Consider the following 288,358-nt stretch of genomic DNA (forward strand, 5'->3'; position numbering starts at 1 on the left):
TCATAACGTAAGATACATAACATAAAATTCAAGTTCAAAAGTATTGGCAACGCATAAAATCGCCACAAAGGCATCGAGATTCAGCTGTGCTAAACATCTGTTAATGAAGCGGGATATTTGGAGCATCAGGTTCATCAGATTCTTAGGCTCAGTTTGAAGTTCAATATGAAGAGAAGTGCCGGCCATCTGTGAGGATGTAGCAGAGCAAGGTGTCCTCTAAAGTGTTTGCAGCTTCAGCTGTAAGACAAAGGGAGGGCGTCACAGGGTAATGTGAGGGAGCACAACCTTGGTGCCCTGCCCAACTGGCCAACACAGCTTGAGTGCTGGCTTGTGCGTCTCCACGTGACCTTTAACCGGGCGGCTTCCACCCTACGCACCATTATCACAACAAGTCATGTAGCAAACCCAGGAAAATTATACAGAGGAATGGACATAATGCAGCATGTGGCTGGGAGAGAATAATGCACACTGAACTAAAAAAGTCAAGCAATTTGCCTCTAATAGCGATGACGACCCATCTTCACATTCCAGATTGTGTATTTAAAAAATGGCATGAAGAGAAAGCATAGGGGTGCAGTGGTAATAGGCAGCATTAGCCACACCTTCTGGGAATAGGCCTGCAAAGATGCTATTTGCTCAGTGAAGTGTAATGTTGTGAGGCCTGGCCCCTGTGACAGCCGATAGTGAGTGGTTTGGGTGGGGCCAGTGGGGCCTTACACAAAGCAATGAGTTTCACTATGGCAGGTAGGGGATACAAATAACACATATACAGCATAAACACAGAGGGAGGGCATTGGGCCGCGCAAGAGCCCAGCGTGAAAGGTAGATCAGCGGTGATGTAGAGAGAAACTAGATGGTGGATTGGGGACTGTGGGGAAATTGGCTGGAGGGCGTGAAGGGATGAGTGAGAGAAGATAGAAACTAGGCAGCGACGGTAAATAGAAGCAAGTTGTATATGTGGAAATGCAATGGAAGGAAAGGGGTGAATTGAATGATAAAGATGATAACTATGGTGTAAAGAGGGAGAGCTGAAAGTATAAAACAAAGGATACAAGTCAAAGAAGGGGTTGTAAAAGGAAAAGATACCAATAGAGAGATGCTGGAAAATGATGGCATGCTCTCGAGGGGAATGCATAGTGCGAACTGGTAGTGAAGAACAAAAACACCATAGAAGCACAGATCTACATGGTAGAGGAGAAATCATAAGTGGTATCTCCATGGGACATTCATTCACTTCTAGTAGCTGAAATGTGTTCAATTATTCTCGGTGACAAGACATAAGAAAAACAGTCCCACTAATGCAATCCAGGTACAATAAATCCGAGGTTATGGTATATAAGCTCCCTGTCCCTTGACCTTTTTATTTCTGATTCTAACTATTTAGTTATATTCTAACTACTATTATTAAAAAAAACACAACTTAACATTTCAAATATTGTTGACACTGTATCAAATTCATTTTGATTCAGCCATTGATGATATTTGAACACATTTCTGGTATTATTGTCCCACTTTACAATCATCTGAAGTGTTCATCACATTTACATTTTACCACATTTATTATTATTTATACATTATATAAAATTGCAACTCAGTGCACTCAGTATGCAATCAAATCATATCAAACGTATGCATGACAGCCAAGCCAACCATCCATGCATGCCCCTCATGCGTCATGCATCTATTTGACTAAATCATGGCCATAGCTGAATCCACTCCACCAGTTGACTTGACCATTGCATCCTTCAGGTTGTGGTCGGGCTGTTTACGAGTTGGAGGCACGACTTCATCACCCTTTTCAACCTCCCTCCATCTTTACGGCCCTGCAGGTACCTGACCTTTAAGAAAGTGTCTGGTGAAATGAAACAGGGAGAGGAATAGAGGAAGGCTCAGGAGATGTGTATACCCCCTAGGGAGATGGACAGACTCGTACAGACATGGGAAGTAGTGGCACTTGAAAGCAAATGGGAATCGGGATGGAAATAGAGGCACATCAGCAACTGTTGCCTGCAGCGTGGGGAGACGTTGTTTGGTGTGCACCACTGGGGTGGAAATGTGTGGATAACCTGGCATGGTGGGTGGGCAAGAGCTTTTTTAAAGGAAAAAATGAGAAGCATTTTATGGGTATGGAGACTAGATGTTATTCACTGACAACAGGATTTTTCCCTTTTTGGTAGACGTTATAGTGATCAGGAAATTACATAACATGCAGCAATTACCTTTGAAAAAAAATACATTTAGAAAGGCATTTATTTAGTTATGTCACTGGAGGTCTGTGTGATATTCATGTTTTTAAAACCTGTCATCATGTATGCTGCTGTTAAATGTCCTCTGCATGTAAAAAAAAAAATTATCATAGTGACAAATAGCCCATGGTACGATGGCATATTAGGGCCACTGTGGGTGGGGAAAAAACGGAGCCGAGATAGGTGGGCAATATTTTCCAAATTTGCGAGTTCATAAAGTTGCAAATTTGCAACTTTTTTTTGTGCCCACCTCTCTTGGCTATATTTTTTTTCCTACAGTGGCCCTAATACGCCGTCGTACCATCAAGATGTTTAAGAAGAAAATAATAGGTAATGTGTTCTAGCTCGTACAGCAATCCTCGGCCTTAACTGTCAAAGACATTTACCATGCAGTGCTTGTTAACACCTGATTAACACTGCTTGCACCCCGCACAATGTACACATACAAAACACACCACGCAGAGAAGAAATAATCCTTTTCAATGAAGACTGAGCACAAACAAACAGCCGCTTTAGATAATTGAGTGTGAGAGGTGACGTCAGAAGAAAAAGCACACTTAATGCACACGTGGCACACTGCATTCTGTGTTTTTCAGGTTGTCACGTTCACTGTCACTGAAGCACACACTTTTACAGGTACATAATGACAAAAATGATGACTGTGCAGTTTGAGTCAAGGGGATGTTTTACCTTGTTGAGGAAATCCAAAGTTGTCATTATTAAATTCTAATTTCGGAGCCTGTCTGTTTCAATCAGTGACATTACCCATCATCTCTAGCGGGGTTATTGATTTGGGTCTTAATCTACAAATAAATATATTGTCTGAGTTTATTTTTTTCCATGCTGTCAGCAATGTTAAAAGGACACAGCTCATCTGGCTGATGGATGGGAGCAAATGTAGCCCAGGGCCTAAGGGTGGACTGCAAGAGAAATATACCTCATAACAAACACATACACACATAAACATCCCCTCCAGATGGGTCCCCCCTTGTGAGCAGTGTGTAGGATCCAATTATGTGTGTGTGTCTGTGTGTGTGTGTGTGTGTGTGTGTGTGTGTGTGTGTGTGTGTGTGTGTGTGTGTGTGTGTGTGTGTGTGTGTGTGTGTGTGTGTGTGTGTTGGGGTTAGAACAATGTGAATCTTAACAATTGGGAGTGTTGCCTTTTACAGCTTTTTTTTTTATCGCTTTGACCTCATTTTCAGTGTCGATATAAAAATGAATGCAAAAGTCAGTTGCAAAGTTGTTGTTTATTTAGCTTTAACTGCAAAACACGTTTGCAATCATGCACCTATGTTAAGGCATCTGCCATCCACATGATATCACTACACATAGCCTACAGATCACATCACGTAGCATCACAGGGCTGTGTGGCTGTTTGCAGCTGTGTGTGTGACAAGCGTGTTAGTGTGCGCCAAGACTGTAAGTTATTGTTGCCATAAAATAACCCAATGTACAGTACGGGATTATGATACCAGATTATGGGCAGTGTAAATTGTAGACGTATCTTGTAGTTTGATATCTGCGATTCGTGCATGTAAACAGGAGCTTTATAGCGAGGCGGATGAGGAGGAGAGAATGAGATAGTCGATGCCATAAATTAATGCCATAAAAGCCCAATCACTGAATATGTCCCCTCCTTTTATTTGCAGGGCTTTCAGTGTCGTTCTTGCATCACAGAGGACACAGCTGCATTCATGTTGCCTGCTTGTTCTAGCTGATTCTTTGCAGGGTTTTAATGTAAAGCATTTGACCATCTGTAGTGAAAGCTGTAGTGCATAGGACGGCCGGTGGCAGGCCTTTTAGACCCTTTGTGTTTTAGAATGCAGAGAAGATTAGTAACGCAATCATGAACAAAATAGTCATAACTGTCTCAGAACTCATAACTGTCTGAAGGGATATCTTCATTAAATGTTAAAGAGCATTCGCTGCGACCCTTTCACAGCCCCCTCTTCCAGCCACCAGACAGCCGGGAAGCACAGAGGTCAAAACTGAGCAGAAGTCCCTGTGGGAGCTCTCTTTGCCCTTCAACCTTTAGGTGCTCATCCCTGATGCTCATTCCCTAGAGGTGTCACATGAAGACAAACACTGTATGCAAAGGCAAGAGAGGGAAGTGTGGGAAGGGAGGGACAAGAAACTTGAGAAGGTGAAAGAGGACAGAAAGTGCTTTGGGTGACTGTGGTAAAGAGAGAGAGAGAGAGTCAAGGAGGAGGGGAGGGAGCGTGGGGGGGTCTAAATCCAAAGATTATGGGGTTAACGGACAGGAGAGAAGTGCTGCTTGAAGAAAGAATACAAGAAGATGAGGCTGCATTAGCAGCACGTCTTGGGCCAATTACTCTGCTGCTCCCCCTCTCTTCTATCGCTCCTCTGCTCTCCTTCTCTCTGTGTCCCCACCTCTCGCTTTCCTCTTCTCTCCCGCTCTCTCACTTTCTCTATCTCTGCTCTAACTATCCATGTGCTGTCAGCAGCAACAGATCCCTAAACGATACCGGTCTGCACTGGCAGGTTTTATCTTCCTGTGCTACAATAGGAAAGAAGGATCTGAGAACAGATAAGATGGGGCCGACCAACAGTGACAACAGCAAACACATAATGGCAGGCACGTGTTTGACATGGTGCTTCACTGCCATCTAGTGGCGGGTGGTTCAACAGGAGCCCCGTTAAAGGATGCTCATCATTAGTCACAGGCAGTTGGGTTTCCACCAATGTGATCAAAAAGCACATGAGAAGGTGTTTCACAAATGAGTGCAATGAAAAGATTTAAGGTCTTAAAATATGTTGTTGCATTACATTTGTGAGTGTTTGTGGAGCTGTGTGTTTTTACCCTACTTATTATGTTAGAAATATGAACAAATTCATTATATTCCAGCAAACTGACAGTTTAGTGACACAAATTATAGTTTCAGTTTGTTACAGTTACAGTTTGATGAAGAAGATAACATGACACACATTTACCAGAGTTTCTCAAACCTTTTTTTAATAAACCAATTCAAAAGAATATATATATAAAAAAAATAAAAAAATCTCCTTCTCACCCCTGGTGGGGTGGTATCTGTGTCATCCTCAAGCTCGGGTCCTCTACCAGAGGCCTGGGAGTTTGAGGGTTCTGCGCAGTATCTTGGCTGTTCCTAGGACTGCACTCTTCTGGACTGAGGCTTCAGATGTTGTTCCTGGGATCTGGAGCCACTCTCCCAGTTTGGGGGTTACTGCCCCGAGTGCCCCCACTACCACGGGGACCACGCTAGCCTTGACCTTCCACATCTGTTCCAGCTGCTCTTTCAACCCTTAGTACTTCTCAATTTTCTCGTGTTCCTTCTTCCTGATGTTGGCGTCAGCTGGGATCGCCACATCTATCACCACCACTGTCTTCTGCTCTTTGTCCACCACCACTATGTCCGGTTGGTTAGCCAGGAGCTGTTTGTCAGTCTGGAAGCTGAAGTCCCACAGAACCTTGGCCCTGTTGTTCTCAGTCACCTTCTGTGGTATGGCCCATTGGGATTTGGGTACTTCTATTCCATACTGGTTGCAGATGTTCCTGTGTACTATCCCAGCCACTTGGTTGTGCCTCTCCATGTACGCTGATCCAGCTAGCATCTTACACCCTGCTACTATGTGCTGGACTGTCTCAGGGGCTTCTTTGCACAGTCTGCATCTTGTGTATATATATATATATATATATATATATATATATATATATATATATATATATATATATATATATATATATATATATATATAAAACTATGCTCTTGAAAATATTTGTTGAAAACAGATACAGATTTATACAATAGCAATACATGAATTATATACAGTAGCAATACAGGAATTATACAGGAATTATATTGCACTGCTGTATTGTAAAAATAGTTATTGTTACATTTGTTGTCGTAAAGGTAATTTTATTGTACACATTTTTTGTGACATGAGTTTTACTTCCATCACTCATAAGCATTCTGGGACATGAAAATACTTTTACAGGTATTGTTGACAGAAGGCTGTGTGTATTGCTCACCAGTCGTGGTACTGAATCATGAACTTTGGCTCAGGCATTGAGACCTGTGGTAACTGCACAACAAGACTTTCACTAACAAAAAGACTTGGACCGTCTAGTGCAAAGCACTTCCACTGTATTTCAAATATTTTCTTTGTTGAAAAGACCAAACAGTTAAACCTAATTGCTGACAATGCTATTAAAAATGAAATAGAAGATAGCAAGTACATGTGAATGGACTTAGAATTGCACTTCCACTTTCCGTCAAGTCTGTCTTTTGTCCACTGTTCATTCCGTGGATCAGACATTCTAGCGCAGACATGAAAGATGACATAATCTGAGTAATAACAGAGCTACCTGTGAAAAGAATCAATACTATACTTCTCATTCATGCACCCAATTAAATCATGAATACAAATTGTAATTCTAACTATTGATTAACCTTGACACCGAGTTTTACTCTCTGCACCAGCCTTTGTGGCCGTCCAGGTTGATTTATTGTGTGCCGTCTAGCAACAACAAAAGCATGCCATGAACACCGTGTCAGGTTGTCATCAATCTAATATGGTGTTCAGGGTGTAAGTGGGAGACTCATTTACATTCTCGAAGTCTAACTGTGAAGTTTGCGAAAGAACATAATTATATGTTAGTAAATGCCATGTACAGAGGTCTACTTGTTCACTTTTAATTAGGATATGTATGCTAAACATGGGGCTAATCTCAAAGAATGTGTTGGTCAGTGACTCTATTTGCATACATATGCACGTGTCCAGCACTTCATTGGTGTGTGTGTGTGTGTGTGTGTGTGTGTGTGTGTGTGTGTGCGTGTGCGTGTGTGTGCGTGTGCGTGTGCGTGCGTGTGCGTGCGTGTGTGTGTGTGTGTGTGTGTGTGTGTGTGTGTGTGTGTGTGTGTGTGTAAGGGAGCACAGGTTAGTTAAGGTGCAAAGAGCTGGAAACAGATAAAAAATAAAATCACAGGACCACTACAGAAATAATGGGACATCTGGTCCAGACATCTGGAGCCAGAGGACTATAGAAGCTTCCCAGCATCCTCTCACCTTGCGGATAAATTAGCAAAGTGAGAAAATATGGCAGGGGTAAACGATGCTGACAATCACACAGAGGGAGGACAGTTGAGGCAGGTTACTTGGGTATTCATCATTTTGGGGGGGGGGGTTCTTTTTTTGTTGTTTCACATGACAAAAGGGTGATAAAAGGGGAAACAATGAGGGAGATGTGACCCTAACACGGGTGGTAACCATCTCATTTCTCTTTGGCAAGAATTAATACATTTTCTACGTTGACCTAATACATAACAATTGCAATGCAGGAGAGATGTTTTTGATGACTGTATTGAAATTGCATTGATTGTTCTATTCTGTTTAGAATGTATTTCTAAATTTGTTCAGTGAGATTGATCCTGACAATCCAGGGCATAAAGCACACAGACAGAACGGGCATTTTCCTTAGACACACATTATTTCAGGTAGGCTGTACAAAAGATGATTGACAGTTCTCTTCTTCACTCAGACATAAATATATATGCACCATTCACTGGGCTGTCACCGGCCCTCAACATTGAGCATGGCAGCTATTTCTGGAATGTCAAATTTGTCATAGACCAGAATATGAAATTAGATTCAGGTTCCTAGTATTCAATTTGCAAAATAGGCCAATGCATTTGCTGAGTCATGGCTCATTTCATAGCTTTGGCAAATTATGTCATTGCCACTCACAAATATTTCGGCCCGAGGCTTTCCTCAGCGTTTCTGAGATATTAAACAGGAACCTGCCGGTAATTACCACCCAGCTGATACTGATCATCGAAATATTATCATCAATAAACCAATACTTGTGAGAAAAAAATTAACCAGAGAAGGGACTCAAATAATTGCACACTAGCAATAAGAATAATGCATGTTCTTAAATAGCATCCACAATACCAACAATCTGTATTCATAAAAAAACAAGACAGCAACATTTGCTCATTGAAGGCCCAGAGGATAATCAGTCAAAGTGGTGCATCCAATAGGCCTGTCCTTGCAGAACTTTCCTCCCCCTGTCTCCTCCCCCTCCAATGATGGCAACAGTCTCAATACCTCTAAACCGTAGGCTACAAGGAGAATCAAAGTGAGACTTCTCATCCCTATTTCTGGTGCTACTTTTTGGAATCCTAATCCTCATTTCCCTTTTTGGCTTGCATTTAGCAAAACCAACAAGGACATTTTAAATGGTAGAGTACATGTGTGGTCCTGCATGGGATTCTACACCTTTAATTCTTTTTTAACCTGTATGGAGATGTATAAAAATGGTCCCCTTTGATAATTTCTTGAGGAAAGAGAGTTAAAAAAAATGTCTCGGCCTAACATAAAGATCTGTCTTCATGAGTAAGTACTTTATCAAGTAGGCCTACTAGCATATTATGGGAGATATAACAAAATGCTTTTTTGTCATTAGCCTGTCTTTCACATTCTTCCTCAGGGCTACAAATTATTTTTATTCCTAAATGTGGGAAGTTCTAAAATCATATATCTATTTCCTCCACCAACCTCGACATGGCGACAGCTGAGCCGGCAGCTGGCAGCTAACACAGTGCAGACAGAGCTTACCTGAGCCCAGGGTGGATGCTACGCTTCTGGATGACGTTATCAGCTGTAACTGCCGTATGAGCACAGTGCAGAGCAGCGGCTGGGAGCGAGCCAGTGGGGCACGCTCACATGCACTAAAAGGCAAGGAATGCCAGCCACATAGGCTCAGCTTACAACACACAGAGAGAGAGCAACTGTATTCTCTGCTCAGGTATACATTACTCCACTATATTTTTACATAGCAAATAGTTGTGTGGTGCTATATTGATACTGAATGTAATGCTCCATATAGATAACCTTGGACAGTTGCACATAGGACAAGCTTATTTTTAGGCAGTGAGGATTATGTCACAGCTTTAACACGGGGGGGGGGGGGGGGGGGGGGGGGGTTAGCTCAGGAGGGCAGAGCGGGTTGGCTGGTTCGATCCCCGGCTCCTCCTAGCTGAGTGCCTGGTGTCCCTGAGCAAGACACCTCACCCCAATTGCTCCTGACGAGCTGGCTGTCGCCCTGAGTGGTTGACTCCGTCGTCAGTGTGTGAATGTGTGAGTGAATGGGTGACAGTCATTCCTGTAAAGCGCTTTGGATAAAAGCGATATATAAATGAGGAGAAGTCGTTTTTTCAGGTCTAAATCTTGCATTGAAAGCTGAACTTGAAATATACCATGTGGCTTTGCAAGTGGACAGTGTGGACTCATGGGTTGGCATGTGTCTTCTTGAGAGGGGGAGAGAGCGAGAGTTGGTGTCGCATGTGATATTGATGACAAGTGTGCTTGTCGTTTGTTTCCCCTTGGCTTAATGTAAGGTCACAGTGGAAAGGTGGGACAACAAATGCCACCAAGTTGCGCTGACAGCCTGACCCCTGGGAGAGAAAATACCCTTTTAATCAGATGCCCCTCCTCCCAAGTGTCCCATTCCTTCTCCAGCTCTCTTCCACTTCCTCTGTGCCTTCTTTCGTCTCGTCATGTCCAATTCGTCTTCACTTAACCTTTGCTTTTCTCTATACCCTCTCCAGTCCTATCAACTGTTTTGCCCTCTTTGTTCTCCTTTCCGCACCACACACACACGCACACACACACACACATACACACACACAGATAGGAAATCAGACACACAGCCTACTCTGGTTTCCTGGCAGTTTCCTTGAGCTCTCGATCTAAAGCCACAAATAGGTAATAAAGATGCCATCAAAAGGACACCAGAGGATGTGCATTCTGCCTCCGTTCCATCCCACTCGTAACTCTCCAGAGGGCAGAAGGATATACATCACCTGCCGAGCCTGCTGGCATAGAATTATGTTGTTTTGTGCAGTCTGTTCCCATGCTGATTCAAATGCCTAACACCGTTGTGCACAGAGTAAGAACAGGAAGCATACTGTGCAAATACAGCTGCCTGCATGCCGTGGCGAAAATGCTTGCCAGTAAGTGCAAACCATTAAGTAATCGGAAATATGAACCAAAATGTATTTTAGAGAGCCCTTCTCAGCATGCTAACCACAGAGGAGAGAAAAGACGCAGGGAGAGGACAGGAAGTACATACTGTATTTATTCCCCTCTGTGCCTCCTCCTCCGACCCCTTCTCAGACAGTCAGATAAGCTCTGCCCATAATGTCTAGTCAGATATGACCTTGAGTGAGTCCATTGTCTCCCGGGATCTTCACTCAGGCTGTCACATCAGACCACTACAGCGTTCTCAATAATAATAAAAAAAAGCACAACAACAGCATCCCAATGATGTATCGCTGCACATCAGCTGCATTAGCAAACAGCTGCGGCAGGTTTGTCATTTCCAGTTATTGGAATTGTACAGTCAAAAGCTTCAAGTGTCTTCCAAGGGCTGTATTGTTATTTTTATTGGGTTTACATTATATATCAACTCAAATATTTAACAAATCCTGGAGACAATCCACAGCTACACACAGATACCAATGTCCACACATTTATTATTGAAAGGTAGCTTACAGGCTTTTTGTATCCATTTTTTAAGCAAAAAAGGAAGGGTCCCTGATTTGCTAAAAAAAACAAACAAACAAATGTGATCCATTTAACAAAATGCAGGACTTGCCTGTATTCTGATTCTGTATTCAGCACATGCACTTATCTGTAAAATGTGAGGAATTGAAATGATGGTGTCGGGTTCGCTATGTTGCTTTTAACCATCAGATTTAGTGCTGTGCCTCCAGGAATTATCTCACCTCCACGAGGACATGGTAGTGGCTGTGCTCCAGCTAAGTGGCACGCAGTTAGTTCTCATCCTTGCCCCTCTGGCACTGTGGTGACTCACTCGTGGCAAATAACTTGACTGCACCTTTGTGTGAGGAGATGCCCATTTGGGGTGTGAAACTGTGAATCAATTCAAATTGTAATCATCCAAACCGTTGTGCGAGTGTGCAGTGCTCAGGAAAAGTTATTCATAGCGGTGCAGCTGTTGTCCTCCTCATCATGAGGCCATCACAAAAGCCTCAATCACAATTTGGGCCTCGTCATCACCACAGAGTACAGCACTGTTATTGGGATCTCAGATTTTATTGCAACAATATCACAATCATTGATCCCGATGAATATCCATTATTGCAATCATCGTAAATATCGTCACGAGTGACTTGAACAGGCTGTCAAGTCAACAAACATTTTGATGACTATTAGTATAATATAGTGAATCGCAATTATTGTGGCCAGATCAACTGTGATGTGAAATTTCCGTACGGACCCATGCCTATTCTGGATCCCTAGTTGATCTGTTACAGTCGCAAGAAGAGACCTTGAGGTCTCATGGAAGTCCTGCGTGATTTTTTACAGTAACAGAAGTGCTCACATGTGTGAGTGTGTAAGTGTTGGATATCCAATGTGTTCAAGAAATGCCCGGGCAGAGATTTTATGACTATAATTTTATGTTGCGCGTTGTGGTTCCAGCCAAGTGATGGTGAGACACAGTAAACTCAGATCCAAGCTTTATAACATTGGGGTGAGGCGGAGGCTAAATGCACATAAATGCTGTTTACCCACCTTTCGACATCTCAAATTGCATTAATGCAGATCCTCCAGGGGTTTATGCATACAGTTTACATGGGTTAGTGCACTCCTTTACACTTTATCTGCTGGGATCTCAATTTTTATCCTTCCTTGGACTTTTATACAACATTTATACAATTTATACAACCACTAAATGGCCATTAACCCATCGTCCTCTCGTGCTAGGTGGAGATCAAAAGCAATAAAGCCATCCCTGCACTGAAGCCAGTAAAAGTAGACTGGTGGAAGCTCTGTGTGGCAGATGTTGTTGATGAGTTGGATGTAAAAGACCTTCATTTTTAACATAAGCTTTTTGTTTGAGTAAGAAAAATGCAAAAACCTCCACACACAAGCACCTGCACACTCTACAAGGAATATAAGACACTTGTAGTATGTTTATATATTCATGTATTCATTTATGTACTGTAGGTTTAAAAAGGTAAATTAATCTGCAACGTCTATGGTGCAAATTTGCCAAGAATGACTTTTGTGGATCCTGTCATTGTGCATGTTTTGAATATTTTGTTTGAACTTTTGGTTTAATTTCATATTTGGCTTTTTTGACCAGACATCCTTTCAGATGTCGCCTGCATCAAAACACTTGTTATTTTATAGCAACCTGTTTTACATTTGAATTGTTTTTATTTGCCTCCCCTGTGTGAATCAATTCATCCTTGTGAGTCAGTCTTTCTCTCCTACTGTGGGGACTGAATCCATCATTGAAATATTCCTGCTCAGTGTACCACCAGGCCTTGTTCAGCACTGATGAATTCAAATGACCAGAGCGGAAATAACATCAGACTGAAGGGGGGATCGGCAGTGTATTCAATTACAATTACCTGTCGTGACAAAAACTTTCCAAAAAGTATACAGTAACGTTTTACAGTCAGACACTTGTCTACACTGGCAAAACATTACGTGGGGAGCTAGCATGCTGACTCAATATAGAGTCACATTTCATGTTAGTTCTAATGATTCTGGCTCAAGCTGATGTTCTCAACAAAACAACATTTCTAATCATTTTCTGTGAGAGAAGACGCACCAGAGAAGTTGATCTGATTTTTATTATTCATCAATTTCCCCACCTAAAATCAGATTCCTTCACACTTTGTACCACTCCTGACAAAGGTATAGACCGCTAGATAGTCGGTCGACAATTGTTAACATGGATAAACCAAATCTCAAATTATAGGCAAAGAAACTTAAATACTGCCATCAATGATGTCAGTACTCTTTATAGATTGTCATAATAGTACAAATACTATGTGCCTACACCTGTTGCCACTGTACAACTCATAATAAACATAATCCAATGTTTTTAGATGAGAAACACTTTTCCTCTTCAATCCCAACTCTTTCACAAGGTCACCTGGCTGTTTATAAGAACATAATTTCTTTCAGGATTAAATTTATTTAAAATTTACACTCATCTCACACATCTCCAAACTTTGCCAGGAGTGCCTCTATTTCATCTTGTTGTTCTGGAACTGCGCTGACACCCAGGGGATCTGTTAATGACATTGCCATCATTCTGCATTAATGATGAGCTGTTACATTAATTAGATGAACTAAAACAGACACATTTCCTGTTATCTTGAACCTGTAAAAGATAACAGGAGTTACAACGCATTTTGTTTTCCATCTAATGGTTAGCCCCAGTTGTGACTGACAGAGTTGTGTTATCAGTTACACTATTGGACGTCTCTCCAAAAAGGGCAGCATGGTCGTGGAAGCGTAGCGCCCACCATCTGGTTCACACAGTCAGTCCTCTCAGCACTGCTGCTATTGTTTACACTGTTAGCTTCATAGAATAACTTTTTCAGTAGCATATATTTTTCTGCGAGCACAACACCCATTGGAGATTTTTCTTTAGGGGTCTCTTGATGTAAATGAGCCTGTTTGAACACAAGCAGGTGAATGTAGAATAGGTGGGATTCAACATTGCATGCAGGTTTGACGAGGGCCGTCTGCTGCTGTAGCCCATCTGTGCGTTCAGAGATGCTCTTCTGCATAGCACTGTTGTAAAGTGTGCTTATTTCAGTTACTGTTGCCTACCTGTCAGCTTGAGTCAAGTCTGACCATTCTCCTCTGACCTCTCTTATTAACAAGGTGTTTCTGCCCACAGAACCGCCGCTCACAGGATGTTGTTTTTCACACCATTCACTGCAAACTAGCGATGGCTCTGCATGAGAAGCAGCTCAGCAGTTTCTAAGATGCTGGAATTGCCCTGTTTGGCCACGAGAATCATTTCACACTCAAAGTCACATATCTTACCCATCCCATTATGGGCTGATTAGATATTTGAATTGACCTAGTCGCGATGTACAAGTGTCCCCAATTAAGTGGCCTCTGTGCATGGTTTGTATTGAAGTGCACCAAAGTATAAGAATGCTCCATATTCTTGTGTGGCTCTGCGGTCCATGTCTTTAACTGCAACATGGTCAGCAATAAGTGGCACATTTATTGAAACATAAATTGATACACTCAATCAATCATTAATGACAAAATAGCTTTCTTTCACTGCTTGTGACATTTACAGCCAAATTATGCCCCTTTCTCAATACGCATGACATGTTCAGTGCCACAGGGCTACACATTATGTGTGCACATATGAACAGCATTCCAGTAAGAACACTCTTGATGGCAAAGACCACAATTGAGCAGTTCCCAGTGGATGTCTCCTATTGAAAATCTAAATTTCACCCGTGTCTGAGAAAATAGTTCCCCTGACATAGATGGCCAACTGACCTCACAGCTTTCTCTGCTTCTTTTGATTTGTAGGCTCTCCAAATACATAAAGCATGGATTTGTCTGCTTTTCCCTAACCTGACACTGCTGACATGAATCTTAGATACAGCAGATAGGTAAGAGACAAATCTGTCTGTATAATAGCTTGTTGCCAATAAAATGATCCCTTTCCTCTTGTGCAAATCATAACATCTTGAGACTTCAGCCTCTGGAGCAGAATGAATAGAATTTAAATGATTATAAGGCAACAGATTTGAGTCTTCTTCCTATTTCCTTTTGCTGTTTCTCATTCCCCTCTTATTTTCTACACACCTCCTCAGTAATCCTCTGGCATGATCATAGAGGAAATGAATATAATTAATGACATGCAAATTAATATTCAATAGAAACTACTCACTGGTGCTTATTCACTCAAATATGTCAGAAGGGTGCATGTGTGTATGTATAATAATTATGCATATGTTTTTTTAAAATCTGGGGGTCATTGTGAGGCCATTTTTTCTTCCCCATGGTTTTGAATATGTACTTGAATATTGCAACTTTTTATGATATGGTTAAACTTGCTGCTATCCCTGAAACTACTGCAAGTAATTTAAATAATTATGTCAGGTAGTCGAATGTGTTGGGTTTTACATCCCTCCACACACTTCTCGCACCTCTGTATTCTGACGGTAACAGCGGATAATGTGAAGTGATTATAAGCATTGCAAAAATAGATTTTCTCTAGCACTGATGAAGCACAAATTGACTAGGTTTTGAGTTATGGATGTATAAGAAGTTGCAAAGCCATTCGTTTCCATCAGCAAATTGTAGTCTCCTGGAAACTCCATTTTATACCTTAATTGATGTACTCAAAAAACCCCAAGTGAGGCTCAGAACTAGTCACACTGTTAGCAGGCAGAAACAAGAACCTGTGGTGGGCCAATCGATAGAAACTTCATTACCGGGAGGCCTGGCTAGCAATCTCCTTGGCTGCAGCTGTGAGGGGCATACGTACCACAGCACCTGTTCTCAATGATATATCCAGCCTGCACCTGCAAAGACACAAAGGCACACTCACACCACTCTGAGGTTTCACACCCGCGTGCTATCTTACCATCTCTTCCTCTGTCTGTCTGCCTAACAAATACAAGCTCACAGGGTTTTGTGTTATTTTTTTTACATTCTCCCTGTTTGCGTCTCGCCCCTCCTGATGAGCTTTCTCACATTTGTGCTAGGATGCAGCTGACGAGCAGAAAAGGAGAAAACCGATGTGAGAAAAACAGTGGAGGAGAGGATCAGCGTGGGAGGTGTGATGATGAGGGGGAAAAGAGAGCAGAGTTTTTTTCAGTTAAAAGAAATAGACCTTTGAGGTTCAGAAGTTGTATAATATAACGTGAGGACAGCTCCATTTTACACCAAAATTGGTTTAGCACAGAGACATTTGTAAGCATTTTTCTTCTCTACCTTTCCCTCTGAGAAAATTCGTTCTCCACAGGAAAAATGACAAAATCATCCATGTGTCAGGTATAAGTACTCTTACAAGTTACTGGACTCAACTGGAACATAATCTAATCCTAGAGCGAAGGCCAATGGAATCAAAACACAGGAAGAAAAAAAAACTATGGTTCTGGAACAGCAATGTTTAATTTTTTTCACATTAAATCAACCAGTAGATGGCAGTGACAGAGCAACAACACCATGGCTGACTGATTCAAGTAAACCAGTAGCCTACACATCTTACATGAAGAAAAGTTTATTGAATCTCTATGAAGATGTAGAAAATAGTTGTCTTGTTACTAACACATGCAAAAAGACACAACTAATCAGGAATCTACTCTTCTCTGCCCCAGCTTGGTGATCATACAGTGAATGCTAAAGTCTGTCCCCTTGAGATGGGGGATGCAGCTGCAGTGTGCTGATTCACACATGAATGCACTGGGCTGGAACATGTTGTTCTGAGACAGTAATAAAGATAGAGAATCAATTATTTACTCTTATTTACTCTCATATGTCAAGAGATAATATCTATATGCTAATTGAGACCATTATGCATCCAGATACTGCAGAACCACAAGGAATATCCCCCATGGCACAATCTTAACCCTAACTGACATCATAAAGGATCAATAAATTAGATTTCTGCCATGTTGAATACACTTGCTGACCATTCTGTGGTAAGGTACTAATCCATTAAACAAAACTCTGTGTTCAAATTGCAGTAAATATTGTTCTGTGATAAACATAGAAAACGCAGGTTTGATTCGTTGGATGTTATAAGGGAAGCATGTCTGACTGCTGTTTATTGATTTGCCAAGATAATCACTCACAACACAGCTGTGGTGCATAGATTGAAAAAGCATGTTGCTTCATTTTGAAAATGGCAAATTGACATTAGTAAATAAAATGAAAAGCTAAAAATCCTCAGAGTGAAAGACATTGTGGTTTGACTGTTTGTTTTTTTTAGTTTGTTTTCAAGCTACTGTATATTGTGACACGATACTTTTGTGGTTATATCCATCATGCTTAACATAACAACCATGGAGCTGTCTCGTGGCTATCAAGATAGCTTAGCAGCACTTTGATTAAAAGACAAGACCAACTTTAACGGGACATCTGTTGGGAAATCTGGGCAGAGATTACACAACCTCATCTCACACAGACTCAGAGCAGCAAATGATGTAATTAAGGCTAAAGTAATACTGCCTCTTGGTCTGACTCGACCTTTGACGTACTTCTTTTTTTTTTTTGCCAGGCCCCCACAATTAACACACTGTCACATTTTAAATTTATGTCAAAGCAGAAAAATACAAAAAGTTGAATTTGTATAATGCACTTCACTCTTTATGGGAACATTACAGAACATTACAAATATTACAGAGTATATAAAACTATAAACAACACATTATAAATTTGGAGTGATGGAGACATACAGATAAAACAACTAGTATAACATGCAGCAAAGATCATAGGCCACATTTGAAACCAGAATATGAATATGAATTTGCTGAAGATGATTGACATTTGTGATATCATTACAGGATACATAAATCATATGGTGTGTTGTATAAGACATGCTCTTTTGGGATCCAGGGGCCAATTTCACCAAATGTGCAACATAGGAGGTGTGAAATGCAACATGAGACATTCTTCTTCTTTACTCTTCTGTTCATTTGGACACGTTTAGAGTAAAAATAAACACCATCATTGTGATCTATGGACTGAGCACACATTTCTGCAATTTGTGAGCCACAGTTATTTTGAAATGTGATGCTGTCTCCATTAGCGATGTAAGCACTGTTATTATTGTATTACTGAGTTGAAGCTGAGGTCATGATAGCCCATTGGTCTGGGCATAGGGCCTGAACAAATAAGGTAACCAGTTGGGGATTTTTTGCAACCTATGGTGACATGCTGTAGGTGATCAAAATGTGACACTTAACTTTCAACAACTGAAAACACACTGTGAAAGAGTTGAAGTTGTACAAAAGAAGCACAAACAACACCCAGACAACAAACTGTAGCTATCGTACTGTATTGAGGAAGACTGGAAGCTAGTGATTGGGACCATTTACAATGTTTAATGGGGATTTTCGCCCATGCTGGCCATTAGAATGAATGAATGTTTAAGGCACTTCTGCGTTCGCTCACTTTTCAGACCTGGAGATTGCCGCCTGAGTTGAACAAAAAGAAACCGTCTAACTTTTAATTACACAGTCACACCTCAAAACAATCAAACATACTGTCACTGATGTTATTGTTGTGGGCCAAGGTAAAGAATGGGGAAATTTCCCCTAAAGGTATAATAGATTTATAGTCTGCAAAATAAATGAATAAAATGGTGTGAATAAATAAATAAAATGGATGCGCTTGATGCCAAACAACATTTCAAAATATATATTTTAAATGCATAATTATGTTTTATTTAACATACATTAAATTAATTGATCTTATGGCGCAAAGTAGCCTATACTTATCATAATATTATTTTAGTGTCATTGAAGCTAATTGCACTGGACTGACTCCAAACTGATGACCAACAGCTGAACACCTCAGCTCCTCCGCACCTCAAGGCAGCTATCAAATGACTTTCATTTCCCTGATATGCTGCTTTGCCACTCTCTGAAGCCACCCAGTGCACTGTGCCTGCAGTTTGTGTTGAGTGAAATATTTCTGAGCTCAGAGGATAAACCAGAAAAAACTCTGGATGCCGGATGCAAGATGGATTTGTAGATGATCCATATTAATTTACTGTTTTGCCACTTCACAAAATAGACTGTATCTTCTGAGTATGAGTGACTCGCACATAAATAGGCATTTGATCTAATTCTATAATCTCCCCAAAATAACAAATACAAGTTTTCAGCCCAGTGTTGTCCATCCACTAGACCCTTATGATGAGGAATGACAGAAAAGACCTAACACAGTATGATACAAAATGAGTGTGTGTGACTGTCTCAATCCGCCCCTTTCCAAAGAACTTCAATCACTCAATTTCTCTGAGCAGTATGCTTCCAATCCCAGCAAACAGCTGGCCCAGCATTTAGAACACATGAGGATTAGGGGGTTGATTTAGTTAAGGGCTCAATCCAGAATGAGACCATAGCACCACTTATGATGCCAAGATCACCTCTCTGCTGGCTTTGTTTATGATATTTTCATGCTTTTTGTGTTGATTTCAGGCATTCAGTATGTATGTATGCATGTATGGATAACACAGATTTGATTTCACAGTTAATTATGGTTAGTCTGATCTATCTATCTATCTATCTATCTATCTATCTATCTATCTATCTATCTATCTATCTATCTATCTATCTATCTATCTATCTATCTATCTAAGTAAAAATCAGGTTATGTCAGAGACATTATGCATGATCATTATATCATTATGCAGTTGCTTTAATTTATTCTGTACTGGGTTTTTTTTTTCCATCTGTGGTGTTTTTTAACTAATGCTGGATTAAAGTAATCTCTAGGCTGTAGATATTTTACAGCTTGCTCAGTCACCCAGGTCATTATATGCTCAGTTGGTGCTTTCACTCTGCCACAGGAATACAAGGTATGCAGCTGCTTGCGACAACATGGGTGTGTGTGGAAAGTGCAGGTGCGTGTCGATGTGCTTTGATGGCATGCAAGAAAAAGGAATCTATGAACTCAAGCAGATTTCCCAGTGGCCAATCTCATTGGTTAGCACGAGGGACCGATTTGCATATGGTGGGAGTGTCCAGAGCCAGCACTGGGATGAATGACTTGTTCAAGTCAGATAGCAATAAGGCATAGAACTCAGCAGAGGTCTGCGCTGCTCAGCGCTCAAAATGCATAGGTCACTTAAGCTGTTACTCTTCCTGCCATGAGTGGAAAGTGCTGGACGAGGACATAAACATGTTCAACAGCAGACACCCCAGCCTTAGCAAAAGAGGAGGAATATGGGTAAGTGTTGATGATAATTCACTTTACAGACAGAATTCACTTTAACACAACCACAATAACTTTTTATGATCTAGTGAATACTATTTTATATGATTAAGGCAGATACATGACAAGCCCCTCTCCGTCTGCACTCTGCTGCTTTTATTCTCATGTCTTATTTAATGGCTTAAACCTGTGCAAATAAACCTAAAACTCTCAACAAATCAGATTTCATGGATAGACTGGCTTAATCATAATGTAAGTGAGGTATAATGGTGACTCTTCAAATCGTTGTGTCCACAAAGGTCTGCAACTGTAAACATAACTAAATACTGAACACATACACCTTACACCAATGAATCAGGAATGACTAATTTTGCAAATACCATTCTATTCTGCAACTCTTCTTCAAAACATAATTTTAATAATCTTGTGTTACAGGGATTGTGCATCCTCTTGCTTTACACCAGCCCTCTTCCCTGTTTTGCAAATTTCAGCCAAGCAAAAGAGCTGATCTATAAGATAAAGGAGGGATTACCCAGGGGGACCTTCATAGGGGCCGTTGGACTGGACTTACATTTGGATTTCACTGTGGAGCCCCCCTTTTTATTCAATCTCCCACAAAAGAAGGTCAGTGGACAGTATGTGAACCTAAATAATACCACTGGGGAGCTTTACACATCTGCTACAGAGATTGACAGGGAGACCTTCTGTCCCGATAACTCAGATGGACAGGGATGTGTCCTCTCACTGGATGTATTTGTGTTGCCTCAGCAATACTTTCAGCTCATCAAAGTTAAGATCTTCATTGAAGATGTGAATGACAACAGGCCAAAGTTCCCTGTGGATGAGATCCATATGTCTGTTCCAGAAAACACACCCATCAATGCTCGTTATGCAGTGGAGCAGTCTGCAGTTGACCCAGACCTCGGTCTTTATGGAGTGCAGACCTACTGGCTTGTTAATGACTTTGGCATGTTCACACTGGATGTTGAGGAGAATGAGGGAGGTGAGCTCACACCCTTCCTCATTGTGACAGAGGCTCTGGACCGAGAGACCCAGGCTGAATACATTACGGATATCATTGCAGAGGATGGTGGGACCCCTCCTCTGCTCGGAGCGGCAACTTTAAAAATTGTCATCACAGATGTAAATGATAACTGCCCCCAATTCACAGAATCTCAAATGAATGTCACGCTGCATGGGAATGCCACCAAAGGGGCGCATTTGGCAAGGCTGCATGCTTTTGACCCTGACCTTGGTGCTAATGCTCAGATCAGCTATGCTTACAGTGAACGTGTGCCAAAGGACACCAGGAGCTTGTTCCATTTGGACAGAATCACAGGGGTGATCAAGCTAGCAGGGAAAATAGACACTGGCACAGTCACATTTTACAAACTCACCATTCTGGCCAATGGACCTGGTTGTATCCCTGCAGTTGCCACTGTTTCTGTCCATATCATCAAAGTTGTTACCGGACCCCCTGCTGTCATACCCAGATATATTGCACCAGAAAAGGATGGAGTGGTGAACATAAAGGAATCTGAGCCAGCATTTTCTCCAATTGCTTTTTTTACTGTCAAAAACATTGGTATGAACCAAAAGGTGGACTGTCATTTGGAAGGGACAGGCCCCTTCAGGCTAGGCCCTTATCAGCTGTTTAAGAATGAATACCTGCTGGAGACTACAGAGCCCTTGGACTATGAAAAGACAAGGGAATATGACCTAATCGTGGTCGCCAAGAATGCTCGAGAGCTTGTCATCAAGACCTTTCTCAAGGTGCAGGTATTGGATGAGAATGATAACGCACCAGTGTTCCAGCAGTCTCTGGTGGAAACATCTGTGGAGGAGAACAATCCACCAAATACCTTTCTGACCCAGCTCCAAGCCACAGACCAGGACAGCGAGAGCAGAGGGGAAGTCATCTACCTCCTTGGAGGTGACGCCCCAGGGATCTTTGTCGTAGATCGCCTGACAGGTGTCCTGACTGTGACCACATCGCTGGACCGTGAGGAGAAAGAGAAGTACCGGTTCATAGTGAGAGCGGTGGATCAGGGGACACCCAGGAGGGAGTCGATTGCAACTGTGGTGGTGAGCGTGCAAGACCGCAATGACAACAGTCCACGCTTCATAAATAAGGACTTCACATTCTTTGTGCCGGAGAACTTCCCGGGATACGGTGAAATTGGGGTCCTCTCTGTGACGGATGCTGATGCTGGGGAAAATGGTTGGGTTGCCCTTTCTATCCTCAACGGCAGTGACATCTTCATGATAGACACAGGCCGAGGGGCGCTGAGGGCCAAGACATCACTTGACCGTGAGCAACAAGGGACATACCAACTGTGGATTGAGGCAGTCGATGGTGGGGAGCCTGCACTTTCCTGTGTGACCATGGTGAACGTGTTGTTGTTGGACGTAAATGACAACCCGCCTATTGTCCTCTTCCCCCAGTCCAATCAGTCTTACATGCTGGTACTACCCAATACACTACCAGGAACATCAATAACAGAGGTCTATGCTGTGGATAAGGATACAGGCATGAATGCTGTGATTGCCTATAGTATTGTTAAGAGGAAAGGTGGCGAGCCCGGTTCATTCGCCATTGACCCGGAAACAGGAAATATCACATTAAAGAGGGAGCTCAGCAACCGGGGCCTTTATAGCCTTCTGGTAAAGGTCAGTGACCATGGTCAGCCTGAACCGCTTTACTCAACTGTCATGGTTAACTTCTTTGTCAATGAAACGGTGAGCAACGAGAGCTACATCCAGAGCCTGCTGACCAGAGAGGCTGAAGTTGAGGTAGAGGAGAGGCCCTGGTACAAAGGTCAGATGACTGAGGGGCCTGAGAGGTATGAGTTGTTCCTCTGTAAGCCTGTTCTTATTGCTCTATCAGTGACATGTCTGGGGCTGTTCCTCTCAGTTGTTACACTGACATCTTACATATGCTGTAATAGATTTAAAAAGCAGCGAAAGAAACGATCAGAAGTGGAGATACCTTTAAAAATGAAGAATGACTCAATGAAGGTTGGGAACAGAACGCTCAGGCAGATCTCAAACATCTGATATTCAGTTGTCCTTGCATCCAAAACCACCACTGTTTACATGAATGTTTACAAATCTCACTGTGAGAAGTGTAGTTCTCACATGAAGTTGCTCTTTTTGCTCTTGTCATTTGATTGTTATTACTGCAATATAGTGTGATTTGACTTAAAAATCTTTATTAAAATGGCACACAGTACCATTCTCTATTACACTTTTTATATAAACACTTATCTAGACATATTCCAACATGCATTGTTGGAAAACCAAAGTGAGGAATGCATTTGTATTGGCATCAAAGTAATAACAGCTTTATTACAAAGTTATAAGAGCAACTCCATGAAGATTACTCTTAGGTCCTATGTAAATTTTGTACATATTTTTACAACTTTATATAAAGCGTTTGCATTGCATGAAAAGGACAAAGACAGTTCAAGGAACAGCATGTTCTTCATTATTGTTTTGGAAACATTGCATCTTGCATCTCATTATGCTACCAGTCACTATTATAACTGACATTGAAAACTAATTACACTGGGAAGTTGAGTACATCTGGCGAAGATATGTATTTCTTAAATAACATTTTAGCTATATTGATAAAGTAACCACACATTTCAAAATTAACTGATAGAGAAAAGATGGATTTAATTGCATTTCTTTATTTCAGGCCTTGTAATCCAGTTATTGATGTGTCAATATACATCAAACAGTATAGCTGTGTTGAATACAGTAAATGCTACAACTCTATGCACAGATGCGCCCTAGTCATTTTTGAAACTGAAAACAGTAGATCACAAAAAAAATCTTAACTCAATGTCCACTTACTAATTTCAGAGCTTTCAATTGGGTCTCGCAGTCTTCTTCAGCTCAATTGTAATGGAGTGGTGTGCATTCCAATATGTATTTAGTGATGTCTGAGTGATGTACCATTAGATGAGCTTGAATGTTCTGTGAAAAGCTTGTAAGTGGAGCTTGAGTTGAGATTTTTCTTGTCAAAATAGTGTGTGACGTCTGAGAGCCATGGTTAGTAACCAGATGCCCTACTTTCTGTGAAAGCTCACAGTAGTCACTGATCACACATGTAAACACTAAATACCAGTAGAGCATCACACTTTTTTTCATCACACTGAACAATTTGAATTGTGTCCAAACTTCTTTTTTCATAAACCTGCATCCAGTTGTTAGCTTCGTTTATACAACCATACAATGGACAACATGCTGAGTGTTTGTGAAAGAAAAGCAAAGTAACTATTAAAGATTCTTTATTTTTTTGTAATACACTGGATTTTTTTCTGTATTTATATCACCTACATATACCTCCATCTATTTTCAAATGTGTGTGTATAAGCTCTTTGTGATATTTGCTAAGATTTAAAGGCACAAAAATCCGATTAATTCAGTCTGACTCTGGACAACATATTAAAATAATTAACAGCATCATCTTATTCTGATGCTTTTAAAGTTTTATGTCGATTGAATCTGTTTGAAAGCACAGCAAGAAAACAAGCTTAATCTGGATATAATCAACTGACAATCAAACAAAATCCGGATTATCCTGCTGTCCATCAAACTCTGCCATGATGCATGTGAATATGCCTCAAATGTGCAGTAGAGTATATGGTCTAAGCAATACAGATTGAGTAACATGACGTGAAAAAAATCAATGTGAACTTCTTTCAAGAGTGTATGAATAATTAAGTATTTCATTAGTCAAAACGAGTCGAGTTTAGACTGCATCCGCTTCAGACAAGATTAAATCGGATGTACAAATTAAATACTGTATTGTACCTCAGTGCAAGATTCAAATATTTAAAGACCTAAAGCCTGAGAGCCTGGTTTGTTGTTGTCATCAGCAGCTGACATAGGTCACAGCCGGTGAGGTAACACCCAGTGTCTCAGTCAGATGGAAAAATGACATTACAGCTGTGTTATAGCTGAATTACAGCTGTTTCTGTGTGGAACATTTGAGGATCAAATCAATTAAGTTAAGCAATATTTATCACCTTTCTTTAGTGGTATTAGCGCTCACTGTGCTCATAGTGCAACCGCAACTTTTGATTATGATGAAACACAGATGATCTATAGTGCCGTTTGCTTTACAAAAGTGAGTCCTTTGCCCTATGCCTGGTTGTGTGTTTACGAGGAAAGCTGTGTAGATAGAAAGGCTTTAAGGCTCTCTGCATCCTTGTTAATCATGCACACTCCCAAGTGAGGAACTCTATTGTATTACAGTATGTGCCCTCTTGAACCTGTTTAGGTTTGACTCTTACTTAACTGGAAATATGCAAACAAACCTGTGCCGAGAATGTATTCACACATGCAGCTGCTGAAGTTATATGCATCGTTTCAGTATGGAAGCCCATCATGCACATCAGGAGCTAGAAACAGCTACTTTTCAGTAATTGCCTCTGGCCAAACTGCATTTCAAGGCTGGTAGAAACAAAATACTGCAGTATTCACGACAGCAAGTGCATGACATCTGTATTATTTCATGTAACTGGTTTAACTGGCTTGTGTTGTTGGTGATGGATCACACAAATCTCTTGGAAAAGCAGCTATGGAGTATGGTTAACATCGAACAGGTTCAAAGGGCTCTTACTTTTCTGTCAAGTTGTTCAAAAACCATGAAAGTTTGTTCATACCCACAATATGTGTTTATTTGTTCATAAGAAGAGGGAGAAAGAGAAGGATGCCTATACTAACAAAGGCAGTGAGCATAAACAAGTCCAATATATTAGTGCAGCTGTATCGTTTTACAAAATTAATCCTTGTGTGTAAAAAAAAAACAGAGCGAATTAAACATTAATTTCATCTTTTATCAAAAAGTTGAAGAGTGTCCCGGCGTAATTTTAAACAAAATTGCTTTGAAGGTCTACTCCCCATGTAGCAGCTTAATTAGTCATAGGCTATAGATGATTGAGGTAGAGATTTTGGATGAAGTTTATCCCAAGTCATATTTGTGTTATGCGTTCACTGTGCAGGGAAGTATCCAGAAATATGGCACTCAAGTATTCAGGGGGTTTTATTTGCTTCTGTGGGAACAGGGTGAAATGCTGCACCCTTGGCACCCCTGGTCCTATGTCATGATCAAGCCTCGCCATTCATCAAGTGGAATCAATGCTGAATATACACCTTGGTGGTGCATTCCCATAATAAATAAGTCAGCTGCCCAGGAAATGGTTTTTTGCAGCCAAGTGACACAAAGTTTAAGATGGTTCCTGCACAATTTTACATTTGTTGTTTTCTTTACACTGCAAAAACAATTACGGCATATGATTAATTGCAGTAATAACAACGGAGGTTTAATTTCACTGTATCACCTTTCTCTCTCACCCATTCCAACTCTTTCAATTAATCATTTCCCTCTCAGTGTTTTAAAAGGGAAACACACAACAGTCACACAAGCCCTTTAGGCCTATTATGGCTTAAACACAGCTGCTGTGATGATATAATATATATATATATATAAGAGTATGCTTCTGTGTGCAATAACAAACGGGATTTCTGGTTAATAAATAAGGGAGGGTTTGAACATGACATCGCATTTCTTCTGCATAGGCTGCACAACATGTTGCATTCACTGTGCATTAATGAGTCTAAACACTCATCCCAACTCATAAACTGATGCTTGGTCAGACCGTGTGTGTCCCTTTCTAATGCACCGGGGAATGCCGGTCAAACTATGACGCTCCACTAAGGTCGCATTAACACGTGGTAGGCATTGTGAATTTAAACCAACACTTTCTTATGTTTAGTGAAAACGTCATGCTTGGGCTTAAAAAAAATCTAAACCGAAAGTGCTAACTAAAATGTTATGATGCTAATATACTGATCTAAGATGGTCATGTTAACATTGCTATTGCCAAAATGTTAGCATGCTGATGCTGTTTAGCTCAAATACCGTGTCACAGCACTGCTAGCAGGCTGTAAACCTATGATTCTTGAGTATTCCATGTAATCAGTACAAACATAGGACTTTCAACCAGGGGCCTGTACTACGAAGCAGGATTTGTGCTTAGCGAGGTAACTTAAGCGTTAACCCTCGGTTTTCCGTCCTACGACGCTGGTTCACTTCTTACCGGGGTAGATCGCCATGGTAACTTACGCTGTGGAGCTAACCTGCTCCGGAGCAGGTTATGTTCCTGATAAGAGATCAACGTGGAGAAACACACCGCCGACTGACCAATCAGCTGTCTTGGTGCGCGGATAAGAAAAAAAAAGAAGCTCGGTGGATCGTGAGAGGGTCTCGTAGGAGAACTATAGAGTGTACAGAGACCGGCAAAACCCTTTTTCTGTCCCTGACGATGTTTTTTATGAGAGATACAGATTCTCATCGGAGGGAAAGATTTTTCTTTGTCAGCGTACAGCCTACTTACCACTTTGAATTATGTTTTTATATGTATTTGATTTGCTCCCAAGTCCGTTTTACACCGCCGGGATTGCAGCTGAAAGAATGAGGCTGATATTGTCATAAACCACGTTATAAGAATACATCCAAGCAACAAATTCATTATTTTAAAGTTATGTGTTCGGCCTTTTATTGTTGAAGGACATCATAAGAGTTAAAGGGACTAAAGAAAGAGTGACGACATGATTTAAAAGACGGCGGCAGGGCGGATTCGAGCCGGGGCCGCTGCAAGGAGCCTCGTAACATGGGGGGGTAACTCTACCACTAAGCTATCAGCAAAGTTACTGTTGTACTCAAATCAGTCAGATCTACTAGTGCCCTTATGATGGGGCAGTCATATTATAGTACTACTAATACTATTAATACGACTTCCGCATTCACACAGTCGGCGAGTTTTTGCCAGCTGTCCTTCCTGCATTTGGCAGATGAAACTGTTGCCTTTTGCCTGCATTATATGTTCTGAATCTCTGAAAGATACCCTGGGTATGTTGAACTCGCTTCGTAGTACAGGCCCCAGGAGACCTGTGTTTGTGTCCCAAGGTGTTGCTGAGTTACTTTGTTACTGTTGTGACGTGTTTTCCATACTTCTGTTTTTACGTAGCTTAAGTACTAACTGATCTCAAGTCCATGAGACCATGATGTTTTTTCCTAAAGTTGTTTTGTTGCCTTAACATAAGCAAGTGTTGTTGGTTTCATTCACAACGTAAACCACATGTTTGATCATGCCTGTAGTGAAGTGTCATAATTGGACGCACCTGACTACCCAGTGTTTTTTTTCTCACAAACATGAAATGCTATGAATATTCCGCTGTCGTCACTTCTGTTGTGTAAGTGATTGGTCATTGGCCTAATTAGCCAAACAAAGTTAACAATAGCATCCATTATTCCCCCCTAAAGAGTACATCAGTTTCTATGAGCATGTAATAATTACGTGGACGTGATTACATCAAAATTACTTGCAAGCCAGGTGTGTCACGAGGAGCACTGACCATAGGCATTGGCCGTGAGAACAGGTTGAAATGAACACACTTACTTTTTTATTTTCGTCAGTCCGACTATATCCACATGGATACCACCACTGCATGGGTGGTATATGCTTAGCTGTAAAATGCATATCTGACCTAGTGCTGAAATACAAATCTGCTGCTTGTGTCAGCAGCCCTAGCAATTAGTTCTGCTGTCAGTAAATCGAGATCCTACTTTATGGTTTCACTGGGCAATTTGATCCATACATTCCTCTTTTAAACATGATCCTCAAAATGACCTTTAAGCGCAATGGTAATTGTTTTTAACCTTCAAGTGTGTCATTTGGATATCTGTCTCATTTCACATAGAAACAGCTGGATAGATGGTCACCCGGGCCGAGACACTCCACAGCTTTTCTGCATGGCTGATGAATTCCTGTTGCCGTAATCCTGCTGACAGCCAGTCGGCCATCTTCAAACACGAGCAGAGCGGACAGTGGAGCGGTGACTTGGTTTAAATGAGGTTCTTGAACTCTTTATGACCTCAGGCATTATTGTTCTGTACTTCTCACTATTTGCGGGTTATTAAAAAGACATAATCCTCAGGAAGTCGAGATGTTAAGACTATAACACATCATACAGAGGCTGAACAGATGTTTGGAAACATGTCTTTATTTTGTGTTGCAGATGTTTTGTATCTGTATGTGCAGAAGCCTATACGGACTCAGCTCAACCATTGTCCCTGCAAGCCTCTTTCTCTCTCTCTCTGTCTCTCTCTCTCTCTCTCTCCAGGAAAGTATCTGAAATTACATTAAATTCTTAATGGAGTAGACAGCAAGTAATTACCATCAGTCACAGCCCGATCCCATTTCCAGATTGGCTTTATTGTAATGTCCCTGCCTTGAAATCAAACAAATAAAGACACAATGAGCGGCCCAGGTTGGGTTACACAGGTCTGCTGAATGGGAGAGGCTACGTTTCCCAAGTTATGACATCAAATACGACCCCCCCGACCCCACCCCCCTGCACACACTTTGTTTGCCATCTTCAATAATGCATCTCCATATTCTCCCACTGAAAATCTCTGCCTTTGATCTAAAACATCTTTCATTTGCTGTGATGCAACAAAATATAATCCAATCACACTCTTTTGATCCTGCTGTGGATTATGTTACTAATTTATTTTTTTCTCAGTTCTCGCAGTTTCATCTCAGCAAAACACAGAAGGGATTCCAGGGAATTGGTTGCAGCAATGTATTTCTGAACAATTCATTTTTTTCCCCACAACTGCCAACAGTTTTTAGTGTTTAGTCTGACATTAATAATGTATCATTTGAATTAACTATTTCAACTGTGGACAGGAAGTCTTTTCTGACTGTTCTGAAGGCCTCTCTTCTTTATAAGTACATACTGCTGACCTTTTCCATCTATAGTGGAGCCTGTGACACACTGTTGTGATAATGTGCATTTGTCTTCTTTTCTATATTTTATGAAACAATATAACCATCGTGTATTCAGATCAGTATGTCCAAAACTGTATATAAGAAGTGGACGTAGTGATTGTGACGTTACCCATTGGTTTTGAGGCCTTGAGTCACGCATTTTGCAGACAGAAGTGACGTTCACTGATGGTCTAAAGAGCCCATGGTGGCTTCAAATGTGGAGCACTGCTCTTCCCTTGCCCTCACTTTTGGTGTGTAATTGATGAGTCATTGTCCTTATTAGCCGGACAAAGTTATTAATAGACTGGTGATATTCCAGGACAAAACTCCGACTCACTCGGAGTTCACTCAGCCAACTCTATTTCTCTGCAGGCTCTCTCCAGGCTGCTACAGAACAGAGCTACATGGATCCCCAAAGACATCATAATAACATCAGCAGAACTGACAAACGGGAACCTAATGATCATTTTCAGTCGCAGACTGGTATAAAGGCTTACATGCCATGTTTTATTTCAAACTGATTGATATATATTTAAGGGACTGTACTATTTTTCTGTTTATTTTCTTTCTCTATTCAGAGATCCTCCCTTTATCAGGAGTGGCTGAGACACAAATAACCTAAATGTAATTTCCTAATACTTCACTGATGATTCTGATGACAAAGTAATTTGGACTATCCATTGTGTACAGGAAATAATTGGATTTTGGGCGTCACTGTTAACGTGACTTTAATCCTAGTGTACCTTTCATACATATACTATTTACTCAGTTATGCAGAATGTAATCTATCAACTTTGTGTTGATGGAATTAGTTAGTGATGAATTGTGAGAAAACAGGTAATAGAGGAGATGATGCCCTTCTCCATTCACAGTAAGAGGGAATGTGATGTGTGTGTTGTAGAAGAATAACAGGCTTTAAAGGGAGGTGCCCTATATGGTCTGACTGTGGTTGTCTGACCGAGCTGGAGCATCAAACTGAGGTAATGAAGTGCCAGATGAGCGCTTCTTGTTAATATCAGCCACTCATGCATTTCAGGAAGCTGTTTCTTCCATCAAGGGGAACTAAGTCTGCTAACCTAATTTGGTGAAGAAAATGTGCAACGTTTTTTCAGAGGTGGGGGAAAAAAACCGTATCATCATTTCTCTCGTTTGCTTCCTGTGATTGATGCTGATCACTGATCTGCTACAACGTAATTGAAAAGCCATACAATGTTTGGAGGTGGGTAGAGCAGAAGCAGAATTATACATCACACGTCGCACAAACTCGTTCTCTGTACGCTGCACACGCTGCCACTGAGCTAATTTGACAGATTTCAATTCTCATGATAATTTTCTTGCATTTCAGTACAGAGGTAATAAGAGTTGTTGGTAAGACGGTCCAGACTGAATGGCAAGAAAGAATTTAAAAAGACAACACATTCATTTTATTTATTTAATTATTAATTGAACATGTTAAAAAAATAATAATAATAATACAAATTAAATAAGCGTATAAGCAGTAAAAAGGAAAGCAAAAAAAAGAAAAACAAGCAAATGGGATCCTCAGAATCCTCTGAGTAAAGTAATCCTCAAAGTAATATAGTTCATGTTCAAAAGGGATAGGAAGAAGTTACAAAAAACTAAAACTACACATGAATAAGTCCTCTGCTTATGGTTTCTAACCTAAAAGAAACTGAGGGAAACTAAATCACAAAGAAATACAGATAGTGACAGAAAGACCAGGATAGAGGCAAGGAAGTATAGTGGGAAGGTTGATGAAAGAACATAGAGGCAGGTGGACAGGGAGACACACGACGTAGCTTGTTTGGTCTCAGATTTTCCTATTAGTGAGGGCAAACGCTAGCTGCCACATGGCACAGGTTCAGACAACTCTTCATTCACTCATGCAACGGTCAAAAACGGGCTCAGGCAATGTGACAAGCAGAAGTTCATATAAGGTTATGCTAAGAACCAAATAATTTCCTGCTCTGCTATAACTTCATTATTTTCCAGGTGTTCGAGAGAGCCTGGAAAGTTCTCTAAACAGCAGTGCAGTTTATCATCATTGCCAAAAAGGCCAAAACATTACTTAGTCCTTGTGAAATCAGACTTCTCCATGCTTCCTGACTGACTCGTTCTCCCTCACGTCCTGTCTCACACCATACGTTGTTTTGAATACTGCCTCAAACTTATGCACTTATAAGCTCTGTTCATGCTTATTCCCATTTATACTTTTTACTTAGTCTTACTCTTTGGATAATCATTCTCCCATACTGCATGATTTTCCTTTGCTAAGTATACTTAAGTCTAAGGAGACTTTGCAAATGAGCCCGAGTGCACACTCGGGCTCATTTGCAAAGTCTCCTTCACATTCATTCTCCCCACATTTAGCAGATGGTGTAAACTCGCTCCTGCACACAAAGAGACTATACCCAAAAACGGAGTTAAAGCATGGAGCAGCGTTCACAGGCCAGAAGACCCAGGTGAGGCTGACAATCTAACAAATGCCAGCTGAAGTTGACCGGAACGACCTCCATAGAAAGCGTCGGGGTGAAGTGGATTTATACATACAATGGTTTGTTTCATCTTTGTTTCTCATCTTTTTCTTGGAGTTGTTCTTCGTCACATGCCTGAGTTTAGAGTCAGTTCTTCTCTGCACAGTTAGAAGCTCTTTGATTGAGTGGTTCCTGGGCATGCATGCACAGAAATAGGGCAATTACTTACTGTTTCGAATCCCAGGCAACTAGAATCTGGGTGTAGAAAACTAAATGCATATTTACCTCAACAACGACAAACTGATTAGTTAGAAGCAGTGCTATTTAAAGTGCCTGTGCCTCAGTGTCACATGCTTTGCATGTCAAACTATCCACCCTGATCTCCCCTCTCTTTTTGTGGCAGCAGAGAACACGTTACTTGAGCCGCGGCTACTGAGGGAGAGCTATCATTATACACACTGCCCAAGATGTGCCTGCCAGGACAATGTAACATTATCTTCTAAATACTCATACAGCCATCATTTACATTATTCATTCTTTTTCAGGTTTAACCAAGTGAGAAAATGGATTCTTCTTTTGCTGAGAGGCTTAAGGCAAAAGAAGAGATGGAGGCAAAAAAAGTATTTATATTTGTATGCTTGTACAGCATGCTGCTATGAACCACAGCTCAAGTGCTCAAATGCTCATGTGAGAAAGGGTTTTATTTTATAATATAAGCATGTGACGGGACGAGCAGCCCCGTCACGGCAGCAACGCGCTGCCTTCATTAAAAGACTGTGTTTATGTTTATGTTGCGTTGTATGTTAAGTTCTCCTCTGTTTATAGTCCATTATCATCCTTCGTGTTAACCGGTTCATACATCATAATTCACCTCCGTTACTCCTGCAGCTGTTTAGAGCGTGTGCACCAGATAAACATCAACACTGCAGGGGCCTTCAACAAATGCTAGTGATTATCAATAATGCATCTCTTTTCCGTTTACTTTCATTTTGAGTGTTTTGTTTATTTGTATTAAGTTTTGAATGTTTAAAGTTTGTCTTACCAGGGGCACAACGGCCCGCTTGCGCAACTTTTATTAATGTTACTACTTCCGGTATAACAGGAGGTAACCTGTGAAGATGTAAATGTTGTTTAGGCTGCTATGTTTAATTTGTCATTATTTAGCATTAATTAAAATATTATTTGCCAGTGGGTTTCTAGGCTGAGTACAAGTCTATACGGGTATAAATATATATATATACAGTATATACGTAATCTCACTGACTCACATACCCCCTGTCAAATTGGCATTTTGGTTTCTACCAATTAGGGTAATGGCGCGGGGCCTATTTAAGGCCAGGTTTCCTCCATGTCTTCTGAGTGCTGTTTCCATCTCTCTCACACCATAAGGTTACATCTACCTTTAAGAAAGCAGTTAAGCTATTTCTTCTGATAGAACACAAAGCAGCATTATTATTGTTGGCTATGTTCCTATTTCTGTCCCCTTGACCTTAAATACAATTGTATTCATGGGCTCATGAGTTTGCTTGAGTTTACATAGCCTACCTTCTCAATTGCATGTTTTTGTTTAAATTTTTCTGGGAAATGACTGGGTTTGTGAGTGGCATTGAATTGTTTTTCACCTTGAGTCTGTTTTGGCAATTTTACACATCTTTGATGATGCTTACAACGGGAGAACATGCAAACTCCACACAGAAGGAACCGGGGAATCGAACCTGTGACCCTCTCGCTGTGAGGCGACAGTGCTACCGACTACACCCCTGTGAGTGTAGTCGGCATCCATCATCCGTAAATGGAAGATATTTGGAATCACCAGGACTCTTCCTAGAGCTGGCCGCCTGGCCAAACTGAGCGATCGGGGGAGAAGGGCTTTGCTTCGACATGGGGAGGTAGTTTGTATTATACAATTGGAAAAACATGTGGTATCGGTAATAATACTCTTCATGGAGGTATTTATTTCCACATAGCATATTAGTCACTTAGCTTCCACCATTATAAAGTAAACATGGATCTAATGAGGAGGTATTTTTCTGGTAGAAAAGTTATAAGTTAGTTTGGCAAAAACTAACACAACTTAGTAGAAATGGCCTTTGTAGACTATCCGCTCAGGCTCGTTGACTCCAGGGAAGATAAGAAGATAAGTGAGTTATAACTTTATCTAGCATTCGTTTATCACATCCTGAAGCAAAAAGGAACTGTAGTCAATAAGCCGCTGTCTGCCCACTGCTGATGACATGATGGACTGAACTAACCTTTTGTTATCTCATTATCTCAAGATAACAAATTCTCGAGGTAACCAAATAATTAATTCAAGATAGACGTAACAAAAATAGCTAGCATGGCTGTTCTCGGCTTCTGTACAAATCTCTTATATTAGGGTTTTTTCTACTATTTTGTCTGACAGGAAAAAAAGATTTGCCCTCTGCTAAATGCTTCTCAATTGTACTCCATATATCCAGACAACAAATAACTTACCATAATATATAAGCCTCTTATGAGAGGTGAAGCCATATGGCACTTATCACCTCTGTTGATCATGGGTTTGTGGCGGCAATGCAAATCTCTATTGTCCGCAGGTTAATCCTGGGATTTAAGGGATTTTATCTTCATCGGAAAAATGGAGCTGCAGTGAACACAGATGATGTTGCAACCCTAATTTGATGATTGTGCATGGCAGAGCTGTTATGCTGGTGAGGTGGTACAGTATTTTATGTGTTCATTTATTACCTGAAACCATTAGGTGTTGGGATGACTCACTTACTCCACCGTAGGAAGAGGAGTCAGGGGCCGAAGGGTCTTTTTTAAATGTGTGTTGAGACTTTTTTCCCGCTAACAGTATCTTTGCTGTCACTTAAAGAATCACACCCCCACTGTCCTCACTACTTACAGGATCAAATTCAATATCCTGTTGACCAACTATAATAAGTTATTTATAATCAAGCCCCAGCTTAGTTTTATGATCTCCAAACTCCATACTGTGGAAGTAGGACAGGGCCGCCTGAACAAAGCTTGCTGGCTCAATCTCAGAATTTAAGACTAACAGCTGTAAAGCTCTCACAGTTCGGCCTTCTGGATCATGAGTAGCCTTGCTCGGGTTGCTTGGACAGCAATGAGGACTGTTAAAATTCCACATCACTGTCTTATTTGTAAAGACAGACTATTTATTGATGTCTTGGTTGATCTCTTTATTGATTGTGCCTGTGGCATTAATTTTTGCTTTACTGACATTTGAAGAACTCAATAAATGTTACTACATTAATAAACTTTAATATAACACGAATAAAGCTTGATTGATTTATTTTTCTACTAATTTATTAAAGGATTGTAAGGCCAAGACATGCTCATAGAATTCAGCTTCATTGCTTGTTTGTTTTTCTAAACTCTTTTGTGTGATTCTGTAAAACCTCCTTTCTATCTCTGAGAAAGGAGCCCGACAACTCAAACAGTTCCCTTGCCCTTTGGGTCAAAAGGAGACCGGTGCTTCACAATTCAGTGCCCTCACAACACAGAGTAATCCCCTAATTAGCAAAGGCATGGAACCAGAAGCTGAATACATAACCCAGAGCCAAGTGGGCGACCAGTCTGAAGGGGAAAAAGAATAGATTTTATTAATACATATCATTGTGGTTTGAGTTTGTCCAGGTGTTTTGTGTGTGTGTGTGTGTGTGTGTGTGTGTGTGTGTGTGTGTGTGTGTGTGTGTGTGTGTGGCAACCCCTTCCTTAATTTGTTATTAACTTGATGGCTGCTGACTAAATTATACAGCATTTTTTGTGTTAATTAAATAAGAGTAGGGGTGCGAAGGAATAGGCTACACAAATTTGCTATTTGAAGAAATCCACATCCACAAAGTGATTAAAATACAATTTGTATATGTCTATTTGCATTGAGTTTTGTCACTTTATGGCATGTTAATATCTAAATGCAACAACAAATATTATTATAAATGGGCCATTAGGATTTACAAATCTTTTTACATTTTTTAAATACCTGATTTTGAGTGAAAAGCTTCTCTCTTAGCAATGAACAGAATTTTGCATAGATTCTCAGTTGCCTTTGATCAGAAAATTCAATAGCCAACCAATCAGTCACAGCTCCACTCTTTAAAGAATCCCAGGTAGCATCAACACAGCTGTTTGTGCAAAAAACAATTTCATCCTGTTATATCTGACTTCCCAGCCCACTTTACCCAAAGTGAAAACACCTACAAAATCTTGATACAGACCATGAGTAGTTTTGTTTAGAAAACACTCAGGTGCAGTGAGATACATGTGACATAATGAAAATCTGTCACAGCAGGATTTATTTGTAAGAGGCAATTGAAAGCAAAAAGAAAATCAAAGGCAGCCACACAAGCTGGACTCGATAGTTCGTCTTCACGTGCTGTGTAGCTATTAGGTGCAAACTGGACGGGGTTCATAAAAGTGACTGAGAGGTGCTTTACTCCACGTTTGTTCCGCTGTGAAGACCCATATGTGTTAATGGCAACGATCAATACCCAGCTGCTGATTCATCTTCACCCAGAGTCCACACCGTCTTTGGTCCGGCTAACTGGACACATTTGACCATTATATTGTCATGTGTTAAGAGTAACACAAGGGGTGCTTGGCAACAAACATTGGCAGGATGTTTGAAGAATTACCTGTGTAGGCCACGGTCCGCTGCACAGTGAAAACAGCCATTATCACTGACGAGCAGCACCTATCTTGCTCATTAAGGGTAGAGCCTCTCAACTGCAGCCCAAGTAGTAAGAGAGATGTTTTGAACTTGCCCATGTTTTCTCTTTTTTTTTCTCTGTTGCGCATCATGGTAGCACTGGTTCAAGAAAAACAACTAGAATTCCAGATGGCTTCTCTCTCTCATCACTCATCACCTACAACCGTGACTAAATGGAGTGATACCGTAACTGTTACCCGCAAACAACAACCATGTGTCCTGGCAAAATCAAATCCTAAAGTGGAAATCCTGCATGCCATAGTTTATAAAGCACAATGCTTCCGTGCATAAAACCAAATGTACATCGAATATATTTCTCCACTAGAGGTAGATGGTATGCAAATGCTGGACGTGTCTTCTCCCACACTACTGCTGTTAAAATTACACCCATGTGAATACGTTCTAGACTTTGCAATACAAATTACATTTGCCTAGAGATCCCAACAAAGCATACGCGTGAAGGCACTCCTTTTGCATGTTAGTGGTGTAGCAGTCTACCAGATGGTGGTTTGACTTTAAATTATTTGATTCACATGCAAAGACCCGAAGCCTTCTGCAAATAAGAAAAAGAGAATAACCCATCACCCTGCAAGCAGACCATTCTAGAGATTCGAACAACTCCAATATCCTGTGTTGACTATTTCCTGGGAGTTTAATCTTTCCAAGAGTTGTTAAAGCTGCCATTTCGTCCATTTGTGTCATCTTCGTATGAGGCAACCGAGCACTGGAAACAACTTTGCTTTCAAAACTGACTTCTTGAGGAGAAACTGTTTGATGTTACCATAGTGTTAAAATGTACATATGCAGACACCTGTTTCAAGTTTGATATTGTCTTTAGTCAATGCATATCACCATATGCCACGGCAGTGAGGCTGGTATTGTTTTCACCTTGCGTGTCTGTGTGTGAGTCATCAAGGCAAAATGTGGTTCTGGAAGGAAACACAGTGTAGCAGGAACTGCCACAGAGGCCGATCTGAGTACATTGCCAGGTGTCTGTCTGTCTGCTCGTTTCTCTGTCTGTCTGTCTGTCTGTCTGTTTTGCCACAGAGATAGTGTTGCAACCACACAAGATGCAGTCTCTAAACTTTAAAGGTGTGTTGTTGAGATTAAAATCAAGGTCAAGTTCAAACATGGGTGTTGTCCATGCAAGGTGTCATCTGTAATTTAACCTCCTTAAATGATTGTTTGATGGGTGGAGTCGATCCACCCAATACAAAAGCTTCCTTGTAAAGGTAGCACAGTAAATGTCATTCCGGCAGCCCTTCATCGCTCCGTTTCACCAGGAACTAAGTATGCTAGCAAAGAAATTTGCTCTTTTGGCACGTTTCATGTAACAGCCTTTCAGGTCTCATTTCCCCCCTCTACGAGAAGGAGAGAAAGGATTGGGTTGTTGAGGGCCAATGTAGAAATTATGTAAGAAAGGACGCATTTAACAGGATCACAGGGTTCAGATGTCACTGTCACAAAGGTACCGTGGTGGCGAGGTGGAGGGTGAGGGGTCAGGTAAGCAGAAAGATAATGGCCAACAGCTGTGAATGGGGATATGAGGAGAGGTGAGCAGGTGGGAAACGAAGGGGCAGAGCAGAGTGGATGTTAATGTGGGAAAGAAAGTTGTTCCCTCTTGAGGAGAGAAAAGCATTCCTCCTGTTGCGGAGGGTTATCATATTGCAGGTTGAGAGGCCTGGAAAAGGCAAAGCTTCAACAACAATAGTTTTAAGCATGCTATAGCAGCATGGTGCACCCCTTTGGTCCAACTGTGGGACGGACTGCCATTACAATTTGGATCATTCATGTTCCCCAGAGGATGAATCCTAATGATTTTGGTGATCCCTTCACTTTTCATCTAACGCCACCATAAGGTTCACATACATAGAAGCATGGTAGAATTTGTCATTGTGAGCATGTTAGCATGCTGATACAAATGAATTATATTTGCATTTACAATACAAAGTTACATTGTACCAAATATGCCTGTTTTTGTAGGTTTTCCTGTTGACTTTTTCCGATTTATCTAAACTTTTGATTGGCATTGCATATCAACATAAACCATCTACTTTCCTTATTCAAGCATGCAGCACAACTGCATTGTCCTGTATTTTAATAACCGTGGATGTAAATCATGGATGCACGTGTATGAGCTTGTTTGAGTTTTGTAGGTAATACCGTCATAATCACTGGGCTAAAAACGGCACACAGTCACATTCACACCCACAGGCAATTTTACAGTTGCCAGATCCTTTTTGGACTGTAGGAAGAACATCCTTTTCACCTTTGAATCCATGACATTTTGCTGTGAGGTGACAATACTAATCACTGACCAAGCCTGACAGCCTCTCATAATCCAGTAGAAATGGAAATCAAACTGCAGCAGAACATATAAAAACCTTTCAAGCCCAAACATTAAAAAAGTAAGTTGCTATCCCAATACATTTCATTTCCACCTCAAGTCCTTTCATGTAAAAATCCAATCACAATCTAAGATTGTCTGTAGAATACTTGATAATTGAGATCATATAAGAGGGTCAGGAACAGGAAAACAAGTATTTGAAGCTTTAGATTTACTCTGATCACAGCATCAACAAGATTGCATCAACTGTGCAGTTACATAAACATGACTAACAAGATGTAATCTAATCAGCTTTCGTGGTCTTTGACTTTTTTTTATCCTAAACTTTATAAGCAAAAAAACAGCAGGTCAAATTAACATTAGACTTACATTGGATCATGTATGTGGCTTGTAAGGAAGCTCAACACCCTCCCTTCTCTCCCTCCACTCCCCCCCCCCCCCCCCCCCCCCCCCCATCAGGAACAGCACCGGTCACTTTCCACTTCATCAGTGCCTTTAATTGTTGTTACATTTTTATTTATATTCATATAGTTTATACTGTATATTGTACAGTGTGTCCATTGCATTCCATTTCTATTTCTTTGCACTATTCAGTTTTTGGTGTTTTTCTATTTCTCTTGCACTATTTAGAATTTATTTTATTTATTGTATATTTGTGTACTATTCCACCATGGGTCGGAGAGAAGCGTATTTTTCGATTCCTCTGTATGTCTGGCACATATTGCAGAATTGACAATAAAGCTTTGACTTTAATTGTCATGACCCACAGTATCCACTCACATCTTGAAACGTTTTGGATTGGTTTTCCTCAGAAACCCATTGAAATCACGTTTTAACAGAGCTAATATACAAATAACTAGATTGTATATAACTTGTTTCCAGCCCTGTTCAAGTCGTACTGTTGTAACCTGAGTTTACGTCTCTCCGACAGCAGCCACATGATGGTTTTCTATTTGACAAGAACCAGTCAAGTAATAACTTTAGGTGGGAAAAAATGTAACCGGCAATCCACAGTATCACGATTTGCACACATGATAATCTTACATTTATTGAGTCTATTGACTTTAGGGACTGCAGTGCTGCTGCCTAATATTTTGTCTTGCCTCAGGGAGAATATTCAATATGAAATGGGCTTAACTCCTCTCCCAAAAATATTGCTGTTCATCCGATTGAAAATCAATCCTTTATGATTATCTAGTGCGTCATGGTCAGTCCCCAAGAACACTTTCAGTTCCTCTCCAATAGGATTTCATATTACCAGCTGTTAATTATTCATCCATGCTCGTTTGGCACCTCAGTCGGAAAATAAAGCAAATCCTTTGGACCAATGATACAGAATAGCGTGATGACCTTTCTGCTGAACCCACGTGCATTGTCCATTTGTCTCCTATTGCTGCTGTGGAATTGGAGTGGAATTGGAGCCGAGGTGGAGATTACTTCTTGATGTGTAAAACTTGTCTTTCACACAGCACAAGTCCTTAAACAGCCAGCTCAGCAGTGTGTGTGTGTGTTTGTGTGTGCAATGCTGGAAGAGCAAGGTACAGTCCCTTTTGTATTGTGCAAAATGATATCTCTGCAGTGTAACCGTCTCTATTACAGGGGGAAGAGATTGTCTTACTCTCTGGATTTGCTTCGCAGAACACAGCAAATAAACTTGAGCTGCTTGCTATGGACTCATAGTATCTATGCCTGCCGACAAGAGGACAAATGACAGGACTATGAGAAGACTCTAATTTAGTGATATAGTAAATCTAACAATCATAACTACTGTCATGAGATCAAAAATAAAATCAAGGACCCCTGAGATGTTTACATTTTTGCTCCAGATAATTTTCAGCATTTTAATTTGATGAAAATAAAAACACATTAAAACAACATGTCCGCTACATACTATAATAATTGTTTATTTCAATGCATCCATTTAACAAATCTTCACAACATGTACAGTAGATATGTCCTTAACAAAAATCAACAGGTGCTCATGTCAGTTTTTTCTCATATTTTTGCATTTTCTCCAAGCCCTTTGTAAAAGTTCTGTATGCCCTGGCGATGCGGACAATTACAAATTCAGGAAGCATTCAGGATTGTTGCAGAAAGTGACAAAAAAATCTCTCTCATGGAAGGAAATGGGACAAGCACACAGACGGGCGGAGAAAAGGAAAATGATTACATACATTTCCAAAATTCTCAAGCTTTGCATTTTGGGCATCTTTTCAAGTCCCGACTGCTGCAGACCTTGTGAAATCGATTTTTGACACAATGCCTTCTACCAGCAGAGGCAGTGAATGTTGAAATTCATTATTAATCAATTTGTACATGAATACAAGACCATGAACTTTCATGTTTATTATACAATTAAAGACTCAATGAAGAGTAATGTTATGAATAAAAAGCTGCCATACAAAAATAGGAAGAATGTTGAACAATGTTTGCTGATGAATTATTACTAAAAAAAACAATTCAGTATTTATTTATTTACCTGCCATTGTAAATGCAGACATATCAATCTCGTGCCCTAGGGGGTTGGTAATACTCCTGTGTGGGTCTGGTGCGTCTAGGCTGTCCATCTCCCCCACGACGAAACTCTAGTGAATTGTCGTAGTAACAATCATCTTCCTCCTGCCATTGGACATTTGATATGGTTGTGATGTTACTGTGGGTAATCAGATTAAGATGTCACTTCCTCCTTTCCCAACCCACAAAAGCTGTTTAATGAATTGCATCCACTTCGTAATGACAACACATTTTGATCTTAATAATGATGAATGATGAATTCCATTATAAATCGATTTTCTTACTCCTTACCAATAGATCAGCAGAAAGGGGTTTGATGTTATGCAGCAGGACTTCTTCACAGTTTCCATAATCACTAAATATGACCACAGCCGTGGAGCCTGATGGATGCACAGCATCTATTCTGGCATGGTAGAACTTCACACACCATCACAGACAGAAACAAACAGAAATATGTTAATACAAATATTTCCACATACAAACATGTTTCAACAATCATCAGCATGCAATATAAGCAATTGCAGGAATACATACCTTGCCGTCTTCCCAGTACAATGCCAGGCACTGGTCTCCAGGTTTCCAAGCTTGTTCCACAAAGTGATTCTTCTCTGGTCCTCGAGTTCCTTGACCTTTGCCTTGTCCTGATCTTCTTTTAGGCCCTGGGTTATTTGAAGTGTATTTCTTCGAGGGCGGCTCCCTGTTGGGAACACACGATGAGATTGTTGGCTTGATAGGCCCAGTTCTTTTGTGTTCAATATCTCCGTTTTGGAAATGAGAAGGATCCCCCGTGGTGATTCGACAATCCTGCAATAACCCCACTTCTTGGGATGCCCCAGAGCTTCCTCCCCTCAGGTTAAAGTTTGGAGGCCCACTATCCCTTTGGCGGTCAAGGTGGTCTGAGTTTGGCCGGTCAGCCTTGCCCTTCCTCCTGCTGATATTGGGTTCTTCAATTCTGTCTGTACGTTTACTATTCCCTCTTCCATCAGGCTCACTGCCTGCGGTGTCAGTCAGTTTAGATGTGGGTATGTTGTCTCTTCCCCCTCTCCTGTTAGACAGTCCAGCCATGTTCACACCATCTCCATTTCTGGATCGTTGTTGGAAAGATCCACTAAACTCCATCTGCTGCTGAGGTTCTTTTGAATGTGTGAAAGTAGTCGAGAAGGATGAAGGATACATCTGCTCATCTCTCACCTCTCTCCTGTCATTTTGTGATTTGTCTGGTGTGTCTCGTGACCATCTCTCCGGGCCCTTCCGCTGCTGGGCTTGCGCTGATGTTTGGAAGGTTGTACAGTTAGATAGAGGCTCCTGGCCAGGTTTGGGAAAATCAAAGTCCTTGTGGAAGCGAGGTGGTCTGTCATTCCTTTGTTGCCTATGGTCATTATGAGAGGAGAACTTGGTCTGAGATGAGTCTTTGTAGTAATAGTCCGAGTTGGAGAAATTTCCTTTATTCTCATGGTATCTCTGAGGTGCCTGGCTCTTTCGCTCTGAGAAAACAAACCACAAAAAGAGTAGTGCATTCAAAAACTATCACAAAAATAATATTGGAATGAATAATACAAAGAACATCAACACACAATAGCATGTGCCACATATTATTCGATGTAGATTAATTATCACTAAAGCACTAAACAAAAACATGAAGCTAACAGTTGTGAATAAATGGAATCACCAAACCGTTTCTTGCTTGGCCAAGCACAATGGAAACTTCCAAATACAAATAGCATAAATAAAGCCCCCAAATAATCCCCACTTCCAATTACAGCCCAGCCCTGTATTGGACTTTCATCCCAGCACTGATTGTAGACATTAAGAGGACATGACTTCATTCTCTCAGCCCACGATAGCCAGATCTGTCTGAACCCAATCATGACTCTTTGCCATGTCCATGTTGTCGTCATTTAATTAATTAGCACATTGTTACCAAATAACTGGTTTGAAAATGGATACAAACATTACCCATATTTTAAAATCATGAAATGCATTCTTTTCTCAAATGAATCAAGTAAAAGTATAATGTATATGGACCAAGAGAGGTAGCAAGGCAGTTGAAAATGAAATTCAGAGCTTTTCACCCACCATCAATAGAGAAAACTCCCATCTTGGATTCAAGAAAGTCAAAGAGAGTGCTTGGTCCAGATGGCCTTCCCCCTGCTCCCTCCTCCTCATCTTCATTTCTGGATCTGCCTCTTCCCCTTCCTCTGGCTGAGGAGAACCCCCCCAAAAAATATGATTACATACCCAATTGCTGACAGTTGGATCAATGAAACTGGATGTTCTGGCCCTATATATCTTAATTTAAAGTATATGTAACAAGGATCTGTGTGTTACATACATGTGTGTCTGGGTTTAACCCTGAAGACACAGAACAGAGTTACAGTCCTTAAAGACACAAACATTTGGAAAAGTTAATATTCTATAGTTGACTCGAAAGTTCAATGTATGCAGCAACAATAAAAACACTCCCTGCTCACAAAAAAAAGCAGGTATTTCAGTGTTACGCAATATGTTTCAAGTGCTGCAAGTTGATTTTTAGTACTGAAACATATAAAATAATGACTGCAGGTAAAGTAGAATATCCATCTGAAACCGTATGGTGTGCCTGGGAAAATCGTTGGCAGTAAAGTGTGTATGCAATTTGTGTTAAATGGACTAAAACAAGCACAACTGCCAATGTGGACCTTTAACTGGGCTGTGGGTGATTTTCAAGTGTGTGTGTGTGTATTTATGAACCTTTGGGTGGGGGCTTGATAGATTCAGCTACCACAGGACCAGGTCTGCTATCAGAAGATCCAGTCAGTAGACTGTTTAGTGCCACTTCAAGGTTGTTGTTATTATCCATTAGAGCCTGCCGAGCAGCCTCCCTGTTAAAGCCCATCTCCATGATGTCTCTCAGAGCACGTTCATCCACCTAAACAAACGTGGATAACATCATAAGAGATAGAAAAACAAATTAAAATGATTGTATGGAGATTGTATAAAATGTACAGGGAGATGGGGGTAAAATGTGCATGGATAATGTTTGTTTGGTAATATTAGACACAGATGTAAGGTTCACTGTGACAGAGAAAAAGATTGGAAGGACAGTGGAGAAATAAAAATCCACGAAGAACCTTAATTTTAATTGAGTCAGACATTTGTACAATGGCATATTAGGGCCACTGTAGAGGGGAGGGAAAAAAAAATAAAATAAAAAAAACGTAGCCGAGAGACCAATATTCTGAGAAAAAAAGAGTTGGAAACTTGCGAGTTTATAAAGTCATCACAATGTCATCACAACACGTGACGATGCCTCGTTAAGGTCCTTAGGGTGATGGTTATTGTTGGATTTATTTAAATGGTTAGCTAGTTGCCGGTTGTTAACATCGTAAATATATGACTTCATAAACTCGCAAACTTGCCACTTTATAAACTATGAATATTGCCACCCTCTGTCTGCTCTGTCCCCCCTACAGTGGCCTTAATGCGCCATCATAGCATTATAATGCTATACTAACACATTATCATTTACCAAACCAAACACTATAATATCCTGATCCATCCTATTTATTTGTTCTGTCCAAAGTTTGCCAAGTTCTACCCAGAAACTGCAGGTCACAACACAAAGCGAGACAAATGGACTGCCAATTGATTGGAAAACCTGACCCTGCCTCCAGTTCATTTAGATTTCTATAACATCATAATCAATACCTCAACTAATTTATGAACCATGAAATAAGACTTCAAACCAGACGAAAGAAACCAAGGAGGAATGCAGGACAAGTTCCTACTTTTTAAGTGCTTCGTCACAATGAATAGAGGCTTCAGTAATGTGAAAGTGAAAGTCATCATTTAAGCTGGTAGCTTTCATAACTAATTTATATTAAACTTGTTTTACAGGTTTGGAGAAAAGCTTGTCCCCTCACCAGCTCTCGGTAGTTTCCATCTTGTCTGCTTTCAGGTCTTTCAACCCTGTCTTCTCGTCTCCTCTGCTGGTACGAGTCTCGGCTCCGGAAGGAGGAAGCAGCACTGGATAAATTACTGCCTGCATTGCCTCCACCACCAAATGTGCGTGGAGCCTAACAAGTAAAAGAACAGACGATCAATACAGCTGCAGGGCTGGACATAACAATAAAACTAACAAGAAACAACGCTTTGCCGTTGACAATGTAATTAGGATTTTTAATTTGAAGAGTTGCTTGAATGTCAAACGCAATCGAGGTTTAGATGAATGTCAATGAGGGGCATACATTTTTTAATGGTGGCCAAATGATGCATTAGGCGCAAAAAATTGCAATCAATAAGTGAAAGGGCAAAATCAGTAATGTGGCAAAGACAAGTTACCTAAGACAATAACAGTAGAGTATAACAGATTGATAGACTTTTAATACACAACATATTGTGAGACAAACATTAGCCCTGTATAATAATTAAGTTTGAAGACATATGATAAAGGTGTACATACCTCTTTGGTCTTGGCCACCTCAGCAATTGCTGCCGTCCGCTGCTTTTCAAACTCATCATTCTCATCAGGACTTTTGACTGCATTCTGAGTCTGGAGAGTCTTCCTCTGGTCTAGGTCTCTGGTGTCTACTTCATCCTGCCTTGCACACTTCTACAAGGAGCACATAGAGAGTAAGAACATCAATCATGTATGGTTCCTGAAGAAAATAACAAATGCACTTGACAATTTCCAGATTTTGTGGGATGACACGAGAGCTATGTTGCATTGTTACCAAAAAAGTTACACTTTAAGGTTTTGTTGTAGCTACAAATAGCAACCCAAATCCCGAAGCTGCGTCCCAGCTCACGGTTAATGTTTTGAAACTCAACTGTGATCTGTATTATATTACCAAGTGACATGGAAGAAATGAGATGGAAACTCAACACCTCCTGCAGCTGCTGTAGGAAGTGAGGAGTCAGTCAGAGAAGTCAGTAACTGACAGTGGAGCAATGACCTTTGCTTGGTAGGTTCACCGTCTTTTTTGTTGCATCAGCAATGCCAGCATGGTAAGTGATATGCGGCACAGTTATAAAGCTAGAGGTGACTTATGTGAAGAGCAGGGAAGTAGCCCACTAAACTGACCTCTTAGACTGCAAGAGTAATGAAGAAGAAATGGCACTGGAGTATCGTGCAAAAGTGGAAAACTTATTAACTTATTAGCATTTTTGTGGTTGTGCAATGACCAGCACAAGCGGACAGGTTCATTCCAATGAGGCAGCGCAAAGCGAATTGTTTGGTATTTTGGTGGACATTGGGTGTTACACATTTCAAACTTTGAGCATGGACGTTTTAGAAACACAGCTGTTTCTGTAGACCAACTGATTCACAGCGGAAATCTAAAGGCAGATTAGATATGCTTTGAGAAGTGGCATTACACATGACGATCCACAGTGTTTACCCTCATTAAATCATGTGCAAATGACACCAAGCTGTTACACACACACACACACACACACACACACACACACACACACACACACACACACACACACACACACACACACACACACACACACACACACACACACAGTGTATGAGTCATCAGGTTACCAAAGTTCATCAATCCTTTTTGTCACAATCTGCTTTCAAACTTTAAAAATAATTCAGAGCTTCATGTTTCAGCCTTGGAATGCATTTACGATGAAAATGTTGCGTGTTCACATTTTAAGATATGATGTGCCAATTTATAACATGAATAATACAGTAGAATAAAAAAAGTGAAAGAGTGTGAGGCTGATGTGGTCATATAGACAGCTTAATCAAACACATTTTTAAATCATTGTTTTTATTATCATGTACTAATTAACTATTTAAAAACCCACACCATCTGATTTGGCTTCAGATTTGTGGTGGTGTGTGTTGGCATTTTGCAGCTCTGCACCAGTTGGCAAATTTCACCGTGCGTCAGTGTGACAGCGTGTGCAGATCTGTTCTACTTTGCACTGCTGAACCAAAGTATAGGTGCACTCACAGTCCTACCACCTTGCACATGTTGTTGGGCTGGCACAATTAATATAGGGCCAATTATCCTAATTACTCCCGGTGGTACCTAGCTATGCAGGTTTTTATTTGCCTCGGTTTTGTGATCTCCACTACTGAAATTTCTTCCCCCAGTTCAATCCATAAGTAGGCAAAATAACATTTTATTTGTGGCCCTAAAAGCTTTGAAAATCGCAACAGAAATATCTCTTTCCAGAGACAATGTCCGTTACCCATGATAACTCGCAGACCTTCCTGTCAACAGTTTACTTTTTTATATTTGGTAAAAAACAGTTCGTTGATAAGCCAGAGTAACCAAAAAATTGGCACTGATTCTGGAGGAACAAGGCAGATCTGCATGCCTAGATATCGAGGTGGTAATTGATGTAAATATGAGGACTAAAACGTGCATGCTACTTTCTTTCTATGAAATTATGTGGATAGGATATTATGTATAATGTTAGGCAGACATCCAATCAACACTAAATCCTGGAGTGACCCAGCATTAGAGATACAGAAAACTAGAGTTAATGTTGAATGTCAATACTCAGATGTTCATCATCCAACTTTACAAAGTTAGAGCAAATCTGGAATGAAGAGTGGGTGAAAACCCCCAAATCCAAGCAGATACAGATGTATCCTGCCCTGTAGTGGTGATTCTTGTCGAGGGAGCACTGATGAAGGCTGAGTAGTTTTTAAAATGAGACATGACGTGGTGGTGTGCAAGACCACAGAGCGTGGAAGAATTTAAGTTGATTCAATAGTTTATGAGAGCTCTGGGAGCCGAGCATTGTAATTATTTTCAAATCTAAAACTGTGTATAAATACCAGTTGTTTGGCAATGTGATTGAAGTGTATATTTCGAGTAGTTTTATTTCTGATTGTGCACTTTAGAGGGCCTCTTTATCTCTTCTCACCTTTTCTACCAATTACCACAGCGTTTTATTTGAATGCTGTACAAAGACAACAATTACACCACATATATTTTCTGAAGGGGAAAACAGTAATTACACGGTTTGAAATAAGTATTGTAGGACAACAAAGCAGAATTAAAATTCAGTGATGCATTTTAAACATTCACGAAGACTCTCACAATTAGTTCAAAAAGATCAGAGAGAACGCTGCCAAGAAAAGGGACATCAAGGCCAACTCCTGGAGCCTGTGTCTGGCCCCTCAAATACAATTTTTTTATTATTAGTATTCAACAGTACCTCTGGCAGCTATTAAGTCACTGCTGGAATCTCGTTTACATAAACTTGCATTTTCCTGACAGTATGATTTTTGTCAGTTTGCTATTTTATAATCATGTTTCAAGTGTATTGTTTTCTTCTGTTGTTTATGTCAGAGAAGCACCTTTATTTGCACTACAGTGCTCTGTCGTAATAAATATACTTACGTGACCAAATGGCACAAAGGGAGGAGGTCCACCTTCTGCTCCAATGTTACTCCTGCTGTGTTTGGCCAGACTCTGCGGATTGAATGGTAAAGGGAGATCATTCCTAGAAAGAGATATGACTGACTGGAGGTGGCATTTCATGCAGAATTATTACCAAGATATGAATTCCATGTTCTTTTAGCACAAATAGCTGAGCCACCAATGAAAAATTGACTCTCACCCTTTGTAGTTCCCATTTCTCCACCATGTGATCAACCTCTCCTCCAAGGACAGAGATTTTTGAGTCATCGAGCAGCAAAAGACCATTTTTAACCTGGACTGTACCAAGGAGCTTTACCTTTGTTCCAGGGGGGGTATTAAGACTGAGAAACAAAGAAAATGGACAGTAATTATGAAAGAATGCTTCAAATATATATTGTTCAATTGTCCGTTAAATGTTATACACATTCAAGGTTTAAGATATTAGAACTGAATATACCAGGATCCACCTTTACCCATTCTACTTTATAAATGACATGGAGCGGTGTCGCCAGGGAATGGGTGGCGAGACTAGGAGAGACTATTAATAATCACAGCTGCTCACCCATCCACATGGTAAATTAAAAGCCCCTCTATCTCATCAGGCCTGATAAGGCCTCTGCCTCTCTCATTAGGAAAGCACAAGGACTTAGAGGGATTTCCAGCTACTGATGCCGGATGCCAAACGCAACAATTAGGGATTTCACTCCAAACCTCTGGGATAGATGCTGTTCTCATGATAGCAGCCAATGTAGAAGTGAGGCTCTCGCCATCCTTGATTCAATCAAATGCACGCACATATGCACACTTTTCAACCGCTAATCAATGTTGCTACTTCATGCCTAATTGTCATCCCTATATCACGGTCTCACACTCTGAACAGTCCTGCAATCCAGCTCGTCCTTCTTTATCACTCACTTATGGCCTCACGCACACTAAAGCGGATACTTTCATAAGAAACACTAACCACGGCTGTTGGAAGCCAGTGTGTATGCTCCATAAAGAGGGATTTGTTCTGTTCTCTCCTCTCTTCCAATCAGGAAGTCAAGGCCTATATTCTGGCCACTACACCTGTACAGACTGGCTAGTCACCATGGCAGCAGTCACCAAGGTCACCGTTGCTGTGATGGAGACGTAATTAAGGCTGGGAATTGTTCGCTAGCTGCCACCACAAATTGCAGATAAAGGGAAAATTGAGGTATGTGGTGCGTTGAGATTGTTGACAAGGAGGCGAAGGTTGTGTGCAGAATGTTCCATGTTTGCTTTGAATGTTAAAGGAACTGGATTAATGACTAGCTGCTTTGCATCCATGTAGCTACTAGAAATACATTTTACATATATATACTGTATATATATATATATATATATATATATATATATATATATATATATATATATATATATATATATATATATATATATTTAAAAAACAAGACAACACATGTTATTTCTCATCATTAATATACATTGATATCAACTTCCCAGGCAATTGCAATATCCTACATCCTATCATTTGCATATTTTCCATATTCCTGATATATGGGTACCTTATCTTAGAGAGGTGTTTAAACTCCAAACCAACACAGGTGGTATGCCCATCTGTCATTTGTAGGCGCAGCATTCGCGGCGCGCCCTGGGACTCCTCGTGGTCTTTAGGAGCAGAGACGTTCCTCACCTTCTGCACCTGAAGAACACATGGACCCTCCAACTGGCCATGTGCAATCAGGATTATGTGGGGAAGGATTGCAACAGCAAAATACAAGCAACAACTCTAGCAATCTGAATCAGTACTTATTAAAGTATTATTAACATTTCTAAGGCATAATAAAAAAATAACCCCTTCCATTTTATTTCACAACAATTTATCAGATCTAGAATTTCTAGTTCTGTGAATATACAAAAGGTGTAACGTGTAAATGCAATCTACATGTTATTCTACAATCTGTATGTAGTGTAATGTAAGCATAGATGTTCAGACAGCTGACAAACATCATGTAGACTACTGTGAGGCAGAGTAAAACCAGGGTAACATGAGCATGCATCTTATTCTGATACCTGAAGGGAGGAGGGGTTATGCACACAAAGTATCACGTGTTCATCCTCTGACAATATACAATATTGGAACTCGAGTTCCACAGGTAAAGAAAGGGGTCCTCCGATCAGGATTTGTCAGTGTGTTAGGGCCATCTAGTGGCACTTTTAAGAACTGTATTTCAGCTGAAAACTTGAGCCTGCAGTGACTTACAGCCGTTTAAAAAAAAAAAACAATGACCATTGTCCATCGTTTCCCACTAAGATTCATAAATATATTATTGGAAGGCCATATAACAACTCACCTTCTCAGTTCTTCCACTATTGATATCAGACGGTATAAATTTTCTCCCAATAGGCCGGAGGTCACTCTGCAAAGGAGATACTTTATAATCAAAAAGAAATAATACAATACAGTGAAAAAAATGTGTTTACATTTACTGTATAGTGCCTCAATATAAAAAATAATCTACCTAAATTGATTTATCTACACGTGAGGCAGGACCTTTCACCTTGTACCAGGAAGTAAATTCAAAGCAAATAAGAAATGCTGGCTGTGCCCTGTACATTTGCAGTTTTTGCAGTACCGTGCAATATATATATATATATATATATATATATATATATATATATAAAAAGTCATCCAGATTTATAAAGTTTAAAGAGTATACACTTACTGTCTAACTATAAAGCAAACATCTCGTCTGTCTGTATGTCATTCACATATCTCAAGAACCCAACTTGTGACAATGTTTTCCTCTGAAGCAGAAGTACAAAGTAAGTAGGAGGCAACACAGCTGAGCTGCATATTTTTCAGTGCTCGGGAGGTCTTTTGTACATTATTTGGGAGCACAATGAGCTCAAATAGTAACATAATCAAATATGTTTCATATCTAAATATCACAATAAGTCTACAGCTGTTTGGGGCTCTTTTAGTTGGAGGCCCCAGCTCTAAGTTGTCTTCGTTTGCCCGACAGTAACGTCTGCCGATAGCGTTTTTCCCTTGAACCAGACAGTAGGCTTATTTCACCAGAGCTTCTGACCGAGAGTGCCCATGACTTGAGTGTGTGACGCAATTATGTCATGACAGGTGTAATGCTCAGGTCCCAAGGAAGCTCAGTGTTGGGTGTGTAGTGGTTTGTAAGTGCAGTTCTCAAAAAACACCACAGGCCGAAAACTCTGAACAGGCATGTTTTGAACAGGTACCACATTAGAATAGTTCAACTTAAATCAACATTTCAATTTGTGTTTTACATTTTCAAAGCTTTTTTAAAGTTCCTTGAAACCAACATCATTATTCACCGTTTGCATATATTCTCCATACTGCAAAAATAAGATAACTGGCTGTACCATACCAATTGCAAGAAGGGCTGACACCCATCCGTTTTAAAATCCTGTTTTAGCTGACAATATCTCTAAAAGTAGGTATTTTATTTCCCCAGGTAACAATTTCATATTTATATCTATGTTTAAAGATGTCACTACCCTACAAGCTCCAGCCCCAAGTTGCTAAATGTTAGTTCAACCAGGTATGCAGTAATAAGTCAAAGTGCAGTCTGAGATGTCTTGGCAGGCCTCCTGGCCAAAACTTAAAGGTCAGGCTTTTGTATTAAATTCAACTACTTTGTGTTCTGGACTTGGCTGCTACTGCAGGTCAGGTAAGCACTATCACTCTCCATCTTCTCTCTAGTTCTACGTCATGGTTCTTATTTACTTTGTACTGCTTAAATATTCATTTAAAAGTTGTCTTGTGTGTTGTCAACCCTTTTCTATTCAAACATATATTCTTATTATTTGTAAATCATAATGGCTGCATCATGCGTCGTCTCTCCGTGCCTTGAAAATGTAATAGATTTTTGGCCTCGCATTCATTCCTGACATGATTTTATGGAGGTACACAGTTGACTGAATTTAACTGGCTGATCAGAGGATAAAGGAAAAGGTTAGTGCAAAGCTGTAAGATCATCTTTAGAGCTGGGGCGACTGAAGCTGGAAAGAGCAGATCCTGAGTCTGCCAATAGTGGGTCATTCCCAATTAGCAATGGGCTCCATGATATGCTTTTTACACAAGTCTACTTACACTTATATATATATCAAACATACAAAAGAATTTGACACCCAGCATGAAATTGTGTGTCTATAGCTTTGTAAGTTTCAAGAGCGTGTACGACGGCTGTGTAGATCAGTATACGTCTGAAAAGCAATGATGTAAATATGAATGAATTACATTTAATAAACATATCAGCAACTGCTTACAGTGCAAACACATTGTTGAATACAGAGCAGACTACATCTATATGTAAAACTTGCAAGATTAAAACTTACATTAAGTGCAATACGTATAATGTCATTGTGTGTTATTTTCTCAGCAGATCCTTTCAGTTCTGCTACGCCTTCTTCACTGAGGTACCTGTAAGATGACAGACAAGGTGGAGAAGAGAGAAGATTTAGTGGGCAGAGGGGTTAAGTAGGAGGTGAGCATGCCTAACTTCAATACATTCTAGAGAGCATCTACCCGAGCCATTCAAATCACAAGAAATAACCGATATGAAGCATTACATCGGTAATGTTAGATGTGTGAAACCCTTTCAAGTTAACCATGAAAGGAGACAGCAATTAAACAATGTATACATTTGCTTCACCAGGTCTTAAGACTCAACTATGTGGTTATTATTCATTTGTTTTAAGGCAGGAATACGTCTCCCACCATCTTGGGTCAGATTACAGAATTTGCCAAAAACAGGACAACCTAAGAAGCATCGTTAAATGTGGATTTGAAGGCTCGTGTGCATAGAATTGTTTACTGTGTTTCATTGTATACGCCTAGGAGAAATACTCATACACTCCAGTAGGGAGTGGGACCATCCCATTACCAAAACTACAAAACTAGGACGGTTGTTTAAAGAAGAAATACGTCTAACGTCCAGCAGTCGAGCATAGATGTAGTACAGAAGTAATACCAAATTCTTACTTTCAAAAGCGCTGCAAGTTTTTGAATTTAGCTTTAGCTACGGTCGGCACTCTTTGGCCACCCCTGCATGTCACGTTATTACGGTTTATCAGTTATCACGAACTACAGCGTCATCACTTTACGTTATCTTAACAACTTGCTAATGCTAAGTGTGTAATAGCTGTAGCTACAGTAGCTAACGATATTCATCTCGCTAGCTCTTAGTTAGCCTTAGTTTCGCTTCAGGAAAACTAGCGTTGCCCCGATACCCACACCATAAAGTGATCGTGTGTACTTTGTAAACCTTCGTGCTCTCGCAAAACTCCAATGCAACAATATAGCTAATGCAATGTTTATTGCCATCACCAATCTGGCACTTCAGTGAGTTCACGCTGGCTAGCCCACTGACATTAGCTAGCATGGTACCTACCAGCCCTCCTTGGTCAGGGAATCTGTCAAATCAGTCATTTTCGTCCACACTGTAGATGTGTAAATAACGACACCGCTAAACGATGTTTAAAACGAGCACAGGTGAGTAAGGACTATCCGATTCGGTAATACATATTCTACTCCTGACAATGATAAAGATTGCTAATGTGAGTGCTGAACGAGTCTACGTAATATGCGTCACCAACGAAGATGCTTCTACGGAGTGCCGAGAGGGTCAAATAGTTGTTCTACACATTTGTCGTTTTTAATAATAATAATTATAATAATGATACGATATAGTATTTGAGAGCGCTTTTCATAGTACTCTGGATCTGTCATACTAGGTCTATACCAGGTGTCAGGGTTCAGAATCAATATCAGACAACTTCATATATAATTCACTAAATAATGGTGTAGCATTATATTATTTGATATTCATAGGAGAGAGGGAGAGAGAGCTGACAGTTAATAAACAGTAGGCTACTTTAAATTATGGTCTTCTTGATTCAACAAAGGAGCTAAAGTAATACTTTGTTTCATTGGGGAAACTGGAGAAGAAAAAAAGGAGGATTATGTCTGTATAGAATTTGTAACCCTTTATTATGTTAAATGTTCCTATCATCCTTGGGGTGCACATAGAGTTTCAGTGTGCCTTAATTTGCAGTATGTGTAAGATTGTATGTGTCTACAAAGCAGTTAATACAAACTCATGGTTTTCTTCAATGCCCTTTGTGATATAGTCTTAGTGTGATTTTGGCTTTGAAACATTATTCAGTTGAATTATTCTATTAATTTCCCCACCTGCCCACCTGCAACCAGCCTCAAATAAGACTAACGGCCCTGAATTGAATATGCCAGGCCATGACTTTCATGACATGTTGGTAGCTAAGATGTCTCACAAATGTCAGTGTGGTGAAAACAACTATTAAGTTATTACCTCTATTTTGTTATGGTTAGACTGTTGTACACTTTTAGTAGCCTCGACAATCTAGCAAATGTACCAACAAATCATTACATTACCAATTTATCTCAATGTCTTGGATGACAGTTAGGTGCGGGGCAAGAAGCACAGTGGGTATTTAACAGCTTTTTTGCAGCACACCTGTCTTCCGCTGTCATGGATTTGATTGAACAAACCAAAACACTGAGCTAGTGGAGGTTATGAAACGTGTAGATAAGCAGAGTTCAATGGTAAAGGCTCAGTTCACCTCCTGAATTTCTCCCTCACACTATGTGGTGCTTGGCCCTCATGTGCTCGGGTTTCAGATATCTGTCTCTGTCTCTATCTGAAAATGTCACTTAAACATAATGGAGGTGAATGGAATTTAATTTGTGCTGCTGAAAGCATTGGCACATACTTGGAAACCTTTGTAAGTGCATGTTTTCACATGTATCGTGAAAACAGGTGTTTTATGTATGTAAATTATCAATGGTGTTGATAATTATGTATGTAAATTATCAATGTTGTTGATAATTTACAACAACATTTAATATAGATGTTTATCAATATGTACGCTCTTATCAAGCTTACATATTGATAAGCTCACATGTATGTCATTAGTCATGTGAGAAGGTGTTATGGTCTGGTGATGAAAACAAAAGAATGTGTCTAATGGTGATAATACATCTCATCAAGTCAATTTTATTTCTTTAGCCCAAATTGAGTTTCAAAGATTTGCCTCAGGGGGCTTTAAAAATCTGTACTGCACACATTTGTTATTTGTATTTTTGGAAAGCATAATGCATTAATTTCAGAACGGTCATGCATTTTTAAAGCATTACTGCAGTCCGTACCTAAAATTTCCTGCCATGGTTAAGTCATCAGTCAAAGAAATCCCAGGAATCTGATGTGGTAATACCATTTTAAATGTAACCACGAGATGGCAGTATATGCACACTGAAGTGTCATAGTAAAACTGCCTGTTTCAAAAGATTTAAAGAAGCTCCTATAACTATAGAACAGTTCAGTAGTGAAGCTTCATCGTGAAGAAAACATTTCCGATATTGAGTCAGAGCCTTTAAGATCCATTCTGATCCTCTAGTCTTATGTCCTAACTAATGTACAAAACAAACAGCATTCAACATTGTTTCAATGCATTCATTGCATATGTTAAGAGTACTGAAGCTAGTCCCACACCAACAAAACTGATATAGGTGATATGGGTGCAGTGTTTTTCAACTACTCTGAAAAATACAGAGGAAATGTCAGGAATGAAGACACAAACCATCTTTCTCTTCCTGCGTTTCCTCTTATCAAAACATCTTCAAAATCATAAAATACAGGTATTGAAAGTGTTCCCCGGTGCTGAGCAGAGACCAAAGTAAAAACATGTTTTTTTGGTAAGGAGACAAACTATTCTTAAACATAAAACGTTGTTTATGATTTGAGTTTAAGACACGATACTGTATATACATTTCTGATGTGATGATGTCTTCTTGATGAATTATAGCTTTTGTATTTGTTTACGCTATGACAATGTTGTTTTGCCAATAAAGCACACATAATTCAATTACTTAAAAGAGTTTTCTGTATATGTATGTTTTTCTGTATTCCCGATTTGGAAGAGAAGATCCATCATTTTCTGAGAGGATTAGCGAGGCACAATGCCACAAGGTTTATGTTTGGCTGGAATAGATGAAGAGTGTTAACACACTGCTGGCAGCCATGCAGACAGCCTTTCAGGGACTCAAGGAATAAAGGTCTTTAAAGATAACAAGATTTCAAGAGGTTGAATACAAAGGAAGTCAAATTTGATTTCATAGCTGACGGTTTCATTCAATCGTGACATTTGACTTCAAGATTTGCTTCGGCAAAATACATAACAAAACAACATCAAACCATATTTTCTTATTTCAATATCAATCTGTTTTCAGCAATTCATAAGACATGTTTGTATAAATCTCAGTCCGTATGTCATTTTGATTGCTGAGAATTTGTCACAGTCTGTTTCATTTCTGAAGATTGACATGGTAATAGTGAGAGCATAATTATACTAAATCACAGCTCCACTTGTAAAAAGTTGATGCTCATAATATAACAGCTAAAAATGACATGAGCTAAGAAACAGCTGAACTCTGTGCCCTGTTTGTTTAACACAATATAAACTGTAGCATTCTTGTTTTTTCTGCCGGCAGCAAAGATATATTCTTTCAAAAAACTGCCAATCAAGCTTACAAGCAACTGTTGTCAAAGCTGTAGCTTTACTGTCAGTTGAGAACACAACATGTCCAATTATCATTTGACTTCAGTGCTGAGGTCTGAGGAGAAGGAGTGGCATGCTCCCAGCTGCCTGGAAGCACCAAAGCAAGGGAAAGGTTAATACAATACTTGTTATCGCTTTTTATCCTATTACTATCAAGGTTACGTTAACTTTATTATCTTCAAGACAGAAAGACCACAAGCATCAACCGTAGAGCTTACAAAAAGCATCCACGACGACAATCACTAATATAATGTGGTTCACTGTCGTGCTTTATCATTGCACACAATTGATATTCTCTTGTATTTCATAACTAACAGGGTGACACGTGTTCCACACTGGCTTTGCATTGAAGTTCTCCCTCTGAGTGCATAGAGCCCAACAAGGAGGATACAAGTTTCTGTTAGTTGCATCACATCACCTCATTGCTGTTTGCATCAGACAAGGTATGCTATTTGGGATTTTACTAGAGCTTTAGGCTTGCTTTTAAATGGCCAAACAAAGCTGAAAACCAACAGCGTAAAAACATTTTATGTATAACAACCTGATTAAAAAACACAAACCGCCCCCAAACAAACAAACAAAATGACCACTTGTGTTCACATGATACCTGCATGAGAAGTAAGGTGAATCCTGGAAACTTGCTTTAATACATTTTAAAATATATACAGAAAATCATCATCAATAACGCATATCGGACAAGTGGATCACACCAATGTGGTAAAGACACTCACACAGATATTTTTCTCATCTATGATCTGTTGTGCAATTTCAAGGCACCCCATTTCAAACTTTTTATTGCAAACCTACAGGAGATCTATTATCGTTATTGAGGAGTCCCTCAATAACGATAATAGTTGTACTGTACTTGGAAGTACATGTTGCCCAGTGTGTTAATTAATAATATTATATTTTAATGCGGGTAGATTACAAGATGACTGTAGACAAACTGTAACCTTTTCTGCAGCACCCGAGGTAGACCCAGGATACAAAAACCATCGCACCTACGGGAGACCCAGGTTACTAAAACCAACTGCGAAGTGGGGGTGATTGACAGTTCACTGCGGCCAATCAAATGCCTCAACACGTGTAAACAGAGGGGGTTGTACCAATGACGAGTCCATTATTTGTGGCTCAGTGGATGCTATTGGCTAGATCAAACACGCGCAGCTGACATGTTTTGCGCGGGTCTGTCAAAAATATTTCCCCATAAATGTATCAGCCAGCGCTTTAGCAGCTGCTTGGAGATTATACAGCGTCCCGTTAATGGCCCGCTAAAACGTGTCAGAAAACCGGTATGTTGTATGCAGCAGTTCTTCTGTTAGCGTAAGCGTTACATTAGTTCACCGTTACGTGACAGTCCTTAAATTGGATTAGCGCTGAGTAAAGCCACCGGTGAATGATAGTTTAGCAAACTTGCTAGCTAGGTAACGTTAGCTAAACGAACTTTTGGGAGTAAAGACTTGAAAATATACGTACGGACATCTCTGGCTTTGACACACGGACGTGATTTGCACCCAACAGGCATGCGTTAATTAGCTGTCCGCCTGATTTAAGACGCGAACGTTAATGTTGACAATTCTGCGTCTGTCCTTCACCATTTTAGGGTGTGTGCTGCTAACACAACCTTGCGTTACAAGGTGCACTCCTTTAGTAGCGGTAGCTATTAGTTCGTGTGGAGGTCAACAACATGGATAGTTATGGTCAGCGGTTTGAGTCTTCTACCGGACGAGACAGTAAATCTCAAAAGAAGAAGGGCCCTTCTAGTCACAACACATGCTACGACGAAGGAGACCGCAAGCCAAAGTTTGTAAGTATGACATTCAATTGAATCATGTGTTTTATTATAGCTGTACACTGCAACATTGTTTTTGGTACAACTACACGGCGGATGAGAGGTGTTCTTTTTTAGTGTCCTGTCTTTCCACGTCATGGATGATGCCACCATGACGCGCACAGACACAGGGAAACGGAAAGTTATGTTATTGAATATATGAATTTCTCTATTTAGTGAAATATGTGACAATGACCTCAGAATGATGTATTGCATTCCAGGTTAAAATTATTTCAAAACTGCATTTTGCAAATGTAGGCGAAATACAGCTTAAGCAGTAGCAGTGGTGGAGCTGTGCAGTGTACCTGACACATTGTGTTCTGTTCTCCATAGCAGAGAAAAAGCCTTTATAGAATCTTCAACACACTTAAGAAAGCTCATGAACAGTGCAATCTTTGAAACGTCAAGTTTTCTTTCTTTATGAACAGTAACCATGACTGCTTGGCATTGGGAAATCAAAAGGTTAGAATTAGCGCCGGGTTTAGCTCTTACACTAATCCATGTCCTTCCTACTATTACAATAGAAACCAACCAGCTTGTCTGCCTGGTACTGTATATTTCTGCTGCATTCTTCTAGGATATTTAGGGACAGAGCATTACCATTATTAGGGATATCAATTGTTGGTCTCGTTTTCAAAACAGCCAAGCTTCTTTTAACAACAGACCCCCCCCAGGAGATTTGTGTATGACACAGATCTGCTTAATGCATGCTCCACCCTCATTTGACCCTGTTCTTATAAGAGTGCTAACACAAGTTAATTCCTTGTTGCTGCCATTCAGCCTGTTATCATCCACTTCTACTGACGAGCTGTGGGCTAAATATCTGACACTTACTACCCTGATAGAAACATCAGTTCACCTAGGTGAGCATCCAGTGCTGGTTGAAAGCATGATTGCAAAGTCAGGTTGTTTGCGGCCTGTTAAATCATCCAGATTGACTGCCAATGTACATTAAACCTGCATCGTTGCACTGTGTCTGTCTGGAAGGGAGTAATACAAAAAAAAAGCATGGTGTAAACACAGTGTATAAAAAGTAAAAATGTAAAATTAAGTAAACAAATGATGTAATAATTCCGTGCTCTGTTGTAAATTGGAATTACATTTTCCATCTTATGTTGATGTTTAGGATTCAGCCAATTGGACAGTAGGCAATAGGTTTGTGTGGTTACTTCAATATACAAGCAATACAAGCTGAAAACATGTTGAGAATACTTTTTCATGCTGTTATATTCCGTGATCTTGGCAGTGTCTTTTTACCGTTGTCAACGGGATTAAAATATGAAAAGCATCCCTACTCACAAAGGTGTTAGTTATTGTTCTGTTTCTTCTCCTCCTATTGTTCTTTCTTCTTTTTTATATACAAAACAAAAAAGCACACTGAGGCCATATTGTCTACCAGAGAGCCTTGCATTTTTAAATAATGCCCTCCTTACAGTTTTGTTCAGTCAAATATACACAACCAAAGAACATCTTGTTATATTATTTCCACTAAAAGATAAAACATGTATCTGTGATAGTACAGCTTGGTCTCGACTCCTACCCCTCTCAGATCATATTGGTCTTTCTAGAAACAAAACACAACAATTTTTTAGTTATTATGACAAATTACTGGAACACATTGTAAAAGCTTTTCACAGTTAAGTGAGAAGAGCATCATTTATTGAGTCACCTCAATAGGTGGCACTCTGATACCACAATATATGATGTAATGGGTAGAAAGTAGATCTGCCGTTAAAGGCCATTTCATGTTCAGCAGAATTCCATTTCCAAGCAGAGCATTATAAAAGTGAAGAAAGAAATGGAACAGAATGTTCACGCAAATGTGTTAATGTTCTTTGGTGATGCTGTTTTTAGCCTTCCTAAGTACAGGGCACTAGAAATGATCATGAGGAATTCAAAATTCAAGCGCAAATATTTGATAGTCTCATTAATATAATGTTTAATATCTTTTTTCTGTATCACTATTTTTTTGGAGAATGTTTTAGTGTTAATGGTCAATATTACTGAATGTTGCTGCTCAAGTTACTGAAGTAACTGAATGGATTTAGCATATTACAGACAATTAATTGATCTAGTCTATTGCCTTAAACCTTTTACAGTGCACTACACTTTTCATCTCCATATAAGCTTAAAAAATGAAAAAGAGATGGCTAAGAAACAAAATACACCAGTATTCTTAAAGGATATCTCTCATTTTAGAGCTGAAAGTTGAAAGCGAGACCAATGTGATCCATGAAAACCTGGTTTGGGGAAAAGGGAGCCATTACAATCATTATTGAATCAGTGTTTCCCACAGGTTTGAAATATACTTGTGGTGGTAGCTGATGTGGGGTGTCATAAGTTGGGTGACACTTAATTTCCTGAATTTAATGAATTTCATGCATCAATTTATAGTGGATATGTCTTTATGTAAAGCAAAAGTGTCACAGTGCTTTTGCATGGTGTTAAGGTGAATCACAATTCCTTATAACGGCAGATCAGGTAGGCACACCAACAAACATTTGGCTAGCACTACACCATCTTGGTATTTTCAGAAGCAGTCTCATGCCATCATTATAAGCCACATTTAGTCTCTGCATGTTACTTTTTCTGTAATACGCCACAGGTGGGCAGTACAGAGTGGCGTACAGAATACTTTAAATGAGGCTACCTTCACATTAACGGAACACACAATTTACGTGCAGCTTTAGCTTTATCATGTGATAAATCATTAACAATACGATGGCCGAGATATTTAATCTCATCACACACTTTAAAGGCATTACCAGATAAAAAGTTGCTTAAAAGGCCATAGTTTTAAATGTTTTAAAATATCTTTTTACCGGTAATTAAGATGGCAGTGTACGATTATTTCATTTGTTGCCTTGTCATGAGAATTGCAACCCTCCAACTCTCATGTTTCCTACATGAGGCACTTGGTTAGCTCCTTTACGGCTTGCACTGTTTAGAAGCCATGGGAATGTACAATTGGAGTGCCAATGAGGCCTCAGCCTTACCTGCAGCTTTAATTGTGAGTATAGATGGGTACTTAAAGATGGCTTTGGATTCTTACTGATTCCTAATTCTCAGAACCCAAATACCACACAACTCTGTGGGGCTGCAGATAATACACATTTGCATTATTGCTTTATTAGTTGTGTCGAATGTCAAAAAAACAACAGTGAAAAAGGCCCATCACAATGTCCTAAAGCCCAAGGTAATACTACTTGTTTTGTTTGAAAAACAGTCCCAAACCCAAAGAATTTCAATTAACTAGGGCTGAAATGATTACTTGAGTTACTCGAGTAACTCGATTACAAAAAATGCTAAAGGCAAAAACTCTGCCTTGAAGCTTCGTTAAATTCCTAATTCACGCATTATGCGGCCTGCTCAGCGCAGGGATCATTGTTCCACACGGACCATTTTTGAGGAAGCCAGTGCTCCAGAGTGCGACCATTTTGGGCACACATGCGACCAAAAATCAGTAAAGTGCAGCTAAATATGTTCCTTGGTCGCACCGGTGCTCCTAACATTCAGCTGGTCTGTTAATGTGTGTAGCGTAATGTTTTTTTCCCCACAGCATACAGAAATGAATCACCATGGGCTGAGCCAATCAGAGGCCGAGTAGGGGCGGGCCTAGGTCTCTGATTGGCTCTGACCCCGGTCTCCTCGTCGCTAAATGTTTGTGAGAAAAAAGTAATCAGGCAGAGTGACTTGAGCGTCAAAAATGAAGACAACTGTTGATCGTTTTTTTTTTGTACAGAAAGTTGCTGCGCCCGTGACACCTATTTCCCCTCCCCGTAAGGTACCGGTCCTGTCTTGCGCGTCTCCGTCCGTTATTTATTACATTTTGACAATTATCTAATACTAGTTAAGTGCATTTCATCCCATTTAACATTTCAGCTTTGAATTAAATAATTTAGAATAGTCCATCTTATTGTTGGGGTTTGTCTTCATGCTATTCCAAATGCAGTGTTTGACAAGCTGTGGGCATATGAGGTAAAGGTTTGACAACTGTGTCCAATTAGTTTGACCAGTTGTCAAGCTGATCTGTGGAAACAAAAATAATCCCTATATAAGGCATGTGGTTGGTGATTTTATTCATTTAATTAAACTTCAGATTCATAGGTCCTTATCATATAAATATTATGTCATGTTCAGTCTGTTTCTATTCTAGCACATTTTAACACTTATTAGGGGAACGTCTCATTGACAGGTAAACACATTTTATTCAGGCAATCTTAATCTTAATTAAACTCTGGTGTGTATTGATTTATTTCTCTGAGGTTCTGTATAGTCTACTGTTGTGCTGGAAAGAAACCTGACCTTTCTGTGTCAGTGTTTAAATCAGCATTTTGTTATGACAACATTTTGAAATTTTTTATTTTCAGTATTGAGTTAGCATTCCTCATTAGGATTATTCCATGTTTTAATATGTTACTCACTATGGTAACTTTTTCCACAAATTCTGTGGGGAAACAAACAAACAAAAAATCTGCTAGTGCAGAAAAAGCAGCAGACAAAACTTGCTCAGCAGGCACAGAGGTAGCTGGTACACATAGATAACAACAGGCCAACTGCCAATCTCTTCTACTACTACACAAGAAGATCCTATGTAATTTCCATACAGGGCTTGTAAGAGCACATTTTAGACAGCATTTTTTGTTTATAGGGCTCATGTTGATGTTGATTAACACGTCACTTGGGTTTAGACATTTGCACAGGTTTAATATTCCACTAAACTGCAATGCTGGATGCCACAAAAGGATTTCCTTTTTTTCAGAAAAATCTGGCAGACACCCATTTTGCTTGGTGATGATTGTACAGGCTGAGCTGGCATATATTGGGTTCATTTAAAACCTGTGAATCACAGCCTTGAGTTGACAGCCACTGCCTTAACGTCATAGCAGGTTCTAACATGAAAATCTAAAAGATCAGAGGTATATTGAACATTTTAGATGAATGACTGCAAACAACTCTCCCCTTACTGGTAATTTAAATATGTCAGTTTTTCAACACGAGCCATTCACAACTATGAGTCGTGTCGATGTGCGACATTGCCCAGTGTTTGCAGCATTCTGCAAGAGGACTAGTGGGATCTGATGGTAGCAGGCGGTTTTAACTTTATAGAGCAGCAGAACAGCACGTCCTGTATTAAGACACACCTCTTCTGTAATTTGGCAAATGCATAATCCACCAAAGAGCATGTTTTTAAGTATTATTTTACTTATTGTTACTTGGTGAAGTGTGTCTCTGTAACGTGAAATGGACAGAAAGTAAAGCAGTCCGTCACCACACTGTGGTGTCTTACGAATTTTAGCTTAACTTCCATGTTCTGTCATCTATTGTTGAATTACTTTCCCTGATGTGTTAGATTTTTTCCATGATATTGATTCAGTATTGAGATATTTAGGCAAGTAATGAACACCACAAATTTGCAATGCAGAGTATAAAGAACCAAAATATTTCACTCGGTAAGCAATCGTAAATATCTGTTCAAAGATAATATCGCAATCAATTATAGGGCTAGGACAGTATTTTAATAACATTTGATGCAATTTCTTAATGTACCCCCTGATTTGTTTTTTCTCTTCCCCACCTGTAGCACTTACCCTTTAGAAACATCACAGATGATGTGGTAAGATTTGAGAAATTTGACGTACCTTCTCTCCTGCAATATTTTACATCGCTTCAATAAAAGTCATCTAATCTGCTTATTTTGAGTCGCAATGAAAATGGTCTTCATTGCCAGGCATTGGATTAATTCACACCGCATACAGCTTTTCGCTCAATTTCTCACTGTCACTGTTAACTCTACATGTTATCTAGATAGTGCTTTGCTCAACACGTGTTTAACAGATGTGTACTGTATGTGTTTTGTTCACACTGGTTTTCTAACTCATTAATAGACTAACTGTGTCGTCTATTCTGCTTTATTAACCATTTCAATATGCTGAACGGCTTATGTATATAAACTTGGCAGTGAAAATTCTTGTGTATTTTTTCCTTTTGTTAATTGTGTTTTCTCTGTTGTCTGTACAGCTGGACAGATTCGCCAGTATTCGGATTCCGGGTAGTAAAAAGGAGCGGCCACCCTTATCGCACTCCAAACACAATTCCAACGATTGGTCCACTTCTTCGTCATCCACCTCACATCAGTTTGAGGATCTTTCATCAAAGATCACGTCTGAAAAAGAGATCTTGGCTTTATTTGAAAAGATGATGGTATGTTGCTTTGTCATTATACAATATTATCAAAGTTTTCCCATTAAAACAAGATAGTAGTTTGAAATGTAAAAGAACAAATCTGTGGATATACAGTAATGCACCATATTTTAAATATCTTTGAAATGTTTTGTCACATTTAAAAAAAAAAAAGGAAATAAAGGCAAAATCAGAAACACTTTTAGAAATGCAATGTTATTACTTTAGGCACAAAGATGACCAGAAATTGTCAACTTTAACAGAAAGTAAAACGAGCATTACTGTTCCCCCTTGGGACACGGGTCCCCATTGCCATGACTACGCCCTCCTCGTCAGCTCTACTTTCACTTTCTCCCGTACATTCTGGTGTTGGTCTCGTTCCAGATGAATAAACTGATGGAGACGTGGGTCGATTTAGCTAGCAGTAAGCAGCATGAATGCATCTTTGTCATGACTGTCGCTTCTCAAGGTCCATCGATATCTTCGTTTTCACTTAGACTTCTTCAAATATATTTTACAGAAATCAATGTCTTATAATTTGGCAAATATGGGACATTAATTACTAAATCTAAACCAAAAAAAAATGTATGGAGAAAAAAATAACAAACTGTGTACACTAAACTACTATTTAGATTCAATCTTGCTAAAATATTGCTTAAGTATTGTATAATTAATATGCTGTGAGATGTGTCAAAGGTGTTGCTAAAATCTAAAACAAGTCTCTTTCTTTTCTTTTCAGGAGGACATGAACTTGAATGAAGAAAAAAAGACTCCTTTGAGAGAAAAGGACCTCAACAAAAAGAGAGAAATGGTCATCCAGTATATGTTTACTGCCTCTAAAACAGTAAGTTTGTGAACAAATTTTTTTTCAAACTTGATTTCTTCTATTAGAAAGTTACGTGATTTAATGTCTATTTGTTACTTTTAAGACCGTCATACCATCCACCATCATTTTTCTCATACTCTGGCCACATACTTTTCATTGAAAAATTAAGTCTCACTTAATTATTCAATATAAAAAAATAGAGTGCAATCTCATTAGTCTCACCTTGCATACCTACACTAGGACACATTTGTAAACATATTTATATATATAATACTGCATTGATGATAGGAATATTTAGCAGAAATCTTTAAAATGCTAAATTAAAAGTAACCCTGATGTCAAAATTGTACCTTGCAAGGATTTTACAAAAAATCACAGTTATCAAATTAGGATGGGTCTGCTGAGCTTTCTTTCTTTTGTTCTGTTCTGAACCGGTGGTCAATCTTCTTACTTGCATATATTCTCATTATGTACACATAGGTTCATAATTAAAAGAATTACATTTTGCTATGTTTGTTCTCCTGTAGAACTGTGACGAGATTCCTTTATTATGCAATTACTGGAAATGGAATAGAAGTGGATCACAACCCACAGTCCTCGGTCCGTGCAAAAATGCATTCTAAAGTTCTGCCAAAACTGATATGACGCTTCAGCTGTCTGATTTTGTGATAAATCAAGTGGGTATCCACCACATTTTAATTTCTTCCGACATAATTTAAAGGTATAATTTTTCTTATTAATTGATTCCCATCTCTTAAGCTGTATATAGAAGAATGGTAAAAAAAATAACATTAATCGCTTCCGTATTACAATTTTCATAATGTAGCAATCGAAAGTCAGAAAGGAAACCACATGAAAGTGAAAGGACAAGAGAGGGAGACGCAAGCTGAAACACAGTAGTTGTATGTGCTGCAAACAGCTGTTTCGACATGAATACATCATTTATATATTCAACATATATGTAGTGGTCTGATTCTTCTGATGCAACATTCTTATGTGAGTGCTCTGAATGTAGGTGCATGCTTTGATTTTGAAATAGCAATGTTATTTATGAATGATGCATGATCCCATTACCTAATTTTCCTGTCACAATTCCACTGTAAGATTGGAAAAGGAATCAGGATCCTGGATCAAAGTGTCAAAAAAGTCAACTGTTTGGGGAAGCTCGGTTCATCTCTGACTTTCTCAGAATCAACTGCTAGCAAGCCTCAGAAACTTTTAATCATCTAGGAATAGAAAACACAATGCAGGGGCTTACTGTCTCAACATTGATCAAACATTCTGGTCTACTGGTCTCCAAATTCCTGTTGTCGCTAAGACCTCAATTAAAGTTATTGATTGTTGAAAGAGCTAATCATCAAAAGAGAAACAAATGGCCAAGTAGTTAAATGTATTGTACAAATTGTGCACATTGGTTTTGTGTTTAAGTTACCCTTTTTTAACATTGGGTTTCTTCAAGGCCAGTGTAGATCTTGATTTTTTTTCTATTTAGAGAAATGTATTACATTGCTGCAAATATGTCCCTTTTTTTGGCCAAAATTCTCTATTTTAAATGTTGATGAATGTGTTGAAGTCATTATTTCTTAACCATGCATTGGCTGGTTACCTTTTCTTTGAAAACCCAAACACGAGAGGGTGACTTACACTCAACAAAAATATAAACGCAACACTTTTGTTTTTGCTCCCATTTTTCATGAGATGGACTTAAAGATCTAAAATTCATTCCAGATACACAATATTACCATTTCTCTCAAACATTGTTCACAAATCTGTCTAAATGTGTGATAGTGAGCACTTCTGCTTTGCTGAGATAATCCATCCCACCTCACAGGTGTGCCACATCAAGATGCTGATCTGACATCATGATTAGTGCACAGGTGTACCTTATACTGCCCACAATAAAAGGCCACTCTGAAATGTGCAGTTTTGTCTCACAGCAAAATGCCACAGATGCCACAAGCATTGAGGGAGCGTGCAATTGGCATGCTGACAGCAGGAATGTCAACCAGATCTGTTGCTCGTGCATTGAATGTTCATTTCTCCACCATAAGCCGTCTCCAAAGGCGTTTCAGAGAATATGGCAGTACATCCAACCGGCCTCACAACCGCAGACCACGTGTAACCACACCAGCCCAGGACCTCCACATCCAGCAGGTTCACCTCCGAGATCGTCTGAGACCAGCCACTCAGACAGCTGCTGAAACAATTGGTTTGCATAACCAAACATTTTCTGCACAAACTGTCAGAAACCGTCTCAGGGAAGCTCAACTGCATGCTTGTCGTCCTCATCGGGGTCTTGACCTGACTCCAGCTCGTCGCCGTAACAGACTTGAGTGGGCAAATGCTCACATTCGATGGCGTCTGGCACGTTGGAGAGGTGTTCTCTTCACGGATGAATCTCGGTTTACATTGTTCAGGGCAGATGGCAGACAGCGTGTGTGGCGTCGTGTGGGTGAGCGCTTTGCTGATGTCAATGTTGTGGATCGAGTGGCCCATGGTGGTGGTGGGGTTATGGTATGGGCAGGCATCTGTTATGGACGAAGAACACAGGTGCATTTTATTGATGGCATTTTGAATGCACAGAGATACCGTGATGAGATCCTGAGGCCCATTGTTGTGCCATACATCCATGAACATCACCTCATGTTTCAGCAAGATAATGCACGGCCCCATGTTGCAAGGATCTGTACACAATTCTTGGAAGCTGAAAATGTCCCAGTTCTTGCATGGCCAGCATACTCACCGGCAGGGCTGCACGATTCTGGAAAAAATGTGAATCACGATTTTTTTGCTTAGAATTGAGATCACGATTCTCTTGCACGATTTTTTCCCACAAAATGTTTATTGCACTGATGAACTTTAACAAAACAAAAAAACGTTTGTTGCTTTGGCAGAGGCATAGTAGTAGTTCTATCATTGGAAGATAAGTAATTTTTACAAAAGTAAAAAAAAAAAAACACACGGGCGATTTTAAGTATTGCACGCTTGGTGGGCTGCCACTAGAGGATGATTGACAGGCGCTTCATACAATCACGCATACACTTCATGGCTGCACCTGATTGGACGATCACTTTCACAGCTGTCCTGTTTGCTCCGGAGTTCACGCAGACCAACATGGCGGCTCGTTTGGAAACTTTCTCTTATTTTACGACAATAGTTCACCGAAAGGTGTTTCTGAAAACATTTTAAGCGAGAAATAAGCTACGCAGTTGCTGAATCTGTCTTTATTTTAGATCGACAACATTCAGTTTAGAAGATTTTCGCCAGCGTTCGCGAGCGTTCCCGAGGCGGCGAGTCGAACCCGGCGCAATGAATGGGACGCGGGGAAACACCGCTGCCTGTGGACACGTACCTTCTCTCTTTCCAAACACTCTGCAGGCGGCTTCCTCCACTGAATCACGTGTTGTAAAGACGCTTTACCATAGGTTGAGGGGCGGCAGTGCTGCGTTTGGGGGCGCTTCAAAAAATCCGGAAGGAAATAGGAGCATTTGTGATGCAGCTCGAGATATAAAATGCTTCAGAATCGCCGTGTGTAGAAATGAGATCACGTGTATGTGTGAATCGAGATCGCGATTTTTTAACGATTTTTTGTGCAGCCCTACTCACCGGACATGTCACCCATTGAGCATGTTTGGGATGTGCTTGACCGGCGTATACGACAGCGTGTACCAGTTCCCACTAATATCCAGCAACTTCGCACAGCCATTGAAGAGGAGTGGACCAACATTCCACAGGCCACAATTGACAATCTGATAAACTCTATGCGAAGAAGATGTGTTGCACTGCATGAGGCAAATGGTGGTCACACCAGATACTGACTGGTTCTGAGTCCCCAGACCCCCAATAAAGCAAAAAAAAATGCACATTTCAGGGTGACCTTTTATTGTGGACAGTCTAAGGCACACCTGTGCACTAATCATGATGTCAGATCAGCATCTTGATGTGGCACACCTGTGAGGTGGGATGGATTATCTCAGCAAAGCAGAAGTGCTCACTATCACACATTTAGACAGATTTGTGAACAATGTTTGAGAGAAATGGTAATATTGTGTATCTGGAATGAATTTTAGATCTTTAAGTCCATCTCATGAAAAATGGGAGCAAAAACAAAAGTGTTGTGTTTATATTTTTGTTGAGTGTATAAGGGAAATCTTGCAGAGGCTACTGCAAATGATGATTGATTTCTGACTGGAAATTTGTAGGGATGCAGTTATACTGTTCTCAGACCAAGTACAATACACATACTTGTATTTCTGTACTTGCTGATACTGAGTGATGATATGAGTACTTAATAATACCATTACAGTTACAACCTGCTATCAGTTACACAGTTAAAATGAATTTTAAAAGCAAAAAAGCTAAGAAACTCAGAGGAGCACCTTAAGTGCGCTGCAGCTGGAGCAGCCAGAGTTTCGTTTTCAGCTGGCTGACAACAATAAGCGGGAAGCTTTCGTGTCTAGTTGTAGCATTTATTACCCTTAAATAAGCGGAACACAGACTGAACTGCTACATTCATGCTGTAATATTACTGCTGACTCAATGATGAGAGGTTAACGTCCCGTTGCTGCAGTGGTGTCGGGTGCGCTTGTATCGCAGTATTTTGAATAGGAGTGTGAGAGCCCGGTATCGATGCATGTATGAGAACCCTGTATCGATACATGATGATGTTTTTTTTTTGTGCAGTTGAAACCTTTTATTTTGGCCTTTCCTGCCATGGTGGGGTGTGTTCCATAGGAATCGCAGGCCACCATGCCTGTAACATTGTAGGGGAAACACTACATTGAAACAGAAGAAGCGAGGCATGTTTACAGGTATATTTATTTAAAACAGTGAGTTTATGTTTATTTCAAATATCTACATTTACTTTGAAATAATTTACCCCATTTACCAGTCATCCAGGCTAAAAAGCACTTTTGCATTTGAAAGAGTTACATTGTTTTTTTTTTTTTTTTTTTTTTTACATATTCATTTATTTTATTATACAATACACTTGAATGTGTCTGAATGTTAAATAATTCTTAGCTCATAAGCTAAATGAAGAAATTATTTTTGAATATATAAATAGGATTTTTTTTCTCCTTACGCACAAAATGTGTACCAAAACAGAACCGAAACCGTAACCCAAAATCCGAGGTACGTATTGAACTGTGGGCTAACTGTATTGTTGCATGCCTAATTGGAAGGAGGGTGCATTTGTATGTCTCAGGGGCCTGTGGCAGCGCCTCGTTGGGGCTAAACCAATGCGGTAGTGCTTTTTTTTCTGGGAGTTCAAACTGGGTACCAGACTAGTCATTTACTATCACAAGAGACTTAGTTTTTCCTTTCTTGGCTTTCATTCAACATGTCCATGTAGATTTGGCCCTGCCTGTACGAGTTATTAATTTTCCTTTTCAAGGCTATATAGGTTCTTATGAGGATTATTTATTATAACACTCATTCTTTGATGATTAAAGATGCATGGTTTTGTTTTGAATCGGATTTTGACAGTTAATTTCATATTTATTATACATTGAGGAGAATATCATAGATTGGGGCTTGAGTTGTCAGGGGAGAGACAGACTGGGCATAGTTCCATTGTTTTGGCAGCCTGCAAGGGTTGGGGATTATTTATTTCTGCTGGTAGTGATACAAGCTGATTTCTGAGGCCTTTGATCAATCAAAAAAACACAGCCCACAATATGTGATGTTTTGGCGTTAGTGCAGCTGTCTTGATGAACCATAAGTGTATATTTGTCTCTACACCAATGAAACACACAGAAAAGCTTCAGCTTTAACTGTCTTGCTACTGCCTCCCCAGGCCATACAAAACCTATGGGTACATATATTTGCTAGTTTGGTGGGACACATGTAGATTATTATTCGACAGGGGAGGTAGACGGGCTGTTATTTTACATTCTTTTTCAATGTTCAGATACATTTTAATTGGAAAGTTGTACATTTAGAAGGACCCTTATGGTACATGGGGATTGGGTGAACTTTAAGTCACGCAGGTACACATAACAAAAAAAAAAAAAAAGAGTAAATAAATAATCAAAACCTACTTGCATGTGATCAAAGATTATAGAACTTTTCAGTGTGAGAGATGATGGCTGTGTCAGTTAATTGCTGTAATTTCTGTGAATGACAACATTTTGAACCAACATGAAATGATTATAGATTCTGTGCCCTTTTTGAAATGTGCCATTTAGTTAAAGTGTCATTTTGGTGCAAGATGCGTGGAGCTTTGGAAACTAATTTAGAAACAGCATATGAAATAGCACAGAGGAATACACATCTGCTTTTATCCATAAACCTGGGTTTTCTGAAGGATATTATGCTGCTGGCTTTGATCCACAACCTTGAAAAATTAGGTGGTCAAAAACATTTTCACTTCAAATGTTAAGAGTTATTTAAATGATCCCAGCTTAGGGTGGTTTTGGAATTATTTAAAACTTTTCTATGTTAATTAAGAATGTGATACACGAATGAACAAAATAGAGAGAATAAAAGTATGGATGTCACTTTTTCAGTGGTTTCTAATGTACTACCCTGAAAGAGGCCAGATTCTACTTGGTGTCGAAAAGCCACTGACCACACTGTTGCGTGTCCATCCAGAGGCAGACTTATACCCATGCTAATGTATAGTTGACACACAGTGATGTTAGGTTTTATGATACACCTGCATTATTACAGTATACTTGAACTACTATTGATTTAACATTGTTTGAGAAACAGTAAGTATACCTCCGTGGGCTATTTAATGGTAAAGCAACAAGAGTAGACAAAAACATCTAATTGTATCACTTGTGTAGATCCTAATATTATATGATGGATGAAGCTGGCTTCTTCTTATGCTTGTGATGCATCTGCTTTTTGAAACCTAGATAAAGTATCATTGATCTACACAATGGGCTGCACCGTGGTGTAGCCTGGGTTCAATTCCCGGGTCGGGTTTGGGTTCCTTCTGTTTAGAGTTTGCATGTTCTCCCCGTGTAAGCGTGGGTTTCGTCCGGGTTCTCCAGCTTCCTTCCACAGTCCAAATACATGCAGGATGGGGATAGGTTCATTGATGACTAAATGTCAGCTGGGATCGGCTCCAGCCCCCCTGCGACCCTGAATACAGGATAAAGCGGTAGACGATGGATGGATGATCTACACAATGTCATGTTATTTTTTAATTAGGATGACTTTTTTCATTATATTTCAATTTTCACCTAATCATTCACTCTGTAACTGTAGATGGCCAACACAAGTAATCACAGCCCAAAGAGATCCAGCTTATTCAAATTGATTTAATTGTAAGGATAATAGATTGAAACTGTGCAAACAACATTACCTTACCAATTTTAGGATGGTAAGATGGCCTTTTCTGGTCTTTTTAACCATTATATAGTGCTGGAAAATATATTTGCTCTTTTGAGATGGAAAAAATGGCATCTAAAGTCACTCTTTTAACCAGGATAATAAGAATGAAATGTGTGCAAGGCTAGACTTTAATTGATTTTTCAGGTTTTTAAAGAGGCTCAATACTGGAAAGGAATCCTTGGGGAATTTTGCACATTCAAGCTTTTGCTTTTTAACTGTTTAAAAACTGTCCCTATAGGGTCTTTCTGTCAGTCTACTGACTATTGAGACTTCTTGGCGTCATGTTGTTTTGATCACTTTTTCCATGGCTGCACTAAAGAGATTTTCTTCTTCTCTCTTTCTTCCAGGGCAGTTTGAGAAGTAACCATCAGATATCTCCCCAGGAATTCCTGGGAGAGCTGAAGTCAGGGGTGATTGACGAACGTCTGTTTGCCTGTCTAGACTCATTGCGAGTGTCCCTTACCAGCAACCCTGTCAGGTACAGTACAAGATTATGACACTGGCAATGTTCTTGCGCTCTACAATTTAAGTATTCTCAATATTCCTTTCATTAATAATGAGATAGTATACAGAGATCTGGCTGGGAACACCATCATATGCCATGTTTTATTAAAGAGGTACTGCACACTTTAATGTTTGTTTGAGCATTAAATTAGTGACACTAAATTGGTTACACTTTAAATTATTTGTGTAAAATGTATTTGTGTTTTATATTATCATTAAAATAGCGCAAATTGTCATAATACTTGACTGTAATGGAATTCAAACAAGATATTAAAAACGTGTTGAGTAGCAACATGTCCAAAATTTCAGCACACTTAATGTGAAGCTCAGGGGTTGTGGCTGTGGAGATCATTACAGGCAGAGGTGGAATCGGACCTCTAGCAAATAGAAAATGCTTCATGACGAACAAAACACCATGGCACAATCTAAAATTGACCCAGGGTGGAAATAGTGAAATCTTTTCCTTCAGCCCACTGTAAGCAGCATGAGCAATATACTTTTACCACTGTCCTTTTTATCAAGACATTTCTCATTGTTAGTGCTGATCATTTATCAAGCAGAGTGTTATGTACCTTCAAGCCTTGTTGGTGCCCCAGCTGTCAGCTACTTTGGTTTTCTGAAAGAAAACATAATATAACATTACTTCTCCATTTTTCTGTGCTCGCTGCTAGTAGTTTAAAATGGTGTCTGATTGTGGTGAGCACATTGCCATTAACTCCTATGCGATGTACTCAAGGTCAATCCAGTTATCCCATCATTGACAACTAAATTTTATGTGTTATTTTATTTTAAGATGTTATTCCACTGACTCCACTGTAATGCATTTTTTCATTAAGGTGTTACGAAATGAAATCTCCCTCACTCTTTCATCTGTCCATTTGTTGATGAAAATATATTGCATATGTTGGCTGGCATTGCATACCGTGTTTATCCCTTTCATTTATTATAGGGCAAATGCTTGAATAGAAATTATAATTACCGTAGATGACCATTTAGTAGCCTGGGCGTTTAATATGCTAAATCGACTTGGAGCCCAGGCGTTTATAAGAACCAGGCGCGTATTTGCAACAGGCTACAATTTATTTTTGCAATGAGCAGCACCAGACCATCATGCAAAGAACAAGGAGCTCACCATAGCACCATGGCACCACTGGAACAAAACTACTTTTTCCCCCCGACGCATCTTTATTGACATCAGACAATAAATACAAAGACGGAATGATAACGGAAGGGGGGGTCGATCGCGGTAATTTCAACACTGTACATTAGCGCATTTATCTATATCCCTATATCCCTCAGTCTAGCGCGCCTGTGTTTGTGTGTCTGTGTGTGTGTGTGCGCGCGCCTGCATGCGAGAGAGAGCGAGAGGAGGGGCTGACTGACAGAAGAGGTGAGAGCCGGTGAAGTGCTGTTAAAAAAAAAACTTTTGTTTTCTGTGCAAGACTATGGTAAACACTTAATCGCCCGGGCGTTTAATTGAACAGGCGTTTATTATGCCAAATGAGGTCGGACCCCCGGCGGCTATTAGAGCACAGGCGCGTATTTGCACGCGGGCGATTATTTGGTCATCTACGGTATATATTTTTCAGATTTAATCAACCTTAAAACCACTTTCTTTCTTACTATCTCTTACTGTCCATGTTGACATTTTAGCTTGTATGCATACCAGCATGTTCAGCCGGGTCATAGTAATTACTTACTTTTTTAAGATTATTTTTCGGCTAGAGCGCCGTTCAAGCCTTTTTATGTGTGGAAACGGGGAGAGAGGGAGAAGACATGTGGGAAACTGATCCCGGGCCGCTGAGCGACATTTGTTTGATTTCAGCGATGGTGGTACCAGGCAGCCAGATGAAGTAGAGGAGCGAAGTGCTCACTTCGGGGCGTGTGGTTTGACCAGTGTTTGAAGGTAGATAGGTGCCGTTCCATTGATGGCCTTGAAGGCCAGTGCCATCGTCTTGAATTGGATGTGGGCTGCAACAGGGAGCCAGTGGAGGTCACGGAGGAGGAGGGTCACATGGGAGAATTTGGGTAGATTGAAGACAAGGTGTGCTGCAGCGTTCTGGATACGCTGCAATGGTTTAGTCGCCGAGGCCGGGAGTCCAGCCAGGAGAGAGTTGCAGTAGTCAAGGCGGGAGATGACCAGTGCTTGGACCAGGACCAATTACTTATATTTGTTTCTTTGACAAATATCCACACATTTTAAACGTTTTTTTACAGTGTGTTTATAGAAAAATTTTGATTCTTTACATTTATTTTTTTTTGTTTCAATAATAATAATTATTTGGTAAAAATTCCAGATAGAACCATTCTAGGAATTCTGTAATCGTAAGTTTTTTCGACTGCAATAAGACGGTATGCACATCCTGAATATGATATTGTTTGCGATAGGATGGCTAGTTTTGTCAAAGTGTGTATGTGTTGCCAGCACAAAGTAAATCTGACTGTGACTAGAGGCCGGGGAGTTCGTTTGGTGCTATCTAAGCTACATTGACAGGCAGATCCCTGGCAGTCTTGTCGTGGTTGTCTCCCTCTCTTAGATTTAGATTGTTGCTTTAGGCTTTCTCTGTCTGAGGTTGGGGATTAGCAACTTTCTTTTGCATTATCCTCTACTCTGCCAGAACCACTTTAACGGGGGTCCATCTAAGCTAAAACATTTAGTATTCACTGACATTTTAACACTGTACTGCCTCCTTTCACCATACACACACAGATAAATGTTTATTTGACTCCAGTAATACATTTTCACAGTTAATGTCATATTCATTTTAGTATAATACAGGGTTTGTAGGGAATTTGAAAATAGCTATTTCCAAGCTTGGAAAGTTTTGGTAAAATATAATACATGGGGGGCATTAGCTCAGGAGGTAGAGCGGGTTGGCTGGAAACCGCAAGATTGCTGGTTCGATCCCCGGCTCCTCCTAGCTGAGTGTCTGGCGTCCCTGAGCAAACTGCATGCATCTTTCCCGGTACCGGTTGTGTTTCTGGTGCTTTTTTTTTATGATTCTGAACGATGACGCTCCAACAGTAAAAGCAGCATTCCCAGCCAGGCTCTGGCCGTACTGCACAATGTCGGCCCGCCCGTGGAGAACCGGAGACTGGATCGAACCAGAGACCTAGGCCCGCCCCTACTCGGCCTCTGATTGGCTCAGACCGTGGTGATTCATCTCTTTATGCTGTGGGGAAAAAAACATTACGCTACACACATAAACAGTCCCGCTGAATGGAGGACTGGTGCGACCAAGGAACATAATTGGCCGCACTTCACTGATTTTTGGTCGCATGTGCGCCCAAAATGGTCGCACTCTGGAGCCCTGGCTAACTCAAAAATGGTCCGTGTGGAACAATGATCCCTGCTGAGCAGGCTGTATAATGCGCAAGATAGGAATTTAATGAAGCTTCGATGCAGAGTTTTTGCCTTGAGCATTTTTTGGAATTGAGTTACTCGATTAACTTGAGTAATCGTTTCAGCCCTATTTAGCACTAGAATAGTGAATGAAAATAATAATAACTTTATTTGTATAGCACCTTTAAAAACAGCAGTTAACAAAGTGCTTTGACATGTCAAAAATCACAGTACACACAAATACAGTAAAAGCAAAACAACAACAAATGTACAGAGGACATAGGAAATTATTATTAGCTTGTAAATGAATGTGAGGTGCTTGCAAAGAAAGAAAAAATAAAGGGATAAAAAGACGATAATGGAGGTGCTTTTGTAACCAAAGTAATGTTAATTGTGTGTTGACAATTCAGCCTTCACGTGTGCTGTGCACAAATATTTGTTAAAGGAGTCATCACCTGGTTTTATACGTATCCAGCCCCCCTTGGATCGCTTTGGATCAATTCGTAAAACTTATTAGAAAAAAAAAAAAAAATGTTAATCAAACATTGAGCTTGTTCTGACCCTTTTTCGTACCGCGATTTTATCACGCGAGATTACGCGCGAGGTTTTGACTGGTCCGGATGTGCATTGTATAATATGTAATGAGGCGCGCGTTGATTCGCCGCAGGAAGGACAGAGCCGGGGGGGCTTGCCTGCATGCAGACTCCAAAACATAATGGCGGCGCTTCGGCGATTTCAGGTAGCGGACGGGGCGGGGTTGGGTGGTGAAAGAGGGGTGGGCTTATGCAAGTAGCCGCCACGGTGACGTCACCGAAGGCGCAGAATCAAAATCTCGTGCTTTAGGAATGCACACCCTTGTGTGCTATTCCTGTTCGGAAAAAGAGCAGAAGCGAAAAAACGGCGCCACTTTCAAACTCCAGCCTTTCAGGCAAGTTTCAACTGAGGTCAAACACAGATATGCATGTTTTAACAAGAGAAATTGCGATTTCCAGGTGATGACTCCTTTAACTATATTATTACTAATATACAACTGCAAAAAGATGAATGAACTCACCATTAATGGATGCGGAAGCCAGGTCAGCTGTGCTAGCATCTTTAGCATTGTTGGAAGCAGCTGTTGGTGTTGAACTTCCATGCGACTCCACAACATCCACCGTATCAACGCTTTGTCCCGAGTATTTTGTCTAGGTCATTGAACCAAGAAAATCCCTCTCTCTTTACATAACTTCCTGTTTTATGAAGTGCATCGCACACTCTGTGTTGACGAAAGTTGCGAGCTTATATAGTCATCAGACCGAAGCTCTATGAGACTTTGCAGCTCCTCACAAGTCCACAGTTGGCGCGATTATTTAGATTCATAATGGCGGAAAGAAATCAATTTTGTAATAGATTTTTGGAAGTTATGAATCGATTTACAATCTTAGAAAATAAGAATCACATTTACATGATTTTATATTTTAATATAGGAGTAAATAAAAGTATTATATGGATATACGTATATACTGTGTATATATATTTTTCATGTTCACACAGATGTTTTACAGTCACGAAAATCTGCCTTGAAGTCGTAGAAAGCTATTGGTAAAATGTGTATGAACACTGATTCCCTCAGAAATAGTTCTGTCAGGCTGTTCACAGCTGATTGAGTATGAATGCCGTCTTGCATCATCTTACGGACTCCTGTGGTGTCAGTGGTGCTTTTGAACAGAAGGCTGTCTACACTGGCGGTCAGTAACCTTTCTCTTATGAGGTTGAAGCCACTTTTAAAGGGGATCTTCAGTAAGATGAAAGGAGTTACAAAATCACATCATCATGCAGAGATTTCACTCATAATCCACTCTCAAACACACCCTCAAAATACAGCAAAAAACAATAGCATTGCTTCATCATATTATAAGTTACCTCCATGTGGATACCAACGTTTTATTAAACATAGACAATATAACCACTAATGCTGCTTTGTAAATATGGATTTGTTCCACTGTGGATTTCACAGAGCTATATTCGCCATATATACCAAGTCACACCTCAACATAAGCAGATTTTGTTGTGCTTTAAGTGCAGTAAACTGCTAAACAGGATGCCAGAATAATTGCATGTGCCGATTTGTAAGAAGTCTGAATCAATGTTGCCGCAAGACGACAAGCAGACAACTTTTAAAATGCTTGTTTTCCAAATGGAGTTTGGATAATTGCTTGGCTATGCTAACATTGTAGCTACTCCATGATGCTCATCTTAAGGCTGACTTTGTTAAGTTCACATATGAATACTGCTGCTCTACAGACTAATGCATGCGTGACACATGAATGTAAGAGTTGAAGAAAAGGGACCTCATTATGTTTCCTATAACCTCTATCAAGACAGCCGGGAGAAAATTGGTGTTAAGAGCTTTTAATCATGATTAATCCAGGTTTGGTGAGCCTACTTTGTTTTTGATTAGAGTTGATGGCAAAATTGTGCAAACACAGTCAGGCACAGATCTGCTTCAGAACTTGAATTAGGCAAACATCATTTTGTTGACAGTAAATATACAGTAGGGCAAAAAAGGATTTAGTCAGCCACCGATTGTGCAAGTTCTCCCACTTAAAATGATGACAGAGGTCTGTAATTTTCATTATAGGTACACATCAAATGTGAGAGACAGAATGTGGGGGGAAAAAATCCTGGAAATCACATTGTAGGATTTTTAAAGAATTTATTTTGACGTGGGGTCAAAATGATCATGAGAACGGTGAGCAAAAATCCCAGAACTACACAGGGGGGACCTGGTGAATGACCTGCAGAGAGCTGGGACCAAAGTAACAAAGGTTACCATCAGTACACACTACGCCGACAGGGAATCAAATCCTGCAGTGCCAGACGTGTCCCCCTGCTTAAGCCAGTACGTGTCCAGGCCCGTCTGAAGTTCGCCAGAGAGCATATGGATGATCCAGGAGAGAGTTGGGAGAATGTCATGTGGTCAGATGAAACCAAAATATAACTTTTTGGTACAAACTCAACTCATTGTGTTTGGAGGAAGAAGAATGCTGAGTTGCATCCCAAGAAACCATACCTACTGTGAAGCATGGGGGTGGAAACATCATGCTTTGGGGCTGTTTTTCTGCAAAGAGGACAGGATGACTGATCCGTGTCAAGGAAAGAATGAATGGGGCCATGTATCGTGAGATTTTGAGCCAAAACCTCCTTCCATCAGTGAGAGCATGAAGATGAAACGTGGCTGGGTCTTCCAGCATGACAATGATCCCAAACAAACCGCCCGGGCAACGAAGGAGTGGCTGCGTAAGAAGCATTTCAAAGTCCTGGAGTGGCCTAGTCAGTCTCCAGACCTCAACCCCGTAGAAAATCTGTGGAGGGAGTTTGAAGTCGGTGACAACCTCAAAACATCACTGCTCTAGAGGAGATCTGCATGGAGGAATGTGCCAAAATACCAGCTACAGTGTGTGTGCAAACCTTGTGAAGACCTACATTAAACGTTTGACCTCTGTCATTGCCAACAAAGGTTATATTACAAAGTATTGAGTTGAACTTTTGTTATTGACCAAATACTTATTTTCCACCATGATTTACAAATAAATTATTTAAAAATCCTACAATGTGATTTCCAGGATTTTTTTCCACATTGTGTCTCTCACAGTTGAAGTGTGATGAAAATTACTGATAATTGATAATTAATCTGTCATCATTTTAAGTGGGAGAACTTGCACAATCGGTGGCTGACTAAATACTTTTTTGCCCCACTGTATTGTAAACATTTACGTTTTGTTTTTAAGAGACATTGCTTTGATTACAATTATAATAGTGTAGTGACCATATTAACTTATGTAATATGATTGACTAAATTAATATTAGTGATGAACTATGACTAGATATGTTCAAAATACATTGGTAAAAATAGGACCACAAATGGAATATGAAAATAAAACTAGATAAATTCTTGCATTGATCAATAAACAAATAAAACAGTGACACATCAAGTCATATAAAATATGCACTATGTAAAATAATGTCTACAATCTAGGAATCGTGGTATTACCACCTGCATGAAAATGTTATTTTCATTCAAAGGTTTACATGATACCGTTAATAATATATTGATAATGTATACTGGCTACATGAGCACTAGTGTTGGGAATCGCCTCATGAATCACCTCATGATTCGATTACGATTCAGAGGGTCACGATTGGATTATTAAATGATTCTCGATGCATCTCTATTTTGGATTTAAATATATGGTACATTTTTTATCCATTAATGCAAACAATCAGGTGAATTCAAACCCTTTTATTTCTAAAAATCCTGTAACAAGTAAATCACACAATGAACTGCCCCTTTTGAAAATGGCATAATTAGTTACCAAAATCAAATCGTTAGTTGTGATCGAGTTGTGGCTCTGGTACAAGGCTCTTGTTTGCACATGCAACGGTAGCTTCAAGTCGTCACAAATATAATGAGCTGTCTGTTGAAACGGATGTCCAAGAATTAGGAGGTTCGCAGGTTATTGCTCCTCAACTGGCATTTTTCACTGACTCTGTTACTTTAGCTTTGCTATCACTGTTGGCTGTGTCTGGGAAAAATCGCCAGGACGGGATATTGTTCCTTGGTTGTGGAAAATGAAGGCTTTCGGTTTCTCCTGCACATTCTGGCACCGAGTAAAGACGCAAATCCCTAACGATAAAACTGGCCACAGACTAGGCTATCTGTTTGGCCCTTCGGTTCCAGCTTGGAAACGTGTGTCTGTTCAATACTTTCCTGGTTGGGCACAGCTGTTTTCTCTGTTAATGTTAGTTCGGGATGGAAATGGGCGATATGATTTCTCAAATTGGTTGGGTTGCCTACATACTTTATCGCAGAGTAACATGTCTCGTCTAGTTCTTTTTTGCCATTGACTTCATGAAATCCAAGGTGTTCCCAGACATTTTAAGGCTTTAAGGAAAGCTGGCGGTGGTTTTCTTTTTTTCTTTGGGTTGCAGCTGCTCAGTCATTTCCCGCGATGTTGAATGAGAAACACTTCCTGCATTGATAGAGAATCGTTCAACAAAGTATCACAATGCATCATATGATCGATTATTTCTCCCACCTCTAATGAGCACCCATTATACTGAATCTGTAAAGGGCAATAGTCTGTGTACCCACTGCTGATGATGAGACCCCTAACTATGTGATCCTCGAGGAAAATGTGGCCTGTAGGCCCAGACTTTTTATTTAGTCACCATTAATAAAATGGACAGTTAGGCTCACGCGTAATGACATAGTCTGGCTTGATCATAAATATGCTTTGGCTAGAAACAGTGGGCTCACAGCGGTAACCCCTTGCTATCTTATAGCACCATTACAAGCTGAGTTGTAGGATTGATATGGCAGTAAAGGTATTTCGTCTTCCACTGTTTTTGGATGCCGAACACTTTGTCACTTTCTTGGCACTGTTGTAGCAAACAGCTCTCATTCACTGCCTCCATCCGATATCAGGTGTTGTCAGGTATAGGCTGGCAGACCTGTGTGCTCCCTCATCAGCTTTCTTCTGGCGAGCAGGCAGACTTAGAGGTAATTTGGTACTTCCTGCAGCTCCGGAGTGTCCTGTGACGCTTGTCTCTGACCCCTGTATGCCTTACCCACTTCCACTATTCTGGCTCTCTCCCTTTTTGTGAAGCGAGGCCACAGTACTAGCCCACAGGACCAGTAAGGCTACAGGATGTAATTGTATTAAAGGGATTTGATAAATGGATCTGACAAACAAGTGGAAATTGGTTTTTGATTTTATATTAAAACTGACCTTCAGGTTCCAGATTTCTTTCTTACTTTTTGGTTTAGCTGTAAAGTAGTGTAAAGTTTAGCCTGCCTCCACTTACACCGACCTTGTTTATAAACCTTGGATGCTTTTCCTGTCATTCATATACCTCCCACCCAAGTAGTGTACACACACAAGGCTACAAAAAACACACATACATAACATTTTATTTCCCATTCATGTTTTTGTCCGGTAAATATGTTCATGGTATAATATTATTATATTAGTGACTTGACCTGATTATTATTGTGTATTTTTAAAAATTGTTAATACATTTGTTTTGTTACATGTTTTATGTTAAGTGATAATTGGAATGGTTACTTATAGCCCCTAGTACCTGCTTTAATGAATATTCTTGCGATTTGGCGAAGATTTAAAGAAAACTTTAAAATCTTCATTTAAACAAATATATTATTATAATGTTTTTTCTTATTATAATTTTTTTCTTAGCTTTAATAAGGTAACAGTTGAGAAATTTAATAAACTTGCAGCATTGTTGTTAGCAGCAATCTGCTAGAGAGCCTTTAATCCGGCGTTACTGTATGGAATGACCTCTGTTTTGATTTCAGATGTTTCACATTGCTGTGATTTCAGCATCCTTCCATTTTGTCCCTGGAGAGCCCTCCTGTGGTCCGTTAACATGCTATACTTGGGACAGCATTTTAAAGTTAATTCCTTATTTCTTGTTCGTAATTGCTGTAGCGGAGTGCAACACTGCGCTGCACTGCCTGGGAACCTTGGAGGCATTCTCCTGAGACTCCGTTAGAAGTCAAGCTACCTTAGCTGTGAAGTTAGCCAGATAAGGTGTCTCATTTTTCTCTTTGATTTATGACTGTTTTTGTTTTCCAGGGTATGGGATAATGAATTTGTTTCCCTTATTTTTCAATGCTCGCTCTTCTTTGCTCTGTTTCTTGGTGTCTTTCTGAGATGATAGCCATCAGTCCAATACTGCTGTTGAGTGAGCATTAATTACTGCTTATTGCATTTTAATTATGAAATAAAAGCAAGTATCTAATCCATATCCATAGATAATTTCACAAGAAGTCATGTTGAGAATTTTAGGCGATGTAGCCTACACTAGACATGGAAGATTTGAAGTAGCCTGATGGATGTGTGTCAGTTGTAGATGGACAGCTGTTCTCCACATCATGTTCCCATCCATTTTCCATCAGTGTCTTAATAGTAGGGAGAAAACACTGTGGTGGCTCTGGAGCCACTCTGGTGGCTCCAGAGCTTTGGTTAGTCTTTACACAGTTCAAACAATCACCAACTCTGGTTTGGTCAAGATAACCCCTTAATTCCCTCCATTAGATGTGAAAATATTCTGGCCTCCCTCTCACTCCTCTCCCAATATGTTCACACCTCACACTGTGAATTAAGGGATGATTTCATTTGGATGATTTGATTTATTTTGTTTCCATCAAGTTTGAATTCAGTGCATTTTACAAGAAGGTAAAATTACAGTTTTTTGGTCGGCCTGTGGGTGGGACTTTGTAGGCAGAAAATAATGGTGAATTCATCTTCAAATGTGGATCAACACAGATATACAGGTTGATGTAAGCTGGCTTGAACAGTTAAATATCAACCATTCTTCTTTAATTGACATGACAAGTTCACTGGTCCTAGCAACTTCTGTGTCAAAAAACAAAAATGTTGACACGACACAAACATCAATTACTACTGAGCCGTTCAGGCAAAATACAATCATTTGTGTATGTTCTTTATTTATTCTAGTAAATATAAACTATTACTGGGAGCAGCCTTAATTAACATTCATATTTAAAACACAATACAAATGTGCCATGGAAAACTGTAGATCTACTCTGTGACCTACAGTATGTTAACATTGAACGGATCACCAGTCCATGCTGCACATGATACTGTCTGTTCTGTGTCTTATGCCTGACTACACAATATTTGTGTTGGGTACAATGGTCACTGTGTCAGATTAGATTATTAAAAAGTCATAAAGTCTTATTGCGACTTGGCCAAGAGACATGACAGACTACACGTTAGTCCTTGACAAATCATCGCTGTTTGTCTTTCACGACGTGTGATGTCATCCCTGCTCACCAGGGTGCTAAAGTACCTCTGCTATTTTTTAGCAGCTTTTTTCTCGCCTCACTCTGCCCTTGAGTACACATCAACAAAGCGGGGGTATTGTTAACATAGTTTGATAATTATTTCCTCCATTTCACAATTCCACCTCACAGCACCAACATCATTCCACTTTTGCTTTGGCATTGTTGTGCTCATCTGTGCAGCACATCAGTTTGTTTTCCTTTTGGTCAAAGTAAAAAGAAATCGAACAAGCCGAGAGGCGTCCCAGATGCGGCGTCGGTTGTCGTCTATAACACATTACGGGGTATAAAATGATTGATTGTCGACTGCAACATCATGCCAACTGACCAATGACAATAACAGTATAACAGGTAGCAGTCAGACTTAAATCAGTGCTGCACTTTCTCTAGCAAAGAAAAGCTGCGGAAAGTGTTTTCAGATCATTTTTAACACAACATGGCTGCAAACATTGAGGACATTCAGGCAGAGAATGTGATTAAAGATTCTCATTTGGGAGGGGTGCCAGATGTTAGGAACTAATGAAACCCAAGGGCTGCCAAATAGCAAACAGAATTTAAAATACTAATTACTTTAGAGTCTAGACAGACAGCGTGCCATCTACAAAGCACTTACAATTTATTTACCTATATGAATATAGCTACTGATTTATCTTTGGAAGTTGTTATCATGAAAATTTCTATTGATATCATTAACGTGGATACTGCTGTTTTGCTATTTTATGGACTACTCTTCTATGGAAATTTCAGCCTTATAATAGCCCTTTCAGCTATGGCTCCAGATTAGTATATGGTATGAACACATGATGCTTACTGCATCATAATAAATCCAGTAATCATGCGGAACAAACGTTAAAAGATCACTGACAGTTCATATTATTTACAATCAATTATTTTAGATTGCTGTGATATACAACTGAATTTCTCACTTTCTGTTCATAATAGAATTACACACAGTAATGCTGTTTAACTCTCCTTTAGTAGCCTCTGTCTGTTTTCAGTTTCCATCTTGAATGAACTTTATTGGCGTTGTCACCAGACAAAACTGACCTGACCTGATTCTGTGGTTGCATTCAATGTGAGAACCTGCTTTATAGCCAATTAATTGTTACGTACAATGTGAGGATACAAGTAGTAGGTTATGTGAGTTAGCACAATGTACAAGATCAATAGAACTGCACAGTGCCTACCTGCGCTCTGCATGCTGACCTTCAACTGTGACACAAAGACAAATTCCTTTACATTATTGCCTCAGCCTGATGGTTCTCACCCTTGAAGATGAGACTTTTCTTCAGGTGTTGTCGACAGCTATTATCTCGTCCCTTTCTTGGCTCTGATACTACATTTGCCAGGCCCTTTACCAAAAGCCTTTGAAACCCTTTGTAAAGGCTCGTACATTTCAACGCAGATGTCCTCCCAATTTGCTGCAGCAGACCCCGACAGTACAGGTGTGTTGGTATCTGTGTAATTCCTGCTATAGATCAATTTGTTATTTTCCTTTGCTCTCTGCCTCAGCTACTGATGATGAAAAGCTAGCATGCAGTTGCCACTGAGTTATGCATTGCAATGAAGCTCAAGACCCCCACCTTGCCTACCTCCCCTCCCCCCCCAAAAAAGGTCTCATTACTTGGCTACCTTGGCAGCAGAATTCTCTGTCTTCATCAGAATGACAATGGCAGTTTTTGTCAGCCTCCCTTATTTCCTTGAAACTGTCACATACACATTCATACACCTTGATGATGCAGACGACTTTGCTTCCTTGCCTCTTACCCTCCTTTTGTAAGTAGATAGCAGTTCACAATGAGGTTTTTATAACAGCAGAGGTCGGGTAAAATTGAAGCGTTGGTGATTTTAAAGGAGGTTGAATAGGGTTGTCAGTTTTGATTAATATTGCTTTCTATAGCCAGACACCCATTAACCGTTTTAAGCAAACACAAAATGCAAATTCATATGAAAAAAGTTTATTTCGATATTTTGGGAATGGTACAGGTGCAATTAATTGTGCAGCTAATCGGCCACCAGTCATTATCAGCTGATATTATTTTTAAGTAGTTTGAGTCATGATCGGTATAATGGCTGATCAGAAGAGACCATCAGATTTATCCATTTTTTTAAAGTCCCAGTCGGCAACATTTTTTTGATCATATTCACCTAAGCCGACACTACGCTCCGATAGAACAACATAAATCATCTGGTTTTAGAAAAAAAAGCGTGCCTCTACGTGCACGTAGAGCCTGTTGTTTGTTTTGCAAAATATCAACAAAGCCCAGGTCATCCTGTCCAATCAGCACGCAGGGCTGTGTTCCTGCACACACAGAGCCCCTCTTCCCTCAGGTCGTACCACTATCACAGGGGGGAGGCGGAGGGAAGTAGGAACAAGCTTCTAATTCCTCGGTTAAAAACCGAAACGGGCTGCACGGTGGTGTAGTGGGTAGCACTCTCGCCTCACAGCAAGAGGGTCCTGGGTTCGATTCCCGGGTCGGCCCGGGTTCCTTCTGTGTGGAGTTTGCATGTTCTCCCCGTGTAAGCGTGGGTTCTCTCCGGGTTCTACTTCATTCATGTATAGTTTTCATGCATAACTGGTCAAAAATGTTCCTGTGGTGAACATTTCTAAGACTTAACTGTTCATTACTGTTTTTCTATATGCCTAAATCATAGAGGAGCATTTTCAAGATCAGTGTTGTTTTTTTGTTTAAATGAACGCCCTTGACCATGTTAAAACCTAATATGTAATGGCTTAGCTATGGAGGCTGAAATACATCAATGTCCTTCACAATCCTACATCTGACTCGCAGGGTATAGTTTGGACATAAAGATCTCTGATTCCCAAAGTATGCACAAGCAATCTAGACTTCAGCTATATTTCTCAGCAAAGAAGTATTATTAAGTAAATACAGACGATTGCTCGACCCTAATGAACATTTGATGGTAACATCCGTGTGATACCCACTACAGTCAAGTACTTCAGTACATGGGTTTCTTTATAGATCGACTCAGCATCCTTATGAAGTTACACAATTCAATAAGGTATTTGGATGACTCAAGCCAGTCAGGGTGTCTCCAGGCTGGTGTTTTTTCAGTCTATATTAATAAACCTATGTGGTTTTTAGGCGGCCGCACGTAGTTCTTTTGCGGCTGGTGGTGTAGTGGGTAGCAGTGTCGCCTCACAGCGAGAGGGTCCCGGGTTCGATTCCCGAGTCTGATTCGGTTTCCTTCTGTGTGGAGTTTGCATGTTCTCCCCGTGTTAGCGTGGGTTCTGTCTGGGTTCTCCGGCTTCCTGCGAGACGGGTTCATTGATGACTCTAAATTGCTTGACAGTGTGAATGGGAGTGCCCCCCGTGACCATGAATACAGGATAAGCTGTAGACGATGGATGGATGGATGGATGGTTTCTTAGGCCGCTTCCCCAGAGATTTTGATGTGTAGATTGGTGATAAATGAATCTTCAGAGTCAGGCAGGTGGAATGATTTATGACTTTATTTAAACGGATATCAAGCTTGCGTCTGAAACCGTGCATGCACACCCGGTTCTTCAAATCCCTGGAGTCCTTCCTAGAGCCTCTGCACCTGTTCCACCTGAGAAGTCCTTTATTGCACTCGAATCTAAGGAAATCTAAACTCTCCCTGCCACATGTCTTTCTTTTAAAGCACTCTCCTTCCTGATCTGCCCTCTTCTCGCTCATCTTGTCACCTTAGTAAATGTATAGGTTGCCAGGCGCTCCATCCTAAAGCTATATTTTGTACTTATAAGGTCATGTGTAGCTTAGCCAGTTCGGCAGCAAAAAGATACTCCGTAATTCCCTCATATGGTCTGAATTCCTATAGCTAGCTTCTAAATGGACCCTAAGAGAGACAACATTAATTTATGTCTCTGGGCCCCACCAGATAGCTAATTTTGAGTTAAGAGTTGGGCCATCTACTCCTAAACAATGCAACATTCCTTACACCTTCACTCATGGAACGTCTGGTTATAATTAACTGACCATTGTGTTACCCTTGATACAACTATCTACCTCCCACTTTACTAGCTGTCTGTGTCTCGGCACAGTGATGTGATACAAAAACAAGCATCTGCCATTTGCCGCAACAATGTAACGACAGATAGCGTAAATAAACTCTAGCACACATGGTCTACCCACCACCCTGTACTCCTTTTTAAGGGAATTCAATTCTGATACCAGCCTCACATTTTATGTTGTCACCTAGAGAATTTCTGTAGATTTGATGCTGGGAGGCATGCAGCTTCTTGATTAGAACACTACAAACACTGAATGCTAATGTTCGGAGAGGTTATTCAGTTTCGATCAGGAGACAGGTGCAGTCACTCACACTTACTAATGCTGTCTGTGTCTCCGTTTTTTTTTTTGGATGCCCTTAAGGTTTTCGCCCTAAACATTGCATTTGCTCCTATTTGTGATCCTTATTTAAATCAAAGTCAAAACTTCTGTTCTCTAAAAGTTGTCGCTGCTCTTTCTCCTCTTTTTCTGCCCGGACAAGAAAAAGTAATTGTTGTCTTTACTTGATTGCTGTTCAGTGTTCAGTCCCAAAACAAAATACATAAAGTCAAGACATGAGAACAAAACAATGTACTGCTGTGGACGTGGGCAGCAACAAAACATATTTAAGCCGCTTAAAAGAAAGGCAATAAATCAAAAATCATTATCCTTTTAATTGTATTCTATATTTACAATATGTTCACCGCTTTATCTTGCAGTTAGACAGCCCCTCCAACATCGAACTGAACTGAGTGACTCAGTGTTGCAAAATAGTGGTGCAAATAATCTAAATATAGTGTACACTTTAACTGGTATTGATTTATCTTTCCAGGTGGGCCTTTTTTAGGTGTCTAAAATAAGTTATGCCTCTTCCCCAATCTATAGCTGTATATTACCTTGCTTGCTGTGGTGGTACCTGTCTGTTTCTCCTAAATGCGGGCATGCTGACTGCCTCCTTTTCAATATACAATGACTATTAAAAAAATCCCTTTAATGTAAGATGTTTTTAATGTAAGATGATGTGGAAAAGAAATGGGTTTGGGTATCTTTGAAGACACGCACATTTCCTTTTTCAAGTTTTAGCTCCATCACTGGATGGAAAGAAATGTGCCCTTTAAAAAATAGATCTATGTTATGTCAGTTGCAAGCTTTCAATATTACTCCTTAATCACAGGCAACAGTCCTAAGATCCATCAAGGCCACCTTCTCCATAAAATGTGTCTAAAATCAACTTTCACACAAAGAGCAGTATGGAAATCCAATCTTATAGCAGTATTAAATAGAGGGGTGTGAACTTGCTTGACCTCCTTTGGAAAGAGCTACAACTCACAAATGTCTATGAACTAGCATTCTTACGCGTTGTCGTCAGTTTTACACATGATGTAATATTTATTTGATGTTTGTCACTTCAGCTGGGTGCAGAGCTTCGGACATGAGGGTCTTGGACTGCTGCTGGACATTTTGGAAAGGTTGCTGTTCAAGAAACAGTAAGTGTATGCTTTCACACACTTCTATTCATGAGTCCTCTATCTGTATGGCAATGTACACCCTTCACACTTCATGCTGTACATTAGAAACCAGCTGCTCCTCACCACTCTCTTGTGTCCCTAGGCAAGAGAAGCTCGACAAAAAGAATCAACATAAAGTTGTCCAGTGTCTCAAAGCCTTCATGAACAATAAGGTAATTATAGCAGATGTTTTTGTGTGAGTAAACCCAATCAAATTGTTTCTCAATTTTGGAACAACTAAGTTGCCTTGTGAAGTATGAGTTTATCTATGTGGGTATGTCATTGAAAGAAAACATCTATAAGGAGAAATGTCTTTCAGTTAATTCACATTTTTTGTGTGTATATTTTTCAATGAAAAACTGAGTCAGCATGACTGTATGGTGTGATCTGGTGAGCACAGTAAAATCTCATTCATTGTTTATTGTCTTGTGTCTTTGGACATAATAGCCCACATTAACTTAATTCAAGATTGTTTGTGATTTGATTAACTGTTATAGACCAACTGTGGTGGTGGGTGTTCTTCCACCAAAAGTTAGAATTATAGGAATAACTATTCCTATGTCAATGCTAATAGGTTCAGTTTTGGCTACATTTTTTTAATCTGAAATAACTATTTTGTATTTTGAGCTGAGTCTGATCTCCAAAGGGTAATTCTAATCCCACCCACATCGACATCTGGTGTTTTCATGCAATTACCAAATTAGGCACCTGGGATTCCTTTTACAAAGGGTTTATGACCAGTGGAGAAGAAGAGCAGCTCCACAACAATATGGAGCCAAATGGGGGGGGGGGGGGGGGGGGGGGGGGGGGGATCTGGATGACGCTCTGTGACATATTTGCACAGATTGAAGGTTAATGCCTCGCAAAAAGTCCCCACTCTGTTAAATTGGTACCTAACAGAGTGTGTGACTAAAAGAGTGTAAATTAGGCAATGAGATGCCATTGAGAGAATGGGTGACTGTTGTGGTAATGTACTACAGCACAAATAAATAACCATAAATCACAGAACAGTGCGTCTCTGTGTTACTTTGCTGTGTGTGAATATTGCACACCCAATCAAAGCAGTCTATTTGCATGATCTTTAAGGATTCCAGATGTGCAACAGTATTGTGCAATGTACTTTTAGTTGTGGATAAACTTAGAGTTTAGTTCCTGGGACTCCTTACTGTAGCTCTTGTGTCTGTTTGGTCCAAATACTCCATAGCAGAGTTTGGACAGTGGACATAAGGAACACAGGAAACCTTTTGTATTACAGAGAACAAATTACCTACAGAAGGAAAAGAAAAAAATGGCATTTTGAAATGACAAAAAAAGGAGGGCAGGGCATGATATTTTTTGTAATGTATTGAAACTGACATTTTGCAACGCTCACCAACGTAATTTAAGTCATGTCATTATGTATGGTAAATTAATTTTATTCAGACAAGCTGACATTTGTAGCCTGCTCCTTAATGCACCTGGAAGTACCACATATCACTTTCAATCAGTGTTTTTGCTTTTCCAAGTTCTTTTTTAGCTTTTTTTTTTTTTTTGTTATTTAGTTATTATGCAATTTATGTTGTTCAAGCAATTTGCTTAAGTTCAGCAACAGAATTATCAAAACAATAAAACAATTGTATCTAAAATGTTTCCACTTCAGGTCAGTGGAGAATAATATTGAGTTATCACCCAGGCCTACTGAAGTAGCTTTATTTTACAGTGCTTACGCTTTCACTCATTGTATTTTGTTACTCCACAGTAGAAAAAAATATTGCCACATGGAGCTAAAACCCAACGGAGACGCATATGCAGGCGCTCTGGCACAAAGTGTGCTGTAAGGTCTCATGTAATCCTGCGTCTCAACAGGCGCCAGACGCCAACATTTACCCGTAGGCCTCTCTGTCAGCCCAGACCTTTCCCTGACTAGAGAGGCATCTTGGGATGGGATGTACCCACAATGCCAAGAAGACAGGTGTTCTCTGCCAGCTGTCAGTACAGCTTTTTTTTTCTTCTTCTGCCTTCCTGCATCAAGTCACAAAGTTGCATGTTTTTTTATCGTCTGTCACCAATGGCTTAATAATGTAATGCTAAACGTTATCACTCTGTGAAACTGCCCTTTCAACTTACCTGCATTTAGAAAGGTTTTACTTCCATTTTATTTTACACCTTCAATTTTGTTCTATATATAGAAAGTATCTTCTTTATATGTAATGAGGTTTTTACAAAGTATAGAGACAACTGCTCAAAACATTAAAAAAAAAAGTATGTGTGAAGGAAAGCTAAAGAACACGTAACATAAACGTGACAGAAAAATCAACAAAACTACAATATTTCTTACAAAGTAGGTAAACAATTGATCTATTGCAGATACGTATTCAACTGAGCTGATAATTGGTATTTGTAATGATGGTTTTCATGGCTTTAGTATACAACATACGTTAAGAATCAGACAGCAGAATTATTCTAAAGCAGTTGGCTAATCGCCTCGCCATTTAATCACATTTTCCGGGGGCCAAGTTCATTTGCACAATAAACTGTGCTGTGCCAGATCTTTGAGTGGCACTGAATTATAAATGGAACTAAAATCACTGTTAACCTTGAGTCTTGCCAGTCAGACATTTTATCTTTCAAACTTAATTTGGAGTGCAGGTAGATGTATTGAATTTGGATCAGTCTCGTGTTCCTAAGGTCATACATTTTGGTTTCACCGTTTCATGGGACATTGTGTTCTTGTTGTTGCAAATGAGGAGAATCACAGCATATTTGATTAATCATGTATTGTGTTTGTGTTTTCTGCAGTATGGCTTGGATCGAATCCTGGGGGAGGAGAAAAGTCTTGCATTACTGGCAAAAGCCATTGATCCCACCCAAGCTGCCATGATGACTGACGTAGTAAAGCTTCTGTCTGCCATCTGCATTGTGGGCGAAGAGAACATGTATGTTCTGGCTTCATTCTTTCTCTCAACATACCCATGTCCTACTGCTTTTGTAATTTGAACGTTTATATTTTGGATTCTGCAAAAGTAAGGTTCCCTTAGTATGGGCTGATAGGTACCCCTAGCTAATATTTTGCCACGTGGCCCAACTTTCCTCAGTTGCAGCAATTGCACAACAACGTGGCCGATATCACCACACCTGTAACATTTCACCTTATCACAAAGCTTTAGGATTTTGCCTAAAACAGCCCTTTGATTTTGGCCTGTGTTTTGTGAGTGCCAGTGTCACTCTCAAAAGAATGTATCACAATTCTGGTTTCACTATATTGTTCTGTATGATATACTGCAAGAGTTGTTCCTGGTGAAGAAACCATTTGCAGGGGAAATAGGTTGAGAGATTGATATATTTTAAGAGTAATTAAAAAAAGGTGATACGGTGTGCAATTTCAATTATAAAATATAACCGAAATGTATTTAATTATTGAAATAATTTAATTATTGACTTTACTATCCACTTTATCCATTTTGATTGTTATCACAATCCTACTCAAGTTTGAAGTCAATTTATATGTTGATGGCAATGGCATTCTCTGGGAAAGCCCATCCACTACAGGATCCTCGAATGTAGTGGAATAGGAGCTCCTGGTCAAAATCCCTAAAAATGAGTACATGTGTTCATGTTTCCCAATTGTTCCCTCATGCATTTCATCTTTCCATCAAGTTTGGAAAAGGTCCTTGAAGCAATCACCACAGCAGGGGAATGGCGAGCCATCGAGAGGTTCAGTCCCATTGTGCAGGGACTACGAGATCGGTCGGTTCAATTAACAGTAAGTGCAAAGTATACGTACAGCCAGAAACACCTGGTCTTTACCCTCAGATTTCTTCTTCTATTTACTAACAACACAACCACGCTGTGATCATGGGTCTCTTAGTTACTCACATTATTACACATTATTTGGCCTGATAAAGATCATTTTAGTAAAAACTTTAAGCCAGAACTTGGTGTTAGGAATTGCAAATCACTCATCCAGTCACATGACAACATTGAAGCACCTATTGTTATTTTTTGCATTCTTGTTTCATTCAATACCTAGTATGTATTTACAGTTCTTGGGGCAAACATTTTTTTTTATCATTGATGTTGATTAAATGTTCTCGTTAAGGTTAATTTTCAAGAACATGTTATTCAGATTTTGCCATTTGCAGTAATGAACATAATCTTGTGATATGGTGTTAGTTGCCCAATTAAGATAAAGGTCTTCTATGATTTGCAGTTGCCAAAATGTAATAACCTTTAATGATAACACTGTTAGCAATTTAGAAACAGGAACATCTAGTCGTAAGCTGTAAAATAAACAATATTGTAACTACTGTTGAACAAGGAGTTATTTCATTGCACAATAAAAAACAATAACAGCTAAGAAAAACAAACATACCACAACAATAACAAGACAACACAATAAAACAATCAAACGACGATAAAATGTATTTCTCTAATCTATTCATAGAAGCTGCCCCTTTCTCATGTCCCAAAGTCAATGTCTCATAATCCCTCCTTAGCCATTTTATGCTTTGACAAATGTTTTCCTGTCCATGTACATTGCACATTTTGTCATCTTATGTATTCCCTTTACGTTTAAACCCTCTCTTTCTGGACATAATGCTTTTATGCGAATCATCTCCCTGCTGCTACATACACTTGAGCTATTGCATATGGGCTGCTTTAATCAGGGGGCCGCATCAGTTTGTGTCACAATAATGCAATTCATGATTAAAGGATGTTGTCTGCATTTTTAATTGGTAGCTGAGGGATGTGAAGCGAGTTATCATTCATCCAGTTCCTACCACACACACTCACACACACACACACACACACACACACACACCTACGCGCATGAGCAGAAAACTCTTGAAAACATTGTCAAAGTTGGAAGTTAAACTTACTTAAATGGTGATACCTCTTTTTGCCCTCTGTAGGATTGTCCATAGTGTTTGCTTTCAGTCTGCTGTAACCTTTTTGTCAATTTAAAAAAACTCTAGGGACACCCAAAGACGGCACAAAAAATAGAAGGAAAAAAGCAATTGATGCTTTATAATTTTCCACTTCTTAATACGCAGTGCAGGTTCCTTTTAACCCTGTGTATTATTAAAGCACAGATACTGTTATCCTAACCATGACACTATGTGGCCTTAGGCTCTCTGTCCTGCTTGACTACGTTTATACACAGTCTCCCATGACAGCCTTTGGTGTAGGAAAGCACAAATTCATGATTCTGAATACAAAGCTGAGGCTATGTAGATGGTTGAATATACTGATATGAGTGATTCAAATGGATGATGAGCTGGAATCACATTACAGAAATAAAATGCTCACATACTCCAGCGTTTATGTTTCAATGTAGTTTTACTCATGAAAAATGATGCAAAGCATTGCAGTGATCACTCTTGCTCCCCTTTTTGTCTCGTGCTATTGATTAAGTGCCTCCAGCAAGTTTCAACTCTCTGCGTATTGATTTTACTTTGAATAAATGTGTGTATACTGAACCCCAAGGATATGTGCTTGGTATGCAATCATTCAATAATTGTTATAATCTTTAAATATAACAACGGTGTTGTTTTCGTGATGCCCATTGCACCCCATTCGCATGTCAATAAAATGATTTTGTGACACTGTAATGCTGCCTATCTATTGCAATTTTAAGATATAACATTGAAGACAGGTGATAACCAAGGTTGAGTGTCGTGACAAAAATAAGAGTGTGCGATTAAATTGACAATGAATCTGAGAACATCTGAATATCCTTCCTTGGCTCTAGCATGGCCTTACCCTCTTTTTCACACATGAGTGGATTGCTGTACTGGTCAATAATTGATTTTTCTGTCTGTGTTTGCCCGGTTAGTTGAAGAGTCACAGGATGCGGCAGTCCCTGTGCAGTAAACCAAAAAAACTCATAGAGGAGTGAAAAACAGCTTCCAAAAGAGCGAGTTTGCCCTTAAATTGACTGTTAGTTTAGTGTGTATGGGTCTGCAGTTGTTGCATTAATATTAAAATCAGCCCCTCTAGTTGGTGACTGGAGAAAATAGACATGCATTAGTTATGGTCCTCTGCTTCCAAGGGACATAATTCATCCAGAATGCATGCTGGCATGCTTTTCATCAACTTCTGGAAGAAGAAGTCCATGGTTTCTTTCTGGGGTTCTCTCCCTCCCTCTCTCCCTCCCTCTCTCCCTCCCTCTCTCACTCCTCTCTCACACTCTGTGTTCTGTGTACCCTTCATGTTGCAGGTGGCATGCATGCAGCTCATCAATGCACTAGTAACATCCCCTGATGAGCTGGACTTCAGGCTACACATCAGAAATGAATTTATGCGCTGTGGCCTGAAAGAAATATTGCCGGTAAGCACAACATAAACACACACACACACAAACACACACAATTGATATATATAAACTCACACTCACCTTGTATTAATATTTAAATGAGTTGTCCTCTTCAGTGGAATGTTGTAGATTTGCTCCGGCAAATAATTTATGAAACACAGGAGAGTTAGCACGTCCTCTGTCTCTGCCAGCACCCAGAATCCAATAAAGTTTCTAGTGCCTTTGCTAATAATCTTCCTACTGGCTTTTATACCATCTACCTAAAATGTTTATCTGTTGTAAACATTGTTGCTGTAGCTGCCAAGAGAACAAATAAATTAAAGGGAGGAGCTGGGCTCCAGACCTGTTTATCATGATAAGTAATAGCGTTTAGTATGAGCTCCTCGTCTTTACTCGAACTTGATGCCTCCCTTTTGGTGCCAGTGTCAGAGAGGGTTTCAAGCCTTTCTCTCTGATTTATATCGTTTAATTTGTATCTTTTGCATTTTCTTCTTTTTCTGTTCTACTTATAATCCTTCTCTAGCAACTGACAACCATCAGGAACGAGGCCCTTGACATTCAGCTAAAGGTATTTGAGGAGCACAAAGAAGAGGACATGATAGAGTTCTCTCACAGGCTGGAAGACATCAAGAGCGAGCTGGAATATCCTTGTCATGATTACAAACACACAACATCAGGGTCACTGTTTATTGTAAATCGGGCTTACGTTTGAAATGTTCATGCATCCAGCTAAGGTCAGTTATTGCTAACAAATATATATATATATATATATATATATATATTTCTTTTCTTTCAATATTCCAGTAGCTTCTACTTGTTAAATGTCAAATGTTGTGTTTCAGTGTTTAAGTCCTTGACTCTGTGCACTGATGTGGGGGATGTGTTCAGTACTGTGCAGTGTATGGTGAAGGACAGCAGTGCAGAGCCCTATTTCCTCTCTATTCTGCAACACCTGATGCTTATACGTAACGACTACTTGGTCAGGTAAAAATCAGCAGCACTCGCATTACTCAGATCATTATCTAAAGTCTAATGAAGCCTGCAGTGTTTTTACTCCTCATTGTCTTCCCTCAATTACTCTGTGTTCTCTGTAACTTGAACTTTCTGTGAATAGTATTTGTTCTTAATCAGCTCTATTCATTAGCTCTGTTATTGTCTTTATACTCTGGACAGAAGAGTAGAATTATAACTTATGGTCTGTGTGATGATAATAATGACTGACGATAAGTATTTTAGTCTCTCATCTGAGCCAAATACACACACAAACAAAGGTGTAAGCAGCTTTTGAACACTGATAATGATGTATATTACGTCTCAGGCCTTAAACCCTCTCAGTGACATTGGATAACAAAGAGAATGGTGTCTCTTTCATCTTCAGTCAATCTACAGCAAACATGGCTCCAGAGTATTTCTCATCTCCTATTAATGGTACTTTTCAAAGGCTTATTTTATGTTGCTTCTCTCACAGCTGGGTTTGGGTTAACTTGGCTTGATCAAAAGATGGTTCTCTAATCTGAAGAATAACAAATGTATAACCTGCAGTTTTTCTGTCCCCCCAAAACAACACCTGAAGTGTCTAGCACTCTGCTCTGGTATAATTCAGTTTTATTCATCTGAAATTATGAGAAAATGTGAACATTGGTGTTATGACTTCCAGTGTTGCTGCCATCTATTTTTTTAAAGCTTAAATAACAGCATACACATTTGACTGTATACAGCAAAACACACTACCCCCCTCATACTCAGTTCTCACTCACCATGGCATGTCTAGACTGCACAATCTTGTGCATTTTATGGTAGATAACCAGCTGGACCATAGATTACAGTAACAGTTATGATTCATGCTTAATTGGGCTATAATTCCATATTATAGCATATTGTCTGTCAATGGAATCTATTGCTGAAACAATTAGTCACTTGACCATTTCCTAAACCCCTCCACTGACAATTGAATGATAGAGTCCAATTATAGCTTAGCAATCAACTAAGCTCGGCAGGCCGGACAATTTTGGGATTTCTCCACATGCTCCACAAGCAGTACTCTGTATACAGTTTAAAGACTTCAGAGACTGGTGGTGCTGGTGGTGTTTTTATTTATTTAAGTTGGCCTGTTCAAAATCCAAAATACATGAGCAGAAAGAATTAATTAAACTGTGTGTTTGTCAGATCGAACATACGCTACGCATGCTAAGTTTAGCATGTCCAGTGAGCGAACCACTTACTACCTCCAATGGTAGCCTAACCCAGAGACACTTCCAGGGGTGAGGAGCATTTCATACATCGTGGGGTTATAGGTAATGCTGAAAAGGAATGGTGTGGAAGCCAGAGTCAGAGTTTAGCATAGTGTAAGCTGCTCTCCCTTTGTGGAAGTTTACATTCTAGCAACCCAGAGTATATGAGTTGACAACTAAACACTCACTCTTTGGTGTGAGGTTGCTAATAGCATTCAGTGCTGCAGAGTGCAGAGATGGTTTTATAGATGCACTTAGAAATAGGCCAGATCTCGTTGCGCAAAGAACCAAAGGTTGGCCACGCGAGACTAATGGCGAGACTTGACGCAGCCACGGGAAAAGGCATATATTAAAAGATCGATCCTGGGATTTTAATAATCGGTATCGGAACATTTAAATGAAGATGGATTTTAATCAGAAAATGTATTAATTCAACCCAGCCTTACTTAGAAAGCATTTATATACAACATCTTTTACGTTTTAGAAGTATTGACAGCAACATTTGAAACAATTTAACTGCAATTACTGAGCACCTTTTAATAGGTCAGTGTGTATTCCCCATTGTTCGTCAAAACGAACAATGTAAGTATTGACAGCAACAGGTTGGCAAAAACTTTTGTTTTTAAGATTTAATTTCTTCTCCATAAGGATATGAAGGCTCTTAAGAGAAAATCGCTCGAACACTTTCTTGGACTGTATTACTTAAATGCGTAGTTTAATGCCATGGATAATTGCATATTTTTGCCTTCATTCTCATACCATATTGTATCTCCCGACTCCTTTTAGTTGGCTTCAAGTCGATTTTAGAATACATTCGGAGGTTTTCCTCAGGCAGTTCTTACCACTGATATGATTCATTTTCACCACTGGCACATGAGGTGCTTTCTTTCGACAGGGGTTTCAAAATCAGAGTAATGTAACAAAGACTTGACTGAAAACATGCCTTATTCCATTCGATTGTCGATATTTTCATCTTAATTCAGACAGTGGTTCCATTGTTCAGTTCACATTTTAAATCATTGACATGGTATCAGATATAGTCTAATTTTTTGGATGACATAGAAGGCAGTGTCCCTTTGTAAATCTCAAAAGTATGAGTTAATGATTTTGGTGCAGAACAGATTTGGACTCTCAGCGGCATTGTTGTAATAATGAGGTGATCAAACAGACACTTTCCCTTTAACTTGTAATATCCCTGTGTCTCCCAGCCTCACATGCCATCTGTTGTTGCATTATAATAACTCCTCTCTCCTATTGTGGCACGGCCTTGCTTATGCTGTGATCAATGCATTCGACAGAGCCATTGGAAACAATTTAACTGCAATTACTGAGCACCTTTTAATAGGTCAGTGTGTATTCCCATTGTTCGTCAAAACGAAATGAATATATTTTTTACTTTTAGTAGTTGTAAATAAACTGAAAGACCCTTAACTCGTGTAACATCATGTTGACCATACTGCAGTGCCAAGAATCAATACACTTAACCTTTTTATTTATCATCAAGTGGTTTACATCCACGGCACAAAATAAACCAGAAAAAAACAAAAAAATCCAGCATCTGAGAAACTGTTTTAGTTGCCATATTTTTCTTATGGAATGCATACTGTATATCAGTTTGCTAGGAACACAGTCTCTGTTCCTCCTCTGTCAGTGTTCAGCCCCATCATTCCTCTTCCTTTGCCATTGATTGCCCTTCCCTGCCACCGTTGTTTGGTGGGAGTTGGTGTTTGGTGAGAGAAATATCTGCAAGTATTTTGGATCAACCTGATTTTCATGGCAACAGCATTAATGATGCTGTTTGAGAAGATAAGATGTAGATCATGTAGACATGTCCCTTATCCCTTCTCACTAACCCTGCTTTTCCTGTCTCTTCAGTTCCTCTCACACCTGAATCTATCCAGATCAGCTCTCGTGCAAACACAAGTAGTTAAAAGAATAAAACTAATGCAAATTATAATAAAATTCTGTCTTTTTCCTCATTTTCTTGCTCGATGTTGTCTCTTGTCTCACGTATCCTAACTCTCAGGCCCCAGTACTTTAAGATCATTGAGGAGTGTGTGTCTCAAATTGTGCTCCACCGTAGTGGCACTGATCCAGACTTCGGATACCGCAAGCGCCTAGATGTGGACTTCAGCCACCTCTTAGGCAAGTCGTACACTTCTCTTTTTTTAGATTACAGGAATTTCAATAAAACATAAATGATTTTCAATCTGTTTTTGTTTTCAGAGGTGTGTGTAGATAAAGCTCGAACTGATGAGTATGAGCAAAGAGCTTCCGAACTGGCACAGAAGGCAAGTATTGACAAAAAAACAACTTAGATTTTCATCCCATTACATATCCACTACACTTGGCCAGAAGAGAGCCCACTGAGCAATTTATTCTGATTTGTTCTGTAAAATAACATCTGTTTAGACCAGGGAACCAAAGTTTAGGAACCCCTGGTTTAGACAACAAATTATTAACAATGTGAAGTAAACCTAGCACTGACAATTCCTGGGGACTTGTATTATAAAATAATAATGCAAGATCATAGCAGTAACTTGAGTGCCAAGCACTGTAAATTTGCAGTCAACACTGATTCTTTTTTAAAAAAAACACACAAAAAGAGGTCTTTTGAAGGCAGCATTACGTGATATGACATTTTGCTATAAAATAATCATCAAACTGATTTCCTTAAAATAGTAAAATCATAGAAACCAAACATTTTTTTAAATGCAAGCTAAATTATCTATTGTTGAGAACAATTATACATGCTCTAGATTGTTCTGTTTGATAACAATGATAAGGCCACGCTTGTTCTTCTGTTATCATTACAGATCAAAGATTAGTTTCTTCTATACCTTTTAAATGTGTGCTACAGCCCAAGCTTCCATATCATGGTCCATGTTTTTATGTTCTTAAATGTTCTTACTACAACAAAATTATAGTAGTAGTCAATTATTTTCACATACACACAGTCACACATGCTTGTGAAATATGTGAGGTCAAATGATTGCCTGATGGGATTAATTTCAGACAGATTAGCAGTAGTTTGTTGATCCTGATTAGAAGGATGGGCTCACTGATTGGCATGTGTGTATAGTACTCAAAAGGTTTTATTAATGAATGGGTGTTTGACAAAAGGTTGAAATTAAGTCAGCAAATGAAAGTAATCAAAAGTAATCCTAGTAATCAAGGTCAAATTAATGCTGAGTACATAAAATAATTACACCCTTAGAGATAAACAAAAAAAGATGCTCATGCTAATTCCTCGTTACATTAAGTTAATATCGGGGTGTGCTTGTGTGTAATTTGGGTATGTGTTTTGCCTTTTAGTTTGACGAAGAGTTTCTAAGCAGACAGCAGGCAGAAGCTCGGCTGGTTAAGTGTGATGAAAAAATAGCTGAACTCCAAGCAGAGCTGCAGGCCTTCAGATCCCAGGTAAATGAGCTGCATCATTTTCACTGTTGTTTTTTGTCAATTGTGTTATTTCTTTATGGCTGTTACAAGGGGGTGTGAGATATGACAGACAGAGGGGTTTGATTACTGAACAAAGCCCCCTTAAATATAGCATAAAATTGCAATTCAACTTTCTTATGAGATGTTCTTGTTATTTTGGGGTGCAGGTTTTATCTACTAGAGCCTGCAGTTCGGGTTGACATGGAGGCTTGGCTGGCTAGCTGACACTAAGTCTAATGAGAACACTGACCAGTCCTCCATGTTGGCCCTTTTCTGAATCTCTGATCTTTATCCCATGAGAGGAAATTGTTCTAAAAGCAATTTATTCTGACAACCCCCTTCAACCTCACTACTGGGCCTTTCTTCAACCCCCCAGAGAGTTGCTCCTATGTCTAGGCACTGCAAGATAACTGCACGCTCAGAGAGGAGAAGAAAACTTCCTTTTTATTTCCCCGATAATTTTTCAATTTGAGTGAGCAAACACAGAATGAATACTCAAATAGTACCTTGGTTCAAATGATGGCGGTGCATTTAGTCAATGGGTGTACGAGCCACACACACACACACACACACACACACACACACTCTGTCTTTGTCAGTCCGTCAGTCTAACTCTCACCAAAACCCACGCTCACACGCTTGTTAATTCAGCAAAGAATTCTTCCCTCTAGAGGCTGAGTAAAGGCCCACGGCTGACCTTTTAGTGTGCGTCTTTAATCTAAAACTGGTGCATGGATCAATAAGCCATTTGCTCTGGATGATACAATTTGTGGAACTTTGTAGCCCCAGTTATAACTTTGATTTTTAGCTTTGCAAAAAAAAAAAAAAAAAAATCATTGTGGGTAGGTCCTGGACAGAATCTGGATAGTTTATGAGCATTTGGCCTCTGCTGGATGGTTGAGAGAACACGCCTCTGTTATCTGTACTGTGGTATTAGAGAGCAAATCACATTGTGCTACACACTTGTCAAATGCTGTACTTCATCTGCCTCCATTTCTTTCCTCTCCAGTTTCAGATGGTTTTAAATTTGTGTGAATTCATCGTTTATTTTATTTATCCAGGAAGGTTTTCGTGAGCACAGCTCCACACTGTGAAAAAAAATCCTCTTTTAGTAACCAGCAAAACAGCTGATGTAGTGTTGATATTTCATTATGAATGCTTTATTTTAGTAACAACTAACACACACCAGTACAACAGTATCACTCCATAATGTGTTTTGGATATCAGTGACATTTGGAGCCTTAAAGTGATGGTCCGGAGTGAAATGGACCCTAGGTAATTTCCACCAAGACCTCCAGCCAAACACCCCCTCGGAAGCATTTTTAGCGATGGTCAGCAGTGGTCAAGATAGGGCAATCAGCCAAACGGCTTCGCAATAGCGCTATGGTACTTACAGTATATCTCGTAAATTTCCCCACTAATAATGCATGGAATGTTACCAAACTTCTGCAGTAGTACACATAGGGTCTCTACTCACAAAACGAGGCATTTTAAAGTTTGTAAGTACATCAGGAGTTTATTTAAAAAGAACACTTGCCTGATAACTTCTACTGCTAAAGCTACGCTGTTTGCGTAGACGGCACCGTGTTTACACAGCTTCTTCTTCGTTGGTGTTTAATGGCAGTCGGCGTATACCCGGCTGTTTCCGTGACGCGAGTTTCACGCCAGCGTATGAAAAAGTTTCGCCGATTTTTATAAATGCTTGTATTATCATGTCAACACTTGTCGACCTGATAATATAAGCATTTATGAAAAAAAAAATTAAGCAAAACCTTTTCATACCGAGTCATTTGCATAGGCCAAACTCCTCTGCACGATGATAGGAGATATCCGAGAGGGGGGCGTTCATCACCGAGGTGAAGTTTGGTGTGTCCTGCGGTGAGATAGCAGTGAGACAGCGGTTTTCACAATGTCGTCACTCACAGCGGGACACCAGATTGCTCTGTTGTTATGTGCTTATATTCGGTCCCAGCTTCAGAAGAACAGAAGAGACAGTGGTTGCGTTTCATTTTTAATGACAATGTGCTGGCTTCGGTTCGTGTTAGCTTGTATGTGTGTGCTAACCACTTCACATAGGACTACTTCAGTAACGAGGGTCAGTACAAAGCTGGCTTTGCCTCGACACTGACCCTTGTAAAAGGATCTGTCCCAACCATACGGGACCCAGCAACTTCACCTGAGCCACATAGGTGAGCCACAGCGATACATCCACCGTAAACATTGGCACATGCTGCCGCTCGCGTAAGCGGCATCCTCTCGTGGCTCTCCAAGTAGGAGTTGACAAACGGAGCTCATTAGCATTTAAAGGTGCAGGCACAGAACCAGCCTGTTCTCAGCAGAGCTCATTCGAGCAACTTTTAGACAGCTGAAATTCAGGACCATGGATGGGTTTGGGGCAATGCATATCGAATATGGTGTTGTTGGACCTCTGACAGCTGTGTGGAATTGATGAAAAACAGTATAATATGGCACCTTTTAATTGTAGTCTACCAGTTGCATTTTTGATATAATGCGTAACTTTCTGTGAATTGAGCGGTCTTTTTTTGTATTTCATGTGTCCTCGCATGCATTTTTTCTCCTCCCTGTTTTTCCAGTTTGGAGCTGTACCTGTGGTTCTGCCCTCCGCCCCCGTTGGACAGGAATCATCTTCCTCAGCATTCCCATCTGGGCGTCCAGCCCTTGCTCCAGCATCTGGGGTGCCAGCTCCCCCTCCTCCGCCTCCTCCGCCTCCTTTACCTGGTTGTCCTGCCCCACCTCCCCCACCTGGAGTGCCTCCTCCATTTGGCGCCCCCCCTCCACCCCCTCCAGGGTTTGGGGGTAGTCTAGGCTCCCCTACTCAGAATGTGCTGCCTTATGGCCTCAGGCCTAAGAATGATTTCAAGCCTAAGACTGCCATGAAGCGGCTCAACTGGTCCAAGGTAATGCACTGCAAGTCATTTCTAATATTTAACCACCCCCATTTTCATTCAGTACAACACAGTCTAATGTATCACTAATTAAAGCCTCAAAAATCTAGGAGGTCAAATCAACATCTCACTGACAAAATTAACAAAGTTTTTACATTTTACACAAAGTTTTGGAAACGTTGGGTTAATTCCTAGGCTATTTTCAGTATGTTGGATTGTAGTATGGGTCAAAAGTTTATCTAGATATTAAGTGATCTAAAGTACTTTATAAAGAGACATAATTCAGATGGTTTCCCACTATGCTGGATTATGGATAATAAAGAGTTTGGGACAAGAAACTCCTTGTTCTTTTGCCCCTGGTGTTCATTGGCAGCATCTGAACAGTACAGATGTTTTTCTGAGAACAACTTCCTATCCCTGTGCCAAGCAGGTAACACTTGAAAATACCAGATGATCAGATGCTGTTGTCGGAGCATCCTTAGTGGTACCTCTACAGATGTTTTTCTCTGCAGAGAAATAGTACCTCACACCACAAGTGATATTAGCTTGTGATTTGATTAATAATTTAATCCCAGCTGTACATCAGTACAGGTGTTCTGCAAACTAAACCATATGCTTGCATTTTCAAAGTGACATGAGGAGAACCTGTCACATGGCACAGCTGTAGGAGACCCCCACATATGGTTAAGTTTGGGACAAAGCTGTTCAGAAACTTCTTCAGTAATAAGACTTCAAACTTTCAACCCTTGCTGAGTGGCTCTGCCAGTTTTAGAGTAATTAAACATTTTAATGATGAGAGCTCTCTGATAAACCCATTTTGACAGACAGGAAGACAGGAAGTGTGTTTTCTTTATATTGACATGTATCTTTATAGCCTCTAATCTGAAAAAATGCTAAACCATGTGCTAACTCAATGTGCTGAGCTGTGGATGTTTGTTTTTCAGATTCGTCCCCAGGAAATGTCGGAGGGCTGTTTCTGGGTGCGGGCTGACGAGAACCAATACGCAAACCCAGAATTACTCTGCAGAGTTGCTCTCACTTTTGGGTCACAAAGAACAGGTCAGTCTTCTCCGACTACATTTTTTATATAATTAATACATTGAATGTCAGTCTGCCTGATAGGCTTTGGCGGTATCAAAGCATTATGGTACACGAGGGTATTTAGAAATACCAAAGGCATTATTTTTGATACCCGACCTCATCTTTTTATTAAACTTATACTGAGATGCTGAACGAGTAATTGGCTGCTTGACAGGGATTGAGGCAAGTGTGAGTGCTTGTTCTAACCCTGGGGGCTACAAACTGCCTTTTATCTCTTTCAGTAAATGGATAGTGAGATATGCATGACAGAAGTCATCATCTATTTGTTAGTTTGATTTGGTAAATTTTCCTCTGCTGTTTTAAGCATAGGTGGAGGCCTTGTTGAAGCTAAATGAACAAGATTGCTGATTTCTTTTCTTTTCGAGCGTCCTTGGCCAATACAAGGCCACATGTGGTATTGTGTTTTGGGATATATGGAGCAAAAATATGGTTATCACAACAATAATAAAACATTTTTTTTATTCAAAACTATGAGCTTAAAAAAATACAAAAAATGTATGATTATTTCACCGGGCCATAATATGTTTATGGGGATAGGTTAAATGATGACTCTAAATTGCCCGTAGGTGTGAATGTGAGCGTGAATGGTTTTGTCTCTATATGTCGGCCTGTGATAGACTGGCATCCTGTCCAGGGTGTACCCCGCCTTCGCCCAATGACAGCTGGGATCAGCTCCAGCCCCCCCGCGACCCTGAATACAGGATAAAGCGGTAGAAAATGGATGGATGGATAACATGTTTATTTGGAGAATAAACAGTATTGAAATAATGCACCTCGTACTGTCTCACATCTCATGCCTTTTCCCCTTATTAGCACTTTTAGTTCACGTATTAGTTAGCTGTCAGCATTACTTGCTGAACCAGAGTCCCCAAGGTTGCCATGCTGTTTTGGATTTTGGTGGGCTATTTTGACTATTCCCGGTGGTAATGCTGCCTGATAAGGCACCTTACAGTTACATCCTCAGACATTAGTTTAGCTGGCAAGATCTTGAATATTCATGTACAAGGTTGTTGGAATGATTAAAGCTCGAGCAGGAGGGAGGAAGAGATGTTATCAGTCTTGTCCTCTCCTGTGCGTAGTCTATTAGTCCCTTCTCTGATGATTTATTCACATGTCTTATGTTTTCCTTCTTGTCTTGTCACTGACTCGGCTAGCTTATGCCAATTTGAATTATTCATCCAGGTGTTATCTACCTGTCACAACTCTATGCTGCACCCCCCCCACCCCCAAACCGCACTCACACTCCCACTCACACACTCACACTCCCTTGTTCCCAACCGTCAGCTGGGCAGACAGTCAAGCAGGTGTTCTATGGAGAAGACCAAAGAAGAATGTCCAGCATCAGGCAATTGTACTCTGTTAGGGTAACGACCCAAAGCCTTCACACGTTCTCACACAGCGTTTTATTTCACGGTAATCATTAAACACTTCTCATCATAGAAGGCACACCAAAGAGTTACTACTCTGCAGTATGTCAACCTCATGGTTTGTCACTGCTCATGGGTAATGCATTTTAGATACACACATTTGACTAAATAAAACCTTTCTCGTGCTCTGAGCCCATTCTCTCAGTTGCGTTGCTCCCGTCCCGGTGGAGGTTGTATAGCAGCATGAGTGGAGGGTTGTGTTATTGAACCCAGGTGCTACTGTTGCCGTGTGTCAGTGAGCGTACGTGTATGCATACGTGCATGTGGGCTTGTCATCTTATTAACTCAGTCATGTAGTATCATGTTTCATCTCGCTTAAGTGCAGCAACATCTGGATCGGCATGAATCATTAAAATGTACACAGTATGAAACAGCATTCATTCCTCTTTTCTTATTAAATATTCATTCATATTAAATGACATTACCTTATTCTGATCGTGATGTTTCTGCGTCCTGCTGTTCTATTCCAAAAGGAATCCCTGCCATTTTGTACACAGACTGCTGAGTTTGCTTTGAGACCATCACTGTTGTATTTCTGGCAGAACTTGGCTTAATCAAGTGGATATACAATTACGGTTATTTATTTTTTTATTATTATTAATTTTCCAAACTATTAAGAGAAGGCAGAAAATGCATTTCACAGCGATAATACACTTTATGACTCTGCTGTTCAGAGTGGGATGCTGTTTTGTGGCAAAGGGTCAGAGCCCCTTTGCCACATCTCCTCAGTGAGCAAATTGCAATAAATGGGTGCTTTTATGTTTGAGCAAGCAGATCAGAGCGAACAAATTAAATAAGACCATACTGAATAATATGAGTTGATTTATGTGCTCGTCTCTCAAATCTCTGCTCATTAGCTTTAAACCTTTGATACAAATGGTCTCTCCAATCACTAAAAACCAAGGAACCTTTTTAATTCGAGCCAAAACAGTGAAGGGATGTTCCTCTGTAATATTTGTAAGGTTATGTCTTTAGTCTAATAAAGCAATCACAGAGTAGCTTTAAGCACAAGACAGGCGGCATCCATATGGCTTTGAATTGGATTGCATGGAACCTATATGTTTTAGACATAACCATGCCCTGTGAACATGCTTATCATTCATGAAATAGTCCTTTAATGATGAGAAGTACAGCAAATGTCTGCACATTTGGCTTGTCTGGTTGGAACTATTAACATTCCAATCACTTTTCTCCCAAGTTACAATGAAAAAACATTTATATGCAGCTCGCATTTCAGTTAGGATTCAATAAAAAAAAACAATTAGACTCAGTAAGACAGATCATTTTAGGTGGGTGGGGGGTGCTGTGGTCTTCATTGCTGTAATTTTGTGAACCTCTGTGACAGCTGAGGTTTTTCAAATGACCGTTGTAAATGTCCAGCAGGTAACACAAATGAAACAAACACAAGGAAATTAATGTAATCATAATTCCCAGTTCAAACTCCAATTCAGCATGCGGACAGTTTAATTTAGTCAATGGTTACACTCTTCTTTTCAATTCCGACTTTTCTGCCCAGATGCGCCAGATTAGAACTGCTGTGTCTGCATACATTGTATGCGTGTCCACACTTGACACTTTATTACCACCTGCCTGATTGGCTGGACTGCAAATGTGGCTGTACCATCACTCATGGCAGCACCCAGAATTGTAGTTAATTAGGTCATTTAGCACACTTTGAAAATCATGCAATACATAATTATGCAGTGTCCAGACAGATATTGGTTGGAATATGAAAGGGTACATAGCTCAAATTAAAGCTGCCACACTGGCGTTGAATGGCTTGTCTTTCTACATAATAAACTATTGTATTAGTATTAGGTTGCTATAGTAACAGAAAACACTAAGTATCACTATAAAGTCGTGGATGCTGTTTGGATAAAACTAGACTTACTGATTTGTTGCTATTAATCACACTCTTGTGTCTTTTACCTCAGAACCTTGTATGACATCTCTGTTGTATCGTTTCTATTTTCACTCCTCTTATTATTAGTATCATTTTTTTTCTTCTTCCTATTTATCTGTACTTATTCCTGTGTCTGTGCTGCTGCAACACCTGAATCTCCCGTCTGGGGTTCAGTAAAGGCTCATCCTATTTTAGCTTATATCGTTAAAATCTAAGGTTGCTTCCTTAATCAGGTGCTCTTTGCTGCCATGTACATAAATGCCAAACACTGATATTCATGACCACAATAACACATGCCCACAAAAGTAGAGGTTTTTAGTACATACTGCTAGAAGAAATGCTGCAAGAGAGTCGGGGAATATATATCTGTTGGTCAGACAGGAGTGTATGTTGCTGCAGGAAAATGGTGTTGATTTTCTGTTTTCACTCTCATTAAAAAGAAAGGCACTCTACCTGTTCATCATTGATCACATAGTGGTTATAAAAGGTGCTTTATGCCCAAAAAGTCATTCATACAGCTTTGATTGCGGTGTTTTGGTTACTGTTCGCATAATGGTATAGAGGAGTCCTTCAGAGAGCTTCATCAAGGAACTTCAAAAGAGAGACCAAAAGCTGCAACACCATTGTAATTAATTCTAATGACCTCTGTGCTCATACTTCTAATGAGAAACAGTGAAGTGACTTCAAAAATCTGGATTTTTATGGCGATGTCTCAACAAGTGGTACTTGCGCTCTGTTTTATGAAAGTATCTTTTGTCAAAATATCTACATGCATACTTAAAGATGTGACTGAGAAAAATCTTCTTTACATGTTTCAAACTTGAGGGTTTTAATCTTGCTCACAATCTCAAATCAGAATAGGATTTTGCTAGAGTTGCTGCTGTGAATGTCTGAAAGCACATGTGCATGTGGACCGGTAGGATCTCTACATGGACAAGGCAGTATGTTAATCCATGCAATGAGGGTAATGAATCTGTATATTGTGTTCGATTTGAGTGAGAGCACCAAGGCTCTTATCTGTGAATATGAGACAATAATCATTCTGTTTTAATGGTGACTCAAATCACTCAATCACGACTAGATTATGAAAATATGAAATCTTTGATTACAAGACACTGTTTTTAGTTTGTCTGTGTGTAAGTCTGTTATTGTGAAGAATTGCATGATACCTTTTCTGTTAATGCATACACAAACTGTATGGACTGTTAGATTCATATTTAGTGCAATGCTTTCAGTTTTCTCTCTGCTGACAATAAAATGTGTGAAATAATGCTTAGTTTGAAAATCACTAACCAGCTTTTCTTTTTCTTCTTTCTCTTGCTTGCTCTGTCTCTGTTTCTCTCCCTTACTCCTCCTGCCTTTTCTTTATTCTGTCCTTGCTACGTTTGGCTGCATGATCTGCCTTCATGTTTGCTCTGGAACAGAAACCAAAGGTTAGTGTTTTTCTGCTTCACTAATTCGTTGCTTTTCTCCAGTTTACAGTGCCAGTTTTGGTTGTTTCTAATGTTAAAGTATCTATTTAATTTTTTTTCCAGATTCAGTTTGATCTTTTACAAAATTCCTTGTCTATCATTACATTTTTTCCTAACTTCAGTTTTACAATTCAAGCACATTTTATCATCATTTTAAATAAATCCAACAATTCAAAACACTGCACTATTTCTTTGAATCGATGAAAGGGTTTTGATAGTCATACATTCCTTCCTGTTGTGAAAGAAAGTGGTCTGAAATTCTGTTAGGTGTCAAATTTCTCATGTTTATTAAAGCTAGATATCTGGGATGTTTGTGCACCATATAACACAGTGAGAACTAGGGTTGCAAAATTCCGGGGATTTTCAAAAGTGGAAACTTTCCATGGGAATTTATGGGAATAAACAGGAATAAACTGGGAATTTTTTTAATTGATGGTTGGCTCTTCAAAGGGGACTTAAATATAGCTGAGGAAAGTTATTTTGTAGCATAATCTTGACTGAAACAAACGGATGCCATTCAAATACACTTGAATATGCCATTCCTCAATCACATGCACAGAGCACACTGCTTAGCGCATGGCTATTGAGACCACACCCCCTACTGGCACTGTGCATGCCTCCCTCACATGTACAGATGATCACTAGAAGACTTGACCACACTTTTGAGCCTGAAGCACAAAGACTATTGAAGGCACACATTTAAGCTTCTGGACTAAACAAAGTGAAGTAAGTTTTGATGCTATTATAGGGAAATATATTTATTAAAGCTCTAGTCTACGATTTGAAAGGTTAGAAAAAAGCATCCCCCCCCCCACACACACACACACCCCTCCCCTCTGTGCTCCTCTGAGCTCGTATCGTTCTCCCCACCCTCTTATTTTATAAGCCTCCCACCTCCCTCTTATTTTACGGAAATAGTTCACTGAAATGTGTTTCTGAAAAAATTTTTAGGAGAGAAATACGCTATGCAGTTGCTTAAACGGTCAGTTTAAAAGATTTTCGAAAGCTTGTGGGCGGCGGTCTCTCGAAATTTGCCGCTCCGCGACGGCATTGCACGGCTTCTTACATAGACAATGAATGGGAACATTCCATTCCATTTTTGAATGAGTGGGGTTGGGAGTATTGAACCTAACATTCCTGTTTTTGACTTCACCCATGAAAAACAACTAATTAAAACATGTTCTGTTCTACTTTCAAATAAATCTGTTGACATATCTGTTGAAAACATTTTGTATGGATGTTTTCTTATGACTTCTGTTCATATTTATGCTTGGATATAATATATTCCCAGTTAGTTCCCCTAAATTCCCATTAGTTCCCATAATTCCCATTATTCCCATGGAGAGTTTCCAAATATGGAATATTTCCAAAATTCCCAAGCTTAAGTTCCCGTGGAAATTTACCGGAAGCTTGACAGAAATTTACCGGGAATTTTCTGCCCCTTTGCAACCCTAGTGAGAACACAGTGAATGCGGATCGTAGGAAAACGGCGCTCCCATCTTTGAACAGTTAATACACTAGAGCGCTTTATGTGTGTGTGTGTGTGTGTGTGTGTGTGTGTGTGTGTGTGTGTGTGTGTGTGTGTGTGTGTGTGTGTGTGTGTGTGTGTGTGTGTGTGTGTGTGTGTGTGTGTGTGTGTGTGTGTGTGTGTGTGTGTGTGTATGTTATTGTGTGTGTGTGTGTTATTGTGTAAGAGGAGCCGAGCCCTCACTTTCGGTGAAACGTTGACAGAGAGCAAAGGAGAGAAGCAGCATGCTTGGAAATGACACCAACAATGCCACATTTAGTGTCTTACATTTGAGAAAGATTCCAGAAACCTGTTGTTCCTCCTACACTAAGTGGCATCAGTTGACGTGAAAATGGTGTCCCAAAATATGATTGCAGAGAATGGAGAGGAAGTTTGCCATCAGCCTGATCTGTCTGAACTTAATGACTGAAGTACAGTTCTTGACGACTTAACAAATAGGCTTCTCACACTGCCTATTCCTTTTTACATTCCAGAATGATGTTTGACTACGCTTTAACAAATTAGACGATAAAAAATGTGACAGATTCCATTGTTCACTTCATTCCCGTTTCACGCTGGCAACTTTTAGCCCCGTGATTTCTAGGAGATTACTCCGTAAACCCAAGGCTAACTCTGCTGGGTAGCTGGGCCAGAAAGCCTTTGGCTTGTTGGGGTTAGCCCACTTTGGAATGTGCCAGTGTGAAAGCTTCCTCAAACCCAGGCTAAGTGCATCGATTGAAACTTGTAATGCTTGTGCTGTTTAAAACCGGCATGGGGCCGATTTCATCACGCTAGCTCTGAACTTGAACAGCAGTATTAGAGGTTCATATGTTGATTGTGTGGCACATGGATGGACAGCATTTCAGACAGTAGTTCGAAACATTATTCCTTCCACATATGACCTAAACTTGCTCTTTTCCTCTACCAAGAAGTGTGTGGTTTGTGATTTTGACAAGAAACGACTTAATGGGCGATTGTGTTGGTGGCCTTTCTATAAACTTATAGCGGTGAAGCAAATTATTGTTATATTATTATACAAAATGTAATTTTGTATCATGTTTATACTCTTTGTCTGATGTTTGTCATATGTCCCTAAAGTAAATTCCATAGCATCAGTTATTGATTTGGGAAATATAATTAGTTCTCAGTTCTGTAGTGTGCTGATAATCAGACAAACTTCACAATGATTAATGTCTTGTGTTGAACAGGCTGCTCCGGAGTATTTTCAGTTCATTTTCTTGAAGCTCATCTGCTAAAATTGACACTCTCTGGCTACCAGACTCCTGTTCACCACCAAAGACCATGGTTCACGTTTTCTATTGTTGTGTGACCTTTTGAGGCTCTTTGTATTTACTTTGTCGTCTCAATTATTTAAATATAATTGAAAATCTCTTACGGTGCGTGTGTCAGAAAAAACAACTATAATTATTTTAGATGTAATAATGATGATGGATTGATCGGAGAGAATTTCCATTCATCCAAATTGACTCGAAAGAATATAACTCATCCTACCTGAAATTTTAAAATGGGCATGTTGAAAACTGTTTTGTGATCAAACCATACATTTTTTTAAATAATTTGAACTGTGATGTACGCAGAGCTACCCAGCCCCGAGTGTTTCTCCCTTTTGGAATAGCTGTAGTCTTACAGTAATTATAGCAATTTGAGCTATCGATGGGACTGATTTACTTCTTTGAAATCCACATGGTTTTAATCAATAACTTGAATTTGAAAACACAATGGAAAGAAACCTACGTTTTTTTTTACTCTGCCTTTCCTCTTATTGGGACAGAAAGGAAATATAAATCAACAAACAAGTCAAGAAGGTTGACAGCTCTCAGAACTTTCAACAGTTTCTGTCATTTCACTCATAACCTCTGTCTGAGTGAAATGACTCAAGTGCCTCACTGTCAAGAGATGGAGATAGACCTGTATAACAGGGCATTAGTGTGAGTCTTTGCTAGAGAGTGGAAATCACAGAATATTTAGAGACACTGGCAGGTTTATAAAAAAACCTTTTTATAATCGGCAACTGCATGTAGTCGGGTCCACCAGCAGTGAGGTTACTTTATTTTAGTTCAACATGAAGGGGCATCAGCGGAAACAAACCAGTAGAGTTCCGCCTCTCTTTCATTCAGCCTCAGTTTGTTCTGTGTTCTGCAGTATAAATGCAACTCTCTGTGACAACTTAAATGGTATGGAGTCATTGAATGGGTCTGCCTAAGTTGCACAATTAGATGTATAAGGCTAGCACTACACACACAGATTTAGGACAAATAAATACAATTAATTAGCCAATTGGTGGTTGTTTCCAATTCCCTGTACTTACCAGCATTGTCCTTGAAATGAAGAGTGGACCTGGCTGTTTATTGTTTCTGCACTGCTCTAGAGTCCAGTGGTGGCGTGCTTTACACCACTGCATCCGGCGCTTTGCATTGCATTTGCTGATTTTTGGCTTGGATGCAGCTGCTCGGCCATGGAAGCCCATTCCATGAAGCTCTCTACGCTGTGTCTAAGTTTGGAGGTCTGTAGTGATTGACTCTGCAGAAAGTTGGCGACCTCTGTGCACTATGTGCTTCAGCATCCGCTGACCCCGCTCTGTCATTTTATGTGGCCTAACACTTCTTGGCTGAGTTGCTGTTGTTCCCAATCGCTTCCACTTTGTTCTAATCCCACTGACAGTTGACTGTAGCATATTTAGGAGCGAGGAAATTTCATGACTGGACTTGTTGCACAGGTGGCATCCTATCACAGTACCACGCTGGAATTCACTGAGCTCCTGAGAGCGACCCATTCTTTCACAAATGTTTGTAGAAACAGTCTGCATGCCAGGTGCTTGCTTTTATACACCTGTGGCCATGGAAGTGATTGGAACACCTGATTTCAATTATTTGGATGAGTGAATATTTTTGGCAATCTTATTTGACCACTGGAATAAACAAGCTATTTATTTCCATCTCTGTGTTTAGAAAAAGAGGGCAGAGTTAGATTCATTGCCATGGTCCAGGGAAAATAAGCAACAACATGAAGAGAGCTGCTCTTTCCTGCTTTTTTTTTTTTTACTAATAAATAATATCCAATTAGACAAAACTCAAAGATCACAGAATCTGTTTGCCATTTCTCTCCAGGGCGCAAGCATCTACTAATAATGTACCTCCACTCCAAACTCACAGCACTGCAAGGCGAGAGAATGAAAGATGTAGAAATTGAAAGGGTATTGGCAAATGCACGTGTTAGAAATTGAGAAATAAGTATCTTAATAGCCTTTTCTGCTACTTCTTTATAATGTGTGTGTGTGTGTGTGTGTGTGTGTGTGTGTGTGTGTGTGTCTATTATGTATGCATATTATGTATGCATATTATGTATGCATATATACATATATATATATATATATATACGTGTGTGTGTGTGTGTGTGTGTGTGTGTTGCCATAGGAGTATGTCGGTGGCTCTCCAGATCAATGTAGCCTGTCAAAGAGAAAGTTGAGCTCTCTTCCCACTGCTGGCGTGCTGTAAAAGATAATTAGACAGTCCATTTCCATATGATTATAATGAGTTGGAAGCATGTTAATGTGGGTTCTGCAGTCTGTACTAGCATATTTGGGGAATTACTTGATTGAAGTGATGGCTGTGTGTGGGAAGGGTCAAGCTCATATGGCTGTTTGAGTGGTTCAAGAGCGCACATGATCAAGCGAAGGCTCACATATGGAAGCATAGACCACGGTCAGATTTGACAGCCTGTCCTGACTTGTCAAACTCAGACACACAATACACTCATGATCATTCAAACTCATGCTTCTACTCTGTCAGACTTCACTACAATAACCCACAGACTACCTTGATAATGGAGCCATTTAACATATCCATATAGAGATGCTTAATAGGTCTCTTGAATGCAAGTGGGTGTATTTCTTAGGACAGCAATAGCTTTTGAGGTCTGCTGTGGGCAGAAGTTGGTGGGCTTTTGAATCATAATGAGACAAAAGTAGTCAAGGAGGGTGGTAAGCACCATAGAGGGATCATGAAGTGACTTAGGTCTAGAGGATGTGTGGATAAAAGGATAATGAGACAGGGTGGTAGGTGGTCTTTTATTTAAAATCAAATGCCTCAAGGAGGATAAAAAAGTAAGTCAAATGTTTCTAATGTCATTTATGCTTTGAGTTGTCCTGACCTCACAACTAAATAATCACCTCAGCCGCCTATTGGTTGAAATAAAAGGATGCATCGGTTAGATGTGTCCAGTGGTGTTCACTGAGTGTTGCAGAAATAATTAGCAAAACGATGCATCTGTTACATGGTTGGACCACTGTTCGGAGTATCTAAGGATAATAATAGGATGTCCACTTTACCAATGTGTACTTAGTGTTGCTCTCCACTGGTGTATATATATCTGTTCACACCAAACGGACTTCCTCTCCTGTGTGTCTCATCCGGTCTCAATTGTTCACCTCCCTTTTCTCTCACTCCCTTTCAGCTTTTGCTATGACATTTTGCAGATCATCATTAGTTCTATAATGACTTTTCATGTGGCTGCAGAAAATTTGTGCCATTATGAGGGAGCCCATCAAATGCATAATCATTGAAGGCTCTTTTTATGGAAGGGTCTGGTCACACGGTGAATGTTTTCAAATTTTGTTAGCAATTCAACCAAATTCTGGTTAGAAATGGCAAATATCGTATAGTAACACCTGCTCCTGCCTACATTACTTTTAGCAATCGCTCACTCACCTACTACATGAGCCTGTGGCGGTGTCCTGTGAAAATGTCATGTAAGCCACCCACCCACACACACACACACACAGGCGTTGCCTTCCCTTCTCTTTTTGTTGTGTTAACCTTCTGTATTTCAACGTTCCTTTCTTCCTACATTATTTTCTTCCATCTTTCCTCTGCCACAGTTTCTCAAGCATCAGCACCTCACTTTATTCCCAATTTGTGTTTTTATGTTCTCATATCACCAAAGTAATGGGCTGGCTCGTTAAAAACATATTTGCTTTTTGCGACTTTATGTTTCTGCAGTGATTTTTCATCCACACATGTAGGCTTGTGTATGTAGTGTGGGGGAAGTGTTGAAGGGATGGGCGCAGATACGTTTGCAGTACAATGAGCAAAACAGAAAAATGCCAAATGACTTTGGAGATGGATGATTTAAGCTGCCATCAATCCATTGAATGACTTGGGAAATGTTAGGGTGGGCAGATCGAAGTAGTGTTGTCACATTGAAAAATAAAATGGAGATAATAATTCTTCATATCTGATATGACAGAGTAATCAGAAAATACTAATTTTTATCACTCACACACATTGTAAGGGCATTGGTAGCTCTTCAAGGGACCTTTAGGGGGCACTACTCCACTGAGAATAGAGCACTAGTAGATGCATCCCCAAAGGCCAGTACATACTGATTAACAGAAGCTCCTAATCAATTATGAATCTTTTGATTTAGCATCAGTGATAAAAGTAAGAGATTTGTGAATTTATTTATAAAATGTGTACACTTTCATGTTCTCTCTGTAGGGTATGTTAGTTTCTTTGTGAGGAGCGGTGAAGTCTCTGATGCTCATGCAGGAGCAATTTACTGGTTTAGATTTAGAAATGATCTTGGTATAGCAGGAATAGAGGAGGAGAAGGGAGAAAAGGCTAATGAAGTCAGTTAATTTGGTGCTATCAGAATGAAAGTCTCAGACTAATTATGGCCCTGGGTCATCTAGTCTGGATCACAGGGAGAGGTGGCCCTGCATGGTTCACTTTGATTAGCTCACTCACAACACAGCTCCTCACTTCATTACTCTGATCTCTCTCTGTCTTGCACTCACTGGTACCCACACACCCACAACTCCAGATGGGAGGGGATAGTCCGTGTGCAAACAGACCAGTCAAGCCGTCATGTCAGTGTTAGTCAGGATGGTGAAGTCGGTGTGTGCATTGATGAGGCCGAGAGGGAAAGGTGAGGGCAGGTGTGTGTAGTCCTAGTAGCTTCTGGACGTTCTGGATGTCTCCTGTGCTCTCTGTCAGGCTGACTGAAGTCCAGGACTTGGCTGGATCAGAACCATCCAGTGAGTCAACAGTCAAGCCGTGCGGCTGGTTTGACTGTTCGCCTCCCCTCTGTTGACTGTAGAGTTGACAGATGTGTCGGAATGGTGGATTTGTTCACTTGCTGCAGACGGCCCCCCCCTTGTGCGTCAGCTGTCTCATAGTGGATTTAGCTTGAGGCAATCGTGTGTGTCTGTGTGTCTGTGTATGTGTGTGTGTGTGTGCGTGCGTGATTGTAGGCATATGCGTGTGTGTGTGAGCGAGGGATTGTGTGTGTGTGTGTATAGCTGCGATGTTTGCAGATTGAATTGTGAGCCCCCCCATATTATCGCTGCAACAGAAACTCCCCTAATAGCAGTGATTTAAACTTTACCTGCATGGTTGCGTTGATTGGCTATTGGAAACACCACAGTGATTTAATTACCCTTTGAAGACTGCTGCCCTCTCAACTTTCCTCTCACTGTGTGCTTGCGTGTCTGCTTTCTCGGGGGGAGACACATGTTATCACTACAATGTGCCATAAATAATGCAATATCATCAAGAGAGAAATTCAGTAAAGAGTGCGATATCTCCTCAAAGATCGTTGGACATACATTGGATAAAATGACAGGTCAAATAAACACACACACCAACCCCCCCCCCCCCCCCCCCCCCCCCACACACACACACACACACACACACACACACACACACACACACACACACACACACACACACACACACACACACACACATATATACACCATCTGTCTGTTGCCTCTCACCCTGCTGTCAAGTCTTTACTTCACTTGATAACTTCTTAGATTCTAGCATTATTAATTGAGTATATGTTTTCTTTTTTTATTTCGACATTTCTGTTAGGATTGTGTGTGTGTGTGTGTGTGTGTGTGTGTGTGTGTCTGTGCTTGTGTGTGTGATAGTGTGTGTGTGAGCGAGGAATTGTGTGTGTGTGTGTGTGTGTGTGTGTGTGAGAAAAGGAAGGCAGTTCCAGTAAGGCATTTTCGTTGATTAGAAATCCTTCCTGATAAGATGAAGTGCTAGTGTGTGTGATTGTGTGTGTGTTTGTGTGTGTGTGAAGGTGTTACTTGCTCGTCTCTGAGGCCTGCCTGTCATGTACAGCATCAGTCATGCTCTTTCACAGCAGTTTTATTTCATCCACCGTTCCCTTCAGTGCTTTGACGGCACAATTCACTGATACTGCCTTGTGGGATGTCCTACTGTTTGGGAGGCATGTGTGTGCGCGATGTTACACATTGTCATGATTTAGTCAAGTGGCAGAGATTGGATCAAAACCAATCTGTAGAATAATGATTACAAGTGGGAGGAGTGTATCCCTTGTAAAATTCTAGCTTTGAGTCCTCATCTGACCCCCCAACTAAACTCATACAAGGGAAGACAAATAACCATGTTTATTTTGTTTGTAGATAATGTGGAATACCTAACGTATACTAGACTGGGGGTTAGAGAATCCTTAGACTGCCCTCCTTCTTTGCTCTTTTTTCATCCTTATCTCTCCTCCTACTTTAGTCCATAGATCCACTGTCAAGTTGACATTCATCACAGGCCTCCATTAAGGGGGCATTAACTTGGAAGCGCTTAGATGTTAGACGGCTAGAACTGTGTTTGCCGTGGCAGGGAAGAGTAGGCCTTTCAACTGAGACTGTTGACTGTCAGTGTCTGCCTGTAATGCACTTCTCTCTCCTGTCTTGTGATGGAATCCTGCTTTCCCTTTCAGCTGTATCTGATCTACATGTCTGATCTTAACTGCGGTTTTAGTCATTTACATCTTTCTGTTTGGCATATTATCTTATTCTCTATTGCTGCTTTGTCTCACTAAACTGGTACAGATATTTTTTTCTCGCCCAACAGTGTGTCATCACATATTAACACTGGCATTACATTCTAAAATCTATATTGTAACTGGGCCATACCTACGCTGTGTCCCTCCTTTTGCAAGACCTGTTATGTGACGCAGACTCCCCACTGCGCTGCTCTCACAAATATATCCTTATCTTCCCCACTTCCTGGGTGATAGCGCAAACTGATAACTACAACAGTCGCTGCTCCTTCTGATTGATTAACCAGTGACCTCTGACCCCCTGTGGGCTATTTTAATTGGCTGATGTATAATGAGCAGGCTTCCCTGAAGAAGAGCTGTTTTAAGGCCAGAGAGATTGGGGGTGATGCTGGAAGGGGGCAATCTAATTAGCTGAATTAACTGATAACACCTGAGGCAGCTCAGCTGTGTGTGTGTGTGTGTGTGTGTGTGTGTGTGTGTGTGTGTGTGTGTGTGTGTGTGTGTGTGTGTGTGTGTGTGTGTGTGTGTGTGTGTGTGTGTGTGTGTGTGTGTGTGTGTGTGTAATCTCTCTTATCGCTATCTCTTGTGTGATAGAGATGGATTCAGGCCTTGCAGTGTTATGTGAGAAAGATTCATGGATTATACGACCCAGCCAAGTATGTTTATATGCACTGAAACAAGGTTGTTAATGGTCTGCAGTGGTGTGTTTCTTGTGTGTGTTTGAGAGAGAGAGTCGGTGTGTGTTGGTGGAATAAATGAGATTCTGTGAAGCTATATGTTATGATGAGTAGATCAATACAACATATTATTGCCATAAGCTAGAGGCTTCAAGGGTTGGCTCCTTATATTGCACCCTAATATCCAATAACATCAAATTCAAGATTACGTTCCCTTAAAAATATATCCATGAGTTATTAATGCTGGTTTTAAAGGTAATATTGGCACCTGTGCATTTAATTTAATTCATACCATATAATTTAACATTGTTTCCTTTATTTTTTTTTCTATTTTCTATCACAATCCAAAATGAAGTGCTTTGCATCACTACTTGTTATATTAGACATAGACATATTTACACAAGTAGGTGAAGTACAATAGAGAATTGAAGTGCTGCTATTATTCTGGCTGATGATGTAGAGTGACATGCCTATTTAGACCCATTTGCTTTGTTGGCACGTTGAATCGTTTTGTATCTGTCATTTAACTGCAAAAACAACAGCAACTGCCCATCACAATTTCCCAAAGATGTCATAATCACGTCGCCTGTTTTGTCCAACATGTAGAATTATTGATATGATGAATATTTCAAAATAAAAATGAATAATCAAATATCAAAATACTTGCTATATTCTGACTTATATATCGGCATAGCATTTCAGATCTACCAGATCTTGACCAGTACTAAAATCTACCATGCATGTCTGTGTGTTAGTTGTTTGAAATTGTGGACCCAGAAATGTACATTTTTAGTAAAAGAAGCTATTAAATATTCAGGTAATCACTCTTTTTTCCCATTTTCTATTTGATCTAGTTTTTTTTGTACTTTGTTTATATATTCAACCATTTTCCATGTGTTTTATGGCATATTTGGTCCTTCCACACTTGAGTCACTTTGTGTTTCACGCTGCAGTGCACGTGGTGCAGTGTTATGAACATGTATTTTTATCTCTTCATTCTCTCCCTTTTCCATGGTACACATTTCCCATTGTCCTGCTTGTCTGTCCTTTCCGTTTCCCCCTCTCTCACACTGAAAGACTGTGAGGAGAGTGTACCAACAGAGGAGCCACGTAAGTCCAAGGATAGCTCAGTTTGTGGCTGTGTTTGCTCTATTCTGTGTGTGCTGGTCTGTACTGTATGTGTGCATATTTGTGGATATGCTCACATTCTTTTCTGCAGGAGCTCCCAGCATACCCCTTCACTTTTTAATTAGATACATCCTGAAAGAAGACCAAGCCCATGTGGAAAAGTAGAAATACCTTTCCTGTGGATTAACCCCTCTCCTTGGCCCTCCTCTCCTCTCACCACACACACCATAATTACAGCACCAGACAATTACCCAGCATACTCCTGGGATGCACATTTTGTTCTCTTAATCTGGTGTCTTAAATAATTAAAACCAACCATGAACTCGATGGCTCAGGAGAGCTGTGTATGTGTGTGTATATTTCTGTGTTTTATTGTTACTTTTTGTGTGTGTTGTTGTTCTCCTGTCTACCAGTAGCACACCAACACCTTCCTTTTTCTTTGTGACCCAGAACAGATTTACCTTCACCTATAACCTGATAGCTGTACGTGCAGCATTGTGTTCATAGAAAAGCCATGGCTCACCCATACCACACTCTGTCAGCGGCGTGATCACAACACTCCCATAATCCCTTTCTCTGTGCTTCTCGAACAGCAAGCCATTCTGTCATGGAAGACTTTGTCATTGCTAATTTGGAAATATGTGTACACACACAAACTCCAAATCATCAAATGAGTAAAGTATTAAATCTCCATTAATTAATCAAAAAGTAACTGGACAATCTCTACACTCGACACTGGAAAAGCTTTGTAAATCTCATAATCTCACTACATAATATGCTTTTGTGTGTATCATATGTCAGCAATACAGCAAGTGCATGTTTTTATGTAAAGGTTACCTTTAAGTGTTGGTAATAATTCAGTATTTTCTGTTTTCATCAGCCAAAAAGGAAGAGGAAGATCTGGAGGATAAGAAATCTATAAAGAAGAGAATTAAAGAGCTCAAGGTGCTCGATCCTAAGATTGCACAGAATCTATGTAAGTATTTGTTTCCTCTCAGCTCATTCCTTAACCAAGTCCATGTGTCTCGATGTTATAGTGTACTGGGCATGCCTGTGTTCTAGCTTCCGCAGCTCCCCACGATATACCTTTATCATCCTTGAGTAAACTCCACTGTCCCTTGTTATATATGTGCCTTTCATGTTATAATGGGACCCTCCTATGGATAATTTTGTCACGGGAGAGTTGCGCCTTTGCTTGTTGCCATAGCAATTCAAGTAAGACAACATCTGGCCACTGCTACATGTGACTCATGTCTTTAAACGCACACTGGGCTGATATCAATGTTGAGCACCCATTGAGTAATGAAGAATAAGGGGAAGGAAAAATGCTGCCCCTCACACGCACACTTGGTCTTAAAATGACCGTTTTAAAAGCACCCAGCATTAATGAGGATCCTGCTGATCTCTTAAGCACTCCCAGATCGTAGCACCTCATTGGCTTATATCAAGGGGGAGCTGTGACCTTTGTTTCATGTATTAAAAGAAAATGAGACTAATCAGCCCAGTAACAGTGATAAATCACGCAGTGGAAATTATAGAGCAGAAACGAGGAGAGAAAAGAGAGTAGGCGGTTCATGCGTTCTACCATAGGAGGTAACGAGTCTAAAAGCTTTATTTTGAGAATGAGCACCATATGAATGTTTCTGAATTCCCATTCAAAAGGAGTTGTCCTTACATGGAAGCTCTTTAACTTGTTTTGTAAGAAATACAAGGTTCACTTATATCACATTCAGATGTTTGTTAATGGGAGAAGAAAGACTAGTTATTCAGTCAGGCTGGCCTTTAATGCACCAGACTGGCTCAAAAACTGAGCCCAATAACACACAGGATATGGAACGATACCTGCATCACCAGAGTTTTTACCTTGGGGTATTGCCAATAATCTTCCAAGTTCTGCATCATGTGTTGCCTTGCCTTGTCACACATCGACTATCAGGGTATTTCTCAATGATTTAGCCTGACAAGATATTTGGCATTCAGTCCCCAGTGGTACTACTTGCCTGATGAGCTCATGCCTGCTAAACCACATTTGAAAAGACAAAAAACAAATTAAAATTTGTACTGATATAAATTACATTTTATTTCTCTTTGGTTCCAACTTCACGCCCTTCATGTGTCCTTAAACTGTTCTTTTTTTAATTTTTAATTTCACACAATTATTTTTTCATATTATTGATTTGTATTTGTATGACCTGAAATTGCAATGGTATTGGTAACTGGTAAATCATTGTTGGATTTCCCACGGTATTTGCTACATATGTGTTTGTTTTGTTGTAGCCATCTTCCTGGGTTCCTTCCGTATGCCTTATCAAGAAATTCGGGGGATGATAGTTGAAGTGGATGAGGAGCAACTCACTGAACCCATGATCCAGGTAGGACCACATCTGCATAAAGTTGTAAAATGTTACTTACCTGACATTATAGTAGCAGATGCTTTTTTTGGACTGGCTACTTGATTACATATATAATTAAAATATTAATACAATGAATAATAATAAAAAGTAAGCAAAAAAACGATGCAGCCAATTTGTGGGAATACACTATATTGCCAAAAGTATTCACTCACCTGCCTTGACTTGCATATGAATTTAAGTGACATCCCATTTTAATCCATAGGGTTTAATATGATGTTGGTCCACCCTTTGCAGCTATAACGGCTTCAACTCTTCTGGGAAGGCTTTCCACAAGGTTTAGGAGTGTGTTTGTGGGAGTTTTTGACCATTCTTCCAGAGGTGTATTTGTGAGGTCACACACTGATGTTGGACGGGAAGGCCTGGCTCTCAGTCTCCACTCTAATTCATCCCAAAGGTGTTCTATCGGGTTGAGGTCAGGACTCTGTGCAGGCCAGTCAAGTTCATCCACACCAAACACTCATCCATGTCTTTATGGACCTTGCTTTGTGCACTGGTGCACAGATATGAAGACTCTCTGCAGAAAGTTGGCGACCTCTGCGCACTATATGCCTTAGCATCTGCTGACCCCGCTCCGTCATTTTACGTAGCCTACCACTTGTTGGCTGAGTTTCTGTCGTTCCCAATCGCTTCCACTTTGTTATAATCCCACTGGCAGTTGACTGTGGAATATTTAGGAGCGAGGACATTTCCCATTGCACAGGTGCGTCCAATCACAGTACCATGCTGGAATTCACTGAGGTCCTGAGAACGACCTATTCTTTCACAAATGTTTGTAGAAACAGTCTGCATGCCTAGCAGAGCTTAGATCAGGCCCAGAAAATCAAGCCCGACCCTACCCGAGCCCGTGCACATTCTGTCTGAGCCCGGCCCGGCCCGGCCCGGCCCAACACATTAACTGTAATTAAGAGCCCGAGCCCAATTTCAACCCGACAATTATTTTTAATGCATGCATAGGCCACGGGCCGGGCTAGGCTCGGGCTTGGGCAGAGAATCTAAGCTCTAATGCCTAGGTGCTTGCTTTTATACACCTGTGGCCATGGAAGTCATTGGAACACCTGATTTCAATTATTTGGATGGGTGATTGAATACTTTTGGCAATATAATGTACGATTTTAGACAGAGTTTTATAAGATGATGCTAACATTGATTGCCTGGTTTTGAATGGAAGGCTGTTACAAATGTTTTGAGCTCTGGAATCAAATGCAGTCAAAACCCCATTGTTTCCAACTTGATCCTGGGAACAGCCAACACCTAGATCAGCAGTGTACGATGGGGCAAACAAGTGACGGAAGGGCAGTGCAGACTGGAATGTGGAAATGTACTCCAGCTTTCTAGTTTGTGTCAGTGCCGGTTCAAGGTCAAGGACAGTCTAGCAAATGAGGATTCACAGTAGTCTGGTAGGGATGCACGATATTGGATTTTTGCCTATATCCGACATGCCGATATTTTATAACTCATTTGGCCGATAACCAAAACCGAAATATATATATAAATATATACAAACTTGTAACGGATGACAGTTCTTCAAATGGACAATAAAAGTGCAGTCGGCAAGTCTGGCAGATCGAGTCACATTTTGAATGTTTACAACACTCACGCGCCCCCCCCCCCCCCCCCCCCCCCCCCCCTCTACCACCGAGCTCCTCCGCTCCCTCCCATCGAGTGCTCGTCAGTGCACCAGATTCTGTGAACGCGCCCGTGTCTTCTCTCATCGATAAACGGCATGGAGTACACGTACAATTTTTTAAACTACATGTTTTAACAGGTTTTACAGCACATAGCGTCACAGTTTTACTGATATTCTACCAAATAATTAACTAATAATCTATTTAACACACCCTTTTAACTGAACTATTTCAACAGTGCATTTCTATGAATAACATCCCCGCACGCTCACGCTCACAGATCAGTGGAGCAAACCCGTTTCTTGGCTGCTCCTTCATGAAGTGTCCGTCGCCGCGTGTGCACACAAAGCCTTCCTGCCCCGCTCAGCTGATTACACCTCCGCCTCACCTGTGGAGCCTCACACACCGCGGAAAGGTTCAGCGTGGGCGAGCGTGCGCGTTCCCTGCTCCGTGCACTGTGGGACAATCAGTCTCCACTTGAGGGGTGCTTGGCGTTACCTCTGCCTCGTCGCATAGTGTCGGCTTCAGTGAATATGATCAAACATATGTTGCCGACTGCGACTTACGTTTTAAAAGAATGCGTCTTGGCTCCTCCTTGCATCACCGACGCTGAACAATCGTTGCAAATACAAACTTTGCTATCCGTTTCCGACACCTTTAAAAAACGTACACACTGCTGACATTTTAAACTTCCCCCTCGCTCTGCTGCAAGTTGATGTAGGTGACGTGTCGCGTTGCGATGCGCACGCAATCCTCGCGCCCTCGGGCATCTGATTTAATCAAGGAAGCAGCCATCTTTATTTATCGGTTTAATATATCGGCATGTTAGCCGATAACCGATAATACGTTTTAACGTCAATATCGGCCGATACCGATACCTTGCCGATAATATCGTGCATCCCTACTTAATGGCTGGAATTAGTACACTGAAAGGATGAAGTGTACATTCATTAAGCCAAAGTTATATCAACCTAAAGATGTCAACAAAAATGCAAAAGGTTGATGGCTTGAATTGGTGGACCAGATGTTGAGGAATTGGATAATACCTACTGCACAATCCTCTTTCATGTATACTGTATTTATACTGTTCATTTTAAGATAAATTAATTATTATAATGATCAATACAGTATTTCTGATTCTGGTTTATGGGTTTTCGATTAATTAACTGATCAGTCAGGGTAGGTGTGGGTCAGCTGAGATGAAACAGAACGTGATCCACAGATGTACACGCTTAAAATATTAATTTGGTGAATAATTGGTAATTATAACATGCAATTAATTACTAGTCATTAAGCCAAATTCTATTAAACTCAAGCAGTATAAGTGGCAATATTTGTTCTGACTTGAGGCGTCTGGCTAAGATTTTCAACACAATTTGAATGCATCAGACCAACGTATTTACCTCACAGTATTTGTTAAGATGGCTGTTAAATTCAAAGGAGAAGGCGATGTAATCAACATGGCTTACATAATTTACCATGTATTCCTTTTGGCTGTCTATAAAACCCAATCACTTTCAATTTTCTCTATAGGTATAAATAGCCCTAAGTCTTCTATTTGACAATAAAATACATTTTATTGCAGTTAAGAACTTTATTTCCACTGAAGCTCATCAGCAGGGCTGACAGTTACCAAACAAGCACAGAACAAAGAGTGATAGTCCTAGGGCTCTTTCTAAATTAAATTCAAAGAAAAAACACATTGCTCTGAAGGCATGGACTGTGAGAAACTACATCACTGTTGAGAGCCAGATATAGCCAATCCCCGAGAGGCGAACATCTTCATTTTTGGACACTTTAGGTCATTACATTTTCTACATAGTATATAAATTGAAACATGAAAATAAGGAGGATATAACGGCATAAACGTACAATTAATATAATGAAGTGTGTCTGGCATCATGACAATCACAAGGCTATTTTCAAATAAATGAGTATTTATCGGTTGCCTTTCTCAGCTCTGCTTTCCTCCATGTTGCTTCTCACTCCTTTTCTTCCTCTCTTCTTTGTAGAACCTTGTGAAGCACCTACCTGAGCAGGAGCAGCTGAACGCCTTGGCCAAGTATGAAAACGACTACGCCAATTTGTCCGAGCCTGAGCAGTTTGGGATAGTGGTGAGTTTGAACGTGCACGCACACTCACACACACCAAACACACACACACACACACACACACACACACACACACACACACACACACACACACACACAAAATATGTCAGCAGTTGCTTATACAGCTGTATATCACAAAAAATAAAAAAAATGTATATCTTAAAGAAATTATATTTACATTGTATTTTTGTTGTTTTTTCTTAATGTGTCAACTAAGATGGAATTCAGAGCTTTTAATTATTGTTTAACAGAACATAATCATGCATACGCAGTTTTATAGATGATGTTTTTTACTTTACAATATTAATGTTCCAGTAATGTAAATTACTGTCTTGTATTGGCATCATATCTCCCCCTTTTTTTCTCTTTCCTACTTCATGTCCACACACACACACAGTTTCATATGAAAATCCTTAATCCCAAGCTTTTTAAAATTCTATCTTTTTAAGCCTTAAGAGGAAAGACAGGACACCTGTAGACTTCTGCACTAATTTATGCACATTAAAAAGCAGCACTGCTGCCTAATTATGTCTGCATCATTTTCTTAAAGACTTTTCAAAGGAGGTTTATTCTGAACTATGTATGAGGAGTATGTATGTAGCACTTGTGCATTTTGTGTTTCTGCCTAGCAACCAAGTTACTGACTAAAGATAGAATAAACATTGTTTGCCACATGCGCCCACCTGTTTAGTAAACACCAATGAAAGAGGAACTTATCTTTGAATGGGAATGCAGTGACCGAGTGGTTGGGAGATTGGCAGATTGAGAGGGAGGGGAAGGCTGAAAAAAGAGCATGCTCAGCTGTTGTATAGAGTTCATCAGGGAGACATAGAACAAAGAAGAGCCTGTTTGTATAATAATGTTTCTCTTCGGTGCGTGCGTGGGCCCAAGGAGGCCTGTGTGCTTTCACCTATCAGAAAAGCTCAGGTTCAGAGGGAATTTCTAATTTACTGTTGTGCAATCACATGCACTTTATCTGTTTTGTTTTCCTCCCCATGTCTGCCACTCATAGTTAATCTGAACTTTACCTTGACTCTAGCAATGGTAAGTAGGAAAAGATGTGATTGGATTGTATATATCCTCAATTATTTTGGCATTGGATGCCAGGCTGTTATAGTCATTGTTTTAGTCCAGCTGCTTTTTTTGTCAGAAAGCAAAAAAAAAACAAGCCCAATCTTCCGACAGAGTATTTATTTCCACACATCCTCATGTGAATAGATGAAAGCATATTTTAATGTGTTTTACACGAGTCAGCTTTATGCAGTGCAGTAGCTGTTATTAGTATAGGCCTACAGTTGGGCTTGACAAACTTAATCTCAACCCCTACAATCTAAGGAATCACACTGTTTACCAACATGTCCGCCTCAGTCCCTATGAGTGGCATGTCTTTGAATGAACGTCTTTCATCTTGGATTTAAATTGTTATTAATGTCCACAAAGACATTTATTTCAAGTTGCCAAAAATATTTATTCACATTAATTAAAGTTTACACTATGTGATACGATATACATTTCACTCCTAACACTCTTGATAGGCCAACATAAATCTATAGCATGCATACAGAACTGTCTTTTTCACCATCCCTCCACCTCTGACGGTGCTATACAACGCAAGCTCTATTTCCATAATTCCTTCTTTTTAGTCTTTTATTGAATTATGTCAGAACCTGTACCTCCATGTTGATAGCACTGCTTTCTGCAGTCAGCCACAGAAACAACCACTGCACACATTTTCATTCTGGCCTTTCTTGCTTTCTTTCTTCGTCCTCTGATTATTTTCTTCCTAATACAATGTCCATACCACATTTTTCCATCTCTGGACTCTTCTTGGTTCTTGTGAACCTTGTTACTTCTTAATTTTAACATATTAATACACATAAAACACACACAAAGACAGGCTCACTCACTCACTCACTCACTCACTCACTCACTCACTCACTCACTCACTCACTCACTCACTCACTCACTCACTCACTCACTCACTCACCGACTGAAATAGTCATTTGATAACATTACAGTAGCTATAATTAAACCCTTGATGGAGGACATCAAACCACACAGCCAGCTGTTGTGTGGAACAGACAATTGGAACCTGCGCCTCTCCCCACCACCCCACACACATACACAATTACTGTTGTGGCCAGGCCCTGGGCCCAATGCAATATTTTCCAATTTTCTCTAATTGTGTGAGAGTGGTAATCCAAGGCAGCCTATTGTATATTCCACCCCCTCCACTGCCTGCCCTATAAGGACACTAACTCCACAATTAACTTAACAGACCTGGGTCCCAAATCAAATCAGTGCCAGCATCCATTACTACTGCCTAGCAACACTTTTCCAGCATGCTGGTTGCATATATATAATTTAAATGATATCGGCTGAATGTGAGACTGTCTCAAAAGTCTAAATGAAGTTGTTTTAAGTTTGACTATGTTCTCTGACTCTTTTTTGGCGTAACTTCCTTGACTCTTGCTTTCCTCCTCCTTCCATTTGTCTTTTCTGATTCTAATTTCCATATTACCCTTTTCTCCTCCATGCCTCTTTGTATCTCTGTATCTCCCTAGATGAGCAGTGTGAAGCGGCTCCGTCCTCGCCTCAACCACATCCTCTTCCGGCTGCAGTTTGAGGAGCAAGTAAACAACCTGCGTCCAGATATCCTGGCTGTAAACGCTGCTTGTGATGAGGTCAGGAAGAGCCGCTCCTTTGGCCGCTTGCTGGAGCTGGTGCTGCTGCTGGGGAATTACATGAATGCAGGCTCTCGAAACGCCCAGTCATATGGCTTCGACCTCAGTTCCCTCTGCAAGGTGAGGGTTGAAATGCTCACCATCAACTGTTCACATACAGTAGGCCTTAATCCCTCCAGTGGTAGTGGTTCAACATGAGTGATGCATGTTCAAGGAAAAAACCCTGATTACATTTTTCAAGATTTTACACACTGTCTTTCCAATAACACTGTAGTAGCAGCAATGATTTAAAGATTGATATAAAGACCAGATGATGGAGACCTGCCAGATTCTTCTGATTTCTTATTACATATAATCAAAAACCTCAAGTTTAATTTAGTGCTGGGCGGTATACCGGTTCATACCGAATACCGGTGGTTTTTTTGTTTATGATATGCATTTTTCATATACCCCAATACCGGTGAGTGTGTAGCGTATGAACGTCGGGAACGCAGAGCGGCGGAACGTCGCGCCGCCGGACATTGTTTGAGAGGGGGCTGTTTAGCAGCTGCACCAAACAAGCAGCATGCGAGAGCACAGCCTGTGTTGAGCGTAAGATGCGGTGAAAAAATAGATAAACACGGCGAAAGTTTCTTTTTGCCGAAACTTTCGCCGTGTTTATCAATTTCTTTTTTTCAAGCAATGAAACAGAAGAACTTGTGCCGAAAAGAGGAGCCGTGTCTGTTGTTTGGAAATTCTTCGGCTTTAAAAAATCGACGTCGAACAAACAACAATATTCTGCAAATGCCGTCGGGCTAAAGTTGTAGCCGCTGTTCGCACTGCGGGAGAAGAGACGGGTCAAATGTCACTCAAAGACGCGTTTGCTAGGGGGACTGCCTACGACAAGAAAAGCAAACTGTGGAACTATTTATTTTTTTAATTTATTTGTTTCAATATTATTTATGGATGTTGCCTTAATTGATGTCCAGTGGATAAAGAAGTCTTCATATTGCAGTTACAGGAGACGTATTGTTTACATTGTGTAGCCAGTTGGTTTACAAAAGATGTTTTTTCAAGTTGCAAAACAATAAAGGGTTCTGTATTTTGACTGCAACAGTCATGCATTCTGATTCCTTCACATCATTAATGCTAGTGTGGACATTAATGTTTTTCTACAATATTCACTCCTTATGACATTAAAATATGTCAGTCCAAGCCAATTTACTGCAGTAATTATTCTCTAAATTATTAGAAAATTAGGTTAACACCCAGTCGTGCTTGAAAAAAAAAATACCGTCAAATACCGTGAAACCGATATAATTTTGAAAAATACCGTGATATACATTTTTGGTCATACCGCCCAGCACTAGTTTAATTGGTAATTTGCAATACAGATATTGTATCACTATTTTGAGTCATAAGTACAAGCCCTAGTCCAACTGTCAATAATCTTTAGTCTTAGGTTTTGAAGACGAAAGACATTATTTTTCATAATAAGTTAGCAGAAAAATATTTTAAGTCAAATTCAGTGTCAATGCCTTTATGCATATATCTTATGTATGTTTTTTTTTCTTATTATTTTATAACTCCTTGGCTATGATTAGTCATTCTGTTTGAAACTTTATTATTTGATCGAATGCTATCATCCCCACAAGACGTTTTTTTTTTTTTACTTCTTTATCTGTGGGCATCTATCAAAGCAACCAAACTCAGGGAGTACTTTATTCTCATTCCCCTGCTCTGAATAGATAACTGAGCTATGGACGATATCCATTTGAAGGTTCTTACACCCTGCAGTGCTACCCATGCTTTGTGGGGCAGCAACATAACAAATACCAATACCTTTGAATTGTATATGGCATGGGGACAGGACAGTACGTTTGCCTGTGTCATAGTGATGGGGATGAACAGAATGTAATTCTGGAGTAGGAGGCTCCTCCAGTGGTTACATTACATCTGTTGGCACACTCTCTGCCGTTTCCACAGTAACAACCGCCACAGTCATTCATCACTGCCACCTCTCTGCCCTGTTAGACTTGGGTGCTTATGCTCATATAAACACCAGTGCCCAAACATGGATTCATGTCACACACGATGATGGATCGGTTTCATTAGAGTGATCATATAATCAATTAATAAAAGTCTATGAGGCAATATGGTTTGTGTTTATCACGTTTGTAAAACTGCTGTTCCAGTGTGGCTAGTTGCTTATCTTCATGCTGGCATGTTGTGGGACCAAGGTGTGCGTCGATGTCAGACGCAGGATATACAGAGGAAGACATCACCTTTGTGCCTGCCTCGAGTTTGACAACTTAATTCCATAGCACACTCCACAGCACAGGGAAATTGCACCGAGCACAAGTGGAAAAAGCTAAATGTTTACATTGTCAGCTATGATTACCATCCATCTAAATTCAGAGGGACCTTTTGTGAGCAAGCACTTGAAGCTTACGGGTGGGGGTGGGGACAGAAATGAAAAGAGAGATGAGAATGTTTGATTAGAGGAGATAATACAAACATGATTAAACCCAGCAGGCCTGAGTATACTGCTGTCTACCAATAGATCACCTAGAGAGATACATAGCAACGCACTCCACAGGAGGGATGTTTGGGGGGGATGCTGAGAGACATCTTGGAATTACGCTGTAAAAGAACGATGATGGGGACATTGACAAATTGTTGCGCTTAGGGGAGTGAGGGAGAGGCACAAAGAGGTCATCACTTTGTTAATATGTGTCTGCTGCGTGAGTACAAGACATGAAATCCTCTGTAACACTGTCAACACACAGTAAAGCCACTGAAAAGGCTTATAGCTGAAAGAAGGACAATGACACATGACCTCCTGGTTATACAACACGCAATCTCTTGTCAATTTTTTCACTAACCAACATTAAATTGTCTTTCTCCCTGTTTACTAATCAGAAAACAAAAGGTAGAAATGTATAGTCTTTATTGTTTGCCTTCATGATGGCGCCACTAGTTTAGTGTCAATTTGACGGAATAATGTTCCATTAAAATGGAGACCTAATTTAGATACAACCAATCAAATCTTGCATAAAGCAGTAAGAGTGTTCTATCAAAGGCGGAGCAGACAGCAGACAGCTACAATACGGTACAAGAGCCACAAACTGAACAATAACCGGGGTTTTTACGGGTGTTGGAAATCCTTGAAAACACTTAAATTTTAGTGTGATGTTTTTAAGGTATACAAAGTGCTTGGATTTAGAATAAAGTGCTTGAAACTGCTTGAAATGGTTAAAGGTGCACTGCTAACGCCACATCGCAGGCTGCATCGCTAATTGGGTGCTCAGCTGCAGCACATTACACATACTGTACCTGCACGTGCCACTTGGGTCCAGATAGATGCTGGTGTGATGTTTACTCCTCAATGCGGACAACAACCTGCTGTCTGTCGGCTACAGCGCACCTGTCCTCTACTTGGCATCGTGGCTGCCAAATATGCAATCAGCCTGTTCCAATCGGAGCCGTTTTATTGGCCCATCTATAGAATCTATATCTGAAGATTAAAGGAAGTGTAATAAAATGCATCTTTTTGCTGTCGTAGATGTTTAAGTGTAACTTTATCTATTTGTGCATATGTTTTACCACAGCTAAAGGACACTAAGTCAGCGGACCAGAAGACCACATTACTCCACTTCCTGGTGCAAGTATGTGAGGAGAAGTTTCCAGACGTGATCAAGTTTGTTGAAGACCTGGAGCATGTGGATCGATCGAGCAGAGGTAATATACGTTATTATCTGTATGCACTCACATGCACTCACTGAATGGTTTTGATGTATTACTCAGGTCGTATAAGAAACAGACACACTTGCTGCACTGAGGTACTACGCACCATTTATTGTGACTCGTTTTAAGCATGCAAGGATCACTGCTCTAATTATCAGGGAACAACCGTGGTGCTTCTTGATAATTTTAACTCCTGCTTTGTCTGAGTCGATATCCCGGTGTGATTATTGCTGTTATTTTGGTACAAGCTGGTGTCAACTTCATTTCCCCCAGTGCACAGGAGTGTCATCCACACCGGCATGGCTTTGCCAGCTGGTCTTAGAAATGCTCAGTTAGCAATAAAGTAGTGGGAGTATTCTTTGAACGAAAGACAAAAAGAGGAGGCACTTTTCCCTTTTCTGTTTTGCAGCTTTTTGCGATACACTTTATCTGTCTGGAACTCAAAACAGCCAACCTCTTTAACTTTGAGTTAAATGAGAAAAACTATGTTATCTTCTGTTCAGCATGTCATTAAGGCAACTGAGAGAGTGCTATTGAAACTGAAAACTGAATACCATTTTACGTATTTGGAAAGAATTCTTTGGCCTGTTGTTTGATGGTGACGGTTAAGTGTTTCTATATTACCTGACATAAACAATAGTGACTGTATGGACAATTGCAGTGGTAATGGAACGATGGAAGGGGACCTTAATGAAAAAATAATGAGCTGTTTGAGCTGTCCAGCAATATAGGAGGACATAGTGAGCAGGTGTGTGTGTGTGTGTGTGTGTGTGTGTGTGTGTGTGTGTGTGTGTGTGTGTGTGTGTGTGTGTGTGTGTGTGTGTGTGTGTGTGTGTGTGTGTGTGTGTGTGTGTGTGTGTGTGTGTGTGTGTGTGTGTGTGTGTGTGTGTGTGTGTGTGTGTGTGTGTGTGTGTCGCGGCGCCATACTGTCACAGCATGTTTCTTGTTGCTCCAAAGAAGGTTTTACCCACTGCTCCATTCCCAGCATCAGGGAGTGTGAAGAAAAGGGCGAGAGGAGGAGAACACAGAGGGAAGGATTAAATGTTTGACTTCATTGTTTGGGCTCTTTCTTGTAAGGAGCCCTCCAGGTTTTATTGCGTCTTTAATAATCTGCGAATAACGATGCTCCTGTTGAGTGTTTTCATTTTTTCCCTACTCTGCTCTGTGTCCACAAGCCCTCGGCCAAGTCTGAGTACAAGGGCGAGATCAATGGAAAGCACAATCATTGGATCTCTCTTCGAGCTCCGTCTGCCTGCCCACCTCGTGGATCTCACACTGAGCATATTTGCATCTATATAGATCCTTTTAAAGCTGACGTCATCCAAAATACGCCTTTGTAAGTTGGCAACGGAAATGGCTTTTGCCCCAGTCATCCAGACTAGTTGACAAGCTGAATCGAAACTGTTCACAGCATCAAAATGTCAGGTTGCTGCATGTTCAGTTGTCCAAATTGATATTCCAACAGTGGACTCAAGTTCTACAGAACGGCGGTTTCAGAGCAACCGTGCATGTTCTGTGTGTTTTTCAACAGATGCCGTCACTACAAGCAACCACGGAGAGTCACACAGTCGGAGCATTCATTTATCAGCAACCAACTATTAGCTATAGATTTAGTGGAGAAATGTCAACACTCTCCCGCTGTGTGTGTTGTAATCAAAGCTTCTCCTGGCTTTGTTTACACAGGTGGGCCGGCCCGTGGTTCCTGTATGTGAGCGTGCCCTACTAGCTAGCTCGTGGAAGTTAAGAGCTGATGAAGCCATCCTGGCAGACAGCGCAAACTGAAAAAGTCTGAATATGTGTCACATAGAGCTGTCAATTTTCCTCTATAATACTATTTGAATTTAATTCCATATTTTTTAACAATATCGCTTCTAGAGGTCCTGTCCATAACTTTGTTTTCATTTCATCGAGTGCTGCCGCGGGGTTATCGCCGTGTGCGCGGCGCGGTCAGCTATTTGGGATAGTGAGATTGTGATTCAGAATACTTTATTGTTAATCAGATTTCATGTGTCAAAAGCATACGTTTATGTGGTTAGGCATAGGCGAGGGGGGTGAGATTTGCTTTAAGATTTGTTTCTTAAAAAAAAAAAAAAAATACTAAGTTCTACGATGGTGTATTAGGGCCACTGTAGAAAAAAGTTGAAGATCTCTGATTATGTGTAATGTGGAGACACTCATTGTTACAGCAGGTTTGCTCTTTTAAAGGGTACAGCAGTCCTTTTCCTACTTAGTCGAGGTGAGATTTTACGTTAACACAACTGGTTTGAGATCTTATTTTTGACTGACCTCAAGTGAACAACACATGGTTCTACATGTATAATAGCTTGCTAGTTTTAAATTTGCACTTTTTTTTCTCTCTGAATATTTCCCACCTCTCTCGGCTCCGTTTGTTTTTTTTGTTTTTTTTGTTTTTTTTCCTACAGTGGCCCTAATAAGCCATCGTAAATTCCAGCATATAAATATTACTATCTAAATATATATTTGATTTCCTGAAGTTGATTCCAACAGCCCTAGTGTCATAGTATGAGACGCTCTGTACATGACCACAGATATCGTAGACTGAATCATCGAGTGACTTGCATGCTTGCAAGTTCTCGCCGGTGTACGTTACACGCTAGGTTTCACCAACTATACGTGGCTATATCTGGCCACTTGCTAATGTGTTCTACCCATTCACTAATGGCACACAGATATAGAAAGTCAATTTACTGCATTTGCGATGCCCTTTCATAGCTTGATGAGCACTCTCCATCGTACTTCCGTTTCCAAACAGCGTGCACTCACTCACTTACCTACATCACTGTTTACTAAAAATGGAAAAGGGTCCATAGGTGCAGTGTTCTTTCTCCGTCACTGTCTCTCTCCGTACCATTATGAGATGCATGCATTATGTCTCATCTCTCCATATCTAGCATTCAGAAATAAATTGGATAAATTGAATTTAGTATTCACAAACCATGCTCTTGAGTGGCTTCTTTTTCCATCGGGTCTGGCAGCCGTACGTAAGGCTTGAAGATGCACTAAAAGGCTGTGTTACATTCATAGACACTAACCAAAGAGCTTACTTGAGCATGAAACAAGGTTTTATAGAAGTAGCAGTAATGATTTGCGCTCCTAGTTGCAAAAGGCCCCTGTCTTTTGAGTGTGTAACACATTCTTCGTTTACCCCCCCCATTGCCAGCCCCCCACTCTCATGGAAGCAAATTTGCAGCTTAGTTCAGGATTCCTTTGTGTCTTATTTCTTCCCCGCTCTCTTCTTTTCAGCACTACAGTCATTATGTCTCCTGACGTGGGGAAGTAGTCCTTGTGTGCTGCTTCTCTCTGCCATGTCCTATACATCTATGCATGTATCTGTACATGTTTGTCAATATCTCTTTGTCTGTCTGTCTGTCTGGTTTACGGTCTATCAATCTTCTTTCCTGTCCCTTTACTCTCCTATTGCTATTTATTTTGTCCTTCATCACACACACACACACACACACACACACACACACACACACACACACACACACACACACACACAATACACAGAAGTCAAGGTTGGACAATTAGGGTGGTTTATTGCGAGGCATTTGGCGCTGAGCTTGCGGTTGACGTCAGGCACACGTCGACATACTAATGTGCTCAATGAGGCTACTTCAGTGTCAGTCTTCAAATATAACCTTTCAGCAGCAGAAACACTGCTTACTTGGAAAGCTATGCATTATACGAAATAGACTTATCTGCATTCATTTTATTTAGCAAATTAAAGGTTCAGTTTCAGTTCGAGGCTTGTGGCCCTAAGGACTTGTTATATTGTGATATGAGGGTTCATCTATAAAAGATTCAAGCTTTGTTTTGCCACGTTTGGTCTGAGTGATGAGCCTCAGGTTGAAAAGTGTACACTGCCACTTGCTATTCAGTGACATTCCTGCTCTTTTTGTACATAGTCCTCAGCATGTAAAGAGTGTGCACCAGGATTTCTTGCATTACGAGTCTCCCGTTCCCAGCCTTGGGCACCATCAGTCTAGTCACACTTGTCTGTCAGGCTTTGGCCTCGGGAGGCAGATCTGCATTTTTTCAGTTTCTTAATTTCCATACATCAAAGGATGATCTATAGTGGAGCCTTGTGTGTAGTGGGACTGTTTTGTGAGCGAGTGTGCATAGTGCTCCACTCAGTCTCCTTTATAGCACAGCAGGTTGGCAGAGTAATAAAAGGATGTCAATGGGGGAGTTGACCTCTACAAATATTCCAATTATTATTCTTCTAAAACATCCTACATCTGTCTGCGACCCCTCTGGACCACAGAGGCATTCAGGCCCCACTGCTCATAAAAAGCACTCATGCTTCAACACACAGAAAGAGAAGGCGAGAGGGTAGCCAGGGAGAACAAAGAAGACGTGGAAAATCTTTTGCCTCCATCTCTGCTTTTTCGCCACACCACAGAGCAATTAATTCGCAATTCCTAGGTTGTCTGTGACAGATGTGCGTTTATACAGAGCATCAGCATCATCTGTTTTCAAACACATTTCTGTGTGTTTAACAAAACGGTCCAGCTGTTGTACTCACGCCCCTGATCAGTCCCAGGCAGATTTTCTCCTGAAGCATTTTGTTACCTGCACTTCTTTTTCTTGGTCACATGCCCCTCCACCTGGGGTAACCTCATTAACCAAAGCTTGCAACTTAGATTGTTAAGATAAGAAGAGAGATCCCTCTCCCTGGTTTGCTTCCTGTCTCGCCCTTCCCTTGCTCTTTTCTCAGTGAATGCAACACTGAGCTTTAATAATTATCTATTAACAGACTGCCCATCTAGCCGCCTCTCAGTTATACATGCTGCCCACATCTCATTCAGACAGTCTTTGGTTGTCTAGTTTTGCAAAACACTTTCACAAAAAAGAGACTACTTAAACTGTTAAAATGGAAATAATAGAGGATGTGAAGTGTCAGTTTCCGCATGATTACTCAAATGTCTTTTGGACTATTTAATCTATCATATTAATAATATTGGACATTTGTCAGATGTATGGAAATCATTGGGTATTTCATCAAAGATTTATGGTTTCATGAGTGTTGATAGAATGCAAAGGATGTGTGTTTAGAGGCCATCAGCTTTTATTTGAAGAGACAGAAGGGCATGGAGACAGTTTATTTCTGTTTGGTTTCCTACACAACATCTCTGTGTGCCAGCAGATGCACGATTACCTGCCTTGTCATTTTTTAGTCACACCCTTGATTTCTTAGCCTTCATTTACCAGGAAATCTTCTGAGATGCATTATCTCTTTAGCAAGAGGGACCTGGTCATGATGGCAGCATAGAGTAGTTAACTCACAGTCACATAAGAACACACTCAATTAATTTACAACATTAGCCTGGTGCACTAAAACAGGACCTGAGTGGCAAGAAAGTGCTTGAATGCGAAAGACGATTCCAATCCCTATGCACCGGTGTCTTGAAGACAGACAATTGAGATATCTGAATCCAATGCAGAGGCATTATCTATACAATGTCATTTGTAAACTTTAATTTGCTTTATTGTCTTTGTAGTTCAACTTTGATAACTTGATATGTTTTCTGGAAATGATGTGCATTATATTTCGTTCAGATTTGTCCTCGGAAAACATCTATTGCTATAACTACAGTCTTTATACTATAATACACATGATTGTACATTTTACAATTTATAGATGAAGTACTTCTGCGTGAATGTGAGAGTGAATGGTTGTTTGTCTCTACATGTCGGCCCTGTGATAGACTGGCGTCCTGTCCAGGGTGAACCCTGCCTTCGCGCAATGATAGCTGGGATCGGCTCCAGCCCCCCGTGACCCTGAATACAGGATAAGCGGTAGACAATGGATGGATGGAAGTACTTCTGCTTATCAAACCGGGCCAGTAATAATGTGTAGTGCAGCCTAGTGCCATGTAAACATACTTTGTATTGATGTATGTATTCAATGATAAGCTATTGAAATAATAATTGTTGACAGATTCATATATTTATAGAAGTATTTTAATTCTATATTGGAATTTCTACATCACAATTTCACAACATAACATTTAACAAATGGGAAGATTGCTATTTGCTTCTACAAGGTTGTATTCATGTTAATGTGTATCTTTGGACATATTTACGTTTTTGGAAGAAAAGAAGTTTGGGATCAAATCATTTCGGGGACCCCTTGCAGTAACTGTGCGGACCCCCTGTTGAAGATCTGAATTAGTGTAATGTGGTGAAACTCATTATTACAGCAGGCTTGCTCCTTTACATTTTAAATAGGCATTTTTCTTTTAAAGGTGTAAAACACATTTTAAATAGGCATTTTTCTACTTAGTCGAGGCAAGTTTTTATGTTAACACAGCTGGTTTAAGATTTTATTTTTGACTGACATCAAGTGAACAACACATGGTTCTACACGTATGATAGCTCCCACATAGGCCTATGCATTAAAAGTCCAATGTGTATAATATAGACAGATTTTAAGGTTGAAAAAAAATAAACTACCAACATCAACTGCATGTGAAGAGGTTACAGTGCTGACATTATGTCATAGATGTCTATGTATGCATGTTTGTAGAGTTTGCTGCAGCTCAAAGAGACTTACCTTCAGTTAGTAGTTAATTTGAATTCAGCCAGTGTAAACTCCAGCTACAGGGGACTTCCCTGACTCCCCACCGGATCAGCAAACTTTCCATCGCTGCTGTCATACAGGTCAGACCCAGCACTCCACCAGCCCGCTGGGACTCCTACGCTGGGATTAGCAGTGTTGTTTTGTGTGTTTCATGATTTGTTTAGACCTACTCTCAGAATTTCATCAGTTTGGTTGTTTTTTTTTTGTTTGTTTTTTTTTAACTAGTGACTGTTAAGTATGAATCCAGTGGTAGAAGTGACATGCGACCCACTATTTCTTTAGAACAGGTCGCTAGGCATTAAACATTGACGCTTAAACTGTATGCTCCTGTTCACTTTCACTTCCCAATTGTTCCTAAAATACAAAAGTATAATTATTCTCTTCCACTAAACAAATCGTCTAGGAAAAGAAAATGCTTCCTTCTCCTTTTCTGAACCCTTTAGTTAAACAGGTTTCTGCTTTCTTTATACCGTCCAGATTTGCACGATGATTTACAAAATATAACCGTATAACCTACTGCAAAGTTATATTTGTATTTAAGAGGTCAGATTGAACAAGTGTGTGAGAGCAAGACAGTCTGTTCTCATCAGTAGATGGGGTTTATGCTATATAGTCAGTGAGAAGCTTAAAGCTAAATTGAAGTTCTCTCTCTCCTTTTTTTCCCTTTTCGTAAAGCATGTATTAGGATCAAGGGACATTTGAAAGTACTTAAAAAAATAAGCAGCTTATGCTTTTTTGTCAAGCAGGGTCTAATCAGGGTAATTTAAGCCATATGCTATATTAAGTGACTAGCTTAAAGTGTCAGCCATGACCAACTTAACAGAAAGTTAGGCTCAGTGGTCCTCTGCTTTCCCACTTGCATGATCCACATACATGTTGATAAGACTAAATACAAAGGATGAATGGCGCAGAAAGATTTCTACTTTGCATGCTTTCACAGCAGCATGTGTGTCAGTAAGGGCATTGCATTCTGCGATAGATTTAATTGTTTATGGCAAACACATGGACATATGAAAGGCAAACAGAATAATAAAAAGCAATGGATTGAACCTACCTTCACTTGATGTTTATTTTCTCCTCACTCATTGTTTATTCCCATGGTGTTTCTGGTGCAGTGTGAACCCACAATAACCATGCTTTGCAATTGAGCGAGTGCCTCTTAATTTATTTTTGTTTGTGTTGTTTTTCTCTCTGTCTTTCAGAACCTCAAAATAATAATGCATTTGATTGTACCTGTAATTGAATTGTCCTTTTCTTTGCTTCTTTCTTCACATTTCCTTGGCACGTGGGTGTGTGTTTCTCGATACACGTGGGTGTGTGTCAGTGTCTGCAGAGAATCTGGAAAAGAGCCTCAGGCAGATGGAGAAGCAGCTGCTGCAGCTGGAGAGAGACCTGGAAACTTTCTCCTCCCCCGATGACCCCAACGACAGGTTCCTCGCCAAAATGGCTATATCCTTTGAAGACACATGTTTCCGCAACTGGAATATGTATGTGTACGTTTAAAGATGTGGATTTTTATAGCTTGAAGGTTTTATTGATAACATTTTCATAAATACAAATGTTTAGATGCAGTATATGAATACATCCACAGTTCAAAACTGTAAAAGTGGAATTTCCTTTACCCTTTAAATAATGACATTTTCCTGAGAGGAGACAAGTAGGCCTTATCGTAGGTCTTATATGTACAGGGTTTTCTATTTTCATGAGTGGCAGTCCATTCCATATTCAAGGTGTTGTTCCACTACTCCTCTCAGCTCCCTATTTTGAGTACTTCACACTGACGGCAACTTCAAAATAAAGGGAAGAGAGATAGAGTTGGGATCCTACATCTTTCCGTCACTCCTTCCATTTCACAGCATAAGAGTCGTTTGTACCTGGAGATGGGGAACGAGTGATTTGATACGTTTTATTAAATTTTCAGTTTATTATAATTCAACTTAGGAACATATGCATTATGATGAATACAACTGTCCACATCTATCCGGCAGCAGTGTGAATTATTCACTGCCCGCTGAGATAATTCTAGTGCATCAGGTGGACAGGCATGTCTCAGACCAGGTGTGTAAGAGTGTGTTCAATAATACAACCTGTACCTAGCCTCCTTCATGTAGTTTTGATCGATAGCCTTGGGGCTGGGGCAGTGATGGCTTGTGCTGCGGTAGTTAGCAGAGAACTTGAGTGCAACACAGAAAGGTTCACTGAGAATGGATTTGACAGCTCTGTACTTCACTACCTTGCTTTCCAGTTCCAGGTGCCTTGCACAACATTTCTTATGTATACGCTAATTAAGCCTCCATCAAATCTGGAGCCGATCCCAACTGTCATTGGGTGAAGGCAGGGTACACCTGGACAGGTCGCCAGTCTATCACAGGGCTGATATGAAGATACAGACAACCATTCACACTCACATTCACACCTACGGGCAATTTAGAGAACCTGATTACTTTATTAATCTATACTATGAATGTATTTGCTACTTACTAATATTGGCAAGCTGTGTTTGTATAATCAAACTCTTTTAAGTGAATTTGGAAAGGACCATGCATTCCATTGTCTCACAACCATTACTGAACTTTAGTCAGTTATTATCTTTGAAGATTCCCAGGAAGTGCAGGTCATCTAAGTAACTATGTATTGGATAAAAGACCAGGGTATTGGCTCTTTTATTCTTCTCAAGTCCCACAGCTGGAATAGTGTGTGTGTGTGTGTGTGTGTGTGTGTGTCTGTGTGTGTGTGTGTGTGTGTGTGTGTGTCTGTGTGTGTGTGTAGACCAGGAAGAGAAGGAGGAGAAATATTTCCTTGGCTTTCGGCTATTTCTATATTCTTTTTTCCATCACCTGCTTTCCTCGTGCGTCTTTCCAGCAGCTCCTGGCTTGGAAGGATATTACTGACAAGTCAATCTGAGAGCAGTGCCTATTGAACAGCATTTACCCAGCTGTGAATAGGTAGTCCCATCCCCAGCCAGATTCAACTGAGGCCAGACGTCAAATAGGTCCATCAGTTGAGCTGTAATGAAGGGGCACAATAGGAGTCGAGAGGCTGCCCACATAATTGTGATACCACAGACACACAAGCACAGAGACACTTTTGCTTCCTATCTGCCATAAGAAAAGGTTATTTGGGTCATTAGCAGGACTGCTGGTTAGGGGCACTTTCCTTTACCATTAATTTGCCCAGAAAGTTACCCAGAATTTTCAAAAGAAGCAGATAGGTTGACTCAAACCCAGGTGTTATTTATAACGCTTCAATTTTGAGTTTCTTCATGTGAAAAGAACACCACAGGATAGGCTTTTGGAAATATAAAATCAAATACAATTGAGGTAATGATATAACATACATGTACTGTATATGGAATTATTTTTACAACAGTAAATTCATGCTGGCTGACTTGTGTGTGTGGTCACTTACAGTGGACATTCTTAACATTCTGCCCTGGAGGTAGGTATAGTGCCCTCTATTTCCCACTCACTCTGCTCTGTCCTCCACCCACAAACGTACCGACATAGCAAAGCTGCCCCTAGCTTTACTAGGTTTTAACCAGGAGGACCTTCAGATGCCTTTTCATTCAGTTTGGGTGCAGACTCCTCTACAGGCAATCTTAAAGCAAGTACATGTCACTGCCCTAGCCCTCTGTGTTGTAGGCTGTATCCACATCTGTGAGAACCAGGTCTTGACATTATTCTTGGGACGCTCTAAGGTGTGAGGACATGTCGTCGCTTGACAAAGTGGTAAAAACAGCACATTTTCGGAGTTAGTCGACCCAAAAAAGCATAAGCAAACTTAGCTTGTTGCCACATTTGGCACAGAACCAGAGCCATGAGCACAAATACTTCATTTTCTGCTCTTGCTTAATTGGTGCTAAAAAAAAACCCCTGAAAGCTTTTCAGTAAATTATAACCTGATTGGATGGGCTTTGGAATGGCAGTTACATAGAGGGTTAGAGTTAAAACGACTTGAACTTTGAGTGCAGTAAAAGTCTGCCCATGTGTGTTTAGCAGTGGAGTATCTTGTTTTTTCTTGGTTTGCATTTAAATTTTGTGCATGTCAAACACCAGCACGCATTGCCATACACGAGCCACAGATGCTATAGGCTGCGGGGGTGGGGGGTCATAGCAGTGTAGTAGTAACATGACTGACAGTATCGCAGATTGCTACTGCCAATCTGTTTCTCAGCTTCAAATCCTTGCAACAAATGTTAATGTTTTCTTTTTCCATTCTATACACCTCCTGCATTGCTGTTAAAATAGGGTTCTACAATATTGCATTATGTTATTAGTGATGGTGACCTTGACAACAGCCATCACAGCTTCAGTAAGGTCGCCAGAGAGCAATATGACAAGCTGGTGATAATGCACAGCAATATGGAGACGCTATATCAGAACATGCTGGAGTACTTTGCTGTTGATCCCAAGAAGACCTCTGTGGAGGAGCTGTTCACCGATCTCAGCAACTTCCGTGCCATGTTCACGGTGAGTATTATGCACTGCAGATTGTCCCATACTACATGCATGGGAGCATTCTTTTCAAACGATTAACATATTACTGTGAATGTTCACATTAATTGAAACTGGGTGGTTAATGGTTGATGAGTTGATTTTCAGTGGAATTGGCAGTGCCTGGATTTTTTTTTTTTGTGTGTGGGAGGTATTTGATTTGATTTTTAGAATGATAAATAATGCAACTTTAATCATGTTACAGTTGTACAGTACAGATACTTCACTGAGATTGTGGCACAGAGATGCATCAAGCACCTGTTAGACTAAAATATCTTGGAGTGCCAATTAATGTGACCAGGTCTTCCATGAAGCCATTTAAAAGGAATAATCAACAGTTATTTTGAGTTACTGGTTTGTTTGCATTTTATTTCTTTCATCAACGAATGATACATTATTAAATTTAGGCCTGCTTTACTAAACTCTATTTATGAATAGCACTGATGTTATCAAATATTTTAACAGCATTCGTGAGTTTGATTTTAACCTTTTACTTTTTGTGATTCTTACATCAGTATTGCGCAGAACAGCACAAGCAGAACAGTGCCAGTCCTGTGAAGTCCAGTTTCACCCTGACATTTATGTCATCAATGAGTTCTGTGGCCTTATCAGTCCGGCGCTACTGTGAGCTATGGAGCTGTGGAGACCCACTGTGTTTAATCAGCAGGATTAGTGGCACAGGCCGGTGGGTGCGACAGATAATAGTAGCTAATTAGCCTACCAAAGTTCCTGCCCTGCCCCCAACTTAACATCCACCTCACATACACAAATGGATTTCATGCCTCTTTGCGTTTTTTCCCCCTGCACAGTAATTAGTTATGCTTTAGATTTTCTTGTACTGCAAAGCTTAAGTTGTACATCTACACACTAATGTGCACAATGTATACTCTATACAAAGTCTGACAGTTTTAAATGGACGTTGATGGTGCATTATTATTAAGAAAACACAGTAACAACTTTTTGTAAACCCTTTTAAATGAACTACCGTCACTTCTGAGAAGATCAGTGATTTTTAGGCATTTTTTTTTTACGCTGACACAAAATATTGAATCAGTCCTGCCCTCTCAAATTAAAATTCTAGCACTCTGTTGCCACATATCCTGGCATGCTGGCTGCTGCATGTGGCATCTAACCTGAGACTAAACTGCAGTATCTACACAGTCTTCACAGGCTCAAAGAAACAGTTATTCAGGGAAAAAAAATGTTCCCAGATGTGTTTTTAGTCTGGCTGTTACTTTGCTTGTCATTTTTTTCACATTTTCTATTGATCCCAGGACTTCTTTGTAGTGTGAGTATTTCCCTCACTTTAATTGCCCCAACCCAGTGCATCACTGGCTGTGTTCGGACGTGAATCCGAACCAGTGCAAATGATACAAACATCAATATTGCCCCCGTATTTGTTTAATGCCAATTGACCGTAATTATAATGTCTCATACTGCAGCTGTAATTCCTTTCATTTTCGCTCCGTGGTTCTGGCTTGCGTTCAGCTGTGGGGTTTATGCTCTGACCAAACATAACAGTTAATGACTCTGCCAGTGAGAGGTGAACAAGCCAAGTGTTATAAAGACGAGAATTATATGGTCAAAACTCCCAAGGTAGCTATTTATTTCCCTGCGTTGGGTCAGCAATTCGTTCACATGGTCACATCACACAGACATATCTAGGGAGAAGCCAAGGCGAGGTCAACGGACGTAGGCACACAGTAAATCTCAACACAATAACCTTTCGGTCAAATCTGTGTCAGCATTTAGCCTGCTGTGCTAATAGGTGCACGCTGTCTGCGGCTCACGGCCTGAAGCGAACTGAGCCTCCAACTGTGTGCATGTTGCCCACCGAATGTGTGTCTGCGTGCATGTTTGTTTGCTGTGCGTTTGTCATTTTGTGTTGGTTTTAGTTTTTATACGGAAACGGCTTAGCTTTTTCACACACAAAGATGGGCACACACACACTCGAACACACACGTACAACATGCTCAGTCACCCGTAGGAAGGAGACCCAGGGCGAGGCCGCAAATCTGACAGGAATCCAATTGAGCGTGTCTAATGGTGGACATCCAGGAGAGGAGGAGGGGGAAGCAGACCTGCAGTGATGAAGGAGAGTGGAGGGCAATTTCCTCAGAGAGCTGGTTTTCTCTCTCTCTCTCTCTCTCTCTCTCTCTCTCTCTCTCTCTCTCTCTCTCTCTCTCTCTCCCCCCCCTCCCCCTCCCTCCCTCCCTCCCTCCCTCTCCCCAACATTACAGTAACTATGAATGCTTTGGCATATGGCAAAAATCATACGAGCCTAAATCTTTTCATAGTCTCAGGGTCTCCACTATCTCTCAAGATCTATGTTCCTTTAGTTCCCTTTTGTTTTCAGTAGTTAGATCATTCTTGCCATCAATATTGAATTTCAGTTAAAAGCAAATGAAAAGCCTGCCTTACCTGCGCTTAATTTAACTTTTTTATATCACTGTACTTGCTGTTGTACTTTTATTCTAAAATTGGTAATTGGTTCTGTGATTTTAAGATGACATTGTGGCCCTTTTGTGCTAACTATGATCATATCATTTCTTGATTTAACCAGGGTGTTTTCTAATTAGCTACTCTTTTTCCTGTTCTGTTGTCTTTTTGCAGTTAAAGAGTGATCCTATTAAACAGGCCCACTTGTTGTATTGACCCATTATTGACTAATCATTGTTCTCCGGGCTACTGGCAGCAGGAAATGTTTCTTTTTTGTGATGTAATTTTGGCTCTATAGACCTCCTCTGTACATCTGCTTGGCTATCATTTTGAAAGTACCTTCCATTCATCTTTAGCGATGGCACTACGAAACGCAACGGCAGTCTGTTGGTCGGTTGATGGGACAGTCTGCCCCTTCAGACCAGACAGGAAACAAATCGTGGCAGTAAAGACATTCATGGTCTCAAGAGGATGAATGCTCTGACTCAGATGTCCGGACTTTTGAAATAACCTCACAACTTTTGGGCCAGTGTCATACAATCTGCTAAAAGTATATGACCAGCCTATAGGATAAATCCCGATGGCTATGTTGATCATGTGACAAGAGAGAAAGTTTTCAAATTATTTCGTGAAAATTATGAATTGGCACAAAATGTACAGACATCTATCATTCTCATGTGATTTATCCTGGTGACATTTGTGATTTAAATTTCCTCAAGCACCAGCAGCGAACCAGCACATTTGTTTTTTAATTGAAGTATCTTGACATATAGCATAGATTGTCATATTTGGTACATAGGTTTGTGTTCCTCTCAGGATAAATTCTAATAACTTTGATCACCTTATCTTTGATCCAGTCTCACCATCAGTGAGTTGGTTTATGACTTCATAAACCATCAGTGAGTTGGTTTATGACTTCATACCTGCCCAACTATTGACTTCCTCTCAGCTGTACTTTGTTTTTATTGCGAATGTTAGCACACCTCTAAATGCAGGCTAAACATGGTAAACATTATACTTGCTCAACTTCAACGTGTTAACATCCTAATTCAGAGCATGTTAAGCATGATCCTTTTAGCTCTTCTTTAGCACAATTCTTTGCAAGATTAACACCACTGATTTCATGGCGGACTGGCTTGCTGTTGGTATGAAATATGTTGGGTTGAGAGTAGTGACAGTGCTGTTGTTCTAGAGCAAGAATGTTTTCATTCTCTTTTAGTAATTTGACTTTTGAATGAGTGAGCTGCTTGATATTGAAGAGGAGAAGGAGTGTGTGTCAGTTTTGACTAAGTTCACATTGGGCATCCATCACAGCCCCCTACTGACCTAAAATCACTCCTTATTGGAAATGTATTATGTGTCCGCACTCTTGTAATTTTTTTCTCATTCTCTCCACCCTTATTTCACCAGATTGGATGCCCATTCAAAATATAGTCATTTGTGAATCAGGGGTTGCCATGGGCAACTGACAGTTTCATTACATTAAATCAAAGTTAATTTCGTAGAGGAGTTGGCTTGATTTAAAAATAGAGCTCTGAAGAGCTTCAGTGTGTATCATTTGGTATTCATCCTCCCCTTCTTCTTCTTCAGCGCTCTCTTCTCCAGATTTTCTTTAGGCCTAATGAGTACTGCGAAGTGTCGTTAGCTGCAATTTTTTTTTTTATATGAGTGAGCTGAGATAATTGTTGTTTAAATGATGTCTACTAAGCTGTCAACAAGATATCTATCTCACATGCTGTGTAATTAATAACAAAAGAAAATATTTTCTCCAGCGAAAGGTCAAGGTCGCAGTGTGTGGACGTAGAGCATCTATTGGAGAGGAATCACTCTCGCAGGGATTTTCACTGCTCATATGCAGCTGTACTGTATTTTTCTGCTGAAGCCAAATCAACTTCATTGATTTGTTTTGAATTCACGACACGTTCACTATATTATTTCTAGCAATGGTCACTTGTATGTGGACTTAATAAGAGGCTGTCGGTGGGCCTCAATAAGTGACTGCCCCTGTAGTTTTTCATGTACTACACAAGTGTCGTAGTATTTTTTGTGCCTCCATTGATGTTGTGGCATTACTATTCTTCCACTGACCTGCCTGTCAAGCCAGGCTGTGTGAATAACTCAAGAGGAGGAGGGAAGACGAGGAGGAGGAGTTGGGTGTTTGGTGAAAGCCCAGGCTTCCTTTCTTTAAGTGACTGGCTATTGATCAGGATGGCAATCATGCTAGAACTCTATTAAATCATATGCAGTCTGTCTCTTGGCTGTGGCATTATTGAGCTATCGAGACTATTGTGTGAGTTTAACAACCCTTTGGCACAGGGATTATAGAGCCTGTACCCACAGTTGATGTACTGTATGGTAGATACTATACCTATAAAATGATTCTCCAGAGACGGAACTGAATTAATAGCAATTTTTTTTCACAAGTTCATGATATTAAAATACATTTCTGTCCCAGGATCAGCAACCACCAGTTCTTCCTTGAAGTCTCAATGAATTTTGTACAAGTACTTAGTACTGTGCTCAGGATTAAAGACTATGGCCTAGGAACTAAAACCAGATATGTGCCTGTGGTTGAATAGCAAACTATCTGAGTATCTTGTCTAAAAAAGGACCAAATTAAATCTTTAGGTGACATACAATACAGTCCTCGGATCACTCCTCAGACAAATCAACAACCACCCACACTTGGACTCATGTGACCCCAACGACTCTCAGGTGACCCATGCAACACCGATACAAGAAGTTTAATACCTAAACTCCCAAGTAGACAGTTAGAGGTGAAGAAGCCTCTTCAAACATCTCAAGCAAGTCTAGTTACCGACGATACAGTTTGCAAAGATAAATCAAGTTTTTTTCCCCATACTGTTTTGAAATAGTGAATTTGTTTGTTGTCCACTTGTTTTTGACAGAAAAAGCAAATGTTTTTTTTTTTTTTTTTTTTTTTTTCCCCACATTTTATTTTGGTGCTTCATAAACACAGAGGTTGAACAAAAATGAAAAAGCAGTGATTGATTGTTACTATGATTGGTGTTCACAGTCAGCATTTCCTGAAAAATGTACAGACTTAACATCCTTATAAAGAAATGTGATTGATGTACAACTGCAAGACAGTCATATGCAATCAATGTTCAGAATGTATTTGTGTAACCACGCACGCGCACACACACACACACACACACGCACACACGCACAGACACACAGCTCACACGATAGCCACCAGGCCATGCTGCAGCTGTTTTACTGGCCCATACTCTATACATATGGCTTCCAATTCTCATACTTTATATATTAAAGGTTGTATCAGCGATTCTGGTTGCCCTCACTTCCGTTGCGAAATCCAAAACATCAGAGCCAGCTAGCCCCTCCCTCCCGTGTTTTGAAAATGATCATGGATGCCACCCACCCCTTGTCTGTGATTGGTTGGAACACTGTTTATTTTGCTTTTGAGGTGTTGGTAGTACCATTTGTTTTTGTGTGCGATCTCGGAGCCTAGGCTGCCTAGAGAGACGCGTTTTTTTGACGGCCGGCTTATGGGACGGGCAGCTAGCGGATCGTGAGGTAAAAACAGATGAATGTGATCATTTATGTGTCGGCCCAGAATCGCTGATACAACCTTTAAGTATACATTAGTTTTATTTTTTAAAACCTGTTGAAATACTTTCCCACTCTCGTTTTGTCTTTTAAGGTGATGTTACCAGAAATGATGGCAGTAGAGTGCAAAACAGAGAATATTGAAACAGAGCTTTAATAATCTCTAAAAAAAAAAAAAAAAAATTAAGATGGATGGATATATATATAGATAGATAGATATCAATATGTAAATATGTATAAAATCCAGCTTGCTGGTAGCTGGATTCTTGTGATGCCTTTTTCCAAACAGTTCTCAATGACGGGTTCTCCGTACCAAGCCATCTGGTGGGTCAGGTTAGGAATGAGTCAACATTTGAAGAAAAAAAAATAAGAGACCTGTAGCCTCTATTCTAGTCTCTGCGTCCATCACTCTTATGGATCTGTGGTGTCAAGTTGTTTTGCGTTTGACAAGACCAGGGTGGCAGTCAACCTTAGAAGCTTCATCTGATTTTAATTGTGTCTAATAAGGATGTCTGTGGTGTGTGACAGCTGCCTCTGCCTTTGACAGCCTTTGCACTACTGTAATTAACCCCACTTAGCAATCCAACTTGTTTTCTCTTTATTTCTGCCTTCCCCCCCCCTCTCCCCCGCCACAGCAAGCGCTCAAGGAAAACCTGAGGCAGAGGGAGTCGGAGGAGAAACAGCGGAGAGCACGCGCAGCAAAGGAGAAGGCTGAGCGTGAAAAGCAGGAGAGACAGCAGAAGAAGAGGAGATTGCTGGAAGTCAATGCAGGTAGAGACCATTCAATCTGCTTCACCTGTCAACTCTCTCTCTTACAGGGAGCCGTCTGCCAAATCAATCTTGGGTCAAATGGTGTAAGAAATGATTCAAAGACAATGACTCTCATTTATCAAACAAACAGAAGTCCCATTTTAATGGATTCGAGGAGACACTTATTTTCTCACAATTCAGTATTCGTTTTAAAAGTACAACCCACATCCACACAGAGAGCATTTGTGCTCATTTTGATTGATGGGCAAGTAGTTAAGTAATGCAGGAAATAATACATAAACAAGAATTAAATACAACATTGCCAGTTGTCATCATTTTTTCAACAATATTTAATTCATTCCCAGCCTGATTTAAATTACATTCTTTACCTGACCAATGAATCCCTCAAAAAGCACATATTTTCTTAACCAGGCATGCACTACATTAAAACGTACTATGTCACGTTAGTGTCATGAAGACGATGTTTACATCTTGTTTCCCTCCCTTACATTGTGGACACAGAAAGCATGATCATTGAGTGGTTTTAAGAATGGAAGTTCACCTCTTCCATGACCTTCCTAGGCCGCAACAAAGGGCTAAGCCAGACCAGTATTCGTCAGGATTGTAGGGTTGTATTGTTACGAGACATTTGCCGTTTAAATGACCTTTAACCCAGGTCAATTGGTTGAAGGACAGTCTCTGTAACCACAAATCACCTTGTGGCTACGTATTTTTGAGTGAGCACAGCATTATGCCATTGTCCAATAAGATAATTGAATCTGTAATAACTGGAAATTAAATCCACAATCACAATTGCTGTGAATACCATTTCATTGAGTTTCAGCATTGCATGTTGACACGCAAAAAGTCTGAACTAGGCCACGTCAAATTATTTGGTGTTCAGCTACTTGGTTGTCAAACAAATGCTGTGTGGAGAATCATTGCGTTAAAAAATAAATCAGCTGGCTTGTGCAAATACTTAAGCTTAACAACTGTACCCTAATTACTCCTTTCCCCCTTAATCCATTTAATTTGAAAAAAGGGCTAGTCACAATGTGTGGAGATGAGCAGGTTTCCAAGTTCGAGTATTTTAAGAATGTACCAAAAACCTAGATATCTCAGAAATGTTTCAAGCCGAGTAGCGGTTGTGTACAGGAGACCACTATCAAAAAATAGCACACATTTTTCTGTGGAAGGTAACGTGAATTGATCCAGAGGTTGTGGTGTCCAATCAAAAATACACTAGTGGACATCCGAGGTGTATTACAACAAAATAAATAATTGCCACTTCGAACTTTCCACAGTTGTGAAATCCTGTCTCGTATAAACTAACCTGTGTGACTCTTAGTCAAAGTGGAAGTGCTGGATAATATCTCATGTCTCACTGGTAGCAACAGAAGCAACTTGCCCCCACCAACTCCGTCAATGTGTTGTTTTAACGTCTGCTTACGCGTAGCTCCTTTTCCTATGGCGTTCTACCAAACGTCTGCCCAGCTCACTCTGTCGCTACACGGTTACCACCTGTTCCTGACAAGAATGCAAACACTTTCAGACTAAATGAACAACATGTTGCAACGCTTAGTGATAGGAGTATGACCGCTAGGGTTGGGCATCGTTTGGATTTTACCGATTCCGATCCCGATTCCGATCCTCTGTTTCGATTCCTGTTCTAAACGATTCTCGATTCCGATTCTTTGAGGTGCAGGTCAACAGGTCCAGTGTGGCCACAGTTACTTTGAAAAGTAGTACTCTTGACTTCACTTAACTTCAATAATTGTTTGCATATTGTAATGGCAGTAACATCATGAATGAACATTTTATGAATATTGAACCGGCATTAGAGCAGCAAGGATTGGTTTTATGAAACCAAGGATGAGCACAGTCCTCAAGTATGAGCGGCGTGATGACGAAGGGAGGGGGCGGGGCCAGCAAGCAGCGAGACATTTCTCCACTAAACACTCAAGAGAGACTCCGCTCGCATTTCAGCACAGACTGAGTTAGCAGGAGCTCCGTGAAATCGAGAACTCATCTTGTTTATTCACACGCTGCTCCTTTTCACCGTCACCGGGCGGGACCTGCTCGTTTAATGTGATTGTGCCATGCTGTGACTCTAAATGTTTTTTCAAGTTTGACGTTGTATTCTTGAAAGTAGATAACACTTTGTTGTTAACACAGAGTTTACAACGAACCTTTATGTTGACATCTTTTGCTGAGATGAAGTCGAAATAATGCTTGTATTTCCAGCTGGAAAATGAATATCTCTCCCCCTCCATTGTTTACGTTTCTGCCGGTATAGCGACTACACGCGACCGTCCGTGAAGGTGTCGGCTAACATACGTCACCCCCCCGAGACGCACGAAGAAAGCAGATCTTTTTTTTTACTGACAAAAATAGTAACGCACCGTGTATTTGGATAAGTAACTTTAATCTGACTACTGGTTTGGCAAAAGTAGCGCATTAGACTACTCGTTACTGATCGTTCTATCGCGGAGTCTCCGCACGCCGGGCGGAGTAATACAAACAAACTAGTGCGAGCGGAGTAAAACAAACAAACTAGTGCGGACGTTTAAGAACCGAAAAAAAAGGATCGCAATTCCAACAGCTTCTTAACGGTTCCGGAACCGGAGGTTAGGAACCGGTTCCTATTTGGAACCGGATCTCGATGCCCAACCCTAATGACCGCTTGTGTACAGTTTCCGAATTGGACTGGCAGACATCTGGTTTTGCTGTGTGTTGCATCTTTTATTATCAAAAACATGTAACTATAAGTCTCCTTTGATGTTGTCCAGCACTGGATACATAATTTACAGATTGCATCCTGTATTGATAGATAGACTTGTCAAACCAACTTTGTTCATCTTTTTAGCCAGGTGGTTTGTGCTTTTGAACTTGGTGGTATGGGCATATAGGATTTTATCCCAAATCGCGATCAACACACTCACAATATGTTGATTATGAGGAGTTGATGATATTATTTATGATCATCTTAAATTAGATGATCAATAAGATTTTTAAGCATATTTTGATAATTATCAAGATAATATCATGAATCACAATGATTTTGGCTAGGATAATTGTGACATACAAACTTTTCATATCCTCCCATGCCCATACGCATAGTTGCATAATGTCAATGGATGTTTAGGGCTTATATGTCTAAATGTTTTAAACACTGTCCACTGCTGTGGTCCTCAGGGATAATGTAGCTACACTGATAACTCCACTAACCAGGTAGCTTCAGACATAGCTATGCAGAAGTCAATGTCTACCTTATGCCAGAGAGTCTGCTTCCGACTGCCAGTTGGGGTTTTTTCTGTGTTTTTTCCCCCTTCCCCTTTGGAGCACTGCTGATGCCATAAACTTGTTCAACAGTGTAGCCTCCAAACCTATTTCCAATGCCAGAGCCAAGGCTGGCAGAGCAGTTGAGCTTGGCAGTCTCAGCCCTGCACCAGCATAGTTAACACAACTATGCTGTACAACTCTTGTAGACGTTAGAGGGCAGGCAGCGAACCACCATGCTCCATCCAGGCCACAGTGCTGCTGTGGACATACTGCCTAGCCAAACCAAGGCCTCTCTTGGCTAAAACATAATCCCTTTTCACATTACTCTCATGTGGACCATCTCTCTATTGTCACCATTTGCCACAAAGCACTTGAAGTTTTACAGTGCTGTGCTCATCCAAATGAAGAGTCATGTCCAGTTTAATGAATAGGATTCTGGTGAAGAGGTTATGTGCTGTGTGTTAGTCCAGTATCATGCTGTGGTTATCTGAATACCAGCAAAAGAGTTACAGCAACAAAAAAAAAGAACTACTCCCAGTAGGTCAGTGTTCCATGGGGGTTTATATCAGAGAGGTTTGGAAATGTCCATTGATTAATGTGAGAATTGTCTTGTTCAGGCTAATGTTGTAAATAGATAATAATAATTATAGACATTATGATCAATTATAATTATAGAATATTACTGATATATGACAAAATAATGTTCAGTCATGCTATGTTATTCCTATTGATCTATTATAATATTGATAAAATAGAATAAAATGTGTGTGTGTCTGTGTGTGAGAGTTTTGTTTACCCGATGGCTGGCATATATTTATGCAGTATTTGCTGTAACTTCACACAAGAGCACAAATACGCCAATACTCAGCATGGAGCATGTTGGTGGCAGCATCATAGTGTGGGAACGCTTCTCTGCAGAAGGACCCGGAAGGCTTGTGAAGGTAGAGGGCAAAATGAATGTAGCAGAATCTCAAGAAATCCTCAAAACCAAATCTTGCCACATTGTTTATGAGCACTGCGACTTGGGAAACCATTTAATTTCCAGCAAGACTGGTTTAAAAACAACAATGTCCATGCCCTGGAGTGGTATCAGAATCCAGACATCACTTAAATTAGGATTTAGATTCCATGAAACTAAACAGAGCCTTATCAGTTTTGCAAGGAAGAATTGAGTATAATTGTAATTGTCCAGATGACAATTACCTAACCACATAGACTCAAAGAAGTAATTGCTGCCTCTTAAAATATTGGATTAAAGTGGGTTAATACTTATGTCATGACAGCACATTTTATTATTGGAAACCAAGAAAGGGGACTAAAATACCTTTTAATGGTACTGTATATATGTGTCCTTATTTGAATTTTAATAACTTGCGTGTTAAGTTTGTTGCTCGCTCAGATCGACAGCTTGGACTTCCCCTGTGCTTGTCTGCCGAGTTGTGCTTTACTGCAAAACTTTTCTATTTACGAAAAGTAGTTCAGAAGTAAATAAATCATAAAAATAAACTTCAGCCAAATTTTGTCAGAAAGGCTTATACAAATATGCCTCAAGCTTGAAATGTATTTAGATACGCTCAAATTTAGATGAAGCTAAAGGCAAACTCAGTGACATCCTCAAGAAGTGATGTTTCTGGCAATGTATGACACACACGCGCATATGCACAGACACACACACACACTTACACACGCACACACACACATGCAGATTGTTGGGACGAAATTAATATGTGGTAGAGATACGGCATTGTGCTGCCAACCCAGGACAGGATTTACTCTCTCACTCTGTCTGTCTCTCAGCCTATTTATTAACTAAAGAGCTTTCTCTTTGTTTGTCAGGGAGGATTGTCCTCAATGGAGATTTTCTGTGTAATCATCTGATTATCCATCAATTCCCTAAAAAGCCCCAGAGAGGCTGCACATCCACATTATGCTGAAGGGCACAGCAATGAGAGACAGGGGAAGGAAGGGGGAGGGATTCCTGGAGGAAATGATCAAAATGGATTTTAGCTTCCTTACTTGCTTCAGGTATCTGTTTAGTTTGGTTTTGGCTTTGCTTGCTTATGCATTCCCGAACCATGAGCTTCTCCCAATTTCCTTCTCATGTCCCTCCGTTTCTTTCTACTTGCGACATACTGGGCTTCTACCTATACAAGAATATGCAGCCTGGCTTCGTCGTCTGCACTTCTGGCAGTCTGAGAGAGCTAGTGTGCTTCCGCTTGCATACATTTGCATAGAGCCCTATGGAGATTGAAATTCAGATTGAATAGGTGTTTCTCACCCCCCCTCTCTCCTCTAGCTATGCCTGGCTTGTCTATGACAAATCTGTTGCATTAACTCCCAGGGTAGGCCTGGAGCGAGAATGTTTGTGGAGCGACAAATTACACATCAGAGCTTTATTTAACATTCCCTACATGGCTACCAGCGATGAACTATTAAGACGTCAAATAAAAGAACAGCTAGAGATGCAAGCCTGCATGCAAAGATGCTAAAAGCATAGGAGGGGCATATGAAGGAGAAGGGGAGAAAGATGACATGTTTGTGAAGCTTGCATGATATATCTGTCTTAGTATTGTACAGTGCTCATTTTGTTGGTTTACATTTGATACTATTTTACTCCTCATACATCTACTGTTGTACAATCAACTAACACTTTGGTTGGTATTGTGCTTGTGCATGCGAGAACCCACAGGACAGTGGGCTGGTTCTCTGTTGCTGTGGGGAAATAGGCTAAAGTTGTCCTATTGTTCAAAGAGTGCTGTTCAATCGTGTTCCGTGAGGTGTGAATAAGTGAACTTGGAGGAATCAAAAACATGTCTGCACTGGTCTATGTGGTGTTGAAGGTTGAACTATGTCTGCTGAACATTGTCCATGAGTCTTTTTCTACGAACCAAACCATGCTTTCATGCTACTATAGTGCCACAGTACAACAGCAGTGCACAGGGTGTGGGGAAAAAGCATGTTGTCACCACTAGTTGGTAGTGCAAGCCTGATTGTTAGTGCCGTGTGGGTGCTGTTACTCTTCAAAGTGTTGTTTGTGTGTGAGGGTTTGATGAAATTGGTTCTGCTATCGTTCTGAGTCTCGAGCCTGACCCGCTTCTTTCTTAAACCTGAGAAATGTAACTGTGTTTACATCTTTTGATCACCGTTATTCAAGATGAAGTTCGATGAAAGGACTACATAATTTAAATGAAATTGAATCACAATTCCTTCCCTTATGTATTAAATAGTATTAATATTGTTGTGTTCACGTTGTTGGCTACTGTAGTATATATGAATATACAAAAGACGCTTCTTGCCTTATCCATCAGTCACGGTGGACTGATCCTTCTCGGACAGACTCGGATTACTTTTTTCTACCCCCTTGGCAGTGTCATTTGGCCATCATTTCTCTGATTCCTCTTTGAAATTCATTTCATCCAGACAGCAATATCTTCTTGACTTACTGATTTTAATATTTTTCAGAGGCCTGAAGGATTAAAACGCTACACTAAATTACAAAGAAAAAAGCACATTAGGGAAAAGTCTAAAAGTAAATGTTGCCGTGATTCTTGCTTACCCTGGTTTTTACATCACAACTGCTTGTGAAAGTCTTGACCCCGAGTTGGTGAACTGTTCTGATGGGTGAATGATCATTTTCTGGGGTATAATTATAATCATAATAATAATAACTGGAATGTATATAGCACCTTTCAAGAAACCCAAGGACACTTATATACTTGAGTGTATGGATCACATGTTAGTAGATTGACAAATGCCATGACAGTAGACTGGACTGTGGAAACTGCAGCAGTGAAGACCCAGGTCTTTATAAGGTGCTTCTGTTCAAAAGTTGTGAGGATAATCAGCAGTAACATATTACAATATTTATGAGCTGATAATGCTGTGTGGCTGTCATTCATACATCTCTATTCGTCATTCAGTAAAGTGGAACAGAGGGTCTTCAATAGAGAGAGAAGGCTGACTGGCCTTATTGCACCATTTGTCTCCTAAGTGTCCAAGGGAACATTGTGGTTGTCTTGCATTCATTGTAATTGGGCATGTCATTTTCTCTTCTTAACTTTTCCATTCCAGCCCAATTGACCCTATTTCTTGCCTTGCTCTGGCCCATCTCTGCTGCACACTGCTTCCACTGTCATTGCCGTGATGATAAGTGCCACATCCTCTTGAGTGAAGTGGCGAAAGGCATCAGGCCAGGTCTGAATGAGCGACAGCGACACACACACAAGCTGCATGTCCAGACAATGGAAAACGCCAGTCTGAGCAGGCTCTGATTAAATAGATGCTGAAGTTTCACTACAGACAAGAGGATTACTATAGTCTTTTCCTGGAGGCGGAGGTTAAGCTTTTTCTTGAGTTTATTCTTTTGTTTTGTTGTAGAGTAAACAACTCTCTGCTTTCTTCTTCCTGTTGATCTGACTCGTACCCCCCTCTAACAAAGAGGACAGTCAAGCCAGGCACACCACAGTAGAGCTCATTTGGCTCACTTCTCGCTTTTGTTTCACTACTAAAACATGGCACTTGAAGCTAACTGTAAATTTACAATGACGGAAGATGTGAACACAAGGTACTATTCTTTAAATAGACATCAGTAACGCCTCGACTGGTTTGGGAGATTGTCTTCATTTTTTTTGTGAAAGTAAAAGCCAAAAGCCTCTGCGCACATTGCCTGTCATGAGAGCTCTGATCCCAGATGCAGCAGAATAGAAATAGGCAGGCGAATTGTGTACATCAAAGCACCAATCAGTAGCTCCGCTGCCAAAGCTAGGATACCACTCTTCACTGTCCCATTCCTCTCACTAGTCTTTGTTCTCATGCCACATCCTCCTCAGCACCACCTTTCACAAGCTGAATGACTGTTTCAAACCCATTTCACAGCTACTAGCTTGACTAATATTCCTCTGCCATGTGTTCCTCCTCCATTACTATCCATGTGACATGTCTGTGATCTCTAAGTTTGTGAGCATGTGGGTGTGAGTATATAAATATGTTGTGATTTTCAGAGTTGGGCAGAAAGCACCTTGTGTCTAAGTTCTAGAAAGCGGTTTTCTGTCTCGGGCCTGTCTGAGTTGCTTCTGATTGATGTGTAAAATTGGACTGTTTTTGCTTCTGTATATTCCTGAGGCAGGAGATCTGAGTGGGTTTCTTTTTCCTCGCCTCCCGAGGCACACAAGTGTTTCATGTACTTGTAGACTGGAGTCAAACGGAGTACTACACGTGAAGGCACACACTGCAGGTTGCAATAGATTGATCTGCTCCTTTTAGTGTTTGCTGTGTGCTATCTGTATTTTTCCGTATGCGTGTTGTCGGGAGTGTAAAGCTTGCTGCCTGTGATGAATTGTAACACCAGTGGAGACAAATTTGGACATCGAGGAGCGTTGGTTTTGCTCAGGAAAGTCGTGCTGCCTCTCTGCTCTGTGTAATGATGAAGAACTGGGCACATATTAACCGGAGGAGGAAGGCAACTGTTGTGAATGGAAAGCAGAGCAAATGCACACACACAGCAGAAGCAGGCAGGCAAGGAATTGGGCCATGATACATCTACCATACGTGTGTGTTTGCAGTCACAGCTTGGTGTGGGGTTTGGCCATGACCACAGCCCTCCACACTGGGGACTCTGTGCCCTCAATACAAGAGCTTCAGTGGATTTGATGTGGGGACCATGTACTGTGGAGATGATTGACAGGTCTACAGAAAACCTACCATGGTGCTGCATGGTACTATGTGTCCAATAGAAGAATTTCAGTTTGCAGGCCAATTGGTATGGTGTGACTGTACTGTTTAGAGTGAACGGCTCATGAAAAGGTCTTCAATTTAAAGAAATGAGGAGCAGAGTTTGTAGGCATCCGATGGAGGTGATGAGCTTCTACTTCTTGAAACATACACACGTTGCCCTTATTGTAAACAGATTAAAAAACGGAGTGAGCTGGGCAGAAGCACTTTATTTTCCTTGTACCTCTTTAAAAAGCAATCACTTACTTCAACACCTAATGAGATGCCCTCACTTTACTATACATTAGGGTCAGCATATATGGGCATGTGGACCCGCGTTTTCCCCCAAATTATATTTGAAATGTTCCCTTCCCGAGGTTACGTGCAACATTTTAAGATGATTTAAGATTTAAGAATCACTCTAGAATTGACTCTAGAATTTACTTAATACATCTAAATTCCATTGAAGATAAGAAGCAAACCAATGCTAACCCTGTTTAATAGCTCATACTATGGACATACCTTGGTGTGAAGGAAACATAAATAAATACAGTTGATTAAGGGCCCTTGGCCAAGCCTAATTGCCTAAATCTTTTCCAATATCACAGGTGGTACTACGTTTTTCCGGATACCCCACTGTATCCCCCCATGTATTTCTTTTCTCTTCGATGTGTAATAATGTTCCCAAGGAATTATCTGACAAAATGGAAGGAGTGAGAAAAACACACACCCTCAATCAGAGCAATGTCCTCCTACCCTTCACTAAATCAGTGGTGGGACCCTGCAGTCACACCTTGGCTGATGGTACAGCCTGGCCTCAGTGAAGCTAATGAAGATGTAACTACTTTTATAGCACATCAGGAATCAGGATTATACATGCTTAATACAGCACACAGTGTTCAATTTCATGTGAGCATATAACGCATGGAAAACTAACAGACAATGGAGGCAGACATTTTGATTATGAATAATGTCACAGTGACAGGACTACCTGAGTTTGGTAGGATCCTTTGCTCTGCAAAGCAGCTCTAAACAACACAAACACAAGCTAGAAATCTGGAGCACATCTCTTGATTCCGTTGCTGGTGCTGAAGAAAATTCCCTTTTGGAGGTACCAGGTATTACAAGTGTCAGCACGTGTGGGGATATTGCTGACATTGTACATAGATCCTTTTATAGTACATAAAGTAACAAAAATAATAATGCAAAACTTGAAAAGGGTAATCATAAACTTAGAAAATATTTGGCATATTGTCTTTTTTAAATGTCTATTTTCAGTGTGACTTAAAAAAAATGTAAATGCAATAAGAACCGCAAATGTGATTTAAATGTTGTTAGATATCAAAAAGAACTGAGAACTGAAGAATATAAAACCAGACCATCCATGGTGTTGTTGCTGAAACGGATTGAGTGTATGGAATAGCTGCACTTGCCAAAAGTACTTACACACTTTTTTTACATCATTTTTTAAAAAGAAAAGGCGCCTGTCAAAATCTTGTTGCATTTTTTTCCACACATTTCTCATGTATTTTGTCTTTTGTTCTTTAACTTCTTTTTCTACAGCACAAAAAAATGAGTATAAAGGACAACAAAATGAGACTGATAGACAGTGATAGAAATGTTAATTTTAGTGGCAAACAGCCATTTACATGTGCATGGTTGTTGACATTGACTTAAAATGTCATTATCAACACAGAAGCCGCGTTGAAAGGAAAACACCCACACAGACACATTGACATTTGCATGACAGCCACAGCACAAACTTTGTTTTTTTGACGATGTGTGTTCTCCCTCAGCATTCCCATACACCTGCTATTCTTTTTTTCCTTCCCATCCACTGGAGGCTTTTGTTTTTACTGCAAATCACAAACCTGGTCCATCATTATACCTCAGGTGTCAGGGCCGAGTTTTCAGCTGTACCAACACAGGGCATGATTTACATGTCATATTTTCACAGCTTTCCCTTTCTACAATACATCTGCATTCTGATGGTTCCCCTGCTGCTACAAAGCAACACCTTGATATTTGGATTCTAGAGTATACTACAATAAATACACCACGTTGCCAATTTGAAGAGTTGCACATCCCTATACATGTCACACCTTTGCTGTGGTAGTAAATATCTTGCCTGATTTTAGTCTGCTACAATGCAATGCCTAACTACACTGCATAAGGTTGCAAACACCAGGGTGCACATTTGCACCACCGGTTGCCAAGCCAAGCAACTTGTGCATTACTGGATTTGTTTCGATGTTGAGCACTTGACTTTGCGACTGGATACGCGTGTGATATGTGCTTATTCAAGGCTTTTTATATTACATGTTATATGTTTATATAGTGGCCCGCCCCCTTGTAAGTTCCAAAGTGTAACAATCAGTATAGCAAACCTCACCACTAGAAGAAAGTGCAGTTTATCTTTTTAACCTCTCCTCTGTCTTCCGACACCCCCTCATTCTTTTTTCTTCTCATGGTTTTCAGAAAATGATGAGACCGGTGTGATGGATAGTTTGCTGGAAGCCCTACAGTCAGGAGCTGCATTCAGAGACCGCAGGAAGAGAACACCAAGACCCAGGGGTGAGTCTCTTAAACTTTACCTACATGTATACACACAGATGCAAACATAAACCCTATATCGTCTGGAAATACTGTGGGAAATGTTCTCATTCCGGTCATATGTTCAAAAATCACAATTAATTCACGTCCCTACCTGCCAAATTGATGCATTTTTTTCTTGTTTTTGTTTTTAGTCTTTAGTTTTTTAGTTTGTTTTAGTAGTTTAGTCACTTGCAAAATGCACTATTGTTTTGCTTATACACATGCCTGCTGGCAGCACATTGACGGAAAATCCTCAGCCAGACAACATCCATACAACTCTCTGATATTTGGAGCTCAGTAAAAGGCAATAACCACCCCATTTTTGTCTGGCAATCTTAAATCCAAAATAGGAAATTAACAAAGTACCAAGAAAGTACCAACACAAGTTGTGAATCCAGGAAGGGATTTGTACATGTTTTGACAAGTTTGCCCTTAAGCACAGTATTTCTTGTTGACCTTCTCTCCACAGCCATTCTTCAGCTTGTGAATGTCTCCTCAAGGAATTTCTAATCCCCCTTAGTACTTCATGATATTTTGGCATTATTTGTCCACTGCCCTTCACAGATACCGAGCAGAAGATGATCAGCCCCAGCTCCTTCCGCCAGGTTCTCAGGCCTGTTAACCATGGTAAAGCAAATCATTAAAAGCCCCCAACGCTAAAACTTCAAGCATGCTCAGCTCTGTCTTTTGTCTGCTCTTGGAAGCCAGTCTTAAACATTGCATGCATGTATTGAAAATCCCCCTCACCGGTTCATATGTCGTGCTTTTGTATGTGTCCAATGGCCATTTCAGTTGTCCTTTTGCCTTTTTGTGAACTTGTTTGTCTTCTAAAAGTGTGAAAGGCCATTTCTAATACTGAGCCAGTGGGATGTGCAGACCCTGAGAAGCAGGGTTGAGATTCTTTGAAAAAGCAGTGTGTGGGCTGCTCTGGCGGCTCAGTTTGATAAGGTTCCTAAATTGTTCAGTAACTGCGGCTCTTTAAGTTCAACTCTTTGCTTTCGACTGAAGATCTTTCATATTTGAAAAAAAAAAAAACCTATATAGAGGGAGCAACAGATGTCCCTTCAAGGACACTTGACTTACACTGTTGTGAATTTTTATGGGCAGAATAACTTTTTTCATCTTGAATACCTCAGTTCTGACCTCTATACTTCACCTTTTTGAATCGTGTGGAGGCATCTGCACCAAGATCCATCATACATGCATTATGAACGCTGTCATACAAATTTGATGAAAGCAACTTCAGCACTTCACCTATTATTCATTCTTATCATTTAGCAACTCCATGTTCATATATTAATTTAAAAAGGGTAATGTGTTATGGCTTTATGGGAGTGAAGATTGGGTGGCATACTAATTATACCCAATTCAATTCCCCTATATTATTCATAGTTATGAACAGATTATTGTGCTTTAGCTCGTGCTAAAATAAACAACAGCCTTCTTCTCTTGTCAAAGGTTTTCTACAATCATTATTGAGGCACTTAAAAAATTACACCGTAATCCTATTACCTCTTATTACTTGTAATTGGAATCCCAGTGGGCTGGGTACAGGCACACATGAATAAAATTATTCACGCACAGTCCACCCACATCATTGATGGCAATGATAAAGGGCCTTGCTCTGTTGTTCAGCAACGACTTATCTGAAATTAGATTGGAAAGGGACGAGGGGGAGGGAGATATACAGGGTGGGTGGAAAGAGACAGATAGAGGTGGCTATAACATAAGAAATGGAGAGAAATGGTGTGAGGAAGATAGAGAGAGCCAGTTGGTAAGGGTGAAACTGAGGAATAATATAATGGGGGTTGGGGATTGGACTCAGATGAGGTTTGTCTGTGTGAGAGTCAGTAAGTAGAAGAGAGAACAAGCCAGGTATATGTAGTATTAACAGGGAGGCACTGTATCAAATGAAGGAGTGACTGCTCAGTGGCCATGTTGTGGAAAAGAGCCAATGGTGTGTTGTACAGGTAAGAAGGTCATGGAAGGTTTTTGGGCCAGCTGCCCCCTGCTGGCAACTTCAGTCATGGCCATGTTGAGTAATAAAGCTCAAGGCTCGAGTCTGTCACTGTAGGCATCATATTCACTGCCAGCCTCCCAGTGCAAACATAGCTAATTACTTTTCTCTGCCCAGCCCCAGCACCAGCTCAGCCCTCTCAGTGCCCATTCATCTTAATTTCCCCCTCTCTGCCATCTGCCTCCTAAATAACACTCCTCCTCATTTCCCTATATCCCCGCTGTCTTCTTCTATACTCTCATGGCCTGACAATGGCCCTCCCTAAACATAATTGCCTGTTATTGGTATGGAGTCTCTCAGCTTCTCCTGCCGCACCTATTGTCTCCCATCTCCTTCCCTCCTATGGAGATCCAGGCCTTAATTGCCATGGGTTTAGTTGCCGGAGTGAGTGAAACCCACAGGAAGCTCTGTGTTTAGTTGGGAGGTGATGAAGTTTTGTCTGCGGCACAAGCACTTTAACAGCTGCTTTCACTTTCACGCCACCCTACCACCTCTTTTCCCCACAGTTTTAAATACCCTTTAATAATTGATCTCAGGGGTGTTGCTACACTCCAGTGAAGCAGCTAAGAGAATTAAAACGGAAACATCTGTGCCATAAGATACTGTAATTAGTGTTGATGGGGAGGAATTAGAATGGTCAATCTGAACATGCATGGTGCCTTTTAAGCCTCCGCACCAAGGGAGATCCAAGTGCACCAGGATTTTCTGCTCTGTGTCGTCTGCAGTAACAAATCAGATAACCGATAGATTGTGCTCCCCATCATAAGGAGGAGTTTAATGACATGATGAGTGTGATTGCCATGCAATAGGAAATAGGGGGGATGGATATCTTGCAGTCTGTTTGGTGCATATTGGTTTCTTTGCTTTCTCTTCTTACTTCAACATATTGTACTCTTTGGTTTAAGTAATAAAGAATAAAAGTAAGACTCTTAGCCCGGCTTCCCAGCATTTCCCCCCCACTTCTTCTGTCCCTCATCTCCTCTCCTCCCTTACACCTAAATTGGCTCAGCACACTTTAACATGAGCCAGCAGCTAAGGTGTTTAGCTTGATCTGCAGTCTCCCTCAGCACACATACACACATAAAAATACACAGACACACCCACAAACTTCAGGGAATCGAGGTAAGCAGGCTTTGTGGAGGCTGTGGCCTGGGTTAGGATAAGGCTACGGGGCTCTGGGGCTCCTCGACACTCTAAATTGGATTGCGCTCCACAGAATGATGGATCGATGGTGGTTAGCCACACAGGTGTAAGAGACTTGAATCTGCAAATTGAATCTATAAAGCAGCCATGGCTTTTTAACTGTGTCCTTCTGAAAACATCTCTCCAGGCACTGTCTGGTCATTTCAGTCTTCAGCCGAGCATGTGCATGTTGTGGGGTGTGGGGACTCGCATAACAGTGTTGTTTTATATTTATGTGCATGCTATGAGGCAGATCTCATGGAGTGATTTTCCATTGTAGAGAGAGTGTGAGGAGGAACGAGATCTATGAAGGAGTAAATGTCTCTGTCTTTAGAGTTACTTCAGATGTCTTTAGTGAAACCCGACCTAACAATTGTCATGTGTGATAAAGCACTGAACTAGAGCTCGGAATTGATGTAAAGGGCACTTCACAAAGTCAGTGAACCCCTTTATTAAATAGATACAGGAGTTACGTTCCCTTACTTGAGAACATTCGGTTTTCACCCCGATAGTAAGCCTCTCGTTATTGGAGATGCTGTGATCTATGTGTATCAACTTTATGACCCCAAATTTAGGTTTCCGTGGCTATTTAGTGCAGACTTGAAATGGCTTGGGTATACGTGTGAATGGTAGTAGGAGATGACTAATAGGCTTAATTTGAGAATCAACCCACGGTGTTTTTCAGAGTTTGTGCTGCACACAATCATTTGAGAGTGAAGTTGAAATGAAAGTAAAATAAAAAGTAGATAAAGGGGCAAGTGTGTTGCCTTCTTTCTCGGTGTGTTCTGTGTGCTCACATGCGAGACGTTTGTGGAAAAACTAGCACCAAGAGTTCCTGGGGCTGGGATACTCTAGTGGAATCTGCTGTTAGATGCTTGCCTTTTTGATTGGGCCTCTTATAGACTGTGATATGTGGATTCCACTGCAGGCTACTGTATCCTACAGATTGTCTGTGTACTCTCCCATTCCTCTTTCACATTTCAGTCTCTTCGTATCAACGTCAATTATGGGAGAAAGCTTCCCATTTTTCTAAAGCTCAAGTCTACTCTTTACTTTTTGACTTTGTTTTGTCTCTGCTTTATCTCCTCCCTTGCCTTACTGCTTTCCCCCCAGACATGACATAAGCAGAAAAAGAAAGGGTTATTAAATCATGTCAGGGAGCCCAAGACAAAAAGAACAGCACAGACGCTCTCCCAAGATCTATTTGAATTGATGCTACACGTCACCGTTTCAAAAACGTAACTGTAGAAGTTGCTGATTTATCTGCATTTGGTCATAATATATCATCCACACATCAAATACGGTGTATGCGTTTTTCATTAAAGTGACAGATTATTGCCAAAAGAGCTTCTGTTCCTGAACACCGAGTGCTTACTCTTCCACTTTCACACATACATTTACTGATTCCATGCATTAAGCCTGTTACCATTTTGCTAGAGTCACTACTTCATGACTCCTCCTGGCCTTTTGCCAGTTTATGGCTATTTTGGAATGATGGCACTAAGCTAAGATTATGCACTTTGTCATACATTGTTAAATCTCAGTTGACAAATTATGTGAAACTGACACCACAATGCAGTGAATAACCACATTATACGATTAATTCCTGCTTTTTGCCTTTTCACTACTATTTTTTTAACTTCATAGAGATCATGATGCATAACGTGGATGATTATCTGGCAATGTATCGAGAATCGCAGTATCATGATATCATTGTTGTCATTGGCAAAATATTGAGATATTATCTCATCGCGAGTTACTCTGTGATTCACACCGCTTATATACACTAATGCATACATTCATCGAAATTCTAAGATGAAACCATGTTCTTTAATGAGGTGCAGGCAAAAGGTTAAAGGCCCTCTCCTGGGTTGGGGCATTAGCTCTGTCTAAGAATTGGACAGGTGTACTGCTCTCTGTATTCATGTCCATAATCATCTGGTCTCCTGGAGTCACAGTGTCTTATCTCCTCACTTGATTGGAGTTTTAAATGTTTAACCGGTCTCGTAGACAAAGGCATATCCAGATGGGAAAGTGTACCTTGACCTGCCTTTGTCTGTCTTTCCGACGTTCTGCACTTGGTGTGTGTATATGGCATGTTTGAGCCTGTGCACACATGCATCGAACAGATGGAGCAAGAGGGCACCTTAACAAAGTGGCTAGTGTAATTAGGTACAGCCTGTGCAGTGAGACGTATGGAATAGTAATAGAGCGATGTAGAGAGCAAAAAGGGAAATCATTTTTTTGGAACCTTTTTTTTTCCCAAAGATTTGCTGAGAACAGTGTTCTCCTTTCCTGGAATGCTCTGTTGCACTCTTACACAATTACTCTCAGTCACACATGGAATCTGCACAGAATAATACAGACTGATATGTTGGCCACTTAGCAGTTTTTATGGAGTAATTGGTGAATAACAGCCCATTTTTTTTCTATTGACCTGGTGATTGAACCAGCACCACATATTGCCTATACTGGAATGATTAAATGACATCTCACTACAAAGACATCATGTGACCTATGTGCATGGGTGTTGGAGGCAATATAGATGTGGTTGGGACAATTTAAGGTGGGGTTAAGGGGTCCTTCTCCGGAACATTTTTAACACAGTAGATGCAATTCCCTGTATTCTTCTGCATTTTAACATTTTGGTATGACATTTGATATCTGTATCAGGCTGTATCAGGCATGAGAAAGAAATATGGGTACATTTTGTAAAGTGGTTGGCCCCTGTCAGATTACATATTTGAAAATATTAAAAAGCATACATAAATTGATTCCATGACTCATGATTAGTTAGATTAGATTGTCAAAGTCAAATTTATTTATATAGCACAATATCATCTTGTCATTCAAAGTGCTTTAAAATAAAATAAATAATATGTACATATGAGATAAAATAAAACAGTGATGTGCTCTCCCTTTTTAGTTTTCTGGCCGCAGCATTTTTAATTAATTGCAGCTGTCTGATGGAATTTTGGGCAGGCCGGTGAAGAGGGCATTGCAATAATTAAGCCTGAAGGAAGTAAATGCATGCATGAGCTTCTTTAAGTCCTGCTTTGACACAAAATCTCTAATCTTATGGCTTTTATATGATCACAAAAAGTAAGGTCATAACACCAAGACTTTTGACATGGGTTCTTGTCTGAAGTGCCTTAGACTCTAAGTGGGCACTGAGCCTAAGTCTCCCTTCTTTAATCTCCAAATGTAACAAGTTCAGTTTTGTCTTTATTTAATTGTAAGAAATTATTTTGCGTCTGGCTATTTACTCTTTCAATGCACATGCATAAAGAGTCAATAGGACCACAGTCGTTAGGGGATAATGCAAGGTTAATCTGGGTGTCATCTGCATAGCTATGGTATGTAATCTTATACTCTTGAAATATTCGGCCAAGTGGAAGCATGTACAGGTTAAACAACAGAGGCCCAAGAATGGACCCTTGAGGGACACCATATGACATGGAGGTATTCTGCATAGGTGCCAGAATAATTCCTGTTAGGTTAGAAATAGGCCTATAGTTTTTAAGTTTAGCTGCATCTAGGTTTCTCTTTTTCAGAAAAGGTTTGGTAACAGCAGTTTTTTAGTGATGCTGGGAAAATGCCTGATATTAGGGAAATATTAACAATCTGTAAAAGCTCACAAGCTAAACAGCTGAAAACATTTAACACGAGTTTGTAGTGAGAGAGTCAAGACAGCAGGTGGCTGAGTTAAGCTGCATCACAGTCTTTTCAAGTGTTTGAATATCAATAGCATTGGTTTCAGATAAGGAGGCAGAATTACATTGTAATGAAATAGGCTTAGATGTTAAGTCATTTGATGGCAGGGTGAACGTAATGCTTTCTCTTAATGTCTTGAATTTTGTGTTGGAAAAACGAAGCAAACTCAATACACTTATCAACTGATATAAATTCTTGTGGAAACTGTATTGTGGTCTTTGTCAACTTATCAATAGTAGCAAAGAGAGCACGATAATTATTGATGTTCTTATTGATGATATCGGAGAAATACGACTTACTTAATTCAGAGTTGTGGCATGCAGCGCCAATATATCCATGGCTCACACCCAAAGAGGGAGCGCCATCCCCTGAAGGAGAGCTCCGCCGTGCTGGCCCATGCTGGACCCCTCTCTCGCTGGATCGGGGTCGCAGAGATTTCGATGGGAAGTGGCTCAGAATCGAGTGTTGAGGACCAGGCTGTGGTGGCATCATCCGAATCTCGATCGACCTTGTCCAAGATGTCACCAGGGTCGAAGGCAGGGTCCCGCCTCATTGTAGATTGTTGCAAGGAACTGGCACCGTTCGAGACAGGCCATATAGTTGAACAGGAAAGCCCACCTCCGAAACGGCCAGAGCCGCGATGCACATAGCGTCTCTGGCGCAGGATCCCCGCTACCTGGCAGTGATGGAGAGCCTCCTTGCTGAGAATGGCAAAAGTGGAGGATAGTTTCTGGAGTTCAGCTGTAGTGTAGCGAAAAGCCCACATTTGTAAGCAAATCACCAGACAGGCTTCTTGTTGCACACTTGATTACAGACCGAGTGCGGGTCCTTCAAAACCAGATGTGCACTTCTCAAACAGGCAACAGCAGGGTAGTCTACCGAGCAGAGTCCAGCCAGTGGCAGCAAGGGAGTTCCTCGGCTTCAGAGTTTCAGTCAGCAACACCAGCAGTGCAGACCAGCCACCAGATGCCTCACTGATGGCAGTCGGCAAGAGAACAGCTGATCACCAACAGGCCAAAAAACAGAGCAGTTGAGCGCAGCACAGAGGCAGAAAGCAGGGGCAGACGCCACATCTTCATGAAGACGCAGTAAAAGTATGGAAAAATAAAATAAACAATTGAAATAAAAAGGCTATAACTGTGCAGCGAAACTAAACGAATGCATAAGAATCAATGGAAAATAATCAGCAATAAAATATATTTAAAAAAAAACAGGTCAGACGGAGCGGCTTGAGCAGCCAGCATCCCCGTTGCTAGGTGACGATTGTGAGCAATTGACCAATTGTGCTTGCATACAATTGCAATTTTAAATTAATTTCTTTTGATGTTATCAAATTAATGAATTAAGTGGAGAGGACCACTGCAGTTACAGTAAGTCAGACTGTCACTTCATCCAATCTTGCCAAAAACAAAATCAAAAATAACTAAGCCGTCAGCAGTGTGTGTGCTGGTAGTTTGGTTAGCTGTTGGCCGAGCACAATTTCCCAAATACTGTGAACAAACTGTTTTCTGACCGATCACACGATCCTCTTGGCAGAGTAATTAGCATGAAATATGTTTCTCTGAAAACTTTTGGTTTGATGATTCCTAAATGGCAATGTGATTGTGTTGGCGTTTGCTTGTTTCATTGCCTTGGAGTTGTGGACATCGAGGTAATGAAAAATATCGTTTAATGGCTCCCGCTTGTGCTGTCATAGAAGTCCCACCTCCTAATTCGCAGGCCGTCTTCAGTGAAACGTGTTAAATTTTGATGCACACACATATTGAGTTGTGTTCAAACTAGTAATGGTCGTATTAGCAAATGCTAAGAGGGCAAGCTTATAAAACTGTAGTAATCTCTGTAATCCATGCCCAGTCCAAAATGTAAGAAGATGAGAAAGTGAAATGTTGTGTCGCATATTCACTTGACTGGTTGGAGAGGTCAGTGTGATGGATGAGAGTAGCATGTGCAAACACACACAGACACCGAGCAAAATGGTGCCCACTCAGTCCTAATAGAAAACGGATGATAACGAACACCTCTGCACCCTGCTCAATGTCGCTCTGCCATACATCCTACGTTTTTAGCCAAGTCCTAAGCCGATAAGGCTCCTCAGATATCCACTTTCAGCTGGATTATGAGGAAGCTGGCCTGTAATAAAGGCTGTGGATCGTGAAATGGAAACTGATGTTCAGCATGTCAAGCCAAGGACCCTAATCAGCCCATTCACACCAGCGCAGGCCCCAACCAGTAGGTGAAGCTGCTAATGTAGGATTTCTATTCAGCCCGCTTCTGAGATCCCCCTCGTCTTTTCTTTTCACAGGAATACTGTCTCGTCTTCTCCCTGCCGTCATACACACCTAATGTGCTGGGAACAGAGGCAGAAAAGCCAATGGGTAAAAAAGTTTATCAGGCTTTCGGTTTAGATACACTTCTCAGTTTTTATAGTACTGATGTGTCATTGTTTTCTCTCTCTCTCCCAGACCCTTTTTCTCATGAACCAGTTAATACTAGGCGCTTACATAGTATTCTACTTAATAATGCAGTGAGAAATTAAGTCATTCTCACCATGACTTTGTGGTAATTAAATTTTACAGCAGCCTTATCACCCAGCCACACACATTCCTGGTCCTCCCACATTTACCAACGCCAGCAGCCGTATCACGTAGCCGACAGGGAGAGTACGAGCTAGGGAGATGATTATATGAACTACTGTTCTTACGGGAGGGAAATGAGTACCAGATTCCCTTTATATCTATGCTCTCTACAAAGGGAGGTGCTTGAGTTCTGTCTCTGTGCTAATACCTTTGGTAAAGCAGTATTACAAGTTCATTTGTCCCCATCAGCATCTCACAGTCCTGCTTCCATTGTGCCACGCATTTGTCTTATTCTTTTATTTCTTCAGTCGGCTGTCTGTCTGGTTTTCTGCTATAGGCAACATTTGTGACTGGTCACACTGTGGGCCTTGGCAGAAGTCTTGTCTTGACTGGGAGGTAAAGCAGACATTTTGGGTTGGAGTGATGAAAGGGGATGATTTGTTGATTCAAATTCTACTCACCTTCCTGCAATAACCAATCTATAAACAGCAGCAGATCTAGGTATCACTCTCCAGTGCACCACACTCGTACAGAAAAAAGGAACAAACTCCAAGGCTCCTCTTGTTGATTATTCCCAGGGCCACTTCAGTCGGTGGCGATGAAATGATCACATTCTTCCAAACTGCCTCATCTCTCTGTCTCGCTCCCTGGCTGTCATTCCTGCTGCCACTCCACCTGCTATGTGTCTCCTCGCTAATCCAGAAGCTCTAAGTGCAGCGGCAGGAGTTTCCACGCTGACAGAGCGGGAAGGCCAGCCTCCAGGCAGCAGGATCTGTTTGATGCTGGATTCCCCTGAGGGACTGAGATTTGGGCTTTGCTGATCTGCTATTATACAGTACCACCCCCTTATGCCCATATACTCACTCATCCCCACATTTCACTGTGTACAGGCACATGCAGTCACTTCAGTACACACACACACAGGCACACACAGACACACACAGACATCCCCTCATAGACCCTCAGTCAACCTTGAGTCACAGGGCCATGTATGTGTCTCTGGCCTCTGGGCTTAAGAGCTTCATTAGTCTGGCACTAGCTTTGATGAGCATCCTCTGGGGTACACATTAGCAAACAAACTCAAGTTATCCTGTGAAAAAAAACTCCAGGACTTTCTACAGATGTATGAACACTTCACAGGCATATGATTATCCCTGCAATCCAGGAGAGGGTGGTTTTACCTTAAAGCACTTTTTGTTGATATCTTAGGATACTTTCCAAGTGGGCAAGAGCAAACTACGGCATGAGAGTGTTACAGTAATGCAGCAAGGGTTGGCATGATACTAGTGTTGGGGATGTAGCAGGAGCAGATTTGGTTATCAACAGCTAATTATTAATGTCAATATGATTATCGATATTAATCATTATATTTAATATATTATTATGATATAATCATGAATAAACGGGGCACCACCCTGGGATCAGGGAAAAGATAACCAAAAACTGTATTCAGTCTCAATATAAAGGTTTTATACTCACATGCCAATCATCGTGATCATTGGCATAGGAGTATAAGGCGTGAAATTCGAGCACTAGCCTTCACAACCTGCTGTTATCCAGTGACATATACACAACAAGCACAAGAGACTGCTAGTTATAATATAATAAGATTTATTAAAATCAGTAATAATGATCACAATCAATAACACTGCAATTAACAAAGCCTTATTATCTAACTACCTAACACACAAAGCTAAGCTAAACAAAGGAAGAGACCCACGTGGAGTGCGGGTGTGTGTGTGTGTGTGGAGAGAGAGAGAGAGAGAGAGAGAGAGATGGCCGGGCGCGACCACCAGATTTAGCTATTCCTCACAGCGTTCAGGGGCGGAGCCACTGACGTCCGATAGAATCGTGTGAGAGAGAGAGAGAGATGGCCGGGTACAGCCACCGGACAGAGCTATGTCCGTAGCGTCCGAAGACGGAAACAGCTGGCGTAGGATACGTGTGGGAGGGCGGTGTATGTGTGTGCGCATGTGTGTTAGCCAGAACAAAGAGAGAGAGAATGCGCGCGTAATACACAAAGGGTCAGTAAGCTGTTACCATCACACGGGAGCCCGTGAATGAACTGGCATTCGTTTCGGCGGGACCCCGGTCTTTTAACTGATGGTAGATCACTTACTGAGCTCGTGAATGTGTCCGAGGTTGGACACGCATTGTTACCGAGATGAACCCAGCGGCGTGGGTGCACAATCAGCATTCAAATACAACGACACAGAAAGCAACGGCCTCGGCGGTCCGTGATCAAAACTTAAAACACGTTAACAAGAATTACAAGCATGTCCTACACTATCGAATCTCTGCTTCTGCCCAGACAACTAGCCTCTTACTTTTGTCGATGTGGAGTGTGTCGATGTGAGGTTTCCGTCCCGTGCGGTGATGCCGTTTCTTGACGCCGGTGGCGGACGGTGGTTCGCGAGCGCTCGTTCGGCGCCTGGATCAAATTAGTTGAAGAAAACGGTTAGTATTTCTCCCTTCTGCAGGCAACAATAAAATCGCGGGGCTCGGCGATTTAGTCAGCTGACTTCAGACAAAAACGGGTCATCAGAGGTTATCCGTTCTGCTGGCAGCTGGGACGAAGAAATTGTTTTTCTTCCTTCCGCGGGTAAACAGGGGGAGTCGCGCGGTCGTGGCGGTCTCCTCAGGATCCAAAATGATAAACAAAAAGAATAATAAAGCGAGTAGAGAAAAAGAGAGGGAAAGCAGTCTGTTGCTCGTCCAGCGAGTTTGGGGGAAAGACTGAGGCCTAGGACAAAGGAAAATGCTGCAGACGTAACGTTCACCTCCTATTGTAACGTGTGTTACGGTGGAGAGAGCGTTGGCCTCCTGTTGCAGCGGTGTGCTGCGGTGGAGGAGTCGCCTCCTGTTGCAACGTGGTGTTGCGATGGAAGAGAGTGTTTTTTAAGGTGGCGCCGGTTTATATAGCTCACGGCTGCTCCCGGGGACCCCCTGGGGTACCTGTGGTTGTCAGCCAATAGGGCACCAGTTGTGTGATGTTGCACTTCGCACCTCGGTGAGAAGTGAAACTAAAATGGTGGTTGTAGTTTTTTATCTCCTTTGTTCCTTTGTCCTGACCGTATGTGAGGGCTTTTGTAGGCCGCATTGTGTAGTCCTAATGGTGAGGTTGAACTCGACACCGATACCCAGTAAAGTCAGGCATGCAAACTTGCCACCTTTCGGCGAAATTTCGCGGTTTTGAAATCAAAATGGGTCATTCTTCTGAATCGCGTAGATCCGAGGAGAAAAAAAAATTGGGGGGGGATGAGCACGTCAACGAGCGAGTGAAACTGTGAACCTCAAAACCGTAGTCTATAGGATGTCTATGCTCAAAACTACACTCTAGTCCTATGACCTAGACCTATCACCGCCATTCTCTTCTCGTGACAACAAATGACTGACAAGAGTGAAGTGTGACGGAAGCACAATTATCACCAATCAGCAATGAGGAGGGCGAACCCCTCTCCATCTCAGCTTCTCACACAGGGCTTTGCTAGTAAAGTTAGCGAACATCAGTTGGGATCTGAATTAGGGGTGGGGAAAAAAATCGATATTGCAATATATTGTTGTGCTCTCTGTCGCAATAAATTAATCGATACACTGACGGCAAATATCGATATTTTGGGTCTACGGGTTTTTTTAGACTCCCGTCGGTGCGTCTAAGAGTTTACGGTTCTCCGGAGCGGATCCGCGGGGGCCGCCCGCTGCCCGGTCTGATTGCCTATTTACGGACAGGATTCCGAGCGTTTAGAGGCTCACGGACTCACGGACTCTGGCATCGGGTAACCCGAGGCGGAGGAGGAGGGTCCGCCGACGTGACCCGCCGGCGCTGCCCTCGTTTCCCCCGCTAGAGCAGCACCGGTTAAAAAATGAGCGTCATGCGCGAATGAAGCGAATAATCCAAAATGATCAAGCGGCGCGCGTCTCACGCGATTGTATTCGGTACAACAGTATTCACCCCTAATCTGAATTGTTGCCAGTTGGCTTTGTGACAAGTTATTTAAGGCCCCTCTATACTCTCCGATAATTGCGGAAAGGGAACAGTTTTGCCTTGTTGCGGAGGTCGTTTCATTTGACAGTTTACCCATCGAGAGTTTATCAATCCGGAGAGCTCCGCTACAGGTCGTATTTGAAAGTACCCCCATCCCCGCGCTGTTCGTACACACCCCCCTTCATAATGACAGCCTACAGGTGTACTTCTGTTTATCCAGTATGATGCCCTATCAATCGAAGTTAAGGACCATGGGACTAATTGCTTTAGTTGAATGTAAATAAAGTTATGATCACTACAGTTAATGCTTTTGAAGACCTGTGATTTTTGATTATATATATAATCTCTCTCTCTCTCTCTATATATATATATATATATATATATATATATATATCAAACACATAATAGTAAAGTGAATGGAATTGATACTGTACCTGTAAATTCATATTTTATGCTGTACAGCTGTTCTCTGCTTAATGCAAATGGGACATACTGTATATTTTATAATTTATATTTTGTATAATTTGCAACTTAATGCGTCTTATATGTTCTGATTTCAGGATGAGAGATTTAGGAGTGAAGGATGCTATTATAACAAAGCACTTTTCCGCGCATGCCATGTGTCCATGTTACCTTGTCACCTTTTTCACCCCTAACCAGTTTGCATGCCTGAAAATACTCAATACTGATATCTGAATTCCCGATGTCCCGATACCATCCATCCATCATCTACATTGCTTATCCTGTATTCAGGGTCAGGGGGGCTGGACCGATCCCAGCTATCATTGGGCGAAGGCGGGGTACACCCTCGACAGGACGCCAGTCTATCGCAGGGCTGACATGTAGAGACAGACAACCATTCACACCTACGGGCAATTTAGAGTCATCAATTAACCTATCCCCATCCTGCATGTCTTTGGACTGTGGGAGGAAGCCGGAGAACCCGGAGAGAACCCACGCATACACGGAGAGAATGAATGAAGGTTAAACCTTGGATTCAGTTGGTGACTAAGTTGTAGGAAGCAGCTTTCTCCACAGTGTAAACAGGGATCTGGTCCATGTTAATGTAGTCAGCTACAGTGCTGTTTATTTCCTGTGTTTCTGGTAACATGGCACCATATTTTCGTTGCTGATCAAATAGTTGATAGGGCAGGTGGCAGGTTGCCACTGTTTCTGTCTTGTTGCTGGTTGAAGTTTCTCAGCTTCATTCTGACTTCAAGAGAAACAAAACACTTTTTCAGACACACATAATTGTAGTATGCTGTTAAATTAGCATTAGTCACTCACTGTTTAGCATTACAATAAAGCAGTTATGGCGCAGAGGAGTAAAGGGAACGGAATGGCTCCTGGCTGTCAAAGGGCAAATACATTGTTCTTTATCTTGAAACGTCAAGTTACTGTACAATAAATCTGCCTTGCTGGATGTTGACACTCCTTTAAATTCCAGTAGAACCAGTGGAACACAGGCAGACATTTGATTTTCTTTTACGTTGTCTGCATTATATGTGGATCTGTGTGTTTTTTTTCTGGAATTATTTTCTTCATATTTGATCGACACGTGTCATTGCTGATGTGAATGCTGGATTGCTGACCTTGAGATCAGATGATGTTGTGCCGTAAATCCTGCATTGCTTATTGTTGTTGTTTTGTATCATTGCTGACCTGACATCTTTCGTAAAGCTTGCTGGTAAGCAATCCTAATATTAGCTCCTCCACAGGATGTTTAGCAGAAAAGGGATGACAAGTTTCATTTTCTAGAAGAACCTTGGACAGAAAGTGGAATGGTATAGGTTGACTAAGAGTTGAACATGAGATCTCACTGCTGCTTTCACCTTGATGCACATTGACAAAGAGGCAATAATCATTACAGCTCAAGTATTTCCATTTGCTCTGATAGAAACTTTGTTGTGCCTGTTGTTGGAAGCAAGAAAAACTGCTTTTTTTTCGTTCCTCGTTACATATTATTTTGCTTCTGTGTAAACGTCTCACTACAAGCTTCACAGAACATCATATTTTTCACAAAAGAAATGTCCGTCCACTGTTACTAATGAAGTAAAAATGATGGGGGACACTAAATTGTATTTTGTAAACGAGCCATACTAATTTCCTTGAATTAATTAATCACATTAGAGCCCTGTGGAGGTCGGGGTTAGAATTTAACAGAAAATTGAACAGAATATAATGAATAATTTAGGGATTTTACAATAATCTTTGGAAAAGTAAATGATAGAATGATTGATGACTTTAAATCTAAATGCAAGTTTAGACTAAATGGAAAGCAGAATAACCATGGCCAGTACACTTGATGATTGTATTTGGTTGTCAGGCCGTGGTGTCTGTGTCTAGTCTTGATTATGGTACATCTGCATCTTTAACTAACCTGGCTAGTTTGAATGGTCATTATAATGTCAGACAGAGAGGGAAGACTATGTCTAAATGTTTTTCACAGATAGTTCCGGATTTTCCGGCAGCAACACAGATACGCAAACTCGCGCATAGCCATTCTATTCAGCATTCAGTAACTTCTCCAGCCAAATGCAATTATTTGTACCATTTCTTTTTAAATAAAGTTTTCCACATTTGCAAGCTTAAATAACAGAAATCTCCTCATTTGCTTCCCCAGCATAACATTTTCTGATACTGGCAAAAACGGTATGTATTGCCTTTATTGGTTTAAGAACCTTATTACTCTCACTTTGAGTTCCATTCATAATGCCATGTCTGCCGTTGTTACGCATACACAGGATCTTCTTAATGCTGCCAAAACTAAGTAATTTAATTTTTTTTTTAAGCACAAATTAAGACATCATTCATACGTGGCCATGCCCAAATTAAATATTGTATCATGTACTTTGATCATTTTTAATACATCCTTTGGCTTGGATCAAAAGTGAATCAGTATGCTGTTCTTCGAAAGCACATGCCCAAAAGCAATTATTAACCCAGCAAGGCTGTAGGCCTTCATGGACAAATGTCTAGGACACTTTGAGACTTATATTTGCAAGCAATATTCCTCAAACACAGATGATTTCCTAATGGTGCAAAAATTGTGTGAAAGGTAAGGCTAATCCTGTATTGATAGTATGTTTATAAGAAATTGGATGCATTGAGGCGGCCTTCAGTCTGCACTGCCCTTGAGCTTAGATCTTTTTACAAAAATAACCTCAGAGTGATAGTGTGTTTTTTACGTGGGGACTCTGTTTTAAGAACCAGGAGGTTTGTGACAAAGACCCATCTGAGAAGCCTTCATTGGCAACTGTTTGGAATAGCATCTACTTTGATCTATTTAGGATCCAAAATGTTGGTTGTCTCTCACACTCCTAAGTCAGACCCGTAGCTCCTCACAGGACACCGAGTGATCCATGCATTGGCTTACCAGCATAACCTGGAGTCGTGATACGTGATCTCTCGACATTCACCTGACATCGGGAGAATCCGGCTGTGTTTCAAAGCAAAGGGGAAAATCCATGAGAATTTGTTTTACTTCCAATGCCTTCATAATAGCTACATCTCACCTTTAACATTTCTCATTGAATGCAGGACAGAGTAGGAGGCTCTTATAGGGGTGGGCGATACACCGAAAATGTACCGATACCGAAATTTACGACGACAACCGACGTCATTTTGCCCATGTCGGTATATTCGGTTTAAAAAAAAAAGTATTTTTTTCTTGTTTGGCTGTGTGTGTAGGTAGGCTACCAGTATGTTCATGTCCCTTTAAGACGCTCGGCTGTACTGTACTACGTATACAGCGTGTGCAGTCACGTGACTCCACCCCATCCAGTCTGTAACAAGAAGGGAAAGTGTGGGTGAGACGAAAATGGAGCCCGCCGGTTTAAACGATGAAGCGGCTGCTGCCGCGGCAGCCGAAGTAAAAGTGCGTGTCCACAGGCAGCGGTGTTTCCCCGCGTCCCATTCATTGTCTATGTGAAAAGCTGTGCAATGCATTCTGGTAGCGTCGCGGCGAATGTCGAGAGACGGCGCGCGAGTTGGCCGCTCCTCATTTGCCTAAAGTTGAAGTCGAATCTACTTTATGCTAATCAGAGGCGCCGGGCTCGACTCGCCGCCTCGGGAACGCTCGCGAACGCTCGCAAAAAAGTGTTGTTTAAAGGAGAGCGCCTGTCAATCATCCTCTCGTGGCAGCCCACCAAGCGTGCAATACTGGGAAGTGGCGCGTCCACTCGCGTTTAAAATCGCCTCTGTGAACACGTACCTTAAATCTGGTCGAGGAGGAAGAGCACCTCGTTCCCAAAAGAAATGCGTCATCAATCGTTTGGCAACATTTTGGGTTCAGCGAGGACGATGTCGATCAGAAAAATGTGAAATGTAAACTGTGCCTAAAGACTGCCTTTGCACAAGTCATTGTTTACTTTTCCAGTGGCAAATGTGAAATGTATTTTGTTTACAAGGGATGCAACTTGTTTCTCCCGTTATAGAGAACCTGATTACTTGACAACTCCATATTTTGAATTTGTTTATAGAGACTGTATTTTTAATATTTTGTCATTTTATACTACCAAATAAATAATATAAATCTTAATTACAGTGTAGTTTTACAGTCCTTTAAAGTGGCATTTTTTTAGCCGCGGGGGGGGGGGGGGGTTACTTATCGTTCATTTATCGTTATCGAGGTGATATATCGTGATATTGATTTGAGGTCATATCGCCCAGCCCTAGGCTCTTACAAGATCCCCTCGAGAGTAAGTCTGCTTCTCAGCTGGGTAACTTGGACTCGACTACAGTGGAGAGCTTTAAGACGCTAGAACTGGCGCTTGGATAACATCTTTCCTAATTGTTCTCTTCTTCTTAGATGAATTGCAAGACTGTCCAGCTTGCATGGGCTAAGAAGTGTGAGAGGTTTAAAGAGCAAGGCTTACACAACAAAGAAAGCGCCGGCTGCCTGTAAATCATCCATCAGCCTCTCTAGCGAGCCGAGCCTGTGCTGGGACAATGTAAGGTGTTTGGGCTACAGCGGAGGGGACGTGATTTAGCAGGAAGGAGAGTGATTACGCGATGCCTCTGTACGTGAGAGGGACGGGCAAAACTCAAAGATGATCCCATATCGTTTCATGAAACATGCAAAGTAAAGTTGATGGGTGCCGGTGAAAAATGTTGGTGTGTTCATACAGAGACGATGTAAAGGTTTCAACTTCAAGAGGAACTTTCTTCTGAAATGAATAGCCCGTGAGAAATAAACATATTCTTGATGTCAACAAGCCGTTGACATTTTCTAGCTAATTACTATAATCCTTCCATCTTGTCACTCTGCAATGACACATTTAAAATCATCTTACATGGAATGACTAAATGTAGCATTTTTCCCTTTATAATGGATACTTATCTGTCTCAGGTGTTAGAGTGGGGAAATGATGGGCACCAAAATAGATCAAGGAAAGAGAAAAGTCTCTGATATTCTCCTGGAATGGCAGTGGAATCAAACAATAAAACACTAAAACCACCGCGTTTTTCATGTGCAAATGCAGCTTCTCACATTGACAGTTCTCTCAGGCTCTGCAGATGACTGGTTTGGATCTTACTAATGTCATATTTTTTATTAGATGTAAGTCATTATCTTTTGTTTTGTCCTCGCTCCCAAGATTGTGAAGGATTCAAACTTTGATGAAAGGGGGTAAAGGAGTTGACATCCACTTTAGTAGGCTTAAATGATCCACTTTGAGGATCCAAACAAAGATAAATAAATACCAACAAACAATGACTACAGACCAACTCACCTCTGGTGCAGCTTCAGAAGTAGTTGATAGACGCCTCGGATACAGAGACGGAAAGTGAGAGAGAAAGATATGGAGATGAAAAAACGTGCGGAGGTGTATCTGCCTGGAGACTGTTTGTACATGTACTGTATTGAAACCTTGTAAAAATGCCGTAGCTCTTTTGACTAGTTTGTCAGATAGAGGGGGAGTAGTATGGATTTAAGCTTTTACCCCACAAGCTCTAAGCATACCTTTAAGCCGAGCACATACTATATGATTTTCAAAACCTCAAATTGCTATGTCTCTCACCAACATATAGTGATTACACTATACAATGCGGATAAAACGACTCTATAAGGTTCTCAACATGGATTTTGTTTGCAGGATTTTTCCATCAAGAATCACGAGGCGACTGCCTCCATCAGAATTGTGTCCCTCCTCCAGGTCACGACAAAACACTGATGGCTGTCTTCACGGAAATAACTATTTTCTAATAAGTGTTGCACTTGTGATGGTGCTGTATCATAATGAGCACAATACAGCGGGAAAGGCTAGGTTTAAACTGTCGGCGTTTCTGCTGCCTCCACAGCAAAAAGATCACGAAGGAAAACAGAACTCTTTGCAAGAGAAATCATCTCTCTTTTTTTTTGCTGTTGGATGTGTTAATATATTTTTATATATCCAGCTGGCAGTTATAAATGCTGCTGCCAACAGCATTCATTGTGAAAGCCACTGTATGCGCCTCTTCATATGTGCCACTGTGTGTGTGTTTACACAAGTGGAATGTAAAGAAAAATGTTGTTTTTTCCTGACTTTATCAAATCTAAAAATGAGGAAGTAAAAGTAGAAAAGGAATAAGACGCACATTCCCGATCAAATCCACTAGCAGGATGGTCAGAGTGGAGGCCATTTGTATGTGCACCGTTGCAAAGAAGCACTTGGTAGAAACTTCTGTATTTAAACAGGCTTGAGAACAAGTTGCCCACTCACTGTGGATCCCAGGAAGAAGAGGTGTTAGAACGCTTTTGCAAATGGGGATCTCACATTTAAACTCATTCATGCCAGTATGACGTCCTGCCATGCCAGCTGCACCTGCTTTTACAAAGACGGTGGCTGTGTCTCAGTTCAGTGGCCCATTTGACTCCGTATCTACCTCTGTTGCTGGCTTAGTGGTGGAGTAACAATGTGTCACATATTTGACAACCCCTCTGACGTGTTAGAACAACAATTGCCATTTTCTTTTGGACTTGTCAAATGACCACAGCAAAAAAAATGTCACTTCTACTCCTATTCTACTTCTATGACGCACACATGACATAATGAGACTATCGGGATCCAGGACTTGGTCACTTGTATCTGATCTGCAAATGAAGTGTAAATTGCTGTAACGTGTGCGCCGGGGATGTGATCTCACCAAGTCTTGGGCTGTCAAACCGTGGCTTGCCAGCTTTCACAGGGAGAATGTAAATGTCATTGAGTCTTGAGCCTTGAGTCATTTGATGCACACACATCTAATGATGTGCTTTATTGTACCAACTGCCATTTTTCATTCAACAGAAATATACTTCTTCTTCCCCCTTAATCTTTCCTTTCAAGAGTCACGGGATCAGTTCACCCAAACCACATAAAATTCACTTTTCGCTGGGTTTATTAGTGTAGCGACAGGAATGTCAGAGACGTATCTCAAATCCCAATGTGACAAGGCGTGAGTGGAAAAATATTTTTGTAATTTGTGTGAACTGACCTTTCAAGGTGAGTAACGGCACAATTATTTCGAGTAAAGCTGTCCTAACCTTATACTTTGTGATATGGTCCTGTACTGCGTAGCTGGAAAGTGTTCCGGGTTGGCATAAAGGAAGGCCAAGACGGAAATTGAAAAGGAGAAGGGAAGGGACAGTGATGGGGAGCTCAAAGTAAAAACAAATGGAATAAACAATGCTGGGAGACAGGTGTCTATTTTTCTTTCTTTTTGTCACTCTCGTCCCCCCTCCTCTCTTTGTGGCTTTCTCTGTCTCTCAGTCTCAACTGATGAAATTGCCAATGATTTATAACAAATGTCAGTGGCAGGCGCAGCAGACTGCTGTTTTGTCCCCGTCAGAGCCAAGTCGAGCCTGAGGTAGGCAGCTTTGCTTATCAATCAAAGCCTCTCTTCCGCCACCACTGTCAGTACAAAGCTTACTGGATCACCGGCGCCCCAAACCCAGGGCCAACATGGTTGTCATGGAGATTATGCCGTATGGTAGCACAGAAGCTGAAGCAAACAGGAAGTGACACAAAACCTTCAAGGTTGACAGAAGCCCTCCTTTTCACATACACATTGTTATGTGAGAACACCGCCTTGCCGACGCCCGTCCAGCTGCTGCTGGACCCAACAACCCCACATCCAAACATGCCTCCTCCTCCCAAACCACATCTACTCAAGTGAACATGGGCACGGATAATTGTAATTAGCACAATGTGTCAGATTGCCATCGTGCCTCTAAAATCTTTCAAATTCCGTGCTGAGTAGATATTACAGGTGATCTGTTTCCACTCGTACTCTGACATGTAAGCCGTCTTGCTTTGCTTCTCGTTGTAAAGTAACTGAACTAGTTGAGGATTTGCTTAATTATCTACCGTTTACAAACCACTGACATTGCGTTGACAGGCCGACTTTTTCCTGCCTTCCTAATTCACATCCCATTGTTAGTTTATGATGAGGTCTTGCTGCTTGATTACAGACATACTGTATTTGAAAGGTGGCAAACACTAATTTGTGAGATTACTTTGTAGAAAAACAGCAGCAAGTAACCTGAGCCATGAATAACTATCACCGGTGTCTTGAGGACGAAATAGAAACCATTCATTCCATGGTGAACGGATAACTACTCGTCTGTTGGCGAGCTGCTGGTAGTTAATAATTTATAAATATCAAATTGACAGCTGTCTTTAAAGTACAGATAAAACAAAAAAGTATAACTTCCGTACCATGACACATTAATGTGTGAAACCATGTAGGCAGGTGGGACATAATGTCCATAACGGGAGAAATTTGATTAGATTGTTAGAAAGATCAGCGTTCTTCATCCGTGTGCGAAGCCGAATTTGCAGATTGATTGATTGATGGATGTCATGATACTGATTGAAATTGGTTGGTACTAGCTGATGTAAGCACACGTTATATTTTGTTTTCCAGGGGGGGTAAGGATATTGAACTTGATATACAAAAGACAACTAAATAGATTTTTTATTATTTTTATCGGCATATCTATCAGGACAGATCCCGGATTCCATTTGAAAAGGTTGGTGCTGCATTGCTGTTTTTATTGGTGCAATGAATTGATGTATGTAGCGTTGCCATTGTTATATTTGTGTTGCATGCTTGAAGGGATATTGTATGTGTGAAGCGCTTACGTTTTAGCACAACAATTGTGTTGTACCCTCAACATGTACAAGTGTTGTTACATCCTTCATATACTCCAAGTCAATGTCTTGTGCACTGTATAAGTGCTGTTTTTAAACTTATACATTATAAATTGCAGTAAATAGCCAAGGCATGAAATTTGAAACAGAGGCACTTACTTAATGTGAAGGGATATTAACGTAGAAAATACCTTCTGACAGTATGCTACAACTATATGCAAATTCACCCGGCCCCTTCCCTTCTCTGCCAGCAATGGAAAATGTTCTCCAAGAGCAGATTAATTGGATAATGGCTTTCTCGGTTTTTTTTTCTGTTCGTCTCCTTCCTTGCCATCAACAATTACTGGTTCTGTCAAGGTTGATTGTCCATTCTGCTGTACCTCATTAAGCCAATACAGTTTCTTAGTAGCCTCAATTTAGCATTTGTAACGTTTGTAAGGCGTACTTGAGGCAGCATCTCTAATTATGCTGTAGTCTTTGGTTCTCTTCTTCTCACTGCATTTTGACCCTAGCAGATACACTTTATGTGCTGTCTTCTGTGGTTTCTGCTCATCTGATTTGTATTTGATATTTATATAAACACATTTTGTAATGTAAATATTCTTATTATTCGCAAGACTTCCGCACATTCCAATGTGTTTTTCTTTACAATATCCAGCAACGGCATCCAGCCAATAATTTATACTATAGTATATAAAACCCCTACTGTACATGTATGCATCTAAGGATTTTTTTTTTTTTTTTTAATTTCTCATTTCTAACTCTGATTCCTAGATGGCAAACGTCTGTGTGTGCATGTACGTATAGATAGTGTAACAATGTGTGGGCCTGCTGCCTCAGGAGGGCTCATTAAATAGAAAGAGAGTGAGTGTCAGAGAGAAATATCTCACATACTATAGCATCTATCATAGATGAAAGAGGAACATCTCTTTTATATGCCACATATTAAAAACTATGACTGAAATAGCTGGATTGTATGCTGGTCAGGTCCTACTTCAGTTCCAGAAAAGTGCACAAGACAAGTGGTTTAGTTTAATCTTGTTTATTGAGAAGGGGATTTTTGCAACGTAAACATACAGTTCCAGTGCTTTTTAGCCTTGTGGCTAGAGACCATCATATTTTATTGCTTGGCCACATCACTGATTAGTTCACAGTCACTCTCAAATGTGTAGCGCTCGAGAGCAGAGTGATGAGTTTGGCAGGTACCTGAGAATCCCTGTTCTGTGTCACTGAAGAGAGTGCCCTACATGTTTAAGAATAAAATGATCCCAAACAGTGTGGCTTTCTTCTCCACTGTCAGATATGTTAACTTTTGACATTAGATCATTTGACCTCTAAAGAGATTTAAACTTGGACAGTCTGGACATTATTTTGCCACTGAAATGTGCATCTGTGTGGCTTCAGGGATGAGATTTTCATCCTATTGTCTTACATTTGTTTCACTTAACATTGTCCAATTTCAGCAAGCCATTGTTGTTTCTTTATAGGGTAATCCTCATTCACAATTCATTAAAATGTTCAGTTTGGTTTGAAAAGTGAAACTGGGGATTTTAAATCTAAGATTTGTAAGTCTGCCACCGTTCTCTCACATTTACATCCTGTGACTTCTAACACTGTTTTAATTGGAGGAAGATCTCAGGGGGTGTCCAGACGAAGCAAAACAAACTTTTTTTCTCCGTTTTGCCTTGGCCTAGTTTCAAGAAAATCTGCGTCCAGACGAATCCACTGAAAACGACTCAGCGCGCTGTAGTACATATTCCAGGCCCTTATGCGGCGCTGTTTCTGCTACAAAAACGCAGAAGAAGAGACTGAGCTTGACCGGATGTTTGCCATTGCTATGGCAACACGTGAGAGTTACGGCTAATCTCTGCCCGACCACCCGATGTCTTTTTTTTCTTTTCCACCCTGAGAGGTGGTTTCAAAAAAGTGCGTGAAAACGCCGGATCCGTCTGGACGGCAGGGCGAAACGCACAAGACTTCTGCGTTTACGCACTGAAAACGTTTTCGTGTGGACAGGCCCTCAGGCTTGGGGGGAGGGACCCATAGTAGACGGTATGCAACCAACAGAAAAAATTGATTCCATACTGTGTTTTTTTCAGAGGTTTATCGTCAAGGAGAGAGGATGATGTCAAGTAGATATATCTTTTTCCTCTGTCACTTAGTGGACATTGGTGTTTTACTCTCAAGACTGCTTGATCCCGATTGCTGAGCCAGATATTTTTCTCTTGCTATGAGGCTGTTGTTTTCTTTCTTTTTTTTTTTTTTTTCATGCACAGAAGCTGAGCTGAATTTGTCAGTTAATAGGTTTGTGTGTGTGTGCGTGGGGACATGTACAGTTTGCAGTGGCAGAGTTAAAACGAGTGAGATGGAAGGAACCTTAGGATAAGGAAAATGTAGCAGGTAAGGAAGGAAGCTGAAACTGATGGTCGGCCTTGGTTTTTTTGCAAATGAAGTCAAGGCAAGGCAACTTTATTTGTATAGCACATTTCATACACAAGGCAGACTCAAAGTGCTTCACATCATACAACAAAGTGAAAAAAAATAGAAGAATTAAAAGAAAATAAAGGCAAAATTAAAAATGCATTACAGAAAGAAAAGGAGAATAAAAACATATTTGCAATAATTAAAAACAGTGCAGACATTAAAAGATTTAGCAGAAAGCTATGGTGAACATAAACGTTTTCAGTCTAGTTTTAAAAGTGGTCAGAGTTGGGGCAAGTCTTACATCTTCAGGAAGTTTATTCCAGCCATTTGTTGCATAGTGACTAAATGATGCTCTCCCGTGATTGTTGTTTACTCTGGGAATCACTAACAGATTGGTCTCAGAAGATCTTAGTGGTCTAGAAGGCTTATGTAGTGGGAGCATATCAGTGATATACTTCGGTCCTAGACCATGTAGTGATTTATATGTGAGCAGGAGGATTTTGAAATCAATCCTCTGACATACAGGGAGCCAATGTAAGGATTTAAGAATTGGTGTAATGTGCTCACATTTTTTGGTCTTTGTAAGAACTCTAGCAGCAGCGTTCTGAACAAGCTGTAGCTGCCTGACAGTTTTTTTTGGAAGACCTGCAAGGAGACCATTACAGTAGTCTAGCCTACTAGTAATAAAGGCATGTACAAGTTTTTCTAAGTCTTGAGCTGACATGAGCCCTCTAAGTCTTGCTACATTTTTGATGTGATAGTAGGCTGATTTTGTTACTGATTTAATGTGACTGTCGAAATGTAAATCAGAATCCATAATAACCCCAATATTTCTGGCTTTGATTGAGGTTTTCAGGGACAGAGAGTGAAGGTGTTGAATTACTTTAAACCTTTCTTTTTTAGCACCAAAAACAATTATCTCAGTTTTGTCCTCATTTAGTTGTAGGAAGTTTTGGCACATCCAGTCTTTGACTTGCTCAATGCACTGGCACAGAAGATCTATGGGGCGATAGTCGTTTGGTGATAGTGCTACATAGATTTGGGTGTCATCGGCATAGCAATGGTGGTCAATGTTATTATTTTGCATGATTTGTCCTAGTGGGAGCATGTAGATGTTGAATAAAGTCGGCCCCAAGATTGAACCTTGGGGGACTCCACACGTTACATTGGTAGGTTCTGATACAAAGTCGCCAATGGAAACAAAATAGTTCCTATCTTGTAGATATGACTTGAACCAGTTTAAGACTGTGCCTGAGAGCCCCACCCAGTTTTCCAACCTGTCCAAGAGTATTGAGTGGTCGACAGTGTCAAATGCAGCACTGAGGTCTAATAGCATTAATATTGAAGTTTTGCCAGAGTCTGTGTTAAGACGGATGTCATTTACAACTTTAATAAGGGCCGTCTCGGTGCTATGAAAAGGTCGAAATCCTGACTGGAAGTTGTTGTGGCAGCCAGTTGAAGCCAGGAAGTGATTTAGTTGTTGGAGGAAAACTTTCTCAATTATTTTACTTATGTAGGGTAGATTTGAAATTGGTCTGTAGTTGTTGATAATAGAGGCGTTTTAGAAGAGGTATTAATGACTGCAGTTTTGAAGGCCTTTGGCAAATTGCCTGATTGAATGGAGTTATTAACTATTTGCAATACGTCTATTGATAGGCAGTCAAAAACATTCTTAAAAAAGTTGGTAGGTAAAGCATCAAGGCAGCAGGTGGATGATTTTAGATTTGTCACCGTTTCCACTAGAGTTTTAGAGTCTATGGCATTGAAGCTTGCCATCTTTGCTGTGTGTCGCCCTGTGATAGACTGGCGTCCTGTCCAGGGTTTACCCTGCCTTCGCCCAATGACAGCTGGGATCGGCTCAAGCCCCCCCCCGTGACCCTGAATACAGGATAAGCGGTAGACAATGGATGGATGGATCATTGCTGTTACTTTTGCCTGAACAGGGTGGTGATCCAACTTTTTTGTTTGAGATATTGATGGCACGTCTGATGCCTTCAATTTTATTAGTATAAAAGAATGCAAACTCATTGCATTTCTGCGTGGAATGGAGTTTAGCTGGTATTTGTGTTGGGGGGTTGGTCAGTCTGTCAACAGTTGCAAATAGGGTTTTCGCCTTATTAGTGTTGTTGTTTATGATATTGAAGAAGAATGTTTATCTCACACTTTTTAAGACTAAATTGTAGGCCCGGAGGCTCTCTTTATAGATGTCATGGTGAATATGAAGTTTAATACTCCCCCAGATTCGTTCAGCCTTCCTGCACTCTCTTCTCTGGGCTGTCACAACAGCAGCTTTTCTCCAGGGTGCCTTTTGCTTACCAGAAATTATTTTAACCGTAGCAGGTGCAATCACATCTATGACATTCAGAATTTTGGAATTAAAGATGTTTACAAGATCATCAGCATGACATGGGTTTAGAGGTGGTAACGAGGAGATGGCATTTTTAAAGAGTACATTGGCATGTTCATTGATGTACCGCTTTTTGACCTTATTTGATTCTGTTTGTGTGTCAGGAATGAAAGAAATATTAAAGAAAACACAGAAGTGATCAGACAATGAAGGATCAGTCACAAAAACATCAGAAACATGGAGACCTTTTGTGATAATCAGGTCCAGGGTGTGTCCCTTACAATGAGTAGCCTCTTTCACATGTTGAGAAAGGTCAAATGTGTCTAGAATATTAAAAAGTTATTTTGCACCCTTGTCATTCAAATCATCAATATGAAAATTAAAGTCACCAGTTATAACTAGGCAGTCAAAACCGGTGGAGATGCTAGACAATAATTCAGTAAAATCATCGAAAAAATTTGATGAAAATTTAGGTGGCCTGTAAATAATTAACAGGAGAACTCTGGGAGAGCATTTCAACACAGCACAAAGATATTCGAATGATGGAAAAACACCAAGTGACATTTGTTTCCCCTGAAATGTATTTTTAAATATAGCAGCAACCCCTCCACCTCTTTTCCCAGATCTACAAACATCAATAAAATTATAGGTGGGGGGTGCTGTCTCGATCAGAATGCTTGCACTGTTATTTTAACATTTAGCAGACCCATCCTGATGAAAACACTGGTAGATAAAATCGCTTTACAGTTCTAATCAGAAGCACAAGGAGCTCTGTTTAAGCTGAATAACTCGGGGCTCAGGCAGATATGCTTTACCTACCCAACTAGAGTCTAGAACCAACTAATTTCTCTCGTTATTCTATCAAATGCAATATCTGTTCTTTCCAGCTAGTAACCTCCTGACGTCTTTGTTTCGCCACTTGTTAACCGTGTTTCTTCCTAGGATTCCTGCTGTGCTAAAATACCAGGGAGATTTATATGCACGAGTCACAGTCAAGCACAAGTAAAAATCAAGAAAAAAACCCATCAAGCATGCATTTGATATATTTTGCAGTGTATTTCATCATTTACCTATCTGTATATGTAACATTATGGTAGTGCCTTTTTATTTCATTTTATTTTGAAACCAGGGTGAAATATTTCAAACAGCACAGACAAGGGCACACTGTCAAAATTCGTACCATATTTATATCAACAGTGATGCATTGTGGAAAAGTAATAAATCAAAGCTGTACAGTAGCATCGGGAATCACTTCCAAGGTTATCATCTCATCTGAATTGTTACACACATTTTTATCCTTTGCAAACTGATGTAATATCAAAGACTTGTATTCATGTTGTAATGAATACGTGTTTATAGCAGGTAAATTCCCTGAGCTTTATCAGTGGGACAAAAATTCAAAAACATGAACTGTGTGTTTGTGTGTAGTGAGAGCTACAGCATCACATAAACTCTTTTATCAGATAATCACGGAATGATCCATGTGGGTGAGAGAGCATTGATCTGTACGTCGAGGGAGCCTTGTGATTGAGAGCCAGTGAAGCTGATAACATTTTTGTCACACTCATAAATATGATTCATCCACATTTGTGTTTATGGATAGTTGTTAGGTAGCGAGCTAAACTGTTAGTGTAACTCTCCAAGTCTGTTTTGATGTTGGCACTGGGTTTGGGCTTTAAACTTACAGGCAGAGTGATTTTGTGAGCTATGTGGGCCCAGGCTCGGCATTAACAGCAAGCATTTCTACGAGTGCATACACTAACAATTTTTTTTTTGCTAAAATACATACATTTCTATCAATCTGAACTGCTTTGTTGCACCATGTTCCACACTAAAATCTCTGCTGTGACTTTTGGATGGATTTTCAATTAAATGTGGTACACACATCTATGATGACTTTAAAGGAAAACACCACCGCATTTCCATACTGAACTATGTTCTGCTCTGATCTTAGACAAGGTGATACATACCTCCCTCTCCTCTGTGCGTGCACTCAATGGCTCTTGCGCGCACTCCGCGCAGTGCTAATTTGCTAGCATGTAGCTTGTCCCAGTATATTCCTTAGGATCCAAAGGGGGGTGAAGTTAGAAGCGACCAAGCACTTCCACGTTGTCCCTATTTAAATACGGTTACGTGAGTAGTTACACGACCCAAGTTTGGTTACACAAAATGAAACATGCCAATTTTTCTAAGCGGATAACAAGGATAACTATATAGTGTATGGCGGAATAACAACTGGAAGCACTTCGACGTCGGTGCAGTAATATCATCACTCAAAACATGACGGGACTATATACCTTCTGCTTGTTTTCACAACCCTGTACGATGCACGTTATAACCATGATGTTTGATTGTTCACAAACTATCTTACTACAACCTGATGCTTCCTCAACTGTGCACAAACTACTACAGGTAGTGCAGGCGACGGCGTGCAGGTCACGTAGGATCTACTGACGGAAGTAAGAGGGGGAGCGGAGTGATGATATTACTGCACCGACGTCGAAGTGCTTCCAGTTGTTATTCCGCCATACTATATAGTTATCCTTGTTATCCGCTTAGAAAAATTGGCATGTTTCATTTTGTGTAACCAAACTTGGGTCGTGTAACTACTCACGTAACCGTATTTAAATAGGGACAACGTGGAAGTGCTTGGTCGCTTCTAACTTCACCCCCCTTTGGATCCTAAGGAATATACTAGGACAAGCTACATGCTAGCAAATTAGCGCTGCGCGGAGTGCGCGCAAGAGCCATTGAGTGCACGCACAGAGGAGAGGGAGGTATGTATCACCTCGTCTAAGATCAGGGCAGAACATAGTTCAGTATGGAAATGCGGTGGTGTTTTCCTTTAATACAAATCCCAATTACTTGGTGAACACAAGGTCGTCTTTAATGGTTGCGAGTTGAATATTTTGACCACACCGTATGAATTGCCAATTAAAGTCTGTACAGATATTCATGTCTCCTTCAGCATGAATTTTGAAAAACTTCTCCCCTTGTCCATCATCAGTTAAAACATTTTTACATTTGTCCAATACTTTTCTTCATGACCAAAACTAATGACATCCTCATCATTCTCAGCTATAATTTTTGTCTCCCAACAAATGTGCTAAGGTGCTAAACCAACCCTGCTAAAGCAAAACATTGTCATTATGAGCGTATTAGCGTGCTGGCATTATCAAGTTCAGCCTCTCAAATGTCCCAGCATGGCTGTAGATGCTGAGCCTTGTTTAAACATCTGTTAACCTGAATTACTATTAGGACATGCTTAATGAAGTTAACAAAGTGCTTATGTGAATTACAAATCAAGGCATTTAAAGATTTCAAATTGCCCCTTGTGCAACACAGCCCTGTTTGGATCCGAGAGTCCCTTTTCCCTGTCGTTCCAGCAAAATAGATTAGTTTCTCTTTGCTGAAAAATAAAGCCTCTTTGTTTAGCTGTCACAGATCACCAGTAGCGGTCTGTCTGAAGAAAAATAATGACAATGGAGGGAGACCGTAGACAAAGTCTTTGAGGTCAACAGGAAGGAAATATGAAAAGAAATATGAAAATGTGAAGGTCAGAAGGAAGAAGAAATGAGTGACAGCAGTAATGAGAAAGGAGAAATAAACAGATGTTAAGAAGTATGGAAGGAAGTGTAATGTTGGTTCTAAAGAGGAAATAAGCAAAAAAAAGACAAATAGACAAATGTCTTGTATTCACCAAGGTGCTTTGGGATTACACCAGTTATTAGCTGTGCATATACTGAATGGCTGTCTTGTTTCTATACAGCCATTGATTCAGAGTGTGTGTGTGTGTTTGCGAGAGTGTATTCCCGTGGGTTGTAGCTAATCATCAAACAGTGGTGTGGGCCAGAGTTTGCTCATGATAGTCTGCCAGCTGATGTTCATTAAACATTTGGCACACGATGGGCTGTCTGGACACCGGGCTATCCATGCCAGTGTGTGTGTCTGTGTATGTCTTTCTTTCTCTCTGTCTCTTGCTCGCTCGCTCCCTATACTGTGTGTGTATATATATCATATAATAATATTATAATATATAATATGTGTTCATGTGAGAACACTTAACATTCTGAGATGTCAATGGACACCAAAGAGCAGAGTGTTCAAGACTGCTTGCTTGTCAAGTATCGTGTAGAAGAAGTCATTAAACCATTAAGCTCAGTGGGATGGTGACAGGTCGAATCACTGGCAGTGACGGAGAGAAAATAAAAGCGACGTGGTGGACAGCACATCCGTCTATGCACTGCACTCCTCCCATATGGAAGGCGTCCACGGGTTTGTTAGTGATTCCGAGTAGCCTGTGGTGGACGTGTGTGAGTCAGACGTCTGTATTTGCATTCCAATGGGAAGGCCAGGCATCAAGGTTGCATGATCATTCATCCATTCTAAGCAGTCCATCTATCAAATAGTAGAGACAAGTGTGAATATCATTGAGGTGTCATCAAGCGGATTACCAAGCCCTGGTGATTATTCACTATTAATGTTTGTCATCATGCAATCTGACCACATTGCATCATGATAGAATTGTCCAATCGTAATGCGCCGTTCTTTTAAAACATTTTTTATCTTTTAATTAACCAGAAAAGTCGCAATGAGACAGAACTGCTCTTCTGCCAGGGAGTCCTGGTCAAGATGGGCAGGAAAATAACACATTTGATGGATCAGAAGTATTAACTGCTTCAGATTACATTATGAACAAACACAACGACGGACACAAAAACAACCCGCAATATATATATATATATATATAATATAATAACCGGTTATCTTGGGGCAGCATAAATTTGTTATTAACACGTCATTGACATAACTTCACCTTTAGACGGTTGCTCCAGCGGTTCAGAAACAACATTATCATTAATTTGGAATCATGTTACAGGCCACTTGGCAAAAGGTAAAACCATTATTCCCTCTCTTTTAGCTCTGGTTATGGTCTCTGGCAACTCCAGAGAGGGAAATACCTGGCTCTTTAGATGCTAAATGCCCCACATGCACTATGTACCATATTTCACACTGACATTTAGACATTGTACTTTGAACATTACTATAAATCATATATTTTATTTGGCATTAGATGTAAAGGTAACCTGCAATTACTTTAGATGGACAACGATTCATTATTTTTGCATAATGTATCATTTTATTCAAAAACTATTAAAGCTGAAATCAGCTTGGCGAAGCATTCATTGCCACCTTTTGGTACCTGACAGGTGTTCCTGTCCTTGCTAGGGACACATTTTGTCCAGGACTTAAAATGTCCACATCAAAGTCTTTTTCACCCTGCTCCACTCAGCCCACTTTGTGACTAATATTTCTTGTTTGAGATTTTGTGTGGCACAAAAATCTGACCTAGTTTTTTTATTATTATTTTTTATTTATTTTTTACCAATTAAGGTTAATTATCACAATGCCGTTGAATGCAAGTGTAACAGTAATACGCTGCAGCAATACGCCATACCGCCGTATTCAGAGGTGCATTAAATGGCCTCATTTATATAGTGCTTTTCTCCAAAGCACTTTACAGGAATGACTGATATTCACCCATTCACTCACACATTCACACACCGACGGCAGAGCCAACCACGCAGGGCGCCGGCCAGCTCGTCAGGAGCAATTAGGGTGAGCTGTCTTGCTCAGGGACACCAGGCACTCAGCTAGGAGGAGCCGGGGATCGAACTGGCAATCTTGCGGTTGCCAGCCAAACATTCCTGAGCCAAACCCTCCCGTTGCAGGTGCACTGTGTTGTTGAGCCCATCACCGCCAGTTCAGTTTTTTTATTTTGATTGTTTTTTAAATCTCCACATTTGAACCAAAACAAAATTAATAACATTTAGCAAGTGCATCACATCATTGTAACCTACTTGTCCTGACCGATCGAATCAATCCAGATCACTGCAGGTCAAAAGTAAAAGGAGATGTGATACTCCCATACCGATGCGACTCCGTGCAGACAGTGTATTTCCAGGAGGAAGCCCGTTGGTGTGATAACCAAGCGCCATTTATACTTTCTATCTAAAAGTAAATGAGTAAATATGGCATTCAAATATATATTATTGACATGTAACATGTAAGTAGTGATCGCAACAAATCCTGATGATTGCGTTTGGTGTTTGCCAGGAGACGGCTTAGAGAAGCTACACTATGTCGGCTCGGTAACGTTAGCTGACTAGTTACAGCAGCAGCCAATGAAGGAGTGTTCGCGCGGATCCGCGCACCAAAATCATTAACCCTCGCCTCCAATGAAAAAAGTGAGCTTAATTTGGAGACGGGGAAGTAGTTGAGCATTAGACACACCAGGCAGGAAAGAACAGAAGGAGAAGAAATAGGGAAGCCATCGTAGCTGCTAAGCTAACTGTTAAGCTAAAGTAACTAATTGAGATACAACTGCAATTTAGCAAGATGGCAACTAAGAGAAGGAGAGAGATGTAATTGCAGAAGCAGAAATAGTGTGCGTTTCAACGTAGCAGCAATTAGCCGCTAAAAATATGAAGATAACTAAATGAAATTGTTGGAGTTAAGATAGAGAGAGACACAGGAAATGACACAAGACATACACACAGACAAACAGACAAATTAACTGCACAGGAAATGACCTCATCGGCGCAGGTTAAAAAGAAACACACAAGGGTGTTTGGTTGCAGTATTGCCACAAACTGCAAGGTGGCACTGCTGTAACACTGCGGTGAGGGGAATCTGTACCGCTGCAGCCCTAGTTCACGGTTCACACGTGTTTATTGTACAAATGCTCTCCCTCATGGTTCAGCGAAGTAAACCGTCGGGCCAAGGCCAGTCGGATATTACAACACAGATGCCTCTTCACACCCAGCCTGGTCTCCTACACACTATGTGGAAGTCTGTGTCAAATAAGGGGGACGTTTTCTCCAGGAGACTGCTGCATCTGAACCTGTTTTTATCTTAAAGCACGATACATTTTACAGCTTTTTCTGCATCCGTCAAATTTTAATGATATAATACATGTACAGTGTAGGCTCAGCGACACAAGCCTTCACATTCTTGTTGTTCACGACAGCATTGATTTTTTTTTTCATAAATGCTTCAGCAATCTCTCTCAACTACGTTTCTCCTTTCTTTCATACCTCTCTCTTTCTCTCTCACACACACACATTCATACACACACACACACACACGGTTTTCCCTCCAACCTGCTGCTATTCCCATGTTGACAGAGATGACAGTTGAAACCACTCCTTAACTGGTTGGCCGTCAAGCACCATTTTGCCCCTGTCATTCAAATGTCTTCACCTGACTCTGTCTATGTCAACCCATCTCAAATCATTACCTCTGGGTCACAGCTGTTTCATTTCAATTCCACAATGTCTGCACGCTTTTCAGAACATAAAACACTCAATATACACGACTGTTAAGAAATGAAAGGTAGTGTGCTATTTACTCAGATAGGTTTCCTTCTAACTGAAAACTTGCTTCAATCAAATTAGCAGCCCTCACGTAGTGAAAGATCCAACTGAATATAAGGGCCACTGTTGAAAAGAAAAACTATACGAAGAAATATTTAGCCAAAATTTGAACATAGTTGTTATATTTCGAGGAGTAGAATCAAGTAAATGATTTTGATAAAGTCACTTTCCAAAAAAACAATACTTTTCCTCATTGAGAATGAGAGTCAGTTCACATCTCCCTCCCTCCCTCCCTCCCTCGCCTGGTCGTCAGTGAGCAGGGGGCTTTAACCCCTTTCTGATACCATTACCTTTAAGTTTTGTTGGCACAGCTTACCGGTGGAAGTTAAGTCCACTCTCATCCTCCAGGGGCAGCTCTGAAATATACCAGTGAGGCATCTGGTATTTGTTTTTTTATCTATACTACTTCAACTTTCAACCTTTATTTGTCCCTGAAAGGCAATTGGCTTTTGCAGCAAGACATAGATAACAGGATAAAATATCGTCCTTGGATACACATCAAAAGGACGACATCGATAAGTCAGGACAATTCAACCACCTTGTGTGGCTGACAGTGTCATCACAAACACACAAAAATCTAAATGTTGTGATACACAAAATCCATACAGTTAGCCAGCATCGTGAAACATTAGAACTGATTAATCTAAGACAAAATGATCTGATATAATTTATGGTATGAAATCATACCCCATCATTCAGTATACAAAATCTTACGATGGCAAGGTTTAGAAGTAGCAGATTTAAGTATTTTATTTTAGTATATACTTATTCCAAAGCATAATCACAGCAGGTCTTCTTCTCATTTTGATGCATAAGCACAAAAACTGCTCACATATCAGCCTTTTTTAATATATCTTTTTTTTTTATTCCTTTTCCAAAATGTGGCCTGCAAAAAAAAAAATGCATTTATTCTCTGTCACGCATAGTAGATTAAAATGTGTATGTATATACCTTCTACAAATGTTCTAAACGTGTCCAGCTTTAATGATGCTTTCCTTGCCTTTTCTGTCACTACCATGTTTTTCACCACCTTGCTATCGTTCTTTGTTTCACACAGTGTTTATTTCACCACCTGGATGAAGATAAATTATACAGTGCCTTGGGGGGCTTTGTCTGTCTGAACACGTTTTGTTGTTTCATGATGTCGAGAACATCTAAATACTATCAAGACTCCTTGCTGTGTTGGATTACAAAGTAGTGGGGAAAAATGGAGAAAAAAATGTTCACACATTTTCACATGTAGCAAAATAAATTGAACAGTTAGTCAAACTGCTTCAAACGTAAAGGCAAAGGGAGGTGAAAGAGTAGTGAAGGAGAGATAGACTGATAAATAAGAGATGACAGGAAGGAAGAGGGGAGAAGGAGAATACTGTAACAGGGCCAATCACGCCCCGATGGCTCCACTAATCATGCAAACAAGGTCACTGTCCGCCAGAGCCAAACTGGCAGGCTATATACGTACATGCATCTAAGGCATGGCTCTCTAACGCTTTCTTTCTCTCTCTCCTTTTTGCAGTATTTTCTCCTTATGTCTCGGTCACTCAGTTAAGCAGTCAGACATACGGCCAGCTGTCCACACACAGGCTCTCTGGAATACCAGAGTTAACAATGCCTATACAGTACGTACAGTTCATTATCATAGTACACTTTCAACTTATTCAACACATTTTTTTATGGGAGCCTCCGACTGTGCCAAATGTTCTGTTCTCTGATATGATTATTGCCTGCAGTGAAAATAATCATTGGTCGAAGCCCTGTTGTACCATTTCAACGAGTAACTGTCTTGGATACTTCCTTTCCACATCTTTGGATCTTTTTTTGTGATTGCTGAGTTGTGTGGGCAGAAAGAGTCATTTGTTATATTATTGGATATGATATTTAGGAGTCATTTATTACTGCTTAACAGCAGCTTTCAGTCCAATCAGAGAGAGAAACTGCAAACGGACTCAGGATTTGCATATTGTTCATTGCACACAGCACAAATGAATCTTTCACTCTTGTAACAGCTGATGACAAATGACAGAAAACACCTGCCGTTTCAGTTTCATTTTCTCTAGTGTGTTTGTAATTGTCAAATTCTCTCTCTCTCTCTCTCTCTCTCTCTCTCTCTGACACACATGCACAGTTACAGCTCTCTTGGCAGAAACTCTTGTCTCCCCGCTGCCCTTAATTGGCCACATTGTGAAAGGAAGACGACATTGCAGTTTTCAAATGTTAGTGGCCATTTCTGTGTAGAGCTCAGTACAAGAGTATAATAGGAGACCCAGGAGGCTTAGACACCACGTAAAGTCATCACCTTTTTTCAGTCTGAGCACTATCCACACAGGCACTATTCAGAGTGTGTTGCCTGTTGGTACTTAATAAGCCCAAGCAGAGTTTGGACACAAAGCCTTCATGGCAAGGGTTTCATAAGAGGTGATGAATAAAGTAATTTTGCCATGTCCTCTGCATCCTTTGATCCGCAGCTGAAGAGAAGATCAGTTTTACCTTTCATTCAGTCTTCATCATTAGTTCACTTTTGCATCATCTTCTATATTTTTACTCTCCTTCAAAATGTTGCAACAGTGTGATAAGAGATGTTTATTATTGGGAAATGTCTTCATGAGAAGATCAAGAACCAACCAATGCAACAAACGCAAATGCAATCTTTAAGTCAATTTGGAAGTGGTGCTACCATTCACTGGATATTCCCCGAAATGTAGCGTCTGGATAGGTTTTTCAAAGATCAGTTGCAAATCAAGACAATGATACTGTATTTAAAAGTCAGGTGAAAGTTGCCTGGGTTGTGATCCTGTGTGTGTGTGTGTGTGTGTGTGTGTGTGTGTGTGTGTGTGTGTGTGTGTGTGTGTGTGTGTGTGTGTGTGTGTGTGTGTGTGTGTGTGTGTGTGTGTGTACGGTTACCTTCACACAGTCACAAGCAGTGATTCCTCAAGGAGGATTAGCTTCAGCTTGGGTCCTGACATGTCAACATTCTGATGACAAACAGCATATGTGTGAAGAATCATCTATCACGTACACACACACACACACATATACACACACACTGAGACAAATATTGTCCCAATGCCCGAAGGAAGAAGCTTTGTATGTGTTTATGGCCTTAAGTGCTGTTGACAGGTGAAAATAAATCCCACTCTCCTTTTCTCCTTCCCGCCACCTTTTCTGGCTGTGCACATGTTCCTTCCCCTTTCCAGTCATCTGTTTCCATCATTCATACTACCCTGCTTTCCGTTTTTGCTTCTTCATTTTATCCTCATTATGTCATTTTGCTCTCTTTTTATACCCTTCAATGTCATGTGCCCTGTTCCTTTTGTATAGCTGTATGTCTTTGCTTTTTGACACCCTCGCCGATGACCGCGATGTCAGAGATGGTGATGAGTCAAATTCAATTTACCAGTTACACTTGTCACGTGAGCCAGAGTAATCATCGGTCCCTGGTTGTAACATTCACCTCCTAAAAGACTATTAATTGTGGTTAGGCCACAATCAAAATCACATCAGCTCCTTACTTGCATCCAGCAGGCTGTTCTGCTCCTTCTCCGGTAAATACAAAGGCCAAGTAGTAGCAGTTGGTGAGGAAAAGAGAAAGGAGGACTAGTAACAAGGGAGATGTTGTCAGGATTTGTCACAGTCCCCCTGTTTGTAATGCCACCTGTATTTTGAAACGGAAGCCACCGAGGAGGCGATGTTAGCATGACGTGTGCTAACTGCCGTCTATGCCTGTCTCAGGTGTCTTGGGGCCATTCTACTAATCCGCCACGTGTACAGCTGTTTTCAAACAGGCCATCGAATCAGATTATAATAAGATCCAAGTAGCTGGGTATAAAGGATTCATAAGTTACTGCTGTGTCTTAGGCTCTGTGTCTTGTGCCTTCTGCTATGATGAGCTGGACAATCACTGTATAGTAGGAGCTATGTGGGTGAATGCACGCTAAGATGAACACATCTTTAAATACACATGTACATTTGTGATCAAGTGGCGTTAACCTGGCTGCAAGCCCCATTCCACGTCAGGAGGTGCATGTTGAAAGAAAAGAGAAAAAAGGCTTCCCATAGCTTTTCATTTTCTTTGGGGTTGTTGTTTCCCTCTTCTTTCTCTGTATCCTCTGTGTTATAATCACAGCCGTGGCTGTGCACATGCTGAGTGGAAAACACGAGCACTACAAGGATCATCTCTCTCTTTCTTCTCCTCCACCCACCCATGGCAATGAACCATTAGCAGTCACCATCCAGTGCCACACAGCAGCCTGTTATAGTAGGTGTCCGTGTTGATTGCACTGGTTGTGTTCCAGGTATACCTGTTTGTCAGACAGTGTGTGTGTGCGCCTGTGTGTGTGTGTGTGTGTGTGTGTGTGTATATATATATATATAGATATCTGAGCTGGCTATTCTTCTTGGACCTTGGTGATTACAACTCTGTTCCATTCAGAAATAGACATTTTGTATCTAATCCTTTAATTAGAGATAAGGGGAAAAGAGAAGGAGATATGTCATTTGTAAAGCTTCCAACATCATATTCATTGAAGACATGGTCTGTATTCAAAAACAGGATCAGTGGTTGAGTCATTTCATGATCTTCTGTCATTTTGTTAAGTCATTCATACAGTGAAGTTTTGAATTTAGCACTAAAGCTACATTTGCATTGGCAGTTACACATTCCCCATATCATATATAATCTATATAATATGCAATACACTTTTCCTTTGTGACAGCTCTGTTGCAAAAGCCTTTCAGACATTGTTTGTGGCCTATAAATACTTGTTTTTCTGTATTATTAAAGGTATTTTTTCATAACAACTTCACAGGAAATAAGCATCATACTGCTGGGTCTGATGCATACAAATTAATACTGTGGCTAGCTAACTTCACTCCCTAACCTGCTAATCTTTGCACATATAAAGAGCATGTAATTTTAAATACATTTAAAATGTATCACATGCAAATCTAACTCCATTAAAACAAGATACATGCCTGAAAAACGTGGCAAACCGTCTTAATATTTGTATGTAATGAATTTGGTAATTAGTGTTGCATTTAATAAGAACATTCTGTATGCACAATGGTCCACCACAAAATAAATACTTTTAATAAGTAACAACTATGCACATCTTTATAGTCTTTCTCACATTGTGTTTTTAAAATAAGTACCGCTCGGAAAACATGGTCTAACCCCCCCAGAAATGTCACTGCATTTAATATACTTGTTGGGGGTTAATACGCCTCAGAAAATTAAGGCTGGCAACTCCTTGCCATTCTGATCAATTTGGCATTATTATGACGGATCTTCAATTAGCCAAACTATGCAGGTTCCGGGGTTTGAGCATTTTCACTTTCCTTTGAGCAAATAGCTGAGATGTTTAACATGCCTGATAACTATAAAGGACTATCTTAACTAGGGTTGGGTATCGTTTGAATTTGAACGATTCCGATTCCTTGTTTCAATTCCGGTTCCAAACGATTCTCTATACCGATTCTTTTAAGAGGCAGGGTAAAAAAAGTTTAGGATATTTTAAATGAGCTAGCTAACCAACGGTCTTTCTGAATGAAATAGTCTGACCTTCTCCATCAATTTTAATTCTGTAAACTTTTTACGTTTTATGAACTTTATGAATTTCTCACAGGGCTGTTTTCAACTACAATATAAATATCAAATCTATAAACTTGAATATAAATATAAATTATGAATACATTTTCACAGGGGTACACTTTCCTCAAGAGAGCTTTATTTTTGAAAACCTCATGAAAACACATTTACGCATGAGTGAATGATGCTGCAGGTTATTAAACATGTTACCGTGCTCCCACTGATGGGCTAACCTGGTGCAGAATAGAAAATAGACAATAAGAAACAACTTGTAAAACCTTCCTTTTGTTGCACCGACATCTTCCCCTTTGCCACTAAGGTGAACGGAGTAGGCTCAGCACATCGCGGAGTCGTGGAGTCACCAGCCTGGCTCACGTTAGCGATCTCACGTCGTAAATTGTCTATGAAAAAATACGTGGGCTAATTCGTTAGCTGCCTCAATGTTGGCGCAAGACATTATTTATTAATTAACTTTCCGGATTCGGACTGCAGTGCAGTCACTGCGGTGCCACACTGGGGGTCAGAGCCGGATTAGCTGCGCGTCAAAGATGGGGCACACATTTATTTCTACTCCATAAACTGGGAGGAGGTCCTTTTTCATGTTCGTCGTGCACCCTCCAATGCACAAAATAATTTTGTCGCAAGTGTTGCATTTTGCTGAGATTTTGTTGTTTTTAGAAAAGTGAAGCCACATTTCGGACCGCCGATGCACGCTATCCATGCACGACTCGCTCAGTTATGCAAACACTTCTGGTGGGCGCTTCTTCGTTGGTGTTCAGGGGCTTCTTCTTCTCCGTTCGGCGGACTGGCAGTAATACAAACCGCGTAAACAAACTATTGCGGGCATTTAGGAACCGAAAAAAATCATTGAAATTCAAACATCTTTGTAACGGTTCCAGAAGCGGACGTTAGGAACCGGTTCCTATATGGAACCGGATCTCGGTGCCCAACCCTACTGATATCCAAACTGACTTTTCCAACATGAAAAATGTAGGCCTATAAATAAATAACATCAACAGGGAATTGGAAAAAAGCAAAGAACAAAAGAAAAAAGATTTGCTTCGATTAAACATTTTTTTGGGGGCATTCTCTCACTCTCTAATGTTGCTATGTTGTTAGCGCCATTATTTGGCCAAGCAGGACTGTGCTGCCAACCGGCTGCTAACAGCTAATGTTAACTAGCTCTCCTCCTGCTGATTTCATCTCGTTTGTTGTTCACAATTTAGCATTATCAGAGATCCCCAACTAGGAAGCAATAATGCCGATGAATTATTTGTACTGAAAATCGGCCCCTGATGATAAGATCACAATTATTGCCGGGTCATGCAACTGCATGAAGCATTCCGCTCTTTCCCATTCACACACACAGTTTACTTGCCTTGGGCAAGTGTTAATGTCAAGCCCTGAGGTTTGTCTCCTCCTGGGTTTAGAGATGTCTGATTGTGTCCAGAAGCAATCCTAATAACAATGTTAGCTCGGCCTCCTCACCAAGTGGTTTGGCAGATATGAAATCTGTGCAAACAAAATCTGATTTGTGCATGCCCAGAGCAATAGCCTAGCATGAAGTGACTGAAGTGACTACTCTAATTGTAGTCAAAGCACATATTACGATCCATATTTCAGACTATACTATGTTCTGACCCTTCCGAAAACAGTACCCAGTGTGCTCTCTCTCCTCCCATGCTGTCTCTTCATTACTTTAACTCTTGTACGCCATATCTTCTGTATTCTGCATTTGCATGTGCAGTAGTTAATTACAAAGATTTTAATGCCAGCAGTTGAGCTTTCTTGAGAGATGATTGTGGTGGTGTCAGAAAATGGATTGATTTAAATTAACCTAGAGACAAAAAGGAGTTCTTATAAGAAAATACTAAAGAAAAAAAGATTGCATTCGGTGGTGTAGCCATGTTTCCATTCCATTTTAACACAAATTCAAACGGGAGGATCTCTCAATTTTTCTCTTGGTAGATGAGTTGGATTGCCAAGGAGATCCCCTCCACAACCTCTACTTCTTCTGCTCTGTTTACTGCTGGACTACAGCCATGCGTAAAGCGCAGCTTGTACTGGCGACGTCTGATGAAGCCATGCATTGCTTGGCCCAGTTGATGGAAATGCGCTTAATTTGCATTTCTTTTGCGCAGTTCCTTGAACTTGACAATTGAATGGAAACATGACTGGATTATCTATGGAGGAGGGTAGGGAATGACTTGATTCAGTAAATGTCAGAATGAACATTTGTTCTACCCCATGAACAAGTTGTTAGCACCACTTGATCATTTCTGTCACAGTGAGGTGAAAGAAACTGTACATTATAGTTCACCTTGACTAGCTTTTGACAACCAGCATTACCTTAGGCATTACAGTATATGTCAATTATTTTGAATTTTCTTTAGGATAAGTCATATTTACACTAGTTTGATTGTTCCCTCTCAATTTGCTCTCTCCATCTGAAAGAAGTAGTGCAACCAGTTGAATCAACAACTTCATTTTTGCATAACTGCTTCTGCTGGAGTCTACTCCGTGTTTTTAATGTGACATGATGTTTTTACCAAGGCAAGACTCTCAGGCTGGGCTGGTGTTTCAGTAATAAATGCCTTGCTTCATGTCCCCTCATACAGCAGGTGCACTAGTCATTATTATTTTGTGCCTTTATGTGAAACACATTTCTCAACACACACACAAAAAAAACATGCATTTTGATGTTGTTTTTTAGTTATGTTTGTTTGAGTTTGCTGATGGCAGCGTGATACATATATTCTTTTTGCTGAATATTTAAGTTTACTGCCTGGCTAGACTACTTTGCTAAACCATAATGAGGCAGCTATAGCTAAAAGTAAAAGTGACACTTTACTAACTTTCCAAAGCAGTGTGGAGACACGCACACACGCACACACACATTCCTACAAAGCCGTGCTCTCGCCCCCTGTTTTATATCTTCTGTCTGATCAATGCTACAGACAACAGCAGCAACGTTCCTCTGGTGGCTCACAAACAGAGGGTGTTACATGCTGTCACAAAGCATTGTCTTTTTATTTACTTGTTTGTTTCCTTCCTCGATTTCTCCTTTGTTCCTGCGTTTATCTTGTATGTGTTTTCTGATTGCTGTTGTGATAATTACAAGTAAGATTTTGCCGCAGGTGCTCCTGTATCCTCTGATGTCTCACACTGAGCCATTGTTCTTGTCATTGGCTGATTAAAGAGAACAAACACTATTTTGTACATCTCATTGTGGTGAATACATAGAACAACTGTGCAAGTTTATAATATATGTGGTGTGTGTGTATGTGTATCTTTCATAAAGGGCAATCATTGTTTCAGTTGCGTTTAACTCATGTTATGCACTCATGTTATTTTCTTCAAGTTGGAAGAGTTTCCTTTGCTGAATCGGGTCGTACAGTGGGAGAGTGGAGTAGCAGTAACGTCAAATTTAAGATGTTGATGCCAATTATATGATTGTTCTGGAATTTCATGTAAATTTAATTAAAGGGGGGAGTATACATACAGTTAGCAGTCACAGTTGAACCATGGTATTACAACTTAATCATAAATAATCAACATTTGTCTTTGTTCTTGGGAGAGGAAACCACAGTATAAAAGACATTAGATTTTTTTTTTTTGAATATGGCTGTCATATCAGGCTTTTCTAATACAGAAATGTCTGCATTGATTCAGCTGTGATTCCCTTCCAGCTTTGCCCTGATTCAAGTAGTTTGAATCGATGCAGCTGTATCTAAGACATTAAGCCCAGCACATCGATTCCAGCTGGTGAATCGTGACACCCTCTGTGTGTGTGTGTGTGTGTGTGTGTGTGTGTGTGTGTGTGTGTGTGTGTGTGTGTGTGTGTGTGTGTGTGTGTGTGTGTGTGTGTGTGTGTGTGTGTGTGTGTGTGTGTGTGTGTGTGTGTGTGTGTGTGTGTGTGTGTTTTGATTTCTCTCAAGGTTTTTAACTATGAGAATTATGTGGATATAGAACATGACCATATACAGAGCAGTAAATTACCCCACCCATCTCCACCACATGTTTCTATAGGTCAAGGCTAAAACGAGCACTGAGCAAAAAACAATGTATTTGTGTGTAAGGAAAATACTTTGTCAGCAGGACCTTTTGTGATTCTCTGATTGTTGGATTCAGTCATGGATGGATGGGTGCACATTTGATTTCAAGCCTCTCTTTCTCGTGGGTAAAGCTTTCAATGTGCTGCAGCACTTTTTGCCGTGAGCCTTTGCCGGCCATTTGCAATATGAACCCATTCTATTGTCCGCCATTGACTCTATGGACGAGACATAGAACACGTCTGAGGGGAGCATGGATTGCTATGGGCCCCCTGGGAGCTCTCAAAAGGAATGGGATGGATGACACACTTACAGTAAAGCCTTGCACTCTCTCTAAGGCCATATCTGTTAAGGATTATATTGTGCTGAACCATCAATATATGAGTCAAAATACATACATGTGATTGGGTTTTTGTGCACACCTGGACATTCACTAAATGAACTATTTACTGTCTACAATTACAGGTCTACCTTGCGCACACACACACACACACACACACACACACACACACACACACTGAGGTCACTCCTACAGGACCCACTTAGCTTGAAAGTTATCCCCTGAGCATTTGCTGACGGTTGGCCTCAACATGGCCACTATTTAAATCCACTATTCAAATGGGTTTCTTCATCTGGAGGGCATACACCTCCGTTCAGCCTTGTATTGATTAAAATCAATATGGTCCAATCACATCAACACCACTGTCCTTGGCCTACTGATGTCTGTCTTGCAGAGGTGGTGGTGTGTGATGAACTACAGCTTTCTTTGGGTGGATCCATACCTTTTGAGGTGACTGGGTTAATATGTTCCCCTGAGCCATGAACATGTACAACCTCCTATTTCACCGCATCATTACTTACTGTTTCATCGAATTGGACACGGTTGGCCAGCCACCAGTCCTAAGTGCATAAGGAAGATGAAGGCATGCATTTGGCTTCACAAACAGATTGGCTATGTCCATTTACATGTATTTGGGATGTGTACATGTATCGTTGTATGTATTTTCAGAGAGTTATGTAGACCATTGATGCATGTATTTTTAATTGCCAGGCCTTTATGAGTTAGAGGAAGCGGCCCCTGGACAGAGGCTGAGCTAAACTCAGCCTGCCCTGTCACTTAATTTGTTTCCTCTCTGACTGCCCCTCTCGCTCTCTCACTCTCTTACTGTCTTTTTGGTTTCCCTCTCTTCTTTAGCCCGAGCGGTGCTAGCTGACCTTCACTGGGACACAGCCATGATTCTAATTGCATTGATATGTCAGTGAGCTCCAACAGTTGCAGGAGAGCGTAACAATATTACCCCAAAGCACTGTGATGGTGCCATGCAAATTTTGTCCTGCTGCTGAGAAGGAGGAGACATTGATGCCGGTATCATGCTAAGGCGGTCCTTACTTTGTTATTGTGCAGCACTTAGACCTTCAGGTTGTGTGAAACCATATGGGGCCTGTGACGTGACCCCCACGTTTCTGGTGGGTTGTTTAGAAGGCTGGATGTGGACTCACTGCTTGCTCCTGTCTTTTCTTATTAGGGAAGCCAGAAAATCTGATATGTCTCCACTTAACTAGTTTGCCTGTGTTTTACACCACAATCAAGTCTGTGGATGTGTTTACTTGGAAGTAGCTGCATGAAGTGTTAGATTTACATAAACAGTATGACAACATGGAATATTTGCTAATCTCTGCATGCACATGCTTTCTGTTTTCTGCTTCTCTTTGTCCACTTTCTCTCCCTTGATGCCTACAGCAGATATTTGTTTATTTGTCTTCAGAACTCACACGATTCCACTCGACATCCCACCTTATATACTGTAGACCACCTCTCACCCGATGTCGAGCTTTAACAACTTAATGTTAATGCTATTTAGTGATTTATTTAATGTCACCGTCACCCTGTGTTACAACATCTTGGCCCAATGCTTTGCCTGTCTCTCAATTTTAATACTGGTATGAGTTGATTTGATCTAATGTGTTTCCCTGCCAACTGGTGGGTGGTTGTATGCACACGCTTCTGCCCACAGGCTTCTGCATGTGTGTGCGTCATGTTTATTCATCAAAGATTATATCTGAAATCAAGTGGAAACGTCAAATTAGCATATTGTAAATTTCAGTCTGAAGATAAACTATAAAGCCCTTGTTGTGTTCTGAATCAGTAGGTCTGGCTAGAGTCCTCGTAAATGCTGTCATGTTAACGTAATTGTTTGATTCAGCTGATATTGAATTCCATCCACTTGCAACATTCAATGTAATTTGGCTTAAATGTAGTGAAACGTTGACATTATTTGACTAGTAATGGACAGTCGGTGTATAAAAGATACGTTCTTACACAGTATGATTTACTTAGTTTGGTATAAAGGTATTTAGGTAGGCTGGGTGAACCCTGCCTGAACTTCCGGGAAATTTGGATTTCGCTCGGCAGTTTAGGCTGGACACCCTCAGGCTTACTTTCGCTGTTACATTGCCAGAATCTTTGGCTCCAATCAGAAACGGCCATTCTCTCCTGGCACGCTCTGATTGGTTGTAGGACTATCCAATTGCGTACGGAGTCATTTGAACAATGCCCATTGATCCCGCCTCTTGAGCAGTAGAAACAAAGCGCGGCTGGACACCCTGAAGGTGCGTGTCCACAGGCAGCGGTGTTTCCCCGCGTCCCATTCATTGTCTATGTGAAAAGCTGTGCAATGCATTCTGGTAGCGTCGCGGCGAATGTCGAGAGACGGCGCGCGAGTTGGCCGCTCCTCATTTGCCTAAAGTTGAAGTCGAATCTACTTTATGCTAATCAGAGGCGCCGGGCTCGACTCGCCGCCTCGGGAACGCTCGCGAACGCTCGCGAACGCTCGCAAAAATGTGTTGTTTAAAGGAGAGCGCCTGTCAATCATCCTCTCGTGGCAGCCTGCCAAGCGTGCAATACCGGGAAGCGGCGCGTCCACTCGCGTTTAAAATCGCCCCTGTGGACACGCACCTTCAGGCTTACTTTCGCTGTTACATTGCCAGAATCTTTGGCTCCAATCAGAAACGGCCATTCTCTCCTGGCACGCTCTGATTGGTTGTAGGACTATCCAATTTCGTACGGAGTCATTTGAACGATGCCCATTGATCCCGCCTCTTGAGCAGTAGAAACAAAGCGCAGCTTCCCCAGACTAATGTTTAATCTTAAAAGATTGACCTTAGTATGGTGAAAACCAGACTAGTATTTAGGTATATCTATTGATTTTATTAGAATAACAGCACTGTTTCCTAATCTCTATTTACATGATGGCATCTGATGAATTGTTGTGCTCAACTACTTTTTCCTTTTTATATTATTTCTCCATTTGATATTCCTTAAGTTTAAATTTAACCGTTTGAATAGTACTTACCTGTGCAGAAAAATGTGTTTGTATGAATTGTTAAAAAGAACTCCACAAATCTGTCAAGCAATTACCTAAAGAACGGTTTTACAGTTTTGAACTAAAACAAAATAGTATCAGATATGCTACAGCATATTCGTTGCATGTTGGTCCATCAAATATCTGACAGAAGTCATATATGTGATTTTTTTAAATGTTCTTGTCTGAGTGCAGATCACTTTGATCTGACTGAGAATTTTCTGTCAGAAAACTGTCTGTCTCCATTCATTTTGCTGCATCTTGTCAAATCTCATGCTTTGCTCACTTTTTGCAATAAGAAACCAGCTCCATTGTGCTGTGGGAAGTAAATGGAGAACCTTTTCTACTTCCTTGTGGGCTGTGTGCATTCCTAAAAAGAGATGAGGCTGAAGGACTGCTCTGGAGTGAGAGATACTGTACCAATAAAGGAAAGGAAATGTGAGTTCCAGACAGTGAGGAAGAAAAGGGAAGTGGATGAGATAAAGGAGGCAGGAAGAAGTTTGCAGTTGTTTGAAAGAGAGAAAGCAAACCTGTGCTGATGGAGACAGGCTGGTTACCAGATGGCTTTTGTCAGAGAGAGAAGGGAATGGAGAGAAGGAAATGGTTAAGAGATGGAGGCTGATGTGGCTGTCTGTAATGCGATATGGCAGATGCGATTTTATTTTTAGGACACAAGGCCCCAGAACGATAGGTTTTATAGGGTTTTGAGTGGGTTGATCTTTTTAAATATTCAACTTCAATGAAATATAGAGCATGACTCCGGGCTGTTTGGAATTCATAAGTCTGTTTGGCACGACTGGCCCTGCATATTGAGAGCTGTCAGAGTCGGCCTGAGTGTTAAACACAAGCCCTCAGCTGGCAGCAGAAACAATGGCAAAAAAGAAAATACCTCAGAGGGACTACAAACGAGACAAAGAATGGAAGTCTTCCACTGGAGTTTGAAATTGTAAATCAACTTTTGATGTCATGGCAATGGTGGGTGATTTTATCTTGTGTTGCATGATAGGTGGGAAGTGTTAAAGGAGAAATCCGGTCATTTTTTACCCCATTTTCATTGTCCCCAGGGTCATCCCGACTTATTGGAAGCAAAAAAACGGACCGAAATTGACTTGACCTAGCCCGGGATCTGTACCTGCCTGCCAGCCTTCCAGAATAGCTCCAATGCTAACCCATAGGGGCAAGTTTTATCTGCTTTTCTGGGCCTCAGAAAATAATTCCAAGACCTATGTAACACAGGTTGGGTCCTCACAAGACATGACAGCGCTCGTTTAGCTCAAATAGTGTGGCGAAACGACATAAATATGTGTTTTTGCATGGAGTTACTCACCTCAAATCACCCCATAGCCATTAGCAGTAGTGCCGGGCGCACGCTCATCCCTCCCACTCACTGCAGAAACAAAAATGTTTTCCTCGTAGTTTGATTTTGTATCCATAAAGAAACGATCGAGCAGTCATGTCCATAATAAATCCATGAAGCTGTTATGTCCATATGTATGACTATACAATTACAATATAGCAACGATTGCTTACAGCTAAACAGCAGCCCATAGCCAAAACAATGCAAGTCTCGCGCAAGTTCCCGTCTGACGTCCTCACTGGCTTGAAAACAGCTTCAGAGTGAGGAAGTGAGAAAAAAAATTTCGGGGCAAAAACTCTGCCTCGAAGCTTCTTAAATTCCTATCTCAGCATTACGCGGCCTGCTCAGCGCAGGGATCATTGTTCCACACGGACCGTTTTTGAAGAAGTCAGGGATCCAGAGTGCGACCATTTAGGGCGCACTTGCGACCAAAAATCAGTGAAGTGCGGCTAAAGAAAGTATGTTCCTTGGTTGCACTCCAGTTTTTTCCCCATAGCATACAAAGATGAATCACCATGGTCTGAGCCAATCAGAGACCGAGTAGGGGCTGGCCTAGGTTTCTGATTGGCCCAGTCTTTTTTTCTGTGAATGTTTGTGAGGAAAAGTAATCAAGTAGAGTGACTTGAGCGTCAAAAATGAAGACAACTGTTGTTCGCTTTTTTCGTACAGAAAGTTGCTGTGCCTGTAACACCTGTCTCCCCTCGCGCCGTAAGATACCGGTCCTGTCTCACTGTCTCCCCTCCCGGCGTAAGATACTGGTCCTGTCTCACGCGTCTTCATCCAAGCCGGTGTCGCGAACCGGGCGGTCCGGTCGGGTGTAGTTTTAAGAACCGGTCATTTGATTCGGTCTCCGGTTCACGCGGGCGGGCCGACAATATGCAGTACGGCCAGAGCCAGGCTGGGAATGCTGCCGTCAGAGCGTCGTCGGTCAGAATCTTTTAAAAAAACACCAGAAAGACAACCGGTACTGGGACTGCAGCATTAGAATAGTACTGATTTTTTTTACTATTCAAATTTTATTCGATTCCCGTTCATTCCAGTTCATTCCAACAGCCCTACCCAGCACCAATATGTAGACCTGGGTCTCATTCAATAATTTCAAATACTGTAATAGAGTTTCAAAACTGATACCGTTGTCTCATATGTTACACTGAGAAATATAAAGATTCAAGAAGAAACATTTTCTTGAACAAAAAAAGGGCGACGTCTTACATGTTGTCTGAACAGAAATGTTCCTAGTAAAACAGCCTAAAATCTAGGAAAACATATTATGGAATCCGCCACCATCAAAGAAACGAGATTAAGATCACACCAGACATCCAATTCCAACTTTCTGCACTGGACAGTTTTCGATACCTGGACACATTACAGACATTTGCAAAATAGTTTTTTAGGTTCAAAACCAAACCCAACTTACTTCATTTATAAATTATGAATTATCATTTAGAAAATGTATGTACTCTGAATATATGATACATCATATTTAATGTACGGGTTATACCACCTACCTGGATCTTGAAAACCAATTAACACCAGCAATGTAAAAAAAAAATTAGATTGATTCCACTAAAGGTTTATTCTGATTAATATGGAATATTAACCTTAGTGATGAGTTTGTTCAAAAACCCAGCACATCTTTCGTTCATTTGTTTTAATTGGAAACTTGAATTTAGCCGAAAAATCATGGTGGCTGAACATGTGTTATGGATACAGATGGCTTATGCAGGTTCTCCATAATACACTGCAGTCTGTGTGTGTGTGTGTGTGTGTGTGTGTGTGTAGCGCACAGGAGTCTATCAGTTGTACTCCTCATCTATCATATAAACTTCTCCTCTGTCCACCAGTTCATTAATCCATTTTACAGACTGATTGGATGCTAACCACAAACTATGTGCTTCTGTGTGTTTGTCTGTCTGTGGATGCATGTGCGAGTGTGTTGCAGCTTTGTGTCTGGAGGCGTGTGAAGGATCAATATTTTACTCTCCCAGTGTGACAGGTATACACTGCTGCAGAAAGCGGCTGATAGAAACCCTTAGTTAGTGTGAAGCCACTGAGGGGAAATACATATGCATTGGACCACGGCTGCTGGGGGTATTTACCAGCGGTAACCACACAAACAACAACAGGTAGCAGAGCCTGAAACCAAGACATGTTTAATTCATGTAGCAGGCAGCAGAGCACATCAGCTATAGCCCTGTATCAGTGAAATGGCCATTGCTTATTAGAAAAGGACTGTGTGTGAGAGAGAGTGAAGAGAGACAGAGACCCCAGGAAGTGATGCTGTCCCTGTACAAGGAAACATTCTCAGTCCATTACCCTGCATGTAGGTATAATTAGGGTAAAGCAGGACTAAGAGCCCAGGCTGCTACAACCATCTGCCAGGTGTATTTCCTCTTTGAAATACAACCAGACAGATATGTTTATATTGCAAAGGATCATACCTCTTTCCCTTTTTTGCATCTTTTACCCCATTTATTCCAGACTGCATATTGTATAATCGCTGACCATGGCCTAGTACAGCAGGTTGTTAGATATATGAATGTATTTTAACAACTTGCAGTGCCTGAGATGGATCATTTACAACATTAAACATGGCAGTGCAGTTTAAAGTGAGGACAGTCATTATTTTTCCAAGATGCTATTTCTAAGCTGTTAAAAGAACTCCTAAATGAACTAGTGTTTATTTATTATTTCCCCCCCAAAAAGCACACTGCAATTGTGTCATTATATACATATATATGCATGGTAAACATACAGTAGCTATTACACCATAATGATAACACTAGTTTGCTGTGTCATTGGATATGTCTGTATTTCGTATTTATATAAGCTTTAATCATGCACTCATTGTCTATACAGTATATTGAGTTAATTGAAGATGGGCTGTCTGTCAAACATTCTACTCCTGAAAAGGCCACTAGAATATAGATGGAGTTGACACCTATGTGTTTGATGTGTGATGTCTTGGAAAACAGCGTTAGCATTAGACAGTGGCTAGGTGAAAACTTAAGTTTTATAAGATTTATTTGAATTGTATTCTCAGTAGAGCATCCTCTGCAGTGTGAGCCAGTAGTGTGTATAGGGCAGTGGTACTACTGGCAGTTGAGCCGGGCTCACTTTTGAGACATTGTTCAAAGCACCAAGGCATGCTAACGCAATGTCATGCTTGGCTGCTGCTGACAGTGGCTGGGGTTCACACTGAGGGGCAGAAGACTTGAGGGACATCCAGCTCAGCCCTTTCATATTCTCAATGTTGCCCTTTTGGTTTTAAGCAGTAAACCACCCCAACACTCCTGCCCACTCCCTGCTCACTTTGTCATGTACACTTGATTTTAATACGACTCAGTCATGTCTGTTTAGGCATGGCAGGGGAAATGTGTTGACACGCCTTTATGAGCGTGTCCCTTATGTACACAGTTGTCCCTGTGCACACACCGTTGCCATGTCCCGTTAAATAATATTTATGATCGCTATGGATTTGTTTGTAGGTGAGTCATAGTGGGTGACCTATAAATGTCAAGGAACTGCCCCCACTCTCTCTTTTGAACCAGTATGATTCCTATCCAGGCGCCGCTTGCTGTGTTCATAGATTACGTCCAAGAACGTGTATTAGCTTTCCATCATATTGGTTTGATTTTTACCGCTTGAAATAACAGGTCTCTCCACTTGTGTAAAGTCTACTATAAAAGCAGACAATTTGCATCATTTTCTGAAAATTAGCTTTATGTCTTTACAAAGGAATTTGACCAAAGTGGCAATTTGGATACTGCTCTTTTTTTGGACTGACCATCACTGTCACTAAATCAACATACTTCAGCAGGATGGATCAGTTGTAGTGTGAGCCCGTAGGGCTTCAACTCACGATCACACTCAATGTCACTTAATCTGTCGATAACTGTTAATCTAATAATCATTCCCAAAGCCCAATTTAACATCATCAATGTAAAAAAAACTCAAATATATTCAATTTAGAATGACAAAAAAAACAAATCCGTGTTTTTGTGTTGTTTTTTTTTTACTTATTATCCAAACGCATATTGCTTTATTTGTGTTGATCCCCTGATTGATTAGCTTAACCAAAATCGCTAAAAAGTCCAGTAAATGCCGTTTAGAGCCAGGTATTGGTGTGGTAGAATAAATGCATACAATCAAGGACACAAAACAAAATGTGATGTTGGTTTTCCACCAACAACATGATCTATTCCTCTGTACGAAGATATCTGGGGTTGTTTAAATGTGAGAATGGGGGGTGAAAACACAGCTCAACAAAGCAACAACAAAAACAACTTTGATATGCATTAGAGCAGGACAGGCTTCAGTTACCTATAACAGTGCTGGTTTTACCCACAGGGATTGTCATAGTGCTCTTTGAACAATCTATTCCCACATCTCCTTTATTTTCTCTTCTTCTGTCTCGTTATTGCTCCCTCCCTTTTTCTTACTCTATTTTAGTCCAGTCCAAATCACAATCATTGCCTCCAAATCACTCTCCTGGGGCATTTTTATTCTGCCCATCTTGTCGTCATTGTCCCCCATTATCATCCCATTTCTTCAGCTGTTGCCCTCCTTCCACTCTCCCTTCATTGCTTGTTGCTTCTCCTCTTATTAATCCTGTGTGCTCTTTTTCTATGTGACAGACCACTATGCACATACACAGTTGCGTACGATGAACAAGCTAGGGACCAACCTTCAATGACCGGTGTGTTGCCAGGTACCTATCTTTAATTACAGCCAACCTAATGCACACGGGCAAACTAACAAGCTGTCTGGCCGCTTTTACCTCTTACAAGGCTTGCTGGGGGGCATTGGAGCATCACACACATTTTTGACACCATACTTGTTCAACTCTTATTAACTGTCCTCTGCCCGTCTCCTCTCTGTACAAACACACTCAATCATAGTTTTTTACAGCACAAAAAAGACTCACATATAAAAAATGATGGTTACTTTGCATCTGTGGACTGACCTAAGTGTCGATGAGGGAGAGGAGAGGCAGCTGGGCCAGGAAACTTGTCCAAGGAGTTTCTCTCTTTTTTCTGCATTCAAATGATTCATCTGTGGAAACAAAAAAGTTTATTCTGTAATTGAAGTAATAATTAGTTGCATTTTCATGTTCACGGCTCCAAAAAATTGAGGCAACACTTAAATCGCACATCAGATCTTGATGAAATTATTCAAGTTTAACATTTAAACTGATGTACATCGTGTCATTTGATAAAAACTAAATTACTTAACAACAGACGATGGAAACCAAAATCCTCAACCCATTTAGGGCTGGATCTAAAGTAAAACATTGAAATCACAGGCTAATCCAACTCATAATGTGACTCAGTAGTAGGGGTGGGAAAAAAAATCGATATTGCAATATATTGTTGTGCTCTCTGTCGCAATAAATAAATCGATATACTGACGGCAAATATCGATATTTTGGGTCTACGGGTTTTTTTAGACTCCCGTCGGTGCGTCTAAGAGTTTACGGTTCTCCGGAGCGGATCCGCGGGGGCCGCCCGCTGCCCGGTCTGATTGCCTATTTACGAGCAGGATTCCGAGCGGCACGCTAGAGTTTAGAGGCTCACGGACTCACGGACTCTGGCATCGGGTACCCCGAGGCGGAGGAGGAGGGTCCGCCGACGTGACCCGCCGGCTCCCCGCCGGCGCTGCCCTCGTTTTCCCCCGCTAGAGCAGCACCGGTTCAAAAATGAGCGTCATGCGCGAATGACGCGAATGAAGCGAATAGTCCAAAATGATCAAGCGGCGCGATACACGCGTCTCACGCGATTGTATTTGCGTCTATCGCGTCCGTTGTGAACGCCGCATAAGCGCGGCCGTGTGCTGGCCGGTGCTGTTGTGAGCTTCAAGCGCTTTTCACACAGCATTGAGGGCATGAAGACCCACTTTCCGGCCGGGCTCGATTGCCTATTTACGGGCAGGATTCCGGGCGGCGCGTGTTTACCGTCCGCCGGAGGGTCCGCATGTGTGGATCCGCGGAGCCGTGTGCTGCCCGGTGTTGCTGTGAGCTTCAAGCGGTTTTCACCCAGCTCTGAGGGCATGAGGCCCGACTTCCCAGGTACTGGATGGGTGAACATAACTCTGCACATAATTGGTTGCATACTGAAATGTGCCCAATATTTCATTTAATTCTGATGTTATTCTTATCTTGTTTAGCTATTGTTAAACTAAAACGGGCCCAAGTTTACATAAAACAAGTTGCTACTGACTTTTCAATATCAGAAAGCACTGTCCTGGTTTACATAAGACATGTTATTAATGTTCATGCACTTTAATGTGTCCAGCTGGACAGTGTTTATTCATTTGTACATTGTACGAAGTTTTGGAATTTATTTTTTATGCATATTTTTTCTTTTTCAGTCACATATCGTGATATATCGTTGATGAAATTTCTTGCAATATATTGAATATCGCAGATATCGTGTATCGTGATATTATCGTTATCGTGGGCCAAATATCGTCACAGTATCGAATCGTGAGTTACCCGTATCGTCCCACCCCTACTCAGTAGTGTGTTTGGCCGCCGCTGGCCTCTATGCACTCCTGACAACATCTGGGCTGTTCCTGATGAGTCGGCGGATGGTGTCCTGGCTGATCTCATCCTTGACCTGGATCAGGGCATCATTGAGCTCCTGGACAGTGTGGCGGTACTTGGCGTCGTTGAATGCACCGATACTATAACGTCCCATCGGTACTCAATTAGACTTCACACTGGCCAAATGAGGCCGGGCTAGTCCTGCACCAGGAGGAACCCAGGGGCCACTGAGCAGCGTCAGGTCTGACAAACAACCTGAGGATTTCATCCAGGTACCTAACAGCAGTCAAGAGTACCATTGTCTATGACATGGAGGTTTTTGTGACCCTCCAAGGATGTGCCTCCCCAGACCATCACTGACCCACCACCAAACCGGTCCTGCTGGGTGATGTTACAGGCAGCATACCATTCTCTGCGTCAGTGTGAACCCGCTCTCATCTGTGAAGAGAATGGGATGCCAATGGTGGACCTGCCTATTCTGGAGTTCTCTGATGTAACATGTAGACCAGCAGCCTGCTGGAGGTCATTTTGTAGGGCTCTAGTGTTCCTCCTGGTCCTCCTCCACAAAGGAGCAGATCCCGGTCCTGCTGCTGGGTTGATGCCCTTCTACAGTCCTGTCCAGCTCTCCTGGTGTTACAGCCAGTCTCCTGGTATCTCCTCTATGCTCTTGAAACTGTGCTGGGAGACACAGCAAACAGTGACAAAGCCACTAGCAGAACACAACACTAGAGACGAATCAGTCAGGAAGAAGGAGAGTGCAACTCACATCAAAACCATTCCCTTTTTTGGGGTTATCTTGCTTTTTCCTCTTCACTGGCCCTGTTGTCACTTTCATTAACATCAAAGCAGGTGAAATTGATTCACAATCACTCATGCTTCCTGAATGGACAGATTGATCTCCCTGAAGTTTAACTGACTGGGTGTTCTACTGCGATGATTAAGTGTTCCATCCACTTTTTTAGCACTGTCTTTGACCTGATCCTTGTGCAGTACACTGGTCACATATATTCCAATTATGGATCCAAAAAACAGGGCAAATAGTCATCATTAGACAGAAAACGCAGCAAACTGTCAAGCCGGCTAGCTGTGTAGTGATTTAATGGCAATGGTGTAGAAGTGTGTGCCTTATCTTGCTAACTTCAACTTGTTGTGTCACTCACTCCTCAGATAAAAAAAGACACTTCAGTCTTTAGTTTTGTGACTCTGCATGAATACTCTCTTCTTAAAGTGATAAAATACAGCAAAATTCATAAGAATAGAGAGAAGGGGTGAGCGAGAGATGAGAGGAAAGGCGTGTCTGCATCTGTATTTGCAGTGGCAAAAGCAAAATTGTGAATTCCTCTCTGCAGCCTTAAATAAAATAATCACCCTATGCTGGACAGGGCCTTTTGGATTTGTACAAAATGCCTCCCCATCAGACATTGAATAAACCACCATGGTTCCAGCTTGATGTTCCCAACAATATTCTCAAACCATTCATAGCAGCGTTTAGTCCGCTTTGTTTGAGATTTGACTGGTCTCATGCTGCCACAGGACCAGTGTCAGAAGCTAGTTAAAAGGCTGTGTGCTGCGGCACTTCCAGTTTAAAGACACATGTTGGAGTAAAGCTGTAAGAGCAGAGAGACAACACATTTAGACTGCCAGCTCTTTTATCATCATTTTTCAAGTGCTTTTTCTTTTCTGTTCTGCCTTCCTCTTAAGTTAAAGAAGTCGACAGACTGAGGACTGTGATCGATTAGCAGAAGAGCAATGTGTTCATGTTGTGCAGACATGCAGAAAATGCCAATCTCTAGGCTTTCTCGTGTGTTGCCTTTTTTTTTTCTCCAATCTCTTAACGGCCCTTCATGTAGAACAGTAAACGACAGGCAAGCACTGCCACAGTCTAGACTTCACTCTCTGTCTCTGCTAAGGCTCCCTGTCTAAACCCGCCTGGAGAGAGATGAGTAAAAGCTCATCTGCGTCCGATGAAGCAGCACATAGAAATGGAGCCAACGATCTTACGTGAGAAAAAGTGAATTTTACTGCTATTTGCAGATGGAATAAAGCCTCTCACTCTTTTCTAATATTGGACAGGGAAGCTTTTCCAATAGACTGCTGTCACAGTGAGGTGTAAAAATCAACTGCTATATGTTATATAACCAGTAAAAGGGTACAAGCTGATTCCTAATGTACAGTTCCAAAATTAAAAATGCATCGGTTTCGATCGGGGACACCAGAAACCTTGACAAAAGAACACTTTAAACCCTTTTTCACTGTCATTAACTTTCTCTTTTAAGAAAACACCATTGCTACTAAATATTGTTAGTTTGAAACATTGCCTGCAGGAGCAGTGAACCTGATGCAAGCTAACACAGAAACTAGCAATTCCAACTAACCCTCCTTGCCCCAAACTCCTCCTGGTCAAAGGCAATAACTGAAGCAATACACTCTTTTATTTACAAGGACATTCAACCATTTGGCGTTGTTAAAGTGCTGGACTTAAATAGATGAAAATGACCCTGAAATTGAGGTAAACAATTCCCAGTTGCCAACATTTAAGTGAAAAATGCATCCCTTTGGGGACTGTCCAAAAGGTTGCCCTTTTTGTCACTGCTTATTGTTAATGGAGGACTCCACGAATGTCATACATCATTGTCTGTGTATAGACCTTGGGCATTACTACTGGTATGTGCAAAAGCCTTTGTGGAAGCGCAGAGATCTGCGCACAATCTGATTGATTGCCTCTAGTGATGTCATCTCTTGGGGCTTAAGACAACAGGTTTGAAAATGAAAACCATCCTGGTGTGTTGAGTGTGTAGGTCACCCCTCAATTTTGCTTGTGACTATTACATTAGCCTCTATCATTACGCACTGGATTCTACTGAACTGCCGATGGTTGAGTGGAATTGTGGGTTATGTAGACGGCAGGTTTTGACCAAGAAGAGATTGTATCTGGTTAATTTCCATTGTGATTCTGAAAATGTCCTAAGAGTGCAATGCTACATTGGTGGTGTACTCTTTTAATTACAGGTAGTGTGACAGTTGGGTTGTTTTTGTAGTTATGTTTTGTATCAGATGTGTGTCTAAATGAGACTGATACACAATCCTACCATCACAGCATGTGCTCAGTATGTTTTTTTTCTTTAAATTCCACTATAGGACCAGTGTCGGTTGTTGGCTAAAGAAATACAACCTGTAAAATGTTTTACATGTCTCAGCAGGGTTTTACAGCTCACACGGAGGCATTGCATGGAGAAGCTAGCGAGGCTTGAAAGGAAGGGGCAGCTAGGTGCCACAGGCGGGCAGAGTGAGAAGAAATGTAACAGCACTTTGATCATGTTCCCCATTAAAGGGCCCTGTTAAGAAGAAAAGAGATGTACTTTTGGATAAGAGCTCATATTTTAATCTCTTTTTGAAGTGTGAATTTATTTGTATTCATACAGTACTTTGTATTTCTCCCCAGTATGTGTTTACATATATAACCATTAAGAGTCCAGGCAGAGTATAATTAAAGTATAATTCATGGTAATAAATAGGGGTGGGAAAAAAAATCGATATTGCAATATATTGTTGTGCTCTCTGTCGCAATAAATTAATCAATACACTGACGGCAAATATCGATATTTTGGGTCTACGGGTTTTTTTAGACTCCCGTCGGTGCGTCTAAGAGTTTACGGTTCTCCGGAGCGGATCCGCGGGGGCCGCCCGCTGCCCGGTCTGATTGCCTATTTACGGACAGGATTCCGAGCGGCGCGCTAGAGTTTAGAGGCTCACGGACTCACGGACTCTGGCATCGGGTACCCCGAGGCGGAGGAGGAGGGTCCGCCGACGTGACCCGCCGGCTCCCCGCCGGCGCTGCCCTCGTTTCCCCCGCTAGAGCAGCACCGGTTCAAAAATGAGCGTCATGCGCGAATGAAGCGAATAATCCAAAATGATCAAGCGGCGCGCGTCTCACGCGATTGTATTCGCGTCTATCGCGTCCGGTGTGAACGCCGCATAAGCGTGGCCGTGTGCTGGCCGGTGCTGTTGTGAGCTTCAAGCGCTTTTCACACAGCATTGAGGGCATGAGGAACCACTTTTCGGCCGGGCTCGATTGCCTATTTACGGGCAGGATTCCGGGCGGCGTGTGTTTACCGTCCGCCGGAGGGTCCGCATGTGTGGATCCGCGGAGCCGTGTGCTGCCCGGTGTTGCTGTGAGCTTCAAGCGGTTTTCACCCAGCTCTGAGGGCATGAGGCCCGACTTCCCAGGTACTGGATGGGTGAACATAACTCTGCACATAATTGGTTGCATACTGAAATGTGCCCAATATTTCATTTAATTCTGATGTTATTCTTATCTTGTTTAGCTATTGTTAAACTAAAATGGGCCCAAGTTTACATAAAACAAGTTGCTACTGACTTTTCAGTATCAGAAAACACTGTCCTGGTTTACATAAGACATGTTATTAATGTTCATGCACTTTAATGTGTCCAGCTGGACAGTGTTTATTCATTTGTACATTGTACGAAGTTTTGGAATTTATTTTTTATGCAAATTTTTTCTTTTTCAGTCACATATCGTGATATATCGTTGATGAAATTTCTTGCAATATATCGAATATCGCAGATATCGTGATATTATCGTTATCGTGGGCCAAATATCGTCACAGTATCGAATCGTGAGTTACCCGTATCGTCCCACCCCTAGTAATAAATGAAAAGAAATGCTAATATTAGTAATTTGACAAAACATGATGCCTGATAATGAGCGCTAGCATGCTCTCTTACTACTCTCCCAGAAGACCGAAATGGCACCCGTTTAAAATTTCAACAAAAAGTGTAAACAAGGTATTAAAATGCAAATTGTCAATGCAACATTTGATCCTTTTCTCAACAGCCGAGCCTGTGAGTGTGTTATTTGTAAAGGAAATGTGTGTTTTGTTTAGGCCTGATCGAGCACAAAGCAACATGCGTTGGGAGTGGAGAGGAGAGTTTTTAAAGGGGCCCTATTATGAAAAATCGACTTTTCCATGTTTTTCAACCCTAAAATGGGTCCCTGGGGTGTCAATAAGTCCCCACAGTATCAGAAAAGACCACCATCTCCCTGTTTCACTTTCTCAGTTTGAAAGAAATCCTCCCGATAAACGAATGGTTTGCAGAATGTCCACTAAATGACGTCAGCACCGAATTTTGCTGTGCCTTATGGGTCATCTCGGCTCATTAGAATCGCTCCACCTGTGTGGTCCCGCCCACATAATCCCCATACCTGTTGGCTGTCAGTGTGATGTACATACAAACCAGTGGACCAAAATGCCAAAATCAACGGAAAGCAAGTTGGCAGTCCAATTGCTGATATTTACTGGCATCGTCGGAGCATCTACGATGGAAATGTGTGCACACGCGTCCATAAATGTGTGTTTGTGTGTGCGACGCAATTCACCGACAGGAGCTTTGACAACATGGGTCGCTACAGCTCAGGATATGCCTCTAACCTGAGGCTAAAGTTTGGATCAATACCGACAGTCCGAGAGCCAACCACAGACACTGAAGCGGTAAGTTTCTAAATATTATGTAATATGCCGTGTTACAGTTTACCGTTGCTTTCTTGGATTGGCGTGTTGCATGTTAAAGCTTCCATTGTATTGATATTGAGGACCGTTAACGTTACGTAGTACTGCGGGGGCCCAAACCTGTAAAATAACGCTAGACATCAGTTTGCTTGGGAACGTTTTGTAGCTTGAATGCGGCAGCAAGAGCAGCTGATCTGTGTTTGTTTACACGCCGATGCAAAGACAACGTCACCAAACGTTTGTTTTTGCACCGCTAACGAAGGGATTTTACGAGCTATTGGTGCGTCACCACATCAGTTATAGTGAAATAGTAACGTGTTCCACATTTCAGATGTAGTGGTAAACTCTGACTGTCTGACTGTCTGTCTGCTTACAGAGCAGCAGCTCACATCAGCGTCCCACAGCGACCCACCACAGCTACTGTTGGCACTCACCTGTCTAGGAGGACAGGTAAAGGTGTGTAGCCTGACATGTAGCCTACTTTAGATCAGGTTTAACAGCAACTACTAGTAGTTGTGCAGATGTGTATTTCTATTAGCTGATATCATGGGTTTCATTCCTCCATACAACTCTGTTACAGCTACTGTGTCCTGCAAGGACTTTGGTGTTGGCACAGCCATGGTTCCAGACCCGTTTCACAACCACTCCAATAAGGAGACCATCACAGAGAGCTCGCCTGGACCCGGTAGAGGAGGAGGATACTTTGGAGGGCAGCTCTTCCTTGACTTCAGAAGAGCTTGATATGACCCTGCAGAGTCGGCCACAAACAGTTTGCGTTTGTGTTCTGATATAACTGTGAATTTCAACTGCTGATTAATTTGACAATAAAGTCTTTACAGTAATTGTAAAATGTGTCATGGTTAATATTACTGAAGTAACGGTCAGGAAGACTGCATAATATGTTGCATAGAGGGATTTATTTTTATAAAACACAATTGATAAACAAACAACAGACTGCTGTATTCCTCTTAAGTGTAAAGCACCATAACCAGCTGTATATTTCATGCGTTTTGGAGAGAGAACATTCAGACAGACAGTTCCAACCAGGTTGTCCCACCATGCAAGCCTCTTCCTCCTCCAGCTTCTGCATCCGTCTTCTTACCTAGTGTGAATCATGATCATCGTCATGTTGTATGAATAATAATCTCAACAGACAACTTGGTGTAACAGACAGTAACATTACCTGTGGTGTCTCCATGCAGCAGACGTGCCCACATGGTCACCTAGATGAATATAGTACAGAATTTGAGCATTTCAACAACAAATCTTGTTAATATGGTAACCTGACTGACTTTGCTGACAAGCTGAGGTGTAAACCTCATGTTTGAATTTTGTAACAGTAAGTTTAGCACATAATGTTGAGATGGAGCACAATCACGTTTATAAAACACAGCACACAGCCTATAATTCACAATTCAGCACATAATTCTGGAGGACGACATGATACTGACCAAATCCTGTTCCTTGTATATCTTTATGTGTAGAGGATCAGGTTGTTAATCCCGTTAATGTGATGTAAACAAACTGCCCGCATACAGGACGCTGTTTTCATCGGGTTTTCATCCGTTTAAATATAATGTTGCGTCCCCATTTGGAAAACATGCAACTGTGAACTGTCAACAACACGGCACTACTAACGATATTAATTGTTGCCGAAAATAGCTCACAGATACGTTACTTATAGAGCGAAGAACGCAGCATTAGCGTCATTGTGCTCAGCGCTAGCTACGCTAACACACATCGAGTTACCGTCCAAAACGTTACACAGACATGTTAACTAACCATCCAGGTTCGTCCTGCTGCATCCGCGGCGTCGGAACTTCTACAGGAGCTGGTCCTGGTTCTGGGTCGGAGTCCGGTTCGAAGCGGTACGGCTGGACCGCTGTTAGTTTGTAGCGTAGAACCATAACCATGGCAACAAGCTGGACGCGGACAGCACGGGGCGGAGAGACACAACCACTTCCTCAGTAGGAGCGGGGTCAGGGGTCATCTCATTAGCATAAGGCTACACCCCGACAGAATCACCCGTTTGAAAAAGTGGGGTAAAAAAGCTGAAAATGAGGAGTGTGATCCACTCCGAAATACATGTTCCGATTGTATTTTCCAGTTGAGGAATTCAAAGACCAGGTTTGGAGACATCAATAACTTATATTAACTTGTGGAAAAATAGCATAGGGCCCCTTTAAGAGGGAGGAACAGGACACATCGAGGAGGGCCGACAGTGGGGAATAATTGTCATCTTTCAAAAGTTGAGACTGCAGCAACAAGAAAAGAGTGCAAAATAATCAAGAGAAGATATTTTTAGGCAAACCACTCTACTCTATAGCATCCTTTCAAAAATCCTTGAGGCATTACGAGTTTGTGTGTGTGTGTGTGTGTGTGTGTGTGTGTGTGTGTGTGTGTGTGTGTGTGTGTGTGTGTGTGTGTGTGTGTGTGTGTGTGTGTGTGTGTGTGTGTCTGAATTATTTGCTTAATTTTTTTGCAGGCAGTTCCTTCTTGCCTGCTCTCTTTCCTCCCTTTATCCTTATTTATTTGTCAGAGGTTGTGTTCAGGGACGTTCCTTGTCATTCGTCAGCGCGGCCCATAAAACACACTGTCATGACTGACTGGCCACGCTCCAAACTCATTACCGATTGGCTGACAGAGCGGGTCGCTCGGTTCTGCTCTGCTGTGTTTGACTCCTGTTTGCCAGACATTTCAGGCTCAGGAAACTTTAAATGCAGTGGTGTCTTTTCTCACGCCACTCCTTTCAGCCTCACACTCAAGGTCACATGAATATGGATTTACCCCTCTCTTTCCAGCGCACACATACTGATGATGAAGTCTAAGATCTACTAAGAGGGATTATAATTCAGAACGTAGGTCTGATCTGGGCCGTCACTCGGCTCCACGGTCTGTCTGGGGGGGGCTGAGAGCGGGGGGAGCTGAGAGAAATAAGGAAGATGAAGAGGACTACTGTAGGAGCGTAGAGCTGAGATGAAGAGCGGAGGAAGGAGAATGGATGATAATGGTGGAATCAGGGGAGGTGGAGTCGGGTGGGAGGGTGTCATGTAGGAGAAAAAGGAAAGAGACTGGGAGATTGGAAAAGGGCAATGCACAATGTTATTGAGCTTCTGTTCCGATTGATCAGCCATATCCATTTCATCATCGTGAGCTTGCTGCATGGCATGGTCTGCTGCGGGGAAAAATGTGTCCTCATCAGTGTTTGTATACACGCCGTGTGTTTGTGCGTGTATTCATCCACAGTACAGTATGTGTGTAACTTTGCTTTCATTAAAATGCTTCTTTAATCATTTCTAAATACTCACGATTTAAATGCTGAGATCACGTTTAATGTAATGACCATGGCAATAAAGATTTGTTTTTTTGCTGCAGAATGACTGACACTTCATTTTGCGCTACCACGCTTGCTGTTTTCATCCTTTCTTGCTTGTAATTTGATCTGTAATATGATTAACCCCTCATTATTTTGTCTCACTCTCCCTCCTCATCCTCACAGTTGTGCTCTCTTTCTGTTTTTCACACACAGAAAACAACAAGGCACCTTTGCAAAGGTCTCGCTCTCGGCAGAATATAAATTTAGGTTCAGCGGTGGTGAATGCTCTTCCTGCCAAGGAGGGCCATAACGAGTCTGGGGGCCATCCATCTGCTGCCCGGGCCAAGGTCGCTGCATGTTCGGAGTCGGGTCGCAGGTACAAGAACACTGCGGTTCAGAGCCACTGGCTGGACAGAGAGAGGGTGGTGGAGAGAGAGACGGCTAGGCCGGCTGAGAAAGAGATGCAGGTTGAAGCAGAGGCTCCGGCCTACCAGCCATCCTCCACTGGGGCTGCAGTCAGCAGCTGTAGCGCCAATGGAGAGTCTGATTTAGAGGCTCTGCTGGCCAAACTCAGGGCCTTGTGAGGTTTCTCTTCACATAATCTTTGAATATGTATGTGCTCACACATATTAACGCACTCTGAATGTGACCAAAAAAGATTGTGCTTCAACAATTTTGCAAGCAAGCAGAAAATGTAGTAAATATAAGGGCAGGTGAATTACAATTCTTGACATTAAATACAGAAAGAAAGATGTGTTTGAAAGCTTCGTAGAAAATAGATTTGTATAAAACAACCAATAAATGTAAGGACCATGCTATTTGCACTCAATGGTACAGACATCGATCCTTCTCTAAAGAAATTCAGGCATGTAGAGTACAAGTAGCTGGTCACCCATATAATTTCATCAGAGGTTACTTTATGCAATAAATAATATATTTACCAAAGTTGTGTTTAATTGAAACACTTAAGCATATTAGTGTCATACACAACAAATTTGGCCAAAATAGATTCAGCAGCTAGACTGATCCTGTAAAGTCCACTGCCAAACATGTTTGGCTACCATTTATAATATGAATAGAAACTTTTCTCTAAAATTCAGATCCTGATACATAGACCATTATTTTAGACCTGCATCCTTGTCTTGTCTTACCTGTATTTTAGTTTTAAATTTCAGTTATTTTCATATACATGTGACAATTAATTAAGTTTAATCATATATCTGCATTTATTGCTTTCTGTATTTAATTATTTTCTATGTTTTTCTTTCTTTTTTCTTTGACTCTTTTTCATTCCTGCGATGCTGTATCTTTTATATTCAAAGCATTGAGCCTATTGTTTGTATTTTCAAAAGAAAAAGTGATCTATTCTATAAACCTATATATCATATCATATCCATATACACAAGGGACACATACAAATGCCATAGGATTTATGTAACAGCATTTAGATGTCACTTAGACAAGTTGATTTTGGTTGTACTATTTTGTCTCTGTAGCACTGCTAGCCAGATTATTTCACTGGGAGGAATATTGTTCATCCAGCTCCTGGAACCAGAATTGATGCTGCTTCTCTCATACAGTCTCACCGAAATTACTCATATCTTAAGCATATTTCTTCGCACACTTTTATAGACCCATTTACAATAAAATGAAAAAAATAACCTGTTGTCTTTTTCATCAATCACAAAGGTTGCAAACGTATCACTGACATCCATCAGTGTTAATGTGTGTGTGGCTGTTAGCGTTTGTGTTTGTTCTCCGTCTTGCCTACAGTCATTATACTTAAACATTTACCGAGTTGCTGAGCAGAAACACAAATCGCATTCTTGCGTTGTTGCTCCTTGAATATTTGCATTGATCAAGTATATGGCTTGATTGGTGATTGGACTTCAGTATTCAGCCTTCAGCTCCTTATGCATTTAATTATTCTGTGAGAGTCAGCGTAATGTAAATGCAATATACACTTTATTTTTATTTACTGATTTCTAAAATGTAGTGCAGCGTAAAACGACTCTTGTGTGCAGTGTCCTTGTAGAAGTGCTTTTGCTGTTGCTACTCAGTGCATACTTTGCTCCATAATGAGCTGTTTTTATTTTATTATTCATGAACTCTACTAAATCATGTATACACGTAATAAACATCCAGATGCATCATAGCTTCTGTGCATCTATAAATTGTCTAAGTAAAACTTCCACCTGACTCAAAGCATGTGAACAACATGTGTGAACTTTGATCATCCACTTTTATTCATTAAAGAAGACATTCATTTTAAACATAGATATAATCCACAAGTCCCATATAATGTGGATTAACAGAATTGAGAGCGAGATCTGCCGACCAGTTAACCCACTATCTGACAGGGTCTCCTGGCTGTGGCCTGTCAGTGGGTGAACATCTTCACTGGGAGCGTCAACTGTCCCCATCTAAAACACCTGCGTGTGATCCACAGTGTGTAGGAAAGCGAAGCAGTTGTTGCTCCACCAGCAGCCTTGATTCAGCTTTTCCCCATCTGCAGTGTGCTTTTTACTGAGCGCGTTACAATCAAACCACTTTTAAGGTTTTTCATGGTTCTCTGTGAGGCCCAGTTACCTTCTTCAATACGTCAGTGTTTTGTAAAACAGCTGCCACTACTTCAGCAGAGTTTTTTCTCCCCCCTTTTCTCTCCAATACCACGGAGGATTATCTTAGTGTCTAGGTCGCTGAAGAGATTATGATTGTGGGTGTACTGTTTTGCCGAACATGGTTTTTCTGAGGACGTGATAGTAATACGAGTTAATGTGTGTGCCCTTAATGTGAATCTGATTTACATTTGTCTTACACTTTTGCATACATTTGCTTCATAATGGGTCGTGTGTGTGGATGGATGGATGGATGGATGGACAGATGGATAGCACTTTATTATCACATGGAAATTTGTCTTGCATTCACCTGCTCCGACAAACACTCCGTCATAAAGGCTCTCATACAACATACAGACATATCTACAGCATTAAAAAAAGACGTACACATACAATATTAAGTATTATTCCCATGGTTGCATGAACCGTGTGTGTGTGTGTGCATGTGCGTGTGTCTAATTGTGTGGAGAACATTTTGTCCAGGAGTTGGAGCCTGGAGCTGCATGCACATTAACAATAAATTCTCTTTAATTTCCTTCATCCAAGATCTGAAGAATTACATTTTCTTACAGCATCTGTGCAGGCCTTTCTTTGGAAAGCAGGGAACTGACCGGCTAAACTCACAGACAGTACAAATTGAGAGGAGAAGGAGAGCATAAGGGGGGTAGGATCTTGTTATGCTGAGGGAGCCTTCATTACTCACAGGCCTGTGTTCCAGCCATGAGGTTTATCTATGGGCCTAATAAAGTGGAGCAAAACATATTGTGTAGCAGATTGCAATCTGGGCTTCTTTGATTGGAGATGAAGTTAAAAAATGTGTCTAAGGATGTGTAGAAGAGGGAGAAAGTACAGGGCCGATCAACAGATTTGTCACCATTTCTTTCAAGAGTCAAAGAGTGAGCTCTCACACACGTCGCGCTTTTGAATTGATATGGTTCAAAAATCACTTTGTTTCATGGTTGTTTGGCAGAATCATTTTTGTAATCTGCCGATGGTGTCAGTCACGGTTAAAGTGAGTCCCCTACAAAATATGTTTAAATGCTACGAAATCAAATATGTTACACTCACTGGCCACAGCTTTTGCAATCCAGAAACAAGGATGTTCTTAGAGTGTGGATATAGGCTACGTAGTCTCTCCCAATCAAAGCCTACAATGTTCATTTAATTTGTTTATTATTTTTATTATACAACTATATTTTTTGTTTATTTGCTCCCACAGCTTTAGATGCTGTTGTTGGGTCAGCGGATGTATTCAATGTTTTCATTATTATGCTTGCTGCTGTTGTTATTCTTGCTTCTCCCTGTTTCTCTCTCCTCTATTGTCACCACAACCGCGTTCTGTTTCCTTTTCTCTCCTCGCTTGACCCTCCTTGTCCGCACCGGTTGCCTCGCACAATAATAAATCAAATTCAAAGTTTGCAACAGGGGTATTTTAGACCCCTCCCCTTGCAGAGAACATTTTGTGTGGTTTCATACTGTCTAAATTGTCGGACGGAACAGGGTAAAAAGAAGAGGAACTATTCATCATACAGCACACATTCACTGTTAATCAATGTGAGACTGAAGCACATAGACTTAAAGCCTAAAACTGTTGTATGAAGCATGTGCTAGACTGCAGTCTTGGGTTTGTTCCCTCAGATGTGTGAGATAGATAACTACACAATGTGTTTATGTGCCATGCTTTTCCTGCAGATTCTGTTCTTTGCCTAGCAACAGCAAAAGAAATAGTCTTGCACGTTAGCCCCATTTTTCCATATTTCTGACTCCTCGCTGCCTGTATGTTTAGGTGCTCAAAGAAAAATCGTTGTTATTGCTCTGTTCATCAATGCGTCAATCTTTCAGCTGTTCCCAAAACTTTCACTCTCCACTTCAAATGAATTCAAGTGCTCAGAAAGTATGTTTTCTCTTTAAAATGTGCTCTTTCTTTTCCATCTCCCACAACCAAACAGCTGTATTTCCCCCCTCATCTTTATCGTGAAGCCGCACCATAGAGCATCACTCTGTGACAGAACCTGACTAATCATTGCACAGCGCATGCAGAGTCACCTTGTTGCTGGGCTCAGATCCAGGATGAGACTTCTCTGGTGGTAAACCAAAACCCTAATAGTGTCACCCAGGGACAAATCGGGCTAGCGTTCATTTCTGGTAATAGATCAATCCAGGCTGAAGAAATGTTCATGTCATGTGCAAAGTGCTTATGCTGTGTTTTGTGGTTGAACATTTCACTTAAGAATAGATTTTTCCTGCAAATATAATTCTTCTACAGGTTTCTCTTCACGGTGGCGCTGTGTAGCCTACTCTCTTCTTCACTTCTTCACTATAATCCATCCGTCCCCGCAGGTGTTTTTTTTTTGTGTGTCTCTTGTCTGTAATTCTTTGATCGCTGTCATGTTACACCAGTGTACGTTTTGGCCCTCTTTCAGTTCTTTGTCTTTGTTGTTCTGTCTTGCAGGGATGTTTTGTTGATGTTTCTGTTGTTGAAAGCATTAGAAGAGGGAAAAACTCATCCCTCGCATATTTGGCAATCATGCAAAATATCACAACAGATATTGAATATCTCGCTATCTGTCCCAGTGCACTGATTTATGCACTCGTCAAACAGCTGAATTGTATCCTGTGGTTTAAACTTCCTGCATCTTCATTCACTGTAGTCACAAATTAGGAAAGTTTGGTTTGTTTTTGTTGGTGTCAGCGGGATTCTTTATTGGCTGCTTTCTAGATACTAATAAAAAGTTTGGATTGCAGAGAGTGGAGACCAACTTCACCTCAGCATGAGCTCAAAATAAGGAGTAAAATAGGAAGTCAAACAACTAGTTGTTTATTAGGACTCCTAATAAGGTATATGTTATGATAATGAATAACAGCTAGATGGAGGAGGAGATCGGAGAACCTCATGAGATTTCATGTTTCTGTAAAAAAAAAAAAAAAAATCTGATCAAATAGAACATACTGTGGTTTGGCTACATGTTGAAATAACACAGAGGAAAACATTTTTTAAAAAGTGAGGAAGGCGGGGGACATATATATTTATTCTGTTAAAACAAAACAACTTGAAAGAACAATAAAATAAAAAATAGAATGCTGTCCATGTTGGATGAACGAAAAACCCACAATGTTTGCTGACTCATTGGTCAAAATTGAGCTTATTTCAGTTGAAGAATGTGAGTGATGGTCCAAGAGAGGAACTGTGGTGTGTTTTCAGGTCCGTTACAGAACGTGGTACATTCCCCGAGGGATGGGCACTGCGCAGAGTGACAACTTGAAAACAACCCAGTTGTATTTTGTCGGTGGCAACAGAAGTGAGCACATCTGGCTTTGATCACCATGGTGATGATGGTGGAGAGAGTGACAGGGCAAGCAGAGCGATGGAGACAGATCCTCAGGGGAATCGTTATCCTGTTTAGTGAGTCTAATGAAAGAAAAGGTGTTGCACCTCAGCTAACGGCTGGCCTTGTTTAAAACACATGAGCGTGCAACCAAACAGGCATACGGCTTATGCAAGGTGGAGGTTAAAACAGGCACACTGGTAATCATAGATGCAAATAAACCCATGCTATGATTCTTACCAACATCATTTCTCAAGGTTTGCGATGGCACTGTGATTATTGCCCTCAAAACATGTCACATTGTAGCAAGGGGTTTGTATCAATCAATTATCATTATCACATAGGAGAATACTTCCTTAAAGGCAGATAAACTAGAAGATATTAAAAAGACAAAGACGTAAATTTGGCTTGACGGCCAATCAAAGCTTCCAGTGTAGCCACACTATGCATATTCTGGAAAGGGGCATGCAGGCAGCAAGAGGAGGTGAGCCGTTTCTATGTTTGTTGGCTTTTCGGTCCTGAAGTGCCACAACATGGGACAGCACCGTCGCTGGTTACAAGTGTGCCAAGGAACAGTGACGGCTTCAGGGAGGTAAGTCAGCTCTGCAATATCTGTCATATCTCTACAATCAGGGTTGTACAGATATCTGGCAACACAAGACCATCACGTCAGGACCATAGACCGTATAAAACATGGATGTAGTCTCTGTGACGTCACCCATAGGTCTCTGAAGTGCCAAGTCCTAATGTCCACGCTCACAGACTCAGACTTTGAGGCGCGTACCTGCAAAATCCCTGAGGGTTTAGGACTGTCCATTGCCAAGTGCTTGTCTTGGGTGTCTCACAGCGGTTTGGAGCCCTTTCTGCACATTTTTCCTAAGTCTGTACTTCTGTTCACTTTGCCAGAGGGAATTACTCACAAACCATAGCTTTTTGACATTAACCACAAGTCTGGTCGTCACCATCTTGGCAGTGACGACTCCTGTGAAGAGGTGGGGCATGGATGCTAACATTTAAATAGAGAACAACTAACGTTGGATATCATCCACTCATCAAAAGACTTAAAAATTAACAATGATTTTTTTGTTTTTTTACACTCTTTTTGACACAGTCTTAACAAATAACTGATAGGATTGTTGCTCTGATTAAGGAGTTTCAGTATGGCGCCACAGACATGATTGCTCACCAATTAAGAACATGATGTATCATTTTTTTCAAGTCTTTTCTAGTTACTATAATCAGAAGGGTATGTAGTGATGTAAACACCTTGGGAACGTGTCGTAAAAAAAATCAATAAACTGCTGTTTAAACCCCCCAGGGCCCAGCCTATCCCCAAAGTACTGGCTGGTCCAGCTGTATTAAATACATTTTGTTACACTATTGAATCTTGCTGTAGTCTACTGATAGAAGAATATGTTACTTGACATCCGTGTCTTTCTCGTTCAGAACTGGCTTTGGCCTTGAACAATGTCTTAGTCCAACAATCCTGCATAATATTTACTTTTTCTGTGAGCTCCACCGTCTGAGACGTTTCGTGAAAATTGCACCTGTTGCTGAGGACTAATTCCTGCCTCACTCACAGTTGTGTTAACATAGCTCCACAGTCCGTAGCTTAACAAAACAAGCAATGTGTTGGATCCAACAAGGGGGTCAGACGGTGTGTGGCGACTGCTGCCAGAACGAGTGCGGTGGTGAACTGCCAACAATCGTGGTTCTTGAATTCATCCCCAGTTTACTTCCTCCAAAGCCACAGCAGCAGGCTCCCAAATAAGATAAGACAACTAAGTATCTTCACAATAGAGCTTTGGCATTAACTTCTGTGCTCACTCATGCACCCAAAGTGTGTTGAGCTGTGGACAGCATTGGGCAGGAACTGTTGTCTGGCGAAGCTCCGCTCGACAAGCAAATAGTGTGGGGAGTTTGGCTTATTGAACTTTGTCACAGGGTTGATGAGCATGCAGCTAGGCAACCACAGGCTGTACAAATCACCTGGAGCACACTCACACAGGGAAATGGAAAAGCCGCGCTTCTCCGAAGCAGCCTCTGAGGCTCAACAGCTGCTATAGTCACCTCAGTGACTTCAAACCTTCTACCCAATCATACATCGTTTTTTGGGGTCACGGCATTTCAAGACATCTATGGAAAAAATACAAAACACAGAAAAACTAAACAGTTCTCATCTTCTTGCCCCAGAGTTCAGTCCTTTCCGTAATCAACCCCCTAGTTCACAGTTCAGCTTATACAATCTTCCAGCACAGATATACAATAAAAGCAAGTTTCTGTTCATGCTGAGATCATGCAGTGTTGTGCATGAACAAGTTCAAAAGAACGCGTTCATTGAACACGTTAATTTTTCTGTGAACTTTGAACTGAACGCAACACACTTGTAAAGAAAGAACTTGAACGTGAATTAGTTCAGATTGTGTGGAATGAACGACGAACGTCAATGTTGAGGTCCAATTAAACGTTACGGAATTTTTTTTCTCTTTGTATCGATAGTATCTCTTCTATAAGTTCAGCAAATCACTCGGATTTCTTCACAGTTTGTGTGAGCACAGCGTCTCTCTCAGTCCTCCTCACTCCGCTCTCTCAGGTTCACTAAGCCCCTCCCCCGCCTCCTTTAAAAGGCAAACATGTGTACATCTTATTGTTTCTAAACAAAAACATGTAGTTGTGAACATGGGAACAGGGCACTTCAAGGGATAATTCCTTTGGGTTCTGTGTGAGCAAACAGCCAGGTTCAGTAGTATTTAACAGTTTTAGGCTAGAAGGTAGGCATAGTGATTGAAGTCATAGTTTGAAAAACAAGTCCAGTCTTTCATTTTACATTTATCACCGAAATAAAAAAATGAACTGAACTATGAACTCGTTCAGAATTGAAATGGTGAACTATGAAAGTGAACAGTTCACTTTGAACATGTGTGAACTGAACTTTAAACTAACAACACTGGATCAACGCAATTCACTTAATGTTGCCTCGGTAACACAACGATCAGATATTTAATCCCCCTGTGACATGGTTTGAACTACTGTACAGAATTTCCAAACACATGTTGCAAACTATTTGAGAAACAAATTTATTTCTTTTTAAAAAGCCTTCTGTTTGACTTTTCTACATCTAATGATCATAGTTGTATGTTGGATTTCTTTATCTAAAGATAGATAGAGAAATGTGTCATAAGACTGACTCTAACGGTAGCCTCCCCCCACCCCACCCTCCTGGGAAGATACCATCATTACAAATTGTGTGCAGCAGAGCATGCATCTTTTCATGTGGATGTGAAATGATCATCTAGCAGCAGACATCCGGTGGTACTGATACCTTAATCTGCCTTTGGAGGATTTGGAGTAGCCAGAGATGTGTCTCCGATGTCCAGACTTTTATGAACAGAACACGGTACATTTGTATTAAACATTAACAAAAAAAAACCCCACAGCGCTTAGCTTTTTAATTTATAACGTTATACTGATCAATTCTTCAGTTACCTCAATAAAAGCTCTTCTATGCACACACACCCCTCTCTGTACGAGCATGTAATCAATAAAGCTCATAAGTCTTTTCCTCCAACTGAGCGAGCTTCTGCACCCTTCGAGAATCGCCGAGCGTCAGACAGACCAGACACACTCCTCCTAAAGGTGCCTCCCATCGCATACAAATCCTGAGTCTGTCCTCCCGACTCTGCTCCGCCAGGCTCTGCCACATGCACATTCCTCCCCCGAGACGAGACAACCAGACAAGCAGATACTGTTTTAGTGAGTGCCAGCCATGAGAAAGATTAATATGGGGAGCATCATAACGCCTATGTGGTGTGAGCTTACATGCTTATGAATGTGTTATTATATATTGGGGGCTACACTTAATGCATGCGCTCACATGCAAACATGCAACGCTTTAATTTTTTAGTGTTTAGCAAATTGCATTAATGTAGACGGAGCAACTGTTGTATTTGCCTAATGAACGAATTAAGATTAAAATGAAGTTTAGGGCCAGAAGCTACAAGATGCTAGAGAAATAAACAGCTTGTCTCATCGAATTTGCAAATCTTGCAAAGTGTTTTGAAATCCCTTTGATTTAGGACCTCTCTGCTCTGCAATGTAAATCAGCTAGTGAATAAATGACTCCATGACATCATTAATATGTATCTGCGTGTCAAGCTCGCCTGCAGTCTGATGTCAACATGATGTGGAACAAACCGGACTCTCGTTTTGGATAGATGGACTGAGGTAGGCTGTGGTGGGGCTGTTGTCGCTGTTTAAATTCCCCCAACAACATTATTGCTGGGGATTACACTCATCATGAGAATATCATTAAGCTGAGCAAGTAACAGACACGCACACTCACTCACAAAGCCTCATTCAGGAGTGAAAAACATGTTGGTTCTGGATTCGGGCCCAGACATGGGAATATATCCCAACTGAAGTCACACATGGCTACCCCACTAATAGGAGCAGGAAGGTTGTGGTGTAAATGGGGAGTTGAAATATATGACAAAAAGGAGGGAGGGAAGGTACTGACATCAGATGGGCAGGAAGCCCACTGATCCTCCCTGAGGTCCCACAGTCAGGTCAGACACACCAACGCATGGTTAGCCTGCAGATGCTGAAAGTCTGTGTTCAGGTTAAAGCTATATCTGGTCCAATGCCAGTGATAGATAGGCCTAATTACTCTTTCATTATGAGCTAGCCTACAGAGTGTTCATGTGCAATTAACAAGGGATTTGCCAAATGCGTTTATGTACGTACGAGGCCCATATTGTCGACATGCATGCGAGCTGGTCCGCTCGCATCATTCTTTGATGTGTTTCCTTGATTGTATCCTCTGGCAGATAACACTGCTGTGTGATTTGGGGCACAGGGGTTAGAGTGTCTGAGTCAGCTCCAGCACTGCTCTGGGAACAGCCGGTCTCCCACTTGTGTGAAATCACGGTAACGCACAGTTCATCTCAAGAATCAAACCACCACAGGCATCTCCTAGCACAGTGATGGCCGAGGCCTTATCCGTATCACTGAGATGCAGCGGTTGGCTGGTGCATTTCCTTCCATCTTGGTCTCCATCAATGCTATCCATTTAACTTATTTCAACTTTTTTTTTAAAGGGCATACATTATATTTCAATTTTTGAGATATACCCAGTTGTCCAAAAATAATTATTAATAACATGCCTTTGTGTTCCATTTGGTTACCAGGTGTACATTATTAAGGTTGCCTCATTGTGTTCATCTTAAGCGTATGTATTTTTATAGTTGTATTTTGTAAACAAAAGTTTGGCATGTGTGGGAAGTTGAAGTTAATGCAGCTGACAGACACGTTACTGAAGTCTAATAGAAGATGATTATAATAGTAACAACTGTGTGTGTTATTGCAACGTATGTGTTATGTGTGTGTGTGTGTGGGGGGGGGGAATAAATAATAGAGTGGGGGTTTCTGGCATTACTCCACCTACCTCCAAGGTGTATGCAGATGGGAAATAATCTGTAGTGGTCCAAAACTCAAGCAACATCTTCAGGCCACAAGCTGAAACACGTTGGTCTAACAATAGTTCACCATTCTTTATACTAGAAGTGCTGCTGGAGTTTTGACCTCTGCAACTCTGTAACTAACATCAAATTTAGTAAGTAATAACTTGTTTTCTCTCACTGAAGAAAATCTCATTGTATTTTACCCCAGGGTGTGTTGTTTTGCTTTTCAATGCTTTTTTGTTTTTTGTTTTGTCAGTGTTGGACAACACATGGACAGTGTTCCAATTTTTAAGCCCTAAACAAACTTTCTAGAAGATCAACTAACCAGTTATTATTATTATTAATATTATTATTATTATTAATAATAATAATAATAATAAATGGAACTTATATAGTGTCTTTCAAGGGATGCTTTACATTATGGAAGGAGGGACAAACAACCAGACAGACACAAATAACTGAAAAAAGATACAGATATAGGGGCCTTGGTAAACAGAAACGTTTTGAGTGCTGTTTTGAATGTGACCAGGGTGGGGGCGTTGCGGATGTCCGTGAAGAGGGAGTTTCAGAGGGTGGGGGCTGCCACTCTGAAAGCTCTCTCCCCAAAGGTTTGCAGTTCGGTGCAGGGGATGGAGAGCAGACCTTAGTCAGATGACCGCAGGTTCTGAGATGGGGTTATGTTGGTGGAGGAGAAAGTCGCATAAGTACTGGGGGGCAAGGGTGTGGAGGCATTTGTATGTCAGCAGGAGGATTTTGTAAGTGATGTGGGACTTGACCGGGAGCCAGTGGAGGTGGATGAGTGTGGGGGTGATGTGCTGCCAGGGCTTGGTGTGGGTGAGAACCCTGGCAGCTGAGTTCTGCACATATTGGAGCCAGTCCAGGGTTTTAATGGAAACCCCGAACAGGACTCCATTGCAATAGTCCAGTCTGGTGGTGACTAGAGCGTGGATGAGGGTCTGAGATGGATGAGGGAGAAGTCGGATTTGGTGACTGATTTAATGTGTGACTGGAAGGACAGGGTACATTCGAGAATGACACCAAGGTTGCGGACTTCAGGTGATGGGGAGATGGTGCAGCCGTCCACCTGGAGCCACTGATGGTGACAAACTGTTTCCTTTGGGAGGGGTATGAATGGAACCAGAGGCCTGTACTACGAAGCAGGATTTGGGCTTAGCGAGGTAACTTCAGGGTAAACTGTGGGTTTTCCATCCTACAACGCTGGTTCACTTCTTCTTCTTCTACCAGGGTACATTGCCATGGTAACTTACGCTGCAGAGCTAATATAAGGTAATGTTCCTGATAAGAGATCAACGTGTAGAAAAGCACTGCCTACCGACCAATCAGCTCTCTTGGAAAATGGCATCAGCATTTGTAAAAGATCCCATAGAGCTCTGGGCTCGGATAAAAAAATAAGATCAAATAAAGCTTGGTTTGCGCAGATCGTGAGAGGGTTAGGAGAGCTTGACTGTTCAGAGAAGGGCAAAACCCCTTTTCTCTCCCTGATGATGTTTTATATGAGATATACAGATTGTCATCAGAGGGAATGACTTATCTGTGTCAGTGTACAGCCTACTTACCACTTTGAATTATGTTTTATATTTATTTTATTTGCTCCCAAGTCCGTTTTACAACGCTGGGATTGCAGCTGACAGAATTAGGCTGATATTGTCATATTGACACCACGCCATAAGAATACATCTAAGCAACACATTAAAGTTATTTTTTGGCCTTTTATTGAGGGAGGACAGCATGAGAGTGAAAGGGGCGAGAGAGGAACAACATGCTGTAGAAGAAGGCTGCAGGGTGGATTCGAACCTGAGACCGCTGCAGGGAGCCTTGGTACACAGGGCAGTAACTCCACTGAGCTATCAGCACACTTATCATGTTGATATAATCAATCAGATCTATTAGTGCCCTTATTATGGGGCAGTCATATTATCCAATTATTAATGCTATTAATACGACTTACGCATTCACACAGTCGGCAAGTTTTGCCAGCTGTCCTTCCTACATTTGGCAGATGAAACTGTTGCTTTTTACCTGTATTATATGTTTAAGTTCTTCGTATTTCTGTAAGATTATGGTTTGCTCCTCGTACGTGAAATATGCCGCTTTGCTCCCCGTAGACTGATCCATGTTTGCAATTGGTCAAATGCTGCAAACGCCACTTCTTTATGTGCACGCACTCATAGCTTTCAGAGGAGCTGATGATTGTAAGCACAATAGTCAGTCTCTTTTATGCTAGCTTTGTCTCCACCACCCCCTAAGAATAGTTGACTCCATTATGTTCAACAGAAAGTGGCTAGCTTGGCATCGTAACGCTGGTTTATCAGCGCCTTTACCCTGACAACAGCTATCAGCTGTTGAACAGACCTCGGAATAACGGCATTAGTCATTTCGACAATTCAAGTGCCCCAAAACAACAATTCAAAACAACGTTCTAGTGACAAAGCCCTCCGACACTGAAACCTCTTCTGTGTTACATTCTAGAGAACACAGAACGTACAACATATTTGTCATACAATTTGAGTTGTTAGCTGAAAAGGAGGATGTTGGGAGCTCCGTGCAGCTGAGGGAAATTGCAGAGTGATAACTCTATGGCTTTGTCACAATAGATGTCCCCTTTTATATTATACATAGACTTTTTCATTCAATGTGAATGATTTGTTACATCAGCTTTCAAATGGATGGTGATCTAACAAGAAGATATTTCACTACCCTGAACCTAAAGAATGGAAATCTTTTGTGAAAATGTACACAAATAACAGCTATGCTTTGCTCAGGAGGAGCCCCTTTTCTGTTATTGATGTTGCATTTCAGCCAGCTATCCAATTATTGTGCATATCTTGTCTAAACATGAGCACTGTTGGGTTCTTTATGTAGCATTATGCTTTCAGAATAAATGAAATCTTTGTTGGAGTTTAAGTGCACATCGGATTCATTGTTTTTCAGCCCTCATCAAACATGCTTTCTGGTTTTGCTTTCTCCCAGTGTTCTAGTAGAAATATTTTTTTTAAGCCAGCCATTCTGTCATCTAGCTAGCTGCAGTGTTGTCAACTCCCCATTTAAATATTATTTAGAACTGACAGCCAGAGCAGGGAAATTAAGCTCTTTGTGAAATAAAATCCACATGCATTGCTTAAAATGAATAAAGGCATAGTGACTGCCAGTTACTTTATTCCTCATAAATGGAACTCCAATTAAAGCAGGAAGCTTTGTCTTGTTAGAGAAAGGAAGCCAGGCTCATTTACAGTACTGTACCACTTCTAGTATCTTGAAAAGTCATGACAGATAAGGAACAAAGTATTACTAACCAGTGATTGGAGGGAGACTCGGGGGGGGGGGGCAGCAAAACAATTCCTTGCATAGAATTGATGAACATTTTCAATGCACAAAAGCAATTTACAGAGAACTGAAATAATGTAATGCTCTTAGCCTACAGTGAATATCTGTGTTAAGTCCCTAAAGGCTCTATTTTCTTAGTCACATGGGGATTTAAATGTACTGTGTTGCCATTGATGAAGGGAATCATCTGTGGGTTTTGGATACTTTGGAGGGCCTGGATGTATTTTTTGTTTTTTTCCAACCGTCAAGCTTTCAAACGGCCAAATAGTTAGTCAGATGTTATAATCACTGGACAGGGATCTGTCTCTGTGTGGGCTTTAATAGACAGTACAAGTGAACAAAAAATGTAAGGGAGTTAGACTATAATCAAATCCCATGTGAAGGGAAAACATTCCAGTGGAGAAAATGAGAGTTCCTATAACACCATGTATTCTCATTAGTGTACACTTTGTGTTTGGCATGTGTACTGCGTAGACTTGTAGTTCTCGAGACCGGTCTTGGTCTCGAGACCGGTCTCAAGACCGCTTTTTCGTGGTCTTGGTCTTGTCACGGCCTCGACAGTCTTTGGTCTCGGTCTTGTCTCGGTCTCGGGTCTCTCGGTCTCGCAATGTCTCGGACTGGCAGCGCGGTCTCGAAGGGAATGTAACCTATCCAGGCAGGCAAGGACAGTTTTTTTTTTTAAATACAGCTATCATTATACGCCCCCTTCAAGTACCAATCACATACATTTTGTGACACAGACGGCGGCGCTTGTCCTCTCACGCTTCCCCTCCCTCCTCCTCCCCCCTCCCCCCTCTGAAGCCTCTGAAGCACGGTCAAGATCTATGAAGGAGGACGCAAAATGTCGGCGAATTCGTCAGTCATCAGGTTCGGTTTTACAGACCATAAAGAGATTGTTTGCCAGTGGGCAATGGCCTATGCCATTTCAGTGATGCTGATATTATAATATAATAATATTTAGAATTAACATTTTATCTACAAATTAAGGACAATTTAAATTGGTGACATATTTCCAATTCATTAGACTTTTTTTTTTAAGGTGCAGGGTGGTGTTGGGGGCTTGTTATTTTGTTAGATGACTTTAGGACTATAGTCATGTCAGTCCTTAACAGCACTCAAGAGTCAATCCTCAAATAGTGTAGTACGGTGTGGTCATGCAATTGCTACACATATTAGATTTTTAGTCAATTGATGAAAACATTTATAGTGAGTTCACACACAAGACATGTACTGTCACTGTATTATTGTGCCTGTAGTTGAAATAATACATTTCTCATATACTAAGCAGCTGAACCCAATATGGTGCTTATGTTCTACAACTCATGCAAAATGGCAAAAACAACTTTTTTTTTTGGTCTCGGTCTCGGTCTCGGTCTCGAGCTGAACTGGTCTTGGTCTTGACTTGGTCTGTCTTGGTCTTGGTCTTGGTAGTGTCTTGGTCTTGATACTGTCTGGTCTTGGTAGTGTCTTGGTCTCGGTTTAGGCGGTCTTGACTACAAGTCTAGTACTGCACTGTATTTCCTTTCTCCAGGTGCTGTCAGACCAGAGGAGCCTCGCCAGACCAAGTGAGCAGAGTGGAATGGCCTTTCTCCCGCCGTTAACACTGCTCGTCTGCCTACATTACCATGCATATGGTCAGTGTGTTCCCAGGTGGCCTCGCTGTGCACAGACATGCAGCACTTAAAGCTGCCGTCTTTGCCTATGACGACAGGCTGAAGAAGCGCACACATACATGCAGACTGTCTCTTCTCTGTCCGTCTGCCCTACATCCCATGATTGCAGTTGACAGCAGCAGACATGTCACAGCTGGCTCTGAGACCAAACTTCAACAAAGGCAGGAAACGTCAAGTAGGTCACATGTCTACTTCTTGAAGGCTTCAATCCCCCTTTTTTTCTCCACAGGGAACTTCAGAATTCTCTCTGACTTCTGTGTTTCATTTTGTGGTGTCATTTAGTTATGGCACATTTACTAGGTAACACAATTACATGTGTTCTTCATTGTGTCATGCACACATGCAACTGTCCAGACCACATGGGCTCACAAAACACCTAAAATACTGTTGCAGTGGTGTTTTGTTAGACAAAAATACAACCTGACATATTACATACCAATGCAAACAAAGAACTTTGTTAAATGTCCCAAACTCTAGAAATAAAATACATCCCTTCCTAAAACTACCACTGAAGTAATTTTATAATCATCCCACTTGCATTTTAGAAGAGCGTGCAGTATATTTTCATATCAGCAGAAAGTGAAAAAAAAAATCATCTCCAACATGTCACTCAACAAACAAAGCCTTCCCTCTTCACGGAAATAACATATCTACCTGTTTCTATAGCTAAGATTCAGGTGGTGTTAAATGTAGCTGTTCACAGACTGACAATTCTTTTAATTCAATTCTGCTTTGCCTTAGCCTGTACACTGGAAATATTAGTATCAGACAATTATGTGTAAAACAAGTCTCTCTACTGAAGTCAAATGATGTCACAATGAGGGACACTGGAATTGGAAACTCTATGAAGCAGGTGTGCTGCTGTGTCCTTTTGGTGCCCATGTAAACCGACTGGCTTGAGATCTTCATTGATAGATTTGGTGTCTAGTCCATTTTCTCTGTGTGCCTCGAGGAAATCTGGCAAGAAAGCACACTAATAATCCGCCATGAACTATATAAATTATATTAATTATCTCATTCTGCTAAAATATGCCTCCCACTCTTTTGACTTCCCTGCCGGTCTCCCAGAGTATTAATTCCCCCGATTCCCCTCCCACATGATCACATTTCTAAATCCATCAACTATATTTATTAGAAATAAACCTAGTGTACTGCTGTTTCTGCGCCCACCACACACTCACACACACACACACACACATACACACACGCATGCAGACAGAGAGAGAGATTAGCTCTACAGAAAACAGAGGAACACAGTCGTTTGTTGACAAGCGCAGAGAAATGTCTTTCTGGTGTGAACAGCCAGGCTGCTGCTCACGCTACAGTTGACATAGTGCTGTGCTTCCGCATCCATTGTATACCCGGCGTTAGAGGCTTTTTCTATGACTTGGCATCAAATATGCATATGCAATATTCAATTTGAAAAAGGAGCAATGGAGAGGAGGAAAATCCGGAGGCATTTCACAGTTTTGTTGAAGCGCGTAACATATTCTTTGCATGGATGACCAGTCTGCCATAAAACCTGCAATGGATTCCGACTTGACTGCCATTCAAGGTGCGAGCTCTGGGAGTCAGAGTTGTTGGACTGCGAGGCGGTGTCAGATAACAAGTGTCAAGAGGAAATGACAAGAGGGGCTTCTGATATGGACAGAGGGCCTTATCCTAACTGGCATCTATGCTGAACCAAGCATCTCTCAACTCAATGCTGATATGGACACAGTCTTTTTTTTTTTTTTTTTTTGAGAATGCCTTTTGGAGGTCCTCTGTATCCTCCGGTTAGGGACAAGAGGCACACAGTATATTTGCTGGTGGAACGCTGTGCACTTTTACCAAATCACCTTGTTTGAAACACTTTAATCTTTTTACCTGTCTTCACACATTTTCTGTAAAGCCTTGGATGTCTGTAAAGCCTTCAATGTCCAAAAAACGCTTTTCTTACCTTGTGTCCTTCTGCAGTATATGAAGCTATCATATGCTGCAGCACCTTCTCCCTGTCAATAGTGAACGGGTTCTCCTGTGGAAATGGCAATACATCTCACACTAACATTTCTATTTCTCACATTTATCTTTGCTTTTTCTCTGAACAGGATAATGAGAACCCCCGCCACCACAACAAAAATCACAGATGCACATACAGACACATAAAGCTTCAGTGAAAACAATTCTCCACATGTTTCTGCATTTACTTGACCCATGCGCTTCTAGACAAATACACTGGCTTCTACACTGGAGCTTTTGAATCTTCCATAACACAAACATCTGTGTCTCCTCCCCCAGTGGAACAATCTCTCCCACTGGTGGCTGCATTCTATCCCAAGTTTAGTTTAAAGGGAAGGCCAGAACATTACTGTGCGTACATATATTTAGTAGGGCTCGATTAAAAAATGTATCTAATTAATTAGAGGCTTTGTAATTAATTAATCGAAATGAATCGCATTTTCATCGCATATAAATATTTGACCTGAGAATTTATTTTTTTCACATGTATTTTTAGTATACCATTGAATAATGACTGAATACATAAGCTTAAGCAACAAAATATTGTTTATTTTTGTTCAACCAAGTCCAACAGACCAGTGCAATTTTTGCCATTAAGTGTAGCCAGTGGCGGTCCTAGGTTTCATGACGCCCTGGGCGAACCTCACCTCCAGCGTGTGGTGTCGAGTGTGTATGGTAGTAGACAGTAGTAGTGTAGATATACAAGGCAAGGCAAGGCAACTTTATTTGTATAGCACATTTCATACACAAGGCAGACTCAAAGTGCTTCACATCATAAAACAAAGTGAGAAGAAAAAAAAAATAGAAGAAAAGAAAATAATAAAAATTTTAAAAATGCATTACAGAAAGAAAATAGAATAAAAACATATTTGCAATAATTAAAAACAGTGCAGACATTAAAAGATTTAGCAGAAAGCTATGGTGAACATAAAAGTTTTCAGTCTAGTTTTAAAAGTGGTCAGAGTTGGGGCAAGTCTTACATCTTCAGGAAGTTTATTCCAGCCATTTGTTGCATAGTGACTAAATGATGCTCTCCCGTGATTGTTGTTTACTCTGGGAATCACTAACAGATTGGTCTCAGAAGATCTTAGTGGTCTAGAAGGCTTATGTAGTGGGAGCATATCAGTGATATACTTCGGTCCTAGACCATGTAGTGATTTATATGTGAGCAGGAGGATTTTGAAATCAATCCTCTGACATACAGGGAGCCAATGTAAGGATTTAAGAATTGGTGTAATGTGCTCACATTTTTTGGTCTTTGTAAGAATACAGTTGAAATACACATATTTGTTTATCTACTCTTCACATTTATTAAATGTATTTTCTCTTCCTGTTTCCCAGTGCGAGTTTAGATACACAAATATCGCATTTGTCAATCGCGGTATTTTATTTTGAAAATTGCTTTTATTTTGAAAATTGACCGGATTGTCTCGTGTTTCTTTGTGTGATTTCCTGCTAGAATTGACGTGATCACTCGCGGCACGCGCAAAAAAATAGAGCAGACGCCGAAACGATCGCTTCACGGCGTGGGACGGCCGCGCCTATTCGCGGTGCTCCGTGTCTGGTGTGAACTACACTATCGCTTAACAAGGGCGCCGAAAGGAAGCGGGCTCTGCTATGCGCCTATTCACGGCGCTTCCGCGGCCGGTGTGAACCAGGCATAATCGGTCCGCCTGAAACTCATCCAGTGAGAAACGTTCCGCGGTGCAAAAATAAGTGTGATTAAAATACGTCAATTTTTTTAACGCGTTAATGTTTGTGTAATTAATTCATCTTAATTAACGTTAAAGTCCCGGCCCTAATATTTAGAGGTGCTTAGTATCTTCTTGAGCTTTCATTCACAATTCACTGATCAGTTGGTGAATGGTATCCCTGAAATAATTAGTTGAGTAATTGTCATGTCTCTAGTGTCTTGTGCAGGTTCCCCGCTTGAAAGGGTCCTGACTTGTCTACCCCGAAATTATGAACTGGATTTTTTATTTTGGCATATTCAGCAATTAAATGACATTTCCACTTGATTTTTTGCTTCAACCATTTCTTTGAAGGATTGTTTTTTGTAGGTCTCAAGGTTCTTAACAGTTTTAGTCCTTTCGCAGGTGAAAAACCTTTCAACCGCAAAAGAAAAAAAATATACAAATTACTGCAACCAAATACAGAAAATTACACATCTGTACAACTCATAATAACCATTTTGTGTTTTTTAAATAATTTCCACATTTCATGAAAACCACTGGCTATGCCCACCACTGTTCCCACTTTTTAAGCTCAATATCATATGAATCTTTAACTGTTTTTTAACACAATTTATCATATTTATTAAACGATTTTTAAACCCAGTTTTTAACATGTTTATAGTACATTTTACCAATATCTAAAAATACTAAACATTTTCTATCAAATTTTAAAGTGTAATTATTTAAACATTTCATCATATGTACCATCAAAGCATTAGAAATTAACCTTAACCTCACCATGACTTCTACCACACCAAAGCATTCACACTTAACACTAATAACAAACACTAATATCACCCTTTTTTCTTTGTTAGCGAACAACAACAATAATATTTCGCACACATTCCCACCGGACATCACATCCAGGCATTAACGGGTTAAACGGAGTCTCTTGCTGCCGACTGTGTGGCTAAAGCTACGCTAATATTTACTGCAACAGCAGCAGACTTCGGCTCTCTCGCTCCTTCAGAGATCAGTTTCTTACCGGCTGCCAATCGGGTGCTGTAGAACGTCAGTCCTGCATGCCTTTGCTGGCGATCGCGGCAGTTTTGAGAAAGTTTACTGGGTTATAGCATTTGTTTTTAGCTGACTAAGTTGACTTCCGTCGTTCCTCGCTTCCGCTGCTGTGTGCCCTTTTTAAAGCCCCGGGTGGAGCTCGGCAGGCGCATCGAACCACTTGGGAGATCGCCACTTTGAAGTCAAACTTTGGCCTCTAGGTTTGAACTTGGTCTCCTGACACATTGCTGTTCTGATTTGCCATTTGTTCTTCTGCTGGAAGAAAAACAACCAGCCGCCTAACATCTCTATGAACAATGGTGGCTTGGATCCTCTCCTTATCCTGAGTAGAGTGCCTTGCCTTTCCTTTCAACACTTTTGTCAGAGGAATGGAGTCGCTTGGAAAGATCCGTACATTAACATCTCTCAGGATGCCTTTGTGGTCTGGATTGGTACAGACCACTCTGCCCAGCTTGAATTGCCCTCTCAGTGCATTTTGGTCACTTAACCACACAATGTCTCCGACAGTGACATTTTGCTGAGTGGTGTGCCACTTGCTCCTTATGAGCAAGTTCGGACCAGCTCTTCCAAAACTTGTTCACCTCTGTCTGCATTGTTCTCAGCCTTTTGTAGGGGTAGCTGGAAAAGTCAAAGGTCTTGATGTCTCCACACTGAGATGCTCGGCCAAGTAGAAGAGTGTTTGGTGTGATGTACTGAATGCAGTCTTCCCGGCTTTGTATCCTGGCATCAATTGGACGTTCATTAGAAAGGTTGGCTGCTATGTAAAGAGCTGTCTGAAACACACCATAACTGAGTGATGATTATTTTCCAAAACAGTGATAAGTTGTTGGATTTTGAATAAAGTGCTGGAAAGTGTTTGAAATTGTAGTTGCATTATTTTCATGTATTATAGCTTAATCAGTGACACAATTAGATACAATTCCATCCTAATTTGTGTCCCTTTATGTAGAAGGCTCTCACTAAACATAATTGTGGTAAAATCAAGCAAAATAGCATCTGATTTGGTTAAGTAAAATAATCAGTTTGTACACAAACATATAGCCAAACACTTTTGCTACACCTTAAATTACTCCAATTTGTTTCAAGTAATGCACTGACAATTTAGATTAAGTGTAATGAACATCTCGAGTAACAATATATAGGAGAAGCGGAGCTGAGACATTGTCAATCCAAGTCAAATCCACCTCTGAGGTGGGATCCAAATGATCCTGAAATTTTGGTATCAAGCTGATCCAGATCTCTGCCTTACGTTTTGAAATACCCAAATCCAGCCTTTTATCTGGATTCAAGGGAGGATTGGATTACCAAAGCTGAATCCTGATCTTCAGGATCGGGATTCTCTGGATCTGTGTTGAAATACCCAGTTTTAGATCAGATCACGATTTAATCCAATCCGACCAGGATAATCCAGTCGGATCACTTTTGAAATACAAATACTGGGCCCTGGTGATTATGTCAGCGATATTTTGTGGACCAGGAATCCACTGCCAGTCCTGAATGTCCGTGCTGGTGTGAATCTCTCCAATCCGATTGGCGAAGAATGTCTGAAAGCCATAACTTTCTCGCTGTATAGCACCAAGAATTGTTTGACTATCCACCAGATGATACCACTTCTCTACTTGAATTCGACTTTGCAGCTCGAAATACTTCCTTAAGCGTGAGGCGAACACTGCTCCGCACATCTCTGCTTTAACAGTGTCTCCTCTGTGGTCCAAGGGAGTCAACTTGGCCTTGGATTCCACAAGTCTGACAATTGGGCCATGGTCTGAAACCCATCTCAGATACATTACCGCCCCGTAGGTGTGCTCACTTCCGTCAGAAAAGGTGACTGCCAAGGGTTTGGTTGTGGAGCAAGAGTGAGTCAGAGCCCTGACGAACTTGACGTTTCCAAGTTGTACGTACTCTTCAAAGAGCTTAATTGCATCCTCCCTGAGTCCATCTGACAGTGCAATGTCCCAAGTGTCTCTGACCAAACAGCTTCCCTCTTTTGCTTCTTGGAAAGCTCTGCGTACCAGAATCGCTCCCTTCTGCTTAACGGGAGCCACTATGCCGATAGGGTCATATAGCCCTGCTACTTGGCTAAGAATTTCTCTTCTTGTTAGGGGATTTGATGTGTGGGTTTTGATTTGCTCTTGGAGAAGGTCTTGACCTAGGCGCATTTTTCCCTTTCTCTTGGCGAAATTGACTCCCACCATAACGTGGAGCATGTCCTCTTCAACAACATAGCCCAGACCAAGTGCCTTGTTCTCATCCTCATGCATTTGGTTTGGTAGGATCATGGTTTTTGTCTTACTTTCCCTTGATTTATCACTGTCCTCCTTCCTCCCACTTTGGCCAGACAGGACCCAAGGCTTGAGTTCAAAACCACCAGCTTTCAGGATTCGTTCCACATTTGCAGTGATGGTTTTCAACTGGTTGAGGCTGTTGTGAGATGTGAGAATATCGTCCACATAGCTGTCTTTCTGGAGCACTTGCTGCTCTTCCTTGAGGTGGGTAAAAGAAGGAAGATTAGCAGTCTCATGCATTGCCAACTGTGCAATGCACCCCGCAGGTTTGTCTCCAATATTCACTCTTGTGATGGCATACTCTCCCAGCTCCTCATCCTGGGAGTCTCGCCAGAGGAATCTGTGTAAATGTACTTCACGGTCCTCCAACCAGACTTAGTTGTAATTTTATTAATGTCTCCCATAGCAGCATAGCTCCCACCTCTAAATCTGAGGAGGACGGCACAAATTTGGTTGAGGACATCTGGACCTTTCATCAGAAAATCATTTAAACTGACACCATTGCACCTTTGGCTGCTGTTCCACACTAATCTCACCGGGGTCGTGACCAAGTGGGGGTTTGGTGCAATCAGGTGACTCACGTACCACACTGGTCCCTTCCAGTTTACAATGTCGTCTTCGGACAGTTTGATTGCAGCCTTCCGGTCCACCATGTCGTGCACCTGAGCTGCATAGGCACTTTTCCATTCAGGTTCTCTGGATAGCTGCCTCTCCGTCCTGAGAAATGTGGCTTCCACTGTCCTTTTATTATTCGGTAAAGAAGCTGGGTCTTCCAACCAAGGATAGCTAGAATGCCAATGTGGGTCCTTGCTGTGACGGTCTCCTGTTGCATAGGTGAGGCCTTCCCTTACCACTTCAAGCTCTCTCTCCTCAGCAAGCGTCATCTCTTTCCACAGCGGCAACCCCCACACTTTGGCTCGCATGCTGCACCGATGCTATCCCACTTCCACCAATCCAAGAAGTCCCGGTTAGTGGTTGTTGCACGTGACTCTTGGGCCTTGACAGTGAAAAACCGGCTTTGGACCAGGAGATCTGGAAACCTGGAAAAGAGCGACGGTGAAGTCAAATTAAATCATGGCTGATGACGAAGTCATTGGAAAACCAGCTGAGCAGCTCAAGGTGGAGAGGACAACAGCAAAGCAAGCATTCTCTCGTCTTGCTAACAGCATCATCCGGAACCATAAAGAAATGTTTGAAGAGGAGCTTAGAAGCAATTTCAACAAACTCATGCAGGAAGCGGAAAAGGTCATGGAAGCCAATGACGATGTGGAGGCTGGACTCATTGCAGAGCTGGAGGCGGAGCTGGACGCGATTAGTCAATTTACAGAAAAATAATCTATTATTGAATCAGCATTTAAAAATATATAGGTAGGAATGGAATATTCTATAATAAAGTGTGTTTTCCCCCCTGTATAATCCCCTGAAAATAAGAATTGATGTTTACAGAGCAAGCCAAAACACTAGCTCTCGATACATCCGTTTACATTTTCCTTTCTTCGTTGGCTTTGCATGCAGGAGAAGTTTCAGTTGGTTGTGCTCTTCAACCTCGCCACTAGATGTTGCCAAATCCTCCACACTAGACCTGTCTGTCCTTTTTCAAGAAATAAAAACAGTGTAGTACATGGTTCCATCTGCTCAATTGTGAGGATTTGTCTAATGTGATAATACATTGTCAAACGATTAACTTATAATTAAAATAATTGTTAATTTCCATTGTATTTATTACAAAACTGTAAAAGTGAGACAATTTTCTGAGCACCACACTCATTTAAAATGATTTTGCTTACCCCTTTACTAAATACAGAAAAGGACATTTCTGAAATGTTTAGTACAAACCTGGATCTTATACTTCCAACATTCAAAGTTCTCTAAAATCCAGGACCTCTTCCTGAATTCAATTGACCTAGACGGTGCACAAAAAGTAACTTTTTTAATTATCATAACTTGAGCTACTAACCAACAAGTACAATTTTGTGTCATACTTGTGTGCGAGTAGTTGGCAAGAATGAATCCTTTAGCATAATACAGCACACTGTATGGGAGCTCAGGTTGACAATATGTAGTCTGGACATGACACATTATTGCATAAAATGTCCACCTGCCGGCTTCTTTTCTGTCTGGTCATGTTGCAGGGAGGTGCTATGTGCTTTTGAGAACAAAGGTGACTTTATCTGTGTTTGCTCAGGCCCTAGACGACAGGCACATGGACAAATGCCTCTCTCGCTGTCTCACCACACATGCACACACACAGACACACATCTTATTGTGACAGTGGAGTCTTTGTAGCTTGCTGAAATAGTGTATGAAAAAATGTCAGTGTAGTAAACAAGAAATAAGAAATGGGAAGAAGAATCTCAGGGATTTCTGTATTGAATAGCTTTAAATCTGTGCCGCATACTTCGTGTCTACCTTGGTTATACACAGAGTTAAGCTTCATCATCTAAGTGATCTAAAAGACCTTATTCTTCATGTGAGAGTGAAGAAATTAGTTCAAAATGAAAAAGAAACAACAGCAGCAAAAAACCCTGATGTAAAATCGTTTGAAAGGGGAGAGGTAGGAATCGCTCCCTGATGCAATCAGTGTTTCTTGTAAGGCTTGTTGATTTGAATTTGTACATATACATCAGTAGTTTCAGTCATTTGGATCGGAAAATAATTCACCAGGGGAGCAGTAATAAAAGGGACAGGCCACTGAAGATGATTCACACAATATATAACCATTTGCTTGATTTTGCACAAGCTTTTATGCACTGAAAACATTTATCAACTCTTTAGCCAGAACCTCTTCATACAACCCCATTTCATAGTAGAGAGTGATGCGGCTGCTGGTTATATGGCCCTTGTAATACTAATGTGAAGTGAGCTTGTCAGTTACAACAAGAGACAACAGAAATCAATCTCGGAAACATTAAGCCAAGACGAAAAATGTCAGCATGCACGAAGCTTAAAAACATACATATGCAAATATTTCCATCCCATTTATTAAACTCTGATTTCATGGTGTTCACACATTGTTCTGTTAATCTCAATATCCGAGCATGTCACGATCCTAATACCACATGCACCATTAGCCTGGAATGGATGTCAGATTGTTTTACTTGGTTTGGATTTAAGTACCAATCATTAGCACAGGCCAAAGAAATCACTGACACGATCACACAAGATGGCATGAAACTTATTCCCTTGAGAAATGAATTCTGCCCGTAGAGAGTTTTATTCTTGCAAAGGAAATAACAGTGTGTAACAACAGTCTGGCACTTATGACTATTACTTATGAAGGTTATTATGGCATTGTTAGCTGCTGCTCTTTTCCTCACATCAACACGTTTCCAGGTCAAGTAGATCCATTCCCCACTGGGAACACTCCAAGCCAAGGTGGAATTTAAACCCTCAATAATCTGCTATGTTATTAAATTAAAGGCTTATGCCTGCTCTTCACAAGTATGTCAATTATTCTCATTTCAATGGTGCACTCACTCATTTATTTTTCAATTAAAAAGGTAGATCCAGTGCTTAAACAGAAAGGAATGCATTTGGTGAGTGATGCGTGGGAGAGAATATCTAGGAGGAAGATGGATATTTCTCTTACTGTCACCAGACGTAGGCCTGTATGGATGAAATCATTCAGCATGTTTGTGCTTAACTGGCAGCCACTGCTTTAATGTGGTGGTGACAAAAACTTTTCCAGTGACGTTAGCGAGAAGACACATTTATACTGTTATTTTGTTTCTTATAATAGACTGTCTATTAGAACTATGAGTCAAAGCTTAAAAAGAAACAAAAGTGTGTCTCTTTAAGAGGGTCGTTAACAATTATTTTGTTCTGTTTTTTTGAAGATGCATTACAAAGTTGACATGACTCCTGCTTTTGTGTCTTTTGTACTTTTACATTTGTTAAAAGAGGCTATTTATACTTTTTTTTTTTTTTTTTTAAATGTTGAAGCGGAATTGACATTAAATTGACACTGGTGTTTTTCAGTGGGTGTACCAGAGACAGGGAGAAAAGCTATTTACTCCCAACAGAATAAACTTATGTGAGCATTATGCTCAAAATACAGTTCTTGTATAACTGTGTGTTGTTAAAGGCAGTTAAAGGCAAAAAGGTCTTCAAATACGTTGCATAAAAGGACAAAATATGTCTTATTTTGCTCAGTGTTTCCTAATAGATCAAGTCACGGTGAACAAAGGGATCTCACTTTAATAGCATGTTGCATGTATTTATTACCCATCAGGCTTTGTGGTCTCTGTGAAATGTACTTTTTTTTACACTCATACACTTTGACACATGCATTTTAATATTTCAGTGCGACCGTCTTTTGTACTGGCTTTTTTTTTTCTGGCTTTTTTTTTTCAGTATCATGTAGCGAACTGAAACTTTAGGTTATTTACATAACCCCGGTTCTCTGAGTAATATGAGTGAGATTGGCCCTCAGAAGCATTAATCTCATTACGCCAATCCTGATTGGCTGGTGAACGTGTACGTCCGCCTCAGGTAGTCCCACCTACCATAAATAGTGCAGGCGGACGGCACCACGTCATTCAAGATAAGCACCTCTTCTCACTCGCCCAAGCAAGAAGGGTTGTCTGGTGAGACATCACAGGATCCACCGTGGCCCGACCGTAACGACTGACGGGAGCGCAACCCGCCCTGTCGGTTGATGTACGCCACCGTCGTTGTATTGTCCGTCCTCTCCAAGACATGATGACCCACCGAGGAACACCGCTGAAAGCTCCAGAAAGTTTATGTGAGACCGCTGGAGGTCCGCACTCCAGTGGCCCCTCACAGACCGGCCCTCGTGAATCCCGCCCCAGCCTGTCAGGCTGGCGTCCGTAGTGACCACCTTCCTGGACAGGACGGCACCCATGGGCACCCCGTGTGTCAGAAAGGACGGGACTCGCCAGCGGCGCAGCGTCCTGGCGCATCCCGGTGTGACCAGCACTCCCGGCGCACGGGATCCAGCCCGCATGAGGCCACCCAAAGCTGGAATTCCCTCATGTGGAGGCGACCGAGATGGACTATGAGGATGGCAGACGCCATCAACCCGAGTAATCGAAGACACAATCTGAATTGAACAGATTTGCCCGGATGAAAAAACACGAGACATGCCCTGAAAGTTTTCACTCGTTCCGCCGAGAGGCGCGCTGTGAAAGTCCAGGGACAGTCCCAGAAAGGTTATGTCCTGTGCCGGGGACATGCTCTTTTCCGCGTTTATCACGAAATCCAGGTCGGACAGGTGTCGTATGAGAATACGCGTGTGCGCCCTGGCCTCCTGCTCCGACTGTGCCAACAGCAGCCAGTCGTCCAGATATGTGGCCAAGCGGATGCCCTGCTGTCTCAGCGGGGCTATCGCCGCTTCCGTGCACCGCACAAACACCCTCTGCCTCTAGCCCCAGCTGGCGCTAGCCTGTGGTGTCGCCACCGCGGCGACCCCCGTCTCCTCTCCCGCCTCGACAGCAGCGCCGTGGGAAGGGAGATAGGGGTCATGTCCAGACAGGCTAGCTTGGCGGGCTAGCCGTCTGCGGAGACTCTTAATGGTGAAAACCGCACAGCACCGACACGAGCCGGGTACGTCGATAGCCAGCCGGGCATGTTCCAGCCCCAGGCAGCTCGAGCAGACCTGGTGTGGATCCTTGCTCCATATCTTATTCCCGCAGCAACAGAATCGGGCTCCGGAGTCTCCAAGTCCTCTGGTGTGAGGGGTTTTAGCCTCCATTCCCCGCGAGCTGGTGTGCAGGCAGTGAGTAGAGGCAGTTGGCTGGTGTGCTAACCGTGAAGAGGTCGAGAAGTTAGCTGGTGTGCCAAATCTTGGTGCTCGAACAGCCGTGGTGAGGCGCCGAGAACAGTGCTGGCCAAGCCGTGGAGGAGCAAGGAAAGCACTGAGTTCGATCTGGTGTGACCGACAAAGCGAAAATAAATCCAAGGCTAGTAGCACCCGGCGACAGAAGCTACATAAGATCTGTCTGTGGACAGTTAAGCTAGCTATCCCTGGACGCTAGATATGCTCCGACTGAGAAGAGGTGTTTGAATGACGTGGTGCCGTCCGCCTGCACTATTTATGGTAGGTGGGACTACCTGAGGCGGACGTACACGTTCACCAGCCAATCAGGATTGGCAAAATGAGATTAATGCTTCTGAGGGCTGCAGCGAGGCGTGCATCCCATAGTGAGACATCGAACGAAATATTATGAAAGAGAACTATAATTTCTTTGCTGTTTGGAAACTGAGTGCTGACTCTGAGTTAAATGTCTTGCATCTTGCCAAATGGTTTGTGATACCTTTTGTGTGTGCAGCATGATACCAGGCTCTCATTAGAGCAGACCACCCTTAGACCGACAACCAACAGCATTAGTCTGATCACTGGCAGTTCAGAAAAGTACTTAAATGGAGGTCACGATGGAGCAGACGGCAAGAAGTTTAGAGAGAGAGGAGAGAGAGAGCAAGGGGGAGAGGGATGTTTCAGCTGTGCTTGAGCTTCAGATTGCTTGGAGAAAGCATTATATATATATATATGAATAAGAACTATACTGACAATCTATTTCGTTCAGACTACCACTACGCTCCTGAGATATGTTAAACTACTTATGCCACTTATTGTAGTAGTAGCTACTACACTACACTGACATTTTGTTATTGAAATGCCAACACATGTGGGCGGTAGAAACGTGAGAAAACAAAATAACCATAATTATACTCTCAAAGCTACCTTCTCCCCCACTCCAGACCAGTGGACTTTTACTGACATTTTGTACTCTCATAATCACCTGAACCTACCATCTGCTCAAGTTAGTAGGATGGCAAAGTAACCAGGTGCAAGCATTGAAGCAAGCAAGCAAGCGTACTCCTCAAACAAAATAGCCATTTAAGACACTTAGTTGCTGTCAGTGTCTTATGTAAGCTGAACACACTCGGGCACACAAATGAACACATTTAAGTGATTGTCATCCGTTGAAAAGTTTTAGCCTGCAGCCGCTTGTGAGAACCCAGTCACAGGTTATGATCATGCCCACCTGTTCCTACACAGGCTCTATAGGTATATATAATATAATACTCTCCTCTAATCAAAAGCATATGTTCGCCCACTGAAAAAACCAGGGCGTGCCTATGTGAGATCCCGATAGTATACAAGGCAGCGCACCCCACTGCTTGACTATTGTTGGAGTCACTGCTTCAAGACTCTCATCAGTGCCCATCATGCCGAAGAGTTGATGCCAACAGCTGTGGGGTCACTTCCAACGCTGTGATGAGAGGGAGGTGGAGCTTGGGATGATGATGATGATGATGATAAAATTACATCAGGGTCTGGTACACTAGCCTCCTGCGGAAGCCCACTGCTGACATGTCTCCGCTAGGATTTCCCGCTTGTGATTTTGCTGCCACTGCTGACCGACGTCAAGCCGTTTCTGACATGTTTTTCATGGCCTGGGCCGCCCAACTGAGGTGGCTTTGATCTCACCCCTTCTACCAGACATCTGGCAGTGTGACTGGGCATCCTGGCAGCAGCCACTAAAGAAGAGAGCCCCAGGGTGCAGGTCTGGTGGATTTTCTCAGGAGGCAGGGTCACACAGAGACATCTTATCCTGGTGTGTCTCCTTCAAGGATGGCTTTGCGCCGCACTTGCCTCCACAGTCAGCCAGCTGGTGAGAGAGCTGTAAGCCTCTTCCGCTGCTGGCGTTGCGTCACAGGGGAATTCGGGAATATTTTGACAAAACATTTCACCTGGGAGCGTGACTAGATTCTGATCTGATCAGTTTGGTTGGGTCCGGGCTTGCATTCAGCCTGTGTGAGTTTTGATGCTGGTCTGTCTGTGGTGTTAAGGTATGGGTGCTTGGAGAGGCCAAAAAGGGACTAAGAAGAAGAAGAAGTTAAACAAAAAACATTGTATTGTTTAATATAATAAATACAGTCAGAATAAACTATAGTAGGTGTTGGGGATGTAGCAGGAGCAGATTTGGTTATCAACAGTTAAGTATTAATGTCAATCTGTTTATCGATATTAATAATTATATTTAATACATTATCATGATATAATCATGAATAAACGGGGCACCACCCTGGGATCAGGGAAAAGATAACCTAAAACTGTATTCAGTCTCAATATAAAGGTTCTTATACTCACATGCCAATCATCATGATCATTGGCATAGGTGTATAAAAACAATCTAACAATTAAAAAGGCGTGAAATTTGAGCACTAGCCTTCACAACCTGCTGTTATCCAGTGACATATACACAACAAGCACAAGAGACCGCTAGTTATAATATAATAAGATTTATTAAAATCAGTAATAATGATCACAATCAATAACACTGCAGTTAACAAAGCCTTATTACCTTACTACCTAACACACAAAACTAAGCTAAACAGAAGGAGAGACACACGTGGAGTGTGTGTGTGTGTGTGTGTGTGTGTGTGTGTGTGTGTGTGTGTGTGTGTGTGTGGTGTGTGTGTGTGTGCGCGTGTGTGTAGAGAGAGAGAGGGAGAGAGAGGGAGAGAGAGAGAGAGAGAGAGAGAGAGAGAGAGAGAGAGAGAGAGAGAGAGAGAGATATGGTCGGGCGCGACCACCAGATGGAGCTATTCCTCACAGCGTTCAGGGGCGGAGCCACTGACGTCAGATGGAGTAGCGAGAGGGAGAGAGAGAGAGAGCGAGATGGCCGGATGCAGCCACCAGATGGAGCTATTCCTCACAGCGTTCAGGGGCGGAGCCACTGACGTCAGATGGAGTAGCGAGAGAGGGAGAGAGAGAGAGGTGGAGCTATGTCCTTAGTGTCCCAAGAATTACAAGCACATCCTCACAAACTCGAATAAAGAAAACAGTTCGTGTTTCTTTCTTCCACGGACGGCAATATAATCGCGGCTTGGCGATTTAGTCAGCTTACTTCAGACAGCGTCTGGTAGCTGGAAGGCAGGAACCGGCTTGGTTCCTCTTGTTGCTGCGGTGTGCTGCGGGTCGTGTCCACCTCCTGTTGGTGGAGGGGTCGCCTCCCGTGGCAACGTGGTGTTGCGATGGAAGCGCGTTGGAAACAGCGTTGGAAGCAGGAAGAGAAAAGGTGGCGCTGGTTTATATAGTTCACAGCTGCTGCCAGGGACCCCCGGGGTTCCCGGTGGTTGTCAGCCAATAGGGCACCAGTTGTGTGACGTTGCACTTCGCACTTACGTGAGAGGTGAAACTAAAATGGCGGTGTAGTTTTTAATCTCCTTTGTCCCTTTGTCCGGACCGCATGTGTAGGCTTTTGTAGGCCACATTGTGTAGTCCTAACGGTTAGGTCCCAACAGTAGGTATCCTGCTTCATCCATCTCATTGCATGTATTAAAGGTTGAGTAGGTGATTCTATCCAGAAACACTTTCTGTAATAGCAATGCATACATGAAATGCTCTGACACAACAACATTGAAAAAATGTCATCTGTGGCCGTGGCAGGTCTGTAAAAACCCTGTCCAATCAAAAAAGTTGGGCTGGAGAAAATAATTGGATTGCCTGTCTGTCTGTCAATGATTACTTCCTGATTGCACTCTGCCGATCTTAAGCACCCGTTTGGCATTCTGGGTGAGCGGCTTTGAACAGGTCTGAACGAAGGGACTTTTTTTCGTTTCGGCGATGCATTCAAAGTCAAAATCTCTGTGGTTTTTCCAAATTACCTACTCTGGCATTAACAATGTAATTTATTTATTTGTTTTTTTGGTCACAGAGGAGCCTGTGTCACACAAAAGGAAAAGAGCAGCCAGATGTGTAGCATTTGGTAGTCACATGTGCGTAACAATATCTAGCAACTACTGAACCTTCTTGTAAAAATAGCTTTTGATGAGCATCAGCAGAGCAATAATGTAATGCGCAGAAGACTATAGGGCAGGTAGATTTTCTCTTGAAATATTATGACTTAATTTGATCATATAATGACTTTATTCATGGTATATTACAACTTTACAAGTTGATATTCAACTTTTCAGTGGTCAGTCCTGATTGGCCAGCTATGCATATGTTATGGGTCCCAAGGATGAGGACCGTGGTGACAAATATGTTACCTGTAGAAGCAGGTGAAGAGCGGAGTAATGAAGACACCATGCGTCTCTGTTTTCCTCCAAAACGTGTCTCAGTCTGATTTATTTTACACAAAATACAAGCTTTTTGTGCAATGCAATTCAGCTGGTTCTTAGTTCTTAGTCATTTACATTCAACTATTCCACAACCTCAGTGAAATATGTTCTCTTTAAGCTATTTCAGTTTTTCTAATCATCACATTTCTTCTCCTACACAGTTATATTCAATAAACAGTATCAGTAAATACATCACATGTTTGTCTAATTCAGTATTTTACTGGTAGAAATCACTATCCACAGTGTATCATGAAAATCCAACATGTTGGAATAACCCTTTAAAAGCATCTGTTAGCTGTGCAGAAGTGCTCATAGTGCGTGTGCTACACTAGCTAATAAACTCAGTCACTTTTAAATATAACTGTAAATATTCACATTAAACACAAAACATAACCCGTGGTTTTTTTTAGAGTGTATAACGGGCACAGACTCTCATTAACGAACACTTGACCTGAACTAACTCGGGCCGTAATGGCGGCCGCTCTGGAAATTTCTCCCGTTTCTAGTGCATTTTACCCGTAAATAACTCAAGCAAATCATCTTAAACTCTCTTGTTAACATTAGCATGGATACAAGGCGACAACACAAACAACATTTTCCGGTTCTCACACCGTTTACCGACCTGTAAAAGCAGGTGAAGAGCGGAGTAATGAAGACACCATGTGTCTCTGTTTTCCTCCAGAACGTGTCTGAGGCAGCAGCGGAAGGTGGGGCTCCTTTATCGTACCCCCCGAACACCTGGAGCAACCACAAATGTTCCGCCCCACTGCTTTTCAAAATAAAATGACCCTTTTCATATGATTCTCTATATTTAAATAAAATGAATGAAAATAAATACATATATTAATGAAAGTGTCCCATAACACGTTATACAAAATAATATTAATGTGGCCATTCCCTCTCAGGGGTGCCACACATATACAAACTTTATTGGGAGAACGATTGCTTGTGATTGGAGAAGAGTCTTACATATAGAGTCCTGCGGAGGGCTCTGCCTATGCTTATAGAGCTGGGGTTACAACATCATAACTTTCCTGTTCTATTACATTGATCTGCATGAAGCAGAGAACAATTGTACTGACAATCAACAAAGCAACAGGTTGAGCAACACAGTTCAGAACCAATTAAAACACAAATACATCTACATAACAGAAACTAGCTTGAGTTCAGTTATTAATTTAACTGCACTGAAAATAATGATTTAACAATTACATTCTGGAGTGAAATTAATGTTTTAACACTGAAGGAAGCCTGATCGTGTTGGGAGAATGGAACCTAATGAAAAGAGAAAGAAGCAGCCTTTTCACAGTCTCAGTGTGGATATGGTCTGAGTGTCACAGCAAGGCAAAGATGAATGTAGCTTTCAATGCCTCTGCTTCATTGGTAGTCCCCCGGCTACGTGATGTTCTGTCTTGTAGCGATAACAAACGCAGGTGCTTTATCTCCTTAACATTCTTCTATTGTATAATGCTCTTAGATTATTAAACAACTACATGAGAAACATCCAGAGGTCTTCAGGGAACCTCGACAACCAGTTGGCAATCCTGGGAAAGTGGACAGCCTTAGTTACATTCTGCGACATTATGTTCATCCTGTCCTATTAGACTAGTAGCAAGTCATGACAAAGACATGAAATGATGAAACTATCCAGGTGTTTAGACAGCTGTTAAATGTGCTCTCCTTGAAATCCTGCTGGTAGGCCTACCTCATTTTATAGTGTGCCATACAAATGCTACAGAATGTAGCAATAAGTAATGACTTAAATACCAGGTCCTCACTAGTAGAGAGGAAAAGACCACACTCTACCCAATCATGCACACACACACACACACACGCAAGAATATCCAGAATTTCTTGATGTTTCCCTGGCAAAACACCATGTTTGAGTTATCCCTCAAGACCATGTTAGAATTATAGCTACATGGTGATTATCATCCCTGAGGTCTGGGGCGTAAAGCTGTTAGTTGATGTAAATAAAATACCAGTGAAATAATGCCATGTGTACTGCATGAGAGGGCATTGGATCTCTGAGTGCTTGTGTTTCTATCAGCGGGGCTGCAGCCGTGATTGATGAGGCGATTGAGGCCGAGGAGTTTGCTACAAATCAGCAGTGTTGTTATGAAGGCTGGCCAGCCTGCCATGCTCGGATCTCTGTGAAGCCTCTGCTGCTCTGGCCAGGGACAGAGTTTTCACAGTGAAGCCTGATCTCTGCGGTCAAAGGACAGCAGAAGTAATGTTTATATGCTGACCACTCGCCAGCTTGGTGGTGAAAAAGACTTCACCGTGAGCGCGCGCACACACACACACACACACACACACACACACACACACACACACACACACACACACACACACACACACACACAGACAACCCAGCAGTGCATTGCCCTTCTCAGACCAACCCTTTTTTAAGTCACACAAAGGCACACACACATACTCCGTCACAACCCCAGTTCTCCTGCTGCCAATACAAATATGGAGAATGAAGACAGTGCGATGGAGTTTCCCACCATGGTACAGGGGGAGTTTCGGTAATATTCAGACAGCTTTGCCTCAAGCAATGAAATCAAACAGAAGCTCCCTGCAGAGTTAGATGTCTGTTATTAAAAGCTGCCCCCCCCCACCCCCCACCCCAAGCCCATAAACAAAACAACAAAAGCTCAGGTTGTGCGTGTGCTCAGTACACAACAGTTTTTTCAAAGGTGACCTGTGAAATAAATTGCAGTCCTTGAACAAGGTGAACTGATTTTTATGTTTTGACTCATTGGGGCCACGGACCGCCTACAGGGGAGAAACCTTTGCAAATCCCCTCTCAATTGTAATACTGATTAAGCATATGTTTACTACCATTTGTACTCTTAGATGCCATTGGAACTATTTGTATTCCAAAACTTTTCAACCAAAATACCACTGACCTATTTCATGCCGATAACCAGAAACATATTGCAATCTGAAACATGTTAAGATAAAAAGAGATTTTACTTGATTGGTGCTATCGTGGGGAAATTTGCAATGTCATCATTGAACGTTTATAGCACTTTATACCTTTAAACAGAGGTTGATTTTTTTCAAAATGCATTTGGACTTAACCTCCATGATTATAGCCTACATTTCAAGTAATTTATACAGAAAATGAACAGTAAAGACTAGTGCCTAGTCATAGCTGTTGGTGGGGGTAATGGACACAATGTGCTTGTTTCATCCCCATATGGTGATATACTTTTTGATGATACAGCACTTTTTGTAAATTATAGCAAATTATTTCTAACAGAATGACAATGACGAGACTTTGAGCATCACTGTTATGTACCAGGATTTCTATAAATAAACTTGATAGATACTTGAACATGATTGTAAACTGCATGTTTCTCAGGACAAAATATCTTGTTGTTATATACTATGACAGACATGATGTGTTTTATCAGGACGTGCTGCTATCAATGATTGCAGTGTAGCTTAATGAGTATGGGAGATTTAAAATGCATCATCAAATTAAAATGAATCAAACGAGGAAATCATGCAACAATACAATATCATATAACCATTTATGATATAACCCCCCCCCAAAACATCACTGTTTTCATCTTACTGACAACACAAAATTCAGATAATATAAGGTGTTTTAAAATGACTTATCTAGCTTAATAGAACCTGGAAACTTTAAAATCACCAAGATTGGAGATTTACTGGACCCCGACACTGTGAAAAAGTTTTTGAATTTTGAAAGCAGAAAGTCTAGAACTCATTGCCAAATTCATAAATTACAGGTACAAAACAAGATTCATTAGGTGTTACAGTATTTTTGTTAAATGTATCACTTTGCTGTGAAAAGTGACAATAACAGCTAACAGTACTAACCATATGCAGTGCAAAATATATCAGTAGTCTCACATTCAGCCCCTCAGGCAATTATATACCTAGTAATGTAGGAACAACACAATTTCAAACAGAATTGTCTGAGAAATAATAACATTTCATTTTTTAATTTGAGATATACTAGTGATATGCCTTCCTAACTTTACCGCGCAATGCTGACATTTTCATGTGGATATGCAGTGTGAGCCTCAATATTTTTGCATTAAATCTTCAATGCAGTCATTGTGCTTGTTTAATACCCCTTTTCAAAACAAACAACAACAATAAGCTGGAAAATCTTAAGTCCCTTCTCTGTTCTGGCGCCTCAGTGGTGGAACGAACTCCCGACCAATGTCAGGACAGCAGAGTAATTTGCCGTCTTTTGCAAAAGACTCAAGGAAAAAAATGCTTCTATGTTCTTACCTGTAGCACTTTGATCATAGCACTGTTTTACTTGAGGTATCCTTGCTGAACACCTACTACTTTACTCAGGTGAGGACTTAACACTTGTTTCTATTTTTTTGCTCGTACTTTATCGGCAATGATATGTTGTGGTTTCTTTCTTTTGACAAATGCAGTTAAGTCGCTTTGGACGAAAGCACCTGCTAAATGCCCTAAATGTAAATGTAAATGAAACATAAACACAAATCAGCAGAATCAATGTTAATTCAGCTCGTTAGTCACAGCTGCTAACATTAGCAGTTGCCGGCTGAAATTAAAAGCCTGTTTGTTTTTTTACTTCTGGAGAAAAACAAACATCCTGCTTTTAAAAAAAATGACTAGGAATTGCAGGTGGGATGTCTGCCAACATTATACTTACTTTAGACTTTATTGTCCCCCAAGGAGGATATTTGTTTCCACAGTACTCTACCATCTGATACATACATTGTCAAAAAGCAGACACAACATAGAAAAACAACACAAGACGACACAACAGCAAATGGCATGAACAAACACCACCACACAATCACTGTAGTGACAACTGCTGGCCCAAATAAGGAAACTGGATTGTCTGCCCTTTTGCCTCGGTTCAACATTCTGCTCATCACAGGACTTCAAAGGAAAAGTCCTTTAAAAAAGTCCTTCTGTGGTCAACTTCTATTGTATTCTGTACCCTCTTTATCTTTTTTATGCAGAGAGCCGGTGTGAAGGTAGTGATACACATCTCCCCTCCAGTTTCCTCTCTCTCTTTCTCTCACCATTATTGGTCTTCCAACTAATTTACATATTTTTGAAGACAGTGTAATCACAGGAAATGGTACTGCAGGTTCTACACTTTCTAAGTGGATCCGAGCAGAATCATTATTTTCAATGTATATATTCAACACATACAATCTGGTTGGTATCACAGAAAGGTACTGGTTAATAAAAGACAGATAACATTTAAGAAATTATAGAAATAAAAAAATGCAACCAAGAGAATGGCATCTTAAGGCCCCACTGAGACCGAAAGGTAAAACAGCTGCTCTGGATGGAAAAAGTGAAAAAAAATTTGACCACAGAAATGTGTCTTCACAAAGTCAACTGAAGAGGTTGAGTTATTGCTGTGCTTATAAACTTCACTGTTCCCTGATTTTTTCTTCCACCACCAATAACTTATACCCTTTTATGTTAGTCTGTGTATTAAACAATCAGTCAATTTGGGAGTGATAGAAAATTCCATATATAGTTGGATTAGAGATTGAGTCATTAACAATCCAGTTGCTATTGTCACAATTTACTGATATTACTGTAATAGAAAATACAAATAGTTATACAAGATAGGTGATACATCCATCCATTGCAACCACATCGGATCAGGTTTTTGGTGCAGCCAGGAACATTGCTACCAATTTGTCCTTTCCCTTTCCTTCTGTGGGGCTACACTTAGGGGATCCCCAGGTGCTTTCATGCCAGCTAGGAGATGTAATCCCTTTAGTGTGCCCTTGCTCTACCCCGAGGTCTCCTCCCATTCAGCCATGCCTAGAAATACTTCCAGAGGGAGGCGGCTGAGGACACAGCAGTGCAGAACTACCAAGTTGGCACAAACTCGTGCAAAAACTTGTTTTTACAGGCAGTATCCAGGATGTGTTTTGAACTGAATATTGCATGAAGTGAATGACAGTGAAAGGTTGTGGGCAGTCGGAATCAGTCATAGTGATAACACAAAGAAAAAAGTGGCATCTCATAAAGGTTAGATTGCAACATGAGCAATGTGAGCTTCTTGAAGAGGTCATAGCTGTCAGGTGTGCAGCTTAGAAAAATGAAGTAAGGTTTTCATACCAATTCTCTCCTCAGACGAATTGAAAATAAGTGTCTCAGCAATAGAAAGAATTCATTAAATTATTAACATTTTATCAACCAGCTGAGATAAGGTTTCCTTAGTATGTTTTCATTTTGTATTGTCCATCCATCCATCCATTCTCTTCCGCTTATGCGGGGCCGGGGGCAGCTGCCTGAGCACTACTCTCTCCCCGGACACTTCCTCCAGCTCCTCCGGGAGGACCCCAAGGCGTTCCCAGGCCAGCCGGGCGATGTAGTAGCTCCAGCGTGTCCTGGGTCTTCCTCGGGGTCTCCTCCCGGTGGGGCATGCCTGGAACACCTCCCGAGGGAGGTGTCCAGGGGGCATCCGGTACAGATGCCCGAGCCACCTCAGCTGGCTCCTCTCGATGTGGAGGAGCAGCGGCTGTATTCCGAGCTCCTCCCGCGTGACGGAGCTCCTCACCCTATCTCTAAGGGAGCGCCCCGCTACCTACTCATTTGGGCCGCTTGTATCCGGGATCTTATTCTTTCGGTCACGAGAGTTCATGACCATAAGTGAGGATAGGAACGTAGATTGACTGGTAAATCGAGAGCTCCGCCTTTCGGCTCAGCTCTCTCTTCACCACGACAGACCGATACAACGACCGCATTACTGCGGCCGCCGCATTGATCCGCCTGTTAATCTCACACTCCATCCTTCCCTCACTCATGAACAAGACTCCAAGATACTTGAACTCCTTCACTTGAGGCAGGAACTCTCCCCCAACCCGGAGGGAGCAAGCCATCTTTTTCCGGTCGAGAACCATGGCCTCAGACTTGGAGGTGCTGATCTTCATCCCAGCTGCTTCGCACTCGGCTGCAAACCACCCCAGGACATGCTGGAGGTCATGTCAACAAGACCACATCGTCTGCGAAAAGCAGGGATGAAATTCAGTGGCTCCCGAACCAGATCCCCTCCGACCCATGGCTGCACCTAGAAATCTGTGCGTAAAAATAATGAACAGAACCGGGGACAAAGGGCAGCCCTGCCGGAGTCCAACATGCACCAGGAACAGGTCTGACTTACTGCCAGCAATGCGACCCAAGCTCCTGCTCCGGTCGTACAGGGACTGTACAGCCCTTAGCAGAGGGCCCCATACTACCGAAGTACCTCCAACAGAACATCACGAGGGACACGGTCGAATGCCTTCTCCAGGTCCACAAAATGCATGTGGACTGGTTGGGAAAACTCCCATGAACCCTCGAGCACCCTGCGGAGGGTATAGAGCTGGTCCAGTGTTCCACGGCAGGACGAAAAACGCATTGTTCCTCCTGAATCCGAGGTTCGACAATCGGCCGAATTGTCCTCTCTAGTACCCTGGAATAGACTTTACCAGGGAGGCTGAGGAGTGTGATCCCCCGATAGTTGGAACACACCCTGGTCCCCCTTTTTAAATAGAGGGACCACCACCCCACTGCCACTCTGGTTGGCAGTAAACCGGTGTGAAGGGGCGATGTCGAGGAGATTATATGAACATTCTGGTGTTTAAACTTTGTCTTTGGTTTGTTTTTAATGTTTGTTTGTTTTTTTGTATTTTATTACTATATATACTATTTTGGCAGGAATAATGAATAAATGGCTCTTTTTAACATCTGTTTAGGTTATCTGGCTTATGCTCTGTGCCTACAAAAGAATGCATTAAGTAACTGTTTTGTTGTGCCAGGAGGTCAGTTACCCTGATTAAAGCCACTAACTGAAATGAAAAAGTGCTTCCCTAAAAAAAAAAAAACACACACACACATTCAGGTAGATGAATGCCTCACACAGACTAAAGTCAAGAAAGCCTATGATTGTCGCTGCTTTTGTGTGTGTGCCGTAAGCCCCGCATGGTGATTAAAAGCACAACCTGATGTGACAAGACCACCACAGAGCGGCAACACTCACTTCTGACTCTGTGGAAACACTTTCAATTCTGGGATGTAAAATTGATATGACACCCAGATAGCAGGAGCAATCATCTCAGTTCCTGTTTTGGTTTTGGCACAGTCACAAATCAGCATATAAAATCAAACAAGCCCAACATTGTGCCTGTAGTTGTCTATGCTCTCTTCTGAACTTCATTATTTGTCCAGGAGTGCAGATGCCAGCCTCAGGCCTGACATGGCAGAGAAACACCAGGCTAGGATGTTTTGCATGTGCGCTCTGCATGACCGCCACAGTGTTTTGTTGTGTTTGCCTCCACATACAGTATCATTCAGTGCAGTGCAGACCTTGCAGTCGGGCTAGCCGTGGGGCAGGGGCAGCAGCTTGTTGCCATGTGCCCTTTAAAAAATGGTATTTTGACCTGGATAAAATAATTCTCGTTCCCTTTGTCTCTCTTAAAACGGGCTGTTGACAGAAACAGTTGTTTACAGTGAAACAAACACTGTGACAAAACCATCACCCGGAGCTGGAAAACAACACGGGAGAGAAACAGCACATTGTTCTGTTAGTGTGTGGCTGTACTGAATGTGCACGGCTCGTCGATTACCTCTGTGTACAGTATGCCCCATCAGTATGTTCTGTGATTTTCTAACAGAAGTAGGAGAGCTCCAAAATAATTTTGTTGATGTGTAATAATGGTGGCCTATTCCCAGTCTTCATTTAACTTTTAACAGTTTCCGCTTCCAAAACTCTGGTTGAGTATGATATTGCTGTTTGTGTGTGTGTGTGTGTGTGTGTGCTCACCTGCTGTTTTCTGTGCAGTAAGCTGAATATTTCACACTTAATGACTAATATGTTGTATACTTCTTCCTGTCATCACATTCAGTGGCTTAAAGACATAAATAACCACTGCATTTTAAGAAGCCAGAGTTTACACCAGTCTAATACTGAAGCTCCAACTTACAATATACTGTACACTTTTTTTTCTACCAGCAACAGTTTTATGATTGTTACGATATGAGTGTGCAATGAGATAACCCTAGAGGTATCAAAACCAAGACAATCCTTCTGGGATGTATTTATTGTAGAAAGACAATTACACAAATGTACAGTCATGCATGCGCTGCCCCCATCAGTGTCGTTTCATTGTCCTCTCATGAGACACGGTGAGCTGTAGGGCACGAAGACAGTTAGGATATAACAATGAGTGTCACTCATTCTCTCTGTCATCTTCATCCCCTGTCACTCCTTTGGTATTTTCAACATGGCCTCAGGTGATGCAGTAGAATGACCCATGAGAAACTCACTTCTTTCACCCAAGCAACAGCTTAACTTGCATCAGTAACTCCTAACGCCCAGGGAAAATGCCACTGGTCTGCTTCTTCAAAAGCCAGATACATATCCTCCAGAGAATGTTGGTGGTGTAGTATTCGCCAATTATAACAATTAGAATTGTATGCCACCTCATTTACTGTCAAGAATGGTTTAATATGTCTTGGGAATAAAAATTGAAAAACAACAACAACAACAAAAAAACAACCCCCCGTGACAAAACAGGGTGTCAAAAGCATTATTTGTAAAACACTGATGGGTGTTTTGAATTACTACAAAATTGGTTGGCATAATTGAAACCTGCTCCAATCAGTAGTCTTATATTAACAATAGATCAAATGAATCCTGCGTAATGTGGAAGGTGTTATTTCTAATCACAACCCCACAGAGAGAGAATTATCACCCAACTGTGTTTCCCTCAGACGTTAAAACCCTTCACTGAGGTGTTAGCTGTTTGTTTCTTAATAGTTTTGTTCACTCTCAACACTTTCATCAGCACCATTTCAGGCCACAGACAGGTGTTTTCAGCAACAATGAAAAAAAGCACTAATAGTACCCACTGTGCAGTAACTGCCCAGCACTAAATGGCAGACAGACAACATTAGCGCCTTGGATAGTCTATGGACCCCCGCTGTATCTTTTCCTTGTCCCTATGGTAACAAGAAGCAAAAGGTCTGTGTGTATAATAATCACACGATACTCGATTGATCCTCTTATGGAAATTCTCTGACTGCTAGATCAGCTAAGAGGTGTGCACTCCAGAGGCTGGTAAAGATTCAGTGTTTTGCTCAAGGGCACTTTAGCGGGATGAATGCTTGTCATTGCTTAGGCTTAAATCCGGGCCCTTCAGTTAAAGGAAGATGTCTCTGCTCTCTTCACCACCTGCTGCCCTGTGCCGTCCACAATTACGGACTGTATATTCCATCTTCAGTGGCTTGAAGGCATTATAGAGTGTTCTGCAGTAACTGGTAAGAGCCTTGATAAAAAAGAAAGTCATGAGGTATGATACCCTGATCTAATGTTACTATATCAGAAGGCAATCTCAGATGCACTTCAAGGATGTAGTTTGAGGGTAACAGAATATACCATCCCCTCCCACAGGCATACTGCTCCTGAAATGATCATTGAATGGCTTGAGGATAATATCCTATCAGGTTCAGTATCTGCATTCAAATGATACCTGCGGTGCTGTTTTGTAGTTAGCGCACCTTATTTAACTCGTCACAGATGGTAAAGCTGTGAAAGAGGTTACTCTGAGAATTTCTCTCGGTATTGATTCTCATTACTTATCCCAACAACATGCTGGGAACTTCACTTACCACTCAGTGCATCCTCAAAGTCAGTGTAGCCATCTGTACTAATTTATTGTAGGAAATCCAAGAGATTATATTTTGAGCCCCACTCTGTATTCATAATGGTCCATAAATATAGTCACCAACCATCCACTCTTTACTCTGAAACCTGTGTCTCTCCCTTCCTCTCCAAGACACAAAATGGAGTGCCTGCCAGTCATGGTTTTATTCATTGAGAGATAATGCTGTGGCAGTGGGGTGTGGTCTTTGTATCTGCCTGAGTAGAATACATCATGGAGGCACAGTGCTGCAGTCACAGCTGCAGGTAAATTGCTGATTAGTAATTATGTCTATATACCTATCCTGGGGCCTATACTACAGAGTGAGTTCAACATACCCAGGGTATCTTTCAGTTTTCTAGCTTAAGTAACCCTAACAAAGGCAATCAGAGATAAGCGGTCACACGAAGCTGGTTATCAACTCGTTAAGTCAACCCAGGGTTTCCCTGTCGAGCTATGAGCGTGTGCACATGAAAGAGGCAGCGTTTGCAGCATTTGACCAATCACATACATGGATCAGTCTACGGCAGCGGAGCGGCGTATTTCACGTACGTGGAGCAAACCATAATCTTACAGAAATTATGGTTTTCTGGGATAAAACATCTGTGCACTGGACCAAGCTGCCAACACAGCTAAGATGCATGCAGAGAGTCCCGTGAACACAGTCGGAGGGTCTCATCCCAACTGTTCTCCCAGCTTGGGAGATGGCTTCACCAAGGACTTTATCACAAATGGCTGTTCCCACTGCAGGGAAGAGGCGTGCATCAACTTGTGGTCAAAGACTGTTGTGATAGGAAGGAATGGCTGCTTCACACACTATAGACATGGCACAAGACAGCCTTCTATCCACCACGGCTTCCAGTATATTTCCTTGGATGAAGTGGCATTGTTGGGTTGGGTAAATTCTGGTTTCTTACACTTAATCCTATTTGCGCAACCCCGCCACACTGCACACATTTTCTGCACAACCATTACAGAGAGCCTAGCCCTCATCAGTCTCTCCCTCTCAGGAGCCAAGCCTGGAGAGCCAGAGTGTGCAATGCATTTGCTTCCTGAGACTGCTTCCCCAAAAACTGGGGAATGGTCCCAATGCTGCCATTTCTGCACCAAGCAGCAATCTCAGGCTACCAGAATGACTGACAATCGCTCTCGACTCACTCTTTCCCACAAGAGGGTTTTGGTGGAGCAGCAGGAAGGCGCACAGTAGCTTTCATAGCCATGGCCTTGGATGAGCAAAAGCAAACAAACCCAGGGGTGGATTGCACTGCCATGGCAGAGTGAACCTTAGCAGGCTGCAATGTGCGGGCTGATCCAAAATAAGCGGATGCCTGCGGTCTTGAACATATATTAGTCTAATATTACCTAAAGGTTCATATAAATGTCACCGTGCCAGCTTAGGCCTATTAGTGAAAAGTAATAAATAGATGACAACGCCACGAGGGACTTTCACCCAAAGATTTGCATTTTTGGTTTAGCTCAACACACTCAGGGGTTCCCACAGACACACAGATAAGTCTACATTTAAAAGTCAGAGACAATGGTTTGACCAGTCAATAAAAAGGTTTATTTGATGAAATAAGAAATAACAAATAGAATAGGGTCGTTGTGCCTAACAACAAGTTAAAAGATGGTCACAGTAGGTCTATAAACACAGTCAAGCACCGAGAGAGTAAAACAATTCACTTCCAGGCTACTGTTACTAAAAGGAGGGATACCCGTTTCATTACAAAAGGGGAGGGAAGTATAGGTGCTGTAGCCGCACAGCAAAACACAATTAAAATAGATAAATCAATAAAATCACACAAAAACACTTATTTAAGATCGGACAAATGACAGGTTAGACTGCCTTGGCCCAATGTCAGCCGCGACCGTGAATACAGGGTAAGCGGTAGACGATAAATGGATTATCTGATAAAGGTAATTAACATGTCTGGCAACGATTTTGGTGAAGTAGGCTACATAATTGTAGCCGTTCAGTCATTCAGAAAATAATAATAATAATTATTTTATATATATTACATTGTCACTACAACTATGCCTTCCTCCCATTTAAAGATGGTTGTGATTCTTTAGATAGTGAAACCTCACCATCATTGTGGCTTTTAATCACAGCAATATCATAAAGGTGCTCACAGTTTTCTTCCATTTGAATTATTTTAGCAAACACAGCCACTTCTGTACATATATGTCATCCATCAAACAACATGAACCCGAGATGATTAAACCCTAAAAAAAACAAAACAATCCAGAACAATTCAATCTATCATTTGTATGGAAGTGTGAAGAACATCCCTTTTACAAAATGCCCATGAGAGAGTGGAGTGACTTTGATGAAAAGGGATCAGCCTTTGATTACAATCCATTCAAGATCCATTAAATACTAAACATAATCACTTCCTTTCATTCCCCTTCCCCCACACATTGATGTCTACACGTGCCTCCTCCCCAACCCCCCCAGCGTCATTCTCAGAGGTAACCTAAGCAACTCCCATCGCTCAAACCGTTTCCCTCCTCAGTGGCTTCACACTAAAGCAGGGATTGCTGAAGCAATCCATAAGAGATTAAAGAGGATCACCAAATTGTGTGGAAAATCACATATAACACAGTTTAAAAGGGGTCTGAGAGGCTGAATGTTGAATGATTTCAATTCAGATGATTTAGCACATGAGATTTACTATAGGTGTTGTTAATCAAAAACACAGAAATTTCCAGTTTAATGACATGTATACTCTATGTCTGGTCTGAGGGAACAGACCAATACAAGAACCACAGAGAATAAACAGGTTATATTGTATTCAACAGTATTTCTATTTTCAATTCCACAACATTTAACCGGCCATTAAAGGACAACAGCAAGTTATAGATTATATGCTTCATATAAAAAACATACATCCACCCTCGGCCAGTGACTGTGGATGCTGTGCATGCTCAGTTTTGTCCTCACATATATTATATAAAACGTACCACTGTACCATCACCAGTTGCTTGTGTATGATGGCCCTCTTAAAAGTAAGGGGGGCAAATATCGAACATGTTATCTGCAAACTTCAAACAAAGTTTTCTTCATGTCAGGGAGTAGCAGTTATGGTTTTACAGTATGAACAAAAGGGGGCTGAGAACACAGCCCTGGGGGGCTCCATGAGAGCAGAGGAGGTGTGGCTGCCTGCCTGGGGTCTGTTCCTGAGGAAGTCTAATAACTATTTGCAGAGTGAGATACTCAAGCCAAGTTTACCAATCAGTTCCAAATCAACAAACACCATTCTGATTTAAGTGTTGTCACAGAGATACTGCAAACCAAACACTACAGATTGTTTAAGAATTGGGAAGATGGCGGCTGTCTAAGCATTTGAGAACACTATCCTGTGATATGTTGAAAAGGTCTGTGACAACATCAGTTAGCTGGTGGGCACTTGATCTTAATATACCCAAGTGGCTGGGGATGTTATCAGGCCCAACAGCTTTATTCATAGTCAATCTCATCTTCATCTCATCTTTCTGTTGGTTTGACCTGTTTATTTGGTGGGGCTTAAGTAGGCAGCATTTTTAAAATTTCCATTGGGAGGAATGTAAACAGCAGCATAAAAAACACTGGTGAATTCTCTGGACTGATAATATTGGCAACATCTTGACATTAAAATTTAACATCATGGAAACATTGGCCGTCAACTTTTACTATGTTTGAACACCAAGCATCATTGATACAAACACAAAATCCACCTCCCCTGTTCTTACCAGAGTCTTGCGATCTGTCGGTACGGTATTCATTCTGCCCATCAAGTGTTATAGCTTGATCTGGGATGTTTTGATGAAGCCATGTTTCTGTAATGATGTGTGCACAACAGTCTCTGATAGTCTTATTTCATCCATATGATTCCAGTGATCGTTTGCTGCTTTGCTCTTCCCTCCTTCCCTGGGACGATCACATTGCTTTTGACAGGGTTCAACCATTCTAGCTGAGTGGTCAGAAGATTTTGTGGTTGGTGATCGTTTCATGATCTGCTGCACTTAATCCAATCCTCGTACTTTCTTTTCCGATGTTGATGAATGTATTTTTGTCATAATCATGGCAAAGTCAATGGGAGCTACTGCCCGCCGCATCTGCAAGCATAGCTGTTGCCATGACAAGTGGCATCCTCTTAGGCTTAACTTTCACAAACCAGAATTTAATCATTTCCAGCCCACCTCTAAGCTTCCATTCCTTTTCCATTCAAAGTACTGGAGAAAATTGTTCAGTTTCTGTCTTATCTCGACAATAACAACATCATTCCAACCAGGCTTCACAGCACAGAATCTGCCCTTGTCAAAGTCTCAAATGATCAACTGTTATATTTGGATGGTAAACATGCCATTTTACTCCTTTTAGACCTCAGCATGGCTTTTGATACGGTTGATATATTTTCCCAATCAAAAATCGATGCAGTCATTTTGAGAACATTGTCCATGCTGAAAATAGTCAAGACATGCAAGGCCAAACAGCTTGCTGAACCAATTACCTCTGAACGATGAGTTAGTGAATGAACTTTCTAATGCCTGTCTTGATGTGACATGTTGTTAATTAGAGCACAGATGTGTGTGTATTTCAGAATATTTATGATCTCTATCAATAAATATAGTTCTGTTAAAATCTTCACTTAAATACGGACTAGCAGATGACAGTTCACGCATAGATACACACCCCCACACATGCATATATTAAACAATGGTCCTTCAAGACTGTCAAGAACTGTCAAGGGAGAACAAAACTGCATGAATGTGGCACTGGCTTGTTATCGGAACAATCTCTTCAGCCTTCATTTCAAACGGCACATGGTGATGCTTTTCATAATTAAAACTCAAGTGGCTATATTTCATTTATTTATTCAGGCACGGCTGTTTCTTCCCTTCCACTTTCATGCTTGTTCAAATTGATTTAACTTTTGAAATTGTCACTACAAAATAGGTTAGGTCTCGCAATTACAAAAGTTCTAATTAAAAGCAGAATGCAAATATATTCATAATTGTTTTGCTGTCTTATCTGTTTCGTGGCTGGTGTTGCTTTAAAGCAAGCAGTGGGACAATTACCGAGAGAGAGAGACAGAGAGAGAGAGAGAGAGAGATATGATGGCACGGTGAAAGGAGTCAGAAAATAGAAGGAAAAAGCCCTACAGTGTGATCTAATTAGCTGTCTCCGATAGATGACACTATTCTGACATGTTCCCTGTCACAGCATCAATTAACTGACCGGAACAATCTTTACCACGGCTTCAGCACACACACACACACACACACACACACACACGATGTGTGTATCTACGATATGAGAGAGGTCATTTTGAGACACATACCAGTTTAACATTGTTCTAAGTTTGGCAACATTATGTCACGATATGCATAATCATTCACAATCAATCATTCACACCCCCTGACATTTTGATCAAATGAAGTGGATGCTATATGGAACAGATGGGCGGTTTTGTAGAAAAGGCTGAAATTAAAAACAAAATTAAAATTATGCTTAGTACTACTTGAATTTGAAAATCTATACCTAATATGTTTATACTTACACAAGCAAGTATGGGAACCTGCATGTTTATTTATTACATTTTATTTCAGAAACTCTTTTGCATCCAAATTTTGCAAGAAAAAAAATCACACCTAAAATAAGTCATAGCATTCTCAGCTGAGAAATTACACACTTTTATATAAATATTTTTGTTGTGTTTTAAAAAGATAATTTCTGCTGTAGCCTACCATATTCTGTCCTTGATTTCTCAATGTCTTTTCCCTCCCTTTCATTCATGTTGTACATCTTCTTACCCCGTACTTGTAACAACACCACAGTTTCAATTCCTCATTGCAGTGATTACAGTGTTGGGACCTCACCATTAGGACTACACAATGTGGCCTACAAAAGCCTACACATGCGGTCAGAACAAAGGGACAAAGGGGATTAAAAACTACACCGCCATTTTAGTTTCACATCTCACCTAGGTGAGAAGTGCAACGTCACACAACTGGTGCCCTATTGGCTGACAACCACAGATACCACGGGGGGTCCCCGGCAGCAGCCGTGAACTATATAAACCGAAGCCGCCTGGAGAACACTCTCTTACTCTTACTCTGGCGTCTCTTCCTACAACCAACGCAACACCACGTTGCAACGGGAGGCGACCCCTCCTGCAGCGCGGCGCTGCAGCAAGAGGAACCAAGTAAGCTGACTAAATCGCCAGGCCGCGATTATATTGCCGTCCGCGGAAGAAAGAAACACGAATTGTTTTCTTTATTCGAGTTTGATCAACGAGAGGAAACACGCTCCGCTCTCATCTGGACTAAGCCGTCTCATCACGTCCCCCGCTGACGCCGGGGCCCACGAACTACCGCCGCAAATGCCGTCATCGCCAGGACGGACTCGCAACCTACGCAACGACACCAGTAAGAGGCCAGAGACGTAAGTGATAGTGTAGGATATGCTTGTAAGCCGAGTCCGGTGATTTCCGTGTTGTATTTGAATGCTGATTGTGTACCCACGCCGCTGGGTTGATTTCTGTAACGGTGTTTTCGACTAACCTCAGCCATATTCGCGAGTTCAGTAAGCGTCTACTATCAGTTAAAAGACCGGTCTCGCGGAATAAACGCCAGTTCATTCACGCGCGCCCGTGTGATAGCTGCACGCCTTCTGAGCCTCAGAATATCGCTCGCGCATTCTCTCTCTCTCTTTGTTTGTGTCCCGCTAACACACACACACATATGCCGCACACACGTGTCCTACGCCAGCTGTTCCCGGCGGATGCTAAGGACATAGCTACATCCGGTGGCTGCACTCAGCCATCTCTCCCCCTCTCTCTCCCTCTCTCGCTACGCCATCTGACGTCAGTGGCTCCGCCCCTGAACGCTGTGAGGAATAGCTCCATCTCTCCCTCTCTCTCTCGCTCTCTCTCTCTACACACACACACACACGCACACACACACACACACGCACACACACGCACACACGCACGCACACACACACACACACACTCCACGTGTGTCTCTCCTTCTGTTTAGCTTAGTTTTGTGTGTTAGGTAGTTAAGTAATAAGGCTTTGTTAATTGCAGTGTTATTGATTGTGATCATTATTACTGATTTTAATCAATCTTATTATATTATAACTAGCGGTCTCTTGTGCTTGTTGTGTATATGTCACTGGATAACAGCAGGTTGTGAAGGCTAGTGCTCGAATTTAATAATAATAATAATAATAATTCATTTAATTTATATAAAGCTTTTCAATGACCCAAAGACGCTTACAAGGACACAAAAGAAACAGGGTAGAGACATACAGGGGGAGGCGAGGGAGAGACAGTACACAGTGAGACATTAATGAGCGAGGTGATGGAGAGACCGGCTATGGGTAGGGGAGTCGGGGTGCAGTACGGGAGAAGGCTCGGTCGCCGAAGGATTTGAGTCTGGATGTGGGTGTTGTCAGGGAGAGAGTGGAGGAGGATCGGAGGGCACGGGTGGGGCGGTGGGGAATTAGGAGGTCAGACAGGTAGGGGGGGGCCAGGTGGTGGAGGGCTTTGAAGGTGAGGAGGAGGATCTTGAAGTTGATGCGCTGATTTCACGCCTTTTTAATTGTTAGATTGTTTTTATGCTTCTATGCCAATGATCACGATGATTGGCATGTGAGTATAAAACCTTTTATATTGAGACTGAAAACAGTTTTAGGTTATCTTTTCCCTGATCCCAGGGTGGTGCCCCGTTTATTCATGATTATATCATGATAATATATTAAATATAATTATTAATATCGATAATCATATTGACATTAATAATTAGCTGTTGATAACCAAATCTGCTCCTGCTACGACCCCAACAACAGCCATAACTCCAATACACCATTGCCCTAGATTGATTGAGCCTTGATTCACACCTCTCACTCCTCCCTTCCTCACTAAAACAAATGTACAGTTATAAACCAATGTGCTCGTATAACTAAGAAAGGAATGTTCTAAGCAGTCAGGCATACAAAGCTGAAAAGATGATAATCTCACAAAAAAAGCTGGTGCCAATCTGTTGTACAATTTCAAAAACATTATTCTCAAGTAATTTGTCAAGCAAATTTGAATTTGTCTTTTTCATTGAAAAGGTAGTCTGGACGAACACTTTTCACACTTTGTCCCTTTGAAGACTTAAGAAATACATGGAACATGGTACACCAACAAGTAGACTTGTAGTCAAGACCGCCTAAACCGAGACCAAGACACTACCAAGACCAGACAGTATCAAGACCAAGACACTACCAAGACCAAGACCAAGACAGACCAAGTCAAGACCAAGACCAGTTCAGCTCGAGACCGAGACCGAGACCGAGACCAAAAAAAAAAGTTGTTTTTGCCATTTTGCATGAGTTGTAGAACATAAGCACCATATTGGGTTCAGCTGCTTAGTATATGAGAAATGTATTATTTCAACTACAGGCACAATAATACAGTGACAGTACATGTCTTGTGTGTGAACTCACTATAAATGTTTTCATCAATTGACTAAAAATCTAATATGTGTAGCAATTGCATGACCACACCGTACTACACTATTTGAGGATTGACTCTTGAGTGCTGTTAAGGACTGACATGACTATAGTCCTAAAGTCATCTAACAAAATAACAAGCCCCCAACACCACCCTGCACCTTAAAAAAAAAAGTCTAATGAATTGGAAATATGTCACCAATTTAAATTGTCCTTAATTTGTAGATAAAATGTTAATTCTAAATATTATTATATTATAATATCAGCATCACTGAAATGGCATAGGCCATTGCCCACTGGCAAACAATCTCTTTATGGTCTGTAAAACCGAACCTGATGACTGACGAATTCGCCGACATTTTGCGTCCTCCTTCATAGATCTTGACCGTGCTTCAGAGGCTTCAGAGGGGGGAGGGGGGAGGAGGAGGGAGGGGAAGCGTGAGAGGACAAGCGCCGCCGTCTGTGTCACAAAATGTATGTGATTGGTACTTGAAGGGGGCGTATAATGATAGCTGTATTTAAAAAAAAAAACTGTCCTTGCCTGCCTGGATAGGTTACATTCCCTTCGAGACCGCGCTGCCAGTCCGAGACATTGCGAGACCGAGAGACCCGAGACCGAGACAAGACCGAGACCAAAGACTGTCGAGGCCGTGACAAGACCAAGACCACGAAAAAGCGGTCTTGAGACCGGTCTCGAGACCAAGACCGGTCTCGAGAACTACAAGTCTACCAACAAGACAGAATTACCTGTGTAAAAGTCGGTTACACCTCAGCTGATGCTTATTGTAAGGGAATAAGTCCCACCTATTGTGAGAAGTAAACACATTCAAAGGGAAAAGTTGCTATAAACTCACAGTTTTTGTGTTAAGTCACAATTCTTGACATTCTCCTGTATAGCCCAGTAAGATTGGGCTGATAAGACTTTGGCTCTCGTCACATGGACATGCTGACCCCATGAATTTTGTAGTGATATTTTCCTTTATTGTTCTATCTCTTTCCATTCTTTCCTTTATCGGTACAGGCTTGGTAGGGCACCGGGCTCCCAGAGCCCTACTGCTGAGCTTCTCACATTGACTGAATGGAGATTTACAAAGGTAGTTTATTTGCAATCGTATGTAAAAAGTGAAATCCTGCACCCCCAGAGACCACATTATGGTTTGTGTGCTGGGTTTTTCATGGTTTTAACACCTAATGGAGGACTGAGTGATCCATTGCAACTATAAAGAGCCTCCCCTGCAGGTAAACCAGATCCAGTGACCCAAAACACAGCAAAACCCGGCAGTTTCTTTTCACAGTTTTTTTCACAGTATTATAGACACAGATGACTTACTGTGTCTATAATAATTACAATGACGATAAAAAATAAAAACAATTATAATAACAAAAATAATACTTTTGATTTCTATCTGAGAAGTTTAGATTAACACAGATTCTATTAGATTCATGGAAATTCAATGCAAGAGTGATGAACTGAAAACGTAACGCTATTAAACAGAACGGTGCCTCCATACTGATAGATAACTCCAGATATAAATGAATGTCTATGTTAAATTATGTGAATATGTAAATATTCAATAAATCTGATAAAAAGACAAAATAAAACAATGCTGTATGCCTCAGAACTGAAAGAAACATTTGGATGAACAGTAAAATATCTTCATGGATACAAATCCTGGCTGCCCACCTGAGCAGCAATGCTCACAACTCAGACAAACAAAACAAATCAAAGTAAAAATAATCAAATAAACATACTCGATTCAGCACAATACAGAAAAAGGTAAAATCAATCATAAAATGAACAAAATAATTGCACCAGGAATATCACCATTGTGGGATTATCAAACATTATGAAATTAAAAACACCTGAATTAACAAACCACAACAACAATTCACAGCCACGTTGCTAAAATGGCATCTCTACAGACTGGCCACACCAAATGATTAGCTAGTAGTCATCAATTAATTAAAAAAATCCAACCAACACAAACCAGGAAAGACAGGGACACATTCTACCTCTATCTGGCTACACCTGGATGATTGGTGAGGGCCCTATCCAGAGGCAAAAAAGCTGCCATTCTGACAAGCTGACAGGAAAGCACCCGCCATCAAATAGGCAAAGTGGAGACATCTGGAGAGACTGGAGAACATCACAAAAGACGTGGTAGAAAATCCACAATGTCACAGGTTACTAAAGCAGGAGTGTTCCCCATCATGTGTAATTACCTGATGTGCTTAATACCTTTTTATTCTTGCTTTGATCTCCTTAAGAAAGAATCAGCTGTCAAGTCTGCCCCACGTCCAGAGGACTGGCCATTGACAGTTTTCATATCAAATGCTACACCTGACCCGGGTGTAACAGAATGCGTAAACTACCGGACTACTTCTGGCTTTCTTACAGTTCAGACACTTTTCCTCTTTGCTCTCACATCTGCTTGCGATTTTCTGCTGATATTTTTGCTTTTCTTTTGTGATAAATTATGAGCAGCGGTTCCTGGACACCTATACATCACTGGGACTATACATTTTTTTGTAGATAGTAGGCTATTGCCATCATTTTTACAACCTTCTTAGTATTGCGCAAGCTTGGCCTACCGACACCAGCACAAGCCTGCACTGAGACGTGGAGAGACATGACACAGAGCTAAAGCTAATTAGTAGCAAGATGCCTCCCTTTTCTGCAGACGACTACCAAAAACTTCTACTAAAGATTGCAGTACTGGAAACTAAAATGCACAGGTTAGAAGTGAATGTGGAAGTAAATGGACAATGTGGGAACGACCCACTTGGACTCAAAACAGTGGACGAGATAATGCTAACACACTGCTAGTTAGCACTACAGAGAAACAGGAGGGCCGTGTACAAGGTAATGAATCTACAAGTTATCTCTGGAACTCTCTTGGTGCTAAGGCTAAAAGTAAATCACCTCCCAGAGAAATGCAAACGCGATTAACAGGCAGAGGCCCAGCGCAGCAAGATTTGTGATGCGACTGGCTGGCCTGCTTTACCATCCCGGCATAGCACCTCCTCAACCCCTGCTCCTAGCAGGACAGAGCCCTGGACAGCTGCTAAAGGGAGGAATAACAACAAACTTCCTAAACAACAATGTGTACAACTTTACTGATATGCTAATCACACGAGACAGGAGGAATCTAAATCTAAACATGAAGAAGCCAAAACAAAACATGGCACAAGCCATGAAAGAGAGCTTATTCAGCCCCCGCCTGAAGAGAGCTTTGACCATGTCAGACATCAGTGCCAAGAGAACCACCTCACCAACAAATTCACCTTCCTCCCCATCCAGATCACCCTTCTCTACAGCCCCCCTCCCCTCCCCTCTCATGGATTTCACTGACCAAATGAAAGAGCTGGTCACTGCTGGGACCGGATTCACACACTGCCCTACTCCCAGGTTCTATCCCTCAAATGCCCCACTGCATCCTCCCCCACCTCCTCTTCAACCATTCGCTGTAAGTCCTCATCCAGTTCTGGCAAAATCACCAAAGGCACGACCTGCACCACCCCCACCTCTACAATGAATTATCTTCTGTCTCCACAGCTTGATAACAATACAGCATGTTCAGTTACTTGTGTACAAAATACAGCAAGCTCTAACTGATATGTGCTGGGCTCAGGCTACAGGACGGAGCGCACACTTGACTTTTTCCAGGATAAGTCGGGGCCCAATATGCTGGTAGCTTGGTCACTTCCGGTATTGATAAGAAATAGAAAAAGTCTAAGCAAGAAGCACCCGACCTATTGTGCAAATTTATCAGCATCCATTCCTCATCAACCACAGCCAGTCCCAAAACATTGGGCAGATAATGATTATGACAAACTAAAGCTAGCTTTATTAAATGTCAGGTCTTTGGCAGGAAAAACATTTTTAATCAATGATTTTATTACCAAGCACAATCTTGATTTGAAAACTTCAGTTTTATGAGTGAAGCTAGAGTGCATAATGTGGCAGAGCAGGTTGATCATTATTAGGGCCCGAGCGCCGACAACGTCGGGCTGCGAAGCCCTATTGAAATGCTGTCGTTTTTTATTATTATTTTATTTAAGAGATGCGTTTTTGGGGGCCTTAGCAAAATAATTAGCTTACCAAAATTGGTGTGCTAATAGAAAACAGCGAAAATTTTGATATTTTAAAGGTTTAATAGTTGGCCACTGAAAAGTGGCTGGCTAGCGCCACCTAACGCAAAGAGGGATGGCTCACACCGTAACTCCAATTGACTTGAAATTTTGCACAGACATGCAGATCCGTGTGCTCTACAAAAAATTACATTATGGCACCGAAGTCCGCCTACCGAAATTTTCCGCCATTTTGAATTTTGTGAAAAACACCTTTTTGCTCATTTTTCCTAAACCGTATTTCCGATTCTCACCAAAATTGCTGTGGATCATCATTAGACCAAGCTGATCAAGTGCTATCAAAGGCTTTGAAAAATATCGTTGCGTTTAGAAGTTATTAGCCAATGAACATCAGAGGGGCGGGGCTCTAGAAATCAATAGACATAACTCCACAATATTTAACCCAATCGTCACAAAACTTGCAGGATATGTTAACATAACTCCCTGGAACATGTCCTGAAAGTTTTATTAAAATTGACCACTCGGGGGCGCTACATTAAAACAGCCATTTTAGGCCATTTTAGCCAATTGAAGTCTTTGTATTTTAACGAACTCCTCCTACACCGTTGATCCGATTCCTGCCAAACTCGCGACTGTTCTAGAGGCCCCAACGATGCAAAATCATCGAAAGGTCTTACATAAGTCAAAGGGCGTGGCCAGGACGGCGTCCTGAACATGGACGAAATTCACACTTCGACACAATACTCTAAACTGTTATAACTTCAGTGTCCGTCGTCCGATCTGGTTCAAACTTCTCACGTTTGATGAGAGTCCCACCCTGAACACGTCTGCACTGCAATATTGACTCACAATCAAAGCGCCACCTATTGGCGACATGAAATGTCATGTTTTTACACTCGTATAAGGTCCCAGTGTCGTCGAACTTTGCACCCCAGTCGAGCGTGACGACTTCAAACATCTGACACAGTGATGGACAGGACGATTCAGGCAAGGGACCACCGGCGGTGTGGCAGTGGCTGGGGACAACCGGCGTCGTGGCGGTGGCCGGGGACGACCTGCCCCCGTGTGTGTGTGTATTGTGTGTAGGTTCCCCATCTTCTATTGCCTGGCCTAACAGTTGTCTCTCTCTCTTGGACAGGTGCTGGCGGTGCCACTGGCGTGAGAGACTGGCTGATTCCGGTGGTGGCGGTTCCCCTCACTTTCCTGTACAGTAGTGCACTTTGTGGTGAACAATTTGTGTGGTTTTCACGTGTGGTGTAGCATAAGGACCCTTCCCCTCTCCTTCGGCAAGTCATCTCTGCCCGGTGACTTTATCGACAACTTAAGCAACGCTTTAAAGCGGCCCTATTCCAGATGGTGTAATATTAATTGTCCTGTTCATTGATCTTATTGGGAACCTGTATTGCTTTTGTTTTACTAAAGAAAAGAACAACAATATTTAATAATAAAACTTGTATTTTTTTGGAATCACGTCTGAGCCAGTGTCTATTAAACCTGTGTGTCCTTTGGTATTATAGAAGCTAAGCTATATATTTAGAATTCCTGGGGGTGAAATTCCCCTAGGTGGCGTTGTTGGCTCCTTATCCCATATTTTCCCTCGTAGCATTGCCACAATAAGAAAGGAGGGGGAGTGGCTGCTTTGTTTAACGATTACCTCCAATGCAAGCAGATACTGTATCTTATGGAAACTTTGCATCCTTTGAATAGGTGGCTCTTCAGTTGAATTCTTCTTCCCGAGTTATGTTCCTAAATGTCTACAGGCCACCTAAATACTGTGCAACCTTTTTGATGATTTTCCTGAACTACTGTCTATAATCT

At 41.1% G+C, this 288,358-nt stretch overlaps 3 protein-coding genes and 1 long non-coding RNA gene across 8 annotated transcripts; 2 read left to right on the forward strand and 2 right to left on the reverse strand.

Annotated features, from left to right (window-relative positions):
- The first annotated feature begins 19,828 nt into the window (after nucleotides 1-19,828).
- Nucleotides 19,829-24,285, forward strand: pcdh20 (protocadherin 20). The gene is made up of 2 exons (XM_084011285.1): nucleotides 19,829-19,991; nucleotides 20,412-24,285. Exons 1-2 carry the CDS (start codon nucleotides 19,944-19,946, stop codon nucleotides 23,031-23,033), a joined length of 2,670 nt encoding a protein of 889 aa, XP_083867411.1. The 5' UTR covers nucleotides 19,829-19,943; the 3' UTR covers nucleotides 23,034-24,285.
- A 16,953-nt stretch (nucleotides 24,286-41,238) lies between these two features.
- On the reverse strand, nucleotides 41,239-54,855 carry tdrd3 (tudor domain containing 3). Of its 2 annotated transcripts, none has more exons than XM_084013442.1 (13): nucleotides 54,658-54,855; nucleotides 53,603-53,687; nucleotides 51,583-51,648; nucleotides 50,794-50,954; nucleotides 49,449-49,590; nucleotides 49,229-49,300; nucleotides 46,315-46,464; nucleotides 45,776-45,928; nucleotides 44,604-44,781; nucleotides 43,950-44,075; nucleotides 42,408-43,357; nucleotides 42,165-42,290; nucleotides 41,239-41,978 (listed from the first exon to the last, which is right to left on the reverse strand). In XM_084013442.1, the coding sequence occupies exons 1-13, from the start codon at nucleotides 54,693-54,695 to the stop codon at nucleotides 41,862-41,864; spliced, it is 2,364 nt and encodes a 787-aa protein (XP_083869568.1). In that variant the 5' UTR covers nucleotides 54,696-54,855; the 3' UTR covers nucleotides 41,239-41,861. The 2 variants fall into 2 exon arrangements, with proteins under 2 accessions (XP_083869568.1, XP_083869569.1); XM_084013443.1 differs by having other exon boundaries at nucleotides 41,857-42,012.
- A 4,230-nt stretch (nucleotides 54,856-59,085) lies between these two features.
- Nucleotides 59,086-231,379, forward strand: LOC311014575 (protein diaphanous homolog 3-like). 4 transcript variants are annotated; one of them, XM_084011243.1, is made up of 29 exons: nucleotides 59,168-59,182; nucleotides 59,463-59,666; nucleotides 65,275-65,307; nucleotides 65,712-65,894; nucleotides 66,613-66,717; nucleotides 74,391-74,521; nucleotides 91,162-91,236; nucleotides 91,361-91,430; nucleotides 94,036-94,172; nucleotides 94,894-94,999; nucleotides 97,457-97,567; nucleotides 98,076-98,194; nucleotides 98,420-98,536; nucleotides 101,810-101,928; nucleotides 102,010-102,074; nucleotides 103,099-103,203; nucleotides 105,816-106,139; nucleotides 107,072-107,186; nucleotides 124,053-124,148; nucleotides 125,450-125,544; nucleotides 129,224-129,325; nucleotides 131,887-132,126; nucleotides 135,597-135,726; nucleotides 143,664-143,788; nucleotides 146,644-146,808; nucleotides 153,498-153,633; nucleotides 165,082-165,177; nucleotides 165,763-165,825; nucleotides 229,949-231,379. In XM_084011243.1, the coding sequence occupies exons 2-29, from the start codon at nucleotides 59,547-59,549 to the stop codon at nucleotides 230,317-230,319; spliced, it is 3,654 nt and encodes a 1,217-aa protein (XP_083867369.1). In that variant the 5' UTR covers nucleotides 59,168-59,182; nucleotides 59,463-59,546; the 3' UTR covers nucleotides 230,320-231,379. The 4 variants fall into 4 exon arrangements, with proteins under 4 accessions (XP_083867368.1, XP_083867371.1, XP_083867370.1 ...); XM_084011242.1 differs by having other exon boundaries at nucleotides 59,086-59,666; XM_084011245.1 differs by lacking the exon at nucleotides 165,763-165,825 and having other exon boundaries at nucleotides 59,086-59,666.
- On the reverse strand, nucleotides 227,381-228,507 carry LOC311014600. Its single transcript, XR_014597278.1, has 3 exons — nucleotides 228,202-228,507; nucleotides 227,603-227,642; nucleotides 227,381-227,521 (listed from the first exon to the last, which is right to left on the reverse strand). It is a non-coding gene; the product is annotated as an uncharacterized lncRNA (long non-coding RNA).
- Nucleotides 231,380-288,358: the final 56,979 nt, after the last annotated feature.

The sequence above is a fragment of the Eutrigla gurnardus genome (assembly GCF_963514095.1).
Source record: "Eutrigla gurnardus genome assembly, chromosome: 1".
Taxonomy (NCBI): Eukaryota; Metazoa; Chordata; class Actinopteri; order Perciformes; family Triglidae; genus Eutrigla; species Eutrigla gurnardus.

Excerpts from the sequence above, each read along its gene's own strand:
- pcdh20 (XM_084011285.1), top strand. The coding sequence starts at position 19,944 with ATGTTCAACAGCAGACACCCCAGCCTTAGCAAAAGAGGAGGAATATGG. Across the intron at positions 19,992-20,411 it reads GCAAAAGAGGAGGAATATGG|GGATTGTGCATCCTCTTGCT; the intron begins GTAAGTGTTGAT and ends CTTGTGTTACAG.
- tdrd3 (XM_084013442.1), bottom strand. The coding sequence starts at position 54,695 with ATGACTGATTTGACAGATTCCCTGACCAAGGAGGGCTG. Across the intron at positions 53,688-54,657 it reads TCCCTGACCAAGGAGGGCTG|GTACCTCAGTGAAGAAGGCG; the intron begins GTAGGTACCATG and ends GTCATCTTACAG. Across the intron at positions 41,979-42,164 it reads CCCTTTCTGCTGATCTATTG|GAGGAAGATGATTGTTACTA; the intron begins GTAAGGAGTAAG and ends GTCCAATGGCAG.
- LOC311014575 (XM_084011242.1), top strand. The coding sequence starts at position 59,547 with ATGGATAGTTATGGTCAGCGGTTTGAGTCTTCTACCGGACGAGACAGT. Across the intron at positions 124,149-125,449 it reads TAAGATTGCACAGAATCTAT|CCATCTTCCTGGGTTCCTTC; the intron begins GTAAGTATTTGT and ends GTTTTGTTGTAG. Across the intron at positions 165,826-229,948 it reads TCTCAGGCCTGTTAACCATG|AAAACAACAAGGCACCTTTG; the intron begins GTAAAGCAAATC and ends TTTCACACACAG.